The 244,474-nt window shown below is 43.1% G+C and overlaps 2 protein-coding genes, 1 long non-coding RNA gene and 1 pseudogene across 8 annotated transcripts; 1 reads left to right on the forward strand and 3 right to left on the reverse strand.

Moving 5' to 3' along the window:
- The first annotated feature begins 416 nt into the window (after window positions 1-416).
- On the forward strand, window positions 417-10,502 carry LOC112675508 (uncharacterized). Its single transcript, XR_004803230.2, has 3 exons — window positions 417-555; window positions 6,764-6,820; window positions 9,629-10,502. It is a non-coding gene; the product is annotated as an uncharacterized LOC112675508 (long non-coding RNA).
- Window positions 10,503-51,926: 41,424 nt separating this feature from the next.
- Window positions 51,927-95,925, reverse strand: IL1RL2 (interleukin 1 receptor like 2). 3 transcript variants are annotated; one of them, XM_025463490.3, is made up of 11 exons: window positions 95,439-95,925; window positions 94,756-94,824; window positions 93,619-93,853; window positions 90,952-91,147; window positions 82,761-82,920; window positions 78,766-78,840; window positions 71,318-71,447; window positions 70,415-70,551; window positions 68,527-68,670; window positions 59,462-59,623; window positions 51,927-57,880 (listed from the first exon to the last, which is right to left on the reverse strand). In XM_025463490.3, the coding sequence occupies exons 2-11, from the start codon at window positions 94,811-94,813 to the stop codon at window positions 57,516-57,518; spliced, it is 1,662 nt and encodes a 553-aa protein (XP_025319275.1). In that variant the 5' UTR covers window positions 94,814-94,824; window positions 95,439-95,925; the 3' UTR covers window positions 51,927-57,515. The 3 variants fall into 3 exon arrangements, with proteins under 3 accessions (XP_025319275.1, XP_035552072.1, XP_025319283.1); XM_035696179.2 differs by lacking the exon at window positions 95,439-95,925 and adding an exon at window positions 95,147-95,359 and having other exon boundaries at window positions 78,766-78,837; XM_025463498.3 differs by lacking the exon at window positions 95,439-95,925 and adding an exon at window positions 95,147-95,359.
- Window positions 95,926-104,961: 9,036 nt separating this feature from the next.
- IL1R1 (interleukin 1 receptor type 1) lies at window positions 104,962-176,767 on the reverse strand. 4 transcript variants are annotated; one of them, XM_025463527.2, is made up of 13 exons: window positions 176,437-176,767; window positions 172,718-172,812; window positions 172,499-172,560; window positions 125,944-126,010; window positions 122,828-123,062; window positions 122,532-122,721; window positions 121,360-121,528; window positions 119,037-119,102; window positions 113,899-114,016; window positions 112,993-113,144; window positions 110,207-110,350; window positions 109,096-109,263; window positions 104,962-108,328 (listed from the first exon to the last, which is right to left on the reverse strand). In XM_025463527.2, the coding sequence occupies exons 4-13, from the start codon at window positions 126,002-126,004 to the stop codon at window positions 107,913-107,915; spliced, it is 1,719 nt and encodes a 572-aa protein (XP_025319312.1). In that variant the 5' UTR covers window positions 126,005-126,010; window positions 172,499-172,560; window positions 172,718-172,812; window positions 176,437-176,767; the 3' UTR covers window positions 104,962-107,912. The 4 variants fall into 4 exon arrangements, with proteins under 4 accessions (XP_025319312.1, XP_025319303.1, XP_048971356.1 ...); XM_025463518.3 differs by lacking the exons at window positions 172,499-172,560; window positions 172,718-172,812; window positions 176,437-176,767 and adding exons at window positions 139,840-140,218; window positions 140,657-140,708; XM_049115399.1 differs by lacking the exons at window positions 172,499-172,560; window positions 172,718-172,812; window positions 176,437-176,767 and adding exons at window positions 139,840-140,116; window positions 140,657-140,698.
- Window positions 115,906-117,132, reverse strand: LOC112669959 (small ubiquitin-related modifier 1-like; annotated as a pseudogene).
- Window positions 176,768-244,474: the final 67,707 nt, after the last annotated feature.

Below are 244,474 nucleotides of genomic sequence, written 5' to 3' on the forward strand. Positions count from 1 at the left end.
CTATGATTCTGTAGTATAATTTACTTTATCTTGAGTAGATCTGGATCCCACTCATTGGTAATGTTAAGAATATCTTAGACTCTCACAAGTCGATGTTGTATTTGCTTCATGCACACAGTGAACTGAATTCCCATTAGTTTCCTCCCATTACCATAAGCTTTTCTTTTTCCAGAAACTAGCTCCACATTATTGAGTCAACTAAGAATGTTTATTCAGGTTGTACTCAAAATGATTACCTTTATCAGATAAAGATCTATAATTTACATCTCTTAAATTTGTTTGTTTTCCCAATGTTTCTATAGCCAAATGCTTTGTTTTATATATTCTCATTACTCTGAAACATTATTTCAAAACAGATGTGATAGCTACATGGAATTATAGACATTTCTAATTTTTTTCAAATATTTGCAGAATTGAATTACACAAGATTGGTTTTGAATTTGCAAGTTCCTATTTGCAGTAGAAGAAATCAAAAGCATTATTAGCACAGAGATTTTCTTATTCAAGAGAAGCACTGTACAAGATGATAAGTGCCACCATGATTTGACTTACTTGGTAAGTAGCCAAATATTATCTGAATGACACCAGAAATTGATATTATTGGTATTGGTATTATTTATTATTTATTACCCAGTCTAACAATTTCTGTCTTTAGAGAATTAAATATTTTAATGTAAATACTAATATTGGTTTTGTGTCTACCATCTTGCTACTTGTTTGCTATTTATTTATTACTCTTAATCCATCATTTTCTGGCATCTTTTGGATTATTTTAATGTTGCATTTTTTAAAGATGTTATTTATTTATTCATGAGAGACACACAGAGAAAGGCAGAGACACAGGCAGAGGGAGAAGCAGGCTCCCTGTGAGAAGCCCAATGCAGGATTCAATCCTAAGACCCCAGGATCACAATCTGAGCTGAAGGCAGATGCTCAACCACTGAGCTACCCAGGTGTCCCAATACTGCATCTTTTTCCCTTTTGGCTCCTTACCTCAAAGTCTTTGTTTTATTTTTATTGTTGCTACTGGTTTCTAGGGTTTACAATATGCCTTTTAACTTTTCATAGTCTACCTTCCAGTAGTTTATACCATATCAATAAAATGAAAGAACATTAAAGCAATATATTTTCTCTTCCTTTAGGCTATTGCTGTGATACATATTACTTGTACATGAATTAAAGCCTTAAATACATGGTTAGTCATTTTTTACTTTAACCAGTAAATTATGTCTTAAACCCACTATCAAACAAAGAAATTATTTTGTATTTCCCCACATAATTACCATTTTTCTACACTCCTCATTCCTTCATTAAGTTTGTTTCTACCTGGCATCACATTTATTTACCCTGAAGAACTGCCTTTAACTTGCCTTTTTCATGGAAGTCTGCTGGTAATACATTTTCTCAGCTTTGCTTTGCATACAAATTTTTTTATTTCACTTTCCTGTATAAAAGGTATCCATGAATATAAAACTCTAGGTTAACTGGGGTTTTTTTTTTTCTGTCAGCATTTTACAGATGTTGTTTCATTATTTTTGACCTGGCTTTCAGGTCGAAAATATTTGACCTATTTATTGCTGGTTTTCAACAATTTGATTATGCATGCCATTGCTTTGTATTTATTCTATTTGTGGTCGTTGAGCTTCTTAGAATTGTGTATTTATTTTTTTCATCAAATTTTGAAATTTTCTCATGATTATTTCATTAAATATTTTTTGTATACAAATTTATTTCTTCCTTCTAAGACTCTTATCCTACAAGTCTCTGAATCTCTTTTCTTTCTTTTTTCCACCTTTTCTCCCTCTTTCTATGCTATAGTCTGTTTCTATTACCCTGTTTTCAAGTCCCTTTATTTTTTTCTTCTGCACAGTTAAATCTATTGTTAAGCCTACCGAGAGACTTTGCCAATGCAGATATTGTATGTTTTTTAGTTATAGGATTTCCATTTTTTTCTTTTTTATTGCCATTTCCTTATTTAGATGTCCTATTTGGTCCTTTACTGTGGTCCTATTTTCTTTAAAGTTTTGAAAGGAATTAAAATAGCTATTTAAAAGCCCTTTGTCATCTAATTCAATCATCTCTCTCATATCTGTTTCTATTTCTCTTGATCTGGGGGTCACATTTTCCTGCTTTTCTGCATGTCTTGTAATTTTTTTATTGTATGTTGGATATTTGGGATGCTATGCTGTTGTGTGTCTGTATTTTATTATTTTCCTTAGATTATTTCAAACAATGTGAATCTCATTCTAGGAAGAAGTAATTTACTTGTGGATCTGCTTGATTATAAAGCTTTACTTGGGGGATGGGGGTTGTCTAGCATAGCCTTTACTCTTGGTGGATTAGCTCTACCTACTTCTCAGAGTTTCAACAAGATCTCTCCACTTTGACTTGGAGATACAATAAAGTATCTCCAAGTAGGAGTAAAATATCTCCTACCTCTTAGAGAGATTTGGACCTCATTTTTAGCTCATAGCTTCCTAGTAGATGTTCTTTGCTCGTTCTGTATTTATGTAGCTTAGTATTTAGCCAAATCCCCAAAGGACTCCCTTGCAGATTCCTGATGCTTCTCTATATAGTTTCCTTTCCTTTTGTATTCTTTTCCCATCTAGACATCTCCAAACTCAGATCACTAAGTATGACCACAGTAATGCTTGTGTTCTCTACCTTGCACCATAGTTCAGAAAGTGCCTGCAAGCAGAAATCTCAGATAATAAGAGAATTCCCTAAATAGCTTTCCTTCTTTAAAGTTATACAGTGCCTGCTGTCCAAAGTTTGGATGATTTTTTTTCATAGGTATTGTCTAGTTCTCTAATTATTTGTGGTAAGAAAGCTAGTCCAACACCACTCTGTCATGATACTGAAAAACCAATTTTGATTACAGCAGTCTCCTGCACATCTTTTGGTAGATCACCACTATTTACAGAATAAACTCAAAATGCCTTAGCCTGAAAATCTGATTCAATTTACTTTATTTCCCACCTCTGTTCTTAAAATATTTTCTACCAAGAAAAATCTCATACTTTCAACCTAGTTTTTAGGATCAGAGCCTTTGGTTCAAATCCTGCCTGAGCTTTGGTTCTCTGATCTGTAAAATAAGGATAAGAACCATATGTACCCCATAGGAGTGGTGAAGAATAAATACCAGGATTTATATAAAGTAACCAGCATAGTGTCTGTCTTATAATAAAAGCTCAACCATCAGAGGTGTTGATGTACATATCCTTGTAATGCATCTCTCCCCAAGTAAACTGTAACTTCCTGAAGAACAGACTTATAACTACTTCATCTCTTTACTCTTCCCATAACTTAAAGCTGTGCCATAAACCATAATGGTTAAAAACATTGACCTTGTAACTAAACCCCCAAGGTTTATTCATTCATTTTGCAAGCATCTACTCAGTGCTATATAAATTAAAGACCAAAGATCCATACAAAGCAGCAAGAATACCACTGCAAGCAAAAACAGACATGGTCTCTGCCCCAGTCAAGCTGACAGTCTAATGCAAGAAACAGACACCAATGAAATATTTACCAAAAACAAAAACAAACAACCACAACAAAATATGAAAAATGTATCCATGCTTCACTTAAATATATTTTACATCTCATTGCCAATTGCTTAAAATCATTCAGTGGCTTCCTACTGCCTTCCAAAGAAAGTACAAACTCTCTGACAGTGGTAACTGTCCTGCCGAGAGGTGCGTGGGATCAGTGAAAGCATGCAATGAGGAAATGTGACCTAGAGTTGTGCAGCCAAGGGAGGTCTCCTTGAGGAAGCATGACTGCTATGTGACAGACAGCATGAATTGCCCTTTTCTGGTGAAGAGAGGGAGGAAGAATAGAGCAGGCAAAGGAAACTGAACAGAGGCACCATGGCAGGAAGGAGGGTGGGGAACATAGAGAACCGAAAACAGAAGACAGAGGCTGTGTGTGCGCCACAAGATGAGGGTGGAGATGCCGGGTTCCGTCCTTGAGGTCACATTAAGAGTTTCCATCTTTAGGAGTGGCCAGGTGATTCCACCAGTGAACCAGGTGACTCCTGATTCTGGTTCAGGTCATGATCTCAGAGTCCTGGGATCGAGCCCCACATCAGGCGTTGTGCTTAGCAGGGAGACTACCTGCAGACTCTCTCCCTCCCTCTCCCTCCCCATCACTGGTTCACACACTCTTGCTCCTCTCTTTCTCTAAAATAAATAAATAAATCTTAAAAGCCAAAGAAGAATTTCCATCTTTAGCCTAAGAGCAGTGAGACACAGCAGTTTTAAGTAAGGAGACCAGTGTGGTTCTGCAATGCCAAGAGCAAAGTAGCAAAGTGCAGGCACAGATGGGATATCTCAGTGTTTCAGTTACTATTGCTGCTCAACAAAGTACCCCCAAATTTCTCAGCTTTTTTTAATCAAAATATAATTGACACATAACATTAGTTTTAGGTGAACAACATGGTGATTTGATAAGTCTGTACATGAGGCTACACTCCCGACATCTCTTACCAATAATGTGATTATGATGCCATTGACTATATTCCCTATGTTGTCCCTTTCATGCCTTAGAACAATCTTTTTATTATGCTGATTGACTTAGTGCTTCTACAACTTGGACAGATAGGGGTGAGGTGGAAGGTGGAGAGGGTAGAAGGCAAAGGAAGGACAGGCATGACTTGCCACTATTCTATGTGGCCTAGGATTTTTGCTGGAAAGACTGAAAACTGGGAGTGAATTGATGGCCAGGGTCTAGAACCATCTAAATGACTTGATTGCTCACTTGTCTAGGCTTTAGCTGAGATAGCACAGAAATTAGAACTGCCAACCAAAATGCCTACATATGGCTTGATTTCCTAAAAGCATGGGGATCTGAGCATCTCACGGCTCTAACATGAGCATTCTAGCAAGCAAGATAAAGTTGCACTGCCTTTTAGGACTCGACTCTGATGTAACACAGTGCTATTTTAATGAGACTTTATTGGTCAGGGCAGTCCCTAGTGCAGCCAATTTCAACGGCACAGAACATAGACTTCACTTGTCAATAGGAGATATATCGAAGAGCTTCAGGTAGAGGAAATGTTTAAAATAGTGAAATCAAAAATAACACCATTTCAGTAGAGATAGTGGCAGATGAGGGTAGCTTAAACTGATGTGGTGGTAGCTGAGGTAGAGAAAAGTACTAAAGAGGTTACATTAGCAGAACCTGGTGATTGAATGGATATGAAGAAAAAGTAGAGGCTTCTAGATTGTGCAGCAGAACAGATGGTGGTGCCACTTACTAAGCTGTGGAACACAGGAAAAGGACTGGGACATCCATAATCTGGTTTGTGGGGTAGAGAACTTGAATCTGGTTTTGGAAATGCTGGGTTGGGAGGGACTTTGAGACATTCATATGAAAGTCAAGTAAGCAGCTAAATGCATGGACTCAACAGAGATACTGGGACTGGCTATGCGAGTTGTTACCATTTCAGTGGTCACTGAAATCATAGATGCAGGTGGGATCAGAGAGGGACTATCCAGTGAAAAGGAAAGAGCGACAAGCATAAATCTTTGAGCAACTTTAGCGTTAGCAGCGTGAAGAGGAGACAGGAGAGCAGTTCCGGAGTTAATAGAAAACAAAGAGTAGCTTGCACAGCAAAATCGCAGAAAAGAGAGGAGTTAGGAAAGGTGAGTGGTCAACAGTGTCAGATGCTGATGACAGACTAGATGAGAAGAGGTCTGAGGATCTAGTGCAGGGAGGTGATTATTGTCGATCATGAGATCTTTTTTTCCATAGAGTCATGGGTGCATTGTGGGAAAAAGCCTGTCTGAAATGGAGGTGGAAAGAGACCCGAGACTTTCATTCTGCGGTCACCGATGACCTCAGTGTGTTCAAAGCCAGTGAGTGAGTGCCACTACTGGCACTTTTAATCACTCTGCCTCTATAATTTCTCTTACTAAAGAGAGGCACCTCTTTGTTTACATTTTATGTTTCTCAGCAAACATATACCTCTCAGAAAACCCTCTTCTGTGCTTAATTTAACGGTCTTCCTCCACCCACCACCCACCTGCGGGCATCCTCCTGACTCAGTCTGGGCCCTCTGTCTCCCTCACAGCCTCGCTTACCTCGAGATTGCACACCTGCCCGTAGGATGGCGGCCTACATGCACATCTCCATCCCAGGTGTTTCTTCCTGTGCCCAAGGATTTCTGGCTGTTTCCAAGGCCAAATGCAGATGAGCTTGTTGCTGAAGCAAACAATGTCCCATACCCAAAGTTAAATTAAATTTGTCCTATATACTCTTCTTGCCACCGGCTCTTCTCTATTTCTAGTTCCCTATATCTCAAATTCTGACGTCACCTTCTGCTTTTTTGCTATCTTCTGGCTTCCTGCACTTATCTCTGCCTTTTTGCTTCTCATGGGCACACGCTTCCAAGGCAGTCTCCTGCATTCACCTGGATAGCATGAATCTCCATTTTCACAGCAATAACCCAGATCCAAGGATACACCTGTGTGGATCTAGGACCCACACATCAGGCTCCCTGATAATAGTTCCCCGAAGTCATCTTCTTGATGTGTTACTATCCTGCAATGTGATAGGCTGATTAAAATAGAAAGGGGAAGACTCTAGAAAATTAAGAATGACTAATAGATTCCAACTTGTTATCAAATCTGATCCTTTGGTGGTTCCCTAGACTGCTGTGTTAAGAAGAATTCTGAATCTCCATCCGGATTCTTGCAGGAATTCAGAGGTTGATTGGTGCTATTTGCTATTTTGTCATTTGTTTTGCTCTTTGTTACAGGATAGAATTAGCAGCCCTAATTGCAGGTCGAATCTTGGTAAGAACATTGGATGAAATGTAAGTAGGCCTATAATTTAATCTCAGTGAAATCATTAGGATATTCCATACAAATTCCAAAATTTCTACAAAATATGACTTACTAATAATGTATGTTAGAAGGTGATATGGTCCAACTTTTGCTCCTTTGCATCTTTTACATTATTAGTTTCATGTAGGTAGTTATCTCTTAGAGACCTATTTGTTACAAAGAGCTCTCAAAAGGAATGCCTGACCCAGAACATTTTAATGTATGGATCAATTAAGATCCACCAACACCTCCTCAGGTTGTGACACATAGCCCTGCCACTTTGCCTGTGCATTAAACAATATGGAGATGTAGCATCTGTCAAAAGAAGGCCCACCTTGGGAAAACACAACCTTGTTTTCTCTATATAGCTTTATATAGCTCCTAACACTTTCAGAGGTGATCATGTTCATGCACAAAATGGGCAAGACCAGGATGTACCACCATTAGACAATTCTGAGAAAGTTGTTTCTGGTGATTGTCATATTTGCAGTATCATTGTGAATGCAACACGGACGCTACTGCATGGTGATATTATAGACTCAAATTTGGCTATAAAAACATTCCACATAAATTTTTAAAGATTTAAAATTAAGGTGAATGGTCCTACTGTGCATTTGCTCATTGTATAAGGATTAACTCAACTGCCATTGCCAGTGAAGCAATGGCTACTTTGGGGGGAAAAAAAACATGTGCTATTAATGAAACCATATATTGACCTCTTGGTTTGACCCACCAGCCATTGGAGTTATTGGAATAATTTACCTATGGAAACTTTCAACAGATTTTCCAAAGTATTATATGAAGACTATGTCAAGCACATATTGTCTGGCACATAGTAGATGCCCAAAATAGTTGTGCAAAAAACAAGCATGCTTTTTCAAAAAAAAAACCTTTGTCATTTACTGAAGATAGAACCATTCATCAGTTGTTTTCCTCTGATGAGAAGATGTCAAGAAGAGTTACCTGTTCTGCTTAAACATACTAATAAGAGCTACACATAGGAGCAGTTGCTATGGGGCAGACACTTTGCTGAGCACTTTATAGCTATTATACATTTCTTTTCAAAGCAGCCCTAGGAGGTAGGCACTACAGGCACTTCATAGGATGAGGAATCTGAAACAGAAGTTAAAGAATTTCCCCAAAGTCACAGAAAGAAAAAGGAAAGAATCTCTAGCAGGCTAGTAAAAACTAGAGCTGGGACATGATCCCGGGCATCCTGCTCCCAAGCTTCATTTAAATGCACCACTTCAAAACAGTCACATGTATCCAATGACTTGCACAGATTGTCTCAGTTAAGTGCTGATGGTGAGTAGAATCAGACTGAAACCAAAGGGTGAGGATGACACAGTAGAGGCAGATGCTTAGGTAAGAAAGCAAAGAGACACCTTCAGAATTGCATTCCCTTTGATTGAAAAGGGCTGAAATGTATGTAAAAAGCAGCCATAGCCAGACATGACAGGAACAAAGGGATAGCTTATGGATAGTAGTGAACAAGAGGCTTCCAGAATGTTCTAGAAGATTTTTTCCAGGCTTACTGAGATATAATTAACATGTAATATTATGTACATTTAGGGTGTACAACATGCTGATTTGTACACATATCTACTGCTCAGTGATTACCACAAGGTTACTACAAGAGCACATCCATCACCTCACATAATTACCTTCTTCTTTTGTGTGTATATAGTGAGAACAATTGAAATTTACTTTCTTGCCCACTTTCAATTATACACTACAGTATTTTTAAAAAGGTTATATATATATATATATAGGTTATATATATATATATAAAAGGTTATATATATATATATATATATATATATATATGAGAAAGAGAGAGAGAGAATGAGAAGAGGGAGGGGCAGAAGGAGAAAGAATCTCCAGCAGACTCAACATTGAGCACAGAGCCCAGTGTGGGGCTTGATCCCACAACCCTGAGATCATGACCTGAGCCGAAACCAAGAGTTGGACACTCAGTGGATTGAGCCCCTACAATGTGGTATTTTTAACTATAGTCACCATGTGGTATATTATTAGACCCCCAGAATTTCTTAATTTTATATCTGGAAGTTTGTACTCTGACCAATGTCTCCTCATTTCCCTCAGGCTCTGGAAACTACCATTCTAATCCATTTCTATGAATTCAACATTTTTAGATTCTACATACGAATGATATCGTACAGTATTTATTTTTCTCTGTTTGACTTGTTTCACTAAGCAAAATGCCTCAAGGTCCAACCATGTTGTTACAAATGGCAGCATCACCTTCTTTCTGTGGCTGTATGTGTGATACATATACCACATATTTTTTTTATCTGTTCATCCAGATACATGGATGCTTAGGTTGTTTCCACACCTTGGCTATTGTAAATAATGCTGCAATGAAGATGAGGGTGCAGGAATCTTTTAAAGGTAGTGATTTCATTTCCTTTAAATATCTACCCAGATGTGGGATTGTGGGATCATATGGTTATTCCATTTTTAACTTTTTGAAGAAGCTCCATACTATTTTCCACAGTGGATGCACCAATTTACACTCCCACCAACAGTGCTTGAGGGCTCCCTCTTCTCCACATCCTCAGCAACACTTGTTCTCTCTTGTCTCTTTAATAATAGTTACTCTTCCAGGTGTGAGGTGGTTTTGATTTGCATTTCCTTGATGATTAGTGATATTGAGCATGTTTTCATGTACTATTGGCCATTCATATGTCTTCTTTAGGAAAAAAAAATCTGTTCTGCTCCTCTGGCCATTTTTAATTCAATTACTATTGTTTTTTCTATTTCTCTTCCCTAACAAGGAGGATCTGAAAATCTCCTCTGTCCCTGTGTACAGTGAGTCTGCCAAGGGGAGCAGCTCTTTGCACATCTTTGCACATGTGAGTTTGAACTCCTGCAGGATCACACCCCTCACTGCACCGGCAGGATGGAGGGAAACCTCACCTCCTCAGATCTCCTCTTCAGATGTATCCTCAACTGCACCAATGGCCAAGGAGTCTGAGCCTCACTTTGTTGTCGAGCCCCTTCTTCTATGTTGTTTCTTAGTTGTCAGATGTCTATGAATCACTAAACCAGATGCCCACTTGGAGAAAACAAAGCAGCAGTACGAGTTCTGAAACTGATCCACCTCTTCTGCTGGTCAGATTCTTTGTGAATTAAATCACATACAGATTGAACTTGAATGCCCTCTACACCTTTGACCAGTGATATTAGACTCCTCAGACCATTTTTGGATTTTTGTTTTTAAGATGTGCTTATTTATTTGAGAGAGTGTGTGTGTGTGTGTATACACATGAGCAGGGGGGAAGGGCAGAGGGAGAGAGAGAATCTCAAGCAGACTCCCCACTGAGTGTGGAGCCCAACTTGAGGCTCGGTCTCATGCCCCCCAGATCATGACCAGAGCCAAAACCAAGAGTCTGATGCTTAACCAACTGAGCCACCCAGGAACTCCCTCAGACCACCTTTGGAGTCATTGCCTGACATCACAGTTCGGACTCAACCCTATGCTCCTTCTTGATGAGGTTTCCAGGATACTAATCCTCTCTGGGTTCTAGTCATTGATGAATACATACAAGACATCTGCTATGGACCACGATATATACCCATCCTTAACAGTAAATCTGGATTAGAGAAAAAAAAATAGAACCTCTTACCTCCTTCCTTAACACAAGTCTTGGAACCATAAGACTCTGATTTACCCTCCTGACTCTGTGAGCAAGGAAAGCCTGTGTCTGCTATCTAAAAAGATGGAAAGAATTAAGGATAAGAAGGAGGGAACAGATGGGAGATAAAGAGTAATCCCACCTGATAGAATTTCAGGGCCACAGGTCCATCCTCTCAGTAAGGGGCTGCGTGAAAGTCAGACTCCAGTCTCATCAGTAACAGAAGCCCCTTAAGGGGAACATGAAGAAGGGAGGATAGAGAATTTCCAACCTTCCCTGGTTATGAGTTTCTCTTAACTCCTCAGACTTAGCAAGCAAGCACGTGACTTACACTTTTGATATCTTCTTGGGAAGAAGAGATATGTGGTTGATCAGGGAAGTGTTGCTTCCTGTTTTGAGACTGTTCCAGTACACTCTGTTCTTAGGAGAAAGAAGATCGGTTTGGGCACTCAAATAGGATAGGGGTCGGCACAATACATCAAATACATTTCTCAACCGAGGACAAAAACTCATGGCGTAACTTAATCTCCTTCTAGCCTTATGTTAGGCCAAATACAAGATCCATATAGATCAGAAGAAATACTCAGTAAGTCAGAATGATAATACAACAATATCCTAACTCCAACAACCAAAAAAGTTCCCAATTTATACTGGTTTCCATTATTACGATCTCAAGAAGAAATTGACCTTCAGGTCAATTTACCCTGAATTAAAGACCAAAAATCCAAATCATTTTTTACTTACTTTTTTTTTATCCTGATACTTAGCCAGGGAGCCCTGGATTCCTATAGTATGCATTTGGTTCTTTCCTATCTGATACCCCCCCCACACACACACACACACATACACATACACACAATTTATTTCATCCAGTGGTATCCCTTATGCATTCTATTTTCCCAAAATGCACTTAGGCCATATAGCATTTTTACATCACCAACCCCACTGATACTCATAAAATTTAAAAAACAAATCTCAGCCACTACAACTCATATCCCAATCAAATACAAATGATTTTCATTATTCCCAGTAATTATGTTCTATCAAGTCACTGCAAGCACTGGTTTGCAAACACTTCTTGTGCCAGGACACTAGCCAACTTCAACATCAGGCTTAGAGGTCAATTTAAGCCATGAAATCACCAACAAAAAGCACAAAAATGTAAAAAATCTTGGCACTACCCTAGACCGCCAAAAGGACCCTTGTGTGCAATAAGAGTTGAAAGAAGGCAGAGCATTGCCTTGTTCCACATCAAGTGGGAACATGCACATTGGATGAATCAGATTTGTGCTGCTCTGTGCATGTCCACGAATTCTGCTACAGCACCAGGAGTATTGGGTTCAGGGTTGCAAATAAAGTTTAGCAAATAGGGAAAAAACACAAATCCAGGATCAGTGAATAAGGAGGATGAAGTGCATGTTCTCAGAGCTCAGCTCTCATGGTACATTATAGACCAATGTCACGTCACCTTGCAAAGACCCCAGAAGATAGCTAATTGGCCTGGAGGAAGAAACATAGATAAGGAAATGCGAAGAAAAGGAGAAAATCTTTTGTTAGCCTCACCAAGAGGCCTACTAGTCTGTGACTCTTTCTCAGCATCCTCGGTCCTCACATGTGATTGGAAGCTTTCCTCTAAATGGTAACTGGCACTGTGCTCACCATGTCCTGGAGGAAAAGATACCCTCCTCTGAACCCAGCCTTCTCGCCGAGAGAGCTTTGGGTCGTTGGCGTCTTGTTATCCACCACATAGAACCTACCTAGGAGGAGGCCTGTGGGATAACATTCCCAAATGTCCAGCACATACTGTGTTTTTCAGGAAACTACCAGGCTAGCAGCAGTAGTGACATCTGAGAGGCAAAGTCCAACACCAAGAAACCAAACCCCCAGACTTCTGGCGGCAGCCACTTGGCTTCAGCATTCAGCTGAGCGGATTCCGGGTGCTCTGGATAGGTGGATTCCTGGAAATCTGATCCTTTAGCAAGACCTCACCTCTCAACTTCAGGTGAATCTGCAGGCTCCAAAAACAGTGTGATGGGTGGGTGCCTTAAAGACTAGGGCCCCTAGAGACTGGAAGGCCATGACTAGGAGATCTCAAGTGTGTGGGACTTTAGGCAGAAACCCATCTATTTTCCTCCCCTTCATTCTGTTTCAAATCTAGAAGTATAAATTGAAAACGTTCCAGGGCACATGTGCCTGAGACTTTTTGTTCTGGGATCATTACTAGGACAGGGCAGGGGGTGGGCAGTGGGAGTACTAGATTTGCTACCCACGTTCTGTTCCTTTTTATAAAATACATGCAGAACTTTCTGATGACCGGGCTACCTTCAGGTTCGAGAGGCCTGCGCACGAGCCCTGAAGCATAAAGACCCTCTGCTTCAAAGCTTTATGTTCATTCTGGATCCACAGTTGCACAGAGTCTGATGAAGTTTGTGGGACCCAGGCCATAGGCTCAACCACTAGCGGTGGCTGGTTTTTATCAGAAAATTTTCATAAAAAGGATGGGTGATCTTATCACATAGTAAGTCAGCCACCTTTTTGAATTGAGATTAAAACAAACAGACAAACAAAACTTTCACAAGAACCTAAAGGACATCTTAAAAGATTTGCTGTTGACGTGGCACTGAAGAAGAATGGTGTTTGTTTCTTGAACAAACACCATTTGTTTGTCTTGAAATAAACAAACAAAACAAACAAACAAACAAAAAAAACAAGTGTTGGTTCTGTAAGTCATAAGGGTAGTGTTCAAACGTTTGTTTTTTAGATGAAGGAGGACATATGAATATCAAGCTGGAGAAGAGAGGAATTTTGCTAGGAAGTAATGACCTTAAAGGAGAGGATAGACCTTTATAAAAGGGAAGGGAGATGCACTGGATCTAACTATTCCTGAAGACCAGGACATGCCCTTGACCCAGAGACAACTATGAAGGGGAGAAATGCAGGATCCAGGAGTAGACTAGGATGGCCACCTGGGAGGGATCCCAGAGTTCAGAACTGCCAGGAGTGCTCTCTTAAACTCAAGATGGGGACCACGTCACATCTGGGAAATCCTCACCTAGATACAGACAACATGGTTTACACACATGTAGACAGATCTGGGGGTCAGAGAATATTTTAAATTTTTTTGAAGGGTTTCATGGTACCAGAGAACACAGAAACAGTCGTGGAATGTCCTCCTGGTAAGCATGCCAAGAGGATAGTGGGATGACGTCTTCAAAGAAAGATCCAGGGATGAGGAAATGAATCCCCAAGAGGTCCCAGCACGCCACACAGATGATACTGCTGCCCTGGAGAGCGTCCATCTACAAAGTAACTCCAGGAAGGTTAGTCTGTTTTAGCACAATATGTACTTGCGTGAAGAAGAAGAAACTCCTTAGATTACACCATCAGCCCCTTCAAATACAAGAATTCCATGATGCATGCACTCCAAAAATAAAACAAGAATTTATAGAGGTGTTTTTTTTTAGGATTTTATTTCTTTATTCATGAGAGACAGAGAGAGAGGCAGAGATGTAGGCAGAGGGAGAAGCAGGCTCCCCGCAGGGACCCCGATGCAGGACTCAATCCCAGGACCCTGGGATTACACCCTGAGCCAAAGGCAGATGCTTGACCACGGAGCCACCCAGGTGCTCCAAAACAAGAACTTTAAACCCCACTGGGGCTATTTGACTCTCTCTCTCTCTCTCTCTCTTTCTGTATGTGTAAATAAATAAATATAGATAGATAGATAGATGATAGATAGATAGATAGATATCTATATCTTTCCTTTCCTAGTAAAGAAGAGGGCTTTTAGGAATTGATCTCATCTAATAGTGATTTAAACTCTGTCACTGAACTTAAGAATGGACACAAAGCCCTCTTACACGAATGTGTCCTCTTGCAAGGCCAAGGCACTAGATGTAGTGCCAGCTATGTGAGCTGGTAATGATGCTTCTGTTATGTTTACCAAACAAGAAATTCCAAGACAATTCCAAGCTGTTTTACTAATACAGTTAAAACTTCTTTTAGAGCTTATTTTTTTTTGGCTTTTTTTTCCCTTTTCGGATTTTTTTAAATGTCCCCACCATCTATGCAAATTACATTATATCACATCCCCTGATCACATCATATCAGCAAACTGCCCAACCGATTTGTTACCTCGAGGGAGAGCATACCCTGCAAAATCTAACAGGAAATGTCTTAAGGAACTCAAGGCCTCAGATGACCACATAAGGACCCAGAAACCAGATAAGCACAGCGGTTAGGAACAGACTTTTGAGGCCAGACAACCCGTACATGAAACTCCCCTACTGCTTACCAGCAATATAATCTTGGGCAAGTTATTTAGCATCTCCAAACCTCAGATATTTAACATCTCAAAACCTCAGTTTCCTTATCTGTAAGATGGAGGTAACTATTACAATTTCCTAAGGTTATTGTAATATTGCATGAGAAAATATAAATATAAAATGCTTGGCCCATAATAAAAGTACCACAAATAATAACTACTCTTTTATATGTAATAGTATATGTCTTTCTTTCTTTCTTTCTTTCTTTCTTTCTTTCTTTCTTTCTTACTTTTTTAATTCCCAAGATGTTTCCAGCCCCACTTCCTCCAGAAAATGAGTAGTTATCTTGGAACAGACCTTTTTTTTTTCTTGAGTGAGGTCACTTGAGTGTACTCTGAGGTATGAAACCTAGATGAGTTGGCAGTCACTGTCTTCACAGAATAATATGATTGAAACTTTTAAAAAAGATTTAAATGGACAAAAAGGCTGCCCTCATTTCTTAATTTCCAACAGAGCACCTCATGTTCAACTAGAGGAGTCAGTTTTAGAGATTTACTACTAGGTCAATCTTTCAATGGATTCCATCTTATCTGAGAACTTGCAAAGAAGAGAAGTCTGAGGAGTATAGATGTCTCTCATGTCTACTTTCCAATCTCCACACCTATGGAAGTAGTCTTTCCAAGAACTAGGGAATTGAACGAGTGACTTCCTGCTACCTTCTTTAGAGTCAGAAAGCCTATGATATGAAGACAAGAGTTTAGCTGATATGCGGTGCCATCAGCACATTGATCACCATGACATGTGCCTTCCAGGGAAAGTTGAGAAGATCCACAGCCATTGGGAGCATCTCCTATAGAACCAGATATGTTGGCTCTTAAGCTACACCTGAGTATTCAACAGAGCCCCAAGGGAGGAATTAACATTTTCACTGTGATCACACCGTAGCTGTTGAAATCAATGCACTCGATATTTCTACATATGCTAGTTAAACACAAAGAGAATTCTGCAGCTTCTTACAAAAGAAATCAATGGAGAAAGAGGATGTTAACAGTTGCCTGAGAGTGGCTGCCATTTTTTTGAAAACTTTCTATGTTCCAGGCCCTGAGCTAAGTCTTTATAATATATTAGCACATTTGTATGCTAAAGACAATTCTGAGATTAAGAAACAGAGATTAACACCATTCTGGTGTAGGAAACTGAGGCACTTAGAGGTAGCAGTCACATCATTAAGTAGAAAAGCAAGGATTGAGCCAAAGCTCAATCATCTGGACTCCAAATTCTGCTCTTGTGATTGACACTGTCTCCCAAATCTTTGTGTTTACTGTCTACTTCTCACCTGTCTTTTTTTTTTTTTTTAAATTTTATTTATTTATGATAGTCACATAGAGAGAGAGAGAGAGAGAGGCAGAGACACAGGCAGAGGGAGAAGCAGGCTCCATGCACCGGGAGCCCGATGTGGGATTCGATCCCGGGTCTCCAGGATCGCGCCCTGGGCCAAAGGCAGGCGCCAAACCGCTGCGCCACCCAGGGATCCCTCACCTGTCTTTTAAGTAAGTGCCTTTGGTTATAGAATAAGGAAATAGGGTATTGATTGTCTAATCAGTAACGTTATCTGCACCATGTTGGCCTTATGTTTGTAACTGATGCCCAGTAACCCTGAGTAGATCACCGATCTAGACATGTTATGAAAATACACCACATGCAAGTTTCCTGCTCTCTAGAACTTTCTGTGCCAAGACAGATGTATTGACAGCATTTGCAGAGACAGATAAGATGTCTGAAGAAAAACACCTATGCTTAGAGAAGTATAAATATGTACCCCACAGAATAGACTATTCAAGAAATGCTTTTGGAAGCAAAAAGTTAACATGTTTCTGGAAATGACAGAGGGTCTCAGAGTTCTGTAGGTCAGCATTTTCTGAATTTTCTTCAACACAAAATGCTTGAAAATAATAATACATTGACCCAATGCTGTAAGGAGATATTTTACATGCTTAGAATAAAGTACAAAGCAAAGAAGATGTTACAGATGAATTAATTACTGAAAGAAATGTTGAAAAATTAATTTACTGTTTTTTAAAACAAAATTTAAAACTTAGTTGAATTGTCATCTTTTGTTAAAATAACAAAACATCACAACTAAATATAGAAAGTATGTGACAAAGAATACAACATAAAAAGATACAAGAAGAAAATAGTATATTGGGAATGAGGCAGGTAGCAATTTGAGCGCTCTTACCTGATAGCATCCTCAAATAAAATTCTAGCATGTTCAGGAATGGCTCCCAATTCTTTAAAAGTAGGTTATCTAAAGACTAATTTTTTTAAAGATTTTTAAAATTTTATTTAAAAGAAAGATGGTGAACATGAGACAGAGAGAGAATGAGCAGGGGAGAGGGGTTGAGGGAGAAGCAGACTCCCCACTTAGTGGGGATCCTGACGCAGGACTCAATCTCAGGATCCTGGGATCATGACCTAAGCTGAAGGCAGATACTTAACTGACTGAGCCACCCAGGTGCCCTAAACATAGGTTTTCTAAGAGAAATACATAAACAGAATTTAAGCTTTTTCCTTTTAATTTGATTTTAAATGTTTTACAGAGGGTACATATCTATTGCATTATTTATTTCTGTGTTTATTCTACTCAGTAGAATATTCAAGGAATAACAGTGACCCAAGGGATTATAGTTGAAGAGAAAGAGGTGTGCAGGGACAGTTGAATGTCTGTCCTTGGCTCAGGGTGTGATCCTGGAGTCCTGGGATCAAGTCCCTCATTGGGTGGGCTCCCTGAATGGAGCCTGCTTCTCCCTCTGCCTGTGTCTCTGCCTCTCTCTCTCTCTCTCTTCCCATCTCTCATTTCCCGTCTCTCTCTTCCCGTCTCTTTTATTTAAGAAATAAAAAGAAAGAAAGAAGTGTGCAGAGGGAATAAATGTAGATAAAGAAAAGAGAAATAGGGAAGAGTTCTCACTTCATCCATAGTGCTAAGAAACCAATCTTCATTGTAATTAAATACAAGTGTCAGTTTAGGTTCTAATTTTTTATGGTTAACAGCATAAAGGATCAGAGGTGACCAATGAGAAGGAGAGATACCAGTTAGAAGGCTCCTACAATCACTCCCACCAAGTAGTAGAAAAGGCTCAAATGTATAAAATGAGTTTTAGAATGGAGTAAGAAGGAGGAGAACGTTTAAGAGCAGAATCAATTAGGTTTATTTATTTATTTTGCATTGGAAGGAAAAGAGGGGAGGAGTTTGGGGGATACCCCTCAAGCAAGGTGGAATGGTGGAGAACTATTCACAGAGATACCAAATATTGGAAGAAGACCAGTTAGTGGAAAGGAATGGTAGTTTCACCTTTGGACGTGCTAATTTTGAGGTGCTGTCTTGACATGGAGATGTTAGAAATATAAATCAGTGAAATTATGGGCTAGATCTCTGAACTTGGATTTTCTTGAAATACAAATTGTAGTCAAGTCATGGGGATGATTGGGGTCACTCAGGAAGAGAGCACAGAGCAAGAATGCAAAGGCAAAGACAGAGCCCTGGGGAGCTTGAACTCCTTCCTGGTGGGCAAGAGGGGGAATGGCACTTACACAGGGAGGGAAAGATGGAGAAGGATGGGGAGGTTTCCATTAGCCACCACTGTAGTCACTAATGACATTATTGAAAGTGATTTCAGAGGTGTTGAGGATGGCATGGGCAGCACACTGCGGGCTGGAAAGAAATGCTAGGAGAAGTGAGAATGCTCAGTTTGACTTGTGGTTGGTTGCTTGCAAACAGCAATTGCCATTTGAATACAAAAGACCACCATCTTCTCCTCTTAGAGACATGAAAAGGGGAAGATGAAGAAGCCCCCACAAGAGACAGGGTGTATTCAGAGGAAATAAGTATAGGTATAAGCTATAAGGTATAAGCTAAGTCCAAGAACTATAAATAATGTTCTCTGAAGAATTCAGGGGTGAAGGCAGTGTATCAACAGTGGAACAGTAACCACTCTTTCTGTCCTCTCTCCCATTCCCCCAGCACCTCACAACTAGGTCCTTCCTCGGATCCTTAGCATTCAGCTTAAATGATTTCCAGAGGAATCAAGACTCAGACTATTTCCTTTTCTGTATAGCTTGGGATATTTTCCCTATTCCATCACCCTTCAAATGCGTAATTTGTTCAAAATCTGTTTTTTCTAGACTGAGAGCTCCAAGAGGCTGGGAACTGTATGTCATATCTTCATTATTGTAACCCCACACAATAGGAGCTCAATAGATAATGTGTGGGATGAATGAATGAATGAGTCATTCTCTGGACAGAGATCCAGAGCTCACAGTGAAAAGGGCTGGCCTGGGGAAGGGGGTAGCAGTGGGAGAAAAAGTGAGCAGGGAGGTAAAATAAGGAAGTAGCAGGTGACTCAGAGGTATGTGAATCTTGGTTTGTGAAGGACTTGGATGAGGGGCAAAGAGGCAATAACTATTTTCAGGACTCTGCCTGTGATTCCAGCCTAAAGAAATTTCTGTTTTGATACTTAATTAGTAGCATTCCACTAATCATGGTGCAGGTAGCATCCTTAACCTTTGTTCAAGTGTCCAAACAAAAAGCTGGTGATGAAGTTCAGATCTGGTGCATGGGTAGCAAGTTAATGACCATCCATCCATCCATCCATCTATCCATCCATCTTTCTACCTATTCATTCATCAAAACTTACTGAAGGCCAGGCACCATTCTAGGGTGTGTCTAGTGAATAAGACACAAACCCCTCCACCCTCACAGATTAGTGGAAACCATGAATAAATAAGATAATTGGATTTTGGAAAGTGATGAGTACTAAAGAGTGAAATGAGAATTAAGCAGTGAAAAAGAATATTTTTCCATCTCTTTGTGTCTTCCTCAATTTCTTTCAGAAGTGTTCTATAGTTTTGAGGGTATAGATCCTTTACATCTTTCGTTAGGTTTATTCCTAGGTATCTTATGCTTTTGGGTGCAATTGTAAATGGGATTGACTCCTTAATTTATCTTTCTTCAGTCTCATTGTTAGTGTATAGAAATGCCACTGATTTCTGGGCATTGATTTTGTATCCTGCCACGCTACCGAATTGCTGTATGAGTTCTAGCAATCTTGGGGTGGAGACTTTTGGGTTTTCTATGTAGAGTATCATGTCATCGGCGAAGAGGGAGAGTTTGACTTCTTCTTTGCCAATTTGAATGCCTTTAATGTCTTTTTGTTGTAGGATTGCTGAGGCTAGGACTTCCAGTACTATGTTGAATAGCAGTGGTGAGAGTGGACATCCCTGTTTTGTTCCTGATCTTAGGGGAAAGGCTCCCAGTGCTTCCCCATTGAGAATGATATTTGCTGTGGGCTTTTCATAGATGGCTTTTAAGATGTCGAGGAATGTTCCCTCTATCCCTACACTCTGAAGAGTTTTGATCAGAAATGGATGCTGTATTTTGTCAAATGCTTTCTCTGCATCCAATGAGAGGATCATATGGTTCTTGGTTTTTCTCTTGCTGATATGATGAATCACATTGATTGTTTTACGGGTGTTGAACCAGCCTTGTGTCCCAGGGATAAATCCTACTTGGTCATGGTGAATAATTTTCTTAATGTACTGTTGGATCCTATTGGCCAGTATCTTGTTGAGAATTTTTGCATCCATGTTCATCAGGGATATTGGTCTGTAATTCTCCTTTTTGGTGGGGTCTTTGTCTGGTTTTGGAATTAAGGTGATGCTGGCCTCATAGAACGAATTTGGAAGTACTCCATCTCTTTCTATCTTTCCAAACAGCTTTAGGAGAATAGGTATGGTTTCTTCTTTAAACGTTTGATAAAATTCCCCTGGGAAGCCATCTGGCCCTGGACTCTTGTGTCTTGGGAGGTTTTTGATGACTGCTTCAATTTCCTCTCTGGCTATTGGTCTGTTCAGGTTTTCTATTTCTTCCTGTTCCAGTTTTGGTAGTTTGTGGCTTTCCAGGAATGCGTCCACTTCTTCTAGATTGCCTAATTTATTGGCGTATAGCTGTTCATAATATGTTTTTAAAATCGTTTGTATTTCCTTGGTGTTGGTAATGATCTCTCCTTTCTCATTCATGATTTTATTAATTTGAGTCTTCTCTCTCTTCTTTTTAATAAGGCTGGCTAATGGTTTATCTATCTTATTAATTCTTTCAAAGAACCAACTCCTGGTTCTGTTGATCTGTTCCACAATTCTTCTGGTCTCGATTTCGTTGAGTTCTGCTCGAATCTTTATTAACTCCCTTCTTCTCTTGGGTGTAGGATCTATTTGCTGTTTTTTCTCTAGCTCCTTTATGTGTAAGGTTAGCTTTTGTATTTGAGTTCTTTCCAGTTTTTGAATGGATGCTTGTATTGCGATGTATTTCCCCCTTAGGACTGCTTTTGCTGCATCCCAAAGATTTTGAACGGTTGTATCTTCATTCTCATTCCATGCTCATGGATTGGCAGAATTAATATTGTGAAAATGTCAATGTTACCCAGGGCAATATACACGTTTAATGCAATCCCTATCAAAATACCATGGACTTTCTTCAGAGAGTTAGAACAAATTATTTTAAGATTTGTGTGGAATCAGAAAAGACCCCAAATAGCCAGGGGAATTTTAAAAAAGAAAACCATATCTGGGGGCATCACAATGCCAGATTTCAGGTTGTACTACAAAGCTGTGGTCATCAAGACAATGTGGTACTGGCACAAAAACAGACACATAGATCAATGGAACAGAATAGAGAACCCAGAAGTGGACCCTCAACTTTATGGTCAACTAATATTCGATAAAGGAGGAAAGACTATCCATTGGAAGAAAGACAGTCTCTTCAATAAATGGTGCTGGGAAAATTGGACATCCACATGCAGAAGAATGAAACTAGACCACTCTCTTTCACCATACACAAAGATAAACTCAAAATGGATGAAAGATCTAAATGTGAGACAAGATTCCATCAAAATCCTAGAGAAGAACACAGGCAACACCCTTTTTGAACTCGGCCACAGTAACTTCTTGCAAGATACATCCACGAAGGCAAAAGAAACAAAAGCAAAAATGAACTATTGGGACTTCATCAAGATAAGAAGCTTTTGCACAGCAAAGGATACAGTCAACAAAACTCAAAGACAACCTACAGAATGGGAGAAGATATTTGCAAATGACATATCAGATAAAGGGCTAGTTTCCAAGATCTATAAAGAACTTCTTAAACTCAACACCAAAGAAACAAACAATCCAATCATGAAATGGGCAAAAGATATGAAGAGAAATCTCACAGAGGAAGACATAGACATGGCCAACATGCATATGAGAAAATGCTCTGCATCACTTGCCATCAGGGAAATACAAATCAAAACCACAATGAGATACCACCTCACACCGGTGAGAATGGGGCAAATTAAAAAGGCAGGAAACAACAAATGTTGGAGGGGATGCGGAGAAAAGGGAACCCTCTTACACTGTTGGTGGGAATGTGAACTGGTGCAGCCACTCTGGAAAACTGTGTGGAGGTTCCTCAAAGAGTTAAAAATATACCTACCCTACGACCCAGCAATTGCACTGTTGGGGATTTACCCCAAAGATACAGATGCAGTGAAATGCCGGGACACCTGCACCCCAATGTTTATAGCAGCAATGGCCACGATAGCCAAACTGTGAAAGGAGCCTCGGTGTCCAACGAAAGATGAATGGATAAAGAAGATGTGGTTTATGTATACAATGGAATATTACTCAGCTATTAGAAATGACAAATACCCACCATTTGCTTCAACGTGGATGGAACTGGAGGGTATTATGCTGAGTGAAGTAAGTCAGTCGGAGAAGGACAAACATTATATGTTCTCATTCATTTGGGGAATATAAATAATAGTGAAAGGGAATATAAGGGAAGGGAGAAGAAATGTGTGGGAAATATCAGAAAGGGAGACAGAACGTAAAGACTGCTAACTCTGGGAAACGAACTAGGGGTGGTAGAAGGGGAGGAGGGCGGGGGGTGGGAGTGAATGGGTGACGGGCACTGGGGGTTATTCTGTATGTTAGTAAATTGAACACCAATAAAAAATAAATTTAAAAAAAAGCAGTGAAAAAGAAATAGGGAGTGTGTGTGTGTGTGTGTGTGTGTGTGTGTTGAACCTAGGGGAAGATGATTCATTTTAGATACAAGAGCCAGAGGAGACCCCACTGAGAAGATGACATTTGAGGGAGACCAGAGAAAATAAGGAAGTAAACCACAAGGATAACGGGGTGAATAGCACTCCAGGCAGGAGGAACAGCATATGCAAAAGCCTTGATGCTAAGGGACTCAGAATGTTCAAGCCACAGGGAGGAGTCCAGTGAGGCTGGAGCAGAAAGGAAGGGGGGCAGGGAGGAAGAGAAAAGCAGGAAGTGTATCACAAGCTGACCGAAGCACAATGGGAGGTCTTGCTGGCTACCCTAAGGACTTCATTTAGCTTTTACGGTTGGGACGGCAAGCCTTTAGAGGCTTGAGGAGTGTTATCTAAAATCTCAACCAGCAAATAAATAAATAAATAAATAAATAAATAAATAACATCTCAACCAGGTATTAAAATTGCTACTTTGGCTCATAGCTTAGGGAGGGGTCAAGAGTGGAAGCAGGACCAGCAGCGGGGACTGTAGTCATCTAGATGGCAGACTGGGATCTGGGTGATGTGGTGGGGATCACGAGAAGTGGTTCCATTCCAGATAGAACGTGAAAGTAAACCAACAAGATATGCCATTGGATTGGGTCTGAGTGTGAGGGCAAGAAAGAAGGGAAGGGAGACCCTACACTCTTAGCCTGAGCACTTGAAAAGATGGAACAGCCTCCAAGGAGGTAAGAAGGGCTGTAGGGAGGGGAGATTTGGAGAGGGGCTGTTCTAAATATGTTAAGTCTGAAGTATTAATTAAATATCAAGTGGTGAGACACCTGGGTGGCTCAGTGGTTGAGCATCTGCCTTTGGCTCAGGGTGTGATCCCAGGCTCACACTTTGGGCTCCCCACAAGGAGCCTGCTTTGCCCTTTGCCTATATCTCTGCCTCTCTCTGTATGTCTGTCATGAATAAATAAATAAAATCTTTAAAAATAAATAAATATCCAAGTGGCAATGTTGAGTAGACAGTTTGGATCTCAGGGGAGAAGTCCAGGCCAGAAATATAAATTTAGAGGAGTTTATCAGCCTATTGACTTGACCTAAGGCTTGAAACTATTTTTAATTCTGGAACTTTCATTCCATTTTCCACAGTGGCCTTATACCATCTCACATTCCCACCAATAGGCATGGGGTTCCAATTTATGCCAACACACATCATTTTTTTTTGTTGTTGTTTTGGGTAGTGGTCATCACAGTAGGAGTGAGGTGATAGCTCAACATGGTTTTGATTTGCATCTTCTGGCTGGTTAGTGAGATCACAGAGGAGCTTCTGAGCCAGGGTACATCATTGAGCATGAGAAAGCCTCTTTGCTGCATCCAACTCTAGTCACAGAATCTTCTCCTGGGCCCGTGTGTACACTGCCCTGTGAAATCCAGTTTTAGCAAGAACCCAGCTTTCTCAATTTAACAAGAAACCCCCTGCCTTCAATATCTGACCACCTCAAAATCTATCCAGGTTGGCCACCCTGCACTCTTCCCAGAATGCTGACTGAGCCCCCTTAGGCCTGCCTTCAACAAGATTAGCCAGAACCCCCCTGGATCCTGAAATTTCCTCTTAATAATTTTCCACCCACTGACCTCTACCCTACTCCCTGGCTCTAAGGCCCCACTTACCCTTGCTGTGTTAGAGGCTGAACGCCATCTACTCCCCCACTGCAGACGGTCCTGAATTAAGTCTGCCTTACCATCTTGAACAAGTGACATTCAATCATTTTTTTCTTTAACAGAGATGAAGATGAGTTCCAGAGAAACCAGGAAAGGTCTTCAAGGGTTAAGGAGGGGCAAGAGAAAGCAACAGAATTGAAGATTCATGGGGTTTGGGGAAGCATGGGTAACAGACTGTGGGAAACAGGGAGATCTGGGGTATGTGGTATTCCAGCAACTGACTCAGGTCGGGGTGAAAGCGTGAGAGGCTGAGACTTGGGGTCTCAAGGCAGTGGATGGAGGTGAGGCCTTGAACTAGGGAGATGGGAAAGCTGGGAGCCAGGCCAAGAGGCGTGGAGGCAGGGGAAGAGATGGTCTTACTCCAAACACATGGGTCCCCTCCTCATCCCTGGCAGTGGAAGTCAATGGACCTGGGAAAGGCCTCTTACCCTGAGGTACTGAAGCCACTCCTGACCCAAGGAGGACAGGAGGCTGGAAGGCCTGCAAGACCTGCCCAGTCATGCTGTGCAGATGCTGTCAGGGTCTCTGTTAGGTGTGGTATTTGGGGTTCAGTCCCAAATGCAGCCTCCTAGAGTCTCTACTAAAGCAATTGTCCTTATAGTCCCAGCCAGGTTACCTGGTCCAAAAACGTTAATAAGGAAAATGTGAATGAAGTGTGAAGCCAGAGGCATCAACAAGCCTAAAGCAGTGGACAGATGAGAGAAGGCAGGGTAAGCAGGGCCGAGAAACCTGGAGATTCCCCTGGACCAGCCAATCTGCGACCAGTGAGCAGAGCTGGGCTCAGCATGCCCTGAATGGAAGCTGGAAATTTGGATGGACCCGAGCACTGCAGGGAGGAACCAGCGGCCAGTGCTTACCTAGGTTCCCCACAGCGGTGCCAACTCTTATGAAGACAAACAGTGAGACAGATCTCAGAAAAGCCTGACTCTGCAACCCGGCCCCCATTCGTCTTCCCCCAGGATGGTCGGCCTCTGGAATAACAATCCTCAAACTTTATTTTTCACTTTTAAACGTCTTATTGCTCTTTTTCTATTTTCCTTCCCCCCCCCTTTTAAAATTTAAACATATGGGTGGCCAAAAGAATTTAAATCCTCAAGCTTTGGTACAGATGCTCTTTGGTACAGAAATCTACAGATTTCTAAACTCGTGTTTAGAAATCACTCCTCTAGCACCAAGGGGAAGCTCTGGGCTGCATTCTTACTATGAGCAATTAAATATTATTATATCCCAATAAATGTCTAAGAGGGAATTGTGTCCAGGCCCTGGGCCAGCTTTTAGGGAACTCTGGATGAGGTGACAGTAACAGGCATCAGCTTAGGCCTGGGATAACAAAACAGCTCAGGGTTCAAGTTGTGCGCTACCCCAGGGTGGGGGAGCAGGAGAGCCAGGCCCAGGTCTGGGCTGATGAGGTGCTCCAAAGGCCCCGTTTGCTGGCAGGATGCCCGGCCTGAGGCCGAGGTTCCATGTATGACCAGCCTCCAGACTGGCCTAGCAGCCAGCAGCAGGGCCAGGGCTTTCAAGGATCTACCCCAAGCTGTGATAGTAGCCAGAAGCTGAGAAACAAGACAAGGACTGACAGTGTTTTTGTGATTCTAGCATGTTCTTCCTGCATCTGCTTAACTTGACTGCACGCATGAAGAAATATCGAGAATGCTGAAAATATGACTCCCTTGAAACTCTCTGGAGGGCCTTCCAGGCCTAGAGGCTTTAGTCTCTGAGCCCACGTGGTGCTTGCTCACTGACCCCATCTTGAAGCAAATCACTCAAAAGGAAATGCCGCCATACCCTGGAACATCGAATTTTCTATTCTTCTATTATTGTAACTATTATTAGCTGTCACCTGCTGACTGCTCATTATGTGACAAAGGCTTTACTAACCCCTTACCTTATCTCCCTTATCAGACAGTAGGAAATATTATCCTGCTTTTGTAGGTCAAAAAACTATAGCTTGGGGACACCTGGGCAGCTCAGTGGTTGAGCATCTGTCTGCCTCAGACAGATGGGCATGATCCTGGGGTCCTGGGATCAAGGCCCACATCGGGCTCCCCACAGGGAGTCTGCTTTCTCTCTGCCTGTGTCTCTGCCTCTCTGTGTCTCTCATGAATAAATAAATAAATAAAAATCTTTAAAAATAAATAAATACATAAATTGCAGCTTGATACAGTAAAATAATGGTCGGGGCAGGAGTGGGGCAGAGGCTACAGGTGCTGAAATCCTGGTCGCCTCGGCTCACGCTGTTTTTCTTGTTATTGTGATAAAATATGCATAAAGTAAAATTTCCCATTTGAGCTTCTTTCGGGTATACAGTTCAGTGGTATTAAGTACTTTCATGCTATTGTACCACCATCACCACCATCCATCTCCCGGAATTATTTTACCTCCAGACTCTGTACCCATTAGATAATAACTTCCTGTTCACCTTCCCTGTGCCCAGCAACCACTGTTCTAATTTCTATCTCTATGCAACTGACACTTCTAGGTCCCTCATATAAGTGGGATCATATAGTTTTTGTCCTTTCATGACTGGTTTGTTTCACTCAGCTTCCAGTCCTCAAGGTAAAGCGGAACCATAGCAGAGGGTGGTTTCAATCTCTTAACCCCTGGGTTCGCCTTTTACCCCCACTGTGCCACTCTGCTACGTATGTCCATCTTCTTGATTCTGCTAATAGATGGCATTCTGGTTGAGGCACCCGGGTGGCTCAGTGGTTGAGCATCTGCCTTTGGCTCAGGACGTGATCCTAGAGTTCCGGGATCGAGTCCCACATCGGGCTCCTGCTTGGAGCCTGCTTCCCCCTCTGCCTGTGTCTCTGCCTCTCTCTCTCTCTCTCTCTGTCTCTCATGAATAAATAAATAAATAAAACCTTAAAAAAAAAAAAAAGGATGGTATTCTGGTTAAACTTTGCCCCCCCACAATTCATAGGTTGAAATCCTACCCCCAGGACACCTTGGAATGTGACAGTATTTGGAAAGAGGACCTTGAAAGGGGTAATTAAGATTAAATGATGTCATGTGGCTGGGCCCCAACCCAATATGACTAAATGTGACCATTAGGAGAGAGACATCAGGAATGGGTGCATGCCGAGGAAAAGCCACGTGAGAACATGAGGACACGGTGGGAAGGGGGCCATCTGCAGGTCAAGGAGATCGGCTTCTGGAGAAACCAAAGCAGCCAGCATCTTGATCTTGGCCTTGCAGTCGCCAGGACTGTCCAAAAATAAAAGTCTGTTTATAGATAAACAGACCACCCGGTCTGCAGTATTTTGTTACGGCAGCCAGAGCTGACTAATACAGACGTGGCTGGCTGTGTTGGCAGACTTGAAGGGCTGGGGTCACACAGTGGCCTCCTCCAGCTGGCAGCGGCCACCACCCCGCTCCGTCTGACTTGGGGCCATGGAGCACAGTGGTTACTTGATCTACACTATGTATCATACCGAGAGGGATGTGGTTTCTGAGTCGGCCCGGGAGCCGGCAGTGGATGACCTTTCAACACTACGTCTCTAACACTGCACCTGGCTTCCATGGCAGTGGTTTCGCCCGCCCAGCAGGCTGATTTTCACCGAGGGCCACACGTCCCCAAGGCCAGCAGCACCACAGAGACGTCACGGCTTCACCAACTCTGAATCATTCCGCTCCAGCCACCTTGGGACGGTAGGAGGGGCAGAAAGAAACCCCACAGAGAAAGTCATGTAGCTGGAGAAATGAACCCCCACCTCCCGAAAGGAAAGTTACTAATCTCCATAATAAAACTACCAGACTCTTTGGTCTCAAATCCAGAGTCATTCTCCTACACTGTTTAATACCCTGTGTTTGAAATTGTCACTTTCTGGTGCCGTCATCTGTGTGTCATTTGGCTTTTCAGCCAAAGAAATAGAATTTGGGCGGGGGGGGGGGGGAGAGGAAGGGGGAGATTCCAAGACATATAAATTCTAAAATGCAGCCTCCAGATAGTCCAGAGAAGCTGGTGGCCCCGAGAGAAGTTTCGAAGGGTAGAGAGAGCTGGGGGCGGAAGTGTGAGTTCAGGAGCTGGAAAGACAACCAGAGATCTTATCCAGAGAAGGTGCTACGGGAAGCAAGCAGTTGCTGGAAGAGTGTCACTGGGGACCACCCAGGAAATTCAATGAGGAAGATAACACCCAGCAACTGGTCTTGGAAATGTGTGATCCAACACAGGGAAAATGAGTAAGAGTGAGAACACCCATTACTAAAAATGAGATTCATGAATTGTCATGTTAGAAGAGCGCAAGACCCACCTTGTGAGGTCATGGGTTTCAAGACAGAGGTTTCAGCCAGAAGCCAAAGAGGGTAAAGACAGATTCCAGGCGGGGAAGAGGTCTTCAGCCTTCAAAGAGAAGAAGAGAGGAACACCTGGGTGGCTCAGTGGTTGAGCATCTGCCTTCGACTCAGGGGCGTGATCCCGGGGTCCTGGGATCGAGTCCCTCATCGGGCTCCCCACAGGGAGCCTGCTTCTCCCTCTGCCTGTGTCTCTGCCTCTCTCAGCATCTCTCATGAATAAATAAATAAAATCTTTTTAAAAATTTAAAAATAAAAATAAATAAAAAGGAAAAAGAGGAGAAGTGAAGTGGCGGCAGAGTTTGGGGAGTAGTGAGGAGGCTAAAGAGAACAGACCGGTGTGGAATTGGAGGGCAGAAATGAAAAGTGAACCAAAAAAAAAAAAAAAAAATCAAAAGGGAAAATCTTAGGGCAAAAAGATCCAGCCCGGGGCAGCAGCCACAGCCTCCGAGGAAGAGCAATCACAGAGCTGGGGTGGCCGAGCTCCAGGAGGCCCGGATCGAGGCCAGCCCCAGATCCCCTGTACTTGTCAGGCATCGCCTGTGTGACAGGTGTCATCGGGGATCGTCGGGATCGTCCTCCCGCGGCTGGTGGCTGTGCTCGTGGACCAGCTGGAGACGAGGAGGGACGCAGAGAGGGCAAAGTGACGAATCTCCATGTGCCCTGGGCGAGAGGAGCCCTCTGGGATCATTTGGGGGTGACGGGGGAGGCCGGTGGGCACCCACACCCGCAGCCAAGGGACCTGGGGCGGCTCACAGGTGCCCCCCTCCGCCCGCTCCCCAAACCCGTTTTCTCCACCGGTGACTGGGCCACGCGGGGGCACAACGCTCATTGGCACATCGGGCCGCTCCTGCCATTTCACGGCCCAGACACCTTGGCGGGCACCTGCTGCGGCCGGGGCCTCCCAGCCCGAGGGGCGCTGGAAATGGAAGGGTAAGAGGAACAGAAGCTTCTCTTTACCAACCACAAAAAAGCAGTTCACTCTTCTCAGGTCTTGCATTCACAGGGCCACATTACCCAGCTGCAGGGGACGCCTGCCAGGTCCCCACGGACCCTTCTCCGCCACCCCCCACTCGTGGCCCTTATGTTCCCACAGCGTCTTCCTGGACCTGCCATTTGGCTGGAAAATCCATCTTGGAATCTCTCAGTCCACGTCACTGGTCCCCTTTCCTCGCCTCTGAGGAAGCAGACACCATCTGAAGGGCCACTACCCCCCTGTCTTTCCCAAAGCAAAATTTCCAGGATTTTCACCCATGTTCTCCCTCCCCCAACCCCACTAATCCTCCCTGAGAAAGGTGTTTTTTCCTTTCTACCTATAGAAAAAGATGCTGGGTGTGAGCCCTCCATCCCTCCAGCCCTGAGTGCAGTCTTACCTCTTAAAGGCTTCGGCCTCGTCTCATTTGTATGGGCCTACGGGCTCCCCCACCGGTCTCCATAGAGGCCCTAATGGAAGCCTCCCCCTACATTCACTTTCCTGTGTAGCTGCCCCCCTCCACTTCCCCTTCCTTCCTGCCCAAAGGCCCAAGTCCAGCCTTCGCCACCCCCACTGCACACCCACTCCTTGGACGCTTCAGTTCTGATTTCCAGAAGCCCTACTTGAGCTGCTAATTAAAAGGTAACTGAAAGACTTTTCAAGTGGCATGCTCTCAATCCTCATCTGCCCTCCACTGGGACCATTTGACGCTGTGACCACTTCCTCTTCAAAACTCCAACCCACACCCTACTCCCTTCTTGCCCAGCCTCCCACCACCAGTGGCTCTTTTTGGATTTCCACTCTGACCCTCCTCTCCTCCTACAGCTCAAATGCAGGCATGCTCTCCAGACCTACCATCACTTCTCTCTCCAGGGACTCTCATGGGTTCCCACAACTGCAACCAACAGCACTAACCTGCGGCTTTCAGGCCTACATTCAGGTGGGCTTTTTTTCTCAGCCCACCCTGCTTCACCTAACTTACAAATCCTTGCATGCCTCCTACATAATAGGCATTGTGCTCACCCACTCCTTTTAGTACTCCACTGACGTTACCCCAATTCAGGCTTTTGTCATCTCACCAGGACTGCTGCAATGGCTTCCTAATTATTCTCCATGTTTGCCATAGTCATAGGGCATTCAATTTAGTTTCCTTCTAGAAAATCAACGATGATTGACACAGTCCATAAAATAATGTCCAAATTCGTTGCTTAAGAATCTTCACTCTGGATACATATCCCTGCTCCTAATGAAGCTGCGGGACTGTGGAGAAATTAGTTGCTTCCTTTGAACCTCACAGTGTTGCTATAGGAACAGTTGCTTAGGTTGTATACACTGCACAAGTGCGCCCAGGTGATGGAACAAGTTGAAACTAAAATCCAACTCATGCTCCAATCACCAGATCAGTCATCTAGGCTGAGTCTCAGTCTGGTCAGAGTGGGAAGAAGCCTTTCCCTAATTTCCCCAAACATTCAGTAAGGACTGGGACCTCCCAGATTTCTCTGCAATACATACATATTCCTGTTGCTACTCAACACTGGGACTCAAATCTTTTATTTTTCCCAAATATACCAGGTACTTGAACAGCCCCGTGTGTGCCTCCATCATCTCTGCAGCAATTTGTCCCCCCATCATGTACCTAGGGAATGCTTTTTCTCCAATGCCCCTCTGTCTGAGAAGGCTCTGTGCATCCTGCCCACTTGGAATTTCCTTTCAGCCACATCCTGGTAATACAGTTATTGAGGACCATGTCACTCTGGCTTGGATTGTGCTTGTGGTTGGGAATCTATCTCCTTCACTTGTATCTGGGTGACCTGAGAGCAAAACCCAGAGCGGAGCCCATTCACATTTGCTGTTTTGAACTCAGTATTCTGGGCAAACCTGAATTTATAGATAAGCACTATTGGGTTACAATCTGGAAAGCAAAAGGATAGAGCATGGTTTAAGGAGTAAACGTATATTTTGCGGGAGCCAGTTTAGAGAATTATTTTAAAATAGCTTTTTAAATTAAGGCAATCACACACAATGGCCCTAGGAAAAACACAGATATGTGAAACAAAACCAAAATCCCTTCTAATTCCTCCAGCCAGAGATGACTATTGTCCTCACTTTGCTCTATAATTTTATAAATGGTATTATATATTGGTGATTTCCCCCCAAAATGAGATTTATGTATTACCTGCTTCTTTGCTTAGCATATCATGAGCATTTTCTGATGACATAAAATATTTTCTTTTTTTTTTTTACATAAAGTATTCCTATGGAAATAATATTTTTAATGTCTTCATAGTAGTCTGCTTGGTAATGGTACCATAATTTATTTAAATATTCCCTAAATAGGTAGACTCACACTTTTCTCTATTTCAAGTAATACTGCAGTCAACATCCTTGTACCTAACTATTTGATACAACATAAGTTCTCTTAAGAATAAATGTCTAGAGGGCCGCCCGGGTGGCTCAGCAGTTTAGCGCCGCCTTCAGCCCAGGGCGTGATCCTGGAGACCAGGGATCGAGTCCCGTCAGGCTCCCTGAATGGAGCCTGCTTCTCCCTCTGCCTGTGTCTCTGCTTTTCTCCCTCTTTCTCTCTCTTTCTCTCTCTCTCATGAATAAATAAATAAAATATTTTTAAAAAAGAAAAAGAAGAAATGCCTAGAGACAAAAAAAAAAAAAGACACATAGATCAATGGAACAGAGAAGAGAACTCAGAAAGACCCTCAACTCTATGGTCAACTCATCTTCAACAAAGCAAAAAGGACAGTCTCTTTAATAAGTGGTGTTGGGAAAATTGGACAGCCATGTGCAGAAGAATGAAACTAGACCATTCTCTTACACCATACACAAAGATAAACTTAAAATGGTTTAAAGATCTAAATGTGAGACAAGAATCCTTCATAATCCTAGAGGAGAACACAGGCAGCAACCTTTTTGAACTTGGCCACAGCAACTTCTCACAAGATACATCTATGAAAGCAAGGGAAACAAAAGCAAAAATGAATTATTGGGACTTAATCAGGATAAAAAGCTTCTGCACAGTGAAGGAAACAATCAGCAAAACTAAAAGACAACCTACAGAATGGGAGAAGATATTTGCAAATGACATATCAGATAAAAGGCTAGTATCCAAGATCTAAAGAACTTATCGAACTCAACACTCAAGAAACAAACAATCCAATCATGAAATGGGCAGAAGACATGAACAGAAATGTCACCAAGGAAGACATACACATGGCCAACAAGCACATGAGAAAATGCTCCGCATCACTTGCCATCAGGGAAATACAAATCAAAACCACAATGAGATACCACCTCACACCAGTGAGAATGGGGAAAATTAAGAAGACAGCAACAAATGTTGGAGAGGATGTGGATAAAGGGGAGCCCTCTTGCACTGTTGGTGTGAATGTGAACTGGTGCAGCCACTCTGGAAAACTGTGTGGAGGTTCCTCAAAGAGTTAAAATAATAGCTACCCTACGACCCAGCAATTGCACTGCTGGGGACTTACCCCCAAAGATAGAGACGCAGTGAAACACCAGGACACCTGCACCCCAGTGTTCACAGCAGCAATGTCCACAATAGCCAAACTGTGGAAGGAGCCTCGGTGTCCATCGAAAGATGAATGGATAAAGAAGATGTGGTCTATGTATACAATGGGATATTACTCAGCCATTAGAAACCACGAATACCCACCATTTGCTTTGATGTGGATGGAACTGGAGGGTATTATACTGGGTGAAGTAAGTCAACTGGAGGACAATCAACATATGGTTTCACTCATATGTGGAATATAAGAAATAGTGAAAAGGACCATAAGGGAAAGGAGAGAAACTGAGTGGGCAAAATTAGAGAGGAAAACAAACCATGAGAGACTCCTAACTCTGGGAAACAAAGGGTTGCAGAAGGGGAGGTGGGTGGAGGGATGGGGTAACTGGGTGACAGGCACTTGATGGGATGAGCACTGGGTGTTATATACTAAATGTTGGCAAATTGAATTTAAATAAAATAAATTTAAATAAAATAAATTTAAATAAAATTCTTTTAAAGTAAAATGTCATGGTGAATAATTTTCTTAATGTACTGTTGGATCCTATTGGCCAGTATCTTGTTGAGAATAAAAAAAAATAATAATAAAAAAAAATAAATAAATCCTCCAGGAAGACCAAAAAAAAAAAAAAGTAAAATGTCTATTTTTATTTATTCATGAGAGACAGAGAAAGAGAGAGAGACAGAGAGAGAGAGAGAGACACACAGGCAGAAAGAGAAGCAGGTTCCATGCAGGGATCCCGATGTGCGACTTGACCCCAGGACTCCAGGACCACACCCTGAGCTGAAGGCAGGCTCCAAACCGCTGAGTCAAGGGATCCCAAAGTAAAATGTTCTAATGGATTTTTTTTTTAAAAGGGTAAATGCCTAGAGGACACCTGGGTGGCTCAGTAGTTGAGTATCTGCTTTTGGCTCTGGGCATGATTCCAGAGTCCTGGGATCGAGTCCCACATCGGGCTCCCCACAGGGAGCCTGCTTCTCCCTTTGCCTATGTCTCTGCCTCTCTCTGTATGTCTCTCATAAATAATAAATAAAAATCTTTTGAGAAAAAGAATAAATGCCTAGAAACAGAAACACTGGGTCAAAAGCCAGGTACATGTTTAGGGCTTTGGATATCTGTAACTAAACTGGCCCTGAGCATCACAATACCAACCTCACCTTCTCTTGAGATCAGTGACTTCCCAATTTCACCACCCTCACCAAAATGGGTGTTTCAGATCACAGAGTTTTGAAGCTGAAAAATAATCTAAGAGATGATCCTCGGACAGGGTCTCATCCCTATCTGACACTGGAATCACTGGGGGTCCGGGTGGGGCATTATCTGCTCCCCAGGTGACTCTTTTGTGCAGCCAGGTTGAGAACCACTCATGGCGTGTGCAGAAACTAAGGGCCAGAGAAAATGTGTAACTGTTTTAAGTTGACCCATTGGCGGAACGAAAATGAAAGTGATCCGAAAAGATAAAGAAAAAGAAAAATGATGCTTTTAGATGGGAAATGAAGTGATCATTGTTTGTCGTTAATTATGGATAAGAGAAGCAGTAGTGACTCTGGGTTTATATTAGAAATCTCATTCTAAGTCTGCAGACTGCTTAAGAGCATAGAGTAGAAGGACTGCTAAGCTTTCTTCCATTCCGTGGAGAAACCATTCTCACAAAATCTGTTCATCACCATTTGCTCTTTTTAAAATCTGCATTTTTAAGAGTCTATCCTTAAAGGAAAGAGCATGGACTCCTATAGATAAACCCCGCGTGAATTTATTTTTACAAAGCAAATAGAGTTTATTTTTACAAAAGCTCCAACAAGTAAATTTGTTTGTGTCAAGACGAAGAAAAAGAAAGGCATAAAAACGCGTTTTTAAACAAAGACCAAACCCTGATAGTAGAAGTTAAGTAACTGTTCCTTTATTGGGAAAACAAAACAAAAACAGAACAAAACAAAAACATGCCCTTGCAAATGAAAACACTTCGCAAGAGGGAAAAAATACCGTAGCTTGAGCCCAGAAGTCTCCAAGAGTCTTCTGCGAAAGGCAGTAGGGCATTTGGATTGTGTATTTGTTTTAGGTTACATTTGACTGAAGTTTAAGAACTGTCATTCCTGTGACTTGTCATTGCTGCAGATGTGAGCACGTGGAGAATTGTGAACGCGTGTGTGCGGATGTGTGTGTGCGTGTGTGCGTGTGTGCGTGCGTGTGTGTGTGTGTGTGGACAGGAGAAGCTGAGGAATCGTGCCTGACACGCATTATCTTTTAGAGACCAGCTGAATTAGCAGTTGTGACCAGTGGCTGCTCCCAGTCACCACTTTACAAGAAAGTGATTGTAGCACCTTTTTTTTTTTTTTCTGAGAAAGGAAATATTCTCAGAAAGGAAAAGAAAAGGGCTTTTTTTTTTTTTTTTTTTTTTTTGCTTTGTTATTTACTGCTCTCAGGAGGTACACAGCTTGCGGTTTTGAAAGTTTGAGTTGCCTGTCACCATATCCACCTTACCACACCCACCAGAGAAATGGAAAGAGTTCTGTCTTTAGTATTGATCAATCGGTAAACAGCTTTGTAAATGAGCACCCCCTCTCCTGCCTTGCCAAGAGTGGCCCCACACAGGGCCTGGGACCCCAGGGAGCTTAGGCTACAGGATGGGGAGGAACGGTGGGGTCACTTCTCAGCCAGCAGGCAGGATTCTCACTTCCCTTAAGCTTTGCATCGGGGACAAAAAACAGGGACATTCCCAAAAGCCATTGGCTTGCTGGTGCAATTAGGCCAAAGGACAAAACAGCCAAGTGTCTGGAGAAACCAGAACATCTTCATCCAGGGGACGATCTTTTCCCATCCTTGGAGAGTTAAGATAAATCCTGGGCACATCGGGGTCCTTGGGTGACCGCACCTGGAGGACACTCCCCAGGTGGTTCTGATGGCTTCTTGATCTCAGTACAATTGACACGGGGGCCTGGTAGTGCTTCGGTGGGGGCTCTGTCCTGGACAATGCACGGTGTTCAGTAGCCTCCCTGAGCCCTCTAGGCACCGGCAGGTGAGGAAAGCATCAGAGGGGAGCACCTATGAAAGGCATAGACTGGAGAACAGGGCGGTTGTCTGTGGTCTTAGGAGGAGAGCAGGCTGGTAATAACTCCACAAGGAGCTACGGTGAGATTAGTGTGCCCCCAGGTCGGGGAGGCATTATTCTATCTCAAGGATCAGAATTTAAAAAGGCTAAGCTGTATTCTTTTTTTTTTTTTTTTTTTTTTTTTTTTTTTGCTAAGCTGTATTCTTAAGGTCACCCAGCCACTGTGTCACCAGGTTGGGACCTGAACCAGGTCACTCATGCTCTTTCATTACTTTATTAACAAGGTAGAGAACTAATGATCAACTGTGGAATTTTGTCGTGTTTTGGTTTTAAAAGATTTTATTTATTTATTTGACAGAGAGGAGTGAGAGCACAAAGCAGGGGGAGCAGCAGGCAGAGGGAGAGGGAGAAGCAGGCTCCCTGCTGACAAAGGATTCCCAACTCGGGGCTCCATCCTAGGACTCCGGGATCATGACCTGAGCCAAAGGCAGATGCTTAACTGACTGAGCCACCCAGGCGCCTGTCAACTGTGGAATTTTGAGCAAAACAAGGTAAAATGGGGTCACACGAGAAAGGGCCCAGATTTTAGTATATGTGCCGCCAAAGTGAGCATGAAGGTGCCTACATTACCAAAATGAGCAATTGATTTTTTCAATGCAAGTGACATCCTTCTCACTAATCTTGACTACAATTTTTCGTAGGCAGTGGATGTCAGCTTTGGACAAAAATGGAAATTTTAGGGGAAAAATGTTCAGGGAAACATTTTTATTGGCTGGGCCCAGACAGTATGAATGGATAGCAGAGTCATAACAAAGCAACTAGTTACGGTCCAACTAGAAGCTTAAAGATATCAATTCGAGAAATTTTTAGAAGAGAGAAAATAGAAATTCAGGGGATACTTCTTTGTTCTTATGTATTAAGTAGCCCTACCAGAGGGACACCCAACCAGAAATTAAACTTGGGTCTCTGTGCAAAGAATTGTTCTCTTAGCTGAGACACATTTCCACTCTGTCGTAATGTAAGTGAGGATAAGAAATCACTTGCGATTCCCTGTGAGGCCATAGTCATTTAGGAAGTCCTATCACCTTTCACTCACTGACAGTGTCTTCCCTTAGAAGAGTAGGTCCCAGGGAAAAAAATAGAAAGAAGAAGAAATAAACCATTTTCTTGGGGGTGGGAAGGTGATCGCACTTGGGAGAATGACTTATGGCCAAAGAGACCAGAGCACAGGGCGGCCCTGGTGCACAGAGTGGCATGCACGAGGAGGACACCTGATGCGCTGTCCATTGGAGCTGCCAGGACACTGATCACACCGTCACCCACAATGTTCTGGGTGCACACAGCTTTGCTTATGTGGGGAGCTTCTCACCTCCAGGCAAGGCTGTCCCTGGGTCTTCCACCATCCAGTTGTCCCAGCCACCTTGTAGTCACTCCAGACCCCAAAATGCCAGTTTACCTTCACCATCTCATGCCCCGGAGGTGACAGCACACCTACCAGTGCCCACTGGGCTGCGAAGGGCGGCTGAGGGTCCCTTCACATTTGGCCTCTGGCACCGGGTATGCTAACTCCACTTTGAGCCTGAGCCCCAGCGATGTCTGGCTGGGCATGGTACGGTAGACTTAACAACTGTGAGGAAAGGGATTCGAGAATGTGCAAATTGGACACTAACGTTGTCACAGGAAAACTATCATCTTGCTTCTCGGAATTACGGAACTCGGGTGATGAGTGCCCAGAGATTATTTAACGGGATATTAACACATTTTTCTGGCCAGAATGCACCAGAGCTAGGAATGATTAACAAAGTTGCATGCAAGGAAACTGAACCACTAAGGAAAAAAGAAAGGCGACCCCGTGGATCAAATGAAAATCAAAATTCAAACATCCCCAGATGAGTACAGTCATAACCAGAAGAACGTCACATATCAAATGTCTGGAATGCAGCCAAAGCAGAAAAACAAACAGAAGTGTGGTGACCTGTATACCTCCTGTATACATGGGAGGTACCAGGAAACTGAGTAAAACTCCCTGAAACAGCCCAAGGCCGTCTCCAGCTAAAGACAAAAGAAAGATGTTGGGGTCTGGGTGAGAGGGCAAGGGATGTGGTTATAGGAGGTTAGGAGAAAGTACAGAAAACAAGGGTAGGTGGCCTTGCAGACTCTGGTAGGGTGTCTCCTCTCCTGGTGAGTGTTTCTGGTGATTTAGAGTCTCCTTCCTCTTCCTGGTACAGAGAGGGAGACTGACAGATGAAGATTCCCCCTAGAAACATAAATACTCCACACAAAAGGAGAACTTCTCCTGGGTTCAGGGCTTCTGTCATTTCTTAAAAATAATCAGCTCAAATAATTCTGGTGCCCAAGAAGCATGTTTGGGGTGGCCCATTCTACAAGCCCTCAGTCCTTAGCCTTTAGACCAGTTTATTGACCTCAACTCAAAATGCCTTTTAAACACAATGTGGTTCTACTACTAGGGATGTTTAATGTTCATAGTTTTGCTCTTCGGGTCCGATTCCATCAGTCCGCTTGAATATGGGCACAAAGAAACTTAAAATATGGAGATTTTTCAAAAGTCTTTGTAAGTCGGTCGTCTGTTTAGATTTCTAAGGCACAGCGGGTTCGTGATAGTGGCCTTCGCTAGAATTTCTTGTTTTATTGTTCAGAATACTCTGTGGCCCCTGCCCTTCAGCTTATCTCTAGCATCAGTGATCCAAATCTCTTTCTGACCTCTCTGATCTTCAACGGTTTCCTCTAAACTCCCCCCAAGGGGTACCTCGTGATTCTTCTTTCTCCTCTACAATATCTGCTCATCGACTTTAATTTTTATTTTCCTTTTGTTAAAGGCAGGGGACAGCTAATGAGTGAGCCCAGTGGTTTGCAACCACTGAAAAAATCAGCTTGTTTGTTCAGGAAAGACCAAGAGTAAACAAACTTACCTCTTCACATGTGAATTCACACATGGTAATGGTGGTAACGTAGTAAGCAAATCAGGGCTTCCGGGCCAGAACAAACAAGTGCATATCATCAGCAGAATTTTCTTGTCATGTTTCTATAATCGATCCTACATGTCTTCCACAGCAATATGAAACCAGGTGAGGAAGAAGGAGAGAGAGAGAGAAAGCAAACAAGCAGGCAAGCAAGACATGGCCATGCACCGATCATTCCAGCTCATGCTTCTAGCTACAGTAAATGGCACAATTCTCACCACTGACCCAGAAGGCCACTCCCCTAGGCTCCCTCCTTTCTAACACCAGAGAAAAGCCCAAAGACCAAGCCACCACCACAATCAGAATTGGCCTCATTATGGAAAGCTGTTGTTGCATAATGCCACATCTAAATTCATCCCTGTAGAGTGATTCAAGCTTTGTAAGGGCAGAAAATGCTTTGCTTCTTCCTAAATTTGTTGGCTGATGTGATAATGACACTGACATAAGACAGAGCCCCAGGAGAAAAGTAAATTGAATTTCATACGTGCAGGAGCCCCACAAAAATATGAGAACCGAAGAGGTGATCAAAGTAGGCAAGCAGCTTTTCTACCTTTTAGACCAACCATCACTCTGTGAAGAGCTGACAAGACAAAGGCATTTGGGCTTGGAGTGTAAAGCAGTGGAGAGGTAACAAGGCTTGTCGACACAGCCTTCTCAGCGGCGAATTCCCTACCTCTGGTGATAAGGATGCCTTCTAAAACCCTCCTACCTTTCATGGGGAACTTATTTCTCACTTTCAGGGGAACAAAGGAGGGTCAGAGTGTCCTCCTTACACTGGCTGTTTCTCAAGGATCTTTAATTTAAAATCATCGATATGGCAAAAATGGCATACTTGGGGATGGTACATTCTTCTCTCCTTTAGTAGTCTTTAAACCAGCTACTGGAGAAAAGGAAAGTGACTTCTCTTCCTTTGGATGTGTCAGATATAAAAAGAAAAACCTAAAAACATTCCTTCCCCCACCCCATCCTAGTTGGTACCAAGATGGGCTATGCTCACCATCTGGACATTCCACTTCTGGACAGATGAAGGTAGGAGGCAGTGATAGCAACCCTCCTTCACACCAATGTGTGCCTGTGCTCACCCCCATTTTTGTGGCTGCTTGGCTTGTTCCTCTAAGAAAGTTATTTGTGACTTGAAGCATTATTCCAAGAATCTAAATATGCTGTTCCCTACTCTCTCGCGGAGCCCACCGTCCTCAGAAGAGACCCACTGATAACTCGCCAGTCTCCTCCAAGCTGCTCCACTGGAAGCAGGGATCAGCTCTTTCTCTTTCATTTATTCTCAAAATTTGTGGAGGGAGGGGATCATGAGGGAGGGATAGGGAAGCATGACATTGTTGGTTCAACTTTAATTTTATTTTACTGAGTATTAAAAGCATGTATTTGACTAGGCTACATGAAATAGGTATATAAAAATTTGCTATTGTTGAATTATGTGCAGACCATATCGTGTTAGGACTGATAGAGCCTGGGTCATGGACCATGGGGTCCATATGTATGTAAGAAGTAGTTTCCTAAAGGAATCAAAAGAAGGATAGAAAAATGTATGGATCAGGCCCAAAGTGTAGCCTACCGCAAGCCTAGACTTTGTCAAGGAATAAGCAAAAATAGGAAGAAAACCATCACTTAAGGGCATCATGGCATATTGAATTTTGGGGTTGGCTAACCCAATATTCAATTCGTATGGTATATTTGGGAAAGGCACTTAAACTCTCTGAAGCTCCACTTATCTATCCACAAAATGTACCTCAGAAGGGTGGTGTGGGGAGTTGTATGCTAAGTGCCTGGCACGTAGTAGATGCTCAACCAAATGTTAATCCCTATAATCATCGGCAGTGCCATTTGAGACACCAGGTGTAAATTTCCTGTGACATGCTCACGTGTTTGTGCAAAGCACCTACGTTTAACCAATCTTGTCCTGCTCTCTCTTTATTTCAAAGAGTACATACACTGCCTCCAGTGTGGTACCCACTACTACCCTCTCCCCACAGCAGCCCGTATTAAATGTCAGCTCTTTGTTCTTTTCCTGTAACAAAGCTTCCATGTCACCTCTCTGTTCTGTCTCAGCTACCCATCACATTGCAGTGTAATCAACTGAGTTGACGCCTGCAAGTGTGCGAACATAGTTGTTGGAGATCTTTTCATTTAAAAACAAAACAAAACTGTACCCTCGTTGATATTGCATGCACCTACTCTTGTTTTCATTTAATTCCAGGAAGGTATGTGGTAGCAGACTGATGGAGAAGTTTTTGGAGCAACATAGCATTCTTAGAATCACTAAAATGTTCCGAGGGAGCTAGTCACCTGTGCAGAAAGCCAGATCTAACTGACACACAGGATTAAGTAATAGGCAACAAGAACCATCCAAGAACCAATAACAAGCATAGAACCAAAGGTTTCTGGTGTCCACTGACATGCTGTTCTCATAAGCTTGAGCCCACAAGGACATATGATGATCAAAAGATCCTCCCTGAGGGCTCAAGATGGATAAGATTATGATAAGCTCACAACTAAGGCTACCCTCTGCTTTGTTTCATCCACATACTATAGGAATGCCAGAACCATAGAGAGTCAGACCAATTTCAAGTTTTTCATTATGGTAACATGTACATGTGGGGTTTGCCGTTCTTAAGCATGCAGTTCTGTGGCACCAGGTATGTTTGCATCATTGTGCAGCCACCATCACCATCCATCCTGAACTTCTTCATCTTCCCCAGCTGAAACTCTGCACCCTTTCAAATCTAGTTTAATAATAAGTGTTTCATGCACATGAAAATACATAGAATAATATCATGAACATACATGCACCCGCCACTCAGCTTCCCCAAATTTTAGTTTGTCACGTTTGTTCCAGATCTCCTTCTCCTTCTTTATTTTTAACAAATGGAACATTTGTTGATACCACCGGACACTCCCATGTGGTGCACTCAGGCCAACTTCACTGTCTCCCACCACCAAGATAGCAACTATGTTCATAATTTCATAACATTTGTGCATAGTTGTAAATAATCTCTCTCACTGTTGTGTATGTTATTGTATCTTTACTAGGTCTAACTAGTATCACTACGGTAGATATCCTTCTGAAACTTTCCATCAACATTGCTTTGAAAACTCTTGACTATGGGAAACAAACTGAGGGTCACTAGAAGGGGGTAACTGGGTGATAGGCATTAAGGAGGGCACACTATATAATAAGCATAGGGTGTTATATGCAACTGATGAACAGCTGAAACTAATCTAAATCTACATCTGAAACTAATGATATAGTTTCATCAGTATATATACTAATATATATATATATATATTGGCTAATTGAATTTAAATTTAAAAAAAGGGGGAAAAACACCATTGCTTTGAATTTTACCCATGTCAGGGCTTCCCCCCAAATCCAGCTTCAACTCTCATGGTCCTTTTCATCTCCTTTCTTGTCCTGATACTAATTTGTAGGGGGGTAGGGTCAGAGTTCAGTGAACAGTGGGGGAAGAGAAACCATCTCTAGCCCTGTGCTTCCCTAGGTGATACCACAAAACACACTGGATCAAGGAACCTAACTCTCATATCATGGAGTGCCAACCATGTCACCTAAAATCTTCTGTTCTTCTGTTCTTCTTCATCTGAAGATCTGGGAACAAGGTACCCAAGCAAGATTTTTTTGTCTTGTTCCTGATTTTCAGCTGAGGGTGAGACTGAGAATGTGCTTAGTTCCCCATAACCTGAATACAAACTGCTCCAGCCAAAGGCCCACAGAGGGATCCCTGGGTGGCGCAGCGGTTTGGCGCCTGCCTTTGGCCCAGGGCATGATCCTGGAGACCCGGGATCGAATCCCACATCAGGGTCCTGGTGCATGGAGCCTGCTTCTCCCTCTGCCTGTGTCTCTGCCTCTCTCTCTCTCTCTCTCTCTCTCTCTCTGTGACTATCATAAATAAAAAAATAAAAAAAAAAAAACAAACAAAAGGTGGTAGTGTTAAAAAAAAAAAAAAAAGGCCCACAGAGAAAGATATTGGAAAGGAATTGGTCCTATCCCCTCGCCACCCCCCAGCACCTCACCCCTCATCAAAAAACAACCCACTCCACATCTGCAGAGAGGTCAGGGGATGGGATTTCAACTCCTGCTGTGTCTGCTTAGCTGGTAGATTTATACAACTGCCCCTGTGCCTCTGAACTAGGGAAAAGTAGATCTGAGAAGAGGTGGTTTGGGGAGCACCAGGGCAGGTAGAGCAGGGCATGGATGCATGCCCCTCTCCTACTCCCACATAAACACAGGTCACCAGAGGTTGTGGTTTCTAAGAAGTAAGAACAAAGGATCCGCATGAACCTGCTGCCCTGAGCCTAGCCTGTGGCATGAAGCCAAGGTGGGAGCTTCATGGGTACACGGTACAAGGTCTCCACTGCTCATCCATAGGAAAAATAGCCAGATGTGAATTCCTGGTAGGTAGGATGTTGGAGTGTCACCATTCCCCCACCTAAGGCCCATGGGCAATGAGCGAGGACAGCAGTTGAGATGTCCCAGGAAGGGAACTGCCACCATGTGCAGTCAAAGACGTAGACATCTTTCTTTTCCGTCTCTCGCTGCTCTGATTAGGGCCAGAGAGACAGAACAAGGACACAGATGCATGACAGCACCCCACATCCCGCTTCACTCCAGACACCAGAGGCTCATCTCCCATCTCTCCTCAGAGAGCAAAAGGAAAAGAAAGGCTTTGAATCAAATGACTCATATTTTAATATGGACTAGACCTGCATCCTATAAACCCAGATGACTCCAAAATACCAAAAGTGACTACGATGCTATAAAATCTAGCCAAGTTATCATTAAGGGAAAAGGGGAAAGGGGGCTCAGCATTGGGAGGAAAATATATTTGTACCACACTCACTGATCTCAGTTACCTGGATACACCTGCCTTGGACCTGCCGCGACAGTCTTACTTGGTGGTTGGGATGATAAAGTGAGGCTTCGTTTTACACTTTCCATTCCTTGATGAGACAGCTCCAGAACAGTCTTAGAGCAAGATACTTACCCGTTCACTCATACAAGAAGCCCCAGGCTGCATGTTTCCGAGGCAAGAAGAAGGAATGCAGGATCAGCGTGCCAATCTACTCCCCGTACGTTAGTCACCACTAGAGATTTCTATTGCTTTGTGTCAAGTCAGTTTTATTTAGAAGCCCTTTGAAATAGAAGGAAAAAAATGCTAGGGCGCCCTCTGCAGGACACTTGGAGCAATCGCGGGCGTCTCTCAGGCAGCCTCCAGCTTCCTGGAGTTTAAGGGTTTGGGACCCCCTCGAGGCTCACCTGCAGGGGGGTTTAAGGACTTCCAGGAACTTAAGCAAAGCACATTTTTTGGATTCTCTGTCTCAGGCCACACCCTTGAGATGTGCGGAAGGCACAGCCCCAGTGTTGGGCTGACCCCCTGCTCTCCCCGGAGCCCCCTGCGCCAAGTCCTGATACCAGGTAACGCAGCAGTAGAATAGAAGTCTGCTTCCCCTTTGACATTTGTCCTTCAAACCCCAATCTCAGAGTATAGATACAAATAAAATCAGGCCAAGTTTTCCTCACTTTGCATGGAAGCCATTATGCAGATTCACAAATCAAACTTGTACAAGAACGAGACCGGGATCCAATGTCACAGATGCTCCTGGGCCCCATGTTCCCATTATTCTTTCTTTTGGCAGACCCCTGTGAGGTCCTACTGCGGGGGGGGGGGGGGGGGGGCGACTATGCAGGGGCAGGACCTCAACTCCAGACAAGGCAATGGCTGTACCTGTTGGGACACAAACAGGCTCTTGTCAGAATTGAGAGATATGATGCTTTATTTTCACCTTGAAGAAGATAGACAAAGCCTATCATTCGCAGTCATTTGTGGGGATTTTCAAAGGTAGCTGGTATTGCTTGAAACAGAAAAGTTGGAAAACAGTAGGGAACTGATTTTCAGGCATGGAGGTAGGGGTGAAGGTGAACTTCCAGCTCTTGTCCACCCACCCTCAATAAGATATTTGGTTTTGTTGACTTACTTCGAGTAAGTAAGTCAACTCGATGGCCTTCGAGACATCGAGTGCCTACTAAGAAGACCTTCTCAGTGCCTCAAATATCTCTTCCCAAGAGTTTCTGTGTCCTGGGGGCATCTGGCTGGCTCAGTTGGAAGAGCATGCAACTCTTGACCTCGGGTCGTGAGTTGGAGGCCCACGCTGGGTGCAAAGATACTTAAAAAAAGTAAATGAACTTAAAAAAAAAAAATCTGCATCCTGTCAGTTGTGGTATGGGAAGCGAAATCAAGAGGATGACATCAGGGCCAGGAACATCCTAAAACCCCAAGCCCTCTCTTAGGTTGAGGGGATCGACCTCCCCAGAGAAGAGCATCTCTCCAATGCCCCCTGCCTGCCTCAGATGGGACCTCTGTCCTTTTCCTCTCTGGAAAGAGAGGTCTTCCTCACTGGGTCTTTAATGCAAAAGACCCCAAAACATAACATGAAACTTTTTTTGCCCTGGGTGGGGTTTTGTCATCTCTGTTGTTGAAGTAACTTCTGCTACCAGAGTAGTTAGTGGGAGGCTAGATGTTTCTCTCTTTCCATGTGGAATCCTGAGTTGTTCCTCACCCCTGTAGAATGGCCCTTCAAGTTTTTAAGATTCCCTCAACTGGCTGGAGGAGTAGCAGACCCCAAACCTGCAGGAGCACCCCAGCCACCATAATGAAGCCCTGCTAGAGAAGATACCTAATAGGGGTCACCAGGGACCGAGCATGCACATCTGACAGGTGCACTAGAGGGAGACAGGCCTGGGAATTACACAACCACACCCCAGCACAGAGACCAGAGATGGTGTTACTGGGTGCCACCATTTCAAAAACATCTTCCCGCCATCTTGCCGATCGTTTCTTCGAAATGTACAAAAACATATAAATTGAGAAGTTTCCCATTGTGGTTACCAAAATAAGAACTCAAGCATAAGCCTGAAATTCTTCACTGAGATACCTTAGATTATTTCACCTTCTGCCATCTTTAATCAACATGGTGTGAGTCACAACTAGTACAAGGTCTCTGGAGGGGAATTTGGAAGGATATACCAGATGTCTTAATCTGGAAATTCTATTCCCGGCAATTTATTCAAGACAAATCATCAGATGAATGCACCTTGTTTGCCAAAGTTACAAATGAGAAACAACCTAAACATCCACAAATCAAGGATTAACTAAAGTTAATATGTCGGTCCAATGGAATCCTATTAAAGTGATGTATGGTGATGATAGTTAATACAAACATATATCTGAAAGCTGCTAAGAGAGTAAATCCTAAAATTTCTCATCACAAGAAAAAAAATCATAACCTTGTATGGTGACAGATGTTGACTTATTATAGGGATCGTTTTATAGTATATACAAATATCAAATCATTATGTGGTACATTTGAAACTAATACAATGTTATATGTCAGTTATACCTCAATAAAAAGTGTAGTTCTAGGTTTCTTAGTTTATAACTATGTCTGTGTTATGCTGCTATGTTGGCATATTAGTAGGTTACTGGAGAACAATTTGGTATATATTACAAGATAAAATCTTTGTATATATTCATATATACACTAAAAAGCTAATAAATATGGGTTTTAAATAATTGCCTGCTTTATGAGTTTTTCCAGTGAGCAGAAAATCATGAAAAAAAAAAAAAAGCTGTCTATATTTTCAAAACAAAACAAAACAAAACCCAGTGCCTCCTTCCCTAGCTTCATCTTACCCTATAGGACAGTGACAGGCAAATTTGCTCGAGTGTCTTAGAGTTGGGTTTTTGTTTTTTAATTTTTAAAATTTTTTAATAAAAAAAATGTTTCGAGAGAGAGTGCACAAGAGCATGAGTGGGCAGAGGGGTAGAGGGAGAGGGAGAGAGAATCTCATGCAGAGTCCCCAGTGAGTGCAAAGCCCGATGCGGGGCTAGATCCCGGGACCCTGAGATCATGACCTGAGCCAAAACCAAGAATTGGATGCTTAACTGATTGAACCACTCAGGCACCCTGGGTTTTTGTTTTTTAAAAAATATCTTCTTTTTAACTACTTTATTTTTCAAACTTATTTTGGAGAAAATTTCAAACATATACAAAAATAGAGAAAATAGTATGCTGGACCCCCATGAACCTCATTCATGGCCATCTGGTTTCATCAATTCTCCCACACTCTCCACACCTCCTTGTATTGGATTATCTTGAGACAAATCTCAGACATCATGGTATTTAATCCTAAGTGTTTCAGCATATCACTTCTGAAACACAAGAACTCTTTTGGAAGCATAAAAATGGTACCATTATCATACCAAAAGCTTAACGGTAATGCTCCAGTATTATAAAACAATCAATGATAAATTTCCCTGGGGCCATTTCTTACAACTGTGTTACCCTGGGTGGGTTACCTACTCTCTTACATCTTTAATTTCTTTATTTTTAAAAAAGAGAAAGTATAGGCTAATTGAGAGTAGTGAATGAGATAATATACTTAAAGAGGTTAGCATGGAATCTGGCACATTCTGAACATCATTAACTAGTAGCATTGTATGCCTTGTGATGTTATACACTTTCTCACTCACTAGGCATTTATATGAATTAGTCCTAATGTTGTAAATGTCCTGTTCATTTCTTTTGGCTCTTTTTCTAGTGGGCATTAAGGATATTAATCTGTAACTTTATACTTCTGCATACAGTGTCTCAGGTTATTCAAAGCTTTTTTATTTTATATATGATTATGTAGTAAAATATGTCCATCTTTCCTTTCCTTTGTTTTGAGTCAATATAAAATATATCTATATTTTTTTGTATTTTGTATTTTCCCGGTTTTTTTTATTTGGCACGTATAAACATAAGGTGGAACTACTCTATAATTAACTCTACAAAGTATGTAAGATAATTTTAGGCTTGCCATATTCACAGCAATACCAACAACCAGTTTTTGTCTAGGGCTCAAAGTGCTTTTCACATATATTGGTAACCACACTACCAGGGAAATGTTATTCTCCTCTGGATTCTGGAACTGAAACACTGTGGCTGATGGAGCAGAGAGATCAGATCCCTTGAACCCATAGTCTGCCTCTCTTTTCTCCTCTGCAAAGTGGATCAACGCCTGCGAAGCATGTAGAGCTCCACAAATTAAACATCATCATCATGAGCATTAATGCAGTCATGACAATAAATAAGTGCAAAATAATAATTACAGTAAAAACAACACTACGGCTAAGAGGGTATTATTATTACAATGTAATAAGAGCCAATGTTCATTGAAGTCTTACTGGGTGCCAATAAGCATTTTAGTTGTTGGTTATCCTATAGCGTAGGTACTTTGATTCCCCCTTTTTACACACAAAGCTACTGAGGCACAGAGTTTGTGACTTGCCTGAGGGAATCGCCCATCTCCCAGGTGTACTCAGTTAGTAGGTGGTGGAGTTGTGACTGCGGCCCAGGCAGTCTAAGGTCGGGGCAACTTTCCGGAACCACCACGCTTAGACCCCTGGCTCTTGGACACAGAAGAAGGAGGACCTCCCCCACCCCCTGCCCCCCACTCTGGGACAGGCTGCTGCTGTCCCAGAAGCCCAAAGGAGCGCAGTGACAAAGAAAATGGCCCTATCACAATTCCCACGGCTGAAGAAGAAGAAAGATATTCTTGGCCTTAAATTAGAGACCCTGGGGAAGCCCACGGAGTTCCCTTGCGTGCCCACCTGTGAACCCCCATTTCTGCCTCTGCAGGTGGGCTGAGCGAGTGGAGGGCATTGCCTCGGCCGCCAGCAGAGGGCGCACTGGCGCCGTGTGCGGTTGGGGGGAGGTGAGCTGTCTCCTTATTTTTTCGTTTTCTTTCTTTTTTCTTTTTTTCTTTTTTGGCCAGGTTAAGGCATGAGTTTCACTTTCTCCTTGTGTCTCTTGAGAAGGCATGCTTTTCTCTTTCTCAGGGTTTGTCACCCAAGGGGCTGCTTTCTTTTCCTCTAGGTGTCATCCTTTTACACAGGCAGGAAATTATGTTCATTTCCAACTGCTGCTGGGGAGAGACTTCTGCTGTCCTGCAGTCGTTTAAAATAACAAACAAAGCTAATTGACCTGGAAGTTAGATAATCAAAGAAGAGCCATGATAAGTTCTCGATGAAGTCTTGTTGATTAAAAAAAAAAGCAGAATGTCATGATTGACCGGGTCACCAACAGTCGGGGAAGCTGGAGCCACGTTTTACAAATTGCTTTGGAAACAGAGAAGTCGGTCATTAAACAAGTTGGTGGGCTGTGACTTGCATTTCGAAAAACTGAACCAGACTAGAACAAAATAGAATTGAACCCAGAACAAGAAACAGAGTTTCTTTTCCATTCTATGTATATGTGTGTGTGTGTGTGTGTGTGTGTGTGCTGAGTTACAGTATAAAATGTTAATAATCCTGTAGTTTCCTGTAGTTTTCAATTCTCAAAATATTTGGTAGCATATGCCAGCATTTCACCTATAACCTAAGTTTAAGGACTCCAAGTTATGCACCTCTGGCCTGTCTTGCACGTGGCTCTGTCTGCAAAATGGTGAGAATAAAAGGTGAGTCGTTGCTCTGGCCACCTTTGATAGATGTATCGAAAAATCATCCAGGGATACCTGGGTGGCTCAGCGGTTGAGCGTCTGCCTTCAGCTCAGGGCATGATCCTGGGTCCTGGGATCAAGTCCTACATCAGGCCTCCCACAGGGAACCTGCTTCTCCCTCTGCCTGTGTCTCTGCCTCTGTCTCTCTCATGAATAAATAAATAAAATCTTTTTTAAAAAAGAAAAAGAAAAATCATCTAGCCCATGTCCAAGCCTCATGTCTTACAAATATTTTCATTTTCTAGAAAGATGCTAACCAGAGTGGGGGTGGTGGTGATAAGGAGAAGGCAAGTACATCCCGCCGATAACATAGAAGGTAGGAAATAGGGAGCAAGGAGGGTCAGAGAAATGAGGGTGTGATGAACCACCACAACGAAACCTTTGGTCTCCAGGGTTCTCCAAATAAGTTCAAGGGCAATGTGAATAAATCAAATAAAACAGTAGGCGTCAGTGACTCAGATTAAGAAGTAATACAGCTACTGAATAAGACAAGGGAAAGTCACTATGCATCATTCTCACGTTTTTCTGTAACTATAATTACAGCTTGGGATTCACCCCGCTTTTCAGCTGGCACAACCACCAGGGTGGTATAATCAAGTTAGAAATATTTGAATGGTGACAAACAGGTTACTTGGTTGTAGTAGAAAAGGGTTTTTAATTTCTAGATTGATTTTGTTTAAATGTCATTTTCATATGAGTTCTAAACAAATAAAACTATGATTTGTATTTCAAAGGTGAGAATGAAATTCACTTGATGGACTTCTGATAGTTCCGAGACTTACAGCTTAGTGTCTTCATGTGGGCAGACAGGGGAAGGGGTATACACTGTACCAGTACAGGCTTCGGGTAGGATTGAGCCTCCCATGGCCCATAGTGATGCCCCACCAGCTCTGACCACATCCAGGTCTCCCCCCAGGACTGAGCTACTAGAATCCCCACACCAGCCCCACTGCTCAGCAAGAAATTGGCATCACGTAGGAGAGAAGAAACAGAGCAAAACACAGCATACTCCGGGAAAACGCTTTGGAGCAAGGTCTTTCAGCTGAGTGGGAGAGTGCACTCCTGTCTCCCTTGAGCCCATTCTGGGCCTGAATTGGAAAAGATGTGCTTTCTCCTCTTCTGAAGTGGTGGGAGGTGAGGGCTGAGTAGTCTGATGGAGACAAGAAAACCTCCATCTTATAGTCCAAACCATCTGATGCTGTATCCCTGTGGATTCCATTCTTCTGTTATCCCTTCTCCTCCTGTACAAACTTTTGAGGCCTTGGCAGATGTCAGCTGTGCTCATAGGAATTAGTCAAGGGTCGATAGGCCAGAGCATCCAAGGTGGGCAAGTGGCAACTGTTGTTAATAGGAGAGCCTCTGAAGGACAAGAGCCGGGGCTACAAGATCTAATTTCCCTTCTTAAGGGGAAAATCTTTCTCTCTCTCTCTCTCTCTCGTCTCTCTCTTTCTGTCTCTCAGATCAGATGACCAGGGTTTGATTTTATTAAAGCAAATGACAGGATGCCTGGGTGGCTCAGTGGTCGAGCATCTGCCTTTGACTCAGGTCATGATCCCAGGGTGCTAGGATCAAGTCCCACATCAGGATCCCCAAAGAAAGCTCCTCCCTCTGCCTGTGTCTCTGCCTCTGTGTCTCTCATGAATAAATAAATAAAATCTTTAAAAAATAAAATAAAGCAAATGGCAGCACCCTTTCGAAGCTAGCTGGGTATGGAGGGAAGAAGGGTTCCCATCTGTCAAGGGCCCCAGAAGAATTCCATCTGAGATAGGTGGCCTCCAGCCATTCAGACCCAATGCTCTGCAGCTGTGAGAGCCAGTGCGCATCTCCTCCCTCACCCCCGACACTTACGCTAGATGTCATGGATTTGCCATTGATAGAAGACTCTTTAATTCTAAGGAAACCAGGGTAAATTTTTCTACTTTCTTGATTTTCCAGACATAGCCCTGGATAAATCAACCCAACAAAGTGTGTGTTGAAGGAAAGTTTATTGAAAAATGAATCGGCATCAAGAGCCAAGGAAAGGTCAATGGATTCCAAAGGCTCTGAGGGACAGTGGCCCCCAACCCCATGTAGGTCAGATGGCTCCTTATAGTTCTGTGAGGCACGCCGAGCACTTTCGCCTCTGTGTCTTCATCTTGTTTGACCTTCTGGGAAAAGACCAGACCTTCCTGGACCCTTATTTGATGCGACCCAGTCTTCACTCAGGACTTTCTCATGAATAGACTCATGGTATTTGAGGGGAGAAATCAAAGGAAGTGGGTTCTGGGCTGACTCAGTCATTATAGGAAGGTGAGCCAAAAGGTGACTGAGGGGTTTGGCACCTGTACTTCATATTTTCTCTGACCCATTCACCTCTCACCCCTGCCCCCAGGATAGCCTGAGGAGAACTGGGGCCCACACCCAAAGAATGGGGATAAGGCCCCATTTACCTCAGCCCCACCGTAGAAACATGAGAGAATTAGTGGAGGCCTTCAGCTTTCATATAATCCACCTTTTGTCAGTTATCCACGGACATCTAACCTTCTTTCTTATGCAGACTTAGACATGAGTCCATCAGCTGGCAAATGTGTCTTAACCTTCGAAACACCATTTCAATGGCAAAGCCGAGCTAATTCAGTTATTTATATTTTTACCACACGGTATCCCATTATCCATTAAAAACTAGTAGAAATTAACAATGGAATTGTTGAAACTAGTAAACTAATACTAATAAAATTGAGGATGAGATGGGCATCACTGAGTATTCAGAATGGCAAATATTTAGTATGAGGCTTAACACTTCTTGATTACACAGCCTAATTATGTATCTAAATACTGAGACTTAATGTCAAAGAACACCTACAAAGCAGTGGAAATGCACATTTTGGGGACTGATTATGGATGAGATGGAGGAACCTCCGTGGAATTCCAGCACCCCTTCCCTGAAGTCTCCAATTGGAATCATCCCATTCTCTGACATGAGTAATTAATGGTTTCTCCATTTTTGGCCAAGGCCCAGCTACACAAACGCTACTTCAAGCCCTTCTCTCCCACCACCACCACCCCAACTGACAAGTGCCTCTGAACCTCTGCTACAGAAATTCTGGAAGGCTCTGAAGGAAACAGTCTTCAGGACAAGTTGTCAAGTCTCATTTGAGGAGTGTTCGGATGAAATTATGGCAAGAAGTGAACAATCCCAAGTACCATAACAGAGTGCTTGGAATCACAGCTGCTGAGTGTCTGAGGAAGAATTGAACATGGTCTGAGACATGATTGGACTGGCATGTGGCCAGGGGAGGAGTAACAGCGCTGTCCTCCGGAAGCCCAGGATAGGGACAGTATTATCAGTTGGGTCTCCTCAGCTCAGGTATTTCCTTCAAATACTCCTCTGGCCTGAGATATTGTGTGGTAGAATGAGTATGGCTAAAGGTTCCTGGCACCCACCTCCCAGGACCGGGCTTCAAAACTCTCTGAGCTCCCCACAATCAAGGCCAAGCAGTGAGTAAGGACAATAATCAAAAACTCCATTGGAATAGATATCCTGTGTGAATACCCAAGGATCAGGAAGGCTAGAGGTCCCTGAAAACATGGATGAGGATACATGGAAGAGGATACCAGCCAGCAGACAGGGCAGGGTGGTCTGGAAAGTTACTCCAGCCGAGTCCCCACAGCATGGGACATAGTCATAGACCCCAAAGATGCCAATATGGAGCACCCTGTCTCCAGGGGTATTTTTTTTGTGTGTGACTTTAAGAAGCTAGTAGAAAATTTAAGATGTTCCAAAACCATGAGCTCCCTAATGCAAAACATTCAGTGCCAATTGATTTTTTCCCCTTCAATTAAACCTCTTCCCCTGAATATCATGGCCAGAGTACTTTCAAGTATGTCCAATCTGTTCATAAATAACAACTATTTATCATACCCATACTCACATATGTTACATCTTTTATCCTCGTGTCATCCCTGAATGATGACAAGCTCAGAGAGGTTGACCAGATTCTCAAAAGCCCCACAGACAGTGGAAAAGTTGAGTTTCAAACACAAGCTTTTCCCCACGAGGCAGAGCCCCAGATCCCCAGATTCCCAAGTAGTGAGGCTCTGGGTAAGAGATGAAATTCAGTGAAATCCAATGCTAGATGTGATAAAGCTTTCCCAGGAAGGGACATAATATCCTCCATTGATGTCTCTCATTTAAAACCTCCAGCCAGTCAGAAGGATCCATTCAAGAAAGGTAAAAGTTATTGAAGGAATTCTTAATCTTGAATGTTAAATTTCATGTGAACTTAAATGCTACAGCTTTGCTTCCTGCTGAGCAAAAGCAAGACCAAACAATGGGAAGCCTGGGTGGCTCAGCAGTTAAGCATCTGCCTTTGCCTCAGGGCATGATCCTGGAGTCCCAGGATTGAGTCCCACATCAGGCTCCCTACAGCGAGCCTGCTTCTCCCTCTGCCTGTGTCACTGCCACTCTCTTTCTGTGTCTCTCATGAATAAATAAATAAAATCTTTAAAAAAAATACCAAATAAAACAAAAATATGTGCCCTCCTGACAAAGCCTTGAGTAAATCAAGGGAAATCACTCAGAAGTGATTATGTGTACTTCTAAAAGTCCATTCCAAGGTTTCTAGAAGTTAGTTCCAAAGAGTGGCAGTTGTCACAGGACTGAGAGGGTCAGAAAAGTTGCTGTAGGGTAAGAGCCACAGCACAGTGAGAAGGCAGAGTCATCTGTCCCAACTCTGCCATCAAGTATTTAGTTTACTCCTTTCACTTTTCGGGATCCCATCTGACTAGGATCTGTTTCCCAATCTTTCTCACATCACAGAGCACAGACTGATAAGGCCTACAGCTCCAGACACACTGTGAGGAAATATCTCAAGAGTAACTGTCCTTGAAGACCTGCAACTCATTTGTGGCGGACCAGTAAGGCAGCCCTGGGCTACATGATGACTAAAATAGGATGAAAATCTCAAATCTGTGTTACTTTCCAAACAACTTTCAGGAGGACCCCAAAAGGCTCACTCAGTACATTTATCACTGGACCTCTACATAGAGTCCCATAAAATTCTGAGATCACATCTTATAAGTACAGAAGTGAAAGTCCCTCTGGGGAAGGGGTCCTTTTCTCAGGGCCTGTGGACCTTTTTCTCCATTGAGGAGTTTGAAAAATTCTGTCAACCTTCTCAAAATGCAGTCAAAATTTCATGTGTATGTGCATTTTTTTTCTAGGGAGATATACACATCATTATATCAAATTATCAGAAAGGGCCACTATTTAAAAGGACAGAATTTACCAAGATAAGGCAAGCCTTATCCGTCTTTTAATACATGTGGCTGTATTGTACAAATCCTGATTCAGAGCACATGGTCTGTCACTAAGAGAATATATTCAAGCCTGAGAACACCAGCACCATGTCCAAATACATAAAATTCACTTGTTTTTCCAGCTGTAGGTGTTTCCAACCTACATATGTAGGTTCCATAAAAGGCTGGAACCCTTGAGAAAAGAAGCTTCTTCCATAGGACACAAAACATATTTGATAACAATAAAATTGCAATGTGCTGATTTAATTCATTAATGTTATCATGTTAATACACTTTGGCATGCTTTTAAACAAAAAGAAACATAGGGCACATACTGGAGAGGAAGGAAGTTTTTGACTTAAAAAATAATTCCAATTAAAAAAAATTCACCAATACTGCTGGCCTCCCATCTGCCATAGATCTTTTTTTTTAAGATTTTATTTATTTATTCATGAGAGAGAGAGAGAGAGGCAGAGACACAGGCAGAGGGAGAAGCAGGCTCCAGGCAGGGAGCCCAATGTGGGACTCGATCTGGAGTCTCTAGGATCAGGCCTTGGGCTGAAGTCAGTGCTAAACTACTGAGCCATCTGCCATAGATTTTCAGAAAATATCTTTGCCTCTGATGGAATGGCTTTTTTTTTTTTTTCTGATAGCCTCAACTTGTGTAGATATAGTCATTTGTTTATAAAATGTTAGTCACTGGAGAATCCTGGAGAACCTTTTCCTAAAATTCATAGGCATGCTGGGATGGCCTGACAGAGGACACATTCTATGGTCTCACCCTGTCTCCTGACTCATGGGGCTGCTCTGCCTCTCTTCATCCTCTGGAGAGAAAGGGCTTGGAAAGAAGGGGGAGGCTGTAGGGGATGGTTTCCACATAAGACAAAGTGAAGAGCAAAGTGCCTTCTCCAACATCAACAGCGATCTCCAGGTACTAAGCAGAGAAGAGAAATCTGAGGGGTGAGGGGGAACAGAATGAGGAACACATCAGAGGCCTATAAAGGAGGACACAGAGCTAACTGTTTCTGTTCCCTTCCCCCCCCCCGCCCCACACACTACTCTTTCCTGCATGCTGGGGTCTCTGTTCTCCCAACTCATTCCTCCTGCTCCTCTTCTCCCTTCCCCATCTCCTATCTTGCCCATTGGTCGACCCCCATCCAGCCTCCATGGACACTTCATCAGGGCCATGCTTTAGTTTGGGCCACCATCATGAGATACCACAGGCTGAGTGGCTTATAAATAACAGAAATGGTAAGGGACTTCTTGGGGTATCTTCCATGAGAGTACTATTCATGAAATTTCCACCCTTCTGACCCGATCGCCTCCCGAAGGCCCCAGCTCCCAAAACCATGACATTGGGTGTTAGGATCGCAACATGTGAATTTGCAGGACACAAACATTTTGACCACAGCAGGCCACTTGTTAGGGCTTGATATCATCAACCACAGAACAAGAGACTTGGACTCTTATCTAAGCTCCTCAGGTCAGAGTCTTTGAAAGTCATAATGAGTTTACAGCTAATTTTTAGCATCAAAAATCCTTGGGCCTTGTTTGCTAAGCCATAAATTGACTTGTGATGAGGGGATGCTGAAAGATTAATTTGTTTCACATGGCCTAGAATTGCATCATGTCCAGGTGCTAACTGTGTCTCTCACATGTTGCTCAGAATCCTGGCGTTCATAGGCCAGCTGGAAAAACAAGTGAAATGTTACTTATTTTGATTTGACAGATAAAGTCTTTCAAGGGGGCCCAATGGGAAGGTAGTTAATGGGCAATCCCAGTGGGGCCACACTTGTATGACCTCTAAGTGACTTCCAGTATCAGTGTACTAAGATTGTGGTCATGAAAAAAGTGCTGTTCTCCCTGCCAACCCTCCCTAGGACCACACATTGCCTCCTGCCATCCCTTGGCTTCCCTATCTGGCCCCATGGGTGTCACACTGTGCACCAAACTTCTTGACATCTCAACTGCCACTCTATAATCCTCCCTGTCCCATCCCCCAGGGGCTCACATGCTATATCTACTTTGTGTTCAGGGAGGGTTCATCAGACCCCATAAGTGAATGAGGGCCTCTTGGAAAGGTGACATCTTCCCCTAAAGGAGCTCTGATTAAAACGAGCAACAGACAGAGGCCCTGTTGCAACAAGTACACAATGGCAAGCTTCAAGTCGTCGGCCCAAATGCAATGCATCCTTGTCCAACCGTGAGCCACTCCATGCTGCCAACACCATCATGGGTAACCAACCCCACACCGGCCCCCCACTAGCCAGTCATGAGGTGTCAGGACGTGTGCTTCAGCAGCTGGGCAGAAGATGGTGGAAGCCTCTTGGGTGGCATGTGATACCTCACTTTTTTCCAGAACTTGGTCTTTGCACACTGTGACTGTTGGGTGATGTCCCCACTCCACTGGATGGCCCCGTGCTTCTGCTTGATGTACTGAATTGACTCCGGCATGGCTGTGTAGTCCTTGACTTTCTCCAGTTCAATCAGAATGACTTTCATCCCATCCTGGATGAGTGCGTTGTAGACTGCAATTTGTTCTTCTGACATGTTCTTTAACAAGTCAAAGCTCAGGGATTCGGGAACTAAGATGATGATCAGTCTCCTGCACAACTTGATATTTTCATCGATGACATTGGCCACAGCTGGAAATAAAGAAGATGTATACTATCTCATGAGTGAAACAGCCTCAATTCATCTCTGAGAATATTAGAAATGGGCCCTGGAAAGACAACATGGACTTCAGAATAAATGTGACTTAGGAATGGAGGACAAAAGCATTTTTTTTTTAACATTTATCATATCCTCTATGAAACCTTCCTGATTTTCCCTGAAGAATTGGTCCTTTGTGTTCGTAAGTCATATTTTTTGGTAGTTATTGACAGGTCACTTTCCTCTGCTCACTGGCTCCACCTCCAGACCACGACCTACTCAGAACAAGGATCTTATCATGCCTAACTTTGTGTCACCAACCTAACTAAAGGTCTAGTATATATTAAATAATGAGCACATTTTTTAAATAGATTTTAACAGGGAAAATATAGATAGCTCCAATGTTGTATTAATCTTATTTTGTGTTTTCCTCTTGTACTTTGTAGCTACTTAAATGCCCAAGATTTATAGGACTAATTTGAAACTAAATAACATTCCCTGAGAGTTCTTAAAATACCCAGCTATGGACAAAACTTGGTCTTTTTTAGCAATAAAGATTAACTTTTACTTCCTCCTTATTCTTCGAATACAAGACTAGACTGTGACCTCCCCAAGATCATGTTCTTCTCTTTGGTTTATTTTTACATTTTTAGTGCCTAGAATATTACCTGGCGCATAGCAGGTGCTCAATAAATATTTGCTGAATAAGTGAGTGAAAGAATATGCTGATGAAATGTGAGCTCTTCCACCTGTTTATGGCGAGCACTAGATCCAATTTTCATTTCCTAATGGAGGCTGATTTTATAACTTGAAAAGATGCGGGCTGAGATATAGTTGTCGCTCCCCGTGGATATGAGCAACCTACAAATCCAGCAACCTTTACAAATGACCCAGAACAGACCACTCTCAAATGTTGTACTCATGGTGTCCTCTTGACTAGTGGAGGATATTTATTTCAAATTTCAGCCATTTGTTGTATGGCATTCCAAGAAAGAAAACATGTAGGCCAAGAGGGAAACTTTATCTGTAGAATATCTGATATCCACTAAGCTCCATACTGGTCCCTGCTCAGGATTTACCTCATTTCATTCTCCCGCCCAGGTCAGGGAAGCATTCTCCTCCCCATTTGACAGATGAGACAACTGAGGTTCAGAGATGTCACCTGCATTGCCCAAAGCTGCACTCCTGTTCAGCAGGAGACGTAAATAAATAAACTCTATTTTATTTAGGTAGGAGAAGCCTGGGCAGTCAAGGTTTATAAAATCAGCATTAAACATGAGCTGATTTACATATTCAAACGGATGGAGAATAATCAGCTGTTAGTCTCAAAGACATGAGAGCAAATGACCTCTTTTCTCCTTTTGGTCTCTCAGCCAAGGCTGTCATCCGCCACCTGCTAATGTTACTCACAGTGAGAATCACATTATTTCAACCAGGAATCCCAGTTATCCTGTTACAGGCCTGAGTCTCAGGGACTGTGGGCTGAGCCCCCCACCCCACCATTTGTAAAGTGAAGGAAAAAAGAATTTCCCTTTCTTTTTATTTGCTGTTCTTCCATCTCACTCAAAGCATACCTTGTCCAGGAAACTCATCCCTGCCAAATATGAATAACTTATATCCACACTGCCTCTCCAGCACCTCGGGCAGGATCTTCAACACCAGCGTGTCCACATCATGGCTCTGGATTTCTCCTTGAGGCTTGGGGTATAAGACATAGGCATCATACAGCTTGCCATCTGAAAAGGAGAAGGCATTATTCCTAGCAAATTATCTTATTTTAACAGAGCACAACTGAGTGGCTACCGTGATGTCCTCCTCCCTTGGGTTCAATGACTTCAGAGCGCCCGGTGGGCTGACCTGGTGCCAAGCATTGCCACACCAGGCTTCTCATTTTCTCAACACTGAATATTTCACTTCCTGCTCTTCTGCTTGCGTGGTTGGTCTTTTTTAGCAATAAAGATTATTGCTGGGGGACAAGCTGAATGCAATTCACATCTTTGTATCTCGATAGGTAAGGTGTTATTTTTTCCCTCCCTTTGGCTTCTTTGAGGATTTTTTCCCTTATCTTCGATTCTTTTGTAGTTTGAAAATGATATGCCTAGCTTTTTGTTTGTTTCTCCTGTTTGGTATTCTCTGAGCTTCCTGGATTGCGGTTTGGTGTCTGACATTAATTCGTGGAAATTCTCAGTCATTAGTGTTTCAGATACTTTGTTCCTTTCTCTCTTTCTTCTCCTTTGGTGTTCCCATCACACTTATGTTACACCTTCTGTGGTTGTCCTACACTCATTGGACACTTTGTTCTCCCCTCCTCCCCAGTCTTTGTTCTCTTTCTTTACATTTTTGGAGGTTTCTAGTGTAATATCCTCAAGCCCAGAGAGTCTCTGCTCAGCCATGTCCACCCCACTAACAAACCCATCACAGGCAGTCTTCATTTTTGTTACAGTTTTTTTTTAATTGCTAGCTTTCTTTTTAGATCTTTTTAGGATTTTCATCTCTCTGCTTATATCACCCATCTGTTGTTGTATACTGTCTGCTTGTATGCATTAGATCTCTTGGCATACTTACTGATCATGGATGCTTTAAATTTCCAGTCTGATCATTCCAACATCCCTGCCATTTCTGGCTCTGATGTTTGCTCTGTCTCTTCAAATTGTGCATTTGCCTTTTAATATGCCTTATACTTTTTCCTGATAGCTGGATAGAATGTACTGGCAAAAGAAAGTATATGGATGCCGATACTTGGTGTCCCTGTGCCTGATTCAGCGGTTGAGCATCTGCCTTTGGTTCAGGGAGTGATGCTGGGGTCCTGGGATCGAGTCCTGCATCAGACTCCCTGTGGGGAGCCTGCTTCTCCCTCTGAATGTGCCTCTGCCTCTCTGTCTCTTATGAATAAGTAAATAAAATCTTAAAAAAAAAAAAGAAAGTATAAACTGGCCTTTAGTAACATGGTGATGAGGTGTGTGGGAAGGGGAGGGTATGGTCCTGTGATTGGCTCTTTTAGTGACTCTGAACTATGAACATCACAAGCATTTCCCAGTTTTTTATCCCCACTTAGGTGGGGCAGGATGGCCAGATTGGGCTGGAGTTGGGTATTTCCCTCTGCACAGGTCATTTAGGCTCTGATAATACACTAGTGGGCAAGGCTTTCATTAACTAGTTTATCCTAAGGGCAGACCTTGTTAATAAGAACAATGCTCTAGGTAGGGTATTTCAGAATGATTTTTCTACTCCCTCTGCTGGAAGCACAAGGAAATTTTTCTTTTCTTTTTCTTTCTTTTTTTTCTTTTAGATTTTATTTATTTATTCATAAAAGGCAGACACACAGGAAGAGGGAGAAGCAGGCTCCCTATGGGGAACCCAATGTGAGACTCGATCCCAGGACCCTAGGATCACACCTGAGCCAAAGGCAGACGCTCAGCCACTGAGCCACCCAGGTGTCCCCAAGGAGACTTTTCTTTGATATTTATGGTCAGAATCAGGTCAGGCTTCTAGGGGTAAAACTCATAAAGTGTGGTTTTTGACCCCTTCTAACTAGGTCCCCCTAAAGATTTTAAGTCTCAGATTTGTCTACATTGAGCCTCCAATGATTTGTCAGTTATGGTTGATTTTCCTGCCCCTTCATCTTTGACCTATGAGGAAGATGGTCCTATCCCTGTTACATAAGAAACACGTCTCCAAAGTCACACAGCCCCAAGTCCAACCTGACTCCTTTGACTCTAAGTCCACCCCTCCACATGGTGAAAATGAGAATTGAAAGCAGGAGTCTCCATCCATGTCGCTCTTGATGGGTCCTGTGCATAGGACTGTCATAACTGCACCAGGCAAAATGGGCCAAGTCTCTCGTGATTCAGACCACCCATGAATTTCATCAGTGCAGTTGCACACAGCATTGTAGAGACCAAGCCTCTTAGCAAACTCCAGGAATCTGCTGTGCAGTACAGTGAGGTCCAACACAACAGCCCATTTCGTCATCACCAAAATGATCCAAGCACTCATTGAGCAACCCACCACATGTAACAGTCACTGTGCTCACCCCTGTACAGATGAACAGGACTCAAGGTCTAACTGGAAAGACCATTCAGAGACTTGGAAGTAAAAACACGGGGTGCTACAAAGATAACAAGTGGCTGAATGAACCGGAGAGACAGAAAGAATCCGAATTCGCTGAAGCTCTTGAGGAAAATTCACAAAGGATGGAGGCACCTCCTGGATTTTAAAGGGTTTGGGGGGAAATGTGACACTAGAAATGGAGGGTAAAGAGGCCAACAAAGAGAAGAGCTTGGATAGGGAATGCTTATACTCTGCTCCGGGGTCATAGAATGAGTAAGAAGCTGTAGCAGGGCTCAAAGGTTTGAGTGAGCCTCTATTAGAAAATGTGATCTAAAAAAAAAAAAAAAAAAAAGAAAAGAAAATGTGATCTTTTTTGAGCTCCAAGCTATTTGAAAATTCACAGCCAACCTAATGGGACTCAAGAGGGAGCCATTCCTTTCTATTCCCTTTTTCTGAAAGTTTGTTTGATTGACCAGACCTGAAAAGAGGGCTGGCTCTGAACCCTACCACCCCCTGCCCCAAAGAAAAAAAGTAAAATCTTGTATACTTCTAGTTTTTGTCTAAATAATAGTACAGATGGTCCCCAACTTCAGATGGTTAGACTTAACAATTTTTTGCCTTTATGATGGTACAAAAGTAATACACATTCAGGAGAAACTGCACTTCACATTTTGAATTTTGATCTTTCCCACATGAGTGATGTGCAGTCCTATCCTCTCTCTGATGCTGGGCAGCACAAAAAGCCACACCTCCGACTCAGCCAGGCAATCTCGAGGGTCAACAATCGATATACTGACAACCATCCTGTACCCACACAGCATGCTGTTTCCCACCTTCAGGGCAGTATTCAATCAATCGCATGAGACAGTCAACACTTCATTAAAAAATAGGCTCTGGTTAGAGATTTTGACCAACTGTAGGCTAATATAAGTATTCGGAGCACGTGTAAGCCAGGCTGGGCTAGGCTGTGATGTTCTCTGAGTTACCTGCATTGAATGCATCTTAAACTTAGGAAATTTTTAAACGTATGATGGGGCTATCAGGATATAACCCCATCATAAGCCAGGGAACATCTGTAGTTATATATGTACAGAACTTCAGAGTTTATGTGTAGCCTTTTCTCATTCCGTAAATTCTCACACCAACCACCACTGACAACTTTTGAGTCTCTGCCCACCATTCCTGGCCATCCTATGGGAAATGGCAATGCACACACATGCGCACACATGCACACCCTTCCTCAGTCTCCCCACCCCCTATCATGACAGGAAGCCATGTGGGAATGGGGGCTCTTTTTGGAGTGGTTCCACCCTCAGTGCAGAGCAGGACCTGAGACAGAGGAGGTTCTATCGGTAGTTGCCAAATGTCTGAAAGGAGCTTGATTTTAAGAGGCTCAAGGAGGTTGTTATATCTACATGGGAGAGAGAGAAGTTTTAGACCACATGCAAATTCAGCTTTTTAATAAATTAGGGTCAGAAGGCAGGTACCAAAGGGATGATCGTTAATTTGGGTCTAAACTCCTTCTGTAACATCGTCAATGTGACTAGTCCATACTGCCACTCCGTAAGTGGATATTCTTCTGAATTAAATTTCATGTCATACACATGACTTTCTAAAGCCAAGGGAAACACGAAAAATACTTTTTTAAGATTTCATAAAGGTTTTGTTTTTAAACATTTGAGAAAAATTAAATTTCCTCACTTAAAAATATGATGATATTTATCCTTTTATGATAAAAGGTTGGTTGAGCTGGTACTCTCCCTGCCACATAGCAAAGCCTCCCCAGTAAGTACAGTATTTCTTGGTCTATAAACTGTAGCAAGCATCCGTGTTCATCACCACCTCTGTCTGAAACCCTGCCATTGGTATCTCTCTTCTCTCAAGCTGTTTCTGTTTCTCATTAAAAAAAAAAAAAAAAAAAAAAAAAGGAGGGGGGAAGGAACTGTTTGTTGAGTGAATTTTCCCTTTTGACAGTGTTCCATGTTCCCTGTTTTTAAACAGGGTGTCTGAAAATAGAGGTGCTCCATGGTGTGCAAATGCAGACTCCGAGACAGAAGAGATTTGAGTAGCAAGGGATTCTCAAACCTTTTAGAAAATCAAACTATAAAATGTTCCCAATTGTTTGGTCATCTTTTTTTTTCTTTCTATGCTCTGGAGTAGAAATGTTACCTTTGTGGCTTGTTCTCAAAATGCAGTGGGTTCTCGCCAACTTGCAAATGATCAATTCCTCCTTTATTGACCAATAGAGCAAAAAAAACAAGCTATGGCCATTTAGCTTTTTGAGTCGGCCTGTGGTTTGGAAGGGCGTTCTAAGACAACTGCCTGCCAGCACATCACGGCTCTGCCTGTCACGATCATGGTGAGTGTCACATTTGTACCATCGAATCACATGTAAGGAACTTGAGGCAGACAAGGCTGTGCTATTTCTCTGGTCTTGCAGCTGCCAAGTGCACAGCCTTGGTGCAAACCCAAGTCCACCACTCCCTGTGGTGTGGCTGAGATGAAAATCGGGAGGAGGAAACTTCACAAAGTGTGTATCCTTGATTAGTCCTGTGCAAGTGTGTTAGACGGCATTTAAAAAAAAAAATAGCCTCAGCAGTATTTCCAGTTCCACATGCTCATTCAGAAGTGACCACACCCCCCTCCACACACACACACATACACACACAAAGAGGTGGAATCTATTTCCACTCCCTTAAAATTGTCTAGGACTCTGTAGCTGCCCTGACCAGTAGAACTGACATTAGAAATTTAGGATCTGAGTCATAAGAAAAAATACTGCTTTTCCTGGCTCTCTTGTTCTTGGAATGCTAGCGCTTGGAAGCCAATCAACCTGCCATGAAGAAGCCCAACGTAGCCCACACAGAGACCGCATGGAGTGCTGCTGGGGAAACTGAGGCCATCAACTGATAGGCAAAATCAACTGCCTGTCCTCCACCTGGGTTCCCAGACATCATGGAGCTGGGACAAGCCATCCCCACTGTGACTGTCCACATCCTGACCCACAGAACCCACCAGCAAAATAAATGGTTGCTCTATGCTACAAAGCTTATAGGTAATTTGCTTCCTGGCCATAGTAACTACAAGAGCAATTGGGAAGGTAACAATGAATGGCATAGATAATGATGAGCTTGACATGCCCCCCAACTGTCTATTTCACCCAGAAAACTGTAGAAATGTAGCCCTACTAGGAAGTTCTTTGAGGAAATGGCCTGGGGGCAGATACTCCCACAGCCTGCCTCTATCTAGCAGTGGGGTGAGGTTTATCTAGGTTCTAGCCAAGCTCCTTCTATTTCCTGAGGGGATTCAGTCCTATTTTTGATAAAACATCTGCATATGCCTTTATTGGCCATTGGCAGAAATACAATGTATTGTATATGTTAAGGTTTATGAGAGATTGCTTTTAAAGATTATTCTATCCCCTCTTACTTTCTTTTCTTAGGTTATTGCTAAATTTCAAAAGTAGTCAAATCGGACCAATGGAAAAATCAAACAAAATCAATTTGGCCTTCACATGTTTTTGTTTTTTTTTGTTTTGTTTTGTTTTTTTTACCTCAACTGCACGAAGTTTGGCATTTTAGCCCTAACATGGAAGACACTAGAAGAAAAGCCACATTAAACACGCTATACATTTACCACAGGAATGTTGTTGTAGACAAGATTCATTATGTTCATTACACCCTTTAAACATAAACTTTTCCTTGGAAAATTGTCCCAGAAAAAGCCATGTGCTGTCATGAGTAATTAAAGGGTATTTGTGAACAGCACACAACACATCCTGTCATTGCTTTTGCCTTTACTTCTAAAGCCAATTCATCTCGAAAAAGTGTCCAAGATTTGTGCTTAGTCCTATCTCCAAGCTTCATTTCACCATTTTACCTTCTGTTCACTCCACCTTCTTTTTGTTTTTCATCGTTCCATTCTAGAGGCATGTTCTCCACAAACCTGTTAGGAAGGTAGTGAGACATATGCAAATCTCCCCAGGAGATGTGCAAGCTCACCCTTGTATTTTGGGACACACAAGCATACCTAGAAGGAGAATTTTTAAAGTAGCTCCTATAATTTACTGGAGAACATACAGAACTCGTGGAGTAGGACTGTCAGTGACTCAACAAAACTGTGAGCTATTGTATCCACCTATTACTCATGTTACAAAGCATAACTAATCCAGTTGGAGAAATGATTTACCATAAGAAGGACACAATTGATCGATTTCCTCATTTGTATTTGCCACCCCTTGCTCCACAGTTTCCCCAATAAGCCAGGAAATATCCCCCAGGATCACAAGGCTGGAAATAGCACCCGGGACAGATCTTAAGTCTCATCGCTAGCTCATTGTCAAAGCCAACACTCAGACAGGAATTACGGGGTAGTTCTCTAGGTGAAGCTGCAGAGATTTAGTCATAAAGTACGCAAGTACTTATCTGAATTAAGGGGGAAAAAAAGAGGAACCCTGGCTGACTGTGAGCCCCTATGTCCAAATTCGCAGCCTGAATTTGGGCTGGAGCCTGGTCTCAGCAGAGGGTGGGGCTCCCTGTGTCTCTCATCTGCTCAGCTCTGCTGCTCACCCCCTGCTTTGGGGTGAATCACTATTCCTTCTTTCTCTTCCTGCTAAACTCGACCTCACCAGCAAGCAGCTGCACAGGCCCTTGGCTCTCATGCTCCTGGGAGTCATGGTGAGTCAGGGAGTGAGACACGCACCAGGACCAGAGATCTGGGAACACCACTCACGCCCCTGCAGGTTCCAGTCAGTTGATAAGCAGAAAGCCGGCGGATTGCTCACACGCCTGTGTCAGAAAAGATAAGTGGTGGTGCACTGGCCTCCTCTGCCACAGATGCAGGTGGGAGCATAGCCACGGGGAGGCTCTGCGGGGACCCCCGCCCCAAAGACAGACCCCCACACACACCCAGCTGACTGTCCACAGCACTAGGCTGCTTCACGTTGCACTTGATGTGCAGTCGGGTTTCCACGACTGAATTTTGCCCTCAAAAAAGAATGCGTTGCCTCCTACGTTGCTCAATGACTGCCAATTTTGAATTCTGAAATTGAACTTAAAAATAAAGCCCAAGTTAGGGCATCTGCTGCAATTTGCACTGTGTGTTGTATATGCAAACCTGGCACCTGACGTGAATAATACCCTTCTTAGTGGTAGGTACTAATAAAACGTGTTTGGACACCCACTTCTCTGAATTCTAGCTCTTGTCCACATTGCTAGTCTCTGGATTTGAATGGCGTAAATGAATTTCCATGCACATGAAATGCATAGACTTCTCTCAGCCATGTATTAATTTTCCATCCAATCAGGGGACATTAAAGCAGACATAATACTTTTTTCAAAGCCTTAATAGATCACACCATTCTGAGACAACAAGAAAATAGCACAGACTTTTAAAAACCACCATGGTTGGCAGGGGTGGTGGCTCAGTGGGTTAAGTGTCCGACTCCTGATCTCAGCTCAGGTCTTGATCTCAGGGTCGTGAGTTCAAGCCCTGCATCGGGGCTTGAAAAACCCCACCACCTTGATGGGAAGTGCCTATTCCTCAGTTTCAGGATCACACTCAGGCATTTGTGTGTTCAGACGTGCTGCCAGGACGTCTGCTGAACAGACCACACTGAAACCTGGGGCAGAGTGGCAGAGGCAGCTGGCTCTGGCCCTCAGACAACAAGATGCCCCTTGTGCCCCAGGTCCTTGCTCAGGGTGTTCCTGGACTTCAACTCAATTGTGGCTACAAAACTCTGTGAGGCAGGGTCTGGTCATTTTCTACCCCCCACCCCTTTCCTCTGTCCCCTCTTCTCTTCCTCCCTTTCCTTCCCTCCTTCTTTCCTCCCCACCCTCCTCCCTTCTCTTCTTTCTTCCTTGTTTTTTTCTTTCATTCTATAGCCAATACTTCCTAAGATCATATGGAAGTAAGTGGAGAACCAGACGCAAACCCCAAGTTTCTCTCCAGCCTTGGGAGTCAGGGACTTAAATCTTCCAGGCAGAGATGCCCGGGTGGCTCTGTGGTTGAGCACCTTCCTTAGGTGCAGGGCATGATCCCGGGGTCCTGGGATCGAGTCCCATATCGGGCTCCCTGGAGAGAGCCTGCTTCTCCCTCTGCCTGTGTCTCTCATGAATAAATGAATAAAATTTAAAATCAATCAATCATTCCGTCAGGCATCAAGTACCCAGTCTAGAAAGAGCTGAGCCACAGGCAGCTCATCACTCTCCATACCATAAACTCTGCTTCTACGCCCACGGTGTTGAATATGTATTGCAGATGGAGAGCACACTGTTGCTCTAGGAGAAGCTGTCTTCTTTGGCAAACAGCAGAAGATGTGAGAACCTCTCTGAAATGGTCACAGTGGGACCCAGAAGATGATGTGCTCCTGCTACTTAGCAAAGATTTGCTCAGCCACGATTAGCCCACAAGCCTCATTTGACTAAACGATCCTGGTGACCGTGGAGATGTTCCAGGGAGAGCCCTTCTTCCAAATTTGCCAACAACTCGAAAGGCAAGCTAGTAAAATAGGATCAAGTGTATTTACAATGGTTATATAGATGAGCAGATGCCAAGTAGGAGGCATTCTTCAGTGGCTCCCCACGCTTACCTTCTTTGGTCCCAGGAGAATGGCAGGCACTCCGATACCAGAGTACAATGTCAATCTTAAAAATGTTGTAGATGTACGTGACAGACACCGCTGCACCTACCAAGGCGAGAAGCCCTCCTATCAAGTAGGCTCGAACATCTGGAGCTACAAAAGACAGCAAATAAATATATAAATAATCAAATGATAATTATAGTACAAAGAGTCAATTACATACTTTACTTTTTACAGATCACGTTACAAACGCCAAATGGAAACATATTAGAGGTCAATGAGGATACTGCTTACATTTTTTTTTTCTGGCAGTTAAATATGATAGGTACATGGGAATAGAATAATCTGGTGTGGCCCATGAATTTTAGGAAGCAAATGTGCCCTTGGGAACCTGGGGAGGGCAATTCTGCAGAATCCCAGCTCCCGGGGGTGGCTACGGCGTGACTCCGGTGCATGAGGACTGCTCACCAAACACCCACGGCCAGGTCTCACTTAGCCAACATTGGACACTCTAAGGGTAAAACCTGAACACACTTATTGGAAGGCCCTCCCCGGTGGCTCTGTGGCACAATCCTGATTATTCCACTGTCATAACTGCTCTCACGGGCACTCAGAATTGAGCAGCAGGATGACCGTCATAAATAAAGAGCCATCAGCTGCCTCCCCTGAAAGCCAACTCTGTCTTCTCCATCAGACCAGCCGCAAGCCAGGGTCCCCCCTCATTCTCTTTGTGCCAATAAGGTCTCAAAGTCCAGGCCAGACGCCTGTCTGCAAGGCACAGCCTCAGAAAGGGAGTCTCCTCTGCTCTGCTTTGCAAACACTTTGTGGAGTGATTATGGCAAAAGCAATGGGTGGGAGATGACCAAGAAGCAGAACCGGTTCCTCTGGAATGTCAAGTCCCAGCAAACAGGCTCCTACGGGTCCCATGGAGGAACAACACAGCTTTCTCCCTTGCCGCAGCCCAAACCGGTCAGGCCATGGAAGGAGGCTCTAGAACTTGAAAAGTGGAAGAAGAACAGAGGAAGAGAAAGTCTTTCCATTCTTAGAACCCACTGCACACACCACTTCCTTCATCAGCCCCTTCCCAATGCTTTAGTCTCCACTAGAAGGTGTCTATGAATGGGGGTGTGGTGGGAGTGGGGGTGGAGAGAAGGGGAAATTCTCTTTTCTTTGAAACTCCCCAGAGCACATTCACTTACAAAAAAAAAAAAAAAAAACTCCCTAAAGAGTTTATCAGAACCTGCCCTAAGTCACATCATGTGGCAAATGGTTTGAGGTCAAAGATATCCCTATGCACTACTGCACATCTTTAAATGAATGGCATGAAAAAGCATAATAACTAAAACACATTCTGGGTCAACAGAAATAGCAATCTGTTGATTAAGTCCCAGCACTACTCCGCAGATCTGCTCTGCTCTTCTCTGCGTGCGGGTGTCCAATCCCATCCTGACCACCTGTTCGAACCTCTAGCTTCTCACTGTTAGATGGATCTGCCCTTCCCTCCCATCCTCCACTTCTCTTTGTCCTTCTCCAGTTCTTGGAACCACAATGCCATCTATCCCTTGGGGAAGATGTGGGTCTGGGAACCTGTAACATAGAGACTTCAGGGATCTTGGGAATGCAATGGTCACGATAAGAAGACCGTGTCATGTAATATTTATGAGACTCATAAAGCCCCTGGTAAGTAGACAGGAGTGATGGCTGGAAATTCTTGAGTTGGTCATTCATTGCCTTCCGGAGCATGCCCCCTCACCCCCTGCCTCTGCAAATGAGCTTAAAACCATCAAATTCCAAACAAGAAACTCATGCCTGAATATCACCTTCCTGCCTCACCCCCAATGTCTCCTTGTCATCATTTTGAACCCTCTGAACGGCATGTACCCCACCAAACCACTACCTGGGAGTTTTAAGATAAAGTATGCTGCTGACACTCCAGCATGACAGATGAAAGGGTGGCCATAATCTTCCATTTTCACTTCCAAGAAGGTTATGTTCACTGTGTAAAAAATATGTTTCTGAAAAGGAATGTGGGATCTGTAAAAAAGAGAAGCCAATCAATTATATGTGAGTCACAGTTACCCAACACAGTGTATCATCTTCAGTCTTGAGAATAAAATTCTCTCTCCAGGGAACACTTGGGGCCATCCTGTTACCCTGAGAAGGCTTCACACACTAGCTCAGCGAGGTGCATGGATTGTGCCGTTCCAGATCTTTATTTTCTTCTGGACTGTGACAGACGGCATCCTCAGCCTTCCAGAGCTTTCTCCTGCTCCTCTCTACTAATCCTCACTACCTTGCGGGACTCAGCACAAATTCTTCCACCCTCTGGCCTCACTCGTCTTGCTTTACGCCACCCAATTCGTGCCACCACAGATTGGCTTTCTACCATGCCAGTAGCCAATGATGAAATCCTGTCTCCCCGCAAAGTCCCCAGGCTGCTGCCTGCTTCACTACTGAAGTCTTGAAGATCTATGGCTCATGATAAAACCAAACAGGAGTGAGGCTGGTTTTGCGGAGTAGCTGTGAGTAATGGATTTTGGTGTGTGAAGGCCATGCTTGATGCTTTGCCTTCTCTGTCTAACTAGGATGTAGGAAGGATTGAGAACATGAGCACCTCACACTTCTCTGAACCAGGTGCTCTGCCCCGCATAGCCCTGAGGAGATCTTAGAGAGACAAAGCCAAAAAAAGTTAGGAGGCGTCAGTGAGAAGCATTTTTAAAAAGCAGGACTAGCACCAATGTAATATAAGTGAAGGAATTCTTGCCAGCTTTTAGGGAAGCCTGAAAAACCCAACACCTACTCAGATCCTTCTCTGATCCGTTTGGATTCATTGTAGTAATCATCCACTAAGGTGTTATTGACTCTCCAGCATCGGAGATTTGTGTTATCCCTTGTGTCTGTGATGTTGCAGTCCACAGTAAGGGCGGAGCCTATAAGAATGAATTCATAAATGTTACATGAAAAGCCTACAAAAAAAGCAATTGATTAAATAATATTCTGAATATCTTTTGATTATTAAAAATTCCCCCTGGAGGTCAGTGCTCCTCTATTTTATTCTTTCCCTGGACACAGATCATAAGGGACAAATGACCTTCCAGGGTGTGTATCTGTAAAGAGATATCCACATGCTGCCAAATATCACCAGCTTCTGGCCGATGACCTCTACAATATCAGAAACACAAATACTCCTACCAGTCTTAGGAAACTTAGCAAAGAACTTTGCAAAGTATTTCACACACATCATCTCCTTCAGTCTTTTAATCTTCAAAACAGTCCTATAATCAGGAAAGAGGAGGTGCAGCAGTGTCCATGTTACAGATGAGAACACTGAAGTTCAGACAGATTGGTAACTTGCCCAAGGTCACACATTTGAGAAGGAAATGAGACATGAACCCTGGTTTTCTATTTCTAAATCCAGTGAAATTTCAACTTCACCATTTGTGACTCCTATCCTGACTCCATCACACACATTCACAAATTATATTTAATAATTTTATATTTTTATATTTATTTATTTTCTATTTTATTTTGCTCCATGGGCCCAATATATTCCATCTATTTACTCTACCTTAAAAAAATACTGTATTTCTACACAGTATACTTCGTGTTTCTTTATTCTAGGTGGAAATAAGGTGTTTTTTTTTTTTTAAATCGTAAACTATGACACATATGTACTAAAAAAAGTATAGAAGATAAATGTAAAAGACACATCCACACCACCTTCAGCCCAAGAAAACAGTATATTGCCAGAACTCCAGAAGCCTCTCACCAGTCCCTTGCCTACTTTATACTTTATCGCTTACCCACTCATACTTGAACTGTAGCTTCCATTGCCTCACATTTTGTTTGTGATGCTCACCCATGCCGCTGCACGTACATGTGCTCCAGTCAGAGAAGAGAATATATTAGTATTTATTTGGCTGCCGCTAGGCACACATCTGCATCGTTGTAGTGTTTGCCTCAACGAGTACGATTGCTAGGAGCTCCCTCCTGCGTGCCTCCTGAGGCTCTAGTGAACACCTTTCACGTTTACACACCCGTGTACATGACGGGTACACACACCTATCTACCGGTAAAATTGGTAGATCATAGATGACACACGTACCTTCAACTTTAAAAGAGAGGCCGAATTGCTTTCCAACGCAGTTGTACCAATTTACACTTCCACCAGCAGTATGGGTGAGTGCTGGTTACTTTACACACTCAACAGTGTGTAGTGTGGTCAGTCTATTTTTGTCATCTCGATGTATGTGTGGAGACATCACAAAGTGAATTGAATTTGCATTTCCCTAGATTGCACCTGGTCGAGCACTTTTTTTATACTTTCCCTGGCCATGTTGATACCCTCTGTTGTAAACTGTCACAGCGTGAAGTTTCTTTTTTTTCTAGAAATGCATCGTTTGGACTTCCATATTTAGATCTATAACTCACTTGAAATAATTTTTATAAGTAGTGTGAGAAGGGAGTCAATTTTTCTTTTATTTTGTATTCCCTCCCATTGTCAAGTTCCATTTATTGAAAAGATCACACCTTGCCTGGAGCAGCATTTGCTTTGCCAAAATCAAGTGCGTTATATGGTGGATCTATTTCTGGGCCTTCAATTCTAACCAATGTCTATCCTTGTGTCAAAACTACACTGTCTAAACTATGGTAGCCTTTTAATAAATCTTGAAAGCTGGTGGTACAGATACCCTCAGCTAGTTCTTTGTCATTAAAAATGTCTTGACTGTTATTCAGTCTTTTTTTTTTTTAATTTTTATTTATTTATGATAGTCACAGAGAGGGAGAGAGAGAGGCAGAGACACAGGCAGAGGGAGAAGCAGGCTCCATGCACCGGGAGCCTGACGTGGGATTCGATCCCGGGTCTCCAGGATCACGCCCTGGGCCAAAGGCAGGTGCTAAACCACTGTGCCACCCAGGGATCCCTGTTATTCAGTCTTTACCTTTCCATACCAACATTATAATCGACTTATCAAATTCAGCAAAAAATAAAATCTGTTGAGATTTTGGCTCTCCTTCAAAACAAAGGAAATATGTTTAATAATTCAGTCTTGAGTATGCTGTTTCTTCTATAGGCTTCTAAAGATAAATTTTTAAAAATCTGATGAAAGACATTCTCTTACATTCCTAGTTTTAAAAGTTCTTTTTTTTTTAATAATAAATTCCTTGTTCAGGTGTTTGAAATGACTTTTTGGTATCTACAAGTGTATTATTTTTTCTCCATTAGTTTATTAATGTAAAATAAAAGGATGACTTACCTAATGTGAAGCAATTTGGCATTGCTTCAGGTATGCCCAACTTAACTGCAATGTATCACCCTTTGGGTTTGCTGTCAAATAAATATGCTAATAATGTGCTTAAATTTTTTCATCTATGTTGATGAATGAGATTGGCCGGAAACTTCCTTTGTAACAACATTTTTGTTGGTTTGAGTGTCAAGATTTTCCTGACCTAATAAAATGAGTTAACGGCGGCTGTTTCTTCTTTTTCTATGCTGTGAAACAATTTGTTTAAATATGTCAAATTTCTTTATTAAATGCTTTGCAGAATTCACCAGGAAAGCCAAGTGGATCTAGAATTGTTTGTGACAAGATTTTACATTTACAGTCATATGCCTATTCTGGAATCTGTATGTTCCTGTGCCAGATCCTATGCACTGGTTTTTAGGGAAAATAGCCCACTTCTTTTTAGATTTTCAAATTGTTTGGCGCTAGGTTTTCCAGAACATTCTTTTATGATCTTTCTCAACTGTATATGATCGATGGTGATGGCCTCTTTTTCCTTCAGATTGTGCCTTCCTCCCTTTCTTAATCATTCAGGGGGTTGGCAAATACATTCCACTTTTCAAAAAAACAACATCTTTCTCTGTTCATCATTCAATTGCATGTTCATTTCCTATCTCACTATTTTCTGCTATTACTCCTCACTTTGTTTCTTCCATTTCTGTTGGATTTATGTGCTTCTCCTTTTCTGTCTTCAGGGGTGAGCGTGCAGCTCATGGATATTTCAACTAACTTACTTTTCTAATTGAGACTATCAATCATGCTCTGAGCAAATCTTTGTATCCCACCAACCTTGGTGTAATCCTTTCATGAGTATTCATTCTCAAATTATTTTCTGATTTCTATTTTTATACATGGGCTAGAGGGTTTTTTATATGATTGCTCTCCAACCTATACAGTTATTCTAATTGTCTTTTTATTACATATTTCCAACATCAGTGTCTTATGTCTGAGAATATATAGTTTACATGATTTCAATCTGTTGGATTTTTGCAAATCAATCTTTACAGCCAATACATGGTCAATTTTATTAAACATTTCTCCTTTCTTTTTCTTTTTTCTTTTTAAAGATTTTATTTATTTGAGAGAGAGAGAGCACAAGCTCGAGGCTCCATCCCAAGACCCTGGGATCATGACCTGAGCTGAAGGCAGATGCTTAACTGACTGAGCCACCTAGATGCTACTTATTAAACATTTCATTGTACTTAGAAAAAATGTGTAATCTATAGTCATTGGCCTCAGGACTCTAGAATATGAACATTAGGCCATTTGTTGGGCACATTTTGTTTGTCATGATAGGGTGTCTTGTTTGCTTTGTTCTACCAGCTATCTTACAAACTGCCATTATTATTATTCCATTATTGGTGTGGACTTAATTTCTCCCTGTAATCCTGACCTAACTCTCTCTCTGCATGTGTACACACACACACACGAAACACACACACACACTTTTAAGGCCAAGTTATTATGTGTCTACAGGTTCACAATTGACTTCTAATCATTATTAAGCATCTCTGTTTACCTCTAATAATGCATTCTACCTTCAGATCTACTTTGATATTAGCATAATTATGCCAAAGTTATTTTGGTTAGTGTTTATACCATATATCATTTTCTAATCTTTTCTCTTCCAGCATCTATAAACAGCCCAGAGTTATGATTTCTTCTTTCAAATCCGGTATGACAATCTTCATTCGGAGCATTTGGTCCATTGTGCAATCGGTAACAAATGTACACTTAAATCAACTATCTTAAATATTTTTTTATTTGTAGCATCTGTCCTGTATCAGTCTTTTTTTTCCTGCTGTCTTTTTATTCCTTCTTATCTTCCTCTTGATTATTTTTCATTGTTCCATATAACGCTGTATTTTTCAAATTATTACTATTTTAGGGTTACTGTAAATATTAAAACATAGATCTTTGAACTTATCAAAGTCTGATATTATTGATATTTATATTCTTTTCTCTAAGAGAATCTAAAGTCTTTGGATGCAATAGCAATTAACTTTCTTCCAGCATACAGGCAAATGTGGTTGTGAATTCCAATTTCATATATATTTTAAATTCCATAAACAGTCGTCATCATTATTGCCTTATGCATCCAAGATTCATTTGGATTTTTTCATATTTACGCCAACATTTGCTCCTTCCTTCCTTCCTACGCAGCTGATTCACAATCTGGAATCATTTCCTCTTGCTTAAAGAACACTGGAGTAGCTCCTTTAGTGTAAGACTGTGGTTGGCAAATTTTGCCACTTTTAGTTTGTCATATGTTCACTCACTATAAAATTAGCAGTATTTTTTTTTTCAGCTGACAACCTCCATTATTTCATGAAAAATTCCAACAGTGGGCGTATTGTTGTGCACAAAGGGCTTTTTTCCCTCTTTTTTCCCCCAACTCTTAAGATATTTTTCCTTTGTTTTTGTTTGCAGTTTCACTATGGTATTTCAAGGTGTAGCTCTGGTCTTATTTGTCCTGTTGAGTCTCCTTAGCTTCCGGGGCCTTTACATGAACATGTCTACATTTTGGAACATTCTGAGATTATCACCTAAATAATATTGCCTCTCCTCCCATTTTCTCTCTCTTTCTTCTGGGATTGCAATTATATTCATGTTAGCTCTGTGTAACCTCTCTAACTTCTGGTCTCTTGTCTCTCTGTGCTTAAGCCATTTTCTCTTGACCTATATTCTCACTCGGTAATTCTTTTTCAGATGTCTCATATGCTACTAAAGCTTTCACTGAGTTTTGGTTTTAGTTACCTGTTCCTTTCCAAACTTAATATTCTTTTTTTTAAAGTTTACAGTTGTCTTTTGAAAATTGCAATCATATATTTTCTTTTTTTTTTTAAGATTTTATTTATTTACTCATGAGAGACATACAGCGAGAGGCAGGGACATAGGCAGAGGGAGAAGCAGGCTCTCTGTGGGTAGCCTGACAAGGGACTCAATCCCAGGACCCCAGGATCATGATCTGAGCCAAAGGTAGATGCTCAACCACTGAGCCACCCAGGTGCCCCAATCATCTCTTTTCCTTCCTTGAACATAATAAGCACAATTAATATCTATCTATCTATCTATCTATCTATCTATCTATCTATCATCTATCTATCTGTCATCTATCATCTATCTATCTATCTATACCTGGGGCCCTGGGGATCTGTTTCTGTTGTATATGGCTTACCATCTAGAATTTACCACCTAGAATTTACATCACAAAAGTTATACATATTTGTGAAGGTTCTGAATACATACTGGCATTTCCTTCTACATAGTTTATACCAGTCCATTCATTTATTTATCTCACAACTATTTCTTGAACATGTTCTAGAAATTTTTCTGAGCACTGGTGATATAGGAAGGAACAAACCAGAGAAAAAGCCAGCTCCTAAGGAACACTGATTTAAATAGAATTAGAGATACCAAAACAAAATAGGTGAAGTAGTGAAAAGTACTTTACAAAAAATAGAGAAAGGTCAGGGGATAGAGCATAACAGTGAGTGATGTGTGCTTTTTTTTTTTTTTTTAAGGATTTTATCTATTTATTTGAGAGAGAACAAGAAAGAGAGCATGAGCAGGGGGAGGCACAGAAGGAGAAATAGGCTCCTCACTCAGCTCAGCATGGGGCTCAATGTGAGGCTCAATATCAGGACCCCGAGATCATGAACTGAGCCGAAGACAGACTCTTAACCGACAGAGCACCCCAGGCGCCCCAGAGGTGTGCTATTTTAATGTGGTGGTCAAGTGAGATGCCATTCATCAATGATCTGATGGAAGTGAAGGAAGAGACCACGAAGCTGTGTGAGGAAGAGCATTTCAAGTAGAGGGAACAGCAAGTGCAAAGTCTCTGAGGTAGAACTGTGCTTGAGATGGTCAAGGAACAGCAGGTATGCCAGGGCAATCAAGTGTGAGCTTACCAATGTGAGCACTGGCAAGGGGAAGTCAGCCATGGAGAGCCATGTTGGGAATGCAAGGATTTTGAATTACTCTGTGTGAGACAGAAAATCTTTGGAAAGCTTTAAACACAAATAGTTTAAAGGGATTGCTCATATTCATGGCCAGTAATGTATTAGAATACCCTTTATATTATCCTTGGTAATATTTGGTATTATACATTTTTAATCCTTACCAATTTCACAGATATCATTGTTTTAGTGCATGTTTCTTTTATTGCAGATGACTATATTCTCATATTTCGTTAGTTTTTTTTCTTTTTGGTCCTGTGAATTATTCATTTATCTCATTTAGCTTATTCCTATTCCTTGATTTGTTGGTATTTTTGTACAGAAATGATATTACCTGTTTTTTGATGTCTCTGTTCCAAATATGCTCTCCTAGTTTTTCATTCACATTTTAACTTTACCATTTTTCCTATATACAGACATTTACAGTTTTTATGTTAGTCTAATTTTTAATCTTCTGTGATTTCTTCTATTAATTTTATGTATAGAAAGAACACCATTCAGAGGTTAGATATAGATTTATCTTAGTTTTTAACGGTACTTTTGTGGGCTTATTTTTATACATAGTTCTTTAATTCATCAAAAATCCATTTTTATGCCTCATATTCTTCACATTTAACAAGTTATACTAATATCACACATAAACTATACTGTTCTCTACACATTTTTAAACCACAAATCTCCTTTATGAGATTTTTGTATATTCTATTCTAGGATCTACTTATTGTTTTCCATTATGTTGTTTTAATCTTTCTATTTGTATGCAAATACCAGTATTTATTTATTGTTGTTTTATAATTAAATACACTTTAATATTTACTAGAAAAGGTCTCTTTATTTCTTCTATGCAATTATTTTCTTGCTAAATTTTTCCAACCTTTTTTACATGAATTTTAAAAATGTTTTATCAAGTTTCAGTACATTCAATGAAATTCAACTGGTTCTATATTAAACATGTATATTAATCTGCCCTTAGTGATTTCAATGACTCCAATAATTTTACTTACCAAGTTGTACTTCAATTGAATTGTTTTTCGGATAAATGATTTTAGGAATTCTTTCTGCATATCCATTTGTTTCTGCTAAGAAATCATATCCACGTGAAATTGCATTAGAATCATGTATGACACATTCCCAACTATTTATACCACAATTGTGTAAAGAAAAACATGACACTGAGCAGGCCTTCAATAAACATTAGTCAAGTAAAGAACAAAACCTATGGTGTGATGAATGACCATCTCATAAATGCATATTTTCAAACCAGAAATAATTAAATTGCTAAGGAAAAACCTAAAAGCTGGGCTACTGGGAGAGTTCACTTCTCGGTTCTATATATAAACTGCTAAGATTGTGTAATAAAATCTCACTACCTAATAATCTAACTATAGTTTGTAAGCAGTGGCCCTAGGCCAAGCTCTGGTCTAGGTCCTAGACAGAGAGAGAGAATGACCCTAATGTTTTATCTTTGCTCCTCACTGCTCCATCCTCCATCCCTTGCTTCTCCATATTCTTTATATCCTGTTCTCTTCGTTTTTCTTCAGATCCTTCATTCCTCCACTCCGCTGTACAGCTATCTCCCCTCGTGTTGACTTTCCAGCCCTTTGTTTTTCTACTACTTCCTTTCCCCATTTGCCCACCAACATCTAACAATCAACCACCTCACCCCACATTCTTCCTCTCTACTTGGGATGGGACACAGAGACGTTATCAAAGGGAAGGTTAGAAAAATGAAAAACCTTGTGTCCTTTATAATGACAATACTACTTGCACGTCCTACAAACTATTCAAATTCACTGTGTCCCAGACAGAGGTCATCACCAGCCAGTTAATGTATCACTTTGCACCAGATCACACACAACTAAAATCTGGAAGTCACTCTAGGCAACAGTTCTTCTCTCACCTCTTCAAATCATCAATCAGTAAGTCAGACAAAGTTCATCTCCTAACATGTCTCCATGAGTGCCTCCTTCTTCATGGCTAAACTTTCTATTTTCCACTTTCTAGTCCTTCCTTGGTAGTCTTGTTCATATCCACCTCTTCCATTATCATCTAGGCCAAGTTGCATCTCCAGACCTTTCTCTAGACCATGGCCATGGTCAACTTGACATCTCCATGTGGGCACCTCCAAGTACTCAACATAAACCCATGACCAAACTCATGATCTCACTCTTAAATCCAGTTTCCCTCTAGAGTTATATTATTTCATTGAATTATATCACCATCCAGTCTGTTGCATATGCCAAAAGGCCTAGCTCCCTTGACCTTGCCACATCCCTAATGCCATATTCAATCCAACACTAACCCCTGTGAGGTTGACCTCCTCAGATACCTTGAACCCATCCACATGTCTCCATCTTCAGTGCCACCATGTAGCCTGTGCCTACCTGATATCTTACCTGCATTTCTGTACCTGTCTCCTACCTGCCACTCCTGTTCTATAGTGATCATTCTGGGCACAGGCAGCCACGCTGAGCTTTCAGGCCTGCAAGTCACATGCTACTCCTGCTTGCAACCCCTCTGGCTACTTACCATTGTTTTTAGAATAAACTCCATACTCTCTGCTTTGGATTCCATGTTCCTACCAATTCTTGGTCCTGGATACTTCTCTAACCTTATTATCTAGCATTGCTCCAACCAACCTGCCTCCTTCCTATTATTCACATATACCATGATCTGTTTTTGTCACAGGGCCTTTACTTTGGTTGTTCCCTCAGTCTGGAAAAATCTCACCCACTCCATCACTCAGGTAATGTGTCCTGCCCGTCAGTGTCGCTGTTATCAAGAAGATTTCCCTGACCCTCTGCCTTCTCAATAGGTCCTTGTCTGCTCGATCTCACACTTTCCACTCCTTCATTGCATTAATCTCCTTGGTAATTACACATCTCATGAGCAGACTATCTGATTTATCTCTGCCTCCCTTCCCTGCTCAGACTTCAAAGCTCCATCAGAGCAGCAGTCATGGCTGCTTTCCTTCTTCTCAGGCTGTCTCTACTAGGCACAAGATGGTGGCCAGCAAAGAGCCACCAAATTCCTGCCTGAAGAATCGCCTGCTACTTTCACTCAAGTTCAGATTATCAGCACTCTTCTCAATACTGGCTGTTGCAGCAGCTGCCAAAGTGGACTACAGGTTTCAGGACCCTCCTCAACTCTTGCTCAACCATCTCAAGACTGGTCTCATCCATCACAAACAAAGCCCCGTCACTCTTCATCCAAGGGCTCTTCAGCGGCCGCATGGCAAAGCCTCAGTGTAACTGGGCCTCTAAATCCTGACCCTGTTTAACGCCTCAGGTCCCAGCACTCTTTTCCCCATGCTTACGTATGCTCTAATAAAATTAGCTTTAAATCCAATGCAAACTATGCTGGTAGACACTTCTATGCTTTGTTATACTATACTCTCTGCCCTGCCTCTCACACTTTACTTTTATAAACTTGACTCCTTCAAAATTCAGACCATTTCCTTGCCACTCTTGTGGCTATTCCTGATTCTTTTCCTGTTCCCCCAGACACTATCTACAACTCTATCTATAACTCTATCCTTACTACATAATGTGAAATGATGATTCATTTATATCTTTAGCTCCACTACCACCAAGCTGAGAGCTTCTCAAAAAAAGAAACAATGGTTTTGGTTTTGGTTTGGTTTAGTTTGGTTTAATTAACAGGTTCTAACAATTGGGGCATGAACTAGGTCATAAATAAGTGTTTACAGCAATAACATGAAATATAGACTATTTGAAATTCAATGACCTCTTGACGTAGTCTTCATTCTGTCTTTCAAAGAATTCCTTCAGCTACCAATGTAAAACTAAGCATGATAGTCAAGAAGAAAATCTTTTGTGCATATATTTGGAGAGATAACAGGTAACACAAAACTCAAGAGCATAGAAGTCATAAAATGTAATACAATTAATTTTCTTAATTAAAGGGTTCCAGGTGAGAAGTAGGAAGCCACTCATGCTGAACACATGCCCCAAGAGAGCCACACCACCAAGAAATTGCTAGGTACCACCCAGTATTATGAAGTCTGATAGAAATTAGTGACAGACAGGATGATCCCAGTTAAAGAAATACTCAGTCTTCAGTTCTTTCCATTTAGATGAGTAAACAGAAAAGACAGTTGTCTACTAACAAAGAGCAAAAGGCAACATAGCAAGAACTCCTCACTGAATGTGTTGAGAAGAAACAGTGCTCATCTGGGCACCAAAAGCCTCCATCCTTGTCCTGTTTCTTCACTGACCAGCTTTGTAATCTTCATAAGTCACCCCCTCCTGAGACTATAAAATTCATGGCTTAATGGGGCACCTGGGTGGCTCAGTGGTTGAACGTCTACGTTCAGCTCAGGGTGTGATCCCAGGGTCCTGGGATCAAGTCCTGCATCAGGCTCCCTGCAGGGAACCTGCCTCTCCCTCTGTCTATGTCTCTGCCTTTCTCTGTTTCTCTCAAGAAAAAATAAATAAAACCTTTAAAAAAAATAACGGCTTAAGTTAAATTATCTTTAGGATTTCTTTTACCCTAAAGATTCTGTTTTCAAATCTCCAGGTCATATGTTTGAGCAAACTGGCTGCTCTGGGTTGAGAACGAACACTTCATGAGCATCAGGTATCCTGGAGCTCTGCATACCCCAGGCAGGGGAGGCCAAAGCTGGAATGGCCCAGCAAAGTGGTCATACCAGTGACAGCTGAGGAAAATAAGAGGAACAGTAATATCTACCACCTCCTGAACACCTACACTTTGCCAGGCACCCCAGTACCCACTTTACATACATGCTGTCATTTAATTTTCATACCAAGAGGGTTGAGTGTTCTGTTTTTCCAGATAAGGAGACTAAACTGCTCATGCCCTCTGCCCTCTTCTTTCTACCCTCTGATTCTAACATGGTAAGTTTGAGAGCCCACTAACCTTCAAGAAAATCAAGATTAAGAATTACCATTGCCCGAGAAGCCAGCCATCTCACACAAAGCCAAGAAGAAGCCAAGGCAATGGATATGAGCATACTTACTGATACGCACAGTGATGCTGTTTAAAACAGTGTAGTGTTTCCCTGTGTGTGTCAGTCGGGCTTGGCATGCATAGTTCCCTCCATCTTCTGCTGAAACATTGCTCACCGAAAGCTTTATTCCCCAGCGAATAAACCGTCCTTCTTTAATCTCTTTACAGTCCTAAATATAAATGTATATATACACGTATATTTTAATTCAAAGAGTATTTTGTGTATCAGTTACATTTCTAGTTAGCACCATCCTATGAATTGCAGGGAGATGCAAGAAACAAACATATGTGATCCCTAGGTCTTGGGTAATTTATAATCTAACTGAAGACAATATCTGTATCTAGATAGATAGATAGATAGATAGATAGATAGATGATAGATAAAAAGATATCTGCGGATTCGACAAAGGATATGCTACAGGCTACAGTGAGTGCTGTAAATATTAAGTCTAATGGAAGTTGGGAAGATAGAGGCATAGGTGAGCTAGAAGGGAGACCGCATGGAGGAGGACTACATGGGGCCCACAGAGGGGTGCGGTAGGAGGGTGTGAACAGGCAGGAATGCCCTCCACCCACAGAGGCCCATATCTCCCAGTGGACCACCATCTCATGGCGCCAAGCCCCTATGCCAAGATCGCAAGCCCACTTGATTATTGACTGCTTCCACTGCTTTCCAGGCCCAAATACACCTTCTTCACCTATTGGGTTGGACTTTACAGAGGTCCAAAATAACTCTTCAAGAACATTCTGCTTGAAGGCTTGAACAATAATAGTCAAAGTATGTCACTAGGCTTATGAGCAGATATCATGTAACTTGTTACATCATCTGTGCTTCCACCCCAATAACAAGAACACCAAATCAACTTGAGGCCTGATTAGTCTCAGGAATGCCTTTCTCATTTGTCATTCTCAGCAACCACCCACAGGGCAGGCCTCAACATCCATCTGTCCTGTCAGAACTCACATTCTCATGCTAATCGCCACTTCTTGCATCCCACAGACCCACTCTGAACTCTCCCAAAACTTTTCTCCTTTCCTCAGAAAGTGCCACTCTACTCAGTGAGTTCTTGGGTTAGAAGTCCATTTTATTCGTTCAAGCATTCAGGTTCCTGCTCTTTGCTAGGCTGTGAGAGGCCCTGTCATGCAGGAATAAGATGTGGTCTATGTCCTTAGAAGCTCACAATCATAATATAGAGACAAACTTATAACCCCTAATAAAAATTTAATTGTCCAACTGTCTAGCTCTCTCGTCACTGAGTCAGCTATAGCTAGCTCAGCATCAGAGCCCATTCTTCACCTTGGAATGGTGTGAATGGATCCATCTTGGAAGAGGAAACTCATTCATGCCAGAATGAGCATTTATTTACAATTCGAAATTCTAGGAGTCTTACATCATTCCCTATTTGGGAAACCCAATTATAATTAGACAATTGCTTACCAAATAGAATGGGAATTACTAGTAAGAATCAGATGGGTAAAGGCATCTGATTCCAATACTGTGATGCCACCTTCTTTAGAGTAGAGACAAACAAAAAGCATTAAGTCCTTTGACTATGAAAACTTCTTAAACTTCTTCTCTAGAGTGAGAGCTCATATAATAGCAATCTCTGAACCCCCCTTTCTATGTTTCTATCATTGATCAGTCCCTTTCTAATCAACTCCTTCTTTCTTTCAAGATGTACAAATACTTCATCATATTAAAACGCAGCCTTGATAGCTTAAGAGCCATTCTCTTCCTTCATGGTAACACAGGACTGCTTCTACTGTAATCCACCATGTGTCACTTCAGAATTTAAATTCTCAGAAGGCCTCGATGTTTATTTAAAAATTTGTGGGCAACATCCTATTAATAAGATTTAAACTTAAAATATTAATAATAATAGCAGCAAACATTTGAATGCATTTTGTCTTTCAAGCACCAAGAAGGACCACCTTTAACCCAATCTGTACAATGATTGGAAACATAAAGTGGCCCCAGAGCATTCTGGCTGACATGCAGTGCCTACAGAACTGGTTAGGCAACCAGCAGCTCAATAACAGAAAACCATGAAGAAGGGGATGAACGTTGAAGGTTTCCCAGCAAGGGAATAACATGATTATATTTGTCTTTGAGAATGATCTCAGCAAACATAGAATTAGCACAGTGGTGGAGCAGAAATCATTGTATTGAGAGGTAATTTGGAATAAAAAAAAAAATACTATTCCAAATGTGAACACTTCACTACCTCTGAGAATGGATATTTTAATACCTGAACCTTTCCCTCTATAACATCTCAATTTCAAGGACCACCTCTACTCCTCTCGGTCTTCAACTCTCCCAGCTACAAGCTGGACTTTTTCATTATCCAGAACCACTATGTCTCTGAATTCCTAAAAACAAATATACCATTCTGATGATAATTTCTTATTATTCCATCTCTTCCATGCCCTCATTTTAACCAAAGAATAATATCTGATATTTATTTATCAAGTAAGCACTATGTGCCCACACTGAACTAAGTGCCCAATGGATAAGTTATTTCACTAACTCTCCAAAACAAACCTAGAAGGCCATTTCCCTCAGACTGAATTTAGTTGCAGAAAACAAAAAACATTCCACCTGTTTCAGGTGGGAAAGGGATTTAAAGCAGCATGTTAGGGGCTTACAAAATTTTCAGAGGTATTCAGGGAGTGAGATCTAAGTCAGAATTTCACTGCAGACTTAAGCTCACAGGACACCTGCTGCCTCCACCATAGCTGTAAGGTGGAAATCAAGACTTGAAACACACCACACTCCAAGTCAGGGACCAGGGGTCGCCACTATGCAACTGTAGTGTGCAAAGTCATGCCACTTCTATAGGAGCCACACCAATAAACCCATCGGAAGCCATATGCACTGCCTCTCCACTCCCACAGAGCCAGACTCTGGGCCCTGGGACACGGCCACAGAAAATCCCCACATGCGTGCTCTGGGGCAGAAAAAGCAGGAAGATCTACCATACTCACGCAAGCCCTTCAAGGGAAGCCAGCTGAAGAAACTGACTCACATCCACAGCCTGAGCTGTAGGGAACTCTGGGAAAGCACAGGTGGTGTTTGAGTTGCTTTGTTCTTTTTTTGTTCTATTATTTATAGCTGCCCTGATTTAAAGAGGCTCACCATGGATAGTGAGCAGCTAGCCACCATATTCATTATGGACTTTTCTACCTGAACTTTCTATCAGACTCATTTTTCTGTCACCTTGAACCAGTCCCCTTAATCCCTGTCTTTTGTTTGAATTACCACTTTCCCTCAAGCCTTCCTTTCTTTCCCATCATGTGGCCATTACTTTGCTCCCCCCTTTCAGTTCCTCAGTACAGTCACCCTTGATTCTTCCAGTATATTAAGCCTACAAAACCCCATCTGTGTCAGTTCCATCACCCCCGCCTCCATGCCTACAGCCCGATGAGCAATACAGGAGACAATCCCATCAACATTCACCTTGGCATCTCAACAAGTTCATGATCTTCACCCTAGAAATTCTTTGCTTTTGACTCTCTCATTCACTTATTTACCTACGCTGTTTTTTCTAAATTTCCCCCTAACATCCCCTTCCAACTGGTGGAGAAAAGAGGGTCCACCAGGAATAAGTTCCCTCCACATACTCTCCCCTCCTTTCCCCTCACTCCATCACTTCTACATCATACACTCTCCTACATTGAGGCCATGTAGTCACTAAATTTCTGAAATAGCCTTAATGATCCACATGCCACCATTTGTAAACCCTTCTAATGTATTCATAGCAGTGACGACCTGAGGAGCTTAGCCTACAAGATCTACTTCCTAACATCACCATACTCCACTCTTGACACGGAACCCAAACTCTAACCAATGCCCCCAAACACCATTCTCTCTCACCTCTCACCTGATACCTTTGCAACTGTTGCTTTTTTTTTTTTTTTTTTTAATTGCCATCCTTCCCTCTGCTCCCCACTGGCTTCATTACTATCTAGTCTTTTTTTTTTTTTTTTTTTACTATCCAGTCTTTAAGGGCACAACAGTCACCTCCTCCAGGAAGCATTTCCTGGCACAGATCCAGGCAGATAATAGGCTCTAAATACTTTCATTTGACAGAATAAAACACTGCAGCCCAAATAGCGACTCAACATCTGACAACTAGATCGTAACAAAAACAGAGCCCTAACTGATGTCACTGAATCTGGATAGGTTGGACAATTTCAGAATCTCTCCTCTTTATATTGCTTGGCTCCTAGCCTCTTGTCTTCTCAAGCTGAGCAGTTATTTTATTTTTTTTAAGATTCATTTATTTATTTGAGGTAGGGTGAGAAGGAGGGAGGAAGGAAGAGGGAGAAAATCTCAAGCAGAGTCCTCCCTGAGTACAGAACCTAAGATGGCCTGATCTTATGACCCTGAGATCATGACCTGATGCTCAATCAACTGAGCTACCCAGGGCCCCTGAGCAGTTATTTTAAAAATAAAAATGCCGGGCAGCACCGGTGGCACAGGGGTTTGGCGCCGCCTGCAGCCCAGGGCATGATCCTGGAGACCCTGGATCGAGTCCCACGTCGGGCTCTCTGTATGATGCCTGCTTCTCCCTCTGCCTGTGTCTCTATGAATAAATAAATAAAATCTTTTAAAAAAAAGATTTAAAAATAAAAATGCCTGAACTTCATCCGTGGATAATCTGATTCAGTGAGTAGAAGATTAGTCCAAGCAAGTGCTTTTAAAAAAGGCAAAAAAAAAAAAAAAAAAAAAAATCCATTCCTCTTAACACTGAGGTAGTAACAAAGTTGGTTCTAAAAATCTACCTCTCAGGGCACCTGGGTGGCTCACTGGTTGAGCATCTGCCTTTGGCTCAGGTCATGATCCCATGATCCCAGGATTGAGTTTCTCATCAGGCTCCCTGCAGAAACCTGATGAAGTTTGCTTCTTCTCCTGCCTATGTCTCTGCCTCTCTCTCTGTGTCTCTCATGAATAAATAAATAAATAAAATCATTTTTTAAAAATTTACTTCTCTACAAATGTCAAATGCTTTCAAATCTATGACCACAACAGGTTTAGGCCAGGAGGAAAAAATTCCATAAGAGTCCTACTGTCAAGAGGGTCCATTGCCAGGAGGTAAGGATGGCAAGGCTGCAAGGTGGGAGACAGGATGCTTGAGGAAGAGTCTACAGAAGCCACAGAGAAGAACTAAGACTCACCATAATCAGAGAAAGCCAAAGCAGGACTTGGAAAAAGGGTAATGCCACAGTCAGAGCCAACTGAAGCTGAGGGGACTGTAGCCTGGAAGTCAACACCCTCTGAACAGAATAAGAATACTTTGAGGAAAAATTCTTTTTTCAAGTAGACTCCATGCCCAACATGTGGCTTGAGCTCAAAACCCTGAGATCAAGAGTCATATTCCACCAACTGAGCCAACCAGATGCCACATTGAACAGGATTATTGTTAATAATTAAATTGTGGTCAGAGCCAAGGCTAATAGGAGGGTAATGAGAGAGAGTATGCAGAGTGTTTACAATATATCTTGACACACATTAAAGGAATACCTGTGTAATTTTTCCACTGGCCCAATAGTTGATACACAAGGAAGTGTTGGGGGAAAAAGGTTATATTGACTCCTACAAATATAATTGTAAAGTGAATTTTTGCTCAAGTAAAAAGTGAAAAATACTGGAGGTAGAAAGAACTCAGAAGCCATCCACCTATTCACTAGAAACTTACTGAACTAAAGCTAATACCTAAGGGACAGGTATTATTAGCCTTGCAAGTGGAGAAGGCACAGGTGGTAACTACAAAGTCTATGAAGATGAACTTTTCATTAATGGAACAGTAGGTATTTAGAACTAACTCTCCCCAGTGATTCTGAAGGTGATGGCAGACAGACTGATCAGACCAGGCTTTTGACAGATCTATGGTGTGTCAGGGACAAAAGCTAGAGCCAGGGCTCCACAATGAGGAGCATCCTCACCAAACTCTCAAGTGGTCAACTGGGATGTGAAAGGGCCACGTGGTTTGGTCGAACCACTAAAAGCACGGCCCTAAAAAAATGATCAAACGAATTCTAACTTCAAATGATGATTTTCACAAATTTACTACAGAGCCAAGCAAGCCAGACACAAAATGCTACAAACAACAGGATTCAATTTCAATAAAGTTCATAAGCTAGCAAAATTAATCTGTGCTATTGTAAGTCAGGGGGGTTGGGAGGCATTGTTTTTGGAAGATGGCAGAAGTGAGCCTTCTGGTGGTATTTTAGTTCTTGACCTTGATCTTTGGAAGGCGTAGCCACAGGTATGTTCACCTTCTGATTAACCATCAAGCTTGGCCATTTTTGTTTTATGCATTTTCTATGTATATGCTATACTGCAATGAAAATGTTCATGCATTCCAAATATTGGTGCCCAGGATACACAAATATATAAAATCTCCTGTGAGTCGGTGATGAAATGGTAAGAAAAGTGAAAAAAAATAAGTAGGGCGGAAGATAAGAGTCAGAAGTTCAGAGGAGGATTCAAAAATGGTCAGTAAACATGAAAAAGTTGATCAATCTCAGTAATAATTAATGGAATTAATTAAGAAATTAATTAAGAAATTAATTAAGAAAAATTAAGAAATTTTTTAAGGAAAAGCAATTTAAAACAACAATAAGGTAACAATTGTACCCATCAAACTGATTTTTAAAAATACAAACCTTATAATGCAAAGTTCTACATAAGGTGTTAGGGAGCCCAGAATATTGCAGGAAGAGTATAAGCTGATATAAAATATTGTCGAGTAACTTGGTAGCATCAATAAAATTGAATACTTCATTCATATACATACCCTACAGTCTAACAGTCAGAAGGCTAAGCAATATGTACCCTAAAAAACTCTTACATTGGCAGATGTGCATTAAAAGACAGGAATAAAGGGTGCCTGGGTGGCTCAGTTGACTAAAGGACCAACTCTTGATTTCAGCTCAGGTCATGATCTCAGGATCCTGGGATTGAGCCCACCATCAGGCTCCCTGCTCAGCATGGAGTCTGTTTGAGGATTCCTTCTCTCCCCTTCTGCCACCCCTCCCTGCGCACTCTCTCTCTCTCTCTCTCTCCCAAATAAATAAATAAATCTTAAAAAATTTAAAAAGACAGGGATAAGGATACTCATTGCCATGGTTCTGTAAGACAGGAAAGTGGAAACAAAGTAAATGAACATGAAGCATACAATAGGATGCATAAGGCCAAAATTTGATTCTTTGAAAATAAATAATAGAACTGACAACTCTCTTATGAGACTAATCAAGTGAAGAGAGAGAAATACATTGTAATAGGGATTAAAAGAAGAATCTTACCTGCAGAAACAGACATGAAAAGAGCAATGATAATAAAAGTTGTATGCCGGAGTATCTGAAATCTTTAATGAAATGAGTGATTTCCTACCAAAAAAGGAATCTTACCAAAACTCCTTCTGGAAGAAATAAATTGGCATAAGCCTATCTCCATTAATGAAATTGAATCGGTAGATAAAAGCTTTCCACAGAGGAACCTCACCACCCAGATGGTTGTATGGGCAAGTGCTAACAAGCAGAGTGACAGGAAAACGAATCCAATCTGTAATAACCAGCCTGTGCTCCTCCGTGCCTAGGATTATGTCTTAGACACTATCATCTGCCAGTAGAGCCAAGAAAAGAGAATGTTTGAAGGTGAAAATCCAAGGTGCAGAAAGGTAGGTTTAGGGTTCTCTGTGTAAAACTAGAAGGACAAGGACACAGTTTCACTGCTTGTACAGCATTATACAAAAATAATGCAGAGAATGCAAGCACCTATTAACAGTGGCCATGTGTTAGGAGAGGTGTGATGGGTTCAGGGCAAATAGAGCTCAGAAGCGGGAAGGACACTTGCCACACTTTTATACTTTCTGATTATTAAATCATGGGCATGTAGCACCCATACAAACAAACTAATTAATCTATTCAGAAAAAAAAATAACTGAGGATGGTCTGAAAACTGTAATTGTGGAGAGGAGCTGAATACAAGTAACAAAATATCATAAAACTGTAATAACCACAAATTCTAAAATCAATAATTAGCAGAGTAAAATTATCACAATCACCTAACAAATATGTCTCAGATACACAAATCTCTTTACCAGTTCTGCCTTAAGAGATACGACTTAAAACTAAAAAGCAAGTGAGTTTTAAGGAAGAAGAAAAATACCAAGAGGAAAGTTATTTTGTTTCTTTACCTTATACCACGTTATTGAATCCAAAACACAACTCTGTGGGAAGTTCAGATGACACGTAAGACTATCGTCCCTTCCGGCATGTAATATTTGTTTGTATTCGTCTGATAAAATCAGTTGACCATTTCCAGAAATATCACACCAGTATTTTCGTAACACAGTTAGGTTTACGTGTATTCTGTGACAGGTGTTTGTACTGCTGTAAGAAAATGGCAAATTGAAACCTCATGAACTCAACCACAAAGTCAAATGAAGCCGTTCATTCTCAAACACGGCCACATCATCATCAAGATACGGTGAGAATGTTCTACCTCAAGCAAGGCAGGATGCCATCTCACACATCATTAATTACAAAAGGAATAAAAACAATATTTCTGTTACGGAAATACTGGACCACACCTTAGCCAAGTGGTCAGGCTAAACACCACCAGTGAGGAGCAAATGGACACCGTGAGCCTCGTGGTTTTCCAGCTGAGAAGGTTCAATCTCAACCTACTCATGAAGAGGTATCCGGCAAACCCAAATCAAGGGATAGAATATAAAACAATTGCCCATATCCCTTAAAAATGTCAATGTCTTGAAGAATGGACTAAGGAACCGTTCCAGATGGAAAGAGAATGGAAGTACCTGATAGCCAAATGTAATCTATGAGGCCAGATTGGCCCCCTTACCAGAAAGGAAAGAAAAAAACATTGATAAAGAAAAATCAAGACAATTGACAAAATTAGCATATGAGTGGAGAATTGACAAAAAATATTGTATGACAGTTAAATTTCCCAAATTTCATAACTCTACTGCAATTCTGTAAGAGAACATTCTTATTGATAGCAAGTACCCATCAAACCACTCCAGGCAAAAGGAACATGATGCATGCAACTTACATGTTTTGGAAAAAATGGTTCAAAAAATATTGCATGTAAATCTACATATACAGTTGAGCCTTGAACAATGTAAGTATTAGGGGCTCTGGATCCCTTACACCAGTGAAAATCTGCATAGAACTTTTGATTCCCCCCAAACCAAACTACTAATAGCTCTCTGTTGGCCAGAAGCCTTCCTGATTACATAAACAATGGATGAACACATATTCTCAACGTTATGCACATTATATACTGTATTCTTATGATAAAGTAAGCTGGAGGGGAAAAAATGTTAAGAAAACCAAGAAGAAGAGAAAATACATTTATAGTAATGTACTGTATGTAAGTGGACCTGTGCAGTTCAAATCCACGTTGCTCAGGGGTCAGTCACATATGGAGAGAGAGAGAGAATTTTAAGGTAAATGTGGCAAAATGTTAAACAGTAAGGGAATCTAGATAAAGAGTAGATGAGACTTCTTTATTCTTGCAAATTTTGTGTGAATTTGAAATTAATTCAAAGTAAAAATATGCAGTTTACTAAGTATGCATCGATCTGTATGTCAAAGATTTGTGAGAATCCGTGTTTCTTCCATGACAGACAGCATCTATGTCTACTTTCTATGAAAGGCTTTCTTTCCTGGTTTCACAGCTCCCAGATTTAAGTATTTTAAATGCAGCCTAGACATCCAGATGAATTTGCGTGCCATACCATCTCAAGCTCTCATAATCTAGAGTCAAACAGGACTGCAGACCTCCACAAGACATCAGCATCCTGATCCATATGGTGAGTGGAATTGTGCAGAGGAGCCAGGAAACGGGTTCGCAACCATGCCCCCTCGTGAACCACGGAGAGTCAGAGGCAAACCCCATGGAGACAAAGCAGCGGGGAGAGAGCAAGATCCCCTTTCTGGAGTACCAATTTCATACATCATCTCAGCCAACTGTCCCTTCAACCCTATCAGGCTGGCAATACTTCCATTTTACAGATAGGAAAACCAAGGTTCAGAGTTATCAAATAATTTGCCAAGGATGAGCACATCAGTGAGGGAGGGTAACAAAACTGAGGCCCTCAGCCAGAATTTGTCCACAGATGTGTTTTATTTAAGCCACACACACAAAGCTTACTGAAAAGTTACACACACACAGACACACACACACACAATTTCCAGGTTCCCTTGAAAAATTAGAAAACGGGCTTGAGCGGAACAGACCACTGGTGAGGCATGTGCTTTCTGGCTCACCACAGCCCCCACCAGCCTCACCTGTCTCCCACCAGACCTGTGCTCCTCACTTACACTGCTTCCTAGCACAGGGCTTAGCAAGGGGGCTGGAACATAGCTGATGCTTAGTCGCTGTTAAATTCCTATCACAGAACCCTTACAAAAAAAGGTGCTCAAAAAAAAAAAAAAAAAAGGTGCTCAAAGGAGGTTTATTCCTATCTAGTTGCACGACTCACACACACTTCTGGCATTCCAAGAAGGAAGGCAGCAATAACACTGGGAGAAACAGGTTTGCAAGCCAGTCTGGCTTGTGGCCTCATTTTAATGGGAAAAGATGCTTCTCCTGTTCCAACAACTGATTTACAAATCTGTTCTAAAACATGTTCACTAGCAATCGTCTGGTAACAATTATAAAACTCTATTTTAATCTTCTCATTGAGTTGTCTATGTTTATTAAGAATTCTCCTAAAAGAATTGTATATGTATATAATCATAACATTATACATTTATATGAATATGTATACATTATACATATTCATATACATGTATGAAACAGAGAGACAGAGTTTTATTTTAAATGAGAAACTTACTTTATAACACATTGGTAGATCCCTGAGTCTTCCGGGGTCAGGGGGAGAAACAAAATCCAGTTTTGCTCCTGGTGAATTCTAGACTGTGTGTTTTTGGATATTGGGATTCTGCTAGGATACTTGTACCATGTCACATGTACCTTCCCAGACGTCAGCGGAGGGTATGTACAATTAAAAGCAAAAGGCTGGCCTGCGGAAGGTGCCTCGTTTTGCATACTAACATTCTTGCACGCGTCTAGAGGAAGAAAGAGGGAAAATCAGGAACGAGAACTCTAGTGTTACTGATGATTAGTCTTAACAAATGCCTCCTTAATTTTCTAGCCAATTTGAAATTTTATTGGGGAGTTTTCTCAGTGTGGGAATTGCCTGAAATAGTCTGCTGATGTGAAAGCATAATTGGAAGGCCTTCAAATGTGTTCATAAAACACGCTGACTCATCCTCCCCACTTGGAATGATTTCTCTCCTGCCCGTCCTCCCTAGAAGCCCAAACCCCTTCATCCTTCCCTGTCAGAGTAAACGCTCCTGTTCTGAACCCTCGTCCTGTTTCTTTCTGCTCTGCTCTCACTGTCTTTTTTTTTTTAAGGTTTTATTTATGTATTCGTGAGAGACACACACAGAGGGGGAGAGAGGCAGAGACCCAGGCAGAGGGAGAGCAGCCTCCACGCAGGGAGCCCGACGTGGGACTCGATCCCGGGGACCCCGGGATCACGCCCTGAGCCGAAGGCGGCCCTAAACCGCTGAGCCGCCCGAGCTGCCCTATTTCACCCTGTCTTGACTATAAGGTGTTAAGTCCCCCGTCCCGAAAAGGAGCGTCAGACAATCGGCTCATTTTGAAGTTCGCTTCTCCGGGATTGCCTAGCATCGCACTGCCCTGCGCATCTTCTCGGAAGAAACCTGTTGCGCGATGGTTTCTTGGTTTTTACCCTGGGGCGTAAAATGACCTCCGGCCACAGATAAAGTAGTGTTCTGGCCGTCGGGCATCCAGACCTGCCTCTTCGCACCCCCGCCCGCACCCCCGCCAAGTCACCTCGGAACCCCACGGTGACGCCTGAGGCCCGCATCCGACGCCGGGCACCGAACCCGCATCGGGGCGGGCGACCGCGGGCGGCCTCGGGGCCGGGGGCAGCCGAACCTACCTGCTCGGACAAAGGACGGAAGCGCGACGGACACGCCGCAGAGCAGCAGGGCCAGCATCCCCCGTCGGGCTACAAGGGAGAGAGAAGGAGCGACAGGAGGCGGCGCGGCGGGGCGGGCGACCAGGCCTGTCCCGGGGGCGAGCCCACCGGAGCCTCCCCTCTGGGTGGGGAGCCCTCCGACCTGGGCCGCACACTCCCCCGACGCGTCCCCGAGCGGGAGCCCCAGAATCCCGCCTGGAGAGGGATCGGGGGGGGGGCCGGGGTGCAGAGCGGCCCGGGAGGGCGGGAGGGCGGCTGGGCCCGGGGTGCGCCCCGACCCCGCCGCGCCGCAGCGCACCCGGTGGCAGGCGCGCCCCTCGCCCCGGGGTCCGCTGCCGCCGCCGCCGCTCACCTGCAAGAAGCCAGCTTCAGCCTACCTGGCGGAGGCCGGCGGGAGAAGAGGGGGGGAGCGGGAGCGCCGCGGGCCGGGCAGGTGGGCCGAGCTGCGCACCTTCGCCCGGAGAGGGAATCCGCCCCCCGCCCCCTCCCCAAGGTCTCCCGGGCCGGCCCGGGGCGCCCCGCAGTCCCGATCCCTGGCCTCCGGGTCGCGCACACGTTTGCCCGCCGCCTCTTTCCCTCCACGCCCCCCGGAGGGTGGGCGCCCCGCCCGCTCGGCTCAGCCCACGCTCCCAGCAGGTGCCTACCTGCCCGGCGGGCCGGAGCGCGCAGGATCCCGAGCAGAGGCAGAAGCCGGCGCACAGGCCTGAACCCAGGCGTGCAGGCTGCTTCCTTGCCGCCGTGGGCAGGGCGAGAGTGGGAAGGAGCGGTGGCATCACACGAAGAAGTGGCTTTAGAGGCGTGTTACCTGGGTTTCTGGCGCCTCACAGGTCTTCCGTGGGCAGTCATGTCCGCATGCATCTATTCCGAAGAGTCCCCGTAGATGAATTCTTTCCCTTCCAAACCCCATTTGAGCAGTTATTGCGTGCCCTGCGCGCCCTGTACAGGATGCCCCGAAGTGGAAGCCGTCCCAAATGACTTCCAAGGAGCAGCGTGCATCTGCCTGAGTCGTGCTGTTCACTCCTGTAAAGCAGACGTCCCAGTGTGATCCTGAAACACCTGGAGCCCAAAGTCTGGTCCTGTCTGAAATTTCCAAATACGATGATATCAACCAGGACTGTTGCCCTGGCCATCGGGAAACACCCCCAGAGAGATCCCAGGGCCATACTGGGACTTAGAAAAAATGTATAACATGTGATCTCCATTCCGCACATTCCCAGTCAAGCTGTATCTGGTGGTGGTGGTGGTGGTGGTGGTGGTGGTGGTGGTGGTGGTGGTGGTGGTGGTTTTAGAGACGGTGAGACAGAAGCAACCGCAGAAATAGGACAGGAGTTCAGCGACTGCATTACTAGCAGAGCCCCCTGTGACAGGCTCGAGGCCAGTGGTTTGTTTGTACATTTCTCGGCTCTTAAACATTACTGGGGATTCCAAAGTGCTTGTTTATGTGGCTTGTATCTGTCAATATTTACTATATTAGAAATTAAAATGGAGAGCATTTGGAACGTTTATTTTCTTACTTATTTTAAATAACAACAATAAACTTAACATAAATGTTGCTGTAAGTAGTGTACGTTTTATGTAAAACAACTGACCTTTCCAAAACAAACAGAACTATTGAGAAAAGGGATATTTTTCTACATGCTACCACATACCCCTACTTAGTGTTTGCAAATCTCTTTGATGTGTAACGTAATAGAAGACAGATTCTCATACCTCCTTTTGTATCAAAGCTCTTACCGAAATAACATGTCAGGAAAAGTCCACTCTACTCAGGTGAGAGAATGAGAATTAAAAAGACAAGTAAGGTCTGAATATTACTGTGAAAATTGTTTTGATTTCACAGATCTTGAGGATCCTTGGAGCTCTCACACTTTGAGGACCCCTTTGTTAAGCTATAAATGGAGATCTTTATTATTTTCCCCTAATATCTGCATTCAGTGAGGTTCCTCTGTACAGACACATTTTGCAAGGTTCATGCCCCCACCCAAAACAAAACAAAGGTGTGACTATAAAAATTGACAAGTGACACATATGGAACTATTGTTACAAGCAGTGTTAGAAGTTTATTTTCAAATTTTTCTTAATTTTCATTGTTTCAGTTTCTACCTTATGAACAAATTTGTGTCATATCTTATTTTTTTAATAGTTTGAGTATAGGCATGAGTGCCAAGTCCAATCAGTATAGTTGCCCCAAAGCTTATGAAGTTTCAATGGGCTGCCCAGGCCCCTGCAGTGCCTCTTTTTTGTTTGTTTGTTTTTAAGATTTTATTTATTTGAGAGAGAGAGAGCAGAAGCAAGGGGAGCGGCAGAGGGAGAGGAAGAAGCCAGCTCCCCACTGAGCAGGGGGCCCCATGCAGGGCTCCTGGATCCCAGGGTCCTGGGAACATGACCTGAGCTGAAGGCAGAAGTTAAACCAACTGAGCCACCCGTGCGCCCCCCTCGAAGCATCTTTCATGGGACATTTCTGGCATTTCCTTTTGCTGCTGAGGCTCTGGATGGAAACTTACACTTTCGGGGACGGTTTCTATGCCAACTGTGTTTCCTGATATAGGGAGAATGAACCTCATGGCTTTGAAGGCAGAACTGATGCGGGCAGGATTACAAACTTCACAATTAAAAACAATGGAAAACCAAAACACATATCTAGGATCTCAATTACCTTAAAAGCTTGGAGAAACTCCAGAATATTGTTCGCTAATGAGAAAGGGGGAGGAAGAAATGCAAACTATTTATTTATGGAGCTTTTAAGCTTGCTTTGTTACAGCCATGAGAAAATTGCTGTTTTATGCAGGAACTTCCTGAATTCAATCACTTGATTATTCTTCTCTGATTTTCACATTTAAAATGTTCCTTTTAAATGTGCATCATGCAACAGTTAACAGCTAAGTAATTCAAAACAAGTCATAAGTCGTGTAAGCAAGACCCAGCCTCAGAAATCACAGTGACCAAGTTTCCTGTATACGTGTCTCTCCCACCACCCAAAAATTCATTATCCTATTTTGCGCTTACCATTCTGATGTGTGTGTGTGAGTGTGTACCCCTTAAGCAATATAAAGTACGACATGCAAATGTTTTGAGAAGTTCTAGTTCATGCAAAGCCACTACTGTATGATACTCCATTGTATGAATGTACTGCAACTTATGTTTCAAACCATACCTTTGGGTACGGTTTCAAATTTATATTTAGTCTTAAAAATAGTGTTGTGGTCAGGCCCCTGGTGGCTCAGTCAGTTAGGCATCAGACTAGGGACTTTGGGATTTTGGCTCAGGTCATGATCTCAGGGCTGTGAGATGAAGCCCAGAGACAGGATCTACACAGGGCAGGCGTCTGCTTAAGAGTTTTTGTCTCTCTCCCTCTCCCTTTGCCTCCCACCCTCTAAAAAAAAATAGTGCCGTGGTAAAGATTTTTGTAATGTTCTCGTGTGTCGACTCTTGAGAAGTTATCTAGCGAGTAAAATTGCAGCATCATTGGGTAGATGCATCTTTGGCTATATTAGAAAAATCCTTCATTTTATCCACATTAGCATTCTTCAGAAGATAAAGTTCTCGTTCTTTCAATGTTCTTGTCAGTAGTTGATAATGTCAGGCTGCCTTTTCCATGTTGCCAGTTTTGCCAGTCCAATGATGTAGAAGCTCTCTTGTGATTTTATTTTACATTTCTCTAATCGTTAGTAAGATGGGACATCTTTGCCTATGTTCATTGGCCATTTGTGTGTCTTTCTAGGAAACTTCTTTTTGTGTGTGCTGCCCTTTTACCCCCCTCGTTGTTGGTCTTCCTCTTGTGGATTTCAGAGAACTCAATAAATCCCACCCCTGGTGTCTCCTGCAGTTGCCTTCAAAAGGAGGCACAGATGTACCTCACTGCCCTCTCCTTGAACCAAAATTCAAACCCCAGCAGCGCCCCTTATCTGGAAGGTAGGAATGATGAGACCCCCCCCCCCCCTTTGCAGAGGTAACATTTATAAAAACCTCCTTGCAGAGTGCCTGACAGCAACAGATACTTGATGAGCACGGAGTTTATCCTCATCCTCCCAGTGACTCCTCCTCTTTCCAGGCTTTTCCAATTGCAATGGGAACATTCTTGGAAGTTTATGCCATTAAGCACAAGCCATGAGTAATGGACTCTTTTCAATTGTTTTGTTGTTTGGTTTCATTTGGTTTGGTTTGTTCTTTTGTTTTGTGGAGGCCGAGAAAAATTAAGGCCATTCCACCTCAAGTTTAGCATTAGCACAAGTACAGCCATCTTAGGACCCTGGGAATAAGAGCTGAACTTTACAGGAAAAGCTCAGAATGCCCTCGGCAGAGAATCCCATATCAGATCTTAAGAAAGCCTCCTACCCTTTCCCCCATATTGGAATGGAAAAAATTCCTCCACCCCTTCTGAAAATCCCCTAGACCAGCCCATAAAAAACCCAGCTGTAACCCACTTCGGGGTCCAAGCCCCTGCTCTACTGTATGGAGTATACTTGGACCCAAGCTCGAGCTTGTAAATAAACACTCATGTACTTGCATCGGTGTCAACTCCTTGGTGGTTTCTCAGATTCGCAATCTTGGGCACAACAGTTTGGTGAAGTGAAAAAATTCCTCCACAGATTCATTGCCTCATCCTGAGAACAGGTGTAGAGCAACAATCTATGGGTGATGGAGGCACTGCTGAGCCCAGATTGGTTGAGTTTCACCTTCTGTCTATTTGCTCCTCAGGCAAGGATATGATGTGTATTCAGAAGAGTAGCAGAGCAATGGTTTTTATTAAAAGGTCTCATATATAAATGCATATTTTATATAATGTCCAGTGGCTTTTCTGTGGTCTAGTTAAATATCTGATGATTTCCCTCCCACTCAACCTAACATGCACAGAAGGTTTCCCAGTGAGAACGAAGCGGAAATATGTTCACGTGTAATGGGCAAATGCTCTGGATTAGGCTGGGATGAGGGGGTGGAGGTGCTCCCAAGATCTTTATACATTTAAAGTTCTCAAAAAAAAAAAAAAAAAACAAAGTTCTCAGATTCTCACATGTGTCCTCTCTGGGAGACTTGAAATGTGCAGCAGCAATTCTGTGAGAGGCTTTTGTGGCTGGGATGACATGAACCCCCAGAGATGGAAGGAGCAGCAGCCTTTGGCTTCCTGAGGTCCTGCACCTGCTGTCTCCCGCTCAGCTCCACGATCAGTCTGTTCACTCACCCGCTGAGTATCCACACAGCCCCTGTGCCCCTGCTGCACACCGGGTGACCTCCTGCGTGCTCGAAACAGCCGTAGAGAAGACAGATCCTCTCAGAGTTTACAGTCCAGTGGCTGGTATGTGGAATGGAGGGACCAGAGATTGGGAGAAACACTGAGTAAGAGACGGTTTCAGGCTCATGAGAACCATATGAGGGTATGAAATATGGTGAAATGATAGGGTGTTGGGAAAGGCTTCACTAGGGAAGGGACCCCATAGCTGAGACCTGAGTGATGACAAGCATCAGGCTTCCTGGTTCTCAGGGAGTCTGCTTCTCCCTCTGCCTCTGCCCCTCCCCCTGCTTATTCTTTTTTCTCTCTCAAATAAACACTTTTTTAAAAAGTTAGTAATTATTTTTAAGTTGTACGGTTACGAGTGACTTTTTTCTTACTTGTACTTTTTAGAAATTTCTGCATTCTCTCAAACCAATATTGTTTCCATAACACAAAAAGATTTTTTTAATTCATTTAAGAAAAGTGGTTCTTATACCATCAACTCTCAGAGGGATTAACTGTCCCCACTTGCTGACAGCCTCCCTAAACTTTTACTCCCTAAATGCCCTGCATCATCATGTCTCCCAGCCAACTTACTTTATGCCTCATGTCCTCCCATCCCAAATCTCAGATAGCTCCCCTATACCAACTCTGAATGATAAAGAGTAGGTATTTTACTCAGGGATTTAAGACCTTCTACAGCATGAGTTCATTCCCTGAAGTACTCTCTCTTCACTCTGTTCTCTGTGGCTAGATTTAAGTGTTTTCTGACTTTGAGATTTTTTGTTTAGTATGGCATGAGGCACATAATTAGCACTTTTACAACAATCCAAAAGTAAACTTGAAAGCAAACATATTTCCCCCATGTTTGGGAATTTGAGGGAAGACATGGGGCCCAGGTTTAGGAAACAAGAAATTCGAGGAAGGCAGGATTATGGGATGTTCTCTAACAATCCTGTTCAAACAGATGGCCACTGGGCACAGCCCTGCAGGCGACGAGAAGCAGGAGACTGTCAGGCTAAGCAGGACCAGTGATGTAAGATGGCTGAGGAGAGAAAAGGGAGCCACAGCCTGGCGGGACTGACCACAGGGTGAAAGTGGAAGTGGGTTCCCACGGGAGCTGTTACACATGCAATGCCCCACCCCCGCCCCAGCCTGGCCCCAAAGAAGTCCCAAGAGTCTCACTCTCAGAATGTATTTAGTGAAAGGAAAACCAGGGAACCCTGTGGAATGGGGTCAGTGCAGCCCATCCCAGATCCAGAAGGGTGAACTAAGCGACACTTGGGATCACTCCCAGTCAACCGTTCTGAGGAAAACAAGCTTTGTCGACTTTCACTCTGGGTAAACTAATCTCCCAACTCCCAGCACAGGCCTAGAGAAGTCAACAGCATCCTGTGGGGCTAGACTCAGTGGTACAGGCTCAACTGGTCTCATAGCTGCAAATTTTCCTGACTGCTGTGTTAATGTTTGGGCTGCAGAAATAAGGTGAACGCACAGGGTCTCTGCACTTTCATCAGCCAAAACCTGAGCAATATGTGTTAGGATGAGCATGTTTTTGTTTTGAAAGGTTAATACTCACTTTAGATAACGTCCTGTTTCCTGTAATTCTTCCTCTCCCTGAAACTAATATGCACATGTGCACGCACACACACACACTCATCTTTTGGGTGTAAAATAAATGTTGGTACATCAAAAAGAGGTCCCTCTCATCTGTCTCCCACGTACATTGTTTATGTGTAGTCTATTTTTGCTATTTTGTGAATTTTGGCTCCTGTTGTGATCCATTTGTGCAACTTATCTTGGCAAAAAAGGAACGAACTGCCCATTCCAACTCCGGAACATTCTCTCACCACCCGCTACCTCTCTGTGGCTTTCACATGAAGCCCTACTCACCGCACTCACAGATTCTAGCCTCAAAAGTGAAAAGATTTTCTTCTGACAATCTGATTTTATAACTCTATGGTACTTATATTTAAAAGTCCCTCGAGGGATCCCTGGGTGGCGCAGCGGTTTGGCGCCTGCCTTTGGCCCAGGGCGCGATCCTGGAGACCCGGGATCGAATCCCACATCGGGCTCCCGATGCATGGAGCCTGCTTCTCCCTCTGCCTGTGTCTCTGCCTCTCTCTCTCTCTCTGTGACTATCATAAGTAAATAAATAAAAAAAAAAAAAAAATTAAAAGTCCCTCGATTAGTATCTGAGAAACCTGCTACAGTTGATCCTGGAACCCCGCACAGTTCAAACCTGTGTTATTCCAGGGTCAATGTACATTAAAAATAACAAGCAGGGCAGCCCCAGTGGCACAGCGGTTTAGCGCCGCCTGAAGCCAGGGGTGTGATCCTGGAGACCCAGGATCGAGTCCCACGTCGGGTTCCCTGCATGGATCCTGCTTCTCCCTCTGCCTATGTCTCTGCCTCTCTCTCTCTCTCTGTGTCTCTATGAATAAATAAATAAAATCTTTAAAAAAAAATAACAAGCAGATTCTGACTTGCTAAAATTGGAGTAAACAAAAACTATTTTCATTTCTAGAAGTTAACTCCAAGATGATCTGCCTTCCTCCCTGCTCAGTGGGGAGCCTGCTTCTCCCCCTCCCTCTGACCCGCACCCCCCTGCTGGTGCGCATGCAAATAAACAAATAAAATAAAATAAATAAAATCTTAAAGGAAAAAAAAAAGATGATATGCCTTCCTCTCCCTCCATGCCCAAAGCCCCAGAATCTGAAAAAGATACATTTTGGATAAATGAATTTCTTGGTTTTATCTGATCAAAAGGCAATTTTATTTATTTTTTATTTTTTTAAGGCAAAATTTTTAAAATATATATTCTGAGATTCTCTCTCAGATACTGGACAGAGGCTTTCCGCACATAAAAACTTTGAAACACAGTAAGTCTTATTTCATAGATGAGAAAATGGAGATAGGAAACAGCCAGGTGTTTTGCTCTAGCTTAAAAACTGTGACAGTACAGGAATTTATACTCAGGATTTTCCCCACCAGATAGCATCCTGACTGAGAAACATTTCCAAAGACCAAAAAACAAACAAACAAAAAAACAAAATAAACCCCCATTTCGAGGAAGCTATTTGGTAAAGAGTATAAAAATCCTCCTGACGAAAAAAGAAAAAAAACACTTTTAAATGTTTTTTTAAAATGGTTGTTAGCACTGACTTTGTTTGCTAATATATATATATACAGAATATATACATATGTATATATTTATATTTATATCACTTTATATATATATAAAGTGATTTATATATATATAAAATGATAAAAATAACCAAAGTATGGTGAAAGGCTCTTTGAATTTTTCCAGCGACAAATTCTGTATAAGCAAGTTTTCTGGATAGCTGATCCTGAAATTTTCAGGGGTTCTTGCATTTTTTTCATTTTTATTGAAAATCCCATCAGGAACCTGTTAAATCCCTTTCTTTAGAAACTAGGCATCCTTTGAGACAGCTGGGTGGCTCAGGGCATGATCCCGGGGTCCCAGGATGGAGTCTTGCATTAGACTCCCTGGGAGGAGCCTGCTTCTCCCTCTGCCTGTATCTCTGCCTCTCTCTCTGTCTCTCTCGTGAATAAATAAATAAAATCTAAAAAAAAAAAAAAAAGAAAAGAAAAAGGAGCTAGGTATCCCTTCAAGTCCCCCCGCCAACAGAGAGTCAGTGTGAATGAACATCAGTCCCTGGCCCTCGGGGACACAGGGCTCCTGGCCCCCGTGTCACACAGCTTCATCTGGGCATTGACACTGTATTTTTCCAATTGCTTTACTTCCCCCCTCCGTGTCAGTTGCACTTCTGGTTTATTATTACTCTTCCCTTTGCATTCTATTTGCAGATTCTAGTATGCCCAAGCTTATTCATAGAATTGCTACAACCAATCTCCTGTTCTGGAAGGCCCGCTGTATGCTGGGCACCATGCCTGTCGGAATGTACCCCATCTTTCTAGTTCTTACACAGCTCTACGAATTAGATAGTAGGCCCATTTTATAGATGAGGGAACTGGAGCTCAAATAGTTCGTCCCAGTTTGCACACCAAGTAGGAGGCAGGATCTAGGGTGGGCCCTCAGGCTCCCGGCGGACCTACCTCATCTGGTGTGCCCTCTGGGTGCTGCCAAAGCCACCTGCTTGTGGGAATAGCTCGGAGGGAGGTCAGAACAGAGCAGCGCTGACCGGGCAGGCCTCCCTCACCACTGGAGTTGGTGAGCACCGTGGACGCCACAGTCTGCTAATTTCATTCACCTCCTGGGTCAAAGGAGAAAATTCATGGAAACCTTTTCTAAAATGTAAAAAAGTTCATACAAATGTTGCCCTTATCTGGTAAAGGGTTAATCACAATAATAATAAACCTTCACATTTTAAAAGCAAGCAAACAAGTGGAGCATAGTTGAGGCTACAGATGGGATTCAGGGCTCATTGGTTGGCCAATGGCCTCTGAATTCCCCAGGCAGAAGGGGTCCTCACCTACATCAGAGCTGGGAGTGTGGCCTGGTAAGCCCAGGGCAGGGTCAATGCAGAAACAGATTTTTTTTTTAAGATTTTATTGATTTATTTATTCATGAGAGACACAGAGAGAGAGGCAGAGACACAGGCAGAGGAAGAAGCAGGCTCCCCGGGGGGACTCGACCCCAGGACTCGATCCCAGGACCTGGGATCACTGCCTGAGCTAAAGGTAGATGCTCAACCACTGAGCCACTCAGGTACCCCCATGCAGAAACAGATTTTTTTTTTTGAGATTTTTTATTCATTTATTCATGAGAGACACGGGGTGGGGGAGGGGGGAAAGGAGAGAGAGAGGCAGAGACACAGGCAGAGGGAGAAGCAGGCTCCATGCAGGGAGCCCGACGTGGGACGTGGGACTCCATCCCTGGTTTCCAGGATCACGCCCTGGGCTGAAGGTGGCACTAAACCGCTGAGCCACCCAGGAGTCCCAGAAACAGATTTTAATGAGAATACTCAATACCAGGTTTTGCCAATTTTATTGGAAAACTAAGTTCAGTCCATTGATTAGTGATACATGCTGTACATGAATCTGGTGTTTTACTATACAAAAATACTTGCTATCTGCTCAGAAGTATACAAACAAGTTTCTAAAATTCTTCATCATGAATCAGTAAAAATATAATTTATCAAAAATACCACCGGGAAAAAAAATGGCTCAATACCTTTTCTCCCCTCACAAATACACAAAGAGAGGTGGAAGAAGGAAAATACAAATTCTGCTAAGCCAGCTTTTTTTTTTTTTTTTTTTTTTTTTTTTTTTTTTTTTAAGCCAGCTTTAAGAACTGGGAGTGAAATGCTTTGTGGCAAACTTCCCTTCAAACACTTAGGCTGACCAAAAAAAAAAAAATCACCATCAGATAATGTGGTGAAATCTAATTAATGGGGAAGGCCTGAAAGGAAGGGCTTAAAGGAGGTTTTCAGGGAAAACAATAAAACAAAGGAAGTTCCCAGAGAACCAGGAGTGTAGCTCCTTCCTCTGGAATCCTCCCCTGGGAAATGGGAGTGACACCAGGACATGCACTTTCCGGTTGGGGCTCCTCCTGGCCCAGGACCCATCCCTTGACTCTTCTCCCTCCCTAAATTCCAAGTGCAATGCCACCAGTAATTCTGGAATGTTTTCCCCACTCCTTACTTTCTGGCCAACTTTGCTGCTAATTCTAAGTTTCAGAATTGGCTTTCTTGGCCTACACATGCAAGTGTATTTTACAGATGACAGACTAAAAATCGTCAGCAACATATGTTTTGAGCATCTGATAGGTCTTTGGGGGGCATCACAGCCCCCCCACCTCCGCCCCAGCCCCGTGTGTTCTGCCAAATAAAAATAAGGCACTTTTTTTTTTTTTTTTAAACAGCAGTTCCAAAACAGAGCCATTACTCAATGTTACCAGATCTGATCCAGGAAAAAGCAGGTGGTAAGAGAAGAGGCAGAGAATTCAACTGTTTTTGTCTAGCTCCAATCATTTTGGGGAGAAAAAAATATACTGTATAAGTCTGTGTTCACTCATAACATTAATCATTAAAAATATAAAGAACACAGGGCCTGCCCATGTTCGTTGCCATTTAAAATAGGGCACGTGGCCCGCAGCAAGGGGTTTCTTTCCAGGGTTTCTCTAACGACTATCATCAAGTTTAAAAAAAAAAAATTTCTTATACCAAAAAAACCAATTTGGTTTCATTTGTAATTCCCTAAGAAATATCTACCTTTCAGGGAAAGAAGATATGAAAGCAGAGACGTTTTTCATAAAAACAACATAATTTTCGTAAATTCCAACACACTAAAGTTTAGAATTTGCTTTCTTAAGTGAGAGCCTTCCTAGACTCAGCCACCATCCTAGGAAACAATCATTTCTTCTCACAAAAGCGCTGGGGGTAGGGCTGAAGGGGACATGGATTGACCTGAAGTCGAATGTTGAAGTCACCGCACCAGAAGTCAGCAACTCAGTTCTAAGCCCTGCTCCGACCTCACGAAGAATAGAATTAAAAAAAAAAAAAAAAAAAAAAGTCACTTACTTTATCAAATTACGATGATTGCAAAACTTAAAGAATGACAATCTGTGAACATTTTTCAACAAGAAAGCCCTACCCAAATCTCTGTCAGGTGGGCACACTCCTTGCAAAGGCACCCAGACCAAGGGACACACCCACGGCCTCCGCGTGGAGAGCAAGGCTTCTGGCTGGAAGCAGAACAGCCTTCTCCTGAGTGGCTGCCAGCAGACCAAGTGCTACCAGACTAAGAGGAGAGAGCAGGTGCCTTAGGGCAGTTTCTTGGGGAGAGCTCTTGGAGAAACAAGAGTTGGAGTAAATTTTGAATTTCATAAAGCTCTGGTCGGCTAGAGAAAATTCGAGAAGGCGTTCTGGTCAGAGGAGACAGGAAGGAGAAGCAGTGGCGTAGGAGCACTGGGGGCAGGATGAAGGAGCACAGAGCTGGCCTGGGGATTCCCAGCATGGGCAGTGAGGGGACAGCTGTGCACACACACTGGGGGTGTGGGGCAGTGGTGGTGACATGTAAGTGGGGCATCTCGGGCTTTCGCTCCTCAACCAGGAGGAGCCCTGCCCAGGCAGGAGGCGCTTAGAGCAGCACTTTTTGAAGGGCGGCTAATCCGTGGGCCAGGTGTGTGACGGAGAGGAAGGAGGAAGTGACTTGGAAATTGTGCTTCAGAAAAAGCCATGAGTCAAGTGGAATGCAGAAGAGGAGGGTAGAACGGGATGATCACTGCAGGGGGAAGGCAGGCCGAGGTGGATCAAGCCTCTGCTACTCCCGCTTTTGAAATTCCCTCTCTCCAGCAGAACGCTGAGGTTATTTCAAACACATGTAATCCTGACGAATCCCTTTTGCCCCTGAAATGGGAATTTTAAAGGTCTGTAAAATGAAATTTGGTCTCTGGAAACTGATGGCTGGCCGTCGATGCATATGGAAAGTGCAAAGCCGATGGAAAGTTCTCCAAGAATACTTCTCTACCTTCCTCTGTGAAATAACCAGTCTCACTTTGCAGGCAGCACCCCCGAGGGGAGCCACTGAGGCCAGGGGCTGTGCCATCCTCGGACTGCGCCACGGCCCCATCTGTGGACTGTAGACAACTTCGTAAAACCGTTTATAGATGCTAAATATTTCCTGCCTGTTCATTCCTCTCATTTTCTGTCCTGGCGCCTGTTCCCGGCAGGCAGTTCAAGCATTCAGACAGGGCATCTGTTGCCTTCTGAAAGGACTTCCAAGCCCTTGGTTCTGAATTGTGCTGACCTGCTACTGTCACCACATCCTGCTCCCTTAACAATCCGATTTCAGGTGACCTCAGGGGTAAGCGCCGCTACAGGTGGCATTTTACGACTATACAGTCAATGGGGGCACAGCCCAGCCTGCAGTGCTAGAAGACAAGAGTCACCCAAGGAACTCTTGGCCAAGCTTCTCCCTGCTACCCGAGAGGCACCTGCACCTCCCTCTGCAGCGTCTTCGAGTCTGGCCTGGTGGCCAAGGACAGAGACTGGTGTTTGGATGAAGGTGGCTGCCGCTGGACCGGCATGTGGTACCTGACGTTCTTCCAGAACCTTGTCTTTGCAGATTGCAATCCCTCGCTAAAGTCCCCTGACCAGCGGATGGCCCCATGTTTCTGCTTAATGAATTTAATGGTTTCTGGCATTTTCTCATAGTCTTGGATTTTCTCCAGTTCAAGCAGGACAACTTTAATTCCATCCTGAACAAAAGCATTGTACATTGCTATCTGCTCTTCAGAAGAATTCCCCAGGCAGCCCAATCCTGATGTTTCTGGGACCAAAATGATGATCAGTCTTCTGCTTTTCCTTATGTTTTCATTAGCTACCTCAACAATGTCTGAAAAAGACAAAGCAGAGTAAGAGTAAGTAAAATTTCAATTAACAATCATTTTCTCCCAAACCAAAACCCCACAAGATTCTTCCCATCCCATCTTTTTTGTGTTCTAATGCACTTTTTTTATCATCTTTTTTTAAAGATTTATGAGAGAGAGAGAGAGAAAGAAAGAGCGAACACATGAACACGAGCAGGGGTAGGGGCAGAGGAAGCAGATTCCCCGCTGAGCAGGAAGCCTGACTTGGAGCTCCATCCCAACACCCCAAGATCATGACCTGGGCCCAAGGCAGACACTTAACTGACTGAGCCACCCAGGTGCCCCTTCTTTTATCTCATCTGAATTAAGATGAAAAAATTTCCAATTGTATAGACCAGCTCAAAACCTGACCTACAAGAGTTGAATATCTCATTTAGGACTCAGAATACTTCAGGTGGAAATTTTAAAACATTAAACCATTTGTTCTCTTCCACTCCCATTCCACTCTCTTGCTCTCTCAGTTGTAAAGAGAGAAAGTTGTTACTATTGGATCTAACGAGTTGTGAAGTTTTCCAAAACAAAATAAAACTTAGTTAATTCTTGCACCAACAAAATATGAGTAAAAGTAAGTACTTTGCATTTAATAGATGTGAAAATCTTCATCACGCCCCACAGAGGGGGTTCTTAACACTGCCACGTCTGAATACATCAAAATTCTTCTAGAAAGGTGAAACCTAACTTTAGCAATTATTTTCACAACAAAGACTTTTACTTTTTTCCATGACACACATACCTTCCCCAACATAGGCATCCCTTCCATAAATGAACAGCTTATATCCACACTGTTCTTCCAAGACCTCAGGCAAGACTTTAAACACAAAAATATCTGAGTTAGAGGTGGACCCTTCCCCAAGGGTCTTTGGGTATAGTATGTATGCATCATAGGTCTTTCCATCTGAAGCTAGAGGTGAAAACATAAAATATTTAGGTCCAAAAAAGAAGAGATTTGGTAAAGTCATTATCCCAAACATGCATTTCAGGATGAATTATTAATTTTTGTGTGTGAGTATGAATGAAGCAGCAATACCAAAAATACAGTAACTTTTTAAAATGTTACTCTCCTACAAGTTTCTATTTATTACGTTTTACTGTGAAGGTATTCTTATATTACTGAATGGCCACCTCATGTGCAGAGATTCTTTTTTTTTTTTTAAGATTTCATTTATTTATTCAGGAGAAACACAGAGAGGCAGAGACATACAGAGAGGGAGAATCAGGCTTCCTCTGTGGAGCCTGTTGCGGGACTTGATCCCAGGACCCCAGGATCACGACCTGGGAGCCAAAGGCAGACAGCCACTGACCCACCCAGGTGACCTGTGCAGAGATTCTTTACCTCTTGCTCTGGGAACTACATCTCACTCCCTGGTCTTATCTTCTCCCCCGGTGTCTCAGCCCTGCAGTCTATCCATTCTTTCTTTTATTTATAATTGTAGTATTAATTTTTTTTTTTTTTTTTTTTTTTTGCAAATTTGAAACAAAAGAGAAAGGGAGAGTTTCCCTGATGCATGAAAATAATCATTTCTTTCCTCTGAAAGCATATCATGGGGTCATCCATGTCCTAACCAGCATGGAGCAGGCCCTCAATAATGCACATTGGATTTGTAAACAGACACTGTAAATGCCTGTTTATCCCACCGTTACGAACACTAAAGCAGCAACTTGGAAAACAATGCCATGCAGTCTATTCAGTCCCCAAACTCCAATTACATACAAGAATAACTACTATTCGTGTATATGCCATATTTCATTTTAAAATTTAAGTATAAACCCTCAGTTATCTTCTACATCCCTTAACTATCCCCTCTCTCCAACAAAGAATTATTGCATAGAATACAACATTGTACCTTTTTTGGGGAGAAACTCATAGCAACAATCCCTGTACCAAAGCACAATGTCAACCTTGAAGATTTTGTAGATGAAAACAGAGCATGTAATCACTACTGTTAACATGACAAATACACCAATCATGTGCTTCTTGAAATCAGGCACTATAGCGGAAAAGAGGAAAAAATATATTAGAACCAAAAGAATTAAAAATTGGGGCATACCAAATTAAATATTATTATCCCAGAGAAACTATTTGGGATTGGTCTGCAATCTCAAATCCCAGATAGTATCAACCTATTCATTATCATCACTTAATAAAGCATAGTAATGCACAGAGCCATTTAGAATTGATACCACATAAAACTGAATGAAGTGCACTGTATTAAATTTCCACCTAAATATTATAACACAGTTGACCCTTGAACAATATAGGTTTGAGCTGCATGGGTCCATTTATATGTAGTTTCTTTTTATAACAGTTACTATAAATGTATTTTCTCTTCCTTATGATTTTCTTTTTTAAAAAAAAATTATTGATTTATTCTTGAGAGACATAGAGAAAGAGGCAGAGACACAGGCAGAGTGAGAAACAGGCTCCCCACAGGGAGCCCGATGCAGGACTTGGTCCCACAATCCCAGGATCATAACCTGAGCCAAAGGCAGATGCTCAACCGCTGAGCCACCCAGGTGTCCTTCCTTATGATTTTCTTAATAACATTTTCTTTTTTCTAGCTTACTTTATTTTAAGAGCACAGTATATAATACACATAATATACAAAATATGTGTTAACTGTTAATGTTATCAGTAATGTTTCTGGTCAACAGTAGTTTATCCATAGTAAAGTTTGGGGGGGACTCAAGTTATACTCGAATTTTTGACTGGGAGTGGGGGTGATGGTTCTTCTAACCCTCATGTTGTTCAAGGGTCCACCGTATACAATGAACAGAAAAAAATGCCAAAGACTATAGGATAGAGCACTTCAGAATAAAGCAAGTCAAACTCACTCAAAAGCCTACAAAAGAAAAAAAGAAAAAGAAAAAAAAAAGCCTACAAAAGTTTCTGGAAGCAGAAGAGTCAGGTGGTGGAAGTTGAAGTCTAGGGAAAAGGAAAGAAGGCGTTTAGGGATGCCATACAGAATGTTTCACTCTTCCACATTCTCCTACCTTCACTCCCTAATCATTCATCCAATGATTGCAGTGGAGGAAGGGCAGAGAAGCAAGGTGAAGAAGAGGTAAGGGGGTATGGTGTAGAGAAAAAAAAAAAAGAAAAAGTGCCTTCTAAATGTCAGGGGCCATGTAGGCACCCAGAAGAGAGAATCTAAAAGCTCTATTATTTTAATTTCCCAATCTGGGTCTTTGATCCATCTGCAGATTATTTGGGTATGAAATAGAAATGAAGATATATGCCATTTTCCAAACCAATATCCAATTGGCCCAATGGATAGTTCACCTTTATAGTCTTGATTATGGCAGTTTCACACAAGATCATGATATCTGTAGTGTAAATCTTCCAGATTTATTGTTTTTATTCAAGACTACCTTGATTATCCTTATCCCTTTCTTTTTTTAAGATTTTATTTATTTATTTGACAGAGAGATAAAGACAACACAAGCAGGAGGAGCAGATAGAGAGGGAGAAGCAGGCTCCCCGCTGAGCAGAAAGCCCTACAAGGCTCCAGCCCAGGAACCTGAGATCATGACCTGAGCCAAAGGCAGATGCCTGACTGAGCCACACAGGTGCCTCATCCATTTACATTTCCAGATACTTTTAGAATAAACCTGCCTACAACAATGCACCCACACAAACACATACCCCCACTTGCACAAATACTGTTGAAATTCATTGGAATTTTTTTGAATTTACACATTCATTTGGGGAGAACTGACATCTTTATAATATGGAGTTATTCAATCTATAAACATTGTATATCCTTACACCTATTTAACTCTTCTCTAATTTATTTCGGTAATCTTTTTTTAGTTTGTATCATGGAGGTCTTGAAGAGCCTTTGCTAGATTTCTTCCTAAGTATTTGACAATTTTTGATACTACTGTAAATGTAATCTTTTAAATTTAATTTCTATTTATTGTTGGTATTTTATAGACATACATAGAAACACTGTATACATATATATATATATATATATGTTTACATGTAGAGAGACTAGTGATCTTGCTAAATTTGTTTACTAATTCTCATAGTTTGTCTCTAGGTTTTAAAATTTTCTTCCATGTACACATCCATAAGGACCCTATATTTAATTCAATTACAAGTAATCACATTATTTAACAAATATTTTCAATATTGTGTCTGATTATATACTTGAAGAAAACCAATAACTTCTGACATCCCCTCTGGAATGTAGATATTTAGGCTTCTCCTGTACATCCATTATACTGTCATTTACCAAAAAATATTCATTAAATACCTATGATATAGCAGACTTAAGTCACTACTAGCTCTGGAAATAGGATGATTGGTAAGATAAATGGTCAGCACCATCACAGAATTTAAGTCAAGTAAAGAAAACTAAGTATGAAAAATATTGTGACAGGGACATAGAGTTCTCTGAAAGTATATAACAGAGGCAATAATCTCATCTGTGTGGTCAGAGAGTTTGTTAAGGGCAGGCAAGAGGACAGAAAGCTTCCTAGCAGAAGAAACAGTCCAGCTGACAAGTGAAAGAATAGAAGTTTGCCAGGTTAAGAGGAATTCAAGTGTTCCAGGCAAAGAAAACACTATATACCTAACGGTCATTGCAACAGTGAACCATAAATACATTTCAAATATTCTGTTGTTTACCTGGATGTATTAATTGGATATATGCTGTACTTATACCATCTGTATTCTTTGCTACACAGGTAAAGGGATATTGATAAAATCTACTTTCCACTTCTAAAATATTAAGCATGGTGATGATTGTACTCTTTCTTTTTTTTGAAGGATTTTCCACTCTGTTCAAAAGAGAGAGAATAAATAAAGTTATTTAAGTAAAACTACAACTGAGACACATATACATGGTTCATCTCTTTATCCACCACATGAATTATGGCAGAAATTATCACCAGCCCTATGCACAGGGATAATAATCAGGCTGTTAGCTATCCTGATCTGAGATTTCATAGCCCAAAGATCACTGTCAGTAAAAGGCCCAGTAGCAGAGATCAAAATAAAATTACCAGCCTCCGAGAAGAAAAAAGATGGATGGGCATTCTGGTTGTCATGGGGGCACAGAGAATACATGAAACAAGAGGAGACTGGAGCAGATGACCAAGGAGAATGCTAAGGAGTCAGGAGTTGATCCCTAGAGAGGAAACAGAAAGCCACTAGAGACTTGAGAGGTGGAGTGCCAGATTCTCCATCCCACTTAATGAGTCTTTCCTAAACTGCTTAAAAAACAGAATAACATGAAGGGTAATTCAGGAAAGTTGCTTCATTGGGATATTGTAACATATCTATCTAAATTCAACAGAAAGCCTTCCAAGTGGTCCGGAATTTACACCACAATGTCATGTATTTTTACCTTAAGTGTTTAAGAACTTATAAATCCTGTTTAGCTCAGCAAAACTCAATATGGGCAGTAAAGGATCAAGGGCCAATCAACTAACTTTTGCTATTCAATTAAACCATCAAGGCTGTATAAATTTCATGACATGAAATTTAATACCAAAATACCTCTGTTGTGTGAGTGGCTTTTAGCATACTTACGGTATATAATCCTCCTCCAGCACTGAGTCCTCTATATCAATTGATGACCCATTCCACGTCCAGTAGACAAAGTCACTAAAGTGGCCACTGACGTTGCACAGCAATTGTAGCTTGGATCCTGCGAAGCAATGTATTTTTAATCATAGCAATTGATTTTTAGCTGATCTACCTAGATTAATAAGAGGCTATTGAATAAAAATTTTAAATTATAGAAAAGTACAAAGAAAACAAAAATTGCCCTTAAACCTACCTCTTGGAGAAAACCATGATTAGCAAACTCATGTATCTTATTCCTTATCTTCTCTATGTACACATGCAATTTTTTCTTCACATGCAATTTTTTAAATGAAGTGTTGTCTACTATTTGTAAATATTGTATATTGGGAATTCCAGCTTACTTGACCAGCCTTCCAAAACAGGCCATTTCATGGCTGCTTAGTATTCCATAATACAGATATACTATGATTAACAATTTTCCTATTGCTAAACATAATTTGTTTCTAAGTTTTTCATTATTAGGATTAATATTCTAATGACCATTCTTGTACATCATCAATACTATACATATCCTGAAGTACTACTTTGAATCTGGAAGTAGAATTGAGTGAGATACATATTTAAAAAGCCAAATGAGGCTGTACATGCCCACACTTTGTCCAGTAGTGTATGTGATTGTCTTCTAACCCCCAAATCTCCAGATTCCAATTATTTTTGTCATTGCCCAAAAAGAGAAGGAAAATTTCCATTTAAATTTTCATCTGCATTTCTTGAAATCACAGTGAACGTGTCTTTTATAAGTTTGGTATTCATTTGCCTTTACGAATTGCTTATTATACCCACTGTCTATTATTTAGTTGATTCTCATTTAACTTCACTGCCGTGTGGGAGCTCTTTATTCATCGAGGATATTAACTCTTTATCATGCATGAAAACTATTCCAAATACCACTCAGAGTTCATTGCTTTCATTTTCATTTTTGTTTAGGGAAATTCTTTGGTGTAGATATTTTTATTTTTTTATTCAGTCAAATTTCTGTTTTATCTGTTCTCACAGTTTTTTTCTAAAGCTCTACCACCAAATCAGAAAAATATCCATGTATGTTTCACTGAGATATATAAAATGTTCCCCTTTGTTTTATTGTTTTGATTGTTTTAGTTCTTTACTCTGTCTAGAATATAAATGGGTATGGTGTGAGGGAGAGATTTAACTTAATGTTTTTATCCAAATAGCTGATTGATCCTTTCAGAACCACTTACTGAGTAACAATTTGTAATGCCACTTTTATCAGAAAATAAATTATTTATTTGTGACTTTCTTGGTTGATCTGAATGTATATACTGATTCCAATTGTACTAAAATCTTAATTATTTCAGCTTTGGGGTAAATGTTAGTATTACTTAGAGCTCTTCTTCCAAATATTGTTTTAATAATCTCATCATTTTAATCCTCTGGGTGATTTTTAGAATCTCTCGCCAACTTTTGAGCCCATTCATATTTTTATTGGAATTCCATCAGAACTATAATTTTAAGTCTCTGTCTTTACAATTTCCAGTTTTCCCTATAAGAAAAAACATACACTTCTATTACAGTTTTCCTTAAATTAGTGTTGATCAAGATTGTATTCATTATTGTTCCCTTTGGAGACTTTTAAGACATTTTTATCCTAATTGCCTCCCTCCCCCATGAATTTTTAATACCACAGACAAACAGCATATTGCTTTAGGTTTTTTTCCACTAAGAACCAATTTTCTCCCCATTGGAAACAACATAGCTCCCACTCCTCATCAATATATATGATTTAAATCTCAATTTTCCTGAGATATAGGTCAGAATTTGGGGAGGGGGTTTCTCCTCTATAAATTTTATATATTTTTGAAAGATTTTGCTAAGAAATGTTATAGACATCTCTATGACATGTTGCAAATAGGAGCTCTTTCCCCATTATGTTTTCTAGCTGGTTACTGCCGAACAAGTTTACCATTTTAGAATGGTAATTAATTTTACTCATTTGTTTGCTGTTACAAATATTTTGTTTATTTTAATGAAGTTGGCTTAGACAATGTACATTTAAAACCCATATCCCCAGATGAAAAAGAAGTACAAATAAAATTTAAAAAAGCAGTGTTCTGTTGCATATACTTCTGCATGAATAACTTTATTAACTGCTTATGAAAATCAGGAGTTTTCAGAGATCTTCTGAGAAGATTTTTCTTTAATCTTAATGTTTTCTCTTCAGTGAAGCCATCACTGGAGTCAGTCCCTATTCTCACCATCTTTCTGCCACCTCGACTCCAATCTGATATTCCTTTTCTTTGGGGCCAGACCCTCAGGTTTTAAAAGCAGCTTTAAGTCAAGCAAAGGCCATTTTTCCACAGGTCAGTTCTCTGAGGAACTTCCATCTCCCACCGAGAGCCATAAGTTCAGGAGGGAAGCGGTCAGGTGTCAGATTGCCGTCAGGGCCAGTTAGGAAGCCATGATGAGCACTAGCACTGGTGGGTCTTATTTACCACAAGCCTGAAGACACATAGTCCTGGAAAAGGCGGCCCCTCTGTGCACACACGTAATTTGTAAAAAGGAGTGGGCAACAGGAAGGGTATTGAGGTTTCATCACCAACACTCAGCACCATGAAAACAAATTCTAATGACTGATGGACACCGGAATTCAAATCACCAGATGTTTTAAGGAGGTGAGGTGCCAGTCTTTAATTATATCTTGAATAGCACATGACAAAAGAACTATTTTTAAAAATTAAAAAAAAAAGGACCAAGGGGAAAGAAGAAAAGATAAAAACAATATCTAAACTCATGGGATGACCCCATTTGTTCCTGACAAACTTCCATCACATCTTCCTCCGCTCCAAACTCCCTTGGACTGTGATTCTCAGCAATCCTCTGACCTTCAAAGAGAAACCTGAGTGAATTCACTGGAACATCCAGTCTTTGACAGGATGGTTCTTTGAGTTTCTGGAGATGTGTCGTCTGCCATCCTCACTTCAAAGTGAATCTCACTGCCATCATGTCCGATGACTCTGAGTTTAATGCATGCTCTTTCCTTCTTATCCCTTAAATCCCCATTTGAAGGTTCTGCCTCCTGGTCAGACATGGTGATGATGGCTTCACCCAGAGTCTCATCCGCACAGCAGTGGCCTCGGGGAGGCAGGACCTCGCTCGGAGATTTACAAATCCATCTCTTCCCCACAGCACGCCACCACAGCCGGAGGGACTTCCACTACACCTAGAATATTAATTTTGTATCTGGCCCATTAATAATATACTAACCCTAACTTCTCCCCCGTAATGCTCTTGAGGGTAATACATACATTATGTGATCTGAAAATAATAATAAAGTCCTTTACAGTAGGCCTGCCTTGGTTCTTTCAATGTATGACTGTATCAAGTGGGTGTTTCTAGAATATGTTAAGTAAAGTTATTTGGGCATCTTTGTCTTGCTCTTGGCTTCAGCAAGAGGGTCTATGCCTGTAGAAGGTCTAACACTATAGTGGTTTATCATTAAGAATGCTAGTGACTATTGGTTTCAATCGATGCTCTTTATTAACTTAAGGAAGTATCCCCCAGCTCCTATTGTTCTAAGTTATTTTATTGGTAATTGGCATTGAATCTTAGCAAATGCCTGTTTGAAACCCTTCAGGAGAATCATATGACAGGGTGATGTGTGCATCTCACCAACATGATATATTGAAATAATTGTTTTCTTATATGAAGCTATTTTTTTAGATTTAGAGATCACTGCCCCCTGAACTTGAGAGCTCCAAACCGTGTACCTCTAGAACATGAATTCTTAATAGAAGCTACAGCCAACAGGGCAAAAAGTGGTTCTTGGGGAAAGGGCAAGAAAATCCTAGATCTTGCAAAGGTTTGTGGCCCTTCCAAGTGCCACGATACATCAACAGATATCTATCTGGGCATTACAACTGAGGAAGGAGGAAGGGAAGAGGATTGGGGGAGGTAAGTGCCTTGTTAGGCTCTACAGGGGAGCATTAATGAGGAAGAAAAGGGTTGAGAAACACTACTCTAGATTCTATTGGTCTATATTTAATTGTGAGTTTTCACATCTTTGTTCATATCTACGAATGTCTTTATATTCCCTTCCACCAGGAATAACAACTTGGCCAAGTACAGAATCCACTCGTCACAAACTTCTACCTTCTAATCTCTGTACAATCATTCAAGGTATTCATGCAGGTACTTTTACAGAAGAGAACTTTGTATTCCAGCCTGGCTTTTGGTCCTCCAATAGGAAAATCTGTTTTTATGTTTGGACCAATGGTTTTTAATAGAATTCTCAGTGGAGGCAGAAATGTTCTATATTTGTGCTAATACAGAACTCACTGGCCACATATGGCTATTAAGCCCTTGAGATATGGCTAATGTGACTGAAGAGCTAATTTTTAATTGAACTAATTAATTTACTCAACTTAAATTTACATGTACATAGCCACATACAGCTATTGGCTATTGCATTATATAGTGTAGGTCTGGATGCTTCTAAGATTGTGCCTTTGTTCCTGAAATAAAAAAATTCACTGACTTGATGGTCATTCCAGAAAAATACTTTTCCTTTTTGGTCTGTTATTGTACACTTCTGTCTAAAAGCCTAACTCTGGTCTTAAGAAATCCATTCTGGGGATGCATGGGTTGCTCAGTGGTTGAGTATCTGCCTTTGGCTCAGGCTATGATCCCAGGGTTCTGGGATCGAGTCCCACATCAGGCTCCCTGCAGGGAGCCTGTTTCTCCCTCTGCCTATATCTCTGCCTCTCTATGTGTGTTTCTCATGAATAAATATATAAAATCTTTTTTTAAAAAAAGAAAGAAATCCATCCTGTGCCACTCAGATAAATTACATTTTTCATTTCTAGTTCTGTTGAACTTAGCCTTTGGCTGATGCTTTTATAAGGACCCACAGGAAAGTGAGGGTGGACAAATCAGACATGGTTAGATTTCTGCCATGAGAGGCAGGAAATCCAAAGAAAAATTTTAAGATATAATCTGTGCCACTTGCCCACTAATTATAGATCTATTTGGTAAACGGTTTCGGTTATGTGAAGTAAACGTAGAGTTTATCTTAATCATGAGTTCAAAATAATGATTTCAGCGTATCCTGACTGGAGCCCACTTACCCAAACTTGCTTCCACTGTCTCATTAGCTGGACTCACAATTATAGGCCTCACAGGTTTGTGTTCTTCTGAAAGACAAACATTCGCAGGGCTTCTTAGTCTGTTACAGATCAGAATCTCGACTGGTGACAACTGTTAGCAAAATATACCACATGGCATCTGGCCAGATATTCCCGCAAGTCCCCAAGGCATAGACAGTAGGAGGCAGAAGGTAAGAGTTGTGAAGGAAGGAGACCAACACAGGCGACAGCAAAACCACAAATACATGCTACCCAGCCTGGTGGGCTCTGCTGAGCCTGTCGAATATGGTGCTACAAACACACACCTCACCATGATTCCAGAAACAAGTGCCTCTCTTAAAGCAAATCAGGAAAAACAAATAGCTGTGGAAAGGTACCTCTGTGGATGAAGCATTCACTGGACGAACCATCCAGTGATATACCTGCTTGTATTTAGTAATTGTAGTAATGACCTAAGAGTGGAATGTCCAGCAATTTGGCATAATTTATGAAAATGGGCAGAAAAGTATCAAGGAGTTCCAGAAATTCATTTAAGTTTTATTTACAAGAAGATTGACTTCAAAGGTAGATCTGTGGCCAAGCCTGAGAAATTATGAACTGGAATGCCCAGTATTCCATCAGAGTCAAGAAAGAAAAGAAAGAAAAAAAGAAAAGAAAGAAAAGAAAAAAGAAGAAAGGTAAAGGGAAAAGGAAAAGAAAAAGAAAAAGAAAAAGAAAAAGGAAAAGAAAAAGAAAAAAGTAAGTTCCATCAGAATGGGATACTGTCTCTTTTGTTCCCTAATGTATACCTAGAACAGTGCCAGGTGCATAGTAAATGCTCAATTAATATTTTAAAATTCCTTTATATTTGTTTTACAAAAACAAAATATGTTTTGTTTCCAATGTTCTAATACTCTCTTTTGTGATTAAATATATTATTTCTACAAAAGGGACCAAAAAAGAAGACAGAGAGTATTTAAAACATATTTGACCTATTAAAAAAATTCCCTGGGCAGCCCGGGTGGCTCAGCGCCACCTTCAGCCCAGGGCGTGATCCTGGAGTCCTGGGATCGAGTCCCACATGGCGCTTCCTGCATGGAGCCTGCTTCTCCCACCTGTGTCTCTGCCTCTCTCTCTCTCTCTCTCTCTCTCTCTCTCTTTCATGAATAAATAAATAAATATTTTTTTAAATAAAAATTAAAAAAATTCCCTAGTTCTCTCTAAAATTCTGTCTGCTGCTCTGGTTGCTGTATGTCAAGACAGACCAAGAAGAGGTACCCAATGGTCAGAGAGAAGCTGCTAAAAACTCAGGATGGTAGTGATATAAGGACTGTGGAAAATTATAATTCACTGATGCTTGCAAGACCCAGGCAAGGAGTTAATTTTGATTCAATAAAATTAATGTTTGCAAAATATAAATTATTAGACAATTGAGAAAACATAGCTATACACAGGGTGATCGTATTTTGGGTTTACCTGAGGCAGTCCCCATTTATACCTGTTGTCTCAGGATAGTTACTAATAAGGTCCCCTTTAACTTTTAAAGTTCTAGTTAAAGCAACTCTTCTATTACTGAAAGCTTACAAAATCTAATATTTACAGAAAGGCTGAGCATTTTGCCCATCCCCAGGTAATTTGTAGGAGGGCATTTTCTTATAAAATAGCTTTTAAGGTGAAACATAGTTAATAGAGAACTGAAAGCCTCAGGAATATTTACAAGAATAATTATCATATGTCTATTTCTTTCTTTTCTGTTTTGCACCAGGCACATGATCACAAGCTGAGCATACTTGATCTCTAATCTGTCCAATAACCTCGGAAGGTTGTATCATCTTAGAGGAGGAAACAGGCTTAGAGAAGTAAAGTAACTGAGCTAACATGAAACTAATAAGAGATAGAGTGCACTCTGGGAATGCAACATATTCCAAAGCCCATTAGTGTCCACCCCATCAAGTCAGTGTTCCTTACTGCTAGATACTCAGTCCTCCCAAGTGAAAGTGCTCAAAATTGCTCTTCTTCTTATAGCAGCCACAGGGAACCCCAGAGCTCTCTGGAAGAACCATCGTTAGCCATACCAAAGAAAAAGGCTCTTACTTCAGTTGGAAAACACAGGTCCTAATGTTTGTCTAATCAGCTCTGCATCTGAAGCAAGAATGCAAAACATGCATATAATATTAGCAACAAAAAAGCTAAAGCCATGTGACCTTTGGCAAGTCATCGAGCCCCTCTTGGGTTTGGTTCCTCCCTGAACAATGAAGGTAATATTAGAATCATGGTTTCCAGGCCTTCCCAGATTCAAACTCCTATGATTGGAGTTATGACTTACCTATAGTAGTAAGTTCTATAACCCGGGTAATACGATATTGCTTTCCGGAGTATGTATAAAATGCTCCACAAGTATATTTCCCATTATGCGCCGTAGTCACATTCGCTATGATGAGTCTATCTGTCAGTCCAATAAAGTTTATATTGTCAAGAAGCAGAGGTTTGCAATCCTAGATGGAGGGAGAGGAAAGACATAATTAAAGCCAATTAATGATTTTCCCCAGCCTACCAGGAAAAGAAACTCCATTTTTTCACACTGGCAAATGTTTTATGTGGGTAGTGTGTGTAGGTGGTGTGTTCAGATACAGATATATATATATGTACATATATTCATATAAATCCAAACATATATGAATCAAAATCCTCAGGGGAATTTACAAGAATAATCCTCATACATCTGTTTATTTCTCCTCTATTTTGCACAGACACATGATCACAAGCTCAGTACATACAGGAATATATGACTATGTTTCTTGCGTACAAGTTTTAATACAGCATTTTTTTTGGCAATAGTCACAATTATATTCCCAGGATATTACATTCTTATGCCTATGAGACTTGCACTTTGAAGACAAGTGAAGACAAATTTACTTTGCAAGGAAAACATATTTGAGGGCAGAATGCTAATACCAGTTTCTTAGTAATGCTGTACTTCCTTTCTGCATTGATATTATCTATTTTGTATCTCTTTACCTCTACCAGATGATTCCCCATGTAAGCGCCAAAAAACTGGATATATCAAAGGTACCAAAACATGACGTGCTCCATGGACTGCTAGCCAATCCACTTTTAAGACAATTACAGAAACCACTCAGTTACGTAAGGACCATTTAATGTTTTTAACAAAACCAAAAAATAATATCTTTAATAATAAATAGGGATCTCTCAAAAACTTTAAATTTATAATCAGCCTCATCTTTAAATATCCTTTATTTCTACTATACTTTTTTCGACTTTATCTCATTAAATAAAACTAACAGAAAGTAAGACTTTCCTTAAACTGCAAATTAAATGTACGCCGTCTTACAACCCTAAAAAAAATTCCTGTTAATTTCACCACGCAAAAGAAACAATACATCAAAGTAAAAGTAGTCTGCAGATTCACCTTATTGTCTAAGGCAGAAAGCTATTATTTGCTGCAAAAGTAAAATATCATATTTAATATAAAATTACCTTATGCCACTGTATTTTGGGAAGCTCATTTTTTTCATTTTTAAAAGAATCCATATAAGGACACACAAGTTGTCCATCTGCCGCAACAAGTAGTTTCTGTTTAAATACTGCTTCTGTGTTGTAACACAAGTTAGGTTCATGCTGTACAAACTTAGCAGTTATTTTAATTTTGAGGCAGTCAGTTGAATTCCTAAAATAAATCAAAATAGGTGAATTCAGCATAATTAAAGATGTTTCTATCCTTAACTCTTGCAGGCACACAGAACACGTTTGCAATGCATTAATACCTTTCTTACCTTACGACACAATAGTAATGTCCCGAATCCTCCACCTTAGCAGGAACAAACCACAGTTTATCTTTGTGCTGATGAATCCTAGAGTCTACTTCCATAGATATAGGTGTCTTACTGTCATTTTTATACCAAATTATAGTGCCTTTCTCTTCATTTGGGTTTAAAAAACATGCACGGACATCAATTTCAAATGCAGATGAAACTAAAATTACTGGTTCTTCACGTTCCTCACATGTATCTTTAAAAGGAAAAAAGAGAAAGAAGCAACTTCTGTGAAAAATTAATGTAATATCGACATATAAACACAGCAATTATAAAATACATCAATTCATATTATGTATGAGTTTTAACAGCTTTATGATTAAAAGCATCCCTTTGGAAGTCTGAAAGATTTATATTCAATTCCAGTCCCGTCACTCACTATCTGTGTGCCCTTGGGAAAGTTACTTAACCTTTCTATCCCCTCTTTACTCATCTATAAATTGGTGCTAATGTAGCAGGAGAGAAATCTGCTTCAGTACAAAATGGACTGGATTTGCTCTCCCTCCTGAACAACTAAAAAAAGAAAAAATGGACCAAGTACATGAAACAATATTCAAGACATTGAACATCAAAGAACAAAGAACAGAAATACCAGAAAGATGGAAAACAAAGTAGGTGAGCCCTACAATTTTCCCAAATTATTGTCCAGAGAAAGATTCTAGATCATGACATTACAAGGAGGAAACACAGGCAAAGCCCAGTCTTCTCTCTGAATGGAGAAGATAGAGCTGGAAATCCAGGTAAATCACAAGTTTGCAGGTCAGAGTACCAAAGGGATTAGAGCGGTATAGATATATATAGAGAGAGTTTTAGAGATCTATACAGTCTCCCTCAAGGTTTCAGCTGAGTACCAATTAGTATAAGCACATAAGAAAACTACCCCAAGTCAAAGTGAGAATTGCCAAAAGGATTAGAGTGACTATCTGCTGGAGCACATACTGCTGTTCTCAACAGCTAGAATGGAAAACTTATTAATCATGGGACATCAGGAAGAGTACTCAGAGGGTTTTGACCAGCTATTTAGGCCTACAGTAAACCTTTTTCTGACTAATTAAGCTTTAAAGCAAAACCGGAAAGGATCAACTATTTCCAAGTAACAACCCTGTAGCAGAGCAGTTCAAGAACATTTTTAGTAATACAAAAATATCCAGCACCCAAACTGGTAAAATCTTCAATGCCTAGCATTCAATCAAAAATTACTAAGTATGCAAAGAAGCAGGACAATACAATCAATAAGAAGAAAATAATCAGGGCGCCTGGGTAGCCTAGTCAGTGAAGCATCTGTCTTTGGCTCTGGTCATGATCTCAGGGCCCTGGGATTGAGCCCTGAGTCAGGCTCCCTGCTCAGGGGAGTCTGCTTCTCTGTCTCTCTATGTCCCTCCTCCAACTCATGCTCATGCTCTCTCTCTCTCTCAAATAAATAAAATCTTAAAAAAAAAAGAAGAAGAAAAAAAATCAAAGCAGACCCAGAAATGACACAGATGATAGAATAGATTGAAAAAGTAAAATAGTTATTACTATGTTCAAATACTATATCAAGCATGATGAGTAGAGATATAAAAGATTTTTTTAAATTTCTAATGATGAAAACTATAATGTTGACTTAAAAAATACATTGGATATGATTAATGGCAGATTTGACACAGTAGAAAAAAGATTAGTGAACTTCAAGGCATAGCATTATTAAATCTCTTTAAAGATAACTGAAAAAAAAAAAGATAACTGAATGTTAAAGCAAAAATTTTAAAAGTATTGTGAGATTTATAACATATGGAAAAGTAAGATGTATAGGAACAACTGGACAAAGTTCAAGAAGGGAGAAGTGGATTTATATTAAGTTTTTTATGGCATATGTGAAATAGCATAGTATTACCTGAAAGTAGACAGAGGCAAGTTAAAAATGGATATCATAAGCCTGAGGGCAGTAATTTTTTAAAAAGACAAGTTATTAGTATAAGCCAGACAAAACAGATAAAGTGAATTATGACATACGAATGGCAAAAAAAAAAAAAGCACATGACAAGAAGTTCATTATAACTAACGAGAAAATGGAAGTTAAAACTACAAACAGGGCAGCCTGGGTGGCTCAGCAGTTTAGCGCCGCCTTCAGCCCAGGGCATGATCCTGGGGACCCAGGATTGAGTCCCATATCGGGCTTCCTGCATGGAGCCTGCTTCTCCCTCTGCCTGTGTCTCTGCCTCTCTCTCTGTATCTCTCATGAATAAATAAATAAAATCTTTAAAAAAAAAATAAAACTACAAACAGATATTATTCCTTTCAGTATTAAAATTTAAAAGGTTGGCAATATCAGGTGTTGGTGACATACTGAACTTTCATTTACTGCTGGTGAGGGTATAAAATAGTATAACCACTCAGAAGACATTTTAGTAAGTTCTCAAAAAGTTTAATACAAGCCAACCATATAACACAGCCATTCCCCTCCTAGGTATTAACTTAAGAAAAATGAAAATATATGTCCATTCAAAGACCTGAACACTAACTGAATAGCCAAGAACTAGAAATTTCTGAAATTTCCATTAAATGTGAATGGATAAATATATGGTGATATACCCCTATGACAGAAAATTACCACGTAATAAAATAGTAATAATTTATACAATATGAATAGATCTCAAAAATAATTATGATGACTGAAAGAAGCCAGACTAAAAAAAACAAAACAAAACAAACAAAACTGTCTCTTGACGGTTCTCAGCTGTGGGTTCATAATGACTACATTTAACACCTCTTCTGAATGAAAGTCAGGATCTCCCATCACACTCTTCAGTCAGGAACAAAGTCAGAGGAGGCCCGGCCTTGACATTGGAGGCCTGGATTTTATTTAGCTCCTGCTCTGACACTAGCTACATGAACATGAGTTCTTAGCCTCACTGGGCCTCAGTTCCCCAATCTGTAAATAAGATAATGTACAATACAGTTCTGTGACCAGGGCTCTCTGTTCTGGGATTCAACAGACACAGGTGAGAAAAAAATGACTCTGTCAGGGAAGGTACTTCGTGTATTTTAAACAAAAGAGTTTTTCAGCAAACAAGAACATGAGGAAATGCTTAACTTACCGGCTTCCAGAGAAGAAATGAGTATAGCTATGAAACAAACAAGCCTGAGTAACTCTTTCATATTCTCCTGGAAAAGAGAGGAATGGACATGAAACAAAAATGAAAATGTTACTACTTCAGAAAAATCTCTAAAACCATATACACTAACTCCCACCTGCCTCTACCCTCACCCCCAAGTCACAATGATGGGTTAGTCTCCGTACGTCAATATGATCATGTTTCTGGTCAGAACTGGGGACAAGTTCAAACAATTTAAGATTAACAAAACTTTTTTTTTAAGATTTTATTTATTTATTCATGAGAGACACAGAGAGAGGAAGAGAGACACAGGCAGAGGGAGAAGCAGGCTCCATGCAGGGAGCCGGATGTGGGACTTGATTCTGGGACCCCAGGATCATGCCCTGGGCCGAAGGCAAGCACCAAACTGCTGAGCCACCCAGGGATCCCCAAGATTAACAAAGCTTCTATCATCTGTCCCAATATTCATTTCCAATCTTGTTTCCCATTCAAATTTCCCCCAAATCTAATCTACACTATATCCAAATTATCTAAACCAGCTTGCCTCTAACTTGTGTGGATTTATTCTCCAGCTGGAATGCACCCCACTGCTAAGACCCACTTACAAAAAGTCTTTCCATACTTCTAGGTGCAGCTCAAAGATCATACCTTCATTTTATAAGGTAGACAAACTAAATTGTTTGTACCAAATAATTGACAGCTACCTAGAAACACAACAAAGAAGACTAAAAAAAATAATAACAATATATAGAAATTGAATGGTTTTTCCCCCTCTCTGAGGCTTTTTATCTAACATTTCTACAGTGAGCCTGTACTCATCTTATCAAAGAGAACAATCAAAAACAAAGCCTCTCAGCTCCTGAGTGGTTTAGAAGGCCACATCAACATAGCATCAGCCTCAAAAGCTATCAGTCAGCGATAGGGCTATAGATTAAATTGAGGTCCTGGGGGATCTCTGGGTGGCCCAGCGGTTTGGCGCCTGCCTTTGGCCCAGGGCGTGATCCTGGAGACCCAGGATCGAATCCCACATCAGGCTCCCGGTGCATGGAGCCTGTTTCTCCCTCTGCCTGTGTCTCTGCCTCTCTCTCTCTCTGTGACTATCATAAATAAATAAAAATTTAAAAAAAATAACTAGTTACTTTAAAAAATAAATAAATAAATAAATAAATAAATAAATAAATAAATAAATTGAGGTCCTGGTAATTATGACCAACTGCATAACACTTTGCCCACATACATGGCAGGGGATGTAACCAGATTAGGTACTTGACTGATGCTAGAAGGAAAACGTGCCCATTTCGTATCGATAAAACAATGGCACTAAAATAATATCAATTATTGATGAGAAAAAGAAAAAAAAAATCTCAATTTTGCCTACCCTTCTAAACTGCTCAATCACAAATGAAGTTAAGTTTCAACACAGCCTCATTTTCCTTTGGCAAGTTTCTCGTGAGTGCTCCTGAACAGGGCCCTGACCATGACACGTTGTAAGTTCTGGACTCATACCCCCGGTGACCTTCTGCACAAATTGAGGACCTGTGAATCCCTCCTATTCAGTAGACCCCCAACTAAACTCATCTTCTCCCCACCTCCATGACAGGCACAGCATTGCCCCACCCCAGCCACACACACACACACCCCCACACACAAAACAGGAGACCCAGGTTAAGGACCCTGACGCAGCCGCCCCCAGAGCTCCTCTCTTACTCACCCTAGCCAGCATGTGTCAAGTGGCCCGGTTCACTCACACACTGCTGACCCCTCCGGCTCAAGCAATCACCAGCTCTGCCTGGATTAATTATGGCAACAGGCCCCTCACTGGTCTCTTTGCCTGTGGACATACTACTTCCCTCCCATCCAGAGTCTACAGACTCACATTTACCAAATGATCTTTTCAAAACACCTCCACTAGCTCCCCAGCAAATTTCTTAGCCAGAGCATACAGGTTCTATGTACGGAGGCTCTGACTTACTTTGCCAGACTCAAGGCCCTGCCCCGCTGTCCCTCACCCAAGTCTGCAGTCACACTCCCCTTGCCCTGTTCTCCACCTCAGAGCCTCTGCCTTCACTGGTCCCCCTCCCTTCACCTGGCCACCTCCCTTATCTATCAGGTCTCAGCCCCATCACTGTCCTCCCACCCAGACCCGTGGCCCAGCCAGGCCCTCCTCCTAGCCCCTGGAATGTCTCACTGCAGTTATCCCAGGCCAGGAAGCGTCGTGAGGGCAGGCACCGTGACAAGCCTGTCACTGCCACACATGCCACTGCACCTGGAACCAAGCCCATGGGACGACAAATTAACCAAAGAAATGGCTATGCTCTCTAACCCAATCTCGGGGCAATGTCCAGACTAAACAATGTAGTTTCATGTTTTAAAATCACCTGCCCTTTAATTTTTTTTTTTTGCCCTTTAATTTTTATAGGACATAAAACCTGTTTATATTATCTGTAGCCATAAGTCCATTACAAGCACAAGACATATTTTACTAAGACATCACTAATTCAGACTCTAATGGCGTGCAATCATTTGAGTATTAGCTGTAAAATGTTATAGTTAAGAAGTGGTATTAAAACACATAAAAGATGTCACAATGGGCTTTTTACATAAAGACAGAAAAGAGGAAAAAAAAAGACCTTCGAAGCATGGCAGACATCCCCTTTTATAGTTTCTTCGGTTTGCCCCACGCATGAGGATGAGATCCTTAAGCCTGGCTCAAGCCTTGAAGCCTACCTCAGCAGTAAGACCACATTCCTTAAATATCGTGTAACTCTGACATTTTATTCACATCAATTGGCCTTCTCCTAGGTTCACCCACATTAATTGCATTATTATCACATTTACTTCTAACCTATATTTAGAATATTAAAAAAGTCTAGCAACCTGGCTTACTAGCTCTTTCTGTGACTGTGTGGATGTGTATTTCAAGGCTCCACGAGAGAGAGAGAGGCAGAAAATAAAGGGTTAAAATATTTCCTGATGGCCAGTTCCAGGCCAATCAACTGCTCATGTTAGTTTATCTAAAACAACATAAAGACACCAGGAAACTAACTGAACAGTGCCAGCTGTTCGTTCCTTCAATCACAAGATCGGACTTGTTTGATTACTAAGCATGGGAGAAGAAAAGGAAGGTGCCAGGGTGAGTTTTATACAGATGATATCTGAAGATGTAATTCTGAAGTAATTGTAGGGAAATGCTGATTCGTTACGAGTCCAAGGCTAATGGCCTGCCGCTGCCGGGCAGTGTGATGTTCGACACAACACCTCCCTGGGCCTCAGTTTCCTCATATGTACAGTGGACAAGGAGTCAGATGATCACTGAGCAATTCCCACTCTGATAGTCTATAAAAAACACAAAAGCCAAGCGCCATGGGTACAGGTTTTATTCCACCTCCCCCCGAACTGCTCTTAGAAAAAGCGGGGGAGAGAGTGGCTCCTTCCTCTCAACAGGGGACCTTCTGAATCTGTTATCAGTTCCCAGGACCTTAGGGCAGGAGATGGGGTCATATGTCCAAGGAAGGACAATGGGAAGGAAGGAGGTAAAGATACATATACCCAAGATCAAACTAGCCACACTCCTGACAAAAACAAACACAAGTCCCACTAGGCACCCCAAACAACACAGAAATTCCAAGGATGATGCCAAACCTGACTAGACTTGTACTGCCAGTAGTTGAAAGGGTGGCCAAGTAAGGAGGTCTCTCAAGAGCATCAGTGTGCTGCCGTATGCCAGGAAGAGTGCTAGTGCCAGAGACAATAATAATAATGACATAAAATAAGGAAATAAGAAGCCACTCTTCAAGATGGCCACAATTTAGGCATAAGCCACATGTGATCACAGATGTATCCCACACACCCCATCACTGGCACACTGGATCAAAGCTCAGCCTCCTTAATTTTAGTTCCGCATTTGACAAGATAGGGATGATGCCAGCAGTATCTGTCACAGACAGCTATTGAGGATGAAATGAGTTGTCACATGTGAGGGTGTAGGACATTGGCAGGTGGTCACACTCAAATGTTAGCGATTATAAATCACCCCTGGTGCTGATGACAAATACAAGTTTTGGTGAAATGTTTTCAGCTACCCATTCATCTCTTTATTCATTCACTGCTGAACTCAACAAATGTATATTGGATATCTACCACATGCCTGCATCCACACTTGGCCCTGGGAGCAAACAGGAATGACGACCCTGAGTCTGGCTCAAGCAGGTCATTAGCCAGCAGGGAAAGCAGAAACATCCACAGAATTAAACAGTGATACAGGGGTGGCTATGGGGAGAGGAATGCCCAGGGCCCTAAGTCAGCCTGGAGGAGGACTCCTGGATGAGGTATTACCTCAACCTCATGAGGTGGTGGGGAGCACTTGGGGGAGACCACTCCCCTCCAGTTCTGGAGCATAAACCAAAGATGGGAAGCCAAGAAGCAAAGCTGGGGAGGCTGACAGTGCCCAGATCACAGAGCCTGGCTCTGGAGTTAGGACTGCAATTTGTTTTTGTTTTTGTTTTTGTTTTAGATTTTTTATGTACTTATTCATGAGAGACACAGAGAGAGAGGTAGAGATGCAGGCAGAGGGAGAACCAGGCTCCATGCAGGGAACCTGACATGGGACTCGATCCCGGGTCTCCAGGATCAGGCCCTGGGCTGAAGGCGGTGCTAAACCGCTGAGCCACCCGGGGCTGCCCTAGGACTGCCAATTTGTAGGTAGCCAAAAAAGAAAATCACTTACAGGTGTGAAGCCATAGGGTGGTGTACAATCAGATTCCATTTTTTATAGAAATCTTGGCACCCATGTGGAATATAAATCAGAGACAAGAGGGTAGGCAGGGAGAACAGGTTGCCGTGAAAGGGTGTCGAGATGAGGGAAGATGGGACCATGAGCCAGCCTACAGTAAGAGACAGACAAGAAAAGGGGCGTATCTGAGACTCACTCAGAGACCAGCGAGAGGAGGGATGACAGAGGGGGTCTAGGATGCACCAGCCCCGATTCATTCAGGTGGGGACCAGTGAGAGCCAGGCCAGGTAAGGACAGGTTCCAGAACCACAGGCAGCCCAAGGAGATGCCCTGGGTCTGCTGGGGCTAGCTAGCAGGGCTGCCAAATATCAAATCCAAGTGTCAGCTGATAGCTGAGTGATGCAGACACTGGAATGTGCTGGAACTGGACAGCACACAGTGCAATGACAGCCATCATCACAGAGGTCACAAACCATAGTAGTAGGTTAGTGACCCCGGGAAAGTGGGTGTGCTGTGGGTCACAGACCTCTTCAGAAATCAGATAAAACCATGGAGCTAGCCCAGAGGAAACTGTATGGACAAACAGAATGTTCTGTACACAACGAGAGATATGCCAGGATCACCTGAAGCTGAGGTTGGAGACTCCACCTATCTGTGAGAAAAGGCCGGCAGGCCCGAGCTGGGGAAGTAGCCCTGTTAGGTTGAAGATGGCCCTTTCTTGTGTGAAGCAGTCCTGCTTCGCAGGATGGAGTCTGCATCTTCAAGGGGACAAGTCCACCTGAGGAAGGAAGTGCACCTGACGGTGTGAGCTGCAATGAAGAAGCTTAAAGTCACTGATCACTGTGCAGACCTCAAAAGGTATCCAAAAAAACCCAAAACAAGCTGACAAAAAGGAGTCACACTTTTAAAGATCAACATGTTCTACTGTCCTCTGAGGCTCAGAAAATCGAGTCACGGGGGTGAGGACTACCAAGAGGTTGATAATCACCATCTCTTTTGGAATAAACACACACGACCCATCACATCCCACTGGGCCCAGGGATGCAGAAAGGCTGAATCGCCTATGGGCAGCTCACCACTTTATGCACTTGGAGAACAGAGCTCAGAGCTCAGAGAGAAACAGATGCCAGGAAAAAATGAACAGGCCCTTTTTAAGAACAGGTCCACTGTGAGTCCTCAGGCTTCCTTATACCACACTTATCAATACACCGGCCTTCCCAGTTACAGAATTGGAAACTTCCAAAAAGCTGAGCTGTGACTGCCCTACCTGTCATGTCCTGCAGACATTCCACCATTCATTCCCTGGTTTTACAGTTTACTTTTAATATTTTGGAGCCTCTGGTTTTTTCCAGGTCTGATTCATTTCCTTGGGTCTTTGAAATGCTGGTAAGGCTGAAGCATAACGCCTTTTAATGTCCAATCAATAAAACAGCCTAAGACAACACCAACACTCTGCTTAGATTAAATGGATTAATTACCACCTGATTGTTCATGTTAGATTGATGGGAAGGTACACAGCATAACATGAGGGGGTCAGAGACACAGTGGCTTATCTACAGGAATCATAACACAAAGTCAAAGACTCCCTGATGTTCCGGGGTTCCTGGCCCCTGTCCTAGGCACAGCGCCCTCCCCACCTCCATTAGCATGGCTGAGGAAGGAGTGCAGCCTGGGGGTGGGAAGGTATAGGGGATGGCAGAGAAATTAAGAGGGGGGGGGATGGGGGAAGGATGACACGAAATGAAATTACTTGGAAAGTCCAGGAAACGCTTTGCAGAGTTGACTTCCCAAGCCCCCTAAACCACTTCATTTTCTCTATTCCTCTTTGCCCCAGAAAGTTTTTAAAAGAATTTTTATATTCACTGTCTCTTCTTCCTGTCCTCTGTTACTTGAGTCACGGGTTCTTCTCCTTGCCCAACTGCAAGCGCTCTGCCATTCTGCCTCCATGGTGCCTCCATGGTGCTTCCCGGGGCCATCACTTGGTTCTTCCATCTGAGTCAGCCTGCTTCTTCTGGGACTTCTGACTAGCTGTGAGCGGATTCTGATCAGAGGCCTCTCCCGGGGTGCCTGGAGACACCCTCTTCCTCCAGAGCCAGGAGCATCAAGTCACATAGGTTCTCCCTGGCACAGGGCCCCTTGCCTCAGACCTCTGGCTCTGAGACTCAGGGTTCGGGCAGTGGCTGTGGCTCTCCTAGTTGCTGGTCTTCTCTACTTGGGCCAGAAGAGAAAGATACAGAGAAGATCCTCTCCCTCTCCCATGCTCCAGTGAAGAGGGCCCCAACCTACTCATTGTGCATGTGGTAAGAGCTCAGGAAGGAAGGGAGGGAAGGGGGATTCATCTCTCCAACATCTTCACATCAGACAACACATGGACAAAAATCTGGCTTCGAATCCAGAGAGGAGGAAAGGATGGAATACGGGTACTGAGTGTGAGTCAGAGAAGAGAAATGCAAGGGCAACCATTATGAGGCTGGGAAGCACATTGGAAAAGGAAGATTACTACTTCAGGGGTTTCACAAGGGTGCACAGCCAGGAAGCCAGGGAGGACACTGAGGGAGAACAGAAGGAGGGAGAGCAGACGCTGGGAGCGACTCTCCCTGGCAGGGACACTGGCTAAGCTAAGTCAACCTCCCTTGTTCGGAGGCAACTGAGCAAAACCTGCTGTGATTTTTGAAAGTGGTTTCTGAGTAAAATTCAAAATATTTTTAGAAAGTATTAACAATCAAAAATGTCACAGATTTGGATGAATTTCCCCGCATAAAATAAAAGGATTAAGGAAGGGGAGAGGACCAATGCTCTCAGCAAATTAGCAAGCCCTAACACACTGCTCCTTTCCCACCCTGAGGTGCGGTGATGTCTGTTTTACATATGAAATTTCCCGCCCTGCCTACCATCTCCTCCATAGCAGATTCCAGCCCTTGTGTAGAGGCTTGGCGGCAGCGCCTTGAGGTATTGATGCCCAGTGAGGGCAGTCAGCCAGGGTCTGGCATGACAGGCGGCCTCGACTGGTCACCCCTGCCCCTTGTCCCTAGAGGCCTGGTCCACTCACTGCCGTGCTCTGGGGTGTGGAGACAGGAAGCACAGCTTTCTATGACAATCACATGAAAAGAGCTGGCCAATGTGAACTTCCTGAGTACAGTTCCCCTTGCTTTTCAGTGATTACAACACATCTGGAAACCAGTACATCACACCATGACTCTGTGGCACATGGAGAACCCTGCGAAGCTACTTGTCTGTTGAAAATAAAATGGAAATGCGAATGGGAGGCGTACAGCAATGTCCTACTAGACCTGGGATGACCTACTTCGACATGTACTAAATTACAGAAGCAGAGGTGAAGTCTAAGAATGAACAGTGAACACACAGGCCTCCAACAGAAGCCGCTTCCAGGAAGGGCTAGCTTCATCTGCTAGCTGTCCTGTCAGTCTGCAAGGAAGTCTATGCCCGGTGCAGACACAGGAAAAGTGACAGCTGGGGGGTGGGGGAGAGGGCTGCAGAGGGACAGTCACCAGAACCCATGTGGCTTCCACAAGGCCCAGGGCCCCAGGGAAGAGGGAAGAGGTGTTTATGCCCACTTTGTGGCCACACAGCATCTATTAACGCCTTCTTATTCTTGAAGAATTTCCTACAACCTTGAGGAATTTCCTTCTGATTCCTGAGGAATTCCCCCACATTGTGCAGCTTGCCTTCCAGGACAGCAGCCAGGCACAGGACAGAGGTGGCACGCATCAGACACACCCCACACATCAGGCACTGTCCCATACAGCATCTGCATGGAGCAGCCCCTGGCATGGCCCGTGCTCTTTCCGTCGACATTAATCTCCAAGCTGGACTCCCTGGATTGCCCCTGGCTTGGCCACACATCATGAGGGGCCCTGGGCACACATGCAGGCAGACAGCCCAGCCCACACATCCAAGGCTGAAGTCTGTCCTCCCCCCACCTGCACAGCCAGGGCCAGTCGGACCAGGGAGGCACACTGGCTGTGGCATTCATAGGGGCATGGCCTAAGAAAGAGGCCTGTATATGCTTTGCCCAGGCTGTTAGGCCAACGAATTTCGGGGACCCTAGGTACCTGGATCGTGGCCATGCTGATGGGCACAGGTCCCACGCAGGCACATCCCTTTAGCCCTACAGACTCCTGGCCGTGCTGAGGCATGCAACTGGCCAGGAGGCAGAGCAGAACCCTCCAAAGTACAGGGCCTGGACAGGACCTCTCTTGCCTGGCTCTAAGGGAAGTCCTGCAGCAGCCAAACTTGTAGAAACCCAAGAAGAAAGAGAACACAGCAGCAGAAGCCACCTCTTCCACCTTCCAGGGACTTGACGGGACTCACATCCGAAATTTAAACAGAAATCCTAATGGTACTTTCCACATCTCCATCTAATACCAGCTCACTCTTCACACTTACAAATATATACACAACATTGTTTAATACGACTTCTCATCCCGAACATTATTCAACATGTATGTAAGTGTATATTTGACACAGCAGAGAAATATTCAGAGAATCTGGCTCCAACTACTTGACTATAACTGAGAAGGGACTGTGGATAGTCCCTGGAAGAAGCAAAGACTAACGCAGGCTCCTCAGCTCATGAATCGTCACAACCTCCTTGTTCTACCGAGAACCACCGTGAACACGTAGGGGGAACGGGGCATGGCATTAAAATCAAGCCTGGAATTATGATCTTCACCTCTTATAAGGACTCAAACAGCAACTAAACAGTCTCCAATGCTGTTAAGACCAAAAATGTTAGTTTTAAAGACAAGGCATAAAGGAACTTACTCATAAAGCCATAGAACCACATGCTTGTAGAAAATACTTTAGAATTCTGGACTTACCACGAGTCCCAGTTTCTTAATCTAGAATCTGCAAATCCCCAGAAGCTGTAGCCAGCGAAGGAACTCAGAGTCCAACTTTCTGGTGTACTGATTTGACTCAAGGATTTTTCTGGGTGGAGTTATCTTTATATTAGAGAAAACGCAGCTATATTACAAAATGGAAAGAAAAATCTCCAAGATGTAAAACATGAGTCATCAAAGAAATAGCTCTTCAGGTGAGCCACTCTGGAGTGCTAGATGGAGCATTTTACTCTTCATTTCTCAAGAGGAGTCCTTTGGTGGTAAAATCTGAGAGGCACTGCCTTACATAAGCACCCACAACCATCTCTATCCGGTCCCGCGCATGGGAAACGGAACCATGAGGGCCACCCAAAGTCACACCTACAAAGGACACAAAAGAGCGATCTAACCCTAACATTACTGAGCAGAGCCCCTAGGATGGTTCCACACTTGAGACAGGGAAGGCAGAACAAGGACGTGGCACAGTCTGGGGTTGACCACGGTATGATACGACTGTTTCTGTTCTACAGAGATGAGCGACGGACACCCCACCACACTTCGACATCCTACAACCCAACTGTGTGTTCAGCGTGGCTATGCCTGATTTTCCCCCAGAGAAAAAGTTATCCAAAACCATGAGTAACCAAAACCACTCCTTCGACAGAGGCAGTAGAAACACTCATCATCTCAGAAAGCCTGAGAAACACTGAAATTTTTGCAATTTTCCTATCAGATGATCCAAAAGCCTGCCTCATAGCAGATTCATCTGGTTTATTTACTCACACAAATGAGGCAAGGGAAATTTTTTAACCATCAAAGCCTATCGTGCACAGGGATTTGAAGATAAAGTAAAAATAGCCCCAGAGGTTTCAGGTGTCGCTATGCAGTCTAAGTTGTTCAGCTATGACAAGGCACAAAGCCACCAGATCGGTGGTTTCATGTGAATTTTCACAGCAGAGAGAAAAATAAGGCACAGAGGGTCAGGATTACCATCACCAGAGGGCCACAAACATGAATGGGCTCGATGGTTGGATTGGATTTTAACACAGTGTCTGTTTTTCCACAACGAACTTGGGACTAGATCTTCTCTAATAAGAATTTTTCTGTCCTCACTCCTCTGAGGTTTCTGTTTTTTTTTTAACCGAGCTATAATACGCATACAGTGCCACACACAGTAAAACCTAAGTGTATAATTCCATTTACTGTGACAACTGAATCCACCAGGAAGACCCCATCGAGACATGGATCATTTCTATCCTTCTCTAAAATTCCTATGTGTCCCTTACTAGCCACCCTTGACTGCACATGGCCCCACCATTCTGGTTTCTATCATCACCAACACAACCCTTTAACAGTTAACATGAGCGCACACGGACGGCTGGCTTACACCCCATCAGTGCCCTGCTATGCCAGCGCCCACTTGGCATTATGACCAAGTGATATGGGGAATGCACTGGTTCTCAAAGGGGTCAGTCTGGCTGCTAAGGGAGCACTTGTGAAAGTATGGAGAAGGGGATACTTTGGATGATCAAAATGAAGCATTTGGTGGTAGACTGACTTTCGGTACAATGCAAAGCAGTTCTGCAAAGTAAAGACTGTGCATGACTTCCAAGCCTCCATGCCCTTTATCACTGGGGAGCCTAGCGCCTAACTCTATCCTACGCTTACATAAAACATATATACTGGCACACTTTTCATATATACTGGATTTTCCAGGAATGTGATTACTGTGAAAACAGACAAGACTACCTTTGACTACCATTTGGACCTTAGACCATGAGCAAAAGTCACTCATCACTCAGTGGTACTTGGATCCCCACCAAGATGCCTCTGTTCCAGACCACACTTGGAGCCATTCCCTGTGACCCTACATTCTAGTCTATATAGCACATTTAGCAGCCACACTGGGTTCCAGTTTAGCTCTGCCTAAGCATCCATCCACACTGTGATTCTTTACTACATCGAGCTAGTATACTGATTAGTTGGAAATTACGTTGCAGGTAAGTTTCATTATATCATTTTAGAATTGCAAGTATTTGCATTAAAGGGGGTAAGGGGTTCTGAATGAGCTGACAAGCACTGATCTAAGTGACAGCATGTAACTCTTGATTTAACTCAGGGTCAGCAGTCATGGGCTGTATCTGCTGGGGTCCTTACCTTCTCTGGTTTGGGAAGCCATATGTGCAGAACTTGGGGTGCACAGGCCACCTCCCCCCACCTCCTACTAGCACCCTAAGTCCAGCTGAAACTCCGTTACCCGACTGCACTTGCAATGGGGAATCATTTCAAGAGACAGCCTAAAATTGCCCTTGCACCTCCTGAAAGGGGATCTGCACCACAGGAAAGGTCCCACTTTTCTCCATACCAGGAATTCTTTTTACTTCTCCTGAGCACTTCTTTGTGTCTTGAAGACACAGACAGCTATGCCCCACCAGGTTTCCTTTCTCTCACCACTGAAAGGAAAGTACATCAGTGTTGTCAACCTTGGCTACACGTGAGAACCACCTGGGGGCTTTAAAAACACCAGTGCCTGGGCGCATCCCCAGCGACGCTAGTTTGTTTGCTCTGTCTGTGGTCAAGTCCTGCCATTTGTCATCAGAGCGCCTCAGGCGATGCTATGGTGCAGGCAAGGCTGCAGCACCCGCTTACTGCCGCACCTGCAGCCCCACTTGGCAACTTTGCAAATCTAGAGTTCATGAAGGTTTACGTTTGACACCTTGCTAGGCTCATTGAGGGCGCCACTTCATCTCCACTCTTGGTTTTCTTTCATCCTATTTTTAATTTATGGCATCTTATAAATCCTTTCTGGAACAGGAGGAATGGGGTGGAGGAGGAAGCCTCCACTACTCTGCCTCGTGTAAGAGAAGGGGAGACAGTGCAGAGTTCAAAGGTATGTAGGTGACCAGGGACCTTCCGGAACCCCAGCCCCTTTCAACACGTGGTGAGATCACCCTGGTACCAGGGCTCCTCCACATACTCCCAAGTGCTGAGCGTGACCAGGAGGCTTTGGCAGCATTTCCTGAGGTCACAGCAGGCAAGGGCAGGGTGGAGGGAGGGAGGAACAAAGCTGCTGACAGCACAGATCCTGTGAGCCCTCCTGACAACCTCAAAGAAAGGAAAACACAAACCCAGTTCCTGCACGCAGCAGCAGACAGGGAACATCACTGGGGGGGGGGGGGTGAACAGCCTATGAGCGCCCCCCCCATGACCACTGTCCTTCAACTGACAAGTTCACAGTGGGTCCGTCATGTAACATAATCTCTGCACTTCCCCACCCCCTGTGCAATGGTAGTTCACTGCAATTGTCCAGCTTTGCCACGCTGGTTAATAAGATGCTCTGTTTACAACATCTCTACCTGTTTCCAGGTGGACGCGCCATATTCCACTGATGCATCCCAACTACACGTTCTCCATCTTCCCTCCAAGTGCACAGCCAAGCCCTAGGGTATATCTCAGCACCCCTACCAATCCTTCGGAACCACGGAGCTGTCTCTGTGTCCGTTACCTTCCTGCCCTCTCCACTGGAGACCCTGAATGGTGTCCTGCCTGTGGGCAGCCGGGGTGACACACTCTATTCAATGAGACAAAGTTCAAAGACCCCCCTCTTATGCAAAAAGACAGCAGTTGTCCTGGGACTTCAACCAAAAAGATTCATATCCATTAGAGGACAGGGTTTTTAACCTATCCCATTCACGGCTCTACCCTCAGTACTTGGAACAGTACCAGGCACAGAGTAGACATTCAATAAGCATTTGTTAAATAAATAAGTGTATCTAACAGTGTTTAACCAACAGTAAAAGAATTACTCAAAAGATACTATCTTAAAAAAAAGCCATAAAGAAAGCCTTGCCACATTATGCCCCACAGGGCTGAGCAGAGCCTATTTAAAAAGAAAGGTTTAGTTTGGCCATGCCAAGGTCATGTGAGAATTCAGGTCAAATATCTTTCCGGAACTACACGGAGGCTACCCCAGGGTGGACAGGTGCAAGTGATGCTCCACACGCAGTACAGTGGCAGCTAGCCAAATAAGACTGAAAACAAATAAGGGGTTCCACATCCCAAAGGCCCTGCCTTTTTGTCTAGCATAAAACAAAATACAGGATGTGAACATAGAATAGTAAATGAAATATTAAATAGGACTCTAAATAAGAAATTAAAAGCAGTCAAGAGAGGAAAAAATGCCCACAGTACACAGTAAGCTGGTGGGAAAAGGGGCAGCAGACTTCCCCAGCACTCCCCTCACCCCGCATCCCCCGGCTCTCCGCATTTCACCAATAATCATGGAATTCCATTTTATATACTCACCTTCCAGAAGTTTGGTGCCAAGCCAGGGTAACCCAGAGAGCACCTTCCAATGATGGATGGATCTCGGCTCACCTTTTTCTCCATGGTATCAGTGGCCCAGACGTCCCTTACTGGGTTCCTACGCTGTGAGGCTAAAACCCTGGGACATGCCCATCTGCTGAGCATCTCCTGCCACCAAGAATCACAGCGGACAGATGCCCGGGGCGGGAATCCACACCACCTCCGCAGCACAGGCGAGAGAGCCCTGGTAGGCACTGACCATGGGAGCCATCCTGCCCTAAAGCAGAGGCATAGGTTTGGAGTCCAGAGGGGTCGCCCTCCTTCTGGGTGCCAGTCCCCCAGGTCAGTAACCCCGTCTACGCCTCGGCTTCACTCTGCCCTGAAAGGGAAGTCATAATAGCATGTGTCTCCCAAGACGGCAGGGAGGATAAAAGGGAAACGGAGAGGGCCTTTTAAACTGCGAAGTACTGGACCTGCCTGTTGTGCACGAGTGTCCTCTTGGCGTCTGTTCGTAGCTACACTCAGGGCAGTCTTGGGGGGGGGGGGCAAGTCAGCTCCCCCACTCTATAGACCCTCCAGGGTCCCTCATCTTGTTGACCAGACTGACCCCTCGGAGCCTAAACCCCCGAGCGGGGCCCTCCCGAACCAGCTGAACTTGGCCAGATTCCAAAGCATGGAAGCAAGTCACACACACACACACACACACACACACACACACACGCACACCCTGGAACTACCCTCCAGGACCACCAGCAAGTTCCCCCCAAAAGGATCTGAACAACCCTTATTCCGGCTTCACGCGGGAATAAAAACACACCAAATCCCCGCAGATGTCACCGCCGCCACCTCCTTCCACAACAAACTGACACGCAGGGGTGACTGGGGAAGGGCGCTTTCTGCGCGGGGGGCGCGGCGGGGCCTCCTACCTGGGCGGGGCCCGGCGGGGGCGGCGGGGGCGGCGGGGGCGCGCTCCGGGGGGGGGCGCTCCGGGGGGGGGGCGCTCCGGGCGGCGCGGCGGAGGGGGCGCGGCGGTCACATGCCCGCGCTCCGGCTGGGCTCCGGGGTCCGCGCGGGGCCGGAGCAGGAGCCGCGCCGCCCTGGCGCCGGGGGACTGCGGGCGCGGCCCCTGCAGCGCGGCGGCTCCGCTCGGCTCTGCTCCGGCTCCGGCTCCGGCTCCGGCTCGGGCTCGGGCGCCGCGGGCGGGGACGGACGGACGGGGGCGGGCGGAGACGCCGGGGCGGGCCGGGCCGGGCCGGGCGCGGGCGGGAGCGAGCTGGCCGGGTGCCCCGCGCCCTACCCAGGGGAGCCGGGACGCCGCCCTGCCCCGCGCATCCTCGGCGGGCCCGGGGCGCCCCGCACCGCGGAGCGGCGGCCCCACCCGGGGTGACCCGGGACGCCCCCTGGACCCGCGGCCGGGCTCCCCACCGACTGCGGGGCCCCGGGCACGAGTGGGCGATTGCAGCTCGCGCCCCGCCCCTGAGCTCTCGGCCCCGCTCCCCAGCCAAGGGCAGGACGGTGTCGGTCGGTCGGTCAGCCCCCCGAGCCCCCCGAGCCCCCGGAGCCCCCGAGCCCCCCGAGGCCCCGGAGCCCCGGCCGGCCCTCCCTGGCCTGCCAACCTGCCGCACCCACTACCTTCCCGGTACCTTCGTTTCTTCTTCTGTGAAAAGGGGTCAGAGCAGCACCCATCTCGTGGGCAGGGGACAGATACTAATGCCGTAAGCCAGCGCCAGGCCCCGGTTTGATACGACACGGGGTCCCCCGCTATTATATCGCTACTGCTATGTGCCCGGGTGCAGAAGCAGCTCACAGGTGGTACCGTCGTGATACCAGGCTTCTCGGCCACACCAGGTATCCTTTTCAGCGTAAAACCCACTTACTCCCATCCGCTCGTTTTGCACCTGAGGCCTGGCCCTCGGGGAAACTGAGTGAATGGCCAGGGTCCCACGTGGACCTTGGTGCGGGGAGGGAAGGACGCTGGGTACCGGCAGCAGCCAGGGGCTTGCAAGCTGCTCCTCCCTTTCCACGCCGCCGTACCTCCAGCAAGCGACCGGACCCTGACTTGTTTTGAGCGCCTAATGAGCCATCCTCCTCCGAGGACACGTTGAGTAAATGATGATTGCTTCCTTCCTAACAGAACTCGCACACCCCCTTCCTGTATCCCTTCCAGGCTGGGCAGGTCCTGGTTTCCCTAACCCATCCCTTGATAGCCGTGGTCAGAACCCCAAGAATTGAGATAACCCTGGCCTCAGGTGGCCCAGATAGAGAAATTACCAGCAATAATTCATCAATCCTAATGCTGCCTTGTGGATTGATATGATGACAATTTCTCTATTTTTTTTTTAATTTATCTGGTTCCAGTGTTTGCATCTGGTTCCTCTTTCTCCAAGGAACACACTCAACTCTGGGACCAGTAACATGGTATTGTGAGAATTCATCAGCTCTCCCCCATCTCTTTAGTATTCCTTTTTAGGGTGGTGGTTCTTGAAACCTTAGAATCACCAGGAGAGAAATCTGAACCAGTGATGTCCAGATCCATCACACAAAAATCTTTGAGGCTGAGGCCCAAGTGTCAGTGTTATCAAAACTCCCAGGTGATTCCACTGTGCAGCCAGGCTTGGGAACAACTGTCCCTTCAAGCCCCCGTAGTGATGCCCTTTCTGTGAATCCTCCACCTGAAGCTACTTCGGCTCCTGTGTCCCCAGTGGTAATCAAAGCTACAACAAGCCAGCCAGGCTGAGTGCTGTGGAACGAGCATTGTTGGTGAACATAAACATATCTTGCCATTTATATAGTAAAGGTTTTTAAACAGTTTACAAAAAGAGAGTAAAATTGGTCTGTGCAATAATGTAGAAATTAAAATTACACTTTTCCTTGAGTTTTTTTTTTTTCTTTATATTCTGATGCTTCCCACCCACCACTACCCCAACCATCCTGCTACACACATGGGCCCATAGACTCGGAGAAGACACTCAAATACTCCTCTATACTATGAGGATGGGTTTTTGAAGACCTTCTCTTCTCAACTATAACCACGGTCCCATCTAGCACCTTAAATTCACCTCCTCCCTCACTCAGCCGTGCTGACTACTTTCCCTGACTTGCCTCTTCCCTGTGTTTCATTTCCTAGGTAGCTCATGTGTCCACCTGTCCTGCCTCATCCCAGAGTTGAAGACCCATGAGGTGGAGGTTGTCAGGCCTACATACTCTGGTCTCAACACCACACAGATGCTCTGAATGCAAGGGTGTACCTGCGTGTGAGCCATATCCCTTCAGGAAGGTGATGACAGATGTGTTTGACAAAAATTAATGAGAAACAAAAATAACATCCAGAGTCTAGTGACACCTTCTGGAGTGTGTCTCCCTCCCTACCCTCCCGTCTCTGAGACTGCTGTCATTTGGAAGACTTGACTGTCTGCCACCCCCAGACAACCTTTCTTGGGAGACCATATCCCCCCAAAGGTTTGGAGGCCCCTGGGTGGCTCAGTCAGTTAAGTGTCAGACTCTTAATCTCACCTCAGGTCTTGATCAATCTCAGGGTCATAAATTCAAGCCCCACATAGGGCACACTGGACCACAGTGGAGCCTACTTTAAAAAGAGAGAGAGAGAGAGAGAGAGAGAGAGAGAGAGATTGTATCCCATGAGGATTTTCAGTGTGTGCCCCTCTTGTCAAGCTGCTCAAATCATAGGACCTTCTTTGAGAAGAGTATCTAATGATGCACAAGAAACAAAGACCTGGAGATCATCAGTGTCATAGCAAAGCCATGTGTCCAGAGTGGTCTGTGCCAAGGGGCAGCTGTCACCGTAGAACTGCCTGGGTCAGAGGATGGGCTGTTTCACAAATGGTGACGCAACACCCCCATTGTGTTCAGAGTCCCCAGCCGCTCGAAAGGGACTGCTAAGGGGTAAGAAGGCCACCAGTGAGAGCAGCCCTTGCAGCTGGGGACATCGGGATAAACATGATCCAAGCTGGGGTCGTTAAGTCCAGAGGATGACCTTTAGACAGAAACCCTCCCCAGAGGAGCCATGAGCAGCCCACGTCCTTCACCTCCACCGCCCCCAAAGAACCCCAGTTACTCTTCAAAGGACAAAAGGGGTTGGCGAAGGAAAGGATTCTGAATGGAGGAGATGGAGTCTTGAGCCAGTGGAGACGAGGCAACTCTGCTGGAGAGATTTTTTTCTGGCGCTAGAGATGGAAACAAGGATCCGTGAGCTAAATTGACTTCCGTTGTGGAAAATAAAATTACATCTTTGCACACAGGGCCTCTGTGATTCTTGCTACGCCTATTTTGTGTTATTTATAGAACTGCCAGTAACTGCTCACAGAACCACAGTGTTCCCTGAGAGAGATTTAAAAACCACTGTCCTACATGGACTTCCTTCTACAACCTCGTTTTTCGTTCCTTTCACACATTTTCCACCTCCTGACCTCCAAATAACCACTCTTTCAATCTGTGTCTCTTATTACCACCCATCCACTTCTCTAAGTCCACTTCTCTAAGCAGTTTTATGGGAGTTTCTCTGATCATCTTTCCATTCAGATTCCTCCGATTTTACAAGACTTTTACCAGTCAGAAAGCTGCATGTAAACTAGAGATAGGAGTGGAAGAGAAAGTGTAGAATATCATAAAATTGCCTCGGGCAAGAAACTATTTCTTAACTTCCTTTATAAGAGGAGGCCAAAGAGATGGACGAGGAAGGCAGCCCTGCCAACTTCTTGTTCTAATGCAGCTTTAATCTTGCTCAGTGAAAGCCATTGAGTGCAAGAAATTTCTTGCACCTGGTTTTTTTCCATGCTAACAGCACAGAAACAGCACAGCAAGTTCCAGAGACCCAAAGATGTAGCGGCTTCTAAGAAGAGCTGCGCCTAAAGAAACCAGACCAGTGGCCTCTTTCTCATGAGCCAGATCTTGATTTGATGGTTGGTGCAACACATGAAAGTCAAAGCACCAATAACCAAATCAGCCATCATCATCCAATATGCAGCGGTTACCAAATTCCCCACATTATCCAAGAAGGGCCCCTTAGAGCCTTCCTCCTCAGTCATGGACATGTGACATGTGACATGGACATGTGACAAAAGCAATGCTTTCCTTAAACTCATCTTTAAACATAACAAAAGTACTAGCTGCCTTAAACGTATTTCCTGGTATTTCCTACCCAGTCCCACCACCTTTGGTTCTCTGCAAGTTTCTGTAATTGGTCTCTGTGTTTTGTCAAGCACCACAAGCACCTTCTAAAATCCAGCGTTCGTATTGCAGCCTTTCAATTCTTCTCGATCTTTCCAAACATTACTGCCAATTTGTTTTCTCTAAATGGTTCCCTTTTAATATGATCGCTATAGTAGATTAATGATGGCTACAAATTCTTTGCTTCTCCTCCAATTAAGAAGTAAAGTCTAATTTCCCTCCCCTTGAATCTGGGCTGGTCTGGCTACTTAATCAATAGAATGAAGCGGAATTGACTTTCTGGGTCTCCTGAGGCCAGATCATCAAAAACCTTTCAGCTTCTTCTTAGGCTTCTTGAAACACTCACTCATGACCTCTTTATCTGTCAGATAAGAGGTGTTACCATCCTGAGGCTGCCATACTATTAGAAATTCTAAACCACATGGAGGTCACACGGAGGCACTCCATCCCAGCTGGCAGCCAGAACCAACTACCACCATGAGAGAGCACCATTTTGGGTGTTAAGCCAGCCAATCCTGGTTAGCCACTATCTGCCTACATCCATTGGACAGTCCCCAAAGGAGAACCATCCAGCTGAGTCCCATCAATGTCAGAACCATGACAAACAAAATAGCACATTGTTGTTTTAAGTCACTGAGTTTGTAGCACAATAATAGGTAAGCAAAGCAATGACCCGACCCAGGAATGTGTCACAACTCTCAGTTGGCCTGTCCCCTACCATACAGAGTCAGCGGAGCATGCAAGGTCTCTTTGAATTAAAAGGATACTATCCTCCCTTCTCTGGCATCACCTCTGGCCACTGCCCAGTTACAGACTTCCTGAAGATTGTGATTATGATTATGTGATTATCTTACCAGCAAATAAAAGGAAATGAGAGTTATGGGATAAACAGGTTTAGCTTTAAATATGCTGTTTTGAGTACAACCTTGTACTTTTCAGCAAGTGCTAACTGCAAGAAGGATGTAGTTTCTAGTATTGTTATTCAATTCAAGAAACAGAGCAGCCCAGGAGAAATATAAGGTTCTAGAGACAAAGGTACTTGAAAAAGTAGAGAGCAGGCCACTACCTCTGACGATACAAGCAAAAGAAAATCTGCCTGGACTCGAGAGCGCTGTATTTGTTGAATCGTTTTCTTAATGTCCCAAGATTATGTTAACATCCATTCCATTCTTTTGTTTTTCTTCACAACAAACAATTTGGTAATAACTCAACAGCAAGTAGATTTATGTCCATCAGTAATTACTGTTACACATGACTGCCCTGAGAGAGGATGGGAGCCAGGAAAATTTTCTGTCCTGGGTCCAAAGGTTGGGAGAAGAGTCCATAATCCCGTTGATTCCTTCTTTGCCTCTTGCATCCTCATAGGAAAATCACTGAATTAAGAGCCTGGGTGGTGAGTGCTGAGCTGTTCCTACTCCGGGATAGTTACACCTGCTGTCCTAATAGGAGGCCAGTGCTACTGGGCTTCGAGTCCTCCTAAGAGTGACAATAGTAGAAGCCTATAATATCATTTCCAAAAAAAATGGCATAAAAGATTTAGGATCCAGACTAAACAAGACATTGGGCAGGAGAAACAGGAGGTTCCTTAAATGTGACTTATGCAAAGTTCTCAGGAGCTGGGTCCTTGTATGCTTCTAGATCTGTGCTGTCCAATACATGTGACCTTTAGAATCATAAAATTATTTAAAATTAAATAAAATTTAAAACTCAGCTCCTCAGTTTCACTAACTATACTTCAGGAGCTCAATAGCCACACATTACTAGCAGCTATCATATTGGACAGGAAGCCACAGAACATTTCCATCACTGCAGAGTGTTCTAGAGTAGCAATGTTGGACATACCATACAGAGTAGCAAAGCTGGACATTGCTACTCTAGAGTCTAGACAATTCAAGGCCTCTGGACCAGGGGCCCTTCTCCTGCAAGCTAGTTTTCATCCAAAATAAACAATCTGCTCATTTTAAATCTATATCTAAGGAAGAATCTTCTTTGTACTTTCCTCTTTCCTTCTGATCAACCACGTCATTATTCAGTCTATCTTCCATTGCTCAGCTAAATCATACTAGATCACGTTTTCTCCATATTTTCTGTGCTCATTTTTTATATTATTGTAATTACTTTACATTCATCAATATAATGCTTTGTCCATAATTGTTTTCCTATCTATATTTTTTATTTTTCTAATAAAAATAAATGTAAGACCTTCCTATCAAGGATAGAAACCATGTATAGGGGGGAGGGGTGGATCTCTCCATCACGTGTCCCAAAATACTCATATACAACCCTGAATGTCAGAAGTAGTCAACTGACCAGGTAAGGAGAAGAGTGCAGAGAGGTTTCTCTATGGTAAATGTCACCTCAGACTTTTGCTGCACTCACAATGATTTTTAGCAGAGGCAACACCATGATCCCCAGTCACAAGGTCATAAAATCAGCAACAGGATATTTATTACTTTTCAATTTAAAAAAAGAGAGAGAGAGAGACCAAAGATTTAAAATACAGTTATGTTAGCACTGTAAAATCTTACCAGACTACATTTTTGTCATTCCTTTTTGTTATTCTCTAAGAAAAAAATCATTTATAGTACTTTGCCCTATTGCTTTGACATATTAACTGTGTGCTTATCAAGTAACTTGGTGATTTCCCAATCTGGACATCAAAATAATGACACAGAAAAACAGTCTCAGAGAAGGTGCCCAGGGAGAAGAGGTGTAGGTGGCACCCAGAACCCAGGCTTTCCTAAGAATGAGAAACAGGTCCCAATGCATAAGATTTTGAATACAAAGGAAAGCCCTACGTGTCCTAGGAAGAGTGTTTTTCCCCTGTGCTGTCCCAGGAAAAGGAGAAGTCAGGAATAAAACACAATGCTTAGAAAGTATTGAGCACTTTCTTCACTTTTCCCTGCTCTATGTATGGGAGTAACAAGGTAGATACCTGGAGGACCCGGGAAAAGCCAGCAATTGGGAAAGACTCTGAAATAGTATTTGCAGAAAAAGAAACCCAAGCCAGGCAAGGCAGGGAGAGGAGACCATGGCAAGAACACTGTCAAGCACACTGTGGGCTCGAGGGCAGAACAGCACCCCATCGCTGCCAACTCACACTCTGATCTTGTACATCTTCTTTTCAATTTATCCCAACTTTTTCATATTATTGATATGAAAATAATATCGATAATATTGACATGATATTATTGATTGTAAAGTGTATGGCTTTTCAATCTTGATGCCTGACTATACATTACTAGTATATAGAAATACAACTGATTTTTGCATTTTGATCTTGTGATCCACAAAATTCACTTATTACTTCCAATAGCTTTTTATTAATTTCATAAGATTTTTTATGTCAACCACCATGTTTTCTGCACATAAAGACAGTCTCTTCCTATCTGGATGACTTTTATTTCTTTTCTTGACTTTTGGATCATTTAGTACCATGCTGAATGGAAATGAGGAAAGTGAACATTTTTGCTTTGTTCCTAATCTTAGGGGAAAGCTCTTAGTCTACGATGTTAGCAGTAGATCTTTCACAGGTGCTCTTTATCCTGTTGAGAAAGTGCACTTCTATTCCTAATTTTCTGGGAATTTTTATCAGGAGTAGATGTTGGGTTTTGTCAAATGCTTTCTCTGCATCTGTTGAGATCATTACATGGTTTTTCTTTTTTGGTTTTATTAATATAGTAAATTACATTTATTGACTTCCTATTGCTAAGCCAACTTGGCATTCCCGGGATAAAGACTTCTTGGCCATGATGTGTTAGCGTTTTTACATTTGTCGGAATGGGTTTACCAGTACTTGTTTAGGATTTTTATGTCTTTCTCCATAAGGAATATTGGTCTATAGTTATTTTCTCTTGCAATGTCTTATTTGGTTTTGATATCCAAGTAATACTAACCTCAAAAAGTTGGAGAGAACTCATAAGTCGGGAAGTATTTATTCCTCTTCAAATTTCTGGAAAAGTCTGTGCAGAGTTGGTATTATTTCTTCTTTAACTGCTTGGAAGAATTCACCAAAGAAGTTATCGGGGCCTGGAGTTTTCTTTCTGGGAAAATCTTCCAACTACAAATTCAATTCTTTCTTTAATAGATAGGAAGCTATTCAAGTCATCTATTTCTTTTTGAGTGAGGTTGGCAGTTTGTGTCTTTCAAAGGAATTATCCAGTTTATGTGTCAATATTTTTAGCATAATTTTATTCTTAATGTTCTGTCATTAGCTTTTTAATATTTGTAGTGTAATGCAGGGATGTTACCTATGCCCCAATATTGATATTTCTGTCTTCTCTTTTATTCTTGATCATGCTGGCCAGAAGTTTGTTCATTTTACTGCACTCCTCAAAGCATCAGCTCTTGGTCTCATTGATCTCTCCATTATACTTCTGTTTCCTATGCCATCATGCTCTCTGCTTTGATCTTTATTACTTCTGATCTTCTGCTTGCTTTGGGTATAATTTTTTTCTCTTTCTGGTTACAGTGGAGGCCAAGGTCATGGATTTTACATTTTTCTGCCCATTTATTTATTTATTTCAGAGGGGAGCAGAGCGAGAGGGAGAGAGAGAATCTTAAGCAGGGTCCACACTCAGCACAGAGCTTCAAGCAGGGCTCAATTCCCACAACCCTGAGATCATGACCTGAGCCAAAATCAGAAGTCAGATGCTTAACCAACTAAGCCACCCAGGCACCCCAACACTCTTCTGTCTTTTTCAAAAGGCATTTTGTGCTGAAAATTTCTCCACAAATGAGATTTCATTCCATATGTAAGAACCTTACTTAAAAATAGAACTATCATATGATCCAGCAATTCTACTTTTGGATATTTATCTGAAGAAAATGAAAACACTAATTTGAAAAAGTTTATGCATCCCTATGTTTACTGCAACATTATTTACAATAGGCAAGATATGGAAACAGCTCAAGTGTCCATTGATAGATGAATGGATAAAAAAGATGTGATATATATATATATATATATATATATATATATATATATATAAATACTACTCAGCCATAAAAATGAATATAATCTTGCCATTTGCAGCAATGTGAGTGGACCTAGAGGATATTATGCTAAGTGAAATAAGTCAGTAAGAGAAAGACAAATACCATAAGATTTCACTTATATGTGAAATCTAAAACACAAAATGAAACAGAAACAGACTCAGAGATATGGAGAACAGACTAATGGTTGTCACAGGGGAGTGGTTGGGGTAGGCAAAACAAGTGAAGGGGAATAAGAGGTACAAATTTCCAATTTGAAATAAATAAGTCATGGGAATGGAAAGTACAACACAGGGTTCATAGTCAATAATATTGTAGTAACTTTACATGGTGACAGAGGGTAAAGGTGATCATTTTGTAATGTATAAAATCATTACGCTATATTGTATACCTGAAAGTAATATGATATTGTATGTCGACTCTAATTCAATTTTTAAAAAGAAACTTGCAATACTGTAGTCCCATCTTTTCCTGTCTGGCTTTTTGTGCCATGTGTGTCATTCATTTCACTTTTATATATGTTATAAACCTCACATAGCCCTATCACTACTTCTATTTAAATAATTGATTTTCTTTCAATGAAATTTAAGTCATAATTTCATTGCCATTTCAAGGGCTCTTTATTCCTCTGGATAGCTCCAGATCTCTGTCATTATTTTCCTTCTGCCTAAAGGATTGCCTTTAATATTTTGTGGTATATGTCTGCCAGTGATGAGTTCAAGTTTTGTACATCTGAATCAGTTTAATTTTGCTTTTGTTTTTTGATATTTTCATGGTGTATAGAATTTTTGGTTGATGGTATTTTTTCTTTCAGTACTTTAGAGACAATCCTTCAAAGTCTTCTAGCTTACCTTGTTTCTGTGAGACATCTGCCATCTTATCATCCTTGTTCTCCTTTGTGTTCTTTCACTGACTGCTTTTAAAATTTTATTCTTCACCACTGGTTTCAAGTAACTTATCACAGAACATAATGTATTTTTCTCTGGGTTTCTCAGGGATCAACTTAATCAATGGGTTTGTCATTTTCATCCAACTGGGAAAAGTTCTGGCCATTGTTTTCAAATATTTCTTTCATAACCCCACCTTCTTTTGAGGGACTTCAAATATATGTGATCTGGCTGCTTGGAATCGTCCTACAGTTCACTGATGCTCTGTTCTTTTGTGTGTTTGATGTTTTTGTTTTTTACCCTCTGTGTTTCATTTTGATAGTTTCTATTATTGTGTCTTTAAATTCATTAATCTATTCTTCTACAATGTCCAATCTGATGTTAATCTCATCCAGGATATTTAGATCTCAGCCACTACAGTCTTCATCTCTAGAAGTTAGAGGTGGGTCTTTTTATTTATTTATTTATTTTTAGCATCTTCTACTTCTCTACTTACTGGTTTAGACATATTGAATGCAGGTATAATAACTGTTTGAATGTCTTGGTCTGCTAACTCTAACTTCTGTGTTGGCTTTTAGTTGGTTTTGATTAGTTGATTTTTCTTCTTATTTTTCTATTTCTTGGCAATCTCTGTAATTTCTTATTAGATGCCAAACATCATGAAATTTAACTTGTTGGATGCTGGGTTTTTTGAGTTGGAGGATGCACTGTAGTTCTTGAAAGTTGGTCTTGCCTTTATGACTCCTTAGGCAGGGCTTTACAGCATTCAGCATGGGGCTCATTTCACGCCACTGCTGAAACACTTGATCATCGTCCTCTACCAAATGCCTGCAGGTTATGAGGTTCTCCATTCTGGCTGGTGGGAACAGAAATTATTCTTAGCCTTGTATGCTATCTACTGTTTCATCTACTCCTGTAGGGTGGTTCATTTTCTGGCCTCAGCCAGTTCCCTCACACATATGCTCATCCATACTCTGCTAAATTCTTAAGGGGGACCCCCTGCAGACTTGAAGTTCTTCCTCATTGAAGATCTCCCCTCTCCGGCATCGATCCTGTGAACGATAGCCACCTTGGTGTCCCTTGGCCCTTGGCTCTCTCAATTCAGTTTCCTGGGCAGTTTGTTGAGTTCTGCATGGGTTTCCCTTCCCTATGCAAGTGGCTGGACACTCTTCCATAGCCTGGAAGCTTTCTCACATCAGTAAGCAGGAGCAAACATAGGGCTCATCTCATTTTTCACCCTGTCTCTCAAGGGTCCCTGTCCTTCAATGGCTGATGTCCGATATCTTAAAAATCCTGGTTTTGCGTATTTTATACAGTTTTTTGTTGTTGTTGGCTGTGGCGAGAAGTAAATCCAGACCCTACTCGTCAGTCTTGGCTGGCAATAGAACTTAGGTACACAGTTTCCTGAGTTCATAACTATGGCAGTTGGCCATGAACATGTCTAAAATTCTCTACACAACTCAAAATTTTTTTCTTCCAATTTTGTTTGGAAAAGCTTTTGAAATATTTATAAAACATAACCCAGAATTAATAAATGTTAGCCAAGACCGAGACTTTTGAAGAAGGAACTAAATTGTGAATGATGTCAAGTAAAGGACAGTGTGGCAATTGTCAGAGGCAGAGAGACCAAAGCTGTTCAACAGGGAGAGAAAAGGAAGACTAGTGAAGGGAGGAGGGGGGGAAGAAAGGAAGGATGATAGAAGGAAGGAGGAAGGAAGACATATAAAGTCCCAAGAACCAAGTTATCTACCTCCAGCATTGCCAAACCCAAGAATTTCAAAGGAAGAATTATTAGCAATTGTGATTGGTTGAATACAGGTAACAGGAGGAAGAAGTTGAGAGGAAATTCTATGAGTGTTCCAAAAAAAAATTGTTAAAGAGAAAAAATATTTTACATTAGTGGCTCTCCAAGGTCTCTGAGATCCTTTTAGAGGCCCAGAAGGTCAAAACCACTTTGATAATGATTCAAAGATGGTATGTATCTTCTTCACATACATTCTCTCTTAAGTATACAGGGGTTTTCCAGAAACTATATAATGTATATCTCAAAGAGTGAATGCAGAAGCAGATATGAGAATTCATCTGTTCTCTGTTGCGCCAAGTATTCAGGAGATTTCCACAACAGCATAAAACAATGATATGTTTCCTTTTTCATTTTTTTGTTTTGTTTTGTTTTCAAAATATATTTTTGTAAAAGAAATGTTGTTTGTGTTAATAAGTAATGAATTTATTTTTATTCTTAAATGATCAATAATTTTTTTTAAAATATGTTATTTATTTATTCATGAGAGACACAGAGAGATGCAGAGACATAGGCAGACGGAGAAGCAGGCTCCCTGCAGGGAACCCAATGCCGGACTTAATCCCATGACCTCAGGATCACGACCTGAGCCAAAGGCAGACGCTCAACCACCAAGTCATCCAGTGTCCCAATAAAACTTTATTTTTTAATTTGTTTTAGTTTCTAATAATTTCTAATCAATAGAGTTCACCACATAAACAAATCTCTTTAAAGTTCTCAATAATTTTTCAGAGAACAAAGGGGTTTTTAGCCCACAAATCTGAGAATCTCTGTTCTACCTAAAGCTTTTTCAGCTTACAGAGACCCCTGTGTACTTCATGGAAGGGTCTTCCCAGGAACAAGGACGAAGGGCAGATCAAGAAGTCAGAAGGGAGAATCACCTCCAACACCACCTGCTTCATCTGTTGCCCAGAATTTGAAATGATAACGCACAGGTCAGCAGTCTCTATAAGCTTCACCCACAAGGAAGGAACTGAGTGTTAACTCATCACTGAGATCTCAACTGCTCTTTTAGGTGGTACAAGTCCCACCCTGAATTTCTTAGAAGGTTTGCAAAATTGCCAGTGCTGTTTCCAATCTACTTCACCATAATGTTCCTCTGCATCTGGCCCATGCCTAATAATTGATTGTTTATGGGACACCTGGGGGGCTTCTGCCTTGGGCTCAGGTAGTGATCCCGGGTCCTGGGATCGAGTTCCACATCGGGCTCCCTATGGGGAGCCTACTTCTCCCTCTGCCTATGTCTCTGCCTCTCTCTGTGTGTCTCTCATGAATAAATAAATAACATTTTTAAAAAGAATAATTGATCATTTATGAAGGAAGGAAATGTGTTAACTATCAGGCTCCTATGACATGTCTGACAGTAAGTTAGATGCTTTAACAGGACATAATGTTTACGCTCACCATACTATGAACATTGTCACTGTCCCCTTGTTTTCTAGACAGAAACAGGAAGCTTAAGGAACTTGCCTAAGATTATCCAGTGAGTGGAATAACCCAACAGGGACTCAATCCACTCTCCAAAGCTGATGGTCTTTGCCATTCACACTATGACCTTTCACTGCCCTGCCATTTGTCACTCTTGTGGTATCATTGCTTATAAAGTAAAAAATGTCCTAAAATATTCTCTCTCTACAACTAGAGGGAGAACAGCTTAGTGGTTACAAGTGTAGACAATGGAGCTGGACTGCCATAGCTTGGATCCCAACTCAATAATGTATTAGCTTTGTGGTGCTGAGCAAATCACTAAACTTCTCTGTTTCCTTGATGGTAAAATAATATTACTAATAGTACCTGCTTTACTGGGTTATTGTGAGGACTGAATAAGTTAATATGTAAAGAACATTTAAATATTGTCTAATATATAGTCAATTGTAGAGATGATCATTATTTCCCATACATTAGTTAAATTTGGGTAACTTACTCAGGATCTTTAAACCTGTGAAATGGGTATAAAATATCTGCCCAGGGACATCTGGGTGGCTCAGCAATTGAGTGTCTGCCTTTGGCTCAGGGCATGATCCTGGAGTTCCTGGATCAAGTCCCACAGCAGACTCCCCACAGGGAGCTTTTCCCCTGCTTTTCCCTCTGCCTATGTCTCTGCCTCTCTCTGTGTGTCTTTCATGAATAAATTAATAAAGTCTTTTTTAAAAAAAATAAATGAAATAAAATAAAATACCTGCCCAGTTACACCAGAGAGTTATTGAGAAAATCACAGATAATGAATGTGCCTGATAGTATTTTTAACTGAATAACATGCAAATAAGCAAATATTACAGAAGCTTTATTTGGCATAAATTCCTAATGTGATGTCATTTTTGAATAGGGAGTTTTCTGGTAAAGAGTACATTAGTATTTCTGGTTAAAAGAGTAGGTACTTATCACCACAGCTGATAAATTCCTCATTCCAAAAACACTAACCAAAACCACATTTGAAAAGTCAGATATTTCTGCACAAACACTCAAGTCTAGAGTTACCAAGTGTGAAATGTAGAAGAACTTGGTCCCTGTGTGATAGGATGATGAATTTTGTCAATATCGTGAGGAACTATCAGACACTGAAATCTAAGCAGTCCTCAAAGATAGTGAGGCACTTAAAACAAACAGAAGGTCAGTTTGCAACCAGAAATTTCTCAACATTCCTTACGTAAACTCAGAAATTCAATTATTGCCATGCCAAAGTTGTTCTGTTTCTCTTCATTTTTCATTGTTAAAAAGTTCTACCAAAACTTGAATCATTTCCTGTCTTGACAACCGCAATATCTTTTTCCTCTTCTTTCTACACTACTAAACTCCAAATCACTGTTGCCAAAGAAATTCTTCACCTCATTGCCAAAGAGGTAGCCCAAGCTCTTGGACGTTACATGCATTTGTGCACACACATGAGGATACACATACATACATCCGTATCCTATCTGACGTCCCTACCGGTGCTTCAGAGCACATACCATCTTACATACTGTCTCTATTTGTGATCTTGTTTCTTAACCATCTATGCCTCTTAGCAATGTAAGCACCATGACGGTAGGGTTTGAGTCTGTTTTGTCCACTGTTGTACTACCATTGCCTAGAAGAAAGCCTAAAGTGTAGTAGGTGCATTTTCAATTATTTACTGAATGAATGAATGAATGAATGAATGAATCACTTAATGCTGCAGGCTCCTGTATGCTTGATTTCAGTATTTTTCATCCCTCTCATTTAACAATATTTTATCTTCATTGCCCTAACTCTTCCACAACAAGTTATAGTTCTCTCAACCATCTTTGTATTGTCTCACCAGGCACTAGCCATGAATATGCAGGTAGTTAGCATGAAGACAACTTATCCATCCTGGATCCTTCTAAGGATAGGTGGGACTCAGCCAATGGGCCTTCACATTATGGAGACCTGGAGCAAAGTGTTTCTCACTTTTGACAAAATCAGGGTGTCTGAACATGGGAATGAGCACAGTAGAGAAGGCTGAAGTCCAAATCATCAATCAACCATCTCCTGAGCTACTGCACATAGGGAAGGACCCAGAAAAGGGATTTCCATAGGAACTTAGACCACCATTCCAATTCAGGGCTTGCATTCGGAATAATAAGTGGGCTGGAAAGAGAACTGATGTTAAAACCCTCCCCCTTTGGGCAGCCCGGGTGGCTCAGCGGTTTAGCGCCACCTTCAGCCCTGGGCGGGATCCTGGAGACCTGGGATCGAGTCCCACGTCGGGCTCCCGGTGCATGGAGCCTGCTTCTCCCTCTGCCTGTGTCTCTGCCTCTCTCTCTCTCTCTCTCTATGTCTATCATAAATAAATAAATTAATTAATTAATTAATTAATTTTAAAAAAACCCTCCTCCTTCAAACCTAGATATGGGAAAAGGGCCTCATGAATCAGATGGAGAAATGGCTGAGTCAGGGGGCTCCATACCTGGCTGTGCACCAGTGTCTCATGGGCATTCTAGAGCCGTACTTCCTGAGCAGAATCTCACCACAGATAGTGCCTGGAAATCTGTATGACTAAGGATCTACCAACTGCTCCCTAGGTCAACACCTATTAACCAACAATTCCCCCAAGGGCTTTTCCAACCTGCGATTACGAGATAATAGGTCTTTGAAGGGGTGGAGCATGCCCTAGGGGAGTTTTAAGTCTAGGTGGAAGTACTTAGGGTTATCTGTTTGGAAGGATACTTTAGTGGACAGAAGGTGGGGGGATACAGAAGGTTCTGTAACACCCAGGATAGCACCATATAACAGAACATCCTCCATCCTACAAAACTTTCAAATATCCCACCAGAATGTGGGTAAAGTTTGAGTCTGGCGCCTAACTCTGTTTTTCACAGAAACAGAGTAATTTTTGGTGCCATTTTAATATGTGTTGAATTTTCCAGAGATGCAGCTACCACAAAAATCAAGGGGAGCTAGAACTTTATTTTTTTCTGGAACTTGAAAAAAGATGTTTCACCACTGGGAAAATCTCATGATGGAAGGCAATGCATCTAACAATAGGTGAATCTCTGGGGACAGTTTCCACAGACAGGTTCCAGCTGCATTTGCAGCTGCCACATTACAGACATCTCTGTCTCACTGCAGGCATCTTACAGGTCCTTTGTGCCTTCCACTTCAGTCACAGCCATGTACGACACATCTAATTGAATCTGGAATAACTGTGATGTTTCTCCTTCACATTACAATTAGGGTGATCTAGTTAAAAAAATTTTTAAGATTTTATTTATTTATTTATTTATTTGGGAGGGCTACAGGGGAGGCAGAGGGAGATTGAGAAAGAATCTCAAACAGATCCAAGCTGAGCTGGACATGGGGCTCAATCCCATGACCCCAAGATCATGACCTAAGCCCAAATCAAGATTTGGATGCTTAACCGACTGAACCACCTAGGCGCCCCCGCCCCCCATAGTTGAATTTTTATTATCACGTGTAGATAGGATATGTTATCAGTGAATTTTATTGTAGGATAGTAAAGAGGAATTAAAAAATATTTTTTAAGAAAAAGAGCATTAAGTCCGTTGAAGTTAAGAACTACTGATCAAAACCACCTAATTCATCCCTCAAATCAAAGCTACTGGCTGGAGATGACATCACTACAGTCTTTGACTTGTCCTTGGTGTCTCCTTGCTCACCCTTGACTTCATCCCAGTTGGTGGCCTATTCAATGACAAGTCTTCTAGGAAAACCACTTCAAATTCCAAGTTTTGCAGAATCCAAAGCATCACAAAAGAGGTCTTTTTTTTCATGGGCAGCCTCTCACCCCCACCCCCTGAGAGATCCTCTCAGCTTTCCTTGTGAGCCCTATTTTGAAATATTATACCCAAGACCATGAGAAAGTTTTGATCCAACCAGGTTGGCTGAACCTCCTGAGCCATAAATGCCACAGGGAGGCTGAAACTTCTTAACATTTTGTGATTTGCCTTTTTAAACATCTCCCTTATTCTCATTTCTCACCTAAATGCCACCAGGCAGATTCTAGCTGCTAAATGTGACTTAATTCTGAACTCACTTTTGTGACTGCCCCCAACTCCCTTCGCTTTCAATCCAAGAAACAATAATGTTACTGAGACTTATGACCAAGGAAGGATAAAACATTGTGCCAAACTGAATCTCAGCTCAGAATTATTCCCTTATGCAGAGACAATGAAGTTGCAAGGGTAAATCTTCTACTGTGGTTTTCCTATCAAGTTTCTCTGCAGGGAGAACACAACATTTGCTAAGTGATCAGTAGATTCTAGATAGTTGGGGAGTAGCTGGGAATGAGCCTCCAGGAGATCCTCCCAGCCTCAGCCTCGAGAGCTATGAGGGTGGCCACTCTGCCATCTCCTGCATCACCCTTGTCAAACCTTTCCCTGCTCAATAGTGGGGGTAGCATCTGAGACTGAGACAACCTCACTCAAAAAGCTCCCCTCTCTCCCCCTCCCCCTCGCCATCCTCTCCCCCAATTTCTCTCCCACTGTAGTTTCTTCCAAGTTCCCTTCCTTGCTCTCTATCAACTAAGAACGATACACATAAAACACTCCACTCATATTTCTATATTTTCTTGGAATTCTATTAGTGCACATTATCTTAAACCGTAACATTTTATTGTTGCATATATGTAAAGTATATGTGGAAAGCACATATGTGAAGTATTTCCCCTGGCCCTTTAATTTACCATTAATTGTGGTAAATGTGCCTTTGATGTACTCAGATTTGCTTTCAGCATGGAATTCTGGGAATACTTCATTCCAAAGAAGCTAAATGTACTTATGAGAAAACTCAGCTTGCTTCTCAAAGTGGGGTTCATAATGCTTTTCTCAACAACACAAAGAACACAACTTGAAATGTAACAAGAGTAGCATGGCATTGGTATATCTGTGGTTAAATGTCTTTGACCTATGAAACTTGACATTATATTATATTATCCTTTGAATCAACACACCTTGGATTGGGACGCAATGCCACCTTAAGAAAATAGACTAAATATACTTGCATACTTAACTCAAGGCTATATTCAGTCTTTCTGTACTTATGTACATGCCTTTAAGTTGGTGTCTACTCAGGGTATAGCATACCCCTGTTTCTCAGGAAAGTAAACCAACTTCTCTGAACCCACCTCCAGCCCATAGGTGTGGGCCTAAGGAAATACTCTTGTCCATGGATGCTTGGGTCGAGAGTATTCACTAAACTCTCTCCCAAGACTTTTGTATCAAGCCTGAAATACACAGAGCTAATTTCTATGTGTCGTGGATGGAGTCAAAACAAAGGTTTTGTTCTCCTTCAGACTCCTTTGGGAGATGCAAAGTGGACACCCTCCAAATGAACCAGAGAAGCAAAGAAATTCAGTTTTCAGAGAAAGAAAAGCGAGCAGTGGAGACAAAAAAAATGAGAAGGGACTCATTCAGATGCTGGGAGACAAACCCCTCAGGTTGGTTCAGCCCTTCTAGGAGTCAGACTGCTTCCTTGCCCCTAGGTTCCCAGAGGCACTTGTGAATGTTGACTAAATTTCTTCCTTTCTGCTTGAGCAAGTTTAGCTCATTGAAACATGCCAATGGCTCTTGCCGCTGCCAGCTCCTATTGCTTGTAATCAACATCTAGCTGACAGCCCTCATTCTTATCAGATTTTTTTTTCCTTAGAGTCAGTGGTTTTTGCAAGATTTGGCTCTTCTCTATTTCATGCCCACTTGTTCATTATCGTGTGTGTGTGTGTGTGTGTGTGTGTGTCTGTATCTAGATATAGATATGTCTAGATATAGAGATAGATGATAGATAGATAGATAGATAGATAGATAGATAGATAGATAGATAGATAATAGATAGATATTCTTGATACTTTGCAAAGAGTTTACCATGCCAGAGTACTGATTTTGATAAAAAAACTTCCAGGAAGTAGCAGCTTTGGCACTTTTACAAAGTCTTAATAAGTGAGAATAACCCTTGAAACTCAAGTGCTCGGAACAGAGTAAATGTTTTTGCCCAGCAGTGCCCTCTACTAACAAAGGCTATTTCCGAGAAGCCCATATTACACATCCCTGAGAGGCCAAACAGACTTGGACACACATTAAACACGCAATAAGCCTCCTCAAGTGCCCAAGTCACAAAGTGAGACTCACCTACACAAATAAATAAGCAAGGAACATACCAGAGGAAAGTTAGATGGAGATTCAAAGATAGCTTTTTGAGTACAAAAGTAACTGAGGAGAAATGTTGGTGGCTGTTTAACGGTCTGAGAAAGAAGTAATGAACAGTAACCTACGCAACCACTTTATTTTGTGATGTGAACAAGACAGTTAAACAAGAAACAACCATGCACGGGGTGCCATAAACAGCATTAACCCACAGATAAGAGAGGCCAAGATGCCTCCATCTCTACTCTTTCCAGATGTGCTACATCAGCTTCAGTGGCCCTTCTATCAAGACTTTGCCAGGATGGCGAAAACACAGATAAAATGTTTATTGTGGTAGTTGGCATGGTAGGTTCTTTGTGTTGCTACTTTGGGTTCCCCAAAGATAAATTGAGAAGGTGCTACGATTTCAAGTGTAGAGTTGGGATGTCTTCCCCATTCAAATTGGACATGTGGTTTGATAAGATATGGGATATTACTGCCCGATATTTAAAACCGCAATGTTAAAACTAATATTTACAATTTACAATATTTACTATGTCATGTATCTAAGATTCATATGGAAATAAGCATTGTTTTTTTTAAGTGTTTTTTTCCCCTTCCCTATTTACCACTAGATCCTTTCAAACTGGGTCAAACACTTATTGCAATGGGATAACAAATAAACATGAGAGCAATAAGAAGAAGAACTAGGAAAGTACAGATGTGCAAATTTTATCTAGAAAAATGTAGTCTGTGTAGTCATTGAAACAGGATAGTATGGGCATAAAAACAAACAGATGGAACAGAATGGGAAACCCAGAAATGGACCCATAACACTATGGTCAACTAATCTTTGACAGAGCAGGGAGGAATATCCAATGGAAAAAAGATAGCCTCTTCAACAAATGGTGTTGGGAAAACTGGACAGCCACCTGCAGAAGAATGATATTGGACCATTTCCTTACATCATACACAAAAATAGACTCAAAATAGATGAAAAACCTAAATATGAGTCAGGAAACCTACAAAATCCTAGAGGAGAACACAGGCCACAACCTCTTTGATCTCAGTATAGCAACTTCTTACTAGACATGCCTCCGGAGGTAAGAGAAACAAAAGCAAAAATGAATGTTGGGACTTCATCAAAATAAAAAGCTTTGCACAGCAAAGTAAATAGTTGACAAAACCTTTGCAGTCTGCAGAATGGGAGAAGATATTTGCAAATGACATATCTGATAAAGAGTTAGTATCCAAAATACATATAGAAGCTTATAAAACTCAACACCCAAAAAACAAATAATCCAGTTAAGAAATGGGAAGAAAACATGAACAGACATTTTTTCAAAGATATACAGATGGCCAAAAGATACATGAAAAGATGCTCAACATCACTCATCATCAGAGAAATACAGATCAGAACCACAATGAGATAGAACCTTCACCTATGAGAAAATTAACAAGACAGGAAACAACAGGTGTTGGTGAGGATGCAGAGAAAGGGGAATCCTCTTACGCTGTTGATGGGAATGCAAGCTGGTACAGCCACTCTGTAAAAGGGTATGGAGGTTCCTCAAAAAGTTAAAGATGGAACTACCCTAGGATCCAGCAATCGCACTACTAGATATTTACCCAAAGGATACAAAAGTACAGTTGTGAAGGGGCACATGCACCCTGATGTTTATAGCAGCATTATCAACAATAGCCAAACTACAGAAAGAGTCCAAATGTCTAGTGACTGATGAATGGATAAAGAAGATGTGGTCTATACACTCGATGGAATATTACTTGGCCATCAAAAGGAATGAAATCTTGCCATTTGCAACAATGTGGATGGAGCTAGAGAGTATTATGCAAAGCACAGTAAGTCAGAGAAAGACAAATACATGATTCCACTCATATGTGGAATTTAAGAAACAAAATAGGTGAACATATGAGAAAGAAAAAAGAGAAAGAAAATGAAGGAAACAGAAGAGACTCTTAACTATAGAGAACAAACTGAGGGTTGATGCAGGGAGGTGGGCAAGGGGTGGGCTAAATGGATGATGGGTATTAAGGAGGATACTTGTTATGATGAGCACTGAGTGTTATAGGTAAATGATGAATCACTAAATTCTGCTCCTGAAACCAATATTACACCAAATGTTAATTATCTCGAATTTAAATAAAAATTTGAAACAAACAAGAAAAAGAAAAATGTAGCCTGGTCATAAACACTTTAGGATCAAGTATGTAAAGTCAACTCTCATGATTTCCTGATTTCCCCCATTTCTTCCAGTGGGAGAAAGGGAGAAAAGAGCAAACTCAAGAGGTTTTCAGGACAATGACCATCCCTATTTTATTTTTATTATTATTATTTTTTTGTATCCACCAAAGAGTCTCATACAGTGCAAAGCACATGAAACACTGTTGACATCTTACAGTCAGACAAAGTGGTCTCAGCTCCAGGTAGGGTGATGTCTACCCTCGTTGAGGCTGAATCACGAGCAGTACTTACAAACTTTATTATAAAAAAAAAATCCCAAAATACACCGAAGAGAATTCAGATGCAAAAAATTAATCCAGAAACATCATTTGCAGAAGTGTGCTGGCCATTTATTCCAAAATCTAGTTTACCTTTATACTTTATTTTTGTATTTTGAAAAGAAGAAGAAAAACAGCAATTGCCATATTTATTTTTTTAAGTCAATGTGGCCCCGCATTGTTAAGTAAATACCATGCTAACCATCAAATCTCTTAATGATCATACCAAATTTTTTTTTCACTGCCAAGGAATTAAATATTAAATATTTAATTTTAATGGTTGGTGTAGAAGTTTGGATTCAGATTTCCACAAATGACAAAGAGCTTAAAGTTTATCCCTTCAAGAATAAGGTGTAATGTGATAAAATTCTAATATCGACATTTTATGGAAAGAATATTCTTGGTTATGTCTTTACAAATTGTGGTTTACTTCTTCAAAGTTGGAGCAAATCACAGAAAATAGTCTACCCGAGTCACCTTCACAGGTCATATGCCCCTGTTCTTTCTCCCATCCATTAAACAATGTTAGTTTTTCCCAGAAGCAATACACTCCAAAGAATCTCAAGGGAGGGGCACCCGGGGGCTCAGTGGTTGACAGTCTGCCTTTGGCCCAGGTCGTGATCCCGGGGTCCTGGGATAGAGCCCCAACATCGGGCCCCCACAGGGAGTCTGCTTCTCCCTCTGCCTGTGTCTCTGCCTCTCTCTGTGTCAAGAATAAATAAATAAAATCTTTAAAAAAAGTAAAGAATCTCAAGGAAAATATACTTCACCTTTTTACATTCAGAGCTTCACTGTTACTACTTTAGACAAGATTGGGGGCAGGGGGGAGTTTCTTAAATTTCTTCCTCAGGAGGACTGGAGAAGAACAAAGGGAGCATTAGAAATCAGAGAAAAGAAGGTTAAGAAGTCTGAACTATCTGACTGCAATACACCCACCTTGTCAATGCTAAACTGGCCCATGTGACCTACGTGGGTTTCTTTTTCACCTCGTCAGAATGGATGGTTAGACCAAAATACATGTTTCTTCCAAACAATCCACGTTAGCTGAGTATGTAATACTAGGCAAGCCCCTACTTGCCCTTTTGCTTCAACATTGGCAGTCGAATCCTGCCATGCAGGGTCCCCTCACTGCCTCTGGGAAGTAGCCAGAGCACTCCATTTGGGGTCACAGACCCACCTTGATCTCCCCTGACTACCTTCTTGCACACATTTGCCTCCTTGCCGGCTTCCCCAGGGGCTACCTCTTTCCCTCCACAGAGAATGTCACCCTTCCTTCTCCAGCTCATGCCCTCCTCCCTACCCTTCCCAACCCTTCCCAATACTGTGCATTCCTTCCAGAAGGCCTTCTAGGGTTTCCCCACTCCTTCGACCAGGGGAAACAGGTGACTCTCACCTCCTCTGCTGAGCCTTGGCTTCACCTCCCCCTCTCTGATGGCACTGGCAACCATCACCTTCATTTGGCATGAGTTCTTCACTCCCCTGACACTCAAATACTTAAAGATAGGCTCTTTTTCTGACTAACTCTAGCTTGAACTGAGTAGCTGTTTACATCTTTGCCAAAGAAATGACAGTGGCTGCATTTACACGAATGCCCACCATGCCTTAGAAGATTCAAACTACACTCACAGGACAGAGAGAACCTTTGATAGCTTCTGGGGACAAGGATTTCTGGGAAATGGACCTAAATTCCCCCCCACAGGCAGGATTTGGCAATCTCCCTGGACAGCCTTGTTCAAGCCAGCTTTTTGTTTACTCAGGTCATTTACTGAATTTATGGCTGTCTACTTCCCAGGTCAGTGGTTCTCAACCCACATTACACTGGCTGCATGGTATGACCATCTGGTGAGTTTTTTTAAATCCCTATGCTGAGACCCAACCCTATCACATCAGATCCTCTAATGGTGGGGCCCAGGCATCAGTATTTTCTTAAGCTCCCCAGGTGATCCCAACTCACAGCCAGGATTCGCGATCACATGCCTAGATCATAGAAGGTGATCCTATTTAGCAGATGTTCCTTCTATTTGTACAAAACTATGTAGTTCACTCACACAGCAAAACCCATTTTCTATGGGGACCCAGCAGACTGCGGCCAGCCAAAGGAAGAGAGTTCAGCCTCAGGGACTTACATACAACAGGTTTCCCTAAAACAATAATTTATAATTTGTTGGACATCAGATCCAGACCAAAGGAAGTACCGGTCTCCACCACCCCAGTGCCCAGCATTTTTCACTTTCCTGTGAACATAGTTCCTGTACACTTGTCAGTCACATTATCTTACCAATGCTCTTAAAACTTTGAATGCAGAAGAAGTGTAGAACTCTGATCTTGCAGTTACATAAATCTCAGAAATTGAGGTTAATAATACTCGAGCTTGGTGAGTGATGTTGGGTGTAATTTCCCACATTATTAACAATAGCAAAAATATAACCTCCCTCTCTCCTTGTGAGTCAGCTCAGTAACCCACTGTGTTAATCTAGAGAAATACTCGTTGAGGGAAATTTATTCAAAAGAGGTAGTCATGGCAAGTTCACACGAGTTTTTTTTTTTTTTAATTATATCACCACTGATTATAATCAAGTATTTTCCTTCCAGGAAGGAAATCTATGAATCTTTGCATTCCCAGCTTCATTCTATCTATGTATATGTATATCAATATAGCATTGTGTAAGTTTAAGGCATACCAGGTGTTGATCTGATACATTTACGTATTGCAAAATGATTACCACCACAGCCAGAACTAATACTTAACCACCAGACCATGAGTGAACACCTCCAACCCAACACATAATTGCCACTTCTTTTTGTGGTGAGAATGGTGAGAACATTTAAGACCCACTCTCTTAACAAGTTTCAAGTATATAAATACAATATGTTAGCCGTAATCGCCATGCTGTACCTTAGATCCCCAAAATTGTTCATCTCATAACTGGAAGTTTTTATCCTTTGATCAAAATCTCTCCACTTCCCTTGCATTTCCCCTCAGCCCCTGGCAACACGACTCTACTCTGTTGCTCGGAGTTCAGCATTTTTACACTTCACATAGTAGTGATATTATACAGTATTTGTCTTTGTCTGGCTTATTTCTTCTAGCCTAATGCCCTAAAGCTTCATCCATGTTGTTGCATATGGCAGGATTTCCTTCTTTCTCATGGCTGAGTAATATCCCGTTGCACATATATATCACATCTTCTTTATCCATTCACCTGTTGATGAACACGTGGGTTGTGTCCATACATTAGCTATTGTGAATAATGCTGCAATAAACATGGCAGTGCAGATTATCTCCTTAGGATCCTGTTTCTATTTCCTTTGGATATACACCAAAGGGTTGCTGGATCATTTGGTAGTTCTATTTTTAATTTTTTTGAGGAACTTCCATCCTATTTTCAATAGTAACTATACCAATTTACATTCCCACCAACAGTGTACAAGGCTTCCTTTTTCTCTACAATCTTGGCAACACCTGTTATCAGTTACCTTTTTGATATACAGATTATTCTTTAATGGACAGATAATACTATTTCTGAAACCAGGTTTCTCCCACCTACTCCAGGCAGGATCTGTTCAATCATGCCAGAGGAATAGCTATAGTCATTGTTAATGTGTACCTTAACAGTTAATGTGTACCTTATTAATATATATATATATTTCATTCGTATTCATTTTAGTTTAAATATTATCTACTGACCATTTCAAAGAGTAGAAAATAACCCTTGCACATAATATTCTTTTTAAAAACTACCTTATAGGGCCACCTGGGTGGCTCAGTGGTTGAGCCTCTGCCTTCAGCTCGGGTTGTGATCCCGGGATCCTGGGATCAAGTCCCACATCGGGGTCCCTGAGGGGAGCCTGCCTCTCCCTCATCCTGTCTCTGCCGCTCTGTATATTTCTCATGAATAAATAAATAAAATATTTTTTAAAAAACTAGCTTACAGATAGCATGTGCCAATTTGGATGATAAATTCCCATTGGAGGTAGAAGGAAGGAGCCTTAACTGCATGCTTCATGTGAACCATCTCTGAAAAATGTCAATGCTCATAAAAACATGACAACTTCAACTACATCTGAAAAAGAATGATGCCATAAATTAGCGTTTCCTTCTTCAAGTTCTCCTATCATTTCAGCACAATGAAATACAAAGTAGTTTGGGAATCCAACGATGCATGTTCATAGCCTGATTCTGTTAATCATCCACTACTATCTTGAGAAACCACCTACTGTCCCCGGGTCTCTGTCTCCCTCGGTCCAAATCTGTGTAAGGGACACAGGTAATGCACCCAGAAATCATGGGGAGGAGACAGTTTGGGGCGGGGCGGCAGGGTGCTGTGCGATGATACTTCCAGAATAGAGCAGCTGCTAGTCAACCTATAGCAAGGAGATCAAGAGGCCACTAAATGAAGTTGCAGATTATAAAAGATCTAAGAAAAGTTGCCCCAGAATTTCCAGTCAAGTTCTACCCTCTCACTAACTCCGGGAATAGAATTAGGGAAGCCACATCAGTTTGGGGGGCGCCCGCTCATGGCTTTGGAATGTCTTGGTTTTGTGGTCCATGCTGGAATACGCTGTTGGCAAAAATGACTGAGTGACTACAGTCATCAAAAGCACTGCTTACCTCAGCCAAGAAAGGACTCATTGTCAAGAAGTTCAGCATCTTTAGAAACAACACAGGATAATTTATAAGCACATTCACGTCCAGTAATTTCCCCTCAAACTATAAAAAGAGGCAGACTTCCACAAAAGATACAAACATGCGATTCCTTGGTTCTAGAGCTATGTCATTCATTCACTCATTAATTCATTCCAGGAATGGCTGAAGGCTTCAGACATCAAACTTGCTAAAATATTTTCTGAAATTTTAGTCTTTAAAGCAAACCATGCCATTGTTATGGGCCGACTGAACAGAGATGTAAGAAAACCAAAAGCCTCAAAATCTAGGAAGTCTAAAATATTTATTTCAATCATGATTAGCACAGACACATTTCAAATTTTACAAATATGTTTCTGGACTTTTTTTTGGTAAATATTCCTTTTTGTTGTCATTTTTACCCAACATTCTCACTTAACAATCACCTATCCTACATTGCTTTCGATTGAACAATTCTGTCTGGGTTAAACACCTAGAATTCACCTAAGGACTCCCCTTCTTGTCAGAAGCAAACCCTGCCCTCTTTTCCCTGGACTAAGAGGAGAAGCTTCTTGAGCTTAAGAAACAGACCTCATAGCCTTTCTGCTTCCTACCTACATGTTCCTATGTCCACAGAAACTTGCACCTCTTAGTCCCTCTTCAGGGCCAGCAGCTTCTGGAACCTTCATCCCAGATGCTACACACACACACACACACACACACACATTAATCCCCACCTTGCTCTGGCCACAAATGACCAGTTGTGCCATGAAGATGGATCTGAGTGTCCACCTAACCATCAACACTTTCTCTTGGTTCCCTGTGTTTCTTCACAAGATAGAAGCACCTCTCAGCTTCAGGCCTTACCATCAGGAACCCGAGGCTGTGGTCCATCCACATCCCTTCTGCAGAGAACCTCCCAGCTCTGCAGACTCATAAGCAAAGCAGCTCCATAAGAATGGAACCAGAGGGACCATAATGAAAGAGGATACAGAGTAGAGAGAAACTCTCTCCCCAGGGACTTCCTCAAATAATAAAACTTAGGAATTTATTCTATTCTGTAGCACAGAAAGTCACGGCCTCAGGGCTTAGGAGACAGTCCCACTCTGCCCCATGCCCACTCAGTGGTCCTGAGGAAAGCTCTCGATTCTTCACCTCTAAAGTTAGAATAACCCTACTTGCGCCTCCAGGGAAGGATGTAGAAGCTCCAGTCCCCAGCGGGCTCCCGAGCACCAAGCAGACCCTCACGCATACAAGTGGCCCACACTGCATGACCAGAGTTCTCATCTGTAACTCACAAGTGGCGGAGTCCTTTGGCTGTTTCTTTCTTGCCTTCCTTTCGGTGTTGACATTTGATTCGGTCTCAAAACTAGACTGTAAGCTGCTGCTCATTTTCTGAATCCTCCTCTTTTTCCCTCCTACCTCCTCTTCCTCTTCCAATCTCAGGGGCACCGAGAACAGGGCTTAGCCCAGACTGGACACACAATCATGATTTATCAAAAAGGATCAGTTAATTTCGTAAGATAAAAAAATGAAGGAGAAAGATCTTTATAAGCTGAGTTTTATCTCTGGAAGAGATAGAATGTGTTTCTGTGGAACGTTTCCACGGCCATGTTTTGGCTAAGCTTTTGTCACTTGTCACACACACAGAATTCAGGGCTGGGCAAGAGAGCGAAATGTCCTGGGTACCAGTCCTCTACCAGATGTCACCCATGTCACTATCTCTTGTGGCAAATACAATGACTTCTCCGTGTGACATCCATCATCCAGATGAGCATTTATGGTCAACAGGGAAAGACTTTACAGATCTGTCACCATCTTTCTAGCCCATGACTGAAGACTACCTGAAATTCATAATAAAATCCAATCTCCTGATGGTGACCCCAAATGCCCACAGTGATCTGCTCCCATCCCTGTCTCCAAATTCATCTACAATCCCCCTCGATACAGTTGGCCGGCTCTGTACATCTTCTTCTGGGCTCTACACTGCTGTTCCCTCTGCCCTCTACCTGTGTGCCTCAGACTCAACCTTCCCCCACCAGAGCTCCCACCACCAGGTTAAGGCAGATCTTGGCTCATCAGTCACCAGCTTAGCACCAGCCTGTTTCTTTCATGGTGCTAATTGCTATGGGTGTAATACCTGCTGTTGCCCAGCTGTTTTGTGTGGCCCTTGCTGGCAGCAGCCAGATCACCCTCACCCACTATGGCATCCCACAGCTAGACATCCAGCAAGCCCTCAGAAAACAATCATTGAGTAAACCAGAAGTTATGATCGCAATTTTTAAACTAATCTCAGTGCCACTACAGACCTGTTAGAATGGCCAAAATCCAGAACACTGACAAGATCAAATGCTGGCAAGGATATGGAGCAACAGGAACTCTCATTCATCACTGGTGGGAATATGACATGGCACAGGCTTTGGTAGACACTTAGGCAGTTTCTTATAAAACTAAAAATAGACTTGCCACACAATCTAGAAACTGTGCCCCTCGGTATTTATATAAAAGAGTTGAAAATTTACACAAGAACCTAAACATAGCTATTTGTAGGAGCTTTATTCATAATTGCCCAAACTTGGAAGCAACCAACATATTATGGAGTTAGATGCATGAATAAACTGTGGTACATCCAGACAGTGGAATATTATTCATCACTAAAAAGAAATGAACCATCAAGCCATGAAAAGACATGGAGGAAACCTAAATGCATACTACTAAGTAAAAGATGCCAGTCTGAAAAGACTATACATTGCTTGATTCCAACTATATGACACTCTGGATAAATCAGTAAAAATATCAGTAGTTTCCAGGGGTTGTCAGGTGGGAGTAGGGAGAAAGAATAAGTAGGGCACAGAGGACATTTAGGACAGGAAAACACTCTGTATGATGCCATAATGATAGATGCATGTCATTATATACTTGTCTAAACTCATATAATGCATAATACCAAGAGAACCTTATTATCAACCATGGACTTGGGTGATAATGATGTGACAATGTTGGTTCATCAATTAAAACTAATGTGCCACTCCGGAATAGGGGAACATTTGATAATGGGGAGAAGAACAAATATAGGAAATCTCTATACCTTCCCCTCAATTATGCTGTGAACCTAAAACTGCTTTCAAAAAATAAAATCTAAATAAAGAAACCTGTATCATGAAATAAGATATGAGAATTTTTTTTAAAAAAACGAGTTAACCTCTTTAACCAAAAGACCATGAAAGTTCAATAAAAAACCAGTTGGCCAGCATGCCATGTTGACAAGTACATGGGGAAACATTCTCTCAAACATTCCCAGAAGTATTATTTGGTACAACCGGGTAGGAGGTAAGTGGGCAGTTTTGAAATACATATCAAAATCACAAATGCACATGGTCTGTGACCTACAATTCCACTTCTAGGAATTTACCCAATAAATATGCTTGTTTGCACTTCTGCAAAATGACACAGGCAAGGCTGTTATTCATTGCAACACTGGTTGTAATAGCAAAAAAATGCAAACAACCTAAAAGTCCACTGTAAGGTGAAAAATGCACCTCGTTAGATGCAGATATGGAACACGGTACAGGAGAGTGTATACCATTGGTGTGTGTGATGGCTAATTTTATGTGTCCATTTGACGGAGCCCAGATAGCTGGTTAAAGATTATGTTTAGATGTGTCTGTGAAGGTATTTCTGGAAGAGACTAGCCTGCAAACTGAAACTAAAGTGGATGGCTCACTTCAGTGTGGGTGGGCATCATCCAATCCCTTGGAGGTTGAACTAGAACAAAGAGGCAGAGAAAGGTTGAATTCACTCTGCATGACTACTTGAGCTGAGACATCTATTTTCTCTCCATGTTCCTGGTTCTCATGCCTTCAGACCTGAACTAGAATCTACACCTTTGGTTCTACAGCTCTTGGGCCTTGAAACTATGCCACCTGCTTTCCTGGGTCTACAGCTTATAGACAACAGATGCTGGGACTTCTCAGCCTCCATGATCACATAAGCCGATACTTTATCATCTTTTTTCTCCCTCTCTTTATATATATATCTTTCTCTCTCTCTCTCAAAATATACCAATGATATGCCCAATTTTATATATAAAACCTATAGGAGATTGATGTACCTATCTCCTGTTGGTCTTATTTCTCTGGATAACCCTGACTAATACAGCATGGAAAAGGTAGAAATAACTATTAACAATTACTTAGCTACTTGTTGATGAGAGAGAAGGAAAGCGGTATCTGAGAAAAAGGAAGAGAGGAAGGACTTTACTGAATAGGCTTTTAAACTGTGTGTTATCTACTCAAAAGTACACAAACTATATGTTATTTGTTGAAAACAAAATTGTTTAAGCAGTCACCCAACATGGGGCTTGAACTCACAACTGTGAGATCAAGACCTCTACTGAGATCAAGAGTCAAATGCTTAACCAACTGAGCCACCCAACACTCCTTGTTGAAAAAATTGTTTAAATTCCAAAATCTTACTGAAAAGTTTAACAGCAAATTGTGTAAAATACAATTTTAAATTATATTCCTATACCCATATTACTGGAACAACTAAACAAAGAGAAAATAGGTAAGTTGCCTAAGAGAAAACAGAACTGAGTCTCCTCTCCCAAGCTAGCACTTGCCTTACTCGGTCCCAGACTCCTTGGAGATACTCTTTAGACATTCTTGGTGCAGAATTGGGGGCTCATTTGTTAGAACATATAAGGAAAATGTCCCCACATATTAAACACTCAACATGTCTAGGATGAGGTGATAAATTGGATAATCTGCCAGGAAATGTCAGCTTGAAAATCAACTTCAAGTACCATTTCACAATGGCCCACACAAATTCAGAGACCAAGGCAGAGACCCCACCTCCCCACAATACCCAAGTGAAGGGATGAATTGGTTGAGTTTCTAGGCCCAGCACCTCCAAATGGAGAACTGGACTCCGCACCTTTGGATGAAGAACCAAGAACATCAGCACTCAGCTGTCCAGGCCAGTGCAGCACATAGGCTAGGAAGTTTAATAGACTTGGTATAGATTGATGGGCATTCCCTTATCATTAACTCATCACCTCTGGGCCACTTACTGAGTTCAGAGTCTTAGTTGGTTTGGTCCTTGAGCAGGTAAAATGACACCAATCTTGTAAAGCTGTGAACAGATTAGACATAATGATATAAGAACCCAGATCAGCATAAGTTCCTTAGTGGGAATTCAATAAATGGTGACTTATATACCCGAGTGAAACAGCACAAATACCATCAGTGGTCCCAAACCACTGAATTCAGTAACCCCCACCTTCACCAACCTGTGGACTCTAAGTAAGATTGTGTTGTGAATCCCAGCTGTGCACTGCCTACTGGTGTGACTTTGGCCAAATCACTTGTACTTCAGCTTCTTAATCTGCAAAATAAAATCATAATAATTACTGCCTCATACATGAGGCACTTAGAACCAGATCTCACGTATAGTCAAGTACTCTTTAAGTATTGGCCATTGGTATTTTTTATTCAGTACCAAGTTCAAACCATTGCTAAGCATCACTTTGGTCCTTATTTTAACAGCCTAGCACTGAGCTGTTAAGAGTGAAACTCTGTACCCCCCGTAAAGCTTTTCATACTCATACCAACTCCATGAGACTTACACTTACAAGTCTATGATCTCCATTTTCCTGATTCTACCCTTGGCTTGTATTCATTTGCTTAATATCCATTAAGAGCTTTAAAGTGTCACTCAATAAAAATGGAAAACAACCCAAATGAAATTAAACAAAATAATCAATTTGCCCCAGAAAATCTCCATTTTCAAAATCTACGATTTTTTTTGAGATGATTCTTTCCCTGCAGAGTTAGGTAAAAATGCTCCTAGCTCCCTTTTGTTGGCTCATTCAAGAAACAGTCATTGAGCCCCCACAAGGTATCAGATCCCAGACCAGGCCCTACAGAAAGAAACACACATAAAACAAGTCCTGCCTTTGAGAAGGGGAACTGAAGAAAGCAAGTGGTCAATCACAATGCAATATAAGAAAAATGGTGTGCTGTCCTGCATGCAAGTGAGATAAGTAAGCAACAAAATAGAAACCATGTTCAACCTATTGTATGTCCATGCACAGCTAGAACATACCAAACGCTAGCACTAAATCCAAGACTTAAGAAGTATGTTGCAACATGCACACACATTTTCATACACACACACTTTCTAGTCTAGAATTAGAACACCTTGTCAAAATTTCAGCATGCAGTTCTCCAAAACTACATACTTTATAAGGTGACAATATAAACTTCATAATGACAACAATCGTAATTGTACCATTTTGTATTTTTCACTTTTTTTCTTTTCAAAGAACTTTCCTCTGTCTCATCTCTGTTCTCCGTATAATCGCTCAGTGGGATGAAAAATCAACCCTTATCTTTAAATTTTATAGACAAAAAGGAAATAAAATCATAAAGACTGAGTTTTGCCCTGGGTTGTTCAAATGGTAGAAAGTCAGAGCAAAAGCATCTGATTCCCCACATTTTCAGCAGCCCTGCTGAGCGACATCAAATGAGGTCAAAGTCCCCAGAAATTAGGTTGCCATAAGTTACTGTAAGAAATGATTGCTTTGATGTGAGTAACCGAAAAGACAAGAAGCCAAAAGGTTTTACAAAGGGTTTCCTTAAAGCAGATCAAGACAACAAAGTAGCCGTAGCCAGTTATCAGATTAGCACATTTATTTTAAAAAGGACAAAACACAGCGTTGGTGAAAGTGTGGGGAAATGGTGTTCATACAGTGCTGGAGGGAGTATAAATTTATAGCACTTTGTTAGATTAATTTAGTAGCAGGGATCAAAAGCTTCAAAAATCCTCAGGTGCTTTGATGCCACAGTTTTCCCTCTGGGACTCTAGTCCAAGGAAATAATCAAGAAGGGACGCAAAGCTTTTATTATAAGTACATCGGTTTTGTAATGTTGATAATGAAAAAGGAAACAATCCAATATCTACCAACATGACTTAATAAATTCTCTGTATAATGTGATCAAACAATTTTTGTAGGAAGAAATTCATTAGTGTGGTGAGATGCTCCAATATATTGTCAAAAGGGAAAAGCCAACACGTACAGCTCAATATGGTTTGTTGTTGTTGTTGTTTTTTTTAATGTAAATGTACTCGGAGAAAAACATACCCACCAAAATGTTGACAACATTAATCCCACAGTGATAGGTTTTATTTTTCATCTTATTGACTGATCCGTAGTCCTTTGTTTTATTTCTAACCATGAGCACGTGCAATTCATGTCAGTTTTGCAAGGTAGATTTTAGGAGTGAATCTCGGCCTCTGCTAGACCATGCCGGGCAAGGTTTTCCCCTAAGTAAGCAAACAGACATGTGCCCAGAAGGGATTGTGGGATAGAAGATTGATACCCCCATGCTGACTTTGAGAAGGGCCACACGTATCTCCTTAAACTCATCACCAATGAATGGATAAAGAAGATGTGGTCTATGTATACGATGGAATATTACTCAGCCATTAGAAATGACAAATACCCACCATTTGCTTCAACGTGGATGGAACTGGAGGGTATTATGCTGAGTGAAGTAAGTCAATCGGAGAAGGACAAACATTATATGGTCTCATTCCTTTGGGGAATATAAAAAATAGTGAAAGGGAATAAAGGGGAAAGGAGAAAAAATAAGTGGGAAATATCAGAAAGGGAGACAGAACATGAAAGACTCCTAACTCTGGGAAACGAACTAGGGGTGGTGGAAGGGGAGGTGGGCGGGGGGTGGCGGTGACTGGGTGACGGGCACTGAGGTGGGCACTTGACGAGACGAGCACTGGGTGTTACTCTATATGTTGGCAAATCAGACACCAATAAAAAATGGATTAAAAAAATAAAAATAAAATAAATTCATCACCAGAATTAGGAAGATTAAATTCATCTCCAAAAGTGCTCCCTGCTCCTTCTAGACAACATTATTTCCTTCCTTTCCCCAGCAGATCCACACGCTTCCAAAAAGCACACACCCTCCCTTGGCCTCCAGCACACCACGGTGGTCTCCTGCTGCCCGTGCATGGGTAGCGGGATTCCCAAACCAGCTGCACCATCTGAAGCATCTTTCCTCTACCTGGCTCCCCACGCCCTCCTCCCCACAGCGTCAACTGGCATTTTGCAGAAGAGCAAGGAGTTGTCAGATGAATTGAACTGAATTGAACAGTAAACCTCATTTTGCTCTCCTTTTTGTGTTCTCATTTCCTGTCTTTAACCTTCCAGATTCTTTCCATTTTCTTATTATTCTTTCCCATAACAACGCTACTGATGGGATTATGGAAGTCAAGCATGTCCAATAAAGAAATACCGGACAATGTTTATAATCTTCTCAGAGTTTTTCCTTACAGCTCAGGGTGTAACGTTTGTAAAGCCTTGGAAAGTAACGCTTGTGCTTTTAAGATGACAGTTTAAGCCGTATTGGAGGAAGCGTGTCCGAGCACTGCTACTACAACGCGTTGTAACTTTAACTGCAGCCAATGACACCCACGGTTAATAGTCACGCAATGCCTTGGGTCAAACATCGGGCCAGATTGTGCCCCTCTAAGACTGACAAAGCTTGATGGAAAGTGATAAAATAAGTCTTCGTTCTAAGATCAGCAACAATATTTTTTAAAGATTCTTATCTACAATACCCTCCCCTTGAACCTCACGATTTACCCAAAGTCACGCAACTATTTATGGCTTATAAGTAGTGCACGGCTATAAAATGTATTTCCCATATCTTTCACCGTTAATCTTCCATAGAGTAAAACATGCATCATCACAGCTGATCTTTTAATATAACTCACAGACACATCTTAAGGCTGAATATGCCTACAGAGCCGCATAACACCAAGAAATTCTTAAAATCCTTTTTTCCACAAAGCAGCATAACATTATCAGTTTTTATCAAATTCCATTTGTCTCTCCAAAATACTTCATCCATGTAGAAGTAAACAAAAAAGAGAACGAGGGAAAATTACAGGAACAAAAACCAGAAGTGCAATTAATCATCTTACCATCTCCTTTCTTCGTCGTGGGGACATTTGGGGATGGCTGGCGTCGCGGGAGGCGATGACTCTGAGGGTAAGCCCGCAGCCTTTCTTCCCCCAAATAAGTCAGCTGAGTGGATGTTGGTTCTTAAAAACAAAAGTGCATTCTGAAGTCAGCCCTGGATAGACTTGCTAATTCCTCTTTTCTTTTCCCAAAGAGCTTTGGGTCTGGTCCGTGCAGCAGGAGAGTGTCCCTCACATCTTGTCAACCGACCCAGTTTTACTGAGGCTGAAAGAAGGAGACAGTGAGTGACGTCTGTGTCAGAGCCTATGGGGGCTTTAATCCTCAGCAGTGACACATATGGGGAGCTATGAACAGGAAACTCAGCGCTGGGCAGCCAGCCAGAATCATTCCGAAAACGTGCCAAACTCTTACGAAACACCAACACGCTTTACCGCACACTTGCACCAAATGCTTCACAAGCCTGGGTCTCTATCCCCATGTGACTTCGTGTTAGCCCTCGACAAGGCTTGCCAGCATGTCCAGCCTGGCAGAGGTCCCCATCTGACGAGTCAAGGCCGCCCCCTCAGTTGCCAACCTCCAGGTCCTTCTTGTAACGACAGCCACAGACCCGAGCCTGGAGGACCCTTCGCTTCTTTCCATCTTCCAGCCCTGGGCCTCGGGGGGTGTGCCCGGCGGCCTGCCCCGCGCCCTGGGAACCCCGCCCGGCTCTCTCTTGTCAGGGTCCTGGAGGCGGGGGACCCAGGGCTCAGGTGATGACCGGGCAGGGGCAGGCAGGAGGGGAGATGACGAGAACCACCTGTCCGGCTGCCCCTTCGCTCCCTGTGCTTGGGCCCCTCCTCGGCCCTGCGTTCAGATTCATGTCCTTCACATGACACAGGGTCCAGCTTTGCACAGCGCTGCTCAAAGCCCCGCAGCAAGACCAAACCTCCTATTTTGGCCTTCGGATTCCTCCACCCAGGGCTTCAACATGCCTCTCTGCCTTGTTCCCCCTGCCCTTTGCGAGAACCCCTGCTGCCCGTCTGCGTGACCACCCACCGACTCTGGAAGACACTGCTCGCACCTTTGTTTGCATGTGCTCTGCAGCCACCACCCTCCCACTGGCCCTCCTTATCCCCTTGAGTGTGACGACACCCACATGCACATTTCCCCCTCCTCAGCGCCCACTCTCCGTCCTTCCCATCCTTCCCACCACGCACTCAATCAAACCCCGCCTCCCACTCCATCCTGGGGTGATTTTTCCCACTCGGCACCTGTGTCTTGCCTTCATAATAATAACAGAAGGCAAGAGTGGTCACTGATGTGTTGGGCATTTTTCTAGAAAATTTAAATGTTTCAGAACCCTTCTAGAAAAAAGTCTAAAGGGACCCCTGGGTGGCTCAGTGGTTGAGCATCTGCCTTCCACTCAGGGCATGATCCTGGGATCCTGGGATCGAGTACCCTGCAGGGAGCTTGCGTCTCCCTCTGCCTGTGTCTCTGAGCCTCTCTGTGTCTCTCAGGAATGGATAAATAAAATCTTAAAAAAAGAAAAGATAAAAGTGTAAAAAAAAAGTGTAGAAAAAATAAATACCTTCCTTGAGATCCCTTACGCTGACAGGGTGGAGCCCAGATGAGCCCATCTGGCACTGCTCTTCACTTACCCAGAGCCAGTGCTCTCCTCTCTGGGAATATATGGACTCAGGGACAATGCAGTTTCCTCTCACTCAGTATCCTTTCCAGAGTGTGTCCTGGAATGCCTTCTCATTTGAGGTAATTACCAAACAGCCGTGATTAATTGGTAGATTAATGGCATTTAACTGAGATACCAAATGTTCTACTTTAGTCATAGGCAGGGATGTTAGCAACATTAAGAATGAGCAGAATGGTGATGAGGTTTAAGGCAACATTCCTGTAGCAGTTTTGCTGACATGTTTAACCTACCTACAGTGTGAGTGTTCAGGTCTAGGCCATCTGGTAAATCAACAGACTGTTAAAGACAAAACCCCAGGGAGAAAGCTGAGAAGACCCTCAAAGTTCAGATTAAACTTTCCACCTTTCCTCCAATGTGGAGTAGACATGAGCCTTGAGGGACTCACTCCATCCCCAGCTCTAGATTTGGCCCCACTGGTCTGAGCCAACCAGGGTCATCCCACCACTCCTCCCAAAGAGATTGTGGGATGGGCACAACAGGGCAAAGCCAGGTGGCAGAGCATCCTCCTGGCCATAGAAAGGACTCAAGAGTGGGCCAGTCAGAGCAAGGCTCAGGGCTTCCACCTGAGTGGTGGCTGGGGAGCCAGAGGAAAGGCATCTCAGAGGAGGGAGTCTGATCCCCTTACCTCTGCACAAGCAGGTTGCCATCTTTCTGCCTCCAGATCCTCCCTGCTCCTCCATCTCTTCCCATTCCCCTTCCCCTCCTCGCTTCCCCACCCCCCTTCCCCACCAGTCCTCTCCCTCCTCATCCTTGGCCTCCTTCCCTCTCTTTCTTCTCCTCCCATCCTCCTCCTTCTCCTCTCATCCTCCTCCTTCTCCTCTCACTCCTTCCTCCCGTAAAGAAAGAGAGAACGCCATCAGAGAGACTCTGAGTGCACAAGAAGAGGCCAATAACCAGAGGAGAAGCCACCGTCAGCAGTGGTTTGCAACTTCCAAACAAACACCAGCTCATGGGCTCCCAGACATGGCTGTTTCGGCCCTTTGAAACACACCAGCAGCTTCCAGGGCTGCTAGCCAGGAGTGATGGATGCTGGAAGATGAATGATATTTCATTCCAGAGAAGCTTCCGGCCTCCCACTTGGTGCAAGACCCTCTTCTAAGCATTTTGGAATTAATTAAAAAAAAAAAAAAAAAAAAAGACCTTGAAGACCCAGCCTTGTTCTCAAGAAGCTTAGGTAGGCTACAGATGCAACAATGGGCTTAAACTACCCCAGGTATTTGCCTCCCAAAATAGAAGCTCATGACCTGAATTTTTCTCGAATTGGTTTAGTTTATATCATCTTATCTAAACCTCCAGTAAAGGAGAGAGATTTCATTTCAAGGATTTTTCTGACCCTCTTTTCCACTCCAGACAATTACTTCTCCGTCCACTTTCCGTTTCTCAACAAGGAGAAAAAAACGTCAGGAATCTTCAATGTTTAGTTAATATGTGTGAACACACACACACATGCACATGTGCACACACACACACACACAAACACACACACTTCTGCCTGAGATTTCTCAGTTGTTTAGTTCCTCCACAGAGTTCAAAAAAACAAATAGTCATAGTTGGCAAAAAAAATTCAATACCAGAAGTTAGTGGAAAATCTCCAAACTCCCAGGGCCTTTATAAATGCTGGAGCATAGAACTCGCTGAGCCAGGCCCAGAGCTTTCACTCTTCAAACTATAAGAAACGTCATTATGAGTACACTTTTATCAGCAACATGGTGTCTGTTGAACCCCAGAACATTCTGTATTTATACTTAAGAGATCAGAAACAACTCATATATTTTCCCAGAATATTCTTATGGAAAAATTTACATATTCAGAATCGATTTGCATTTAAGAATATCTTTAATGTGTTTGTAATTCATGTGTTTCCTACACATCACAAATGATGAGAAAGAAGAATATGAAGAAGCACATGCAATCTCTTTGAGCATGAGCATGCGTGTGCATGCATGTGTGTGTGCCTGTATGCAAGCATAGGCATACCTGGAATCTAACCTTGGCTCTTCCCCCCCAGATGCTGTGAGTCCTTAAGAAAGGGTAAACCTCTGTTTTACAGTCCAGCAACTTTGCAATTAAATAAACCCTGATCCGGGCCCCACAAGACCTGAATGAAAGAAACTGCTTTAACTTAACCATTGTGGCTTTGGGGAAATCACCTCTCTGTATCTCAGTTTCTATATCTGAAAAAAAAAAAACAATGCAGTGTAGTCTAAGCCTTTGTTACATAAAGTGTAGCCATAGGCCAACAGCATCACCAGGGAGCACGTCGGAAATGCAGAATCTCAAAAAATAATAAAAATAAAAATAAAATAAAAATGTAAAAAGAAAAAAAAAGGAAATACAGAATCTCAGGCCCTACCCCAGAACTACTGAGTCAGAATCTACATTTTTAATTAAAGGTACCCAGGTGACTTGTGCACATTTAGGTTTGAGGAGCCCTGGTCTGCATGATCTCTGAAGTACCTTCTCGTGACATGTTCTGTTAGTTTAACCTTTGTTCCTTTAAACAGGAAAATTAAAACTTCATGCCAAATGGCCGCCTCGTAACCTTTGTGGTTAAGCCCTGGGAGAATCTGGTTTGATATTTGCATGTTGATTTCACTCTTGCTCCAGGCAACCGACATATAAACACATCAGATTGTCTCCATGACCCTTCCAGACCACTAAGCCCCATGGTGTCTTCCAGCTTCGTACTAAACCTCTTAGGAGAATGCCATCCTTTAATACTTCATACCTCCAGAGAGCTTCCTCATCTACCACTGGTTCAGCGGGGGTTGGCAAGTACAAATTAGTGAACAGGAAAGATTTTACAGAGCTAGCCTTGTAGCACTTAATGAAGCCATGATCACTAAGGGAAAATATGAATTGACTAAGAATGAGCCCAGCCTGGTGAAGCTCATTCAATCTCTTTGATGGGGTTATAGATGGGGAGATTCTGCAGAACACTGCAGACTCCATGAATTGAGAGCTCATGAAAGCATTTGAGTACCTCTTTCTTGTGAGCCAAATGAAGAATACAATTGACAGAACTGGGTACTTTCATAAACACCCATGCTCCGTGATAAATGAGTCAATCTAAAGAGTGGTCTCCAAGTGGAAAACCTCAGGTGCCCTATTTGGTCCCTCCTGGGAAAATGGCGGCCATGCTGGGTGAACACATGGTCATGGCTGACTCATCAGTTGTGGTAAGTCAAGAGTAGTGGAGAATGTGGGGAGGGAGGATTGGAAGGAATACATTTCTGCCCAAAAAAGCAAATTCAGGGTTAGAAAGCAGAACTGAAATCTGAAGCCAAAAATATTCTCAAGTGAGTATTGGCAAAAAGATCCAGAGGATGTAGAAGTGGATCTTGGTAATATTTCCAGAGGTCATGTATGAAAGAGAGGAGAGGGTCACAAAGTCAAGTGAGAGGCTGGAGTTGGAGCTGGTGGGCACAGTGCAAGTTCCTGCAGCCTAAGGGCAAAGCTGGCATGTCTACATGATGCAGGCACCCCAAGTTAGAATGGACTGAATATTCTCTGGGTGAGCAAATCAGAATCCCAACAGATCCCATTAGGAGGGAACCATAGGCCCAATCTCACAAAACAAAATTTAACAGAGACAAATGTAAAACCCCCCTCTCTCTTCTCAAACCTAATTTTGTAATTACAGGCAGGGCACACAAAAAACAGCAGCATTGATGGAAAACAAAACCAAACAAATGTGAGGGATCTCGATTGACTAAGATGTCCTCAATGAACCCCAAATGCGACCAGAAACTGCATGCTTAGCTGCCCTGGTAGAAGTGTGACTTCTATGATACAAGGGAGGATAGTCACTCCCAAGACAACACTCCAGAACAGTGTTTTCTAAACATGTTTCCCTTGTGACACTCTGAGGAAATGATAATGAGGGATTTCCTGGCCTGAGAAGACCACCCTGGTTCTCCTGTTGCCCCATAAACCAAGGGGATTGATATCTGCACACCTGGAAACCATCAGGCCATGCCAGGGGCCAAAGTATCCTACCTCAGAGATGGAACTAGAACAATGGGGCAGAAAGTTCTAGAAACCAGTCTAAGACCTTTGTAGCAATAGAGCTCTCAGCAACAAAATGGGCCAAATCCCAAGATGATGTGTTTGCCCCATCCCTGAAGTATTCAGACAAAGGCCACTTGGGATGGGCATGAACATCTAACAGGAATCCCTTCCACCATCTCTTCTTGGCCTTCTGATTTTTCTTTAGTATGTGGGTTGTTTTGTTCTGCTTTCATGGCAAATCATTGTCAGGCAGGGCATTTTCTCGCCATTCACAAATTGAAATAAGAAACTGAGGCTAAAAAAAAAAAAAGAAAAGAAACTGAGGCTAGTAATGGCAAATCCAAGTCTAGAATTTATTTTTTTAATTAATTGATTTATTTTAGAGAAATAGAGAGTGCACACGAGCAGGGGGAGGGGCAGAGAGAGAGAAGCAGACTCACTGCTGAGCACAGAGCCCAACTCCGGGCAAATCCTGATGTGAGCCAAAGTCAAGTGTCAGACGCTTAACCAACTGAGGCACCCAGGTGCCGCCCCTCCCAAGTCTAGAATTTAGATCTATAAACCTCAACCCCTTTCCTTGTTTTCTCTCTGGCTGTCCACTTCTGTGAACTTGGGGTACAGTTTTCAGTTCTTCCAGTGAATAAGGAATTCACTGTCCTTAATAAGGTAAGGTGATCTATTGTACTCGTTATATGTCAAGTTCTAAATGAGGCCCAGGCCAGTAAAAGTATCTGACTTCCTGTGCCATTAAACATTAGGTATAACTAGTTGGTCCTCAGTTGTTCTTCAATAGAAGGAAATACTGTTACTAAATCTATGGGAAGGTTCAAAAGGTTCTGATTACTACAGATTTTTTTAAAGTAATTTTGTTATTTAAAAAATACAACCACAAAAAAAAAATACAACCACAATACAGAAGACAGGAAAAATAAAGTTTTAAAAGTCCTTCATGATCTTGCCACCTATTTGCTGATAACTGTTAGCATTTTGGAATATTTCCACTTATTCTTTTTTCCCATGCACATATATCTTGGTAATCTCTCTCTCTCTCTTTCTCTCTCTCTCTCTGTAACCTGTGCCCAATGTGGGATTTGGCATGACCCTGAGATCGAGAGTCACATGTTTGACCAACTGAGCCAGCCAGGTGCTCCTCTTTGTAATCTCCTTTGATTTAACATCACATCACAAGCAGTTTTTGTGCTATTACATGGCTTTCATAATTATTATCTTTGGCACAAAATTATCACATATTGCATACCACCTCCTAACCTGACACATTTTCCTTTCTCTTAAGTCTTAGTTCCTTTTATGGCTTTTGTTTTACATTTAAAAATTAAACATATTTTATTCACACACTACATTTTAAAAATCTGGGTGGATGGACACCTCCATGTCATTCACAGTGGTTCTTTGGGAAGCAAGGAATTGTCAATAATCCAAGATTCCGTGGCAGCTGGGTGGTTCAGTGGTTGAGCATCTGCCTTCTGCTCAGGTGGTGATCCTGGGGTCCTGGGATCGAGTCCCACATCAGGTGCACTCCACCTGCCTGTGTCTCTGCCTCTCTCATGAATAAATAAATAAAATCTTTTTTAAAAAAATCCAGTATTGTTTTGCTCTTCATATTTGTCTGTCTGTTGTAGATGTCTTACCAAAAGTCTGTAATAGTTATAACAGAAACTTAAAAAATCTCTAGAATATGAAAGGCTCAGTCGCTACAAATGGAACCCTCGCATGCTCCTGCCCTGCCTGTAGCTGATACTTATACCATTGCACTCAGTACAAGGAAGTCAGTAGACCATGTATTATTTTAACTCAATGTCAGAAACCATGATGAAGTACCTTGGGAGGTGAGGGGGGGTGTGGCTGGAAACTATTGTGTTTATTATTCCTATATCCTCATAGATGAAAATTTCATGAGCAAAAACACATTCATTCTCCAGCTTACTGCCAACGTGGTTTCAGTCATAGAAATCACAATAATAAAGAGGTCCAAACTTACCTGTTGGATAACAGAAGGCTGCGGCACTATACTCAGTTCTTGACTCAGTTTCAAACCCTGTGGTTCTTTGTAAAAAGTAGTTCTCCTTGAAAAATCAGTTCAATTTCATTACTTCATCTCCAACTCCCCCAGTGTGAAGGAATCCTAAGTAATCGTGTTCCCTTTCCCTAAAGTCGTTATAAGTAATTCTTCCTTTAAAAATATTCTTTCCACTTCCCTTCAAACCTCCTCTCTGAGAAATTCAAGCACTAAGTGCCTAGAGGGATGATTCTTAATAAGACCTTCTCATGATACTCTCTCCTACTATTGCCAAAGGAGAAAAGGCCCTTACCTGGGAGGAGAAATCCAGGTTCTAGCTGCAATCCTGAAGTGGGAAGGGGCTGAGGCATGTGGAAAACCTTAAAGACATTGATAATGTTCTATTTCTCAGGTTACTTGGTGGGTTCTTGGGTGCAGGGTTTTTAAGTCAAGGCCTTTTTCATTACATCTAGCCCTTTGTAAACTTCGAGTATTTTGTAATTTAAAAATAATAAATGCCCCTCTCTTGCTGGCTTCCTTTTATTTTTTTAAGGCTTTATTTATTTATTTGACAGAGAGAGCACGAGCATAAGCAGGGGGAGTGGGAGAGGGAGAAGCAGACTCCCCACTGAGCCGAAAGCCCTATGTAGGGCTCCATCCCAGGACCCCGGGATCATGACCTGAGCCAAAAGGCAGACACTTAACTGACTGAGCCACCCAGGCACCCCTTGCATTCTTGCTTTTATGGAAAAAGAAAACAATGTTGAAGTGAAACCTCATCAGATAAAACAGAATTTATAAGCAAGCAGAATTTTTCTTCCTCACATATAGGTTGTGTCCTTTCCTGCATTCCTTATCATCACCGCGACCTCATTTTAACCCAGAAATTGTATTTTCCCCTATTATTACTACCAAAAAACTGGCATCATCTGCTTTCCATGCAGGAATTGTATGTATGTGACTCTCAGACGAAATCACTGGTTCAATGATGTGGAAGGAAGGACACTGTGGTAGAGTAAGGAGGTAAAATCCAAAGGGTAAATTCTTGGGAAATGCTGCAAAGTGGACCTTGGTTAGGTTTTGACATACGTATAAAGCTATGAAATCATCATTACAATCAGGATAGTCAATATACTCATCATCCCTAAAATTTTCTAAAACCCTTTTGTAAATTCATCCCTCCTGTCCCTCCCCAGGCCACTGTTGATCTGCCTTTCTGTTACTACTGATTAGTTGGTATTTCCTAGAATTTCATATGAATCGAATCTTACAGTATATCTTTTTGTCTATCTCTCATCACTCTGCATAATTGTTTTAAGATTCATCTATATTGTAGTCTGTATCAGGGGTTGGTTCCCTTTTATTGCTACATAGTATTCCATTGGATGGATCCACCACTGTTTTTATCTATTCCATTGTTGATGGACGTTTGGGTGGTTTCTGGTTTAAGGCTATTATAAGTAAAACTGCTATTGAACATTTGTCTACAAATCTTTGTGGGCTTTCACTTCTATTGGGTAAATACTTAGGAATGAAATACCTGAATCAGATAGTAGGTATATTTTGAATTTGAGGGGAAACTACCAAATCGTTTCCCAAAGCAGTTGTACCATTGCAAATGCTTGCCAGTGGTATTTAAGAGTTCTGTTTCTTCCACATTCTCACCAGTACTTATTATGATCAGTCTTTTTAATTTTAACCATTCTAACAGATATTTCCCGAAGAACTAATGATACGGGACATCTTTTCAGGTGTTTTTTTTTTTTTCCAGCCATATATCTTCTCTGATGAAGCATCTGTTTAAACCTCTTGCCCATTTTCTAGTTGGATTATTTGTTTTTTTACTATTGCATCTTGAGAGTTCTTTATATATTCTGGATACAGTCCTTTATCAGACAAGGGATTTGCAAATGTTTTCTCTGGCTCACCTTTTCTTTCTCTTGAGTAGCTTTAAAAGAGCAGAAAATGTTTAATTATGATAAAGCCCAATTTATCAATTTTTTTCTTTTATGGATTGTGCTTTGGTCATATATATCTTTGCCTAACCCATGATCACCAACATTTTCTCATATTTTCTTCTAGAAAGAAAGAAAATATGAAAAATTTTTTTAGGTTTTACATTTAGTTCTATAATATATTTTAAGATAATGTTTGTAGTGGTATGAAATGGGGATCAATATTGCTTTGTTTTTTGGCGTGTGGGCTTTCATCTCAAATATGGATGTCTAATCATTCCAGCACCACTTGTTGAGAAAATTATCCTGTCTCCAATACCTTTATAAGTTTTGTCAGAAATCAGTCGTCCATATGTGTGTACTTCTAGTTTTGCACTCTCTATTCTGTTCCATTGATCTATTTATCTGCATTTATACCAATATCATATTGTCTCGATTATTGTAGTTTTATGATAAATCTTAAAAACGAGCAGTTCCTGATATGGTGATGAGAAAGGGCTCTGGCATAGGGAGAGGAGGTGAAGTTCAAAGGTTAGGCTCTTAGTTCCTCTGCCTAGCATGTGTGTGTGTGTGTGAATATATGTGTGTGTATCTGGGTATCAGAGGACTACTTCTTTGCTAAATAAAAATTTTGCAATTTTCTCAATTTTGCAATTTCCTTCTACATATCTCCACTGTTAGTCTTTAATAGCTGTTTCCATAAAATCAATCAAGTCTAAAAAGTGTGCCACCTTCATCCTTTTGTTAAGTGTAAATGCAGCATCTCCTAACAGACATAAACTGATTTGCATTCATGTGTCCAGCTCCTAGATTCTTATCTCTGAATATAGTAATAATGCAGCCATTTCCTAGATTCAATATCCAGTACCAATGAACGTTCAAAAGTTTGATAGGAATGGGTTCACAGCTTTTCTTGGGTAACCATGTGGCAAACCAGGAGGCCTAGTTGATTAATTGCTCTAGCCATAGAGAATGCATTATCTTGCATAATGGTTTCTGTTTGTTTGCAAATGACTGATCAAGAGTTAGTATCCAAAATCTATAAAGAACTTATAAAAGCCAACACCCAAAAAACAAATAATCCAGTTAAAAAAAATAAGCAGAAGACACGAATGGGCATTTTTCCAAAGAAGACGTGCAGAAGGCCAGCAGACACATGAAAAGATGCTTAACATCATTCATCATCAGGGAAATGCAAATCAAAAGTACAATGAGATGTTATCTCACACCTGCCAGAATCAACAACACAAGAAACAACAGGTGTTGGCGAGGATGTGGAGAAAAGGGGAACCCTTCTTATACTGTTGGTGGGAATGCACACTGGTGTAGTCACTCTGGAAAACAGTATGGAGATCCCCCCAAAAGTTAAAAATAGAACTACCCTATGAGCCAGCAATTGCATTACTAGGTATTTACGCAAAGAATACAAATGTACTAATTCAAAGCAATACATGCACCCTGGTGTTTACAGCAGCATTATCAACAATAGCCAAATTATGGAAAGAGCCCAAATGTCCATTGACTGATGAATGGATAAAGAAGATGTACTATATATGCATATATAGTGGAATATTACACAGGCATAAAAATGAAAGAAATCTTGTCATTTGCAATGACATGGATGGAACTAGAGAGTATTATGCCAAGCAAAATAAGGCAGTCAGAGAAAGACAAATACCATACGTTTTGCAAGATCATGTGTGGAATTTAAGAAACAAAACAAACAAACATAGGGGGCTGGAAAGAGAGGAAAACCAAGAAATAGATTCTTAACTAGAGACAACAAACTGATGGTCACCAGAGGGGAGGTGGGTAGGGGGATGGGTGAAACAGATGATAGGCACTTGTGATGAGCAGGGGATGTTGCATGGAAGTGATAAATTCTTCATCTGAAACTAATACTACGCTGTATGATAACTAACTGGAATTTCAATAAAAACTTGGAAAGTTTTGGAACTTGGAAAAAGAGGTTTTTGTTTGTCTTCTTGCTTTATTCAGTTTTCTTCTTTTGTTCTGCAAAAGGGTTTAACAGGGTTTTGCTAGTTTTCTTAGTAAGATGAGTTAGATTGGGGGCATTTTCTTTTCTGTCCCTTAAAATAACTGCTCTCTCTTTTTTTTTTTTCATTTGGTCTTCAACTCAGTCTTCCCTTCCCTGACCACATTTAACACCTACCTGTCTTGGGCAGTTGGGGTCACAGAAACCTAAATCCCTGCATAGGTTCTACATTTCATTACTGGAATCACAAGTCTGTCATACCAAATATTATTTTCTCATCAACCTCTTTGTGAATAAAAGGTGGAAACCAACTACTGCAGCCTCTCATTCCAAAAGGCTCTCATTCTAAGATGTATCACGGAGAGATTTCAACCTCCTCTTGCTTCCCTTTATGTGCCCCTATTATTCAGATAAACCCAGACCTATAAAGCGAGACCTCCAGTTCTACAAGAACTGGTCCTGCAGGTGTGCTTCCTTGTGCTCTGTTCTCGAAGTTCATATGTGGTGTGCAAAGTAGAATTGCCAAGGCCATTTTTAGCACAGGTCAAAATGCTATTTAATTCATTAATGAGGAAATGAATAAGGAAGACCAAAAAAAGAGCGTTAAGAACACCGAGAAACACTGGGTTTATGTAATCAGTTGGAAATGAATATCAAGATGACATTGCCAAGAACTTCTGCTTCTAGGAAGGATGTGCTAGATGAAAGATACACTGGATCTTGCCACAGTAATTGGGCAAATATGGATATGCTTAAGTAGCTGTATTTTGGAAAACATCAGAGTTGTGAAAGCAATAGGAAGTCAAAAACACTTTCAGGGAATAGAGAACAATTTGAATATGAGCTTATGTTTTGCAGAACCAGCAGTTCCAGCCAAGGAGTAGCTCAACTAGGTGTCTCACCAGACAGCTCCTTACGCAAGCCAGTTTGAGTTAGACTGGAGCTGGGGACCTGCACAGAAGCCCCCCTGAGTTGTTCCGAAGTGATCTTCAATTTATTGTAATACAAAGATCTCCACCTATGGGCAGAGCTTTCTCCTATTTTTTTTTTTTTAACACACGATGTAGGCACTAGCATGTTGATATGGGAGACACACAACTGACTCAAAAGTGCCATGCAAGCCTCCTACCACTCCCCCCTAAAAACACTGAATATGGCTGCATGAACTAATCACAGGGAGATGGTCCTTGGAGATCTATCCCCTCCCCCTCCTTACTTCTATAATGAGTAATAAAAAATTCTTTGCTCTCCGCATTTCCTTGGTTCAATTGGATGCACCCCAAGTGGTGAGCGCCTGGAGATCGGTTATAGCAATGGCCCCAAATTTTCTGAAATTGTTGAACCTCATATTCATGAGGCTGAGCAAGTTCACTCTTCTGTAACCATTACTCTCCTGTAACATCAATGGGCTGTGTTTCATTTAACTGGTCTTCATTTCAAGAGGCTTTCCTGATCAGGGTTTTTCTAAGGCTTTCCTCTTGAGCCCCAGGCACCAGCCTACATACAGTTGTTTTTAAATAACCAGTAACTATGGTTTCAGGTACTTGAGGAAAATGCTTAAAAAATGAATCATCAGCAGAGTTCAGACCTATTCAACTGCTCTGATATTTCCTACAGACATTGGATCAGAGCAGCCCGAGATGGAGGAGCCCCTGTGCTTGTGTCAAGACCAGCTCAGGGTTTACCCTTGACCACTCAGAACCTCCAACTCTTCGATGGAAAAGGCACAGTAAGGATCACACACAAGGAGATGATATCGCTCCAGACTGCAGCACCTTGGACACCGAAGCAACTGGGGAGAGGGTGGTACTCCCCCAAAAGAAAAAAAGACTCTATTCTAGGAACCCTCAGTATAAGTCAGCAGCTGACAGGTAGGAAAGTTAGATCTATTCTGCATTTTCTTTCCGAGCACCCACTGAAAGAAAGCGTTCTCTGACTCGTGGAAATGAGTCAGCAGGTGAAGCCTACTCTCCTGATGCAGCTGCAGAACTTCTTGGAGTCCAGGGCAGGACTAGATGTCCCGAGAAAGCAGTCAGCATTTACGGCCAGGCTAAGTCATGCGCCTGCCCCACAGCAGCTCATGGTCCCAGGGGAGCAGCCCCCGCTGGGCCTCCGGATGCTTCTGACATCATTCCTGTTCTCCCCTGAAGCTGGCGCAGGTTCAAGCCCAACCCCTGACCGCAGCTCATGCAAAGCTCCAGTTCGTCACATGGTTAGTTATTAAAGACATTGGAAAGCACTAACGATCTCCAAAGGCCAGACAACTTTTTAGCCTGGACCATTAGCTTTTACTTGCACCTATCAAACAACATCTCCCGGCACTAAATCTCTGAAAGACAGAGCCCGACTGATGGCGTGCTCACTCAAAGCATGTCGGGAGGGAGAAATAGAAATGGTATTGCAAGGAAGGCTAGGACTCTGTCTCCAGGGGCAGAGACTCTGACTCCTTTGGTCAGAGTAGGTTGAAGAGGAAAAAGCAGGAAAACCAAGGCCTCTGTTATCACCTCCTGTTGCTGAGTGTGTTGGCCCCATTTCTTTAGTCTACTCTGATTCCAAAGCTTTACATCAAGTGAATCAACAGTGTCTGAAAACTTCAAGAATGCACTTTGATCCAAAGCATTCCGGATGCACTGCACATCCTTGGCTTCAAAACAAACAAGGCAACCGTTTTCGAGAAGATACGGTTAGTGTATTTTTTTCTCTCGTGTTTTCCACCAGAACGGAGATTGGGAAAAGAAATTTTCCAGAAATAGCATTCAAATTGAAGGATTGGATATAAAATGTCATGGAGGCAATACAAAGGAGAGGGAACCAGAAACAAAGATAATTATAAAACCAAAAAGAAATGGAAGAGGGTTGGAAGAAGGAACCGAAGGAGGAGAAAAAGAAGACAATGTGCGTGTAAAAAGACACGTGTGTATAAATGTGTGGGTAAATGGTGGGCTACCTGGCCTGCATCTACTGATTCAGAAACTCTGGAAGGGGCAGGGGCTGGGGGTCGGGTGGACCAGGAAATCTGTGCTTTCCAGTGGTTCTTTTCTTTTCTTTTTTTTTTTAAAGGATTTTATTTCATTTATTCATGAGAGACACACAGAGAGAGGCAGAGACAGAGGCTCCTCCACAGGGAGCTTGATGTGAGCCGAAGGCAGAGATGCTCAACTGCTGTGCCACCAAGGTGTCCCTCCAGTGATTCTGAGACAGGCTGAAGTTTGAAAAACACTGACCTGGAACATTCTGTGACCCACATTTTAGCTTCTTTAAAGGTGGGGCTGTGTTTTCTCTGTCTCGTGCATTCCCACAGTGTCCCAGGAAAGTGAGCCTTTAATAACCATGAGTGACTGGGTGGGCAGTTCCTATTATAGTCACGGAGGTAACCAGGACAGGAGCCCCTGGAACCACCCCTGGCCAGTGAGCCCAAATCCACCAACAACCTGACACCCCTACTACAACTCCCAGGGTAGCAGTGGCTTCCAACACAAGTATTCAGGCAGGCCCACTCGGGTTTTCACAGGAGAATCAAGGTGTCATTCACATCCAATTAGCCCTGGGCTTCTAATCAGGGTGGCAAGATCTCTGGGTTTCTTCCTTGGCAGGAAGCTGGATTACTCATTGGCAGGGGAGGTGCTTCCCAAACCTCTGACCCAAGATTGAGGAGGGCCCTGTTATTTCCTGTCCCTGGGTACAGGAGGTGAGTCTAAGTCAGTCTTTTTATTCTGCTATGAAAAACTTGATCATTTGCAGGGCAGTGGCTGAAATCATTGCATAGCCAGACTAACAGACACTCTAGCATGTTGTAGGATAGATTTTATTTTTGGTTCTTGGGAGAGGGCCAGAGAGGCCTTTGGATACTGTTCCGATTCTCCCAATCAGTTTCGATGAATTCTGCTTATTTCTACAGGATTCTTTTAAAACCTCTAATGCAGAGGTTTTAAAATGCAGAAATAGGTATTCTCATATACAAGTGGGTTCAGCAAAGCTTTACCAAGCTATAATTCACACACCGTAGAAGTCTCCCTTTTAAAAGTGTATGATTCCATGGGTTTTAGTATATTCATAGAGTTGTGCATCCATCAGCACTACCTAATTTCTGAACGTTTTCGCCGCCCCAAAAAGAAACTTCATGTGCATAGGTAGTCACTCTCCATTCACTTTGCACCAAGCCCTGGCAACCAGAGAACTACTTTGTGTTTCTATGGATTTGCTTATTGCAGACATCCCACATAAGTGGAATTAAACAATACATGTTCTTTTGTGACTGTCTTCTTTCACTTAGCATAATGAGTTCAAAGTTCATCCACGAGGCAGTATGTACCGTAGTACAAATTTCCCTTGCTATCTGAAAGTTCACTTTATACCACTTGGCTTTTGCAAAAGACCTACCTTAGCACATATTTTCACTAACTGAAAGATATCTAATAGGGTTTTTCACTTTTACGAAAATGGTAATTGATTCTTCCCCTTACATCATTTCAGCTTACAAAAGGTTTCTTAGGAACACCTGGACTTCATTCCTTTTCATGGCCAAATAGTATTCCACACAAGTATGGATGTACCACCTTGTGTTTGCCCCTTCATCACTGAATGGACATTTGGATTGTTTCTACTTCTTAGCCATAATGCATAATGTTGCTATGAACATTGGTGAATATGTTTGTGTTGTTGATTATGTTAGGTCTATATCTAGGAGTAGAATTATTGAGTCATATGGTAACTCTATATTGAATATTTTAGAGAGCTGCCAAACTATGTTAGCCAGTCTCAGTGAATTCTTGCCATCAAGGAATGAGTGTTCCAATTTCTCAACATCCTTACCAACATTTTATTATTACCTTTAAAATTTAGTCATCCTAGTGGATACAAGTTGGTATCTTGTTATGTTTTGCTTTACACTCCCCTAATGATTAATGTTGAGCATCTTTTCAAGTGCTTATTGGCTTGTTCAAATAGTTGTTTAATGGTTGTTCAAATCCCTGGTCCATTGTTCAATTGGGTTATTTGTCTTTCTGTGTTAACTTTTAAGAGTTTTTCCTTTTTTAAGATTTTATTTATTTATTCATGAGAGACACAGAGAGGCAGAAACATAGACAGAGGGAGAAGCAGGCTCCCTGCAGAGAATCCAGTGTGGGACTCAATCCGGGGACCCCAGGATCATGACCTGAGCCAAAGGCAGACACTCAATCACTGAGCCACCCAGACATCTAAAGAGGGTTTTTTTTTACATGTATGAATACAAATTTCTTTCTTTCTTTCTTTCTTTCTTTCTTTCTTTCTTTCTTTCTTTCTTTCTCTTTCTTTCTTTCTTTCTTTCTTTCTTCTTCTTTCTTGATACAAGTTTCTTATGAGATATGTAATTTGCAAGTACTTTATTCCATTCCATGAGTTATGCTTTCACTTTTCAAAAAAGCAACAGGTTTTTTTGTTTTTTTGTTTTTTTTATGATAGGCACACAGTGAGAGAGAGAGTGGCAGAGACACAGGCAGAGGGAGAAGCAGGCTCCATGCACCGGGAGCCCGACGTGGGATTCGATCCCGGGTCTCCAGGATCGCGCCCTGGGCCAAAGGCAGGCGTCAAACCGCTGCGCCACCCAGGGATCCCGCAACAGGTTTTAATTATGATAAGTACAGCTTTTCTATTTTTCTTTTGTTGCTTGGTCTTTTGGTGTCATAGCTTAGACACTATAGCTAAATCCAACTCATAAAGATTTATTCCTATACTTTCTTTTAAGAACTTGGTCATTCTTGCTTCTACATTTAGGTCTATGATCCTTTTGAGTTAATTTTTGTATATGGTGTGAGGTGGAGGTGTAAACTTCTTTCTTTTTCTATGGACATCCACATGTCCCAGGACCATTTTTTGAGAAGATTGCTCTTTCCTCCATTGAATTGTTTTGGCTCTTTTGCTGAATTCAGTTATAAGCATTTATTTCTGGATCCTCAATTCTCTTTCACTGATTTTTATGCCTAGATTTATGACACCATCACACTGAATATTGTAATTTTGAACTAACTTTTGAAAATTGGGAAATCTAAGTCATTGAACATTGTTTTTGTTTTATTTTCAAGATTGCTTTGGATATTCTGAATCCCTTGCACTTCCGTATGAATTTTATGATTAGCCTCTCAATTTCTGCAATAAAGGCAGCTTGGATTTTCATATATATTGTAATAAATCTGCAGATCAATTTGGGGTCATTGCCATCTTAAAACTGTTAAGTCTTCTGATTTGTGAATATAGGATGTCTTTCCATTTATTTAGGTCTCCTTTAAATTCTTTCAACAATGTTTTGTATTTTTAGTAAATAAGGCTTGTGCTTCTTTTAAGTGTTACTATTTTATTCCTTTATATGCTATTATAAATGGAATTGTTTTCTGATTTCATTTTTAGATTTTTTTAGTGCTACTATATGTAATCTGTTATTTTTGTTTATCAATCTTTTATCTTGTAAACTTGCTGAACTTGGTTATTAGTTCTAACAGTTTCCTGTGGATCCTTTAAAATTATCTGCAAATAGAAATACTTCCTTTCCCATATGAATGCTAATTGGTCTAGGTAGCACTTCCAGTACAATGTTGAATAGAAGTGGTAAAAACAGATACCCTTCTGTTCCTGATCTTAGGGGTGGATATGTCATTAAGTATAATGTCAGTTGTGAGTTTTTCAAGGATGCACAGTATCAACCTAAGGACATTCCCATCTATTACTAGTCTGTTGATTTTTCTTTATATTATGAAAGGTTGTTGTCTTTTGTCAAATGCTTTGTCTGCATCTATTGAAATGATCATGTGGTTTTATCCTTTATTCCATTAGTGCATTGTATTACATCGATTGAGTTTCAGGCGTTGAAACAATCTTGCATTGTTAGAATAAATCCCCTTTGGTCATGGTATATAATTCTTTTATATGTTGCTCTACTTGGTTTTCTAGTTTTTGCTGAGGATTTTGCTGTCTGTATGTACAAGTGATATTGATCTTCACTTCGCTTTTCTTATCATGTCTTTGGTTTTTGTATCAGGGTAATATGGGCTTCACAGAATGAGCTGTCAAGTGTTTCTTCGTCTTCTGTTCCTCAAAAGAGTTTTTTGAAGGATTGGCACTAATTCCTCTTTGAATATTTGGTAGAAATGAATATCCACTGGAACACCAGTAAACCATCTGGGCCAGAGCTTTTCTTTGCAGGAATTTTTTTTTTCCTTTCTTGCTGAGCTGGTTTTGGTAATGCCTTCCTAGGAATTTGTCCATTTAATCTAGGTTCTTTAATTTACTGGCATACAACTGTTCAAAATATTCCCTTGTAATACTTTTTGTGTCTGTGAGGTCCTTGGTAAAGTCTCCTCTTTCATTCTCGATTTTAACAATTTAAGACTCTCTTTTTTTTCTTGGTCAACCTAACCAAAAGTTTGCTCATTTTTCAGGAAACCGACTTTTGGTCTTGTCAATATTCTCTATTTAATTTTCTATTTCATTTATGTCTATTCTAACTTTTATTATGTACTTCCCTCTGCTTGCTTTAGATTCTATGTTCTCTTCATTTTCTAGTTTCTTAGGGTGGAAAAACAGGTGATTTATGTGAGAATTTTTAAAATATAGTCATTTACATTCCTATATTTCTATGTACTGCTTTAGTTATATCTCTTAAGTCTGGTATATTGTGTTTTCAATTTTTTGCACCTTAAAGTATTTTCGGATTTCTCTTTTAATTACTTCTTTAATTCACTATTTAGGATTGTGATGTTTAATTTCCACACATTTGTGAGTTTCTAAATTTCTTTCTCCTATCCATCTTTCATTTTGCCTTGTTGCAATTGGAGAACATACTCTGTATCATTTCGATCTTTTTAAATGCATAGATTACTTTATGACCTAATGTAGAGTTATTGTGGAGAATGTTCCATGTGCAGTTGAGAAGAATGTATATTTTGCTGTCATTCGGAAGAGAATTTCATATATGTCTGTTAGGTCTAACCCACCAAGGAAAATTCACAAAGTCTACCATCCAATCAAAAACTACCAGGTGGTGGGATCCCTGGGTGGCGCAGCAGTTTGGCGCCTGCCTTTGGCCCAGGGCGCGATCCTGGAGACCCGGGATCAAATCCCACATGGGGCTCCCGGTGCATCGAGCCTGCTTCTCCCTCTGCCTGTGTCTCTGCCTCTCTCTCTCTTTCTCTCTCTGTCTCTCTGTGTGTGACTATCATAAATTAAAAAAAAATTAAAAAAAATTAAAAAGTCTTTAAAAAAAAAAAAAAACTACCAGGTGGGACGCCTGGGTAGCTCATTGGTTGAGTGTCTGGCTTTGGCTCAGAGTGTGATCTCAGGATCCTGCAGGGAGCCTCTTTCTCCCTCTGCCTATATCTCTGCCTCTCTGTGTGTCTCTTATGAATAAATAAATTAAAGCCTTAAAAAAAAACTACCAAGCATAGGGGATGTAGTCAATATATTTTAATAGCATTGTATGGTGATGGGTGATAGCTACACTTGTGATGAGCAGAGCATCTTTATAGAGAAATTGAATCACTATTTGGTACACCTGACACTAATGATGTAGCCTCATGTGTCAATTATACTCAAAAAGAAAATTTAACTACTAAGCATGCAAAGAAGCAAAAGAACATAACCCATAATGAGAAGAAATATGATCAATCAAAACTATCAGAAATAGACAGATGATAGAATTAATAAACAAGGATATTAAAACAGTTATTATGACTGTATTCCACATGTCTGAGATGTGAAAGTAAAGATCAAACAGGTAGCAGAAATGTGAAAGATATTTTTAAAGATACAAATCACACTTAATGAAATTAAAACTACCACATCTGAAATTCCTTTAATGAATGGGATTAATGGCAGATACAATACTGCAAAAGAAGTGTGTAAGAAACTTCAAGATATAGAAATAGAAATTATTCAAAATAAAACAGGGAGAAAAGTTTGAATTAAAGTGAATAAAGCATTGATGAATTGTGGAACAATTAAAAGTATCCAAGTACATGTGTAATTGTAGTCTCCAGCATGGGTAGCAGGGAAGTGAGGCAGGATGAGGCAATAGAAAAAAATACTTGAAGAAATAATGGCCCAAAATTTTCCAAATATGATGGAAACTATAAACCCACATTTCCAAGAAATGCAATAAACCCCTACTCAAGAAACCTAAAAAAGACTACACCAAGGCACATCATAATCAAGTTGTTTAAGATCTGCGATAAAAAGGAAACTTTAAAAGTTGCCAGAGGAACAGAGATAAAAATGACGTAGATTTCTTATCAAAAATGATGCAAAGTAGAAGACCCTGGATGAATGTCTTTAAAGCATTAAAAGAAATAACAAACTGTCAACCTACACTTTTTTATGCAGTGAAAACATCTTTTGAAAGTGAAGGGGAGGGATCCCTGGGTGGCGCAGCGGTTTGGCGCCTGCCTTTGGCCCAGGGCGCGGTCCTGGATATCCGGGATCGAATCCCACGTCAGGCTCCTGGTGCATGGAGCCTGCTTCTCCCTCTGCCTGTGTCTCTGCCTCTCTCTCTCTCTCTCTCACTGTGTGCCTATCATAAATAAATAAAAGTTTAAAAAAAAAGTGAAGGGGAAATGAAGCTGTTTTTGGACACACAAAAGCTAACAGAATTCATCACCATCAGACCTACACTTGAAATGTCAAAGAAAGTCCTCCAGACAAAAGGAAAATTGTACCAATAGAAACCTGGATCCACACAGAAGAATAAAAAGTAATAGAAATGATAACTCCAAGGGAATATACATAAGATTTTTTTTATTATTTAAAATCTGTTTTTAAAAATTTTGTTTATTTATTTGAGAGAGGGAAAGCATGAGCAGTGGGGAGAGGCAGACTCCCCACTGAGCAGGGGGCCCGATGCGGGACTTGATCCCAGGACCCTGGGATCATGACCTGAGCCGAAGGCAGACACTTAACTGACTGAGCCACCCAGGTGCCCCTATTTAAATCTCTATAAAAGATCATTGTTCGAGGGGCACCTGGGTGGCTCAGTGGTTGAGTGTCCACCTTCGGCTTAGGTCATGATCCCAGGATCCTGGGATCAAGTCCCGCATTGGGCCCCCTGCTCAGCGGGGATTCTGCTTCTCCCTCTGCCTGTGTCTCTGCCTCTCTCTGTGTGTCTCTCATGAATAAATAAATAAATTTTTTTTAAAAAAAAGATAATTGTTTGAACCAAAATAACAGCAATGTATAATGGGGCTTGTAACATGTGGAAGAAAAATCTGTGATACTAATAGCACAAAGGCCAGGTAGAGAGAAATGAAAGTGTTATATAAGGTTCATATACATGAAGCAGTCTAACTGTCTTGAAATTAGGCTGTAATAAGTTTAAGGCACGCTTGATAAATCCTTTCATGGCACAGATTGTAACTGAGATGATTGGGCACCTGTCATACCCTGCCAGGAGATTGATCTTCCTCAAGTTAATTGTATCAACTCTTTGCTGATAAAAATTTAATTTAAATGGCTCTGATAATCTCCTCCAATAAATTCTAAAGGCTAAAGCCTATCTTTCCATTCTTACCTGCCAAGATATCCCTTACATACCCTGTGAAGGAATAGGTCTATGGCATCCAGGCCTCCTCGAGACACTTCTGGAAACTCTAGTAGACAGTTAGCAATGTGTGAGATGGTTTTGCACTAAAATTTTGCCCCCGGGGAGTAGCTAAACATGTAGTGAGTCTCCGACAGTCATGCAGGAAGAGATCCAGGAAGGTATCAATCCTTTTGTGGATGGCAAAGAGCTCATGCCAGCAGAATCTTTAAATAGAAGAGGATAAAAAAGAAAAGAAAGGAAAGGAAAGAGCTGCTCCAAACTAGCAAATACGGTGGAAGACCAGGTAGAGAGGCCCTTAGACTACATGGAGAACAGAGGCCCAGTCGGGAGCTGTCCTCACTAAGATGCCTTCCATGTGAGGGAACCACAAGGAACTCCTAACAGCCCAAGTCAGCCCCCACATATGTGCAGCCCCAGTTGACCTCATGTGGAGCAGAACTGCCTGACCCCAGCCCACCCACAACATCAGGCAAGAAAACAAAATGGTGGTTGTTTTACAGGACTTGGGGGAGAGGGTACAGGAGAGGGCAGTCTCACAGCAATAGATAATTGAGACTGCTAATAATAATCTTAATGTTTGAGCCTCTTTGCAAATTACCAAAACTATATTTAAAAACGAAATCTCAAGTCTTATGGTGAAGCTGAAGACCAAGTGCTGGTTAACACTGATGAAGTAAAAAGAGCATGGGGCTGAAAGTGGGGACAGCTGGGTTGCGAATTGACTGAGCTACTTAAAAGGTGTTTGACTTTGATAAGTCACTTGACCTTTTGCTCCTCCCATCTTCTCATCATACAGTTAACAACTATTTTAGGGGATTCTGAAGAAGGCCGAATGAAACCATTAAAAAAAAAAAAACTTTTTACTGGGTAAGGTAGGATTGCATGTTGCCTCTCCTCTTTTCTTTGAGCTCAGAGGTTTGTTGACCATGAATCATGCCTTTTCAAAAGGGAGGGGGATCCCTGGGTGGCGCAGCAGTTTAGCGCCTGCCTGCCTTTGGCCCAGGACGCGATCCTGGAGACCCGGGATCGAATCCCACGTCAGGCTCCCAGTGCATGGAGCCTGCTTCTCCCTCTGCCTGTGTCTCTGCCTCTCTCTCTCTCTCTCTCTGTGTGTGTGTGACTATCATAAATAAATAAAAATTAAAAGAAAAAAAAAAAACAAAAGGGAGCACTGTTGTCTCCTGCCTTGGAAAAGTAAGAGGAAGTGAGATCTAGGCTATTGAAGAGGTAATATTTTATCCATTTGACATCCAAAAAAGAGTCCTGAGAATGGCTCTTACGTGCTCAGAATTTTAAGCCACTTCACTGACATTCTGCAAAAATTCTAAGTAGGGGGTGACAAGAGCAGTGGAGGAGGAGTCACACCATGAACTTCTGAGAAATCCACCACACTTCCCTTTTGCATCATTACCAGTCTGCTATAAACTGTCAATACCTGGGGGTGGAGGCTGGAAGGGAGAGAAGGAACTAATAGAGAGTTTTCAGTGATTGGATTCTTGCTTTCATTCTAATTTCTCCATCCCAACATTTGCAGAAGCTTCATGTTGCCCAATAGACCCTTTCAGTGCCCAGATGAGTTTTTGTTTATTTATTTGCTTATGAACTATCTCCCCCACTAGGATGTCAGCTGAGAACAGAAATCTATTTACTCTGTTCACATATTTTAACCATGGCTCTGAGAACAGTGCTCTAAACACTCATGAAATACCTGTGCAATGAATGTCACAGTCTATCCCAGCTGCTATGACAAAACTCCCACAGACTGAGTGGCTTATGAACAACAGAAATGTATTTCTCACAGTTCTAGAAGCTGAAAGTCTGAGGTCAGAGTGTCCACAAGGTCAGGTGAGGGCTCTCTTCTGAGTTGCAAACTTCTCATTGTATCCTCACCTTTTAGAAGGAGCATGGAGCTTTCTGGGCTCTCTCACAGGCGCTCATCCCATTGATGAGGATTGCACCCTCATGATCTCATCATCTTCCAAAGGCCCCACCTGCTAATATCATCATCTTCAGGAGCTAGTATGTTAGCATGTGAGTTTTGGAAAGACACAAACATTCGGGCCGTAGCAAAGAAGAAATACAGAGTCTCTCATGCTTTGGCCCTGACCCACTGCAACAGAAATGGGCCCCTGGGAATCTGCCTCTCACTGAGTTTTCTAAGTGGTTAATTCTCACATACCCTGAAGATTGAGAACCACTGGACCTAATGTCTGGATCAAATGAGAACATTTAGAAAAAATCTCAAGGAGATTGAAAAGGTTTCATGATATTCCAGACCAAGAAGAAAAATGGAAGTTGTATATCTACTGCCCCAGAGTGGTTTCCAAATAGACCAATCACCCATTTTACTTGGTTCAAGCTCAAAATGGGAAGTATATTCCCTCAGTCCTTGCACTGTGAGAACATCCTCCTGACAGCTCTTTGACACTATTCTAGGCACATCCATGGCTAAATGATAAGCCCCGATCTTGTTCTGATATGGAGTGTGCATGTGGCTCTGGGGTTAATCTGTTGGAAGGCAAAGCCAACAAGGAGACCCAAGTCCTGCTTGTCTGAAGGGGGCAGGCAGTGAGGGGGGCCTGGCTTCAAGGCCAGACAGACAAAGGTTCAAATCCAGCTTCTAATCTCATTCTTTACAACAAACATATTTTAGATAGATCAGATATTGAAATTAAAAACTTAAAGAGAAAATGTAGGAGGCAATTTTTACAATCGTCAACAGAGGAAGGACTTAGCATGACCTAAAATGTGGAGGCTATTGAAGGAAAATAATATATAATTTCAGCCACATAAAAGTGAAATCCTTTCATCTAGAAAAGACATTGAAGAAAAATTTAAGTTTACCAAACAAATTAAAGCTTGGGGGGAAATGTTAGCAGCATGCATTATCCACAAAGGGTTAATGCTCATAAGAAATGAATAATTCCCACGAATCCAAGACAAAACTCGGCAAAGCCTATGAATACCCAATCTACAGAAGTGGAGAAGCAGACCATGAACATTAAAACTATGTTCAAGATTACTAAAAATGAAAGAAATATTAATTATGTCAATTCATTTCCTATTATGCTAATAGGAAAATAACCTGTTTTGGCAAAGACCAAAAGATTTCTAAGAAGTATGTGAGATAAAAGGTACCAGGCACAGTTATTATAAACATAACTTGTTAAAATCTTTTTTGGAGCATAAAGTGTCAATGCCAAGCAAAAGTTAAAAGTTGCATTCCGTTTCACCCAGCAATTTAATTTCTCAAAGGTAATCCTAAACTAGCCATGACAAGTAAACAAGCCCTGGGTGTACAGTACAAAGCTTTGGGGTTTTTTTTTTTTTAACAGTATTTCCAATCTTGAAAAATTTGGACTGACTCTAAGAGTCCATTTTGGAGGATGTATGGCCCAAATGCTTCCATGAAAGAGGACCACTGGCCAGTCCTTGGCCATTGGCCAGGGGACAGGTGCATCAAGGACTCCAACGGGATGAATCACAAGACTCTCGCTTGGCATGTGAGACAGCAGTGTTTCTCTCTCATCACCCTGATGAGAGACTATAAAGCTGAGTGCTGCTACAACAGCCAGTTGCCACCATGAGAGGAAGCAACCTTCTAGAAAAACCAGCTTGCAGAGGAGGGCACATCAGAGGACTTCCCAGAGGTAACAAGACCAACAACCAGTGAAGCTAGACTACTGGATTAAACCCATCTTGAAGCTACCTTTTCCATAGACTTCAGTTACAAGGGCCAATAAATTTCTTCATTGGCCAGTCTGAGTCACTTTCTGATACCACAGCCAAAAAAACCTCATGATAGAGCCATCGTTAGGGAAGTGGTTAAGGAAATCATGGCCCAACCATGTGCGAAAATACTGTGCACAGGATAGGAGGTATTGATTAGCTGTCTAAGTGGTGTTGTACACAGATTTCCACTAATAAGGAAAATGCTAGGGAATTGTATTCATGGTATCACCCCACTTAGGTAAAAAAATAAATTAAGCTATAGAGGGAAATAAAGATTAAAATCAGAGAGGAAGAGGAAGATTCATTTCTACCATTATGAACTGATTTTTTTAAGGCTCTGGCAATAAATATGTTACTTTTAATGTATGTGTATATGCATAAATATAGAGCTCTGAAGTGTTCTAGATACCATCATGAAAGAAGCTATGGTCTAACAGATACTAAGAGTGTAGTCTCCAAATAGCTTAATTTTTACGTAAGATCAAATTGCATAACCCTACAGCTATTTAGCTTTTGATCGCTTTCTCCAGTTCCTTGCCTGCCTTGAAATAGCTAGCATGTGTGTCTTGATCTCCAAAATAGTAAAAATAAATAGAAATTCCTTCACAGGCCCTGGCACCAAATGGCCAATCAATGCTAGCTCTCATTATTTCATTTTTCTGAAAGTAAAGGCAGCCCTTCGTGAAATTTATCTATTTTTAAAAATTTTATGTATTTATTCATGAGAGGCACAGAGAGAGAAGCAAGAGACACAGGCAGAGGGAGAAGCAGGCTCCCTGCAAGGGAGCCCGATCCCCGGTCCAGGATCACGCCCTGAGCCAAAGGCAGACGCTCAACCACTGAACCACCCAGGCGCCCCTCCTGAAATTTGTTTTTTGCTTGGAGCTCTGACATTACATGTCTTCAAACACCCTAGAAGCAGCAACAGTTCCCGGATTTCAGCTCAGGAGCTGTGCGGGGCCTCCCGACCCTGGAAATGACATGATCACAGACACAGCCCCAGGGAAACTGGGAAGAGCTCTTTATGGGAACCTTAGACTCACTGACCCAATCAGCTGAAAAGGAGCCTTGGAGAAGTCATCTGGCTTCCCTGCTCATTTTTCAGAGGATTAATCAAGATAAATCCCTTGGAACTTTCCTTGACTGGATGTCGCCTCCTGTTCTCAATAGGAAAAAATACAAGTGAAGAGCTGTCAGCAAGTCTTGAGCCACACCCTCAGGATACTGGGGCCGGGTTTTCCTTCCCCAAGGGTGGGAGAATTGAGAAGCAGGGCAGTAAGGGCTGCAATCTCTCCCAAAAACCAGCAGCCTGGGGCTCTAAGCCCGGTTTTGAAGCTTCCTTCCATCCCAGCTCACAGCTCTGCTTCATTTTGCAATGATGAATGTTCACACACACACACTTTGAGGTTTTTTTTTTTTTAAGGGCCTTCAATAGAGCTTTAAATTGTTCTCAGTTATTGTTGGTTATCAGGATAGCAGTTCTTCTAAACGAAATGTTAAGCCAGGCCTGGCTTTGAAGCTGCCTTATGCAGACATATATCCATCTGTGTAGGCACATGTAATTTCAGAAATCTTCCCAAGCATGTTATGTGTGCTATGGAGATGGAGGAAAGATATCAAAATCCATGCAGATTTTCACATAAGGAGGCAATGTCTGATGTGAGTTTTGCACAAAGTGCAAAAGAAGCCAAAGTTCATGGTGCTCATACCTGGCACACAGGGCCGGCCACTCAGCAAGTATTCCTGGGATGGCTGAGTGACTTTGCCCTGGGACCTGACGCAGATGACTTGCCTCTGTTGGGCCCCCGTTTCCTCTCTACAGATGGAAATAATCTCATCTGCTCTGTGGGATGGTGGTGAAGGCTGAGGTGAAATGCTTTGTCAAGGAAAGGCATGCTGTGACTATAAGACACTAGGAATGGAGGGGTGGCCAACTGTGGTGTCCAGCTATGCGTATCAGAAACCAGTGGGTAATCTGAGGTGAACCTCCTGAGGAACTGTACAAACACCCTCTTCCCTCTTATCTCCCCTAAAATGCACATCCTCCCTGCAGTCAGGCCACCTTATCAGTGCTCCCACATGGCAGGCCCAGCCAGCCTTGTGCTTTGGTCCAAGCCAGGCTCCTTCTCTGAAATGAGTTTCTAGGCCCATCACCCATTTGGCACAGTTTGCCCTCCCTTTAAAGTTCAAACTTCAGTTTCATCTTTCCAAGAAGCCTTCAAACCAACCTCCAGAGCCACCTCTCTCTCCTGCCCTCTCCTGTGCTCACCACATTTCCTATAAGACAGCAGGCAACTTTCCCTGGGTGCCACCCTAACAGAGGGAAGGTGCCAATAAGGCCACCAGGCTGATTGTCAAGGTGCTCATCTTAAAAGCCTTGACAAAAGCACTTTTTTTTTTTTTGGCTTTTATTTGTTGTAGCTCAAGAAACATATCCTTGTATATCAAGAGCCCAAAAGCCAGAGGCCTGGGGCATAGAGCTTATATCATAGACCAGAGAGGGAGTAAACACTGGAACCAGCATATAACACCAGAAGTATGAGGGAGTATGACTAGGTTTGGGAGCTTCAGTGGGAGTGGGGTGGAAGGGACCCAAGACAAGGAGGCATCTGTGTCTGGATTTCGAGGCAAACCTTGTATTGACACCCCTCCTCCTCCAACATGGGCCTGTGGCCCAGGAGCAAGGGAACTGGAATGAAGCAGGCAGGATGAAGGTCGGAGGGAGGCCTCAGGGTTTCAGTGGCCTCCGGGAGCTACAGGAGGGCTTGGACAGGTTCCTTGGCTACCCACCCTCCCTGACAAAGCACATGCCTTATGAGACCAGTGACAAGGCAGGACACAGTGCCCAACGACCAGGCCAATGGGCATCACAAGGCAGCTCCCAATGAGAAGGGGCAGGCAGAAAATCTTGGACCAATCTCAGTGCTTGAGAAAACACCTAAGACTGAGAGGGCCCGAGTTCCCTTGAACTGAAAAGACAACATTTCTCTACCCTCTTCACAAGAAAGAACCATTTGAGTGTATTTGTGATCAAACGTCACATCTGCCCACATCCCCTGGGTGACCAACCATCCAACCAGGATGCCCTGGCTGCAGCATCACGGGGCAGGACCGACATGCTGGCCTGAGAACTTCCTCAGTCCTGGGCCTAAAGTCCCCTCTTCTCAGGACCCAGTTTGAGTGAAGAGCAGAGATTGTGTCCATAGTCACACTTGTTCACTCACCCAGTAGAGCTGAATGTAGCTGTCCCTGCACTGAAGTCAGATGGGAGAGAGTGACTCTCAAATAATTAAAATACAGCGTGATAAGGGGAAATATAAAGTAATGCAACAAGATAGCACTGCACACCTACCAGCATGGCTAAAATCGAAAAGATTGACAACAAAGATGTTGACGCCAAGATGGCACTCTGGGAGCCTCATAAGTGCTGGGGGGAACATAAGTGATGAACTGTTTTGGGGAAAAGTGATGCTTTTTTGATAAAACTATATATATATGCCTACCCTTTAACCCAGTGAGTCCAATCCTAGATGGTTTCCCAGAGTAAATAAAAAGCACGTGTCCACAAAAGACCTGCACTTTTTTTTTTTTTAAGATTTTATTTATTCATGAGAGACACACAGAGAGAGAGAGAGAGAGAGAGAGGCAGAGACACAGGCAGAGGAGAAGCAGGCTCCATGCAGGGAGCCGATGTGGGATTTGATCCCGGGACTCCAGGATCTCACCCTGGGCCGAAGGCAGGCTCCAAACCACTAAGCCACCCGGAGGTCCCAAGACCTGCACTTCATGGCAAACTCAGTCACAACAGCCCAGAACTCGGGAAAGCTGGCAAACGAATGATGGCATATTCGTAGGATGGAAGAGGGCTCGTGGAAAGGAATGACCTACACACACGAGGATGAATCCCAGCACCTTCCGCCCAGTGAAAGCAGCTCATCACAGACGAGCACAAACCCCATGCTCTGTGTACATGAAATGCCCGAAAGGACAAAGCCAACCTGCGATGTTAGACATCGGATCAGGGGCTTCCCGGGGCTGGGGTGGGCGGCGATGACCAGGCAGGGGCACGAGGGAACCTTCCACAGTGTGGGAACTATCCTATTATCTCGCCCGTGGTGGTGGTTAACACAGGTGCCTAGGTTTGTCAAAACTTAGCAAGCTGCACACTTAAAATGGGTGCATTTTCCTGTTTGTAAATTAGACCTTAAGAAAGCTGATTTTTTTTTAAATCAGAACCAGAAAATGTAATATGAGGTGAGAACACACAAGGATGCACACAAAACACGATGGGGATGAAGGAAGCCCTGGCCACTGGGCAGAGTGGAGACGAAGAGGAAGCGACCCCCTCCACCCCCACCCTGCAGAGACCGCCCATCTGCACAAAGAAGAACACGGCGGGACTGTGGGCTGCAAGAATGGCACAGAAGGGTGGGGAAATGAGAATTGAAAGGGAGGCCCTGGAGAGCTTGCGAAAGACCTCCTGGACTCTACCTCTGGGCTAGTGTTGCCCAATTGCGGTGCCCAGACTCATGGAGAGAGCAGCTGGGCGGTGTGGGGGAAGTAACATGTTGCTAATTAGGACTCACTCAAGGGGATCCCTGCAATCCTGCAATCCCTCCCCTCACGTGAGGCTGCTGTGCTTCCTTAAGGGAGGGAGGAGGAGAGCACCCCGTTGGAGTGGGACTGTCGCCAAGTGCAGGGTAACAGTCAGGGGCCATGCTGTTGGTAACGGCTGAGATGTCTGTGCTTCAGGAGGATGCCCTGGCTGCAGCATCACGGGAGGATTGGAGCGATGAGGGGAAAGCAGAAGGGAGACCAGTTAGCAGGCTGGGACTATGGTCCCCCAACTCCCAGGTATGGCGTTGTTTGGGTTACAGCAGTGGAGACATAGGGAAGAACATAAATATATGTTTTGGCAGCAGATGCAGCAGCACTTTGTAAGGTTAACAGCACTGAGTGGAGTTGGGGGGGCGGGGCTTGCGCACCTACCTGGGTGTCTCAGTTGGGCGGGTGTCCGACTCTGAACTCAGGTCAGGTCTTAATCTCCTGGTTGTGAATTGGGGCCCTGCATTAGGCTCCATGCTGGGTGTGGAGGAAAGAGGAAGAAGGAAGGAAGGAAGGAAGGAAGGAAGGAAGGAAGGAAGGAAGGAAGGAAGGAAGGAAGGAAGGAAGGAAAAAAGAAAGAAAGAAAAGGAAGGAAGGAAGGAAAGAAAGAAAGAAGAAAGAAAGGAAGGAAGGAAGGAAGGAAGGAAGGAAGGAAGGAAGGAAGGAATGAAGTAGAAAGAAAGAAAGAAAGAAAGAAAGAAAGAAAGAAAGAAAGAAAGAAAGAAAGAAAGAAAAGGAAGGAAGGAGGAAGGAAGGAAGGAAGGAAAGAAGGAAGGAAGGAAGGAAGAGGAAGAAAGAAAGAGAGATAGAGAAAGAAGGAAGGAAGGAAAGAAAGAAAAAGGAAGGAAGGAAGGAAAGAAAAAGAAAGGAAAAGAAGAAAGAAAGAAAGAAAAAAAAACGAGAAAAGAAAGAAAGAGAAAGAAGAAGAAAGAAAGAAAAGAAGAAGAGAAAAAGAGAAGGACAGAGAAAGAAAGAAAGAAGAAGAAAAGAAAAGAAGAAGAAGAAAGAAAGAAAGAAAGAAAGAAAGAAAGAGAGGAGGAGGAAGGAAGGAAGGAGAAAGAAAGAAGAAAGAAAGAAGAAAGAAAGAAAGAAAGAAAGAAAGAAAGAAAGAAAGAAGAAAAGAAAAAGAAGAAAGAAGAAAGAAGAAAGGAAGAAAAGAAAAGAAAAGAAAAAAAAGAAAAGAAAAGAAAAGAGGAAGGAAAGGAAAGAAAGGCGGCAGGGAAGCTGGGTGAAGCAGCCTGCTGAGCGCCGGGGCCTCCCTGGGGCGAGATGGAGACGAGGGGGCCTCGGGGGGCCTCGGGGGCGAGTGGTCCTGCGTGGGTGGCGCTTCGACAGCAGCCCGTCGTGGTCACCAGTCCCAGCAAGGCCGTCGGGGGGCAGTCGGCGGGCACGCGGGCTCCACGGCCGGCTCCCCGGAGGCAGGACCCCCGCCTACGTCCGCGCCGAGGCGGGAGCGCAGCGCGAGGCCAGGGGCGCCCTCCGGCGGCTCGCGCGTCCCGTCCCGCAGCCTCGCATCACCCCCGCCCCTCGCCCTCCGCCGACAGGGAGGCGCCCGCGAGCGGGACCCGCGCCCCGCAGGCCGCCGAACGCCGCCCGGAAATCCAGCGGCAAGGCCCAGCCTCGCTGAGAGGCGACGGGTCCCCAGCTCGTTGAGAAACGAGCTGCCCCGCAGGAGGTGGCACCGCACGGTGCGAGAAGAAAGCCTGGCCCACTGGGGAGTTTGCCATCAGATTCTCCCAGGGCCGAGCTGTCTGGAAGCGGGTTCAGGGTCCGCCGCGTTGTACCACCGCCCCGACGGGCGAGCCCAGCTTCCTTGCGGAGAGGTTAAGAACCCGCGCAGTCCCGAGGCGCTGATCGCCTGTGATGTTAGCGGTGCGTTTGCAGCAAAACCAGGCAGCAACAGAGGCTCGGGCTCAGAATCACAGTCTAGAGAGATCTCAGGAGAGCGTGTTTGTGTTTGGGGAACGCACGCCCAGCCGTGCTCCTGGTACACAACCGAGAGGGAGAGGGGTTCAGGGCAGAGGGAGCAGCTGCAAGACAGGGCTGCCATCCTAGGCCCTGAAACCTCGGGTGGCAGTGTGTCCTCACACAGGGCCAGGGTGAGCCACGTGCTCCGCTTCCCAGAAAGAAGTGGCTCTTCGGCCCTGTGACTCGACCTCCCCCTCTGTGAGCAGGCCTCCCACCCCTGGAGGAGCTGCCACCCCGGGAGCTCCTCACCCCACTGTCCCCCCACGCCCTCCCCCTCCAGAGCTCAGGCCCTGCCAGCCGGCCAGGAGCCCCCACTCGCTGCTGTGCATGTCCACACCGTGCCAGGGCCCCCACCCTGGCCAGATGCCCGGGAGGGAGAAGCTGTGGCCACCCCTCTGCCGGGGGAGGGTGCCTAAGTCCCCCTTTGCAGCATTGGTGCTTCCTGCGCCTTTCCTTTCCCTGTGGCTGGATCAGAAGCCATCAGAGGCGGGGAGCCTGTCAAACCCCAGGGGTGACAGCTCTGCCATGGAATCAGCGACAGCCGCAGGCCTGGGATTTGGGCTGTGACTCTAGAAAGAAAGGGCACTACAAACTTTCTGGGGCTACCAATTTTGTTTGTTGAAAACTAATAGCTGGGCTCATAGCATCAGGAAGGTGAAAGGAAATAACATTCCTTAGGTAATCAGGGCTTGGTTTCTTACCAGCCAATTCTTTTTTTTAAATGTGATTACGGTTTCCTGGACCAGACACACTCGGGAGCCAGAGCTCCTCCGGGCAGTGGGAGTGATGGAGTCAGGAAGCAGGGTGCAAGGGACAAGACCTGGGGCCCAGCCGGAGCTGCCACACTCCGGGGACTCTGGGCAAACTACTTAGCCTTTCTGTGCCTCAGTTTCCCCACCTGTAAATGAATAGTGATGGAACCTAAGGCACAGGATTCCTGCAGGGACCTCTTGCTCACGCATGCACAAACACCTACAGTGTTCAGTCCCAGTTCTAGAGGGATTGTACCGTGTTGGGCAGTAAAACAGACATAGATGCTAGTCCTTGTGGAGAAGGAAGGGGAACAAAACGGAGAGTGGTCGGCGGAGTGGGGCAGAGACCTGGGAGAGACAAACCGGTACCTGCCCAGGGCCAGAAACTGAGGATGGCACGCACACTTGCGGGTACTTGCAAGGCCCGGAGAGTAAGTGCCTCCTTAAATGGTGTGCCCTGGGTGCCCGGGACTAGGTGGGGTGCAGGAAAGGGTCAATCACAGCTGGCAAAGTTCCTTGGAAAGCCCTTAGTCAGCTGCTCTGAAATGAAAATAGAAATTCTTAAAAGTTTCAAGAGGATCAGGCTATTTAGCGTTGGAGCAAATAGCTGGACACACCTCAAAGCAGGGGTCCCCAGTTCTAGCTGCATTTGAGAGAGGCCAAAGGCAGTGGGGGGAGGGGGTGGGGGGAAGAAGGCAGAGACGCAAACAAATCAAAACAAAAGCATTAATGCTGAAGCACAAGCAACCCCAGAGGTTCGATTCAGTTGCTCCGGGGTGGGGCTCCAGCACTCTCAAAGCTCCCCCAGGGGATCCCTGGGTGGCGCAGCGGTTTAGCGCCTGCCTTTGGCCCAGGGCGCGATCCTGGAGACCCGGGATCGAATCCCACGTCGGGCTCCCGGTGCATGGAGCCTGCTTCTCCCTCTGCCTATGTCTCTGCCTCTCTCTCTCTCTCTGTGACTATCATAAATAAATTTTAAAAAATAAAAATAAAAAAATAAAAGCTCCCCCAGGGGCCCTAGCGCACAGCCCGCGTTGAGAACTACGACCCCACGACCCCACGTGGGACGATGTTTTTGGATCCTAACATCAGTCACCCAGCGGGAGCACACTATGTGCCAATCACCTTGCCAAAGGCTTTCCGAGAATTTTCTCATTTCGCCCTCACCTGATTCTACTGGGTCAGTCACAGTATCGTCCCCATTGTACAGATAAGGAAACAGAAACTTCAAGGTTTTATGCAAATCTCTCAAAGTCATGCAGTTCACCTTACGCTGCCTTTCCGTCACAGCCCGGATTACTAATGTTTTTCATGAGTCTACTAAGTTTTCAGGGAAGGACTAAATGTGCAAGGGGCTCAGCTTAAGACGACAAGGCAAGGTGTCACTTACTTTACAACGATTACCATGCAAAATAGTTACAAGTTTCCAAAGTCGGGCGTTCGGAGCAGTGAGTCTGATTCCCAGAAAATCCACTTCAGAGCACACATTCCTGGATGATGCCTCGTAAGTGAGATGTGTCTGCTCCGTGGGGATGACTCAGGGGCGGGCACGAGGCAGGGGGCTTGTCAACTCTGACACACCAGAAGTTGAGCAGGACACCACTTAAAAACAGTGGTCTCCTCCCTGAACCACAAAGTGAAGTTGAAGAGGAAACCTAAATTTCCGGAGGGGAATTAGCCAAGTCACAAAGGAACCACTAAATCTGGGAGACCACACAGGAAAGAAAATGCCCGACAGATAGAAGCTTCTGGCCATGGTGCCCCGATGTCGGACCATGATAATTACAGAGAAACCTTGGCGGCCACCCCAGCGCAGGCTCAGGAGGAGAGACATGAGACAACTGCCCTGCGGTTCTGGGGCAAGGGTGGTCCCTGGGGAAGCTGAGGCTGGGGTGCCAACACACTGCCAGCATGGCAGGAAGTCAACTCTGTGGTCTAGTCTCTTCTCCTGCCAAACCATCACTGCAAAATCCCAGTCTGCCACTTACTAGCTGTGTGACCCTGGGCCAGTTTCTTAACCTTTCTGAGCCACAATAAGTGATAGTTAATACTACTGTTTATTATTATTAAAAGTGGATGAGTCTTGAGGCACCTGGGTGGCTCTGTCGGTTGAGCATCCGACTCTGGATTTTGGGTTGGGTCACAATCTCAGGGTCATGAGTACGGGGTCCAAGCTCAGAGGGGAGTCTGCTTCTCCCTCTCTCTCTGCCCCTGCCCCTGCTTACACTCTCTCTCTCTCTCAAATAAATAAATAAGATCTTTTTAAAGATTATTTGATTTTTTAAAAAGCAGATGAGTTTTTGTAGGATTATGTCATGCACCTCCCCTCAGCAGATAGCACTGTGTTGGGCAAATTTTTCCAATAAAATACCAGATAGAAAAAGAAATATTTCAGACACTGTGGACCGAGAAGCAATTATATATTTGCCCTGGGTGGTAGGCACATTTTGGACCCAGGTGGGTCTGTTGGAGACAGTCTCAGGACTAAGAGCAACCAGCAGGCCAGATCACCATGATGGGTAATTACAGGGGGCCAAGCCCCCACGGTCAATTCTCTTTGCCAACAGACACCCAGACCCTCTCCTCCCAGAGAGCATGAGTGTCTGCCCGCAGGTGGCCCACCAGAAGTGAGGTCACCGAAGTTCCAGCTCCAGACTGGGAGCCTGCAGCACAGTCAATGCCCAGCAAGTGTAGGAACAGAGTGAGGAAGAGCGTAGCAGGGGACACACCAGCTTAGGTTCACAGTGCTCGCCCAGTACCCCTGAGTGGGCCATACAAAAACAGGTGATAGGTGGCACTTGGCCTGGGGGCTGCTGTTTGTTGACCCTTGATGTAGCAGGAGAAGCTTAAAGCTAACCCCATGTGGGCTCGGAGGAATGACCAGTGAGCCCACCCTCACCAGCATTCTCCGGAGCAGGACCCCATTAATGGGTTAGGAAAACACTTTGGTGGATCACGACTGGCTTTTTTTCTTTTTAATGTAAGAAAGAATGGAGTATATCCGGGTTTCTCATTGCATCCATATATAGGGATGTATGTTTGGGGTGCAATGTCAAATGTGTCTCTTACTGAGGATTGGACTTTAGCCATATTTTTTGTCTTCTGTATACCTCAAAAGAGGTTATCACATCTATTCATCAAATACACATGGAACACTTACTATGAAAGCTTAGTGATAAGTTCTTGGAGGAAAGGGATCAAGTCATAAAGTCTGTTTACCCTGCAACCTACCACCTTAGCTGGTGGGTAAGTGAAGAGAGGAAAGGAATTTGCTGGGATGTGGGGCTAATGTCTAGTCCTGAGAGGACTGTGGTGAGGAGCAGGTCTTTGCTAGCAACCCCCACCATAGGCCTTGCAGGCTCTTCCAACGGGAACTTCATAAAGCCGCCAGTCCAGAGGTCCTCAGACTGTGCTCAGAGGAACCCTAGGGTTCCTTGATGTGCCTTGGGGGTCCCCAGGACCACAGGTTCTTGCCTTCCCTCTGTGATTGCAACTGGAGTAGCCTTGCATTTTCTTTCTGTATTTTGAGGTGACCTGCATATCTCTTCAGACCAAAGGGCTCCAGCCTGGAACATTAAACACCAACCTGCTCATAGACACACACTCACATGTACCCGAAGCCAAGAATCACCTACTGCCAACCTTCCAGTAATTGCTCTGTGACCCACAGGGGAGGGAAGGCCTTGCATTCACAAGTAAACAAACTTCAAAGAGCTGTTTAAAAGGGAAAACTGATGGTGTGTTCCTAAAAAGAGGTCAAAGAACATTTGATAACAGGGGGAGTGATTATTTATTCAGAAGTACACAAGGGAGTGTGACACAGAGGATCTGTAGGAGGTTATGAAGTCTGTTCAAGCAAATAAAACTGCAAGGTCTCTTTGGTCAGGTGAATTTTTAAAGGTTAGGATGGGTGGGACCCAGTTCTGGTGACTATGGGAGGTCTGGTTTCCTAAAGAGGATATGAAAATAAGTCCATTGAGTTGATGGAGCCCCTTGATGAAGAAATCTCTGGAATCTTGGAAATAGTTGGAAGAGTAACGGCCAAAGCAACCATTATGTGTACATCATATGTCCAGTTTAAAGAAGATAACCATCCTTTCGATCATGGCCTTTACAATGAAGCTGTGAAAATTACCCATGAGTTTCCTCAGTTTTTTCCTTTGGCGGTTGTGCAATATGATTGATCTTGATGAGCACGTGAAGACTGTCATAGGAAACCCCTGATATTTGAGGGAGATTTCTGTGATTTTTAATATTTAACTTGTTCTCTTTTTTATTTCATTTACCTAACCTTATGAGATACTGCAATATCCCACTTTTGATGAAACCTGTCTGTATATTGAAACTTAAGTCCGCCTAAAGAATCCCGTCTCCAGTAATATGGTCAGATCAGATGCAAGAACAAAGCAGTTGCCTTGAATTTAGTTTTCTGTTTTACTAATAAAAGCTGAAATGGTTATAAAAAAAAAAAAAAAAAAAAAAGGGATCCCTGGGTGGCGCAGCGGTTTAGCGCCTGCCTTTGGCCCAGGGAGTGATCCTGGTAGACCCGGGATCGAATCCCACGTCGGGCTTCCGGTGCTTGGAGCCTGCTTCTCCCTCTGCTTATGTCTCTGCCTCTCTCTCTCTCTCTGTGACTATCATAAAAAAATAAAAAAAATAAAAAAAAAATAAGCTTTGCAACCAAAGCTGTCTGCCACCATGTCTGAGCTTGTGAGACCCAGAGAAGGAGTCGGGGTTCCCACTGGGGCCCAACTAGCATGTGACATTGGACAAGTGGCTCAGGTGACATCCCAGCTTCTCCACACGCAAACCCAGGGCAAGCCCTCCTCTCTGCCTCTCCAAGTAAGACGACACAGATGGAACCATTTCAGGGCTTTCAATATTTACAGTGTCATGTTATTCATTTTCCCCCAGTTATTTGTTTCCGGATCTTGAAGGAAAATCTCACAAGAAGGGGAATTTTAATTAATATCAATTCACTGAGCTCTCGGCACAACCTGAGAAAATGGTGACTCGTTTCAGTTCTCAAGGGGCTTTCCTAGCAAGGGAGGTGTCCCCGGTGATTCCACACCCTCATCTCTGAAGAGGAAAAAGAATTACTTTCCACCGCAGCCACTGCATTGGACAAACCATTCATCGAAACAGCATGATGTTGAGCATAAGTCAAAACATGCAAATGATCACCATGTTTGGTTTGAACACACCAGCCCTGGCTCTTGACCAATGAGACATACACTGCGAGGCTTTGTGATTTTTCAAGAATAAATTCCGAGCTTTTCATTTCGAACTAATTTTATGCCTTGGGCTCTGGGTGCAATTAACCGTAGGCACTAAAAATCTCAGGAAAGGAGAAAACTTCCTGGAAATCCTGAGAGGAGAAGAGGTAAGGACCAGATTCTGGGTCTGCATAAGTTTACCACCAGCCAGCATCTTATTGACGCCACATGTGTCCATGCTCACCTGTGATTATAATGCAATGCTATCATCCCTGAAAGATCAAGCACATAATGGAAAGTAGTCACCAGGCAATGTATTGACATGACAGCCTTAAGAAACAAACTGAAAGAATATTCTTCTCACTATGTTTAGAAATGAGGAAACGGGGGGACCTGAGTGGCTCAGTTGGTTAAGTGAGGTCATGATCCCGGGGTCCTGGGATCAAGTCCTGAGGGGGGCTCTCTGCTCATCCAGGAGCCTTCTTTTCCCTCTCCCTCTGTCCCCCTACTCATACTCTCACTCATACTCTATTTTTTTAAATAGAATAAATAAGGAAACAGTGATACAAAGACAGAATCCCCCCCCCCAAAAAAAAGACAGAAGCCCACTATATGAGTTGTAGAATGAATGAGGACATGTCACCCAGTCCTGATCAATCAGATGGTGTCATGCTCATGGCTACAGTGAGCAGACCAGCTCCAGAGAGGAGAGTAGGACATAGCTGAACAGAAATATCTGAGAAGATAATTTTTTCTCATGTAGGTTGGTGCACAAATATAAGGTACACCTTGAGATACCAGTGGCTAATATTGCTTACCACGTGAAGAGAACCCATTAAAGAGACAAAGATAAGGCACCCTGATGGTCCCTGGATCATCAGCCATGCTGAAGCCACCTTGTTACCGGGTTTTATTTAACATTACTGTCTTTTGAGCTGACAGATTCTCTCTCTCTCTCTCTCTCTCTCTCTATCTATCTCTATCTCTCTCTCCCTCATATGCTAGTTTGAGATGGGTTGTCACTTGCAAATACAAAAAAAAATAGTAGTATAAGTACTTAGTTATAAGGAGTGAGATTATATGCAAAAGGTTTTTGTTTTTTTTAAGATTTTATTTACTCATGAGAGACACAAAGAGAGAGGCAGAGACACAGGCAGAGGGAGAAGCAGGCTCCTTGCAGGGAGCCCGATGTGGGAATCGATCCCGGATCTCAGGATCACAGGCTGAACTGAAGGCTGACGCTCAACCGCTGAGCCACCCGAGCATCCCTATATGCAAAAGTTTTATATTTTTATTCATTTTACATTTTAACCATGATTCAAAAAAGAAAACCCCAAAAGTGATCTAAGTGAAAAACATAAATTCAAAATCTTGAAATATTATCCCTACAAATACGTCAATGAGAGAAGTTGCCTGCTCATTTAATACAAATATGAAGTTAATCCTTAGTTGAATAGTCAAAATGGGGACTTTCCAAATTAGGATTTATAATAGGATTTTGCTGCTTTGAATGCCATCCAAAGGAAACACTTCCAAAACACAGACTGCTCAGTGGACCCACTCAGCTTTTCAATTCAAGACAAAAATGTTTATAGCTGTGAAGCTATTAAAAACACTTCCAAGAAACTAGTCAAATGTTTTCTGGAAAACCAATTTGCTTCTTTGCACTCACTAAGATGTTTTATTAAGAAAATGGCTCTGAGTTCTGGCCTGCTGTTGCCAGTGGGTCAGGATTCTCATCCTCGCTCACTACGAAGTCTGTGAGATGTTCTCACTGTCTCGGGGTGAACAGCCACTGCCAGAGGCACAGTCCAGACTCTGACCTAGCAAGAGACATACTTGGCTAGAGAAACCCCAGAAGGCAAATGTCATGTAGTTCTGTGCCCAAGATCAGAGAGCTGGAGGAGCCAGAATTAGAGATCCTAGTGGGATGTCCCTGGCCACACTCACTGTGGGTCTCATTTGGAAATGATGAGGAAAATCCATTTGGCAAGTGTATCAACCCCAAATCACTGCCATCCTCACCTCTGCATGTCAGAATAGAGCCAAGGTCACCTGATCATCCTCCCCGGTGCCAATATACTTGGGCCCCTGAGATGACACGTGGCCCATGACCACAGTCCTCAGATTCTACTGCCTTATGATTGTAAGTCGAGGAATGATAGTTCTGCAAGGAGCTCGTGGGTCACTTAGGGGTACACAGGGGGAAACAGAGGCCCAGAGAGAGGAAGTGATGTGTCCGAGATCACACAGGCACGTCTGGGGAAAGAGCGTAGATGCAAACCCAGATCACACTCACCTGCCAGAGCCTCTGGCCTCTTGAACTTTCTTATCTTCGCACATGCTTGCCTTCCACCTGGTGCCCAACCTGGCTCATGGTTAATCCCATAGGGTGACAGATGTGCAGGCTTTGCCTGACCCCAGCTTCCCCAAACTCTGGCGACATTCGTTGTACCAGTAAAACAGGGACTTTTGTTTTCATTTTCCTTTTGTTTTAAAAATCGGTTTTAACGTTTTAATAAGCAATTCTAAAACTGTCATTTTAGAATGACAGAAAGCAGAGCTTGAATTATCTCATTTTGATTCATTTGTGTGTATGCATATAAATAAGTGCATATATGGACAGACTTAGCTGCACGCGGACCTATGAGTGCATGCAGGGCCACATATATAAGTACATGCAGGGAAGGGAAGGAGGAGAAAGGGAGAGGAGATCATATCCCACAAAGTAGTAGCCAAGACTCTGCCCCTGTCTCCACCCCACCCCAGCCTCCACCCTGGTCGAGCTTTAAGCATTGCTCACATCCCTGTCTGTGACTGAAACCGAAGATGTGGTGCCCCTTTGCTCAGTGTGGCTCCCAGAACCACCTCCAGAGGTAGCCCACAGCAGCTAAGCCCAAACCAGCCAGACTCCCAGAATCCCCTTCAGCTGCTTGGCCTGTTGGCTGTACTCTCTCAAAGGATTCCAAGTTCATAATAATTGAAAGAGGCAAACAGGAAAGAAAAAGCAGGGAGATTGCATCATGGCTTCGGGTGCAAAGTTGCAGAGGTTGGGACTGTCGGATCCAAGTGGCAAAAGGGGACTCATCACTGTAGGACCAGAAGGCGAGCACCTGCGAGATGGCTGTCCTTGTGGAGCTCAGGGACAAAGAATGGCCGGATCTTCCATAGCAGGGCAGTCAGAGGGCATGAGGTCAGGAGGGAGAGCGACAGTCCTGAAGTGGCTTGGGGCCGCGTGTGAGATGCACGCCCACGAGGGTGCAGGAATGACTCCCCACCTCAAACTCCAGAGTGGAAGATTCCCACCGAGCCCCTGAGTCAAGCTGGCTGCTCGTGGATGACAGAGCACAGACACAGACTGTGCGGGGCAGTCAGAGGACGTGCTCCGGTGAAGAGGGTTTGCCTGGATGCCCGGGTCAGAGCAAGACGCCAAAAAATGTGAAGTTTCCCTGTCCCCATCATATGTGGCTGGGTAACCAACTGCCTTTTAGGTTCACACCAGGTTCTCTGATGTGAAAGCCTGAAAGGGTGTTAGGGAGTCATATGCTGTCACAGACCAGACACACGGGGCCTCCCAGTAACAGGGGGGTCTATGGTCTATGTGATAAAGCCGCCCCTACCCCTTCCCGGTGCGCCTACTCTGAACCGGGAATTAAGCATGATAATTAAATAGTTCATTTCTTTTCCCCTTAGAAGAGCTCTCTTTGGGGAATTAGGAGATTTAAAAAACTGATCTGGGGTGTGGCATAAAGACAGCCTGGGGAGCTGGATGGGGAAGGCCTAGAAAACCTTCCTTCCTTTGGCCAAAGAGAAGCAAGGTGAGTACTCACTCACACCTTCATTAGGGTTCAAACTGAGGAGGAAACTAATGATTCTGGACCAGCAGGTCACCACCACCCTCACACATACACACACAGACACACACACACACAGGAGAAGACTACACAATTGACCTATCAATTCAGAGTGACTTCTTAGAGTCCACATCAAAGCAGACCCTCATAGCCACCCCAGGGTTGACAATCTGGATGGTCCTGAAGGCTCCTTTCCGTCCACTGGCAGCTAAGCTATGAGCTGACTTCACAGGTCTGAGTTGGCGAAATGGAAGATCAAGCTGTCATCACCCCCCTGAGTTCTAAAGGCCTCCCCTCTCCTTCTAGGTCACTTCTCTGAGCAAAGAGCATCCACTTTCACATGGTCACATAGTCTCTGTCCCCAGTCCCCCTATAGAGCTTTATGAGCAGGGGGTCCCTCTAGTAGACCAGACTTTCTGTGCCCAGCCCCAAAAGCAGGGTAATGACCACACCAGGCTCATATGGGCTCTTAACCAAGAACACATGAGACAGCCTGCCCTGACATCCCCAGAGGCATGCACTTTCTAAGTATTTACTTCTGCTTTGTCTCCTATTTCTGTTTCCTCAATCTCTTTCAGTGGACCCTTCACGTTACTGTCATGCTACCTGCTTCCAGCAGCCACTCTCCCTTTTAAAAGAGCTAATTCGATGCAGCAAAACGGCAGGACACCTGCACCCCAATGTTTATAGCAGCAATGTCCACAATAGCCAAACTGTGAAAGGAGCCTCGGTGTCCAACAAAAGATGAATGGATAAAGAAGGTGTGGTCTATATATACAATGGGGTATTACTCAGCCATCAGAAAAGACAAATACCCATTTGCTTCCACGTGGATGGAACTGGAGGGTATTATGCTGAGTGAAGTAAGTCAATCGGAGAAGGACAAACATTATATGGTCTCATTCATTTGGGGAAAATAAAAAATAGTGAAAGGGAATAAAGGGGAAAGGAGAGAAAATGAGTGGAAAAAATTAGAGAAGGTGACAAAACATGAGAGACTCCTAACTCTGGGAAACGAACAAGGGGTAATGGAAGGGGAGGTGGGTGGGAGGATGGGGTGACTGGGTGACAGGCACTGAGGGGGGCACCTGACGGGATGACCACTGGGTGATATATGTTGGCAAATCGAACTCCAATAAAAATAAATGGAAAAAAAACTACAATAAGAAGGACCTTTCCAGGGGATCCATTTGATAGAGTTGGCCTGGAAATCATTGTTCTCCACCCACAATGAGAGCCATCTCTCAAATCTGGTCCCACTGTGCTGCAGGCAGCTTTCTCTGGCACTTTGTAGACGGATGCTTGGCAGAAGCCATTAGCAGAGCCTCCCTTAGTGAAAGAGCACCCAGCCTTTGAGCATTTGAGTCCTGCGATGTCTGACCCCTCGCACAATAGCCAACCAGAGAGCAAAGCGCTTCACACCAGCCCCGCACAGAGTGCACACATGGTCACAGTTGGATGTGTGAAAGAATGAGTGAGTGAGCGAATGAGAATACAAGGATCTAGCACTAGAAACACAGTTCATGAAGCTCGTGGGACTCTGCCAGTAGGACTTGGTCCTTTAAAGATGATCTTTAGCAATACAGAGAATCTTTCCAACTGCCATGTCAGTTGAATTAAAATTGAGAAATACAATGGACTGAGTGGGATGCAGAAGTCATCAAAGGTCAACCAGTGAAGAGGATCAGGGGTAGGACAGACACATTGCCATAGGTCTCTAGGGCAGTGACTGTGGCCAGTTCTACAACAAGGAAGTATCAGTGGTTGACATCATCAGGACAATACTGTGTATAATCTTGTGTGGTATGCTGAATCAGATGTACACATATTCATGTGGACTTCTGACTGTCTGGATTTAGTCATCAAAGACTCTTTTTTGTGGTTATTATAAAGTCCCGAGTCCAAGGACCTTTCTGGGCATTGGTGCAGAGATGTAGCTGAACCATGTGGTGGCAACATCTACAGGCTCATGGCACAGAGAGGGCAATGTTCACAAAAATAAGGCATGAATAGGTCCGATTTGGGTCTGCAGGTGTCACATCTTACCCAGGGATGTTATAATATCAGCAGTAGCCAGCCTCCAAGATGACCCTCTCTGGATGATCCTCACTTTCTAGTAGCCATGCCCTGGTACCTTAACTATTAAATCAGGACTGACCTGCAGAAATAACAGTAGGGTCATAAACAGCATTATTGCTTCCACAATGGCATTTAGGACGACACACTCCAAGGGCAGCCAGCGCATGTTGTGAAGACACTTAAGCTGCCCAGTGGGGAGTGTGCACGGCAGGTAACTGAGGTCCCCTGGCAGCAGCCAGCATCACTTGGTCAGCCATGAGATTTTTGGAAGCAGAACTCCATGGCCAGTCTAGCCTTCAAATGATGGCAGCCTGTGACGGCATCTTGATCACCTTGTGAAGGTCCTGAGCCAGAACACAGCCAAGCCAGCACTCCTCAGTCACTAGTCCTTAGAGACTGTGAGATAATAAATGATTATTTGTGTTCAAGCAAGGGAAATGTATTAAACAGCAACAGATAACTAATACACTATTTCTGCTGCACAGAAGGTATTTTTCACTTAATTCCAAATTCAACTCTATTAACTGAGTAATTGAGAGTGGCAAATATATGGTCCATGTACCCACTACCCCAATCCTTCTTCTATTCAGAAAATACAGGAGACAATTTTGAGAGATAAAATGTAAAACTCAACAACATATGTGTGTGTACATATGTATATATACATGCATGTATATATGCACACTCACATATATATACATATGTGTACTGTCTCTGCCTATCTCTCTCTCTCTCTCACACACACACACACACACACACACACACACACAATGGTAGCACAGAATGAGAACCCTGGGTTTTTGGATTTACTTTGACCTACGTAAAATGGGTAAAATTTGATGCATGAAAGGCACTCTAAGGGAAAGGAGTGTACCCCAGCCAGGAGAGCATTCATCAATGTTAAGTGTGTGTTGATTACATATCTAGAAGGGATATGTTCAGGAGCAAAACCAGGGAAATCAGGTGACCCAGGAACACAAGGTGCCGTGAATTTAGCCAGGCTTACTCCTAACATTTCTGAGGCTTAAAATGAGACTCCAAAGAGAGGCCACATACCATGGGTCTGGATATTTCTAAGGTATTTAATATACAATTAGGAATGCTAAGTCTGAATCTCTACCTGTTTGTGTCCAGGTCCTATGGCCGCAACCAAGTGATTCCCTGACCCTAAAACTATAGGGGATTCCCCTCCATCCCCACCAAGCCACACCTTACTCTTCTGACTCAGGATTTCTAAGCAGTGCTAAAACCACATCCTCCCAGCCAAAGGGTGGCAGGAACTATAATTATTCAGGGAGCCGAGCTCCTGCCTAGACACCCACTTTTAGCAACTGGGGGCAGCCAACTTTAAACAAAAGCAGCAACTGTCTCTGGGTCCTCAGAGCAGACCTGTGATTTTCTCCTCTTCCCACACAAACCCAGCGCTCCCACCCCATATCCTTAGGCTCAGAGGAGTCCAGTTTGGTTCAAGCAATTTTCCTGCATAATTCCTTTTTGCCCAGTTTTTGGCCAAACCTTCAAAAAAATTTCTTAGGAGACTGAAATTAAATTTAAAAAGAAGTCTTTGGGATTTGTTGCTTATTTGTCTAAAAGTGTGCGGTCTAGGGCACGGCCATCTTACAGATCTAAGGGCAGCTCTGACCCTGGCCGCCATGGATGCCATCACTGAAGGCTACTTTTAGTGAAGGCCAGTTCAGGACTCACCACACTCCTCCTTGGATGGACCACTGTTGAGTGGATAGAAACAGAAACATCTGATAGTTGACCACGAAGATCCCTTTTAGTGGAGACTCCATCCTTCATGATTCTTTAATATCCCTCACTGGCAGCTCATGCTTGGGTAGGACTTTATGTCCCTCTTTCCTCTTAAGTGAACATAGCGGATTCTTGCTTTCCGTGTGAGCACTGAGCTGCTCAGTGTTGAGGAAAAAGCACTAAAGGTCATGGGAATCCAATTTTGCCAACTTCACACTATGAGAATGGGTTCCTTAGTCTCCCCATCCGCCCTTCCAATGTCCCAAAGAATGGGAGGGTTATTACCTTAAGGATAAAGACTAAACAATCCTCTTCTTGGACCCTTGCCCACATTTGGTAATTCCACCTGGGGCTCCAGTATCACAGGGATTCTACAGATGAGGGGTCAGTAGACCAAGCCCAAGGACAGAATCTTGCCCACTCCCTATTTTCACAGCTGTGTCCATTTCTTTACCTATTGCCTATGGCTGTTTTGAGCTGTAATAGCAGAATCAAGTGGTTGAGATAGAGACCATATGGCCAGCAAAGCCTGAAATATTACCGTCTGACTCTTCATCTTCACAGAAAGAATTTGCCAACCCCTCCTCTGAATGATGACACCCATGAATGCTTCTAGTGCTTACTATGTACTGGCCATTGTTCTAGATGCCATACATGTCACATCTCATCCTTATGCCAAACTTTGAAAACATCCAATGAAATTATACCAGTTTCACAGATAAGGAAACAGAAGCAGAGAAAGAACTTAAGGAAACTTCTCCAATGTCACCAACCTAATAGGAGCTGGGACTCAGTCCCGGCCAATCTGGGTACTATACTACCTGTAAATTCCATCAGGAAAATTCTACCTACATTACCAGTGGCATTGATTTCACGCAGCCTTCAGCTTCCAAATTCTAGCCTTCTGGTTCCCTCCATAAACCACTAGGAAGAGACACATTAAGTATAATGAACAAATGGACATTCTGGAATTCAATAGCTTCTTAAATTTGGTTAGAATGACTCATCCGTGGGAGCCTGAACATCACTGAGCACCAACAAAATGGAGTTTCTGTCTGTGGTGCAAACCTTCCTGAAGACCTCAGTGGTTTCACACGCACACAAGAGCAATGGTCCCAGTAAAGTCTTACCTGAGCCACCAGCCAGGTCCATCAGTGTACACCAAATCAGTCACCCCAGGGACACAATTCTGAGGAAGCCAAGCTTTGCCTTAGCACATCAGCAACCCTTCCCAGAAGTGACCCCGTTTTATCAGTTTGCCTCAAACAAATGTTAACAGTAAATTCCAGCCTATTAAAGTCCCCCACTGAGGGAAGAAAAGACTGTGTATTTAAGCTCATTGGCTTTAGTAAAGCATGATGATTTCCATCCTGGAAGTGTTTTTATGAAGAATGCCAACCAGCCATGATTCAATAGCAGCTTTCAAAGGACTGCTTGGTATCAATGAGCAGCAAGAGGAAAGCTTCTGAAAACAAGGCCATTTGATGGAAGATCCTAGAAGATTTCATGCATCTTGATCAAATAGGCTACTGGCTTCCTCCAGCCATTGGCCTAAATCCCAGTTTTTGGCTTGACTTGAAAGGATTTTAATAACTCCACCCGTCCACACAAACAGGAAGATCTGTTGCATCTATTGGATCTACTGGAAGTGATACACGCTCTCCCTTTCTGGCCACGTTAGGAGACAGGAGGCATGTGTGATTGACCTTAGACATCTGCATTGTCTTGGCGCTCTGTGGAGCAGGATTGGCTAGGTTGCAAAACACCATGCAGGCGTCGTGGCCAACTTAAACATCTCAGATGAAAAGTGCTTTTAGGTACAACCAACTTCCTAAAGTACTTCAGTCTTAAAATGAATCCTTAGAAGGGGCTAGAAAAGATGTTAAAAGGTCTCTAACTCAACTTGTTTGTTCTGCAAATAAGAAACACAAAATTCAGCGATGTTTGGTGGTATGTGGCTAAGATCACACCAGTAGCCCTAATACCGCTAGAGAAAACTAGCCTGATTAACGAAATGGAAGAGGAATATGTGCACTAGTAAGCAATGCTTTGAAAAGTGGTGTTGTTTCCATCCCGGAATATCTGTCCTTCTCCTCAGAGTCAACTACATTTACCGTTGTTCGATGCACCCCTTCAGAAACATTGCAGACTGAGACAGCATCATCAGTATATATGCAGATAAACTTCTCTTCCACAAATCAGCAAGTATGTATGTAATCACTCTGGGTCTTGCCCCCCAAATAATCCCCACCTGTAAAAGTTGCCACAAGCACAATGAAGACTATATTGATGAGACTCCACCAGGCCCACACCCACTTCAAATATTCATCACCCACCAAGTCCTTCTGGAGCACCCTCCAGGCTCATTCCTGTCCATGGAATACAGCCCCAGCTGGCAGTCCACACGCTGCCCACCTAAAATTAAGTTAAATGGCTTAAATACAAAACCCCTGAATCCTGACTGGGCATTAGTGATGTCACCTGTAATGGACATGTATCATGGCACTTGGTGTTTCACCAGATTGGACACTATTCCAGAAGTTAATTCTCCTGCCAGAGTTGGAAACACCCCTCCATCGAGAGCAGCAAGCCCGCAGAAGCAAGACACGGAGCTCTAGAGTAGGTAGAGAATGGAGACCCGGCAGCCACCACGGGAAGACCACCTCCTGGCCACATGAACAAAGCAGCCCGAGTTCTACAGAGCTGGAAAAAACTACACCATTGGCAAACCCTGCTAGCCACCACCACTTCATCATTTAATTGGCTTCCTGGACAATCAGCGAAAATTGAGCCATCTTAAGTCAAAGTCTTTTTCCACAGTGATTTGTCATGGGCATTCTGCTCTTGGAAACTCACATCATGCAATAAAACAATGCCAAAACTAGTAACTAAAATACAAACACACATCTGTGCCTTTACCGTTATTTAAAATTTATCTGTTTGAGAAAGAGAGTACACAGGGGGAGGAACAGAGGGAGAGAGAGTCTGAAGCAGACTCCCTGCTGAGCATGGAGCCCCATGCAGGGCCCAATCCCAGAACCTTGAGATCACGACCTGAACCAAAATCAAGAGGTCACCCAGGTGCTCCTCTTTTACTACTATTTAAATCAAACCCAACTTAAAAGCAACCTGGGGTCTCCTTGCCTGGCTGGCTCAATAAGAAGAGTGTGTGGCTCTTGATCCCAGGGTTCAAGCCCCATGTTGGATATAGAGATCACAAAAATAAATTATAATTAATTAATTAATTAATTAATTGCAACCTAATAGTGTGTCTTTAGGAGGATCCCCCTGCCAGGTTGGACATACTGCAGTTTCTTGTAAGTCTAGTGACTCCTGCACTAAAGCCATTTACTTCATCGTTTCCATTTTATCTTCCTATAGTTATCTCCCTGGAATTCACATTCAGAATCTAGGTCAGCTGCCTCAAATATTTTATTTCTATCTGATGCTACCACAAAAAAAAAAAAAAACTTTGAATAATATATGTGAGAGGATGGGGGCATTTCCATGGTTACATCTACTTTCACTTGACCTGTCCCTTGATCTGCCCTCTCAAACCATCACCTAAACCTCCTGCAAGGTGAGCAAATAGTCTTGTGATGTGAAAGGCTAAAGAAAATTCCCCCAAATCTCTCTCTCTCATGACCACATCACATTGTGAAAAATTCTACCACCAGCAGTTATTGAAGACACCTGTCTGAAGGTAAATGCTCTCTATGATGGTGATCCATGAATTCACCAGTTAGTAAAATATCAGCACATCTCAAGTTGGAACTCATGGTAAAATGCAAAGAAAATGAGGATTTGGGGACATTAGTCCTCTGAACTATTCAAAAGTCAATTAAATGGATACAGCTAGAAGCTGCCTTGCCATTCCCACAGGTTGTTGCAAGGATGAAAGGAGTTCAGTATAAACCATATAGAAGTATGAGCTCATGATTCTCTTGTCCATAACCAGACTCTTGGAAAGAAGAAAAGGAAAAACCAAGAATGAGGGGGCTTACCAGCTAGACCCTAAGGTTCCAAGAAGAAGAGATGCTCAGGGATGAGGTGAAGAGGCCTGAGGAGGGCTTGTCTGCAGTGCACAAGGACAAGACTGTGACACTAGAGTGATTATTTTCCCTGAGGGCAACCTCAAAAGGTTCAGGATGTTCCCACTGATTTCTGGGCACACATTATTATGACACTCTCTTAACAACTTCTTCTAGATCCTTGGCAAAACCCCATCTTCAGTTTGTGTCTCCTCTGGGGACAACATTTTCCATGAACTGACTCCCTGCTCTGTGAGGTCATGTATTTGTGTGTGTGTGTGTGTGTGTGTGTGTAATTTTCCATGCATCGCCAGGCATGCTCTTCTTCTGCTCCAGAAACAGGTGGGCAAAGTCCATTTGCAGTCTAAAGGTATCTTTCTTTAATAGTTTTACAGATTTTTATTCTCCAGGCTGTCCAATCCCAACCACTGAGCCTGCCCCCAGTGCACCCTCCCTGATTTGTTCAGCTGGTAAAAACCACCTTCGGTTTGCAACTGAGGTTATTGTAAGCAAGGCTTGGGTTTGGGTGGCACACATCAGTGTCTGCTGTTGTGCCTGGAAGGGGGCTTCAGGCCAGGCAGGATATGAGGGGAAACAAAGGGAATGATAACGCCCCAGTAATCTAGGAAATCAATCAGCAATCGGAGAAATCACTATAATCCAAACCCCCCACCCCACCCCCAGAACCTAAGCTTAGAGAGACTGGGAGTTGGAAATCATAATCTATGTCATCTGATGATTACAACCTTGGCTCAGAGAGACTGGGAGTTGGAAATTATGATCAATGTCATCTGATGATTACAACGATAGCATTTATTCTATGACTCCCTGTTACCAATATTACTTCATTTAATTTAATCCCTAAAGCCACGTTATGAGATAGGCATTAACCTCCTAGTTTAGAGATATTTTAAGGAACATGTCCAGTGTCACACAGCGAGCAATTGGCTGAGCTGGGATTTGAACCAGGCTAGCCTAGTGCTTGTTTAGCCACCATGTTATTACAGTGCCTCCCAGTCTGAGGCATTCTGCAGAGGTCCAGAAAGGAGGTGGGACAGCCAGAGGTGAAGGACCATTCTGAGGCTAAAATTTGTGGCCAGATTTTTAAAATATAAAATGAATTAGGGTAGGAAGAAGAGGTTGTCAAAAAAAGACTGTTGTGGAAATGCGAAAAAAAAAAACAAAAACAAAAACAACAACAACAAAAAACACCCTTCATCCTTGGTATCTCTAATGTCCCATCTTACAGGCATTCTGGTCAGCCACTCTTGATAAATGTTTGCTATAAAAAATTGATATCAAAAATAATTTTAAATTATAAAATAAAAAAAAAATTATAAAATCAATCATTTGCACTTGAGTTATTCCAAGATTTGAGAGCTGTCCCGAGTCACGTAAGAATGTGTTGCTTACCTGCCTGTGTATTGCCAGGATCCTGAAGAACTGACTCTAGAATGACCTGTCTGCCCAAACCCTGACCATCCTGGGCAGACAAGGCTCACAGAACCCCAGGGCAGCATCCATCAGGGCCATGTTCCAAGGCCCCCCTCAGTAAGTGGAGCCCAGTTCTAAACTCACAGGCTGAGGATTCCCAGGCAGTTGGCAACACCAAATGACATCATAGCCACAGCCATTAAATAGCTGATTCCAAACTTTGGACATATTCCATCTACACATTTGATGTGAAAAAGCAAACACCAGAAATTAAGGGGGAATGAGGATATCATCTACCTCTCTGTTCGAAGTATGCATTCTGAAAAGTACTTATTCCACCTCCTGGACTTAATGGCTCATTGACCTTGAATTTCTCTAAAAGAAAAATATCTTCCTGGCAGTGTCAACACAGGGACACCTGGCACCTCCACCGCTGCTGGTGACAATGTAAGTATGTAGTACCTTTCTAAGGATATTTTACTTAAAGCCCTTGGAATGAACATCCCTTGGGCTCAGCAGATTCATTCCTGGGAATTTACCAGAAGGAACTAGTAGATAGGCGTCGGCAGTCAAGGATGTTTATTGTGGCACTGTTTATAACAACTAAACATTAGAAACAGCTTAATGGCCTGTGGTAGAATTGGTTAAATAATTTTTACAATGTTGACTCAAAGGAATATCATTCCTACCATTAAAAATTATCTTGCAGGGGCACCTGGGTGGCTAAAATTTGTGGCCAGCATCTGCTGTGCACCCTCCCTGATTTGTTCAGGGTTGAGCATCTGCCTTTGGCTCAGGTCATGATCCCTGGGTCCTGGGATCGAGTCCTGCATCAGGCTTCTGACAGGAAGCCTGCTTCTCCTTCTGCCTGTGTCTCTTCCCATCCTTCTGTGTCTCTTATGAATAAATAAATAAAATCTTTAAGAAAATTCTCTTGCAGATATCCATTTATTGATGTGACAATATTCAACCATACTTGAATCTATTGGGATTTTAGTAGATGCCACCTCTTCAAGAATGACTTCCATCTATTTCTTTAATGATATTTAAATAGCCATTTCATTGTCCTTGTCCCAGTCAAACATCAAGCGGCACCCTCTAGTATGTTCTAGAATGTTGATTAAATCTGATTTAAATTACCTCATGATTGTACAAGCTTATGGTGCCAATTCTTGACTTGCCTGAGTGGAAATCCCAGGTTTGATAAATGACCTCATCTGGAAGTCATTGTTTCCTCTGGATTCTGGTCCTACTTCAGACCTGCCCCAAATCTAACCTGACAACTTCAAACTACAGCCAGTAGAAAAGCAGGCATTTATCATGATAAACAGGACATGTGAAGACCAAAACCAACTTTTGAGATAAATGAATACTTCAACATGATCCAAAACAAGGGAGCACACAAAAAAATCTATAACTTTGCAAATGACTCCGTTCTTCCAAGTGAAAAAATGGCAAGCTGCTGACTTTCAAAAAGATCTGGGAAAAAAAATGAGTAGTGAGCAGGAATCTATAGCTGTGCTTCTCTGGGAGTATTTATGATTATACTTTTCCTTAAAATGACTTCCAGAAAAGTCACCTCTATGATATTTATAAGATAAAGAGGTCAGCCTATCCATAATAACCCTGAGAAGAAATACAGCCATTCACTGTGGCCATTTGTTGGCAACATTCACCCATTGCCCCCACTGAGTCAAAGAGTAGCAAAGCCACCGCTGTCAGAGTTGGACATTGTGTGTTTTTCCAAAACCAAGTTTCGGCTGTATTTGGAAAAATGTGTGAACTTTGGGTTACCACATCCTTTTTTTATAAATATTTATTTATTTATTTATTTATTTATTTATTTATTTATTTATTCATGAAAGACACACAGAGAGAGGCAGAGACTCAGGCAGAGGGAGAAGCAGGCTCCATGCAGGGTGCCTGATGCGGGACTAGATCCCTGGACCCCGGAATCACAACCTGAGCCAAAGGCAGACACTGAGCCACCCAGGTATCCCGAGTTATCTTTAAAAGGAGACTCAACAGCAGAAGTGATAGTTGCAAGGATGTGTACAATGTGTACAAACATCAGACAAGAAGAGAACTGGATGAAAATCCCAGCACGGCCACTGACCATGGGGGTGGCCTGGGCAGACTTCGCCTTCTCAGCCTCTATTCCCTGTGGAGTCAAGAGGATTTGATCAGGTAACATTTGTGAAAGACCCTTTCAGGACGGCTGGAATTTACTAAGGACTCAGAAAAAAGCCCGATTTGCCTTGTAATGGAAGCATGCCTCAGGAAGGGAGCCCCGGTTGAGGATCTTCAACCAGAAAAGATAAAAGCCAAGCAAGTGTGTAAAAATAAGACCACCCACCCCAAGACCCTTGAGAAACCAACCAGTGCCCTGTCCCACCTCCAGACAGTTGGTGGAAAGCAGCAGTTGGTGGAAAGCACCGCAAGGGCAAGATCTAACAGCAGTGACTGCCGGTAGAAAAAGGACAGCAGCCATCCATGGAAACTTTGAGGCCTTTCTCTTTCCCCCTGCTAGTCCCAACCAACACAGAGGTGTGCATTCAGGAGAAACCAAGAGGGTATAAGATGACAGACCCTACCATATGCACAAGCATACAACACACACACACACACACACACACACACACACACAGCAATGGGTAAACGGAAGACATAGGTTACGAGATTAGATTTTTTAAGTAAACAGTACTAAGTCTTGGCAATCAGAACTAGACTGTTGCAATAACACGACATTACTGAAAAGTTATGGAAATGGACCAATGAGTCATTAGGGGGATCCCCACCCAGAGGAAAAAGGGTGCGTCAACACACAACTGGCTGTAGTTATCGAAAAAATTTATAAACCATGTCATGTCTTTGCCCCCAAAGAGGTGAGATGCCTGACTAAATTAGTTACACAATTGGTGAAAGATGTCTTTTTTCCAACATACCTATGTGAGTGAGGTCACAAGAAATCGTGATGAGGCTACTTGCAAGGTGAGGAAGGCAGCAGCCTCATCCAAATGGCCAGTCTCCTGGACCTCACTTGTGGCATGGGACACCAGTGCTTCCTGCTGGAATCCCTCCTCGAACCTGGACGTGAACTCAGCACACCAGCTCCTCACCTTCCAAGCACCCAGCTGGTCGCCTCAGACCCCTGGCCTCTTCAGCTGTGGGCATTCCCCCAAATTTTTCTTGTACTTTCAGCTTTACTTTCTCTCAGAAAACTCATCCACAGTCGTTGCTTTACCTGCTAACACCCCTTGGAAACCTCCTTACCATGTGCATCGTTCCTACTGCTTTGTAGGCAGATGTTTACAGATTGCCTGTGAAGATTTAGGCCCTCCACTCAAACTCAATGCTGATACCGGAGTGTGCTTTCTCCTCCTAGGGGCAGATTCTTCAGATGTTTGATCTCAAATCCCAGATGTAGGATCATGGAGAAAAAGAAAGAGGGTCCCAAACTTCTCAATGATTTCTAAATATGTATATATCGGAACCTAGTCGAAACAGCTGCATTTTGGCCTAAATTTAAAGATGGTACGTCACCTTTTCAGTGACTACAGGAAACAGAAAGTAGTGGCTATGTTCCAGTTATCTACTGCTGAGGAACAAATTACTTCAAAACTTAGAAACTTAAAATAACAAGAATATTACTTCATCTTACACTTTTGTAGGTCAAAACTATGGGCGGCGGGGTGATTCATCTGTTCCATGTGGCATCAACAGAGGTTGGTGGCACTCGATTGGAAGAGGCCTGGTCTGGTGGGTCTCTGATGCATCTGGCACCTTGACAGGGACCACTGGGAGGCCAGGCTCAGCTGACACTCTCGAGCAGAGGGCTTACCTGGGGCCTCTCCAGCATGGCAGCCTCAGAGAAGAGGGACATCTAATATGGCAGCTCAGGACACCAAAAGCAATGTCCCAGCCAAGACGCCCAGCTGTGAGCTATGAAGATTCCTGTGAGCAAACTTTGAACGGCCCAGAGAGTTGCTTCTGCCTCATTCTATGGGCCATGCCAGTCACTAATACCAGACTGAATTTAGAAGGAAGAGACTTAAATGCCACTTCTGATGAGAGACTTTGCAAAGAATTTTCTGCCATCTTTTTTTTTTTTTTTTTTTGCCAACTATCATTCATCTACCACAGACCCTGTTGTCATCCCTTTCACTATTTTATACTTGAGTTAGGCCAACTAGTTTGCTCTGTGGCTTGCACAGTGTCATCCCTCACTAGCTCCCAGTGAGGTGACTCCCTTTATGCAGGTGCTGTGGCAGCAGCAGGCTTGGCATCACTTTTAGGTCTGGCATAATCAGTGACTGTCAGAAAAACATCACACCAACGTTCATGCTAACATCCATTTTAGCATAATATGGCAGTAAGTGTCTGAGTTTTTCATGGTTCAAATTCCTACTCTGTAATTTACTGGCAGTAAAAAAAAATGGGCAAAGGCTAAAATTTTCTGATCCTCATCTTTTAAATGAATATAATACATGTAGCAGGTGTTTCAGGGGCCCCTCACTCCTGATCTGTGTCCATTCCTTCAAGTAAAATGTTACAGGGGCGTTCTATATGCCTTTCAAGGAGACCCTGGGGACAAGAACCCCAGTGGCCTCAGCAGGTCATCTCCATAAATCACCCTTTGCATGTTTTTTCCTCACTTCCTGCCTTCCTCTCCTGTCTCCTTCCCTCCTGCTTCCTGGAATCACCTTCCCCATCAACTATCTGCATCCAAGTCTTCCTCTCAGAATTCATCTTCAGGAGAGCCAAAACTAAGGGAATTCTCACCTTGTAGAGCTGTTCTAGCAACACTTAAGCTCAGAATGTGAGAATTGCCTGTCACAGAGCTGGCAAATAGTGGTCCCAGTCCTTGCTTATTCTCTCCTCTCTTGGTTGTCAGGACCACTCACCTTTCCCCAAACCCGGCCAGCCCTTTCCAGATCCACTCAATGCTCAGCCTTCCCTCCGTTCACTTGGTGAGACCCCCTCACCCCTACGCATCCAGCTCTGACCTCCCTGAGCCAGTGGCCCCTTCCAGCAGCACACCCCTCTCCTTCTTGCACCTTCCACAGTCTTGTACTTTATCACACTCATTATGTTATCTCTGTCAGTCTTCTTCATGAGATGAGCTCTCACAGGCAACAGACAAGTCTGTTTCTGCTAGTTAGGGAAGGAAAACTTAATATTTGTTGGATGAAGGAATAAATCAATGGCTGAACCGAATGTTCTTTCTCCTGTGACACACGCAGTGTCCTTACCCTTTTCCTACCAGCCTTCCACCAACCCGCACACACAACCACCCTACAAGCCATTCTCCTGCTACATTCCATCATGCCTGGGTCTCCCCTGTGTGAGCTCCCGGGGATCACTGCACTGCATGTAGAGGCTGACATCTGGCCTTATGCTAGATCCACCCTCTGGCAAATCAAGGACAACGGGCTGCCCCTCCAAAATAATATTCTCACTGGGGAAAGGAGCTGCCCCAAAGGAAGGGAGGTTGGGTATGGGATCCGGGTGTCGGCATACCTGCTGGGGGCTGACAGCAGAGGGACATGCTGCATTGCCACACCAGCCCTCTTCCAATCCGACCCACAGAAACATGTTGCCAGGTTCTTAGGAGCCCTGGAAACCGGAGCCATAATCAGTGGGAAAAGAAAACCTGCTCACAGGCTGTCCTATACAGTAGAAAACAGAGTGCACGAGGCTGGGATATGGCTTTTCCAGAATGCCATGGGACAGTTTTGTTCTAGAAGATGAGGCAAAAGCCTACCAGGAGCTCAGGAAAGTTTCCCCGTGAAGGTAAAGACAGAACAGAAGTTCCCCTTCTCCTTCTTCCTGCCTTGAATGTAGGTGCTACTTCTGGCACTGCAACAGCCATCCGGGACCCTGAGAAGAGGACAGAAATTCAAGAGTCACTGATCCTGACATCTTCAAGCTGTCAAACTTCTATGCTTCCAGTAATGTGAGGAAAAAATAAACACCAGTTTTTGTTCAAACCACTCTCTGTTGGTTTTTCTGTTACTTGCAGCCAAATCCATCCCAACAGATACAGATCTAAGACTAGACAAGACTCTTAGGTGCGTCGGTGGCACTCTCACCGGTGGCAGCCACAAGCCGGGGTGGCCCGGAGAAGCAAATACAGTCTATGAAATGCTATGCCCGCACTTGTTCCATGAGCTTCTGGAGAGCAAGGAAATGCTGCTGAATCCATCGATGTGTCTCCTCCTAGAGCACAGCATCTCACTCATGCTCGTTACTTAAGAGATTTTTGTTTGTCTACTTAATTTGCTCCTACGCAGGAGAAAACAGAAGATCTGCCTTGAGCTACTGCAGAACAATTGTAATTGAAGAAATACTGGAGTCAGTATGGTCAGTGAGCATGGGGAGGTCAAGAGGCTCATGGTCCCCCCATTTCCCCCCAATCACCCCACTCCACCACCACATGCTCTGGATTGAAGGGTTGGTGGAACAGAGGAAGGGGAACTGGAGGGCAACCTCTTCATAAGTTTTCTCCCCTGGAAGATTGTAATTCAAATGCATCATAGTAATTTATTTTAAAGATGGTGGGAGTTGATGGAGGGGGGGGTGGATGGGCAATGCTGTGCTAAAACAAGAAGCTCTGCTCCTGAGATATCACCAGATTCCTTTCCCTCCAAGAGGTTTCTGAAATCAACCTGGGCTTATCACTTTGAAGATAAGTCTGAATTTCCTCAGGATGAACACCACTGAGTAAAAGCTGACTCAAAAAGACACAGCAGACTCAAGTGTTTACCAAGAAAAGTGTACTCAGCATTTGACAGAATTCTCAAAGGACTTCATCCTAAAATATTTTTATTATAGTCTGAAATAATTCAATCACAGGCTTCTCTTAGTCAGAGTTCAGCAAGCACCCTGTGCCCAGACGCTCAGACATTTAAACAGGAAACTCTAATTCCAAAGAACAAAAAACATTCTGAACCGTGCCAGAGTCGGAAAGTGACCTTCCCTGCTCCCAGCACACTGTCAGCCTCCCCTACTTCACTGTTGGAAGATAACATTAAACCTAAATCTCCAAGCGGAGGTGGGAGGGTTCTCTTCACAGTGGGATAAAGGAGCTCTTGCTCAAGGCTAAAGAGGCAGCAGAGCCAGGCAGCACCAGATCTTCGAGAAGGGAAACTCTGATCTCTGACTGTAGGAGGGAGTGATTCCTGGAACAGGACTCCAATCTCCTCCTTTGGTTACAGAGAAAATCCTCCTTGTTCACCTGAGAACATCCCACCTCCCATGAATGCCAAGCAGCCAGCGCGCTTTGTTCATTCATTCATCTGCTATCTTTGACATTGGGGAAGCTGTAGACCTCTGCTTTCCAAATAATATTTGTAAGGATGGATTCCTTTGAGGCAACCAGGTACACACCTGGGTAGATCAATGGCCCCTTGGGGGAAAGCCAGTATAGACCCTCCAGGCGTAGGTGGTGAGCTTCCTGGATGGACGTGGAGGTGGGGGCCAGGGACTCCATTTTCCTTGTCTGTATGTGCTCAGAACCTTAACACTGTCCTTTGTACATTCATTCACCAAGTATCTATGGGGTGCTTCATGTGTGCTAAGTCAGGTCATCCGTGCTAAGCACAAGTCACCAGACAAAGCCATAGTGTATAGGGTAGAGACCCTACCTCAAGGAGCCTATAATCTACTAGAAAAGATAGACAAGGACACAGGCAACTTCAATGACCTAGAAGAGCAAGTTCAGAGATAAGAATGTGGCTTCCAGAGCTAGATAATAGGGTTCAAACCCTGCCTCTACTCCTTTGTGACTTAGGAAAGTTATTGAAGGTGCTCAAGCCTCAGTTTCCCCATATGTTGAGTATGAGTATTATTTGGGACAACAAATGAGATACTGTCTGAAAAATTAATGTAGATAAAGCCTGGCCTGTCTGCTTAATAAATGACAACTATTCCAACTGCGATAGCTTCCCCCTGGGGACACAGAGAGGTGTCCTTGCCAGGTTTGAGGGGTGGGGAAAGGTGTCCCAGGAAGGACCCAAACAGTAAGGAATCAGCCACTTGAACACAAGGGGACAGAATCTTCCAGATCCGGGAAACAGCACGTGCCACGTCCCCAGAAACAGAGAGAACAGACCTGAGCAGAAATGCGAGTGGTTCGGTATGGCCAGCCCTGGGCAGGGAGATGGGAGGGCCTGGCAGGAGGTGAGGCGTCCATCCATTCACTCAGCTAATTCGCTGGGCACCAGAAGCTGCAAACACAGTAGTGAACACGTACAAACCACAGCCCTTGCGGCGCTTACATTCTAGTAAAGGAAGACAGAAGCTGACAAAATAAATGAGATAAGCAGGGGGACTGGGAAAGGCCTCTCAGTTTAGACTCCAGCATGTGGCCAGTAGGCAGCCATTATGAAGTTTGAAGCAGACCAGAGACATCATCGCATTCGGACTTCAGAAAAATGATTCTAGGGGCACGGGGTGGGGTAGGGAGAGCTCAGTCAGTGAAGAGTCTAGTCTGCCTTTGGTGCAGGTCATGATCTCAGGGTCCTGGGATCCAGCCCCACCTGGGACTCCCTGGTCAGTGGGGAGTCTGCTTCTTGCTCTGCCCCTCCCCCTGCTTATGTTCGCTCTCTCTCTCAAATAAATAAATAAAATCTGAGAAAGAAGAAAGAAAGAAAAAAGAAAGAGAAAGAAGAAAGAAAGAAAGAAAGAAAGAAAGAAAGAAAGAAAGAAAGAAAGAAAGAAAGAAAAAAAGAAAAAAAGAAAGAAAGAGAGAGAGAGAGAGAGAGATGGAGGGAGGGAGGGAGGGAGGAAGGAAGGAAGGAAGGAAGGAAGGAAGGAAGGAAGGAAGGAAGGAAAGAAGTGACTCTGGCTGCCATGTGGGAGTTGGGGGGCAGCCGGAGGCCAGCCTGGAGGCAGGAGGTCACCTCCCACCTTGAGACTCTGAAGCAGATCAAAGTGATGCCCAAGATGAGACGGTGGCCCGGGTGAGAGGCCCAGGTGCGCCGCGCAGCCCGGGCTCCCTCACCCCACCCACACCCCTTGGGCGCCCCCTAGCGGCGGGCTCCCCCCCCCCACCCAGCGGCAGGTGCGAGTCACGCCACCCCCCCGCCAAGCAGGCCTTCTCAGAGCCTTTATCGGGTCTACCGTGTGCTTTCCGCTCTGTGACCCTGTGCGGACTGCTTTGGGGAGGCAAAGAGAAAGTCAGACCCTGACCCTGCTCTCCAATTACTCACAGTCTCCTAGGGAAGAAAAGAGAAAAATGTGATTAACGGCACAGGAAGCCGAAAGCGCTAAAAGCTCTGATGAAGGCCCACGTGGGATTCAGGACTGGGAGGGATGATGAGTCGGTGTTTGGAAGGGCTTGTGCTGTAGGCGGCCTTGGAACAGAGCCCTGCAGTGAGAGGAGGGTTTGGAGAGGAAGAAGATGCGTGGGCAAAGCCAGCTGCAGGAGAGCCAATGGGAAGTGGGCAGGCTCTTCCCCGGGGCCTGTCCTCTCGGCGCAGAAGCCGGCGGTCCATCCATCCGTCCGTCCATCGGTCCGTCCATCCATCCATCCATCCATCCATCCAACAAGCGCTGATTGATCACCTGTGAGTACCAGGCTGTAAGGACCTCCTCGCTTCTGAATGTCCCCTGAACAGTTGCTGGACACTTTTTTTTCTTTTTTTCTTTTCTTTTTTTTTTTTTTTTTTTTGGTACCAGGGTGAAGCCTCCTCATACGGGAAACCAGGGCTCGCACAGCCACTTAGAAAGGCTTTGTGGGGCTCCCTGGGTCTGGCCTTCATGAAGAGGACCCGGCGGCACTCCAACTTTTGCTCACAGCCCAGCAACTCTGCTTGTTCTCTCTTCCAGGGAAGGAATTCTCGATAATGAAGAGTTGGACGGGAACAACCAAAGTCGTGGTACAGTTGCCAGAAATAACCAAGAACTGCTTATTTTTTTAGGAGGCAGTACCGGGTGCCCATTCCTGACGTCTCCCTCCACTCGGGCCCTGTCCCACTGCGGTCCCCTCAATGCCACCCCGAAGCAGGAGGTGTGAGGGGCCCTCCGTGGGTTTCGGAGAGGAGCCCAGCATGCGGTGCTCCGGCACATGCCCCTGTTCCACCTCATGGGGCCTGAGCTTCCCGAAACTTCTGCAGGGCTCCTCCTGGGAGTGAGTGTCGGATCCCCTCCTGCCCGAACATTCAGAACCAGGAAGCGCCTTTGCCGCACATGTGTGACATCCCTCCAGTGCCACCTCTGTCTAGGACAGCCAGCGGATCCCTGCTGTGTTCTCAAATAATGTCTACGTCTCCAGGGGGATCCCCTCTCCCAGGCTCTGGGTCTTTCTCCATGCGTTTCTTCCACTCTGTTCCCCACTCAGAACTTCTTATGGGGTCTTTCGCGGCAAGTCTTGCATTTCAGGCCCTGCCTGGTGACAGAGGAGGCACATGCAGTTCTGGGCCAGGGATCCAATGGCTGAGAAAAGATGCACAGGTGGAATTTTCTTGATGAAATCACCATGGTGCTGCCACTAAGGCCTATGGGAGTAGTTGGCCCAACAGAGTCAACATTTTTGGGTGGAGGATCCTAGACAAACCACAGTGGATCTCAGGCTGTGATCATGCCTCAACATCACCCCCCAGCCTCTCATCAGGCAGCTCCAGCATTTCCAGCATGTTCCCAGGGAGGCCAGTGCTGCTGGTCTGGGGTCCACACTCTGAGAACCAACAGCCCGCACCGGCACCCTGCGAAATCTGCTCCAGAGGCCAGGCGGTGTGAGTGGAGTCGGGGCTGTGTTAATGTTGTATTAACTCCTGGGGCAAAGACATCTGGGTGACTCAGCAGTTGAGTGTCTGCCTTTGGCTCAGGTCGTGATCCCGGGGTCCTGGAATCCAGTCCCACATCGGGCTCCCCACAGGGAGCCTGCTTCTCCCTCTGCCTATGTCTCTGCCTCTCTCTGTGTCTCATGAATAAATATAAAAAATCTTTAAAAAAAAAAAAAAGCCACCTGGGGCTCTTCAAAAGGGACACATGAGAGGCCAACACGATGTCCAAGGCCCTGGAGCCATGACCTTCCCTGCAGAAGACAGACCCCTCCCGATGGCAGGCCCCTCTCCCTGGACGGAGAAGCCTTCCTGCTGGCACCCAGCAAGGTGCGATGTGGTGGAGGAAACTCAAGACTGTGATTTCAACATTTTTGAGGTCTGGTTTCTTTACCCTCAAATTTACAAGGCCAAAAACATTTAATCTTTGAACTCTAATGTCTCCTTAGGAACCTGATAGTGGAAAAAAAAAAAAAAAAACTCAAATCAAACTGGGGCTACAGAATACTATTTTACAACCTTTCCCTGCTCAGGCATGCCAGGCGGACGGCTTGGCTCTGCTTAACAAAGGACATTTGATAGTCTCGCAAAAAAGTAAAAATAAAAATAAAATCGGGAGCCTATCTATTTTGTTGGCTCTTTATTTTTGCCCATTTATTTCCTTGCAGAACCTCTGGTGAGCTGCCAGACGAAGCTGGGCATAACCATGTGTCTGCCACCCAGGCTTTGCAGACCCTTCCAGAACTGGTGGGCCCTCCCGGAGCACGCTTTTCAAATGCAAAAACAGTCTGCACACCAACCACCTCCTTTTATCAGTCTCTCACACTCGGGGCCTGGCACCATCCACCTGCCCGACGCTAGGCACCAGTGAATGAAATTAGTCTATGAAATTAGTCAAACTAGCCAATCTGAAGCCTGCTCCCCCCTACGCCCCGTCTTGTCCATTCCTTCCACAGAAACAGCAGTAAAGGCCATGGTTTCCCCTCACTCCCTCTGCCTCCTCACCCACCCTGGTGCTTCCCCGCGTGGCCCTTCTTCCAGGATCTGTAACAAACCATCTCTTCAATGACAGTCAGTTCCCCATCTGTTGGCCTCCCCATACCTGAATCATAATAAAACCAATATTTTAGGGGCACCTGGGTGGTGCAGTCGGTTAAGCATCCGACTCTTGGTTTGGGCTCAGGTCCTGCTCTCAGGGCCATGGGATCAAGCCCCGTGTTGAGCTCTGTGTTCAGAGGGTGGTCTACCGAAGATGCTCTCCCTCTCCCTCTGCCCCTCTGCACCTAAAATAAATAAATGATGATGATGATGATGATGATGATGATGATGATGATGATGAAACCTACATTTTTAAAACAATAATTTGGGACAAGAAATTTAATCCATTAGAAATTTAACTCCTAATTATTTCTGAGCCTTCTGAGGGGTAAATCTACATTACTCACCATCAGACCCAGAAAGATCTGAGAAGTTCACTTCTATTTCCTGGACAAGCCGCCTCCGAAAGGTCAAGTGGAACTGTGTGAGTGGGCTGTTCATCCCCACCCTGTGGGACACAGGCCAGCCGGAGTCCCATAGGACAAGAGAGCTAAAACCTGGGGCATACCGCAGGGGCAAGGGACACTTGGGTCCCATTCCTGGTGCTTCCTTCCTTGTGGAGGACCCCCCTCCCCGCCACTTGGTTGCTCATTCCCCCACGGATTCCAGATGTATCTTTGGCAAGTTTGGAGAGGAACCAAACACATCGATCTCAGCTCCTTTCGATGGCCAGGTTGCCCCCAGGAAAGCAAAGATTTGCTCTGCTCCTTCTTCCTGTGTTCTTGCAAGGGACTCAGCCCAGCCCGGGGCCAGCTGTTCTACAGCTGTGCTGAGTCCTGGGAGTCGGTATTAGGAAACCCTTCGTTGCTGCACATCTATTACATCATCCACCTGATGATGTAATATTGAAACCCAGCCTCCATGTCCTCACCTCCAAAATGTGGCTTACAGGGTTTGCCTTGCTGACTTCTTTGAGGATTATATTGAGTAAGAACCCATAAAGTCTTGTACATTGTAAATTCTCCTCTTCTTCATTTTTGCTTTTTTGCTCCCTCATCTAGAACTTCCTCTGCCTCGGTCCTTGCAGCTGGCAGAGCAGCTCCTGGCCCCACACAGCCCAACTCAGGGGCCTCCCTCAGGGGCCTAGACACTGCGCACGGGCCGTTTCTGAGGAACCAGTGGGCAGCACCTCTGGGAGTTGGCTGGCAGGAGACTTTGTTTTGCTTTGCTTCATTTGAACAAGAAGGAGGAAGTGGTTTCTGTAGGCACACCAGGGAGGAGGAGGGTGGCCTCCAGGGCTGAGCCCTGTGGGAGACGGGCTGCGGGGCCCCCACCACCGCTGTGGTTGGCTGGCCGGCCACGTGAGCCACAAAGGGCGGGGGAGCCTCTGTGATTGTGCAGGGAGGCTCCTGGCACCACGGCGGACAGAGGCTGCTGCCCAGAGTGACAGCTGGACCCCCTGGGACACTGCCCTCTGTGGGCTGACAGCGCTCTGTGGGAGGCCAGGCACAGCAATGAGGAGATGACCTCGTGAGATGACCTGGTCCGCAGATGCCCACAGCTGGGACCAAGAACAGGAAAACTACCACGAAAACACGAGGTCCATTTATGTGTCCAAGTGAGCTATTGGCAGGAGTCTTTGAAATAATCAGTGCGTATCTGGGAGTAGGGACAGGACCCGGGAGACTCCTGTCCCACCAGAGTCCTGCTGGTGGGATCCCATCTGTTCACACAGGCCAGCGAATCCTGGAAAAACCTAAGTAACACAGGATTTCTCTATCCAGCCAGCACCCACACTCCTTAAGTGGCTGCCAGGTGGTGAGGCACCATGCCAGGTGCCGGGGATGTGTCAGTAAGAGGAATGCTCCTGTCCCTGGGAGGTCTTACAGGTAGATATATGACCCTACCCACTCCGTAAAGCCTCTCTGGATCCCCCCAACACGTGAAATATTTGAGACATGCAATTTTAGTGCATTGATTATGGTTGGTGCCTGTTACTGGTGTCCCCTGTCATCCTCAGTTCTTGGGGAAGTGGTATTTGATTACATAGGGCTTGTTTTCCTACAGGCAGCGCCTAGAAGTGTGGGACAGGCAAATGCTCCCCCTGATTCTGTAGGGGGAGGTGAAAAAGTTCCATATCAGAAAGTTCGACCAACAGAATGAACATGACATAGGTGAAAACATCAAGAAAACACCTTGTTTTTTTGTTTGTTTGTTTCATTTGGACTCAGATGTGCAGAATTAAGCAGAATCCTTACTTCAAGACACGTGCTCTGCATTAGTCCGTGAGTGGTCTGTTTCTTAATCTGTTTGGTAGTATCAGCAGTGATAATCCGTCACTCTATATGAGATCTAGAACTTGATGAACCTAACTTCTTTCTAACCCGTCCCAGCCCTGGTCCCCCACACGTCACCTGAGGTGTTCACTATCCCCTGAACCTTGGGTTGCTCATTCTCTTGCTTTCTTAAAACACAGACAATTGTAAACCTTTAAAGTCATAGATGTGCTCTTTACGTACTGATACATACATATCCAAATATAGTTAAAATACAGTTTTATCACATATGTGCTCTCAAATATACATATGTATAAAGAGGTAGGTATGCATGCATGCAGAGGGAGAGAGCGAGATTTTAGTTTCAGTTGTTTTTCACTTTCACTAAAAAGGGATCATGTTATAAATAAATGTTTCTGGGACTTATTTTTTTACTCAGTAATATTTTTCTAAGGTTCATTCATTCCGTTGCATGGAACTATATGATATTCATTCTCACCACTGTAGAAGATGCCACTGTGATATTATACATCAGCTTATGGGCTCATTCTCTTATCTAATGGGTATTTGGTTATTTCTATATTGCTAGTTTTTTCCCTCTGTATTATGGGAATTTCTAGACATACACAAAAAGAGGGAGAATTGTATGAAGAGCCATTACGCACTCATCACGAGCCTTAACAATTGTCAATACACAGCCAATCACATTTCATCCGTATTCCCCCCCAAATACAGGACAATTCTGAAGCAAATCTCAGCTATCACCCGTAACTATTTCTGTAAGTCTGTTAGAAATTCAACAACTCTTCTTTCAAAATGTAACAAAATCCCAATATGGCACTTGCAGCGCCTTTTGCTTTGTTTCATTTGAACACTTATGTCATCATAAATCTGGTTTCTGAAATTCCCTGGTTGTCTCCTATTCTTTCTAAGCGCGAGACCCCACCCCACCCCACTTGTGAACTGTGGACAGAGGAAGTGCGTAAGCCGTGCGGTCAAGGTGGAGTCTCAACAGTTGTTGGCAGTCCCCTTCTGGCTGCAGTCAGCTTCTGTTCTGGGTTATTGCTGAAGCTGCCAGGACCTGGAGGTGGGGAATTCCGGAGAGCACTGGAGGAGGAGTCCCAGGGAAGGAAGAGAGACAAAGAGCTGTGCGACGCCCAAACCTGAAGATCCAGAAAGAGCACCAGCACCCAGGGCAGCCCATTGCCTCCATCTCAAACCTTGTTTCCACCTCGTTCACGGTGAAAGTTCCCAATTCGATGCCAAGAGGCCTCCATCTGCTCTTTCTCATTTCCTTCTCCTTCCTTACGTGTTTACAAAACAGGCAAGGAAGGAAGGGGAGATAACAGTCAGGGCAACACAAAAGTCAGGCTCAAAAACCTCCTGTAAATGTCCTTGGTCTAAACCAGCGGTCAGCGAACTTTCTCTGTCTGGTGCCAGATAACCAACAGTTTGAACCTGGTTGTCACAACGACTCTGCCTTCAAAGAGCAAAAGCAGCCACTGGCAGTACATCAACAACATGACTGGCCTCCAACAGGACTTCATTTACAGAAACAAAGCGCGGGCTGCATTCGGCCAGAGGCTGCAGGTTGTTGACCTTCAGTCTACACAGTACCACTGCTTTTATTCCTGTATATTCCTCCTATGTTGTTGATGATTAAATACAGCACCCTAGGAGAGTTCCTGTCGGTATCCCCATTTTCAGATGAGAAGACGGACCTATGGCAGAACCTAAGGCCTTGACTGGAAGCAGAAGCACCATGTGGTGAGCGTGCATTGGACCCAAGAAATCTGTCTTCAGAATCCTTGGGTTTTTTCTCCTTTTTCTAAATGCACATGAACTTTAATATAAATTGCATAAACAATATGCCATTTTTCCTTAACATCACAAATATTTTAGTCTTGCATTCTTGCTAATTATAACTTATCGTTGACACATAATAGCTCATCATCAGGGTAATAAGTTTCACTGAAATTTTTCAAACATCCATTTATATTCTCTTGTTGAATTAGTCTAAGGTTGATTCCCAAGAGCAGCATTCCCAGGGATCTCTAGGGCCCTGCAGCAGCGTGCTGGGGGGTGGAGGGGGCAGCGCTGGCCTGTGGCATTTGCCAGTTCCTATGGTGTCAGTACTCCCACTACAGTGGATTTCAAGCTACCGACATGACATCCTGAACAGAGCTCAGAAGAGATGCCACACTTGGCTCTTGCAAGGAGCAGGCTGTACCCAGCAGCCCCCTGGCTTGCTACAAATCGCCTTTCTACTTCCCAGTACGAAGATAT

This window comes from Canis lupus, chromosome 10 (genome assembly GCF_003254725.2).
Source record: "Canis lupus dingo isolate Sandy chromosome 10, ASM325472v2, whole genome shotgun sequence".
Classification (NCBI taxonomy): Eukaryota; Metazoa; Chordata; class Mammalia; order Carnivora; family Canidae; genus Canis; species Canis lupus.

Bases quoted from the DNA above. Each gene is read 5' to 3' on its own strand.
- IL1RL2 (XM_025463490.3), bottom strand. From the start codon at position 94,813: ATGCTGGCCCTGCTGCTCTGCGGCGTGTCCGTCGCGCTTCCGTCCTTT. The intron at 70,552-71,317 runs GTAGGTGTTGGG...TCTTTTTTACAG, and splicing joins CGGATCAGAGAAGGATCTGA to ATCCCACATTCCTTTTCAGA. The intron at 59,624-68,526 runs GTAAGCGTGGGG...TCTCCTTTTCAG, and splicing joins TTCTCCTGGGACCAAAGAAG to ATGGCAAGCTGTATGATGCC.
- IL1R1 (XM_025463518.3), bottom strand. From the start codon at position 140,004: ATGCTCAGCAGATGGGCATGTCCCAGGGTTTTAGCCTCACAGCGTAGG. The intron at 123,063-125,943 runs GTAAGTTAAGCA...TTCCTTTTAAAG, and splicing joins CATTTCTTCTCTGGAAGCCG to ATACATGTGAGGAACGTGAA. The intron at 122,722-122,827 runs GTAAGAAAGGTA...GATTTATTTTAG, and splicing joins CATTACTATTGTGTCGTAAG to GAATTCAACTGACTGCCTCA.